We start from the raw sequence: 256956 nt of genomic DNA on the forward strand, positions 1-256956 counted from the left end.
AACTGTTCTGTTGCTGGAGTTGAGGCAAATTGGCGGCACATTGGCACAGTGGTTAGCTCTGCTGTCACACAGTGCCAGGGACCCCAGTTCGATTCCCGTCTCGAGTCATTGTCTGCGTGGAGTCTGCACGTTCTCCCCATGTCTGCATGGATTTCCTCCAGGTGCTCTGGTTTCCTCCCACAGTCCGAAGGACGTGCTGGTTAGGTGCATTGGCCATGCTAAATTCTCCCTCAGTGTACCCGAATAGGTGCCGGAGTGTGGCGACTAGGGGATTTTCACAGTAATTTAATTGCAGTGTTAATGTAAGCTTACTTATGACATTAATAAATAAACTTTAAAAAATGAGGCACAAAGCAGCTGAAAAAATACAGCCCATATATGCTGTAAGTCACACAAGTGCCAGGTAATGGCCATCTTCAACAAGAGAGAATCTAGCCATTTCTGCTTGACTTTCAAGGGCATTACCATTGCTGAACACTCAACATCAACATGCCGGGAGTTACCATTGATCAGAAGTTGAACTGGACCAGCAACTGGACTGTAAATAATGTGGGTACCAGAGCAGGTTGGGAATCCTGCAGCAGGCAAATCACCTCCTGACTCCCCAAAGCTTGTCCACCATTTACCAAGTACAAGTCAGGAGTGTAATCCACTTGCCTGGATAGGTGCAACTCTAGCAACTGTCAAGACATAACATAATCCAGGAGAAAGCAGCCCGCTTGATTGGCACCCCAGCCACCACTTGCACCCACTCCCCTCCATCACCAGCACACAGTGACAACACCATCTTCAAGATGTGCTGCAGCAATTCACAAAGGCTCCTTCAAAAACATCTTCCAAACGCATGGCTTCTTCCACCTTGAAGGACAAGGGCAGCAAGGGTAGGAAATGCACGAGAACACCACCACCTGGAAGTTCCCCTCCAAGCCACTCACTATCTTGACTTGGGACTGTGTCACCGTTCCGTCACTGCTGCTGTGTCAAAATCCTGGAACTCCCTCCCTAACAGCACTGTGGCTGTACCTGCAGCTGCACCACATGGACTGCAGCAGTACGAGAAGGCAATTTTCAAAGGTAATTAAGGATAGACAACAAATGTTGGCCTGACCAGTGATGCTCCCATCCCATGAAAGATTAGGGGAAAAAAGCCCTTTGGCTTGGATGAAGGCTGAAAAAAGATCTACCTATAACTCTAAACAACAGGTCAAGTGTCGGCTGTCTCTCATTGGTAGCACCTGTTTTTGGGTCAGAAGGTTCAAGTCTCAGTTCAAAGAGTGGCACAGATAATCAAGTCTGAAATGCCTAGCGCAGTACTGAGGGGCTGCTGCACTATCCAAGGCAGTCTTTCAGGAGTGATTTTAAACCGAGGGCTCGCCTTCAGGTCAAAGGTCCCAGGGTACTATTCAAAGAAGAACAGATGAGTTCACCCCAGGATCTTGACCAATACTTAACCCTCAAAATCACAAACCATCAAATATGTGGTCAATGCTATTTATGGGAGCTTGCTGTGGGCAAATTGGCTGCATTACAACACACACAATCATAGAATTGTTACGATGCAGAAGGTCATCATGTAATGCTATGGGACATCTTGAGCACATCAAAGGAGCTATTGAAATGAAAGTTATTTCTTTCTTTAGCGAATTTTAACCATTTCCATCACGTCAAATTACAATTGATAAATCTACACAGACTGTACATGTACAGACGCAAGTACATACACTGACGCAAGGAACGGGCAATAAATGCTGGCCAGCCAGCGACGCCCATGTCCCACGAATGAATAAAAAAACCAGGAATATCATTTGTTGTAGTTTTGTGCAACTGATGATACAATATGTTGATTCCCAAGTTCTGCTCATGTTTAGTATTTTGGAGCTAATGGGACACTGTTTTAAAGCATTACTCCACTGTTAAATGCATTGGGAAATCATTTAAAGGGTTGGAAAAAAATCAATTAAATCTCATTACTACTCACAATGTCTCAGATAAGTGCAAGCTGAAGCACACCAGACTAATCAAACTGAACAGGCCTAGGCAGTGGCCCTGAGAATCTGAAAGCCAAATTCCACCGATGATACATCTTGGCCTTGTGTCCTTTGAAGAAGGGAAAGGGAGGGGAGAGGACAAGATGCCGAGGCCCCCCCCCCCCCCCCCTTCCCCGTTCTCATGGCCCATACGTTTCCCTACAAATCATGGAACCATCCTTAATGATCTAAGAGGTCCAATGATCTAAATCTGAGAGGTCCAGAGTGCTTCCCAGGCCTGTCTGGGCCACATCATTGAGGCATGCCACTAGAGGCTGAAACACCCACGGTAGTGAGTCCCCACCCTCCCCAGTCTTTCCTTCTCCACACAGGGTGCTTTGTAAGGGGAAGACGGAGGTTCTGATGCAGACAAGGCCTCCTTGAAATTTAAGGTCCTGGCTCTCGCTCTTCTGCCCCTGCGGATAGGACAAGAATCCAGCAAAACATGGTGGCACAGTGGTTAGCACTGGTGCCTCACAGCGCCAGGGGCGTGGGTTCAATTCCAGCCTTGGGTGACTGTCTGTGTGGAGTCTGCACGTTCTCCCCATGTCTTCGTGGGTTTCCTCCGGGTACTCCGGTTTCCTACCACAGTCCAAAGATGCGCGGGTTAGGTTGATTGGCCACGCTAACATTGCCCCTTAGTATCAGTGGGATTGTCAGGGTAAATACGGGGGGAGTAACAGGCATAGAGGCTGGGTAGGATTGTTGTTGGCGCAGACTCTGGCCAAATGGCCTCGTTCTGCACTGTAGGGATTCTATAATTCTATGAAAACAGCTGAGGGAATTCAATTGCAGTATGTTGCAGGTCAGCCTGCTGGATTTGAAAGCTAAAATAAGCACCTTTGCTGTGTGAGTAAAGATATAGTAAGAAGTTTAACAACACCAGGTTAAAGTCCAACAGGTTTATTTGGTAGCAAAAGCCACACAAGCTTTCGAAGCTCTAAGCCCCTTCTTCAGGTGAGTGGGAATTCTGTTCACAAACAGAGTTTATAAAGACACAGACTCAATTTACATGAATAATTATTCATGTAAATTGAGTCTGTGTCTTTATAAACTCTGTTTGTGAACAGAATTCCCACTCACCTGAAGAAGGGGCTTAGAGCTTCGAAAGCTTGTGTGGCTTTTGCTACCAAATAAACCTGTTGGACTTTAACCTGGTGTTGTTAAACTTCTTACTGTGTTTACCCCAGTCCAACGCCAGCATCTCCACATCATGAGTAAAGATATCACAGAGTATTACATTAAAGGAAGAGGCCCAAAGGTCCATAGTCAATTTCCAATGATTGTTCAGTCAGCTGACCAAGAGTTGGAGGGCCATAAACAATCCTTGGACCAGAAAAGGGGAAATTGGGCCCAAGTTTTTCACCTTGATCACAATCCTGTGGGAAAGCACACATGTACAGACATTGTGTGCAGAGAGGGTGAAGCATGGGTTGGAGGTGTTCTATTACCGATGATTCACTGTGTTCTCACAACAAAGGCAACTGCTGCTTTTCATGTTCACCTAGGCTTTGAAAATACAACTTAACAGAGCACAGAATTCAAGTGAACGCTTACAGTGGAGACATTAAACCAAGCACGTTCTGTCGTGCTTGGGGAATATGAAACAAATCATGTAGCGCCACAGGGAAATTTTCTGTTATCTTGACCAACATATATCCCTCAACCAAGACACTGAAAAATAGATAGCTGGCTCATTATCTGAATGCTGTTTGTGGGAGCTTGCTGGCACAATTTAGCTGCCATGTTTCTTATCTCAACCCTGTTATTGCAGTGCAAAACTATGCTGTTGGCTATAAAGCTCCTTGGGATGTCTTGAAAATCTTACAGGCGCTATATGAATGATTTTTTAAAATTAATGGTCCACGTCAGACCACATTTCACCAAGAGCGCTGCAAGTTACTGACCATGAGGCTAGCCAAAGTCCAATTACCATGCAGTTAAATATTTTATTTCCACACTTTTTAAAAGAAGCAATTTTGAATTCTAATTTCAATATCGCTTCTGACTGTGTCGTATCTTTTAACCTTGTTCATTTATTCTTTTGACAATCCGCAACTTGCATATCAAAGGGCTGGTAATGCCAAATGTGGAGATCATCTGTTGCAGGGTCACCATATATCTCCACATGACAGTTAATGAAGCACATAACTCTTTAGTGGGTATTTAGCCTTGGGTCTATTTTGCTCATCTTGAATTACCTTTGCTTGCTGAGTAATCGGGTGTAGTGAAGCCCAGCGCACATCCTTGTCACTGAAGGAGTGGGACAGATGCATGGAAGAGCAGGGTACAAAGTCCCCCATGAAGCACATCCATCAACAGGAACAGACATTTGTTGTGTTGTTACAGTTCCAAACTACAAATGTTGTTGGCATATTTTCACACACTTTTCCTGGGAGAACATTCTGAAGTCGTGGAAGGATTTACAGGCTGATTAACAGGTCACAGCATGAACATGCCCTCCAGAACCGTCTGCAGAATGGGTGGCCAATCCGACAATAGCAGAGGGTTTTATGGGGTCCCACAACCACATGATGAAGTGGGACACCTGAATCTGAGCATTCCACTCGGACAGTCTCAAACAGGGTTCAAACACTACACAAGACCAAAAATAATGGAAGGCCATTGGGTGTGAATTGGTGGTATTGAGCTAAAGGAGGTTCAAGGAATAGTGTGATGGAAGATTTGAAAGGGGATTTTTACTTACAAAACGTTGCAGGTGTTCTGAAAAACCTACGATAATTCCAACTACAGCTGACCTCATCAGAATCACTTTGGAGGGAGAATTAATCAGCCAGAGGGCCCATTCATTGCTACTGCATTCTCCTGCATGAGTCTCTGGAGAAGTTGAATGAGGACAGAATCAGACTGGGTGGTAATGGTCTCAAACTATAAACTACTTGCACGATCGAGGTTTATGTGCAGTGATTGTGGGGTCTGTCTCTTTAAGACAGCACGGCAGAAGAGAGTCAGCAGGCTTGAGGGGCTAATGAGAACTGAGAGTGAGTGATCACCCCACAGGGTGGAGTCCTCGCTTGAACAGAATACATCTGGAAGCCATGAAGTAAGCATGTAAGGACTGGAACAACTGCTCCAAATCAGTCTAGGGCTGCAACCCCATGTCCATAGTTTCTCTTAATCAATAAATAAATACCTTTTATTTCTAATTAAGCCTTAAGTCTCTTGACGATGCTTGAAGTGCCGCCACATAACAGTGTGCAAGGATTGGCTACTTAGGCAAGATACCAGGAGGCACCCAACTGAAACATAGTAAGAGACAGCACTCTCAGTAGAGGAAGGGAGGGTACACAAAAAAAACAACAAAATTTAGTCCTCACTAATGTTTCACTGTGGTATAAAGTATCTAAAAATATAAAGAACTAAAGACACCTATCTCACTGTCATCAAATACTTCCACTAGAAGGAAGGGTGCGCAATTGAGATCTTCTGATACTTCAGGTATCAGTTGGTGGGAAATAAATTGAAGGCAAGTTATCACAACATTGGGTCAAATCTTCCATCTCTAGATCATTGGAGAGGCTCCCACTACCTCTTAGCTTAACCTGACAACCCCTGACTACACCCTTGACCTCCAGACTGTCCCCACCCAATTACCCTCCCGACTCCACAGAGACTATCCCCCAGCTTGAACCAACTACGCTCTCAACCTCACTGCCCGACCCTGCTCCCCCTCGACCAACTACCTATTTGACCCACCTATCCTTTTTTTTTATACTTTTCCAAATTCAATCAAATCAAATCCAATTCAGAGTCTCAACAAGTTGAGACATTTCAGATCCAGGCTGACAAGACAGGGCGAGCAACCAAATCACCCTGTCCTGGGCCTGATCTACATGAGCCAAGTTGATTGGAGGAGCAAAGCAACACCTCCTCCAAGACTTGAGCTCATTTGCATCTTAGCCAAAAGGCCGGGATGCCACTTTTAAAAATTGCTTCATATGAAACATATGAAGCTTCAGTGTAACCCAATGACCTCAACCAAGTGCAGCATCCAATCCATACTACACTTGATCTTAGCCAAAAGGCCGAGAAGCCTCCTTGACCTAGTCCAACTACCTTCCCATCCCCTTCTGCCCATTCCCCCACCCCCCAATTACCCCCAGGGATCCAACCTCTACCCTGCTAAGCTGATGACCCCCCCCCGATCCGATCAAACACCTACCCTCCCAACCCCACTGCCCTCTCAATCTGACTACACCTCCCCAAATTAGCACCTCACCAATCTACTCACTTTTAAAGTTTAATGTTTATTTATTGTCACAAGTAGGCTTACATTGACACAGCAATGAAGTTACTGTGAAAATCCCCTAATTGCCACGCTCCGGCGCCTGCTCGGGTACACTGAGGGAGAATTTAGCATGGCCAATGCACCTATCCAGCACGTCTTTTGGATTGTGGGAGGAAACCAGAGCACCCAGAGGAAACCCACGCAGGCATGGGGAGAACATGCAAACTCCACGCTGATAGTGACTCAAGCCGGGAATCGAACATGTGCTCCTGGCACTGTGAGGCATCAATGCTAACCACTGTGCCACCGTGCCACCCCACTTAACCACCTTACCCAAATACCAGCTTCACCCCACCTACAAAGATGTGCGGGTTAGGTTGATTGGCCATGCTAAAATTGCCCCTTAGTGTCCTGAGATGCGTAGGTTAGAGGGATTAGTGGGTAAAATGTGTAGGGATGTGGGGGTAGGGCCTGGGTGGGATTGTGGTCGGTGCAGACTCGATGGGCCGAATGGCCTCCTTCTGCACTGTAGGGTTTCTATGATTTCTATTTATTCACTGTCGCTGGGTCAAAATCATGGACCTTTCTCCCTAGCAGCACTGTGAGTGTACCTACACTACATGGACTGCAGCAGTTCAAGAAGGCAGCTCACTACCACTTTCTGAAGCATAATTAAGGATGGGCAATAAACGCTGGCCTAACTGGCGACGCCCACACCTTGAGAAAGAAGAAAAGTGGATTTCCCTGTTACTCATCAGGCATTAGTGGGTCATTGATAACCTAATCTTATTTCTGCTGTCTATATAAATCTGCTATATAAATCTACAGCTAATCTTTAAAAAGCAAATTAACAATTTGATTCTTAGCCATTAGTGCATCTCCTTCGCCATGCATGCCTAATCTCTTTGCTGGGTGTGTGAAATTATAACAAATAACAAGTCCTGATGCAGTTTTAAATTTATTCATTAGTATCACAAGGAGTATTCACACTGCAATGAAGTTACTGTGAAAATGCAATGCATGGAATTAACACAGCATTCAGAATGGTGACTTTGCAATCATTTTCCTCTTGAGTTGTAATATTATTTTAAAGTCAATTTCTACTGGTTGTGACAATAGAACAGAACTTGTGTTTGCAACACAAGGCAGACTGCATTGGCTGAGCCAGTCAGGCGAAGGACATCATTTTCTCATGATCTGAACTGCAAGCAGCGGCTGGGTGGAATGACGAGAGTTACACTGGGCCACTTTGTTCCCCTGCAATCCCACTCCACAGCCAAGCAACAAAACATTTACTGGCCAGAAAATCAATGCTCAGTGTGAATAAAGGACTTAGCACACAGCTAAGCATCTGATCAGCCCACAGGCTAAGGCATGCAACTCAGTAATGAAGAAGGGCTATCTGAAGAAGGTTCAAAGCATTGCTAGTCTATAGTTTGAGGTGGAGGGGGCTGGTGGCTAGCTCTGATCTGGTTGCAATTCATTTCGGATTGTTTTGAGAGTTTAGTTTACTGAAAGCTTTCCAAGTTTCTTCTGGGCTTCCAATTGCCAGTCCTGAGTCTCACTTTTCTTTGAAAGCCAATAGGTTAGCTTTTTTCTGAACGAGTGTTCTCACCGCAGTCACCACCTGCTAAATTCAAATGGACTGACACCTATATTGAAATACTGCATAAAAGGAGGCTGAGAACAGGTTAATCAGGGCACATCAGAGTTACATCTCCATATACTGCTGCAGTATCTAGTTACAGAATTGACAGCAGAGAAATAAGCCACTTGCTCCAACTGGTCTATGCCAACCTTCATATCCACCTTCCAGAAGCATGAAACAATGGTAGGCAAATTCAGCTTTGAGCGCAAGTATGAAGCATTATCAGAGATAATTCAACTCATCTGATTTTCTTCTTCAGGAATACCACCGTCTTCCTACTCATAACATCTGGCAGTTTCTGAAATAGATCACTGCTCCAGGTCACTCTGTCTGCTGATCCACTCCAGCTGCTGCTTACCTTCAGTGCAAGGTCCAACATTCCAATATCTGCCTGAGGTTTGCGCTTCACAAATCCAAAGCTGCATCCTCTTGTCCTATTTGCTATTATCATTGGAAAGTATTATTCTGGGATTACTTCCAGATATCTTGCAAACCAGTGCTAACACTGCTGCCTCACAGCGCCAGGGACCCAGGTTCAATTCCAGCCTTGTGGTCACTTTCTCCCCATGTCTGCATGCGTTTCCTCCGGATGCTCTGGTTTCCTCCCACAGTCCAAAGATGTGCAGGTTAGGTTGATTGGTCATGATAAATTGTCCCTCAGTGTCCCAAGATATGTATGATGTGGAGATGCCAGCATTGGACTGGGGTGGGCACAGTAAGAAGTCTCACAATTGCAATTGTGTCTCTTCTATATATGTTGTGTTTGTGAATCCACCTGTCCACTCACCTGATAAAGGAGCAGCGCTCTGAAAGCACGTGATTACAAATAAATCTGTTGGACTTTAATCTGGTGTTGCGAGACTTCTTACTGTGCCCCACATTTGTAGGTGAAGGGAATTAGTGGGGTAAATATGTGGGGTTATGGAGATGGGGTGGGCCTGGTGCTCTGTTGGCGACTCAATTCGATGAATCAAATGGCCTCCTTCTGCACTGAAGGGATTGTATTCCTTTCTTTATCAAGTCCTCTCTGAGCCACCTCTTTCAACTGATGGAATAAGGGGGCTACAGCTGTCAATATCTTAGAAGTAAATCTTGCTGGAAAAGTACCATGGACTTTCCAATGTACATTTTGCTCTTTGAGGTCATTGGGTCCAATTAAAAGCATGTGTATTAACGCTCGAGGTCTTTGATGGAGAGTTAAGTTCCTTTAAGGAACTCTGGGTAGTTCCCCTGACAGTTCAGAGAGTAAATGCACCTGATATTGTGCCCCTGGGACATCAGAAAGCTCCCCAGTTTGTCCACTGATGAATTGACTCTGTTCACCTGGGATAGGAATGGGGAGGATATTATTAGCCTCAATGCTACTTGGTCAGGAAGAGAAAAGTGGTTGGCTGTTCCTGAATGCTATCAAGTGCATCAGGATGGAGTTTAGTTGCGATGCCCCTATAATGGAAGTGTCTACCTTTGACATGATCAGAGGCTAGGAATTCTACAAGTAACTCACCTCCTGACTCCTTGTTCACCATCTACAGGGCAAAAGTCAGGAGTGCAATGGAATACTCTCCACTTGCCTGGATGGCTGCAGCTCCAGCAACACTCAAAAAGTTTGACACCATCCAAAAACATTCACTCCCTCCACCACTGATGCACAGTGGCAGTTGTGTACACCATCTACAAGGTGCACTGCAGCAACTCACCAAGCCTTCCTAGGCAGCACCTTCCAAACCCATGACCATCCAGAAGGACAATGACAGCAGATACCTGGGAACACCATCACCTGCAAGCTCCCCTCCAAGTCGCTCACCATCCTAACTTGGAAATATATCCTTCACTGTCGCTGGGTCAAAATCCTGGAACTCCCTCCCTGACAGCACTGTGGGTGTACTTACACCACAGGGATGCAGTGATTCGAGAAGACAGCTCACCACCACCTTCTCATGGAATATGTGATAAACATTGGCCTCGTCAGCAAAGCCCACATCCCATGAATTAATTGAAAAATAATGTATTTTTCATGAGCACACATGTAGAGTTGCCACCTAGGTAAGGTGCTCAGGGCAGCTGTTATTGAATACGGCAGTATTAGTCGGAGAATAATTAAAAGGCAGGTATTGCCACACTCCAAGTTTCTGCTCCTGCCTAATTTAATTAAACCAACCTTTGTGGAGCACTGAAGAATGAGTCTGGATTAAAAGCAGAAAGTTATGGATTGCTGGGCTAAACCTGTTGATGATCCAGGTGCAGAGACACTGAGTTATCAACATTTCAGTTGTGACTGGGTGTTTTCCCAACAACCAATGCCCAGCTAGTGACGTTCACATCCCGTGAATGAATAAAAACAAACTTATATTTCTATAATATCCTTAAGATCCTAAAACTTCCAGAGAATCTTCCAAAAGGGATCAGGCGCCAAGCAAGCAGCGGAGGAATGAGGTGCAGGTGGCACGGTAGCACAGTGGTTAGCACTGCTGCTTCACAGCTCCAGGGACCTGGGTTCGAATCCCGGCTTGGGTCACTGTCTGTGTGGAGTTTGCACATTCTCCTCGCGTCTGCGTGGGTTTCCTCCGAGTGCTCCGGTTTCCTCCCACAGACCAAAGATGTGCGGGTTAGGTTGATTGGCCATACCAAAAATTGCCCTTAGTGTCCTGAGATGCGTAGGTTAGAGGGATTAGTGGGTAAATATGTAGGGATATGGGGGTAGGGCCTGGGTGAGATTGTGGTCGGTGCAGATTCGATGGGCCGAATGGCCTCTTTCTGTACTGTAGGGTTTCTATGATTCTATGGTTATAAAGGTTGCGATAAAGGAGGGGTTATTAGGTGGAGAGAGTTGTAGCCAGGCAATGGACTTTCAATAAGAGAATTGCAGAATGCGGAGCATGGTTGAACAACTCCTGTAACAGTAAACAAAGGCCGAACATTTGCCTCAAATCACACTAGTATGTGATACGCCCATTTGTAACATCTCTTCATTGCTTTGATTGATTGCATTATCCACTAATAGAAATGTTTTCTTTTGTCTATAAGGAGTAAACTGTATGTGTAAAAGAGCCTGCACTGGTTGAGTGGAGCAGTAACAGGTGCCCACAGACCCTGGCCCTTGGTACTGGGACTGGTACTAAATGGGTGCCAAGGCTAAAAGAAGCAGCAGCTGACTCTGAATGGCTCTGGAAGCTTCCCAGTCTCTAATACTCAGCTCCTTCACTGCTAGCACCACTGAGGGCAGGCACCACTTGACCTCTATCGGGAAGACAGTTAGTGTTCAAAAATAAATCTATGTCCTGCACTGAGGAGGATGCTCAGTCAATTTGTGCTCAGTGGTTCTATTGAGTGCCTGGTGTTATTCACTGTGGGACTAACTGAGGGATACACTGCCAGTCATTCTTCTTTCAACATCCTTCAATTGCATCTGCCAAAGGAGAGAAACTGCTGTAAACTATTGCAGGACGGGTAGTTGAAATGTTTGTGTTGGTGTCCAGTTTGGATTATGGTGGCTACATGTCGATTGCATTTGCAATGCGGAAACCTGCTCCTGTTCTGGGACAAGGGACTGGGCATTGGCAATATCATCACAGGAGCGGTTTGTGTGCAGACAGAGCCCACCCACAGGTGGAACTAGCCACATGCCTATGCAAAGTTATCTCATGGACTTGAGGGACCCTGCAACCAAGTCATAGATCCATAGCAAACAGAAGCTTGTCTTCCCTTCCTCAAGACTCAGAGGTGCCTGAAGATTGAATTCATTCCCGTGAGCCTCAGCTGTCTTCAGCTCCACGATCAGAAACATCTCCCTTGTTTCTGGAGCCATGAAGACACACTAATCTCCCCACCACAGGTCTCCCAATTAGAATCGTAGCCTCTCACGTCAGCCGTGTGAAAGCATTGACCACTTCAGGGAACCAAAGTCCTTGGGTCGCAGCGCTTCGGAGCTTGGCTTTGCGTAAAATGCGCTGCTGTCTGATGGGTGCAATTGTGTCAAGAAATGTTCCCAGCCCTGGAGAGTATGTGGCCTCTCGTGGATTGGTGGTAGTGGGGGCAGGAGGGGTGGGGAGGAGGGGCAGGATGACAGAGATTCCGATGCTTAATTGCACCAGGAAAGAAAGAGACCGGGCGAAAGGACCAACTACAGTAATCCCTTCCTGACCATCATACAGCAGCTCACTTGATATTACAGTACCATCGCAGGTCAAAGGTGCTGGTATAGATCCATCTGGAATAGAAATGGACAATTTTGTACACCCTTAACCATGGCACATTGCATGTGCTCTGTTAAGGTTTCAGCATGGAAGGAAGCCATTTGCATTTGACCCATCATGCCTGTGCTGATGCTCACTTTACATTGGAGCCATTGATTCCATTCCTCTTTCTCAAAATGGCAGTGATGTCTTCATACACAAGATCATAAGAAATAGGAGAAGGAATTGTCCATGCGGCCCCTCGAGCCTGCGCTGCCATTCAGAATTGATCTGACCGTGACCTTAACTCCACTTTCCTGACTTCCCTCCCAAAAGCCTTGACTCCCTTTTTAAACAAAAATCTCTCTAACTCAGTTTGAATATTGATCCAGTCTCCATTGCTCTCTGAGGAGGTGACTTCCAAAGACCGAGAACCTTCAGAGAGAAGAAATTTCTTCTCATCTCAATCTGAAATGGGAAACCCTTATTTTTAAACTAATTCTAGGTTTTACCAGAATAGGAAACATCCTCTAACCTGTCAAATCCCCTCAGAATTTTTTTTGTTTCAAAAGATCACCTCTCATTTTTCTAAATGCCAGGGAGGCAGTGGTGTAGTGATATTGTCACTGGACTAGTAATCCAGAGATCTAGGATAATGCTCTGGGTTTGAATCTCACCTCGGCAGATGATGAAATTTGAAAACAGGTGGGGGGAGCGCATGCGGGCTCGAGGATGGACATAGGTAGAGAGGGACAGATGGGGAGATGAATGCAACTATGAGACCAGGGCAGAGAAGGAGCGGCAAACCAGGGAGAGAGAGTAAGAGAGAGCGTCAAGGAGAGAAAGAGAATAAGGGAGCACCAGGGAGGGAGAGAAAGAGAGAGGGAGTGCGAGGGAGAGAGAGAGAGGATGTGCAAGGGAGAGGGAGGGAATGCGCACTGGAGAAGGAGAGTGCATCAGAGAGAGAGTGCACCAGAGAGAGAGACAGAGACAGAGAGGGAGAGGGAGAGGGAGAGGGAGAGGGAGAGGGAGAGAGAGAGAGAGAGTGCAACAGGGATTGAGAGTATACACCAGGAAGAGAGAAAGAATGTGCCAGGGAAAGAGAGAGAGAGAGCACACCAGGGAGAGAGAGAGAGAGAATGAGAGAGAGAGAGAATGAGAGAGAGCGAGAACGAGAGCGAGAGCGAGAACGAGAGCGAGAGCGAGAACGAGAGAGAACGAGAGAGAACGAGAGAGAACGAGAGAGAACACGAGAGAGAGAAAACGAGAGAGAAAACGAGAGGGAGAGAGAACGAGAGGGAGAGAGAACGAGAGGGAGAGAGAACGAGAGGGAGAGAGAACGAGAGGGAGAGAGAACGAGAGGGAGAGAGAACGAGAGGGAGAGAGAACGAGAGGGAGAGAACGAGAGAGAGAGAGAGAACGAGAGAGAGAGAGAACGAGAGAGAGAGAGAACGAGAGAGAGAGAGAACGAGAGAGAGAGAGAACGAGAGAGAGAGAACGAGAGAGAGAGAACGAGAGAGAACGAGAGAGAGAGAGAGAGAACGAGAAAGAGAACGAGAGAGAGAGAGAACGAGAGAGAGAACGAGAGAGAGTGAGAACGAGAGAGAGAGTGAGAACGAGAGAGAGAGTGAGAACGAGAGAGAGAGTGAGAACGAGAGAGAGAGTGAGAACGAGAGAGAGAGAACGAGAGAGAACGAGAGAGAGAGAGAGAGAACGAGAAAGAGAACGAGAGAGAGAGAGAACGAGAGAGAGAACGAGAGAGAGTGAGAACGAGAGAGAGAGTGAGAACGAGAGAGAGAGTGAGAACGAGAGAGAGAGTGAGAACGAGAGAGAGAGTGAGAACGAGAGAGAGAGTGAGAACGAGAGAGAGTGAGAACGAGAGAGTGAGAACGTGAGAGAGAGAGAGAGAGAGAGAGAGAAAACGAGAGAGAGAGAGAACAAGGGAGAGAGAGAGAACAAGAGAGAGAGAGAGAGAACAAGAGAGAGAACGAGAGAGAGAACAAGAGAACGAGAGAGAACGAGAGAGAGAGAACGAGAGAGAACGAGAGAGAACGAGAGAGAACGAGAGAGAACGAGAGAGAACGAGAGAGAAAGAACGAGAGAGAGAACGAGAGAGAGAACGAGAGAGAGAGAACGAGAGAGAGAGAACGAGAGAGAGAGAACGAGAGAGAGAGAACGAGAGAGAGAGGACGAGAGAGAGAGGACGAGAGAGAGAGGACGAGAGAGAGAGGACGAGAGAGAGAGGACGAGAGAGAGAGGACGAGAGAGAGAGGACGAGAGAGAGAGGACGAGAGAGAGAGGACGAGAGAGAGAGGACGAGAGAGAGAGGACGAGAGAGAGAGGACGAGAGAGAGAGCTCACCAGGGAGAGGGAGACTTGCAGGGCGAACGAGGGAGTGTGCTGGGGGAAGGAGGGGGAGAGAGAGAAAGAGAGAGAGATCTTGCTAGGGAGAGGGAGTGCATCAGGCAGAGAGGACAAACACAGGAAATAGTGGGAGATGGGGAGAGACAAAGGAACAGAGAGAGATCGAGTGAAAGAGAGGGAAACAGAAGGTGTGGGACAGAGACTCAATCGAAATGAAAGCTGAAAATGGTGAGAACAGATTGATTTACACCCAGTGTGAAAGAGAAACGTGACCGGAACACCTTGTCATGGGTCTCTACCTGGACCTGGTGAAGGTGGCCCTCTAAAGGACCAGGATAGACATGACCCAGGGCGGGAGTGGGGGTGGGGTAGTTACCTTGGTTAACTCATTCTTCCACATTCTGATGGCCCTGAAGTGGAAGCATCTGGTGTCCACTCTACATCTGAGTTCTTCTGGAGCGTAGCAGACACATGGAGAATAATATAATTTAACTCAATCAGGTTTTCCATTTTTTGTTCGATGTTATTGAAGAGAAAGGGAAAAGAGTTCTAAGCATTAGACTTGCAGGGAGGTCCATGCTTCTGTATGGACTCAAAACATTAACTCTGTTTCTCTCTCCACAGATGCTGCCAGACCTACTGCGTTTATTCAGCATTTTCAGTTTTTATTTCAGATTTCCAGCATCCACACTATTTTGCGCTTAAAAAGTGCTTCTTCGGTCCTGCTGTTTAATTCACAGTGCTGGGGGAAACCCAGACTGTCAGTCAGACTTTCCTGATCTCAAGGTATAGAATCCCTACAGGAGGAGGCTATTCGGCCCATCGAGCCTGCACCAACAACAATCCCACCCTATCCCCACAACCCCACATATTCACCCTGATAGTCCCCCTGGTCAATTTAGCATGGCCAATCAACCTAACCTGCACATCTTTGGACTGTGGGAGGAAACCAGAGCACCCGGAGGAAACCCATGCAGACACAGGGAGAATGTGCAACTCCACACAGACAGTGACCCAAGCTGGGAATCGAACATGGATCCCTGGCACTGTGAGACAGCAATGCTAACCACTGTGTCACCATGTCGTCCAACTGAGGTTGGTTGCCAACTGTGATTCTTAGAGCTTTCATCAAACGATTGCCCCATTCCAGCCATTAATCAGCCAACACATCCATCCTTGTGGCGCACTATCTTCCTACACCAACTAGAAAGCAAAGGAACGTGACCCAGTTGATGATGCTTGGCAGTCTCCCCCCTTCCACCATTTGCAATATCGTCACATCTGGTATAGAGAATTGTTCAAAGAAAATGACAAAAGAATCTTTAATGACCCGATGATTTTTCTCCAGGGCTGTCCACAACTGCGTCCACTGGAGATTGGTCGCAAATACCTGGAGACTCCAGGCCAATCTTGGAGGGTTGCCAGCCCTACCTCAAAGCAGCAACCTTCACCCCTCCCCGTCCCATCCACCCCAAGTTAATATCCAGCCCTTCATTTCTCAACTGGACAACTCCTGACAGACACCGCGCCCCCCCCCCCACACAACCCCCTCCGCACCAAGCCCGCCACCCACACTCCCTTTGCCCCACCCCTCAACTCCCCTCCCTACCCCAACTTCCTTAATTTAGTTCTAACAAATAAATAAAAGTGGAAAGCATTAATCGTAGGTTATTAAAGTGATAAAATTGTGGCACCGTTTCATCTGGACAACAGCACTGAGTGTACACAGGGTTAATAGCAGGGTGAGAAAAAAAAATCTTCCCTGTAGCCATGAACTGCTGAAAATGCAACAGAGCAAAATAGAAAGAGCTGGAAGCATTAGCCTGCCACATCACAGAGGAAAACAAAACCACAAATGCTCAGCTTATTCTCCCCCACCCCCCTCCACCCCACTTCTTTCAGGACAATTAATAGCATCAGCTCTAAGAACAACAGTCTGCGTGTGTTCCAGTTTAGTTATTCCAACGTTGTCACAGATCTGTCTCTCCATCCCTGGACCTCCACGCTGTTTTTTTTGACGGATTAGTTTTTTTTTGTAGAAACGGTGTGGTCAGCAGACAGTCAGTCAGCCGTACGCAGTGACGCTGGCACACACACCATTGTGCTGCGATATTTTCAACACCATCAGGCAACAGGCGCCAGTTCCCCAGCAACCAACCACCAGCAGCTCAGGACATGGCCTCTTTCAAAATGGGGCCACTGATTCCTCTTGTAAACCGTGGTCGCAATCCCACATTAATCACTGGAGCTCACACACCCTCTCCCCCCACCCTGCAACCTTTACCAAACGCAGCTCTGTCCCCGAGCAGCAGCGGTAGCTCAGGGACCAGTCAGGCTAATGCACTATACATTCAGCTGGCACTGCTGTAGGATTATTCAACAACACCCCACCCCCGGCAACGTCTGGACATATTCCTTTTGGCTGCAGAGGACAGGTCGCTACATCAGAATATGTATTGTTGCTTGTAAGCAGAAGTGAGCTAAACTGGAGCCTGACTGACCATCTTAAATGGGTTGTCAGTGTAATTCTTTGCACACTCAGAATTGTTTGGCAAGCACTGTCCAATCGCAGAATCACTTTTGGAATAAACAAAAGCATGGGGGAATAACAACTCACTGTTGTGTTCGCCATGGCAACATCTCAACCAATTGGAGTCAATTTGCCAACCAATCAGCACACCTCTTCTCATGCAGTATAAAACTGTTGCTACCTTTGAAATTTGGCATCCTTCCATTTGTCCTGATGAGTGCATGATGAAAAGCTTCAACAGCATGTTTCTTTTTGGCAATATTCAAGTTCTGTACTATATATATATATTTATAACATGAAAACCCAAGATCATTAATAATGTATAAATGTAGTCAAAAATAAGATCAGAAGGCATTACTTCACAGAAAGAGAAATAAAAGTGCAATAATGGGAGAGAGAGGTGGTGATGCAGGAGCAGCCTATAAGGCCTTTGAAGGATGGTAGATTGGGTGAGTCAGAGTCATGGAGGAATAGGTTGTGGTTCAGCCGAATGATTGAAAAATAATCACCGGTGTGAAACAGTGTGCGTGGCTTTGAAGAGGCACAGCTGCTCAAAGAAGACAGATGGATTCTGAGGTGGAACCTCAACCGCACTGTGCTGCATCTTCCATTATCTGGTAAACAGCTCTCCCCTGCTTCTAAACCAGAAGATATCACATCATTGATGGGATCAACCACATAACATGGATTCAGCTCGACAGCTGTTTAGACACGTTCCAGGTGGTTTTATTACAAAGTCCCTTGTCTAACCATGTACCCACCCCCCTCCACCACCCCTCCCCCGCCGGCCCCCGACCACATTCCTGTCGTACTTGCTTAATGTATCCATCCTCATAAAGCCTTCCATGCCAATTGGAAAGCAAACTGACATTGAACCCGAGCTAGTTAAATACCAGTATAATCCTGATGGGCTGAACAGCCTGTTTCTGTTTGGAAACTTTTAATCTAATTATATACTAAGACTTTTTGAAAATTCATTCGTGGAACATGGGCGTTGCTGGTTGGCCAGCATTTTTTGCCCATCCCTAGTTGTCCTTGGAGGGCAGTTGAGAGTCAACCATGTTGCTGTGGGCCCTGGAATGTAGGCCAGACCAGGTAAGGACAGCAGATTTCCTTCCCTAAAGGACATTAGTGAGCCAGATGGTTTTTCCGACAATCGACAATGGTTTCATGGTCATCAGTAGATTCTTAATTCCAGATTTTTTTAATATTGAATTCAACTTCCACCATCTGCCATGGGTCCCCAGAACACTAGCTGAGTTTCTGGATTAATAGTCTAGCGATATTACCACGAGGCTGTTGCCTCCCCTAATTGAGATCATATTATAGGAAATAGGAGCAGGAGTAGGCCTTTCAGCCGATTGAGCCTGCTCCACCATTCAATGTGATCATGGTTGATCTGACTGTGGCCTTAACTGCAATATATTTTATAATTATATCTCCCCCCCCCACCCCCCACTCATAACTCCTGGCTCCCTTGTAGATCAAAAATCTCTCAAAGTCTCCCTATCTCAGCCTTGAGTCCCAGTCTCCACTGCCGTCTTGAGAAGAGAGTTCTAAAGATAGGGATCCTCAGACAAGAAATTCCTCCTCATCTGTCTTAAATGGGAGACCCTCTATTCTGAAACTGTGTCCCCTAGTTCGAGATTCAGCATCAAGGAGAAACATCCTCTCAGCTTTCACCCTGACAATCCCCATTAGAATCTAATAGATTCCTTATATTGAAAGCAATCTCAAAGTGGCTGAGGAATGCTTGAATTTGGTTGAATTTATTGATTCTATGTAGACTCTGTTACCCACTGGATGATGGTAATGACCATGTAAACATACTAATTAGGAGCAGGAACAGGCCACTCAGCCCCTCAAGCCTGCTCCACCATTCAATAAGACATTGGCTGATCTGATTGTAACCTCAACTCCACATTCCAGCCTACCCCCGATAACTTTTCACCCCCTTGCTTACCATGAATCGATCGAGCTCTGCCTTAAAATATTCAAAGACTCAGAGGGAGAGAGTTCCTGAAACTCACGGCCATCTGAGAGAAAATATTTCTTCTCATTCCTTGTCTTAAATGAGCAACCCCTTATTTTTAAACAGTGACTGCTAGTTCTAGATTTTCCCACAAGGAGAAACATCCTCTTCACATCCACCTTGTCAAGACCCTTCAAGATCTCAGATGTTTCAATCAAGTCGCCTCTTACTCTTCTAAACTCCAGTGGATACAAGCTGAGCCTGTCCAACCTTTCCTCATAAGACAGCTCACCTATTCCAGATCTTAGTCCAGTAAATCTTAAACAAACAGCCATTTCTCTCCGTATCTGATATTTTTTATAACTAAGAAACAAAAGCATTGAAAGAAGTTGAATGCACTATTTTTAGCTGTCCCTGTGGATTTTCTCAGGTTGCTTGGAACAGTAGTACCCTGAAGATTAATTTTCAGTTCCTACTGGGAACTTCGGAACAATCTTGGGAGAGTTTATAATGCTGGATCTCAGCAAACTGTTCAAAGGTTCCACAGAACTGCAGTGGTACAACAGCAGATTTCTATTAGCATCTGTCAGTTCTAGTTGTGTCAGTATCAAAGACTAATATCTGTATTCTTCCAGTATTTACATGGCTAACCCAGGCATGAGCTGCTGAAATAATAGTCCCTGATAATGTAATCCTTTCAGTGGAAATAATCTAGAGATGGATCTTGAAGATTTCAAGTGATGGGGCTGCAACTATTTCCTTTGGCAGCTTGCTATTAAGTGATAAAGGTCGTTTGTAGTTGGAATATTGCCGTGCACTGTGACCCGAGTGTCACAGCACCAAAGTAGTTGAGGTCAGAGGACATTCTTGACTTCTTCAGATTGCTGAACCATCCAAAACCTAATTTTATTTAGACTTCACACGTGTGACCTGGAACAATTGATTCAGGTAGGGAGGCTTTAGCAGAGCACAAAATGGCTGCCCCTTTACCCCATTGGGGAAGATAAGCTATAGATGGCAGCCATACATTGGTTCCCAGCCCAGCAAGGCCTCGATTAAAATCCTCATCCTTATGTTCAAATCTCTTCATGAGGGTGGTCTCGGCCCTCACTCTCTCGCTAACCACTGGCAGAACTCTGCAATCCTCCCATTCAACCCCAGATGCACTCTGGCTTCCATTGCCCTGGTACTGGTGCCCGTGCCTTGACCCAACTGGGCCCTAAGCGACAGGAATTCCTTCTTGAATGCTCTCCACCTCTCTCTCTCTTCCTTTAAGATGCTCCCAGTCAACTACCCCGACTAGCAAGCAATTGAACACATATCCTAAAGCCACCTATTACAAATGAGTGTCAAATTTAGTTAGATTACGGCCCTGCAAAGGCCCCAGTGACATGTTAAAGGCACTATATAAATGCGATTGGTTGAACGGTTACCCGGGTAACTAGAAAATGGCTGCTAGCGGCTGTTAGAATTTAGCCCAGGAACAAGCGGCACCTGCAGGAGGATTAGGAAAAAAAGCAACACTGGGCTTGGAGATTCAGAGTAAAGTACTACAGACTGTGTTGTGTCCTGGTCAGCAGCAGGTAAGGGGATTCGGTTGAGGGGGGGGGTGCAGTGGTGCATGTGGTGTTTGGACTATTTTTCCAATTGGGGAGGGGGGGGTAGAAAAGTTGGCTCACCTTCAAACAACATTTCAAAGGCTGCTCTGCTAACTTTCTGAAGAACTGTGGAGCCTAGAAAAGCTTGGCTTGTTCTGTTCCACCCGTGTGCATTCCTTTACAGCAAACAAATGTGTGAATAGCACTGACGAGGGAAGCACATTGTGTGCTGTGCAGTATTATGGAGTGGTTAGACACGGCTGTGTGGACAGGGACACAATGCAACACTTTCAGCTATGTTCCATTTGGAGCTCATCATCAAACACCAGAAAGCAGGCAGCCACTGGAACCAAATCATCCTCATCGAAACAGCAGAAGTTTCATTGCCACGTACAAATATTTATACATATAGATTAATTTATTTGATGAGAATTGAGCCTGCACTAATTAAATATAGCACCAGTCATGAGGAAATCCTCGATGGTCTTTCACCTGGTTTTCTTTTCCTCCACACATTACTATAACAGTTTCCTGGGTCTGGTTGCACAGGCAAATAGCTGTCCCTCGAGTACCTCACTCAAGCTCCCAAGCACGTTTTTTTGGCAGATGGGGGATTGCGACAAGAACTGGTATCATCCCACTCTATTACTCAGCCGACAGATGACCCTGTTAATCTTCCAACCTCCCGAGTATGTCTGAAGGGCCTGGGCGAAAGGGGCCATTCCATCACCCTACTCCCCTCCTCTCCAATCTATGAGCCAGCTGCCAACAGTGGGTATCACTCTCGTCCCAGAGCCTGAGGCTTCTCGATTCAAATCCCATTCCAGAGACTTGAGTGCAAAACCTAGCCCAGAATTCCAGGGCAGTGCTAAGAGAGTATGAAGCACTGCCAATCAGGGCACGGCAGGACTCTCTCAGTACTGCACGAAGGGAGCACCGCACTGCCACAGGTGTCAACGTTGGGATGAGGCCTCAAACTAAGACCCCATCTGCCTTCTCAGGTGGACGTACAAGGTCATAAAGCACTATTTAAAGTAGAACAAGGGAACATTCCATGGTATCCTGGTCAACATTCTTCCCTCAAACACCATCACCAATACAAATGATTGGGGGTTGGCAGGAATGAGGGGTTGAGGTTACAACCAGATCAGCCATGATCTTACTGAATGGCAGAGCAGGCTCGAGGGGCCGAGTGGCCTTCTCCTACTCCTAATTCCAATGCTGCTATGTTCATCATCACACTGATGTTTGTGGGAGCTTGCGATGCGCAATTTATCATGTTTCCTACATTGTATCAACTTAAAAGTACTCCGCTGGCTGTAAAATGCTTTGAAACATAAGGCTGCAAAAAATGCTCTTTTAATGCAAGGCTCTATCACCTCCTTGCAGCATCTCGCGGCACTTGGAAGATGCGTTTGGGCCCGATTTTTGTGGGAGTCAATGCGTTTTTCAGGAAGTTAAAAATGGGCCTAAAAGAGTAAAACAGAACCATTTGCAAGGCCAAAGCTCGTCACTTACTGGACACTGACTGCTGATCAGCAATCTTTGCCCAATTACTTGCTTAAATAGTCCCATCCAGGAATTACATTTCATTATACAATCTATTCTCAAAGATCTTTTAGAGCTTTTCAAATTAAAACTAAGCAATAAGATGCCCTCCATGTTTGTTTGGCAGGGACCTGCTAGGCCGAGCTTTGCTTGTTGTGCACCATGGCACCGGCAAGTTTCTGTTATCAATAATTTAAATGTTTCAAACTCAAGCCTCGAATGAAAGACTGCGTGGCAGACATCCCATTTCCTCCCATCAATACGGAAGTTATCCCATTAGTAACAGAGATAAGCCAGATGGCGATGTTGAAAATAGGCTCCATTAGGCCCTTCTTGGCTGGTGGGTGAATGGATCTATTGCTACGAAACTATTAGTGCCGATATCTCGTGTACCACCACCATAAAGAACAGGAGATCACATCAGTCTGTGCTGAATGAGTCTTTTTCCCACAGATAAACATGAGGGGACAGGGGTGGGAAAGGTACAAGATAGGGCTACTGAATTCTGTGCCAGGTCAGGGAGATGCTGGGCTAAGCTGCAATGCCCTCGGGTTTTGTTTTGATATTTGATCTTGGGGTGTGGGTGGGCAACAAGGCTGCAATTACTGCTTGTGCCTAGTTGCTCCGTGCTGGTAGTGAGACTTCCTCGTCACCCACTGCAACCTTGGTAGAAGGGCATTCCACAAAAATGTCCTTGTGAAGAGGAATGAACAATGATATGCATCCATATCAAGAAGGCCCGAGTCTGCGGAGAGGAAACCAGGGAAGTATTGTGCTATTGAGACATAGAGTCCCTCTGTCGATCAGCAAACAGCCTGCTGAGATCCACCGTCTGAACAGCACTGCTAACCACTGTGCCATTGTGGGGCGGCACGGTGGCACAATGGTTAGTACTGCTGCCTCAGAGCGCCAGGGACCCGGGTTCGATTCCCAGCTTGGGTGACTGTCTGTGCGGAGTCTGCATGTTCTCCCCATGTCTGCGTGCGTTTCCTCCAGGTGCTCCGAATTCCTCCCACAGTCTGAAAGACGTGCTGGTTAGGTGCATTGGCTATGCTAAATTTTCCCTCGGTGTACCCGAACAGGCGCCGGAGTGTGGCGACTAGGGGATTTTCACAGCAACTTCATTGCAGTGTTAATGTAAGCCTACTTGGGACACTAATAAATAAACTTCAAAAAACTTTAAATCACCAGTCTGATGAGGAACCAGAGAAAAGCTGACATCTGCGGAGTGCGAATTTCAGGGCAGGGAGGGAGGTGGGGAAGGTGGACTAAAACTTGTGGAAATGACAAAGTCAAGAACAGGAATCGTGAACAAGAGAATATTAAACTATTCAACCTTTTTGTCTTTCTTCAGCATCATTTAACATCAAAAATGGAGGATATCAAAAGGTTTCATGACACAACACAATTACCATTACCAATGTGTTTGCCCAACTTTACTCAGAACAATCCAATGCCATTTCTATAGTGCTGGTCTTTCCCGGCTATCATTCTGGTTATCCGGATGATTTGAGTTTAGATTTGGGATTGCAGGAAAAAAGCGGTGCTGCAATCTGTGCCTCAACTAAACAGGTCTCTTCCTTTCCAATACCTGTGTTGCAGCGACATGCCACCCATCAACCGCAACAATGCCAACATCCTCATACCGCCCTTGTATGCTCTGCCATCTGCCTCAGCAGGATCAATGAATAGTTCTTCAAAAGGACATGGCTGTGCTGCACAGATAGGCCGCAGTCAATCACCAGCCAGGATTTGGAAGTGATATCTTTACCCACCGTGGGCCAAACAATGTTTTGATGCGGTAATGATCACACGTATTGTGCAAGCTGATTTGACTGTGTGGAAATATATAAATCTTTCTTACCAGATGTTGAGCTTGACTCTCCTCTCTTCGCCGTCTCCCTGCGGCGTGGATGCAAACTTCAGCCTGATATCTGTCCTCAACAGGGCCCCATCAGTCAAACGCATTCATTTCAAACTGCCCACCTCTGAAAAGGAAAACAAAACCCTTCAATGAGCCAGCCTTTCTATAACCGGACCCCTAATGTCTGACAGCAGTATTGTTAGCCTGTGACTGCCCCACATTCCCTTTAATTCCAGTCCTTCACCTTGTACAATGTAGAAAGGATGCACGTCTGATCAGTGACTGGGATGCAAGTGGAGCCAGCAAGTCAGTCGTGTTAGTCAGGAACCTTACCTCGCCTCTTATATTTTTCAGATATTTTGGTCATAGTTAGCCAATTGGCTCCAAGGACCTGTTTCGCCATTCAATTCGATCACAATGGATCCGTATCTCAACTCAATTTAGCTGCTTTATTGGCTCCATGCCCCTGCCATGCCTAACAAAAATATCCTGATCTCAGTTTTGAAATGTTAAGTTGACTCCCAGCATCCACAGCTTTTTGGGGAGAGTGTCCCAGAATTCCATAAAGAATTCCTGAATGGCCGAGGCCAAATTTTAAGATTTGGCTCCCCCCTTGTTCTGGATTCTCCCACCAGAGGGAACTGAATTCATCAAGTCCTCATCAAGATGTGATGAGAATGAAGGCAGCACACACCAGTGGCAAACCCCATGAAGAGTGCTGAACTTAAACTCTCCATCATTTGACAGCCTTAGCTGGTTGGGTTTACATTTCCAATTGGAGGACAAACATCTTTTGACACAAAGCCTTGGAATTTTCTCAGGGTGAGCCCAATCCATTGTGGTAACGTGTTCGGAATACAATGGAAACCCCATTTACGTCTCCAATGAAGTGGCAGTGGGTGCAATGGCCTCTCAGGGAACCCAGTCTCACCCCACCCCATCTTCTCCCCAGTGCCTTGTCCTATTGCTGCCAGTCAGTTCCACTTAGCATTATTCATGCCCGATCTCCAGGAGGTTAGCGGCTTTCTTCGACCATGGGCAGGATTGCAGCCCCGCAAATGTATCTGGACAGGTAATGAGGAGCAGGGGTAAAATAAACTAGCTACTTTAGAAGCTGGAATCTGAAACAAGAACAGAGAATGCCGGACAGATTCAGCAGGTCTGGCAGCATCTGTGGAAGAGAAAACAGAGAAAACAGATTTTCCAACCCACCGCCGGGATCATCCAGTCTCACCGAAAATCGACGGACATTTGGTTGGGCTGTCGAGACTCCCGCAGTGTGTTCTGCCACAATGGGGCTGGAAAATCCCAGCCTATGTTTTGAGTCTGCTTGGCTCTTCTGGCTGATGTCACCTCATGTTAACCAGGCTCACAATAGTCGCATCTTCATACCTCTGCAGGTGGATGCATGAGAAACTGGCTCAAACCTATCACTTCCCACCTGAAATCAACGTCAATTGAAATTTCCATTCATCCCATCCCCCACCGAGTTTTCTTTGAGGATCCTGCCCTAATCTTTTGCACTGATTTACCAACACAAAGCAGAGCTGTAGTGCACACCTCAAAAATCTGTCTTTAAAATCACATCCGTCGCAAAACAGCAAACGGATGAGTGGCAGTAACTGAATTAGGCACATTATTGATGACTCACAGGAGAATAGGTAAATATCATTTGGATAAGTAACCGAAAGCTGTAATAGATCCTGAGTCAAAGGTCATTCCTAATTGTACCATTATGCTGCTCATTTTTCCTCTGCCATTCTCCCAAAAGCAGATGGTTTTAAAGTGATCATAAATATTATTAAATGTGCAGGATGTATTACACACACACGCACGCACACACTCCCCTTCCACCATCCAAACATTATTCACTGCACGAGGTCTGTCCCGGAATAATCCGAGCTTTAACTTCACACCATCAGCAGCTTCTACCTCCTGGATTTATGCTATAACCGAGTGGGATTTTCCAGCCGTTCCCAATGGCAGGATCTTCCGGGCCTGCCAACGGTGACCCCGTCATGGCTTCCCTAGTGGCGAAGGGTGTGAACAACAGGAAAACCTGTTGACAGCGGCAGGACCGGAAGATCCCACCATAGGCAATGATGGGCCACCACCGCTGCATCAAAACACATTCTGGGACGGCTGGAAAATCCTGCGCCCATTATATTTATTCCTGCTTTTATTGGCTCTACATCTTGTTAAGTTTTATGAAACCCCTCTCAGCTTGTGCCTTACTTTCCTTCCATTTTCAGCATAGCTGGCAAGATCAGCACTGATTGCCTGTTGCTATTTGCCTTGAGAAGGCTGTGGAGGGGGCCCTACCCATGTAATATTTTGATGCAAAGTTTACAATAGGCCATTCGGCCCAACTGCTCTGTGCTGCTGTTTATGCTCCACATGAACCTCCTACCCAAGCCATCAGCATAACTGTCTACTTCTTTATCTCAACACGTGTTTACCTACCTTCTGTTTAAACGCATCCACGCTGTTTACCTGACTTATCCCTTGGCCGGGACTTTGCATCCCAGCGGTGGCGGGGACGTCACGGGAGATTCGGCAACCCAACAAAAGTCCATTGACTTTCAGCGGGACTGGGAAATCGCACCCTTTGTGTTGGCAAATTCTACATGCTCACTACTCCTTTGGTTGAGAGGTTTCTCCTGAATTCTCTATTGGATTTATTAATGTCAATTTTATACCAAAGCTTTTACTTTTGATCTCCCCTCATAAGTGGAAAAACTTTCTCTACATCTACCCCATCAATCTCTTTCATAATCATCAAGACCTCTATCAGGCCAACCCTGAAGTTCACCGTTCTCTTCCCGAGAGAAAAAAAAACAGACTGTTCAGACTTTTCTATTAACCTTTCAGTGCTGGTATCATCCTTATGAATCTTTCTTCTCACACTTTATCTGTATCCTTTTTATAATATGGAGATGAGGTTTGTGCAAGCACAGTTCTATACAAGTTTAATGTAACCTCTTCAAAAACGAGTGACAGTGGTTTGTTTTTTTCAATAGTCTGACTAAACTGTGGCATTACTTTCAGTGACTCAAATATCTACATTTACAACAGAGTTACTTAAGGTTGTGGAAGACAGTTAAGGATCAACCCTTGCTTATTGACCAATACTTGGCACTGAAAGGAATTTTATACCCAATCCAACGAGATCTTGAAAGTCCCAAATGACAAACGGCAAAGACACCAGATTAGACCACACTGGCCAATCTCCTTTGGCCCACACCATCCACCAAACTGCCATTTTTGGAAGGGGAAGGGTGGGGGAGAAATCTTTTGGACTATGTAAATGATGATAGGCGGCGAGAGCTGAGGGACTTTCATGATTGTGAGGGCCAAGAATGTAACGGGTAAGTACGAATTCAGAGGTAACATAGTCTGTCTGGATTCCAACACAGTGTAGGTGTCAGGAACAGAAATCTAAGTTCAGAGGAGAACCGATTGTATGTTAGATTGCAAAGAACCATGGAAACCAGAGCACAGAAGACAACCATTCAGCCAATTGTACTACTGCTAGTTCTGTGACTGGAGTTAACTACTTTAAAATATCTCACAATTTATACAGTGTCTTTCACAACCCCAACACATCTCAAAGCACTTTACAGTCAATAATTACCGTGCAGTCACTATCCCAACATTCTTTCATTTCTCATCAACTCACAGAAAATGTAGAAATGATATGTTAACACGTACTAAGCCAACAGCACAACCAGCTATAAAAAGACATAACTTCAAGTCAGGTGCAACTCAATTTGCCCCATGACTTTCCTTGGGGGTCAAACGGATGAAGGATAATTGCCAAAAGTAAAGGGTAATTGAGAGCCTGGAGTTGGGGCAATACCCCAGGTGACCCACTCCACTCATTCACTCTCACCGACCAACTGCTCAACCAAGGGAGGCCTAGACAGATAGGGAGGAGGAGGGGCACTAGCTCACTGCTGCCCATCCAAGCAACACCAAAGAGCTCCTGCTATCCTTCTGCTGGTTGCTTCCTGTGGCTATTAAGCCCTGGCTCCATCTGTTAGTTAACTAAGAGGGTAAGTGTACCCAAACCTTGTAAGGTGGCAGGACCATTTTGGAAGCCTGCTTTAAAAAAAAGCAAACAGAGTCCTTGGTTATGAAAACAAGGAAGCTATACTAAACATTTCTAAACACTGGTTAGGCCTCAGCTGGAGGGCAGTGCCCATTTCTGGCACTGCATTTTGGAAAGGAAGCCAGGGCCTTTGAGAGGGTGTGGTGGAGATTTTCCAGAATGGTACTAGAGAAAAGGGGCTTCAGTTAACATGGAGAGACTGAGAAGCTGGGATCATTCGCCTTAGAGCAGAGAAGGTAATGAAATCAGAGAAGGTAATGGGGAGATGTAATAGAGGCATTCAGAATGAAGGATTTCAATTGAGTAAATAAGGAGAAAGTGTTTCTTGGAGTAGGAAGTTTGGAAACCAAAGGGACACAGGTTGAAGAAATTGGCTAATGAACCAGAAAGGTGATGTGAAGACAGAGTTTGTTTACCCAGCGAGTTGTGGTACATGAAATACACTGTCTGAAAGGGCGATGGAAGCAGTGACGTTCAAAGGGAATTGGTGAAATCTTTGAAGAAGGGAGTCTTACAGGGTTTTGGGGAAAGAGTAGGGCAAGATGGCATGGGACAAATTAGATAGCTCTTCCAAAGAGTCAGCACAGGCAAAATTGGCCAAAAGGCCTCCTCCTGTGCTGAATATAATTCTGTGAAAACCTGCCTGATATGATGGCCAACTGTCAAAGCAGCTGTGTGTTGTGTAATCTTAACTGGACCATGAACCAACTGCCTCTGGAGAATTTCTAAACCTCAATTCCTCAAAGCATACAAAGCCATTCAGCTTCAAACACAATGAAAATTCACCAAATTCCCTTTAGGCCCAAAACAGGCCACTCAAAATAGCATCTGTTGTCCCTTTAAATTGGTTCTTTTATTCTCATTCAATCCAGCCTCACCTTTCTACATTCAGCCAGGGACAATGACGAGCAATTTAACTGTACAGGATTTGTACGGAGCAATAACAGGGAGCTTTATACAGCAAAGTAGAAATGGCCTGAATAGTTAAAGGACAACACTGAGTACGCTCAGCTATAGATCTAGCATTTTAGTCAGCAGCCAGGGGAATGAAAGAATCTTGTCAGCTTAATGCGTCTAAATCCAGAATATTACTGCTGATATTGGAAATAAAAGGGCAGCAAGCACATGGGAACACCATCATTTCCAAGTTCCCCTCATCTCCACACACCATCCAGACGTAGCATATATTATCACTCCTTCACCTTCATGATGCAATCGGGGCGCCCTCCCCAAGAGCACATTGGGAATACCTTCGTCCCATAGAGCAAGCAGTTCAAGGAGCTAGTTCACCACTAGCTTTTCAAGAGCAACCCAGGATGGGCAAGGAATGCTGGTCATGCCAGCAGTGCCCATATCCAGAGAATGAATATGAAAAGACAGGCCTCCACGATTGCCAAATGTTCGGCACGGCCATTAAAGGGAGCTTCTGGAGAGTTGCATAGGCACAGAATCATTTCTGAGCAGGTGTTCAGGGTCATTGACTTCAGGAGAGGAAAGTCTGATCTTTCACAATGTATTACAGAAATGTAAAGAGAAATAAAAGTCATGCTCATATGACACACAAGACAACATCAGGACATCTCTGAAACACTTTACAACCACCGATGTACTCCTGAAGTTCGATCAAAGGGGTATAGGGAATGCAGCAGCCAATTTGTGCACAGCAAGATCCCATAAACACCAATGGGATAAATGACCAGATCATCGGTCACTTGAAGGATAAACTTTGGACAGGATCACAGCGCAGAACTCCCCATGCCTGTCTTCCAATAGCATTGTGATCTTTCACATTTTACCTGATCGAAGGCACAGCCATTGCGCAGAGCGTGGCAGTAGTCATGGGTCAGTGCAGCAGATCATGTTGAAAAGATGCTGCGGGTTGAAGAGTTAACAGAGTCATCGGTGTACCGACAGCTCATTTTAAATAATGAAGATGAGTCAACATTATGGTTCTAGAATATCTGATATCCATTCCAGCCATATTACAATCATTCACTTTGGGTGAGATGACGAGATTACATAAATCCTTTGTAAATTGTAAGGATGGGAGAGAATTCAATTTCCTGTCTGTGTAAGTCAAGTTTAAATTAAACATCATCTGGCCACCATCGGCCAAAATTGAATGATCCTCAGATATCCTGATCAACAGCAACAAACTCCATTTAGGCAGCTTAATGAGGAAAGGATTTAGGGTCGCCAGCGGGATCAATTTAATATGCCACATCCATTCTACGGGTTCAGACTGCTTAGGAAGCAGTGACTTATTTAAATTGCAACAGGAGCTTCAGCTAACAGGATCTCCTGTGACATTGCTCACCAAGTGCCTGAAGTCTGCAGGATGGTTACAATGTCCCCCTGCTAACCTGGCTTGGCCTAAGCTTGTGACTGTTGGCAAATTCAGTGAAGTGTAACTGGGTGCAAACTGGCCAACGTCATTCACGTGACTGCTTTTCAAGGAGAAAGGGGAGCAAGGGGAGGTGTACCCAAGTGAGAGAGTGTGAGTTACAGCTCGATGGGGGAAAGAATGGTGCGAGGAAAGGCAGAGAGGGAAGTTTTTTAAAAATTTTAAATGGATGAAATGCAGCTAACAGAGGAAGAGCCACACTTCTGACACTGAATTATTTTCTCCAATATAAAAGCACCCTTCTTACTCTCATGGGCCACCAGCCTAGGTAATAAGGCACTCTCATTGTGAGATAAGTTCATACAATGTAAGAACTTGGCCTATGCAGGTAATGTGGGACTCTCCTGAAGCAGATCAGGGGATGTGTGGGATATATTATCCACCCTCTTTATATTAAACAGAAGAAATGTGCACTGTAAATCTTTGTTCATTTATTGGGAAGAAATACAACTAAGAATTGTTCATTTCAGCATTTTTATTTCACCATTTCTCCAAAAACCTTAATCGACACTCCCCTGAAGGAGTCGCTCAGGACGGTTCCAAGCATTCTTTGATAGCTTACCCAGATGACCATTCTTCAGGGGTGTCTCCGGACAGTGAGACCACGTGGCCATAATGTGCTCAGGTCTGGCAAAACGTGGAATTTTACACTCTCAGATTTCTTCAAGCAATCTTCAACACTGCACCCAACAAGTATGAGACATTGGGCGGGATTTTACGACCTCGCTCAGGCAAGGCTCATAAAATTTCACCCGAGGCCAACAGAGAATTCCGTGCTGTGAGCCTTGCCCGCGCGGTAAAATTCCAGCCATTATCTCAATGCACCTGGGGCTGTAGACCAAATTAACCGTCTATCTTTTATTTCCCTTTATTATTAAAACCTCAATGAATCAGGTTCCTGGCTCTCACAGTCCCCGCCTCACCAGAATGACGGCGCAAACCACACCTATTCTTTTTATTGGCAGTTAAAGTGACAAAAGAATATCAGGATGGAAATAAAAACAACTGATTATATTAATGGTCGGCGCGACTTGTCCTGACGCTTGTATGCATTGACTTTCACTCACCTATTTACTTATTTGTCTTTCTTGCTGAGCAAGGTTCAACACAGACCCCTTGCTTGGCATTGTTTCCATTACATTTGTTCACTTCATCCCTCAGCTTTGCTTTGTCTCTACCCTTGAGAGATCAGATAGGAGGGGACTTCAGCCTTTTAAAGGCCCTCTCTTGGCTCATTATCGTGTTTTCGTCTCATCCTTTTTATGCAGCTTTCCCAATCAATTGTGGTGCGACTCTTGGATTTCGCAGCCTTGCTGCTCTTTAGGGGTCCCCAGGTGGTGGCTGAACTTCAGTCACTTTTTTTGCTTTTGATTAGAAAGTCGGAGCTAAATTGTATCCCCAGAAATGTGGAAAAAATCTGGCAAGGAGTGAACATTTGCAGCAAAATAGGTGCCAGGAAAGGTTTGGATTATTTTCAAAACAGTAGAAGCACTTAACGAATTTATCAGTGGGTCCTGCACTCCCTCATGGTTAGGAGTAATTAGGTTGCTAAGCCATTCTTGTTTTATACGATCATATCTTTCACTCTTAACCAGATTCCCTCACATTATTGGCCCAAGAATGACTTCAGCTCAATTTATACACCCTTTTCAAAGGTCAAGTCCTACTGTTTTCTTCTGCATTCATTCATCTCTGTCAGTCATTAACCAGCTGTAATGTGGCATGGAGAGGGGTCAGAAGTTTCCTTCAACTCTGCCTGCCAAGGTTTCTCAGAGAGACCTGCGAGAGCCAACCAGAACACAGCCTATCCCAAATGTACTAATCCCCTCTAACCATCGGAGATTCCAGCCCCTTCGAACAACAGCATCATTCAGAAAAACAACAGTGGAATGACCTAGCCTTTTAGAAAGTTCAACCAACATCACATTACAATATAGACCTTCTGCCTTCCATAGCTAACACAGCAATTGGAAAACCTTTGTTCGTCATGCCGTAGATGCAAAATTGTAATCACTGGCAGGTTACAAGTTTCATTTTTCTCCTGAGGTACTTTCTAAAGTCAATAGATTCGAGTGTGCTATTTTCTATTCACATGGTATAACTCAAGCTTTTGTTTAATTTGACTAATTTTCTATGGATTCAACAGACATTCAGATTCTGAAGCAAGCACAGAATGAGATTGGCGCTGTTCTTTATAATTCATATCGGCATTTCAATCTATCACTTGTCATCCTGCAAGGGGAGAAAGCACCAGTAGGTGGAACGCAGGATTATATCAGTGATATTATGTAGCTGTCACCACAGTTTAACACTAATTTCAGCTTCTAAGTAAATCAAATTCATCAGGAGAAATTTCCAACCAATCATGCTGTCTATGTCGCTCCTGAGCTGGGAGTCTTTGTGTCAATTATCTCATTATGTATCTGCCACTTTAAGAGCAGTATCAGCTGGGAAAAGCAATCATGGTAACATAGACTCCAATGTATGGTGTCTGACTGGATTCCTCTTATCAGTTATCCAAGTGGGAATAATCTCCTATTTCATTTTGTCATTCAGAACCAAACCGTAATGTCGAGATTCTTTTTGTACCCACATTCAGTAAGACTCTTACTTTTCACCCTTTTCTGCGGGGATATATAATCAAATTTATTGTGCCTGCCAGCATTAAATCATAGAATCATAGAATCCCTACAGTGCAGAAGGAGGCCGTCCAGCCCATCGAGCCTGCACCGACATCAATCCCACCCAGACCCTATCCCCATAACCCCCGGTATTCACCCTACTAACCCCCATAACCTACACATCTTGGGACACTAAGGGGTAATTTAGCATGGCCAATCCACCTAACCCCGCACATCTTTGGACTCTGGGAGGAAACCAGAGTGTCCGGAGGAAACCCACGCAGACATGGGGAGAATGTGCAAACTCCACACAGTTACCCGAGGCCGGAACTTTACCCGGGTCCCTGGTTTCACAAAAATAGAATTAGCTGTCTGGCATCTAATACAAATTATTCTTTCTAGTTAGCGAGTCCTAACTGAATCTGAGTGTAGATCTTGCAACACATTTGAAGATTATCATGTTATACAGAGGTTTCATCAGACCCCACTTGGAGTATTTGCTTCATAGATCATAGAATCACTAGAGTGCAGGAGGCGGCCATTCAGCCCATCGAGTCTGCACCATCAACAATCCCACCCAGGCCCTATCCCCGTAACCCCATGCATTTACCCTACTAATTGACCCTGATACAAAGATGGAATTTAGCATGGCCAATCAACGTAATCTGCACATCTTTGGATTGTGGGAGGAAATCAGAGCACCTGGAGGGATCCCACACAGGCAAGAGGAGAATATGCAAACTCCACACAGACAGTGACCCAAGGCCGGAATTGAACCCAGGTCCCTGGCACTAGGTTTCACTTCGACATATCTTCACTTGTTGTTTTATGGGACACGTCTTAATTGGATTATCTAACTTTATGGCATGGAATATTCAAAGAGACTGACAAAAATTTGGAGTTAATAATTAAGCTAGCCCCAATACAGAATGTACTGTCACGAGGCTACTCCCCTTTATTATTTGAAAATATCATTTTTCAACTTTCAGCTGACTGGAAATTTTGCAATTTGAATTGAGAGATAGCAAACTGCTTAAAAATGCAAGGTCACATTCCAAGGTGAAGGTGTGAAACCAATAAATCACCCTCAGTGTAAAGAGGGAGACATTTCCTATAATCCAGCCACCCATCGAAACTCGTAACCGTCTCAGGAAAAGAAATGCAAAGCACTGGGTCGTGAAACAATGGCTGCCACAGACAGACCTGCCCAAAACCTCTTGGAAATACACAATGGGTGAAGTCTTTCAAGGCAAGACTACGAAAGCAATGGAGGCAGATTACATGTGACACTGGCGGTGTCCAGAAAGCCGTCAGCAGAGGAAACAAGCTGAAGGTTGCTTACTCTTTCCCTTTCTTTCGTCTGGATAAACATGTTGCCCGGTTTGAGAAAACAACTTGACCAGAAACTTACCAGCAAACCAAAATCTTGTAATAATTGCACCATTTTCTACATCTGACTGCAGACAGAAAACCAGCTAACCTAAATCAGCTGCAGCATTTAAAATCTATGTCTCAAGGACAAAGAGCATTTAACTGAATATTCTTTTATTGTTTTTTTATTGGACTTTAATGCTCCTTATTTCTAGAGCTTGTGCGTGTGTGCATGCATGCTTACTGTTCACAACTGAAATAATTATAAATATGTTTTGATTTGGAAAAGGCACAGCCTCATGAAAAAGGAAACTTAAAGCTTTGTTGTGACCGAGGAGGTTGGGTAGACTGGAGCCAGTTCAGCTCTCCCCACCAGATCATAGCAGTGCTACAACAGTTGATGGGAGTGCAGTATGGAAACAAAGTAGTCATTCACAGATGAAATTCAGCATCCAGTGCCAGAGGTCATTCTAACCATAGAGAACAGAGAGAGGCTGCCACAATTCAGGTTGCAAGGTAATCAATGAGTATTTTCATTGTTTGTTCTGCCTTCCATCGCACAGGGCGATTGAAGTTGGATCATAATTCAACATATCCTTTCAGCCCCTCGGGTGGGCAACATCATCAACATGAGATTCAGTATATTTAAAAAACTATTTTATTCATCTGTGAGCATCACTGGCATTTGTGGACTCTCTATGATAGCGAAAGAGAAATGCTGGAAAATCTCAGCAGGTCTGGCAGCATCTGTAAGGAGAGAAAAGAACTGACGTTTCGAGTCCAGAAGACCCTTTGTCAAAGCAGATGACTCTTTGTCAAATGCTTTGACAAAGGGTTATCTGGACTCAAAATGTCAGTTCTTTTCTCTCCTTACAGATGCTGCCAGACCTGCTGAGATTTTCCAGCATTTTCTCTTTGGTTTCAGATTCCAGCATCCGCAGTAATTTGCTTTTAATCTCTCTATGATAGAACTGATTAATGGCAATTGGGACTAGCTTATTGGTAAAAACTAGGCGGCATGGACAAGTTGGGCTGAAGGGCCTGTTTCCATGCTGTAAACCTCTACGGCTCTGTAACGTGGCCTAACAAGCCAATCGGTCAACCACATTGATGTGGGGCTGGAGTCACATAAGATCAGACAAGAATGTTGGCTTTCCTGTCCTAAAAAGAGTGTGAACCAGCTTGACTTTCATGCTCATTTTTACTGGTTTATATTTTTATATCCAGATTTCGGTTAAAAAAAAAACTAAATTCAAATTCTTAAATCAACGAACAGTAGAATTTGAGCTCATGCTTCCTGGATTACTCACCCAGTAATTAAAATTCTCATTTTGGTTTTCAAATATCCCTCCCTAACTCTTTAATGTCCTCCAGTACTAATCCTCGGAGAACTCTGCCCTCATCAGATTCTGACCTTTTGATTTGAATTTTTCCACCATTGTCTAGCGATGCCTTCAGCTGCCCAGGCTCTGAAATTCCCTCTCTCACCTGTCTATCCTCCTTTCAGGCACTCTTTAAAACCTATCCTTGACCAGCCTTCGAGTCATCCATCCACCTCACTACCTCATACTGTTCATTTTGTCTGATGATGCTTCTGTGAAGTAACTTGTAACATTTTCTTATCATATTAAAGGTACCATATAAATGCAAGTTGTTGTTGTGACATAATCACTACACTGACACACCATGGATGTCAAATAGGAAAGCATTTTATAGGGTTTGCCATGTTAAATATAATGGCATTACATGTAGGAAACATATTTGCTGTTCAAAGACTGAATGGTTGTTGCAAATTCCATTGAAAAGTTCATATAAAGGATGAGGCTTTAAACCAAGAGTCAGTTTGACTGTTTAATTGGAGATGAAAGGTACTATTTGGAGGTAATGGGTGTTCTTCTCCTCAGTGTCCTGGTCAACATTCATCCCTCAACCAACGCAAACCAGCAACAGATTTTCTGATCAGTTATCTCAGTGCTAGTTTTGTGACCTTGCTGTGCACAAATTGAATACCACATTTCAAAAACGGGTCTGTAGTTACAGCGTGAAGCTCTTTGGAATACCCTGTGGCTGTGAAAAGGTACTATAGAAATGCAAGCTTCTTCATTTAATACCTCAGAACTATTAAGTTCTTCAAAGTTTAAGTTCTTCAGGCACTCAATCCGAGGTGACATGGTGGCATAGTGGTTAGCACTGCTTCCTCACAGCTTCAGGGACCTGGATTCGATTCCACACTGTGTGTGTGGAGTTTGCATATTCTCCCCATGTCTGCGTGAGTTTCCTCCGGGTGCTCCGGTTTCCTCCCACACTCCAAAGATGCGCGGGTTAGGTTGATTGGCTATGCTAAATTGCCCCTTAGCGTCCCAGGATGGGTAGGTCAGAGGGATTGGTGAGGTAAATATGTGAGGTGGCCTGGGTGGGATTGTTGTCAGTGCAGACTTGGTGGGCCGAATGGCCTCCTGCACTGTAGCATTTCTATGAATGCCTAAGGCACTGTAACTGAGAGAAAACTGTAGGAGGTGAGCCACTCCAAAGCGTTGATTTGTTCAGATATTGACCACATAATCTGCTAGACCGGAGAGCTAATATTGAAAAAGATAGCACTGAGCCACTGACTGTTGCTTTAATGGGTCTCAGTTGTATTCTTCATGCAGCAATGCATAGTAGGGTCAGGATTGAAGACATTCATTTCTCGTCTTGCCTTATCATATGGAAGACAGTTATCTCAGTACAGTCCAACTACAATTGGTCAATCCCCAAGGATCTGGGACTGAACCCAACACCTTGCTGATTTGCATTTGGCAGCAGCATTGCATTTACTCATTAAACCACCCAGCCTCAGGTGACTATGTGGAATTTACACATTCTCTCATGTCTGTGTATGTTTCCTCCGGGTTCTCCGGTTTCCTCCTACAGTCCAAAGATATGCAGGTTAGGTGGATTGGCCATGCTCAATTGCCCCTAGTGTCCAAAGAAGTGTAGGTAAGGGGGATTAGCCATGGTGAATGTGCAGAGTTACAGGGATAGGGCAGGGGAGAGGGCCTGGATAAGACACACTGTCAGAGAGTCGGTGCAGATTCAATGGGCCAAATGGCTTCTTTCTGCACTGTAGGGATTCTATGATCAATGAGTACACAGTGATGAACTTACAGTGGTAACTACAGTAGATCAGTAGGCATCCAACAGATGCCAATGTCTGGCAATTATAATTGGTATCACATAGAAACATAGAAAAGAGGACTAGGCCATTCAGCCCTTCGAGCCTGCTCCGTCATTTGGTATGATCCTGGCTCAATAGCCTGATCCCGCCTTTCCTCTATATCCTTTGATCCCTTTCGCCCCAAGAAGTATATCTAACTCCTTCTTAAAAACAATGTTTTGGCCTCAACTGCATTCTGTGGTAACAAATTCCACAGGCTCTCTACTCTCTGGGTGAAGAAACTTCTCCTCATCTCAGTCCTAAAAGGTTTACCCTCCTCAGATTGTGACCCCTGGTTCTGGACATTCTCACCATAGCGTATATTCTTCTTGCTTTTACCCTGCCTAGTCCTGTTACAAATTTATAAGTTTCAGTGCCATCCCCCGTCATTCTTCTGAACTCCAGTGAATATAATCCTATTAATATAATCCGACTCAATCTCTCTTCATGTGTCAGTCTTGCCACCCCAAGAATCAGTCTGGTAAACCTTCACTGCACTCCTTCTATAGGAATAACATCCTTCCTCAGATAAGGAGACCAAAGCTGCACACAATATTTCAGGTGTGGCCTCACCAAGACCCTGTATAATTGCAGCATGACATCCCTGTTACTGTACTTGAATCTTCTCGCTATGAAGGCCAACATACCATTTTTCTTCTTTACCGTCTGCTACACCTGTGTGCTTACCTTCAAGTGACTGGTGACACCCAGGTCATGGTGCACATTCCCCTTTCTCAAATTACAGCCATTCTGATAATAATCTGCCTTCCTGCTTTTGCTACCAAAGTGGATAACCTCACATTTATCCATATTATCCTGCATCTGCCCCTATTATCCACATTTTACTGCCATTTGCCCACTCACTCAGCTTGTTCAAATCACACTGAAGCATTTCTGCATACTCCTCACAGCTCACGCCCCCACCAGCTTTGTGTCATCTGAAAATTTGGAGATATTGCATTTAATTCCCTCATCTAAACCATTAATGCACATTGTGAATAGCTGGCATCCTAGCACTGGTCCCTGCTGTACCCCACTAGTCATTGCTTGCCATTTGGAAAATGACCTGTTTATTTCTATTCTTTGTTTCCTGTCTGCCAACCAGTTTTCGAACCATTTCAAAAAGCAATCACATGCGCTTTAATTTTACACACTAATCTCTTACGTGGTAATGTGTTGAAAGCCTTCTGAAAGTCCAAATAAACCACATCCGCAGGCTCCCCGTCATCAACTCTACGAGTTACATCCTCAAAGAATTCCAGTAGATTTGTAAAGCATGATTTCCCTTTCGTAACTCCATGTTGACTGTCCAATTCAACACTGTTTTCCAAGTGCTCTGCTGTAAAATCCTTGATAATGGACTCTTGAATTATCCCCATCACCAACATCTGGCTGGCTGGTCTATAATTTCCTGTTTTCTCTCTAGCTCCCTTTTTAAACAGTCGGGTTACATTAGGTCCCTCCAATCTGTAGGAACTGTTCCAGATTCTATAGGGTCTTGGAAGATTACCACCAATGCATCCACTATTTCTAGGGCCACTTCCTTAAGTACACTGGGATATAGATTATCAGGCCCTGGGAATTTATCTGCCTTCAATCCCACCAATTTACAGAACACTATTTCTCTCCTAATACTGATTTCCTTCAGTTCCTCCCTCTCACTAAACTCTGTGTTCCCCAACATTCCTGGTACATTATTTATGTCCACCTTTGTGTGGACAGAACTAAAGTGTGCATTTAATCGCTCAGCCATTTCTTTGTTCTCCATTACATCATGTCACCTTTAATTTTGTGTGTGTTCTGGAGGAAAAGGCAGAACTCTTGCCCTTGAAAAATAAATTCCTATGCAAGTAAGTTAACGATCCCATGTTGTTATTTGAACAGTAGGGGCTTCTCCGAGCTCCCAGCCAAACTTTTACACCAACTAAAGCTTCGGTGATACTGTTGAGATGGAATGGTTGGCAACATAACTACAGTCATAGTGTTTCAGTGATGGAACATTACATTGGTATTTAAAATTGAGCTGCCACAGTTTGAAGACTCCTGTTTTGTATCTATCTGCTGTTGAACACCACATTCCTGCCTTAGTCATCACTACTCTCAGTACTTCTGTCCTGTTTACCCTCCATCTTCCATTCACTGTAAACTTCTGTAAATGCAAAACTCCTGTTTCGTACTCCTGTTGGCTCACCACACTTGCTTACAATGATCCCCATTGACTCCTGGACCTCCAGTGCCTCCAATTTAAAATTCCTAACCTACATAGCATCAGCCCGTCCTAGCTCTATTATCTCCTCCAGCCCGACAAGCACTGTCTCCAAGCTGCTTCATTCCTCTGACTGGCCTCTTAATTTCATTCCCTCCACTTCAACTCACCATGGGTGACCAGGCCTTCAACATTGTGGAAATCCTGCTGTCTCTCAAACTCCCTGTCCTCCTGTTATCTCTGGTTCCCCTGCTTGCTGTATATGTTTTGGTGATAACTCTGAAGTGTTTTGAGGATGACTTTTGCTAAAAACACCATACAGATGCAAACTACTGTCATTCTTTTTCTGGCAATGATTTCCTGGGGCATTCAAAATTACTGGAAATGTGAAACAAATGTGTCGTGTATCAATGTGAGCATTCTACTGAGGTTTTCAGTCTGTCACTCACCACAGTTGATCTCATATGGTTGCTGCTCTATTATTATACAGTATACTTGCTATTCTGTGTGTATGGGGTCTCTGTTCGAGTACCACTGCTTGCTACACTTGCAGGGCTCTTCAGTGAATTAGAGTGGTTTTAGCAAGAATAAGTCTATTATTCTTCATTTAAATCCAAATACAAAGAAAGGAGGATCCGCAAAGAGTTCAGCTTGATGAGATGAACGGATTTCAGCCTTAAAGAGCTTGGAGTGGGTGTACCTACACCACGTGGACAACAGCCATTCAAGACAGCAGCTCACTATCACCTTCTTAAGGTCAATTAAGAATGGGCAATAAATGCTGGCTGAGCCAGCAACATCTCTTGAATGAATAAAGAGAGAGAATTCTCCAGTTTGTGTTGCAAACTATAAATTGTACCTTCCTTGGATACTTTCAAAATGTGGAAATCTTGAGCAAGATTTTCCAGCCGTTTCCGCCAGCAGGATCTTATGGTCCCACCAAAGGTGTGCCCCCACTCCCCCTCTCCCACCTCACCGGCAGGATAGGTGACCCATGCAAAATGTCAGATATTGGCAGGACTGGAAGATCGCATCAGAGGCCAATAGCAAACCATTTCTACTGCCGGAAAACCAACGACAGGGTGGGCTGGAAAATCCCTCCCTCATCAAAGCTGACCCTGTGAAAATTAACATTGGAAGCAACCAATTTGATGAACAACCTTAAATACAACAGGTGCCATCTTTCCTGAATCTACCCTATGAATACAATCCAAGTGAATTTTAGATTTTCCATACAACGTACAAACAAGGGAAATTGAGTAAACCAGAAGTTTAGGCACTGACTTTTCACATCTGGGGTGTTCTCCTCAGTTTATCCCCCAACAAACATTAAAAAACAGATTATTGGGTCATTAATCCATTGAGTCAAACAGGTTTACAGCATGGAAACAGGCCCTTCAGTCCAACTTGTCCATGCTGTCATTTTTTTAAACCCCTAAGCTAGTCCCAATTGCCCGCATTTGGCCCATATCCCTCTATACCCAACTTACCCATGTAACTGTCTAAATGCTTTTTAAAAGACAAAATTGTACCTGCCTCTACTACTACCTCTGGCAGCTTGTTCCAGACACTCAGATACCTTGTGTGAAAAAATTGCCCTTCTGGACCCTTTTGTATCTCGCCCCTCTCACCTTAAACCTATGCCCTCTAGTCTTAGACTCCCCTACCTTTGGGAAAAGATATTGACTATCTAGCTGATCTATGCCTCTCATTATTTTATAGACCTCCATAAGATCACCCCTCAGCCCTTTACGCTCCAGAGAAAAAAGTCCCAGTCTATCCAGTCTCTCCTTACAACTCAAACCATCAAGTCCCGGTAGCATCCTAGTAAATCTTTTCTGCACTCTTTCTAGTTTCATAATATCCTTTCTATAATAGGGTGACCAGAACTGTACACAGTATTCCAAGTGTGGCCTTACCAATGTCTTATACAACTTCAATAAGACGTCTCAACTCCTGTGTTCAATGTTCTGACCAATGAAACCAAGCATGCTGAATGCCTTCTTCACCACTCTGTCCACCTATGACTCCACTTTCAAGGAGCTATAAACCTGTACCCCAGATCTCTTTGTTCTGTAACTCTCCCTATTAACTGAATAAGTGCTGTCCTGATTCAAAATGCATCACCTCACATTTATCTAAATTAAACTCCATCTGTCATTCATCAGCCCGCTGGTCCAATTGATCAAGATCCTGTTGCAATCCGAGATAACCTTCTTCACTGTCCACTATGCCACCAATCTTGGTGTCATCTGCAAACTTACTAATCATGCCTCCTATATTCTCATCCAAATCATTAATATAAGTGACCAGTAACAGTGGACCCAGCACTGATCCCTGAGGAACACCGCTGGTCACAGGCCTCCAGTTTGAAAAACAACCCTCTACAACCACCCTCTGGCTTCTGTCATCAAGCCAATTTTGTATCCATTTAGCTACCTCACCCTCACCCCATCAGATTTAACCTTATGCAACAACCTACCATGCAGTCCCTTGTCAAAGGCCTTGCTAAAGTCCGTGTAGACAACATCAACTGCACTGCCCTCATCTACCTTCTTGGTTACCCCTTCAAAAAACTCAATTAAATTTGTGAGACATGATGTTCCACTCACAAACCCATGCTGACTGTCCCTAATCAGTCCTTGCGGCTCTAATTGCCCTTAGATCCTGTCTCTCAAAATACCTTCCAACAACTTACCCACCACAGATGTGAGGCTCACTGGCCTGTAGTTCCCAGGCTTTCCCTGCAGCCCTTTTTAAACAAAGACACAATGTTTGTCACCTTCCTTGCTTTTAAATGAAATCTTGCTATGCACAATTTGGCTGCCCCGTTTCCTACATTACAACAGTAACTCATCAAAAGATCTCTGGGACATCTTGAGCTCATAAAAGTCACTGAATAAATTGAAGTTTCTTTTTTCTTTCTGTGACCTGGGTTCAATCCCACCAAGACTAAGGGCTAGAATGGTCCAACATTAAAGGAGTTTGTTTACCCATGGGCCAAAACTGCCCCTCATCTACAACATATTTGTAATGGCACCCAGGGGTCAAAGGACAAATGGAGTGGCGAATAGAGAGAAATAATATTTTAACTGGGGCAAGGTTACTCTCAACTCAATGGTATGAGATGCAATCATCAGTTGTTGTTTTTCTTCCCGCACCTAGTGGCGCACTAAGGCAGACTATCAACTGGTTCGATAACTAGTTCTTCCTGGAACATGTCACTAACCTGTCACCAGGGACTCAGCTTGAGGAGCACCACTCCACACCAAGCGTGGCTGACCAAGAGTTCCTCCTGCTCTTACCCCGAGCCATTGGCGTGTTGGAAGGATTTTGCAGGTTGATACTCAACCCGTTTGGCCACTTTATGAACACAGCTTCCTTGGCCATCAAGTCCAGGGGTGGGACTTAAACCCAGTGTTTCTAGCTCAGAGGTAGGGCCTCTATGGGCCTCGACCCACTACACTGGCAATCATCAGTCCTTGATGCTAAATAGATGAGTGAAATGAGAAGTATTTTATTCTGTCCAATTAAACTTCCTTGCCTTAGTGTGCACCAAACAGCTCACTTACACAATCCACAAACATTGAGGACTTGTGGTCAAATAACCTTTGACTTCAACCTAAGGGGATGTGAATGGAGTAATGTTTACTTCATTTAATCTTCACAATCTACATTCAGCAGTAGAACAAGGAATCATGATGGGTAGGAGTTTTGTTACCTTTTTTTAATATTTTTATTTTTTCAAAGAAAGATTTGACAGTTTGGGCCAATACCTTTTGAAGTTTCAAAGAATGAGAGGTGATCTTATCGAAACACAGAAGATCCTGAGGGGTTTGATACCGAGAGGATCTTTCCACTTGTGGGGGAGACTAGAATCAGTCTAAGAATAAGAGGACTATCATTTAAGACAGAGATGAGGAGAAATCTTTCTCTCCAAGGATCGTTAGTAGGTGGAATTCCTTTCCCCAGAAAGCAGTCAAGTCTGGGCGATTGAATTTATTCAAGCAGTGTCAGGCAGATGTTTGACAGACAGGGGAGTCGAGGGTTTTGGGGGACAGACGGCAAAGCGGAGTTGAGACACAACCAGCTCAACCATGATCTTAATGAAGAGCAGAGCAGGCACGAAGGGTGAATGGCCTACTCGTGCTCCTATGTTCCTTTATTTCAAATGCTCATCATGGCCAGCATGACTTAGGGAAGGACAAAGTACTGGAGGTGGGGGCATCCTTAAAAGTGGATAAATCTCCAGCTGCAGATGAATTGTGTCCTCGGCTGCTGTGGGAGGCAAGGGAGGAGTTTACAGGGGTTCTGACTCAAATTTTCAATTCCTCTTTGGCCACGGGGGAGGTGCCAGATGACTGGAGAACAGCTAATGCAGTTCCACTATTTGAGAAGGGTTGTAGAGATAAACCAGGGAACTACATACCACAGAGTCTCACATCAGTGGTAGGGAAACTATTGGAGAAACTTCTGATGGAGAGCATCTATCTCCACTTGGAGAGGCAAAGCTTGATCAGGGATAGTCAGTATGTCTCTTCGTCAGAGGGAGGTCTTGCCCAACAAATTTGACTGAATGTTTTGAGGAGGTGACCGGATGTATAGATGAGGGTAGTGTAGTTGATGTAGTTTATATGGATTTCAGAAAAACCTTTTGACAAGGTCCCACACGTGAGACTTGTAAAAAAGGTAAATGCACATGGGATACAGGGTAATTTGATAAAATGGATTTAAAATTGGCTTAGTTGTAGGAGACAGAAGGTGATGACAGAAGGCTGCTTGAGTGACTAGAAGCCAGTGTCCAGTGGCTAACCACCAGGATCTGTGTTGGGTCCCCTATTATTCGTAATTTGTATAAATTACATAAATGATTATGTGGGGTTACGATGAGTAACTTTGCAGATGCCATAAGGATTGGCAGGTGGTTAATAGTGAGGTGGAGTGTCTTAGGCTACAAGAAGATAAAGGTGGAATGGTCAAATGGGCAGATAAGTGGCAGGTGGAATTGAACTCTGAAAAGTGTGAGGTGATGCACTTTGGAAGGAGTAATTTGACAAGGAAGTATTCAAAGAATGGCAAGACACTGGGAAGTTCTGTGGAACAAAGGGACCTTGGCATGTTTGTCCACAGATTTCTGAAGGTGGAAGGGCATGTTAGTCGGGTGGTGAAAAAGGCATATTAGATACTTGCCTTTTTCAATTGAGCCATAGATTATAAAAGCAGGGAAATCATGTTGGAGTTGTATAGAACTTGGTGAGGCCACAGCTAGAGTACTGTGTGCAATTCTGGTCGCCACATTATAGAAAGGATGTGATCGCACTGGAAGGGGTGCAGAGGAGATTCACCAGGATGCTACCTGGGATGGAAAATTGAAGTTATGAAGAGACGTTGCGTAGGCTTGGATTGTTTTCATTGGAGCAGAGAAGACTGAGGGGCGACCTGATCAAGGTGTATAAGATTATGAGGGATATGGACAGAGTGGATAAGGCGCAGCTTAGTTGAAGTGTCAGTTATGAGGGGGCATAGGTTCAAGGTGAGGGACAGGAAGTTTAGGGGAGATGTGAGGAAAATCTTTTTTACTCAGAGGGTAAAGTAAAGTAAAAGTAAAGTAAAGTTTATTTATTATTCAAAAGTAAGGCTTACATTAACACTGCAATAAAGTTACTGTGAAATTCCCCTGGTGGTGATGGTCTGGAATGCGCAGTCTGGGTGGATAGTGTAGGCGAGTTGCCTCACATCCTTTAAAAAGTACCTAGATGAGCACTTGGCACGTCATAACATTCAGGGCTGTGGACCAAGTGCTGGCAGATGGTATTGGGTGGGAGTTCATGTGTTTCTAATGTGTTGGCTCGATGGGCCAAAGGGCCTCTTTGGTGTTCTTATGATCGTAACACACACACAGCAGTAACCAGCAACAGAATAATGAGCTACACAGTCACAAGAGTCAAATATAACAAGGGAAGTTATGATCAAAGTATCCTGGTTGGAGGGCAGCTAAACAATTGTGTTAAGCTGCGGTTGCCCAGACAGGAGGGAGGTACACAATACTGGAGATAGTGCAGAGATGGATCTGTGAGGTGAGCTATGTAGAAAGTCGAGAGAAACTTGGGTTTCTCCTGGAAAGGAGGTGACCTTACCAAGGTACGTGAGACAGTGAACGAAATGAGAAAATTGGGAATGTTACTTCCAATTAATATGCGAATCATGGACAGAGGGACACGGGTTCAAAGCTGGCAATTTGCAAACGTTAGGACTCATGGCAAGCAGTCTAGCAGACATAAAGTGATCAATACATGAAGCAAAGCAGTGAATGTGAATAACCTGGATAAGCAATTGGATACTACAATGGGGGAATTGGGGGCAGGGAATGACTTTGTCTTTCGAGATGGGTTTAACAATCTCCCTCATCCATGAACATCGTGTCATCAAATTCACATTAAGCATGCAGTCAAATTGGAAAGATGAATTGAAAGGTGACTGCAATCCCTCTGGCTCATCGGTTTTAAACACCGAACTAATAATTGACTGCTACAAATAATTTGTTATTATTCAGATCCCCTCACAGCCCATCATATTTTCATAGCCCCAGGGGAGAAGCGGGAAGATTTACTGTGTCTCCTACGTGTACTGAAACTGTGAACATGCTGTTCCATAATTAGGTTTACAATTTTGCTACACATAACAAGCGGGAAAGGAAATCTTTGCCCGAGGGCTTCTAAACCACACTAGCATGGGCTGCAAGTCATGGTATATGGATTGAGTGTGCAAATCTACAGGAATTATCACAGAATTTCAAGCCACATAACTCACTTTCCCGTTCAAAAGTGCACAAAAGGAGTTTGAATGGGAGACTTTACTTCAGCTGCACAGCGAGAATAAGATATTGAGTGGGATTCTCTGCTGCCCCCAGGCAATGGGATTTCCCATCGAATTCACCCCACACCAGCGAGAAAGCCGCAGTGAGGGTGCACCATCGGCGGACCAGAAGATCCCGCCGGCGAGAAGGACGGGAAAATCCTGCCCAGCGATTGACAGCTACTTGTTAAATTGCACAGAGTATTCCAGTCTAAGGCTGAAATACAAGGAGCTTTGAGTGACCATTATGGCACAGTGGTCAGCACAGCTGTCCCAGAGCACCATGGAGCCAGGTCCGATTCCCGGCTTGGGTCACTGTCCGTGCGGAGTCTGCACGTTCTCTCAGTGTCTGCGTGGATTTCCTCCGGTTGCTCCGGTTTCCTCTCTCAGTCTTGAAAGACGTGCTGATTAGGTGCATTGGCCATGCTAAATTCTCCCTCGGTGTATCTGAACAGGCGCAGGACTGTGGGGACTAGGTGATTTTCACAGTAAGCGAGTGATCATTGCTTTGGGTGAGAGGGAGCTCTTTACTTTCTCGAAAATTTGATCCAATGCTGGGAATTGAAGGAAACATTCTTCGGAAATATAACACCAACAAATGCATATATTCAAAAAGGAAAAGGTACCTCATTATAAATAATCCTGATTAAAGAAATAGTGAACAAAAACCACACTTCAAAAGTACTCTATTGGCTGTAAAGTGCTTTGGGACATTTGGGAACATGTTTAAAGGTTCAAAATAAATGCAAACTCACTTCCTTTTCATTTTTTCCTTTCAACTGCATTGTTTATGATTTCCCTCAAACTGATTAAATCGGTGAAACGTCACCAGTTTTCACCAGTCAGATCTGATAGGCTTCACAATACATCTGTTCACATCTTGCACAAAATTAGTTCTGTTCCTCAGTTGAACATAAAACATAAAATCCTCAAAAGAGTCCCACTCAGGTTACTACAAAGGCTGCTGTTCTCCTTTCAATTGTCCACACACTGGGCACAATACAAAATTCCTTTTGTAACCACAACCTTTGTCAGAATGCAGGGCAAACGTCGGAAACAAAACCAAGGGGAACTCCACTTGCAGATCCCTGATTATTCCGCTGGATAAGAGTCACGGATGCACAGGCACCAGCCGGATACCAGCTTCCAGCCCAGGTCCAGGCTGACATTTTGGACCTCAGCCACAGGTTAAAGTTGGAGAACTACAGGCTAGTTGGTGTTTGTGAAGTCTTGCCCCAGCAAAGAAAGAGCCCCTTTAGAGGCAGAAGAGAGGAAGAATGAATAGCGATTCGAATAAATATAATTGAAAACAAACTGCATTTGTGAAAAAGACACTTTCATGATAAAGGGTTTTTCTTTCCTGGGATGTGGGCGTCGCTGGCTGGGCCCGCATTTGTTGTCCATCCCTAATGACCTTTGAGCTGAGTGGCTTGCTGAGCCATTTTGGAAGACAGTTAAAAATTAATCGCATTGAGTCTGGGGTCACAAGTCGGCCAGACCAGCTAAGGGCAGATTTCCTTCCCTAAAGGACACAGTTTCATGGTCACCATTACTGAGACAAGCTTTCAAATCCAGATTTATTAAATAAATTTAAATTCCACTGACTGCCGACTGTATCTGTTAATGCAGCAATGATCTACGGTAGCAATGCCAAGCTGTGGCTCAGTGGGTAGCAACCCTTTGAGTCTGAGCCAGAAGGTTGTGGGTTCAAGCGCCAATCCAGGGTTTGAACACAACATTTAGGCTGGCACCACCTGTACAGTCCTGAGCGAGGGCTGCATTGTTAGATGTGCCATCGTGTGAATGAGACACTGAACCATTAAAGCCCATCTTTCCGCTCAGCTTTATTGCAGTAGTTTGCACCTATCGCAATTTCTTCACTGTCCTGGTCAGTACTTACTCCTCAACTATGGAGGAAAACAGCTTGCCAAGACATTATTGCTGCATGTGGGAGTTTGGTGTCCACAAATGTACTGCTGTGTTTCCCACATTACAACAATGACTAATCTTCAAAGCCATTGCATTGGTTGCAAAAGAGCTTTGGGACACCCTGAGGTCCTGTAAGGCACTAAATATAAACCGTGAGTCTGTATTTATAGACTCAGGAGATAAAACAGGACTGCTCCTTTAATGTGCATCACACAGAGATAGTAGCAGGGCTCGCAGGACAGATTAGCTGCAGCATTTTATATTAACCTCATTTAACATGATTTCAACAGCCAGGATGATAAAACAGATTATTTTCTGCCAGCCTCCAGAATAACAAGCACAGAAGTCATCGCTTGATTCAATTATTTGATTAATCTCTTTCATTGCTGGATATTTGCTGTGAGTAAATTTTGCTGTGAGGAAATTTTGTATTCAATGAGCAATGCTAAAGCATCAAGCACTCTGGGTCAGGTATGACATACTTCGTTACAGAGTGACCCCTCTGTCTGAACAGTTTGAATTGCCACACTGCAGCTGTGCAACATTTCTTTGTACATCCTACATACAGTCTTGGGCCTCTTGTGAGTGAGATTGTTGATTTAGTCGGCAATTAGTACAGAATTAAGAGCTATTTTGTACTTCTGGTTCATATGTTCACACGAAACAGTGTTACAATTGCCCCAAACTCAATTTGCATCGAACAATTACAGCGAGCAGACAGGAGGGACTTTCACACCATCAATCCCAGAAGTGAAAGTCTAGTGTCTCATCCTCTATACAACATAGTCCCCAAGTCGTTTATTAAGAGAAAGTGAGGGGCAATTAGCTGCGTCTTGACATTGCACCAATATCCCATCTCGTTTTAGCAGGTATGCGTGAGAAAATTGCTTAAAGTTAGCAAAGGCCTTTGATCGTAGCTCTTGCAAATTTTAACAGGGATAACATGGCAAGCAGCTGTTCCTTAATGATGAACAACTCAGAATTCACGAGATAGCAACCTTCTGAAAGTAATTTCTTCACGTCTTCGTTTGTTGACACCGCAAGCACAGATGGTGCACTCCATGCCCATGCAGTGCCAGTGCCCATGACGTCACTGTCAGCAATTAGAGACGGCAAAGACCAAACAGTTTGCAGAAGCCAGAAAAACTCTGCCTCTGCAAAGGTCTGATCTGCGTGCAGACTAAAAACCAGCAGAAAAGCAAAACAGCCCCTCTCCCGCACGCTTCCTTTGCCTTTCACTCGTCACACACATGCCCAGAATGGCTACGAACCAACCAGGGTGTGACACATTCCCGATGACATTGGCGCTCGAAGTGCGAAGGTGCAGAGCATACTTTGCAAGATTGGCAGGAGTTAGAGCTTCCAGCTGGTCTAGATGTTTCAGTGTAGAATTAATGCTGTTAAAACAAATCATCATCTATGGCAGCGGACCTACCTAAATACAATGATTGCTCAGGAACTCAATTTACAATGACCCACAACTTGTGATTTCTGGGGTGAAATCCTCTGGTGCAGTGGAGGAGGGGTAGCCAGCCCGAAGAGACACTGAAGGAACCTCCACTGCAGGAAGTCCTCATGTCAGGACTGAATGGCAATTTCCTGGGAAGTTGGGAAGCACAAACTTCCATTAGACAATTGCCCTGTTCTGAGAACCTTCCAATATTCCAATTTAAATTGCAGTCTTCGGATGGTTCTGACTGTCTTTCTGGGATAGCTATCCATCAAAAGTAAGAAGAATTAAAAGCAGATGTAACTGCTGAGTAACAGCAGCACTACCCACCACCACCCCCCCCAACCCCACGGAAATGACATCCCCACTCTGACTACCCTTCCACCACCTGACTATCCTCCCCAACCCCCGACTACACCACCACCACCCCACCCCTGACTACCCTATTAAACTATCAACCCCACTGACAAACCCCACCATGGACCACCCGAGACCCCCTCTCAGGCCATCCTACCAAACCCGCCACCCTCCACCATTGATCACCCAAGACCTCCCCCACTGACCACCGAGCATCCTTCCCAACCAGCAACCACCCGAGATCCACCGGTATCACTTGACCAACGCCTCCCTCCCCCCCGCCACTGACCACCCCAACGACCATCAGATCCCTCCCCCTACTGACCATTCACTGCTCCCTCCCCCCCCCCCCACCCCGCCCCCCTCCACCAACCCCAGCACCACTGACCACTCAAGCCCCGAAACTGCTGCAGTCCATGTGGTGTAGGTACACCCAGAGTGCTGTTGGGGAGGGAGTGCCAGGATTTTGACCCAGCAACAATGAAGGAACGGCAATATATTTCCAAGTCAGGATGGTATGTGATTTGGAGGGGAACTTGCAGCTGCCCTTGTCCTTCTCGGTGATGGAGGTGGGGGGTTTAGAAAGGGCTGTTGAAGAAAGATTGCTGCAGTGCATTGCACTGAGTGGTGACAAAGGCACCAGTACCTTGCATAGTTGTATCCAAGTTTCCATCTGCTGTTCAAACACAGCTGTAAATCTGTTTAAAATAAGTAGTCTCTCACCTCCCACTAAATAACAACTAATGAAATTGTATACAAGCACAGCGAGCTGGTATATACTGATCATCCACACATTAGGGCAGCATGGTGGCACAGTGGTTAGCACTGCTGCTTTACAGCGCCACGGACCTGGGTTCAATTCCTGGCTTGGGTCACTGTCTGTGTGGAGTTTGCACATTCTCTTCGTGTCTGCGGGGGTTTCCTCCGGGTGCTCCGGTTTCCTCCCACATCCAAAGATGTGTGAGTTAGGTTGATTGGATATGCTAAATTGACCCTTAGTGTTAGGGGGATTAGCAGGATCATGGGGATAGGGCCTGGGTGGGATTGTTGTTGGTGCAGACTTGATGGGCTGAATGGTCTCCTTCTGCACTGTTGGGATTGTATGATTCATTAGCTAAATTTTAGGTTTGTGATTCCGAGCTTCCATCTTGTGTGGCGTTTTCTTCAATGGGTAGCAAGATGCAGAGTGGAGTCCCATTACTAGGTCATGGTCAATAGTGCTATCTGACTTTCTCTCTTTTCCTTTTAGGTCCTAGACTGACCCACTATGCACTTGTAGTATTTTCGGTTTTAATTTGGGAGTTTCAAGCACTGCAGTTTGTTTCTGGATTTAATAGGATCTCAGTATCGACAGCATTCACAATCAACACCTCCCCCCACCCCACACCACCACCCGCCACCACCCCCCCCCCCCCCAACCCCCTCCCCCCCTCCCCCCGCCCTTTGGGAACCATGACATTGACTGTGACAATGATCTGTGCATGTTCCATATTGCTGCAGTTCGCTGAGAATCTGATATCAGTCCGTCAGAGAGAGAGGTTTGATGTTAACCATGAGTTTAACAACAGTGTGTGTAAGCACAGGCAGATTGATTGGAACATAGGAATTAGGAGCGAGAGTAGGCAATTCAGCCCGCTCTGCCATTCTATATGATCATGGCTGATATCCATCTCATCCTAACTCCACTTCCCTACCTTTTCCCCATGGCCCTCTATCCTGCTTTTGATCAATAGGCAGAGAATGATGCATTCTCTCCTCCAATAGCCTCTGGACACTAATTGGAGTGATCAAGGAAAAAATAAAGCAACTTCATTTATATAGCTCCTTTCACAATTTCAGGACATTTCAAAGTGCTGTATACAGCCAATGAAACACTTTTGAAGAGTAGTCACTGTTGTAATGTAGGAAACCTGCCGATTAAGTTGCACATATCAAGTTCTCAGAACAGCAATAGAATAAATGACCTGTTTTTAGTGATGTTGATTGAGGGATAAATATTGGCTGGGGCACTGGAGATAACTCCCCTGTTCTGCTTTCTAATAATATCACAGGTTCTTTTATAAAAGGCAGATGGATCTCAGCATGGCATCGTATCCCAAAGCAAGCGCTTCCAACAGTGAGGCCCCTCCCTCAATATTCCTCTGGAGTGTCAGCCAAAATGTTGTGCTCAAATCCCTGCAATTGGACTTGAACCCATGACTTTCTGAAAGAGGTATCAATTAAGCCACAGCTGCACGGTGGCACAGTGAGGTGGCACAGTGGTTAGCACTGCTGCCTCACAGCACCCTGGACCCAGGTTCAATTTTCAGCTTGGGTAACTGTGCAGAGTCTGCACATTCTCCCCATGTCTGCGTGGGTTTCCTCCGGGTGCTCTGGTTTCCTCCCACAGTCCGAAAGACGTGCTGGTTAGGTGCATTGGCCATGCTAAATTCTCTCTCCCGAACAGGTGCTGGAGTGTGGGGATTTTCACTGCGAGCTCAACTGGAGGATTTTGCCCGCAGTCTTTGAAAGGATAAACTTGATAGGAGTGAATGTTTTTCCTTGGATCCATCTCCTTTAATTTGACATGAGGAGACACGGGTAAAAACAAAATGTACAATATCTAAAGGGTGAGCCAAGACCCTTGTGCTGCAGTTACATCGATACAGATCTGAAGATGTGGATTCAGGCAATTCAGCTGTCAGCATTTCCATTATCCACCCAGAGAGACATGAGGCTGAATCACCCCCATGTGGGCCCTCAGAGATGTGCTGACTCAGTCTGAAGGGGGAGGGGGGATGGTGGGAAATGGGAGAGCAAAATAGTCAAAATAGAGAAAGAGCAATGGTCACGTGGTCAAGGATCAATAGACGATCATTAGCGCGATTGATGGCATCAGCTAGTGAAAGGAATCTCTTTGTTTTAAACCGTACAGGACAATGGAACAAACTGCCAACCTCCTGAACAAAACAGAGAGACAATAGACTAAGCCCAATGCGTTAAAATGGCAAAATCTCCTTTCTTAAGCATCACATTCATTCCCTTCTTTTGAAATGTTTATGGTGAAGTGGTCACTTGGCTTAGACTGAGAGACATTTCTTCTACATTTGTTTTAAACTGGAACAGAGCAAACAAGTGCTCAGCGGGCAATAAAGTTCAGAGGAAAACATAAGTATCGGGATAGCAAAGGACAGAAGAGTGATGAAAGCTCCCTCCTAATACATGTATCTTTCTCGTGTGAACACATATGTCTGCACTTCCCGTTGCGCTGTTCAGCACTGCGGGTTGGCCTTTTCACAAAAAAAACTCCTTCACTTTGCAACAACACTCTACTAAGTCCAAATTTGCATGATATCAGGAACCAGAGAGAGAACCATCACACATTTACACATTAGGGGCTGCCCTGGGCTGTCGCAATGCTCATCTAGAGACCCTTAGCATGCTGAAAGACTTACCAGAATCTAACATTCTTACCAGAATCTTTCTAACATTCATCTTTTTTTTGAACCACTATGAATGGTCCTTTTTTTAATTTCAAAAATGTTCACTGATATTATGTTGTATGTTCTGAGCTCAGGGTGCGTGTGAGACTGACGCAATGATTGATTAAAGAACTAGGGGAATGAGAGGGAGTGGGGGGAAAGAGACAAAGTAAATTGGAGATGCATATTCACCAGGGATCTACTGAAGAACAAAAAAAGGATAAGTCGTGTCACTTTGTGGTTCTCAATTTTTTGGGGGGCTTTTAGTAATCACAGACCCCCATCTAAATCCTAACACCATAATACAGACAGGATCACAGAATGGCTATGGCACAGGAAGTGGCCATTCTGCCTGCTATGTTATGCTGGCTCCCTGCAAGAGCATCTCTACTTTTCCCATTCACCCGCCTTTACCCCGCAGACCAGCAACTTGTTTTTTTTTCAGATGCTTATCCAATTCCCTTTCCAAAGCCATGATTGAATCTGTCTCCTCTTTCAGACAGTGCATACCAGATTGTACCACTCACCGCAAGAAAGGAACTTGTCCCTCACCTCGCTGTTGCTTCTTTTGATAATCAGCTTAAATCAGAATCTTCTGCTTCTATCCTTCTGTCAACGGGAACAGTTTCTCCCTATCTACTCTGTCCAGATCCCTCGTGATTTTGAACACCTCTAGTGAATCTTCTCGTGACCTTTTCTAAGGAAAGATAATATGCAATTGCTGCATGTTTCAATAATCCTGCTTAAAAAATAGGAATTTGTTTGCAGCTATCAGATATCGTACAAATATGTTTGCCTGCTGTTCACTGTCCAGTGTGCAACACTTAGAAATATTTTTTAAAACCTCTCTTCTCCTGAGCAAGGCTAAACACACTTGGCACCTACCACCACCGCCTTCTTGGTAACCATGGGTTGACTTGGCAATTTACATGCTACTCTCAGTGGACCTGTGTGTGCATTCCCCACCAATAACCCCTCTGCACACCGCACTTGGTTCAACCTCCTGCCCCTGCTCAATTATTTTGTGCACCCCCTGTAAAGGCTTCACAGATCCCCAGGAGGTCCGTGGACATCAGTCTACCTCGAGTAAACAAAAGTAGGAGGAAATCAACCAAAAGACATTGCATTCAATTCAGACATGCATCACATTGAGAGAATGCTGAGTGCTCATTCTTGACCAGACCCGGGTTAATAGGATTAGGTTGGACGATTATCTCAATTCCTGGATATGATAAGCCACTAACCCTCCCTATTTGTGACTTGTGCAATGCCACATAAAAGGAACAATTTTTACAAGCAAAATGATGACATTTGGTCAGACTTCTCCAGTTACCGGTACTGTTACTTATTGTTCAACATTAGATTCCCTTGAGCTGAATTTGACACAATATTGTACACTTTCATCTGCTTTATTGAAGGCACTTTCAGCCTTTAGTGGGAGCCATACAATTACACATGGCCCGTATTAGGAAAATACAATGCAGCATAATTTCTGCTGTCAGACTAATTACCATTGGAGTTTGAGCTGTGACAAGACCATTGACCTTCAATAGCTTGTTCATGCACAGCATGTAAACGGGTTCGTTATTGTCTTACTCTCCCTGGGCACAGTGTCATATTAGTCCGTAGACTTAAAACAGCTCCCCCCACTGCTACTTCTTCCTCTCTTGAAGGTGCAGCCCACTAGGGGCCAGGCTCACCCCAGCTCCTCAAGTAATCATTGCTTGCATCTTCACAGTGAATACCGATAGGGGAAGACATCACAGCTGAGCGTTATCCAGTCTGGATCTCGTATCAGCTCCAGTAGGCAGGGAGGTCATATCTGGAATCTCTACAGGTTATAATCCAATTCCTCAGTAAACAGTGTCTTAATCAACTAAGCTACTGCTGAGAAGGGAGACAGTACCATTATCAGGAGTGCATGACAATATGCTTCCTGACACACCAAGATTAGCTTCCTAGCAGATTTATTGCAGTTTCCTCTGCATCTTGATGCACTGATCCAACGCTGAATATGAGATCTGAAATTCTTCCCCAAAGGTTTGTGAATATGGGACAACTGGAGGCTTCAAGACTGGATTTTTGTTAAGTAAATGTATCCAAGCAGATATCTTGCGACACGGTGGCAGCATCCTTACCTCTGGACCAGAAGCCCCAGGTTTGAGTCGCCGCACTTTAGGAAGTGTTAGGCATGGAAGGTGTGCTCGTAATCCGACCAGACGGGTTGATTATCCTTACAACACATCCAAAGGCAGGTGGCAAGAGTGGGAGAGATTCCTGGTTGGGTCAAGGCCGCAGCACTTTGCCAAACAGTGTCATGAATCAATCCAATGGATGTTCATGGTTGCAAATGCCCTCATGGGCATGGTACCTGAAGAAGGAAGGGTATTCCGGAGTTTTGGAGCACAGATTAGTAAATGGAGTTGAATGACAGTTCGGCCATGTTCTAATTGAATGTTTGGATGAGTGGTTGATTGTAATTGAGTGGTTGGATGGCCTACTCCTGTCCCTGTGATTCACATCCTGTGATCCTCATATCAATATTTAAGCCAAATCCAGTCGTAGCAGATCTCCTCACTGCTCAGAGTCAAAGATTGTGTGACACTATTGAATGTGCGCTTATCGAGGGAATAATTAAAGCTACTTTTATTGTTTATGATAGTTTTGAATTCAGCTGGTGTTTCCATATCCATAGTTACACAGGGGCTGTGGTATGGGATCAGTGACTGGCAGGAGAGGGCAGAGGACTAGTGTCCAAGTACCAGGATCTACCGCTGAAAGATTGAAAATGTGAAATGCCAAATTAGTGGAAGCAAAATATCCTGGTAGAGCTGCCTGGCATGTGTATGTGAAGCGGAGGGGATTGAAAACCCACAATTAATTCAGCATTAGGCATTTCTGCTCCTCTCCTTTTGTCTTTCTTGGTTGTCAATCTCATGTGTCTATTTAACAAAAGAAAAACAAAAGAGAGGGAGAATAAAGGAAAGCGAAGAACAAAGAAAAAATACTCACAACCACCTCTCGTACTTTTTACGAACCTCAGTGCAAGGCAAAGCGCTTTGCAACCAGTTATTTATTCAAAGTAGCCTTTGCCATAATGTAGGAAACATGGCAGCCATTTTGCATGGCAAGGTCCCACAAACTTTAGCTCAAATCTGTGCATGTTGTCTCTGAGCTCGCTGCCCCAATCAAGAAAGAATTCTAAGAGAAATGCAAGTGAGGCTGATGGAGAAATTCTTCAAAGTCTGAGTTCTGTTCCTGGCCTACTGCCCAAGGATGGTTGGCGCAGAGGGGGCAGCACATCCCATAATTACCAAGGTATCACACCAGCAGGGTATGCACTCAACAACCTACCTACCAAAGTTCTTAAGACTATAGCAACAGAACAAAACAAATCGCCATCACTATCAGTGCAACAACTGGGTCGCTTCGTGCGCATCAGGGTCAATCGAGCAAAGAAAAAGATGCATTTCCCTGGTATCTCTCATAAACGCAAGATGTTTCAAAGGGCTTTTACAGCCAATGAAACATTTTTACCCCACCCTCAGTTCAGAATTCCCAGTGTTTCTGCATCTTGATATTATGGAAATTCAACCACTGATTTTGCTATTGGAATATGTTGTACCAGAAGAAAACCGGAATACATCCTTTTAATAAAAGAAGCCCATAATCATCCAGAATTTTACTTTTTAGGCAAAGGCAGGATGGAATTCCATTCCTAAAAGCCATTATTAATCTTCAAACCCCATGCAGTAAAAACAGAATTTGACCAATTCAGTCACAATGAAACACTGCCGCTTCCAATAGTGTTTCAAAGAAACAGCTAAATAATGCAGCCATCAATCTGGTTGACATGTGACCATGAAACATAGGTTAATATGAGATGGATAAGGAGGAGCCAGGTAGCTTGTGATGTAGGGAACGCAGAGGCTGCAGAGATTAGGAAACTCCCATTTAGACAACAAAAGTTCCACTGGGAATCAAATGGGAGCTCAACATTTCAGTCAATAAGGGAGAAAAACACACACTGGGTCAAGGACCTAGAGTTGGGACATGTTCCTGACAGTAGGAATGCTGATGAGTAAAAGTGAAATGCTGACTGGTGACCCTGTTACCTAGCAATCATTAAAATCAAGCTACATTACGCCGGAACATCATTAACACAGAATCAATTGTGAATATAAGCTAATTAGGGAGCATCAGTATCTCTTAGATACATGTGAACTTCTGCATCTTGGATTAACAGATCGGCACGGTGGCACAGTGGTTAGCACTGCTGTCTCACAGCATCAGGGACCTGGGTTCGATTGCCGGCTTGGGTCACTGTCACCAAGTTCATTTCAGTGTTAAATGTAAGCCTACTTGTGATGCTAATAAATAAACTTTATCAAACTGGTCAAAGAACAGACTCTCAAACTGCAAGTTCCACTCCATATCCTGAAATACAATTGTTAAATTTCAGGACACTGTACAGTCTGTAACTCGATGTCAAAATGCGCTGAGGGGAGCTTTAGACCAAATACAAGAGACACAAAAGCAACAACACACAAGAAGCTCAACAGCATCCAGGACAAAGCAGCCTGCTTCATTGGCACCTCATCCACTATCTTAAATGTCATTCCCTCCATCAAGGTGCACTGTAGCAGCAGTGTGTACTGTCTACAAGATGCACTGCAGCAACTCGCCAGGTCTCCTTCAACAGCACCTTCCAAACCCATGACTTCCACCACGTGGACAAGAGCAGTGGATGCGTGGAGACACCACCAAGTTCCCCTCCAAGCCACATGCCATCCTGACTTGGAATTATATTCAAAAAGCTGGAACTCCCTTTGTAGTCGCATTGTGGGTGTACCTATGCCAGATGGACTACATCAGCTCAAGAAGATAGCTCACCATCACCTTCTCAAGGGAAATTGGGGATAAGAAACAAACCTTGACCAAGCCAGTGGCCCTCATGTCCCGTGAAATCAGCTGATGTATTTGAAGAGGTCGGTTCTAAGAAGTTTCTGACGAGATAAAAATGTTATGAGGCATAGAATTTTACAAGTAGTGGTGGGGAGGGAATTTTAGCTCCTCTCCCTGCCCCAGGCCTGCAAATGGCACAAAGCGGATGGAGGAAGGTGTATTCATAATGGAATGGGGAACTTGCCCATTGCACCTCTGCCCCATTGCGGTCTTAGCAGTGTGAAGTTGGAGAAACATCCGGCTCATCCACAGCTTGTAACTGTGATTCATTCCTCTTTAACACGTTACAAGCTGGGTTCTACAGTCAACATTTTGATCACAGAGTATGTATCAGAAGAGAGACAAGATCCTATTTTACAATTCTGAAGTTCTTTCCCCCATCTTTCCTCTCCTTACAGCTCCCGATGACGCTACGGTACATTTTTCTTCTGGCTATTTTAGAGTTTCGAGCATTTGCAGTCTCTTGTTTAGCGAAGTTGCTTTCATTTAGAAAATTTGCATGTTCACATTCAAACCTTAATAGACAGCCCCGTGCAAGTCTCAAGGGGATAAGAATTCACATCAAAACTTTCCGCCCATCTTAGAAAGCCCACCGCAGGAAAGCCTTTTGCATCTATTATGTATGTAGAAAGGATAAGAGAGAATCAGTGCTGTTTAGCTTTGAACTGGCGGAAAGGGTAAAGCAGGAAGGCAAATAGGGAGAGGAAGACGACTGAACGTAGGCTACAGATAGCACAAATGCGGGTCAACCAAGTCTCTTTTTAGTCAGAGCTCAATGCAGCTGAACTCTGAGAGGACCTGGGAATGTGTATCATAAACACAATCTGCTGTTGAGGGGAAACATAGGGATGCTTTTTGTATATCAGTTGTGAGCTGCACTCAAAAGCATTACCTCCTGTTAACAGCATGCTAATAATTGCAAGTTTCAACATCAAGGGATTCGGAGGAAGGGTCATGCACCATCACATGACTGAATCTTTTGCCAATTTGCCTAGCAAAAGATCTAAACAAGAGACAAATTAAAATGCCTATTTGTATCGAAGCTTGTCGTAAAGGAGTGCCTGCTATATATGTCCGGCTTCAGTGTGACTGAACACACGACACGCGTACACAAGTGCACACAAAATACATTCAATATTGCAACATGTTCCAAGGCCCTACTTAGGCATATTAGCAGAAAAGATTTGACATTGAGCCACATAAATAGTTATTTGTGGTCAAATTAATCTATTTCTATGACCAAAGTGATGGTCCAGGACACATGAGCTCTCTACCCCAACTCGCCAGATCTTCCGCCAGTTGGTACAAGGTAGTGGAAATTGACTAATGAAAGAAAGGTGCCGAGACTGCTTATTGACATCAAATGAGACTGAAGTTAGAATTGAGCTGACTTTTCTCTGCAGATGCTGGTGGATTGCTGTATTTTTCTAGCACACTTTTGTTTCAGATATCAAGTATTTACTGCCTTTTTTTCATTATTTACACAATATAAATCTTATGACGAAACACAGCTCAACATCTAATAATCAAAATGCAATGTTTAAATTTTATTTGCTAGTGTCACAAGTAGGCTTACATTAACACTGCAATGAAGTCACTGTGAAAATCCGCTAGTCACCACACTCCAGCGCCTGTTTGGGTACACTGAGGGAGAATTTAGCATGGCCAATACACCTAACCAGCACATCTTTCGGACTGTGGGAGGAAACCGCAGCATCAGGAGGAAACACATGCAGACACGGGGATAACGTGTACAGGCAGTGACCCAAGACGGGAATCGAACCCGGTCCCTGGCGCTGAGAGACAGTGGGGGGGATTTTACAGCCTCGCTCAAGCGAGACCGGAAATTCCTGCTCGAGGTCAATGGAGATTTCTATTGGTGGACCCTCACCCACGCCAATTCCATGGCGGGCGAGGTGGTAGAGTTCGGCGACTGTGTCACTGAGCTGCCCCAGTGAAGGTACAGGCTGAGTAAAGGTACAGACATTCTGCCACTTCACCCCAGCACACTTTGATAAGAGACACAATTGAATTTTCATAGGAAATTGCATTGTCCACAATTTGACCAAAAAGTGAGATGCATTATATTTTATACAGATAAAGGTTAAACTCATATGAAGGTTAAACTCAAAGGAACTGCAGGTGAGCTCATCTGTTGCCAACATTGCACAGTGCGATTTCAAACATAAAAGGCTGGGCAGAGGGTTGGAACTGTGCTGAGCAGCAATAAGCATGAGGGCTCTATTACTTTAACAAGTATCTCTAGAAATTTTACAGTTTTACAGCACATCTGGCTGCAATCCAAAGTGGAAAGTTGCAAATTAACTTGTATTAACACAGTTGGGAAGTCAGAAATAGGCTTCTTTTTCTCTAATTAACTTCGATCAGGACTTTGAAATCTAGACTAATTAAGTGGAGTAAACAAACTAGTTTTGGAAGCAGAATTACTGAATTATTAATGAAATATTCTGTGGAGGGTATAGCTTGATGATTAACACTTTACTTGGCAAAGTGGTTGAAATGGGAAATGCTCTTTGTTTTATTACTAGGAATTAGGTGCCTCCAGATTCTTCATCTGAGCAGCATGCCTTTTACCAACAAGGATCTGCTTTCCTCATGATAACTTGTTCGCCCAACTCTGCAGACCCAATGACCCAACACCCCAGATTTCTCCAGTTGATTTGATTTATTGTCACGTGTATTGGGATACAGTGAAAAGTATTGTTTCTTGCACGCTAGACCATCAAAACTACCATTCATAGAGCACATAGGGGAGAAAGAAAGGATAGGGCGCAGGATCATAATGTTGCAGTTACAGGTAGGGTGAAGAGTTTTCTTTAAAATAAGAAAAGGTCAAAGGTTAAAGGTCAAAGACAAAATCCACCATATAAGCGAGCACCAGCGCTGTAAAGACGGCTTCCCATCCCATCTTCTGGGTTTTACAATGTTCTAACAGGCCTGTCACGAGGCTATGCCCCTTTAATTTTGTAAATATGATTTCCAACCATTCAACTGACTGGAAATTTTGCAATTTGAAATGAGACAGAACAAATTATTTAAAAATGCAAGGCCATCTGCCAAGCTGAAAGTGAATAAGCAAACAAGACCCCCTCAAGGGAGTGTGAAGACAGAGACATTTTCTAAAGTTCAGAGATCTATCAAAACTCGCCACTGTCTGAGGAAGAGACATTAAAATGCAAAGTACTGGATATTGAAATAATGGCTGCCACAGACAGATCCACCCAACACCTCTTGGAAAAACACAATGGGTGAAGTATAACAGGGCAGGCTACAAGGAAATTGCGAAAAGCTTTTCAGCACGAGAAACAGACCGAAAGCTGTGCTCTCCCTCTATCCCTCGTTTGGAACAAACATATTACCTGGTTGGGAAGATGATGTTACTAGAAATCTACCAGTGAACAAGATCTTGCAATAATTGCAAAATCTTCTGACAACATCTACAAAACCAGCTAATCCAAATCGACTGCAATGTTTATAAATCTGTGCCTCAAGGACATTTAACTATATATTCCTTTAACATTTTTTATTGTACTCGAACTTCTCTTATCTCTGTGCGTAGGTGGGAATGTGTTGAGGTGCACGGGCGGGCGGGGTGTGTCCGAATGACTCCATGAGGGCCAAATGCTTGACATTGTGTTTTTATTATTTTTCTTGGGTATAGTTGTTAATCAATTTACACTTTGTCTCAAGAAAATATTGTTTGATTGGATCCTTATTGTTCACTGCATAAATAGTTAAACACATTTCAATTCAGAAAATGCATATTCTGGCAAAAGCAAAACATACGCCTTTGTTGTGACCACCAAGGAGGCTGAAAAGAGGCAAGCCTGTTCACTCCTTCCCACCTGGTCATAATAGGTGCTAGTTACACTATAACCAGATGACCTCAGGAGTTCAGCTCTGATAACATCATTAAGCACTGTGACTGACAGCTAGTCTGATGGATTAGTGTAATTAGGAGCAAATAACAAAACATTAACTGATGTTAATTTTAAACCAGAATTAATAAAGACTAGGTTCACAAGAATGATCCTCGATTTGAAGGGATTGTCTTATGAGGAAAGGTTAAACAGGTTGGGCCTTTCACAGTGGAATTTAGAAGAATGTGAGGTGATCTCATTGAAACATATCAGATTCTTAAGGAGCTTGACAGGGTAAAGTCTGAGAGGATGATTCCCCTCATGGGAGAGTCTAATTCCAGAGGGCAGAGTCTCAGAATAAAGGGGCACCAATTTAAGACTGAGATGAGGAGGAATTTCTTCTCAGAGGGTTGTGAGTCTTTGGAACTCCTTGCCACAGTGAGCTGTGGGGTAGAGTCCTTGTGTATACTTAAGGCTGAGATAGATTCCTGATCAGTAATGGAATCAAGGGTTACGGAGAAAGGGCAGGAAAGTGGACATGAGGAATGTTGGATTAGCCGTTATTCTGTTGAATGATGGAGCAGGATCCAGGGGCCATCAGCCTACTGCTGTCCCTATTTCTTATGATCTTATGGTCTAAGAATATGGAACCCTGGAAAGTGTTTACTTATTTAACAAAACTAGCTGGAAATTGTGTTGGTTTTCTACAATGGACTGTGGAAGATTGCACGTTTAATTACCAACAATTGCTGTGCCTTCAAAGAGCACTCCCATAAGGTGTAAAAAGATGCAGCAATGTGGCAGCAGGAATTACACTGCTTCTGTTTAGAGATGATCTGGATGCTTCAAAGCTTATTGACTCTGACTCTAAAGAGCAACTTCACCCCAACGTGGAAGGCTGGTAACCTGTACGTTACTTCTTTGGCTCAGTCTGTATAGTTGTGATCTAATTTTGGTTTACAAAGCGCACTCTTCACAACTGTCTTGTTTCATTACACCAATGCGCTCCCATGGTGTCAAATTTGGCCTGCTCATACAGTAGGGCCCAATTTGAGGCTAAACATCTCTTAAGTTGCTCAGTTACAAGAAAAATCACATTTATTAATTGTTTATTTTGGCCAGTGATCTCCCTCTTGTGTTTCAGGGTGAACACTGCAGATATGCATCAGTACATGAAAGTCTGCTAACGTCCACAACAAAATGGTGAACAAGTGGAAAAGCGGCTGCCATTCACCTGTGCCACTGCTGCCATCTTGCCTCCAACATTAATTAGGTCCTTTACGTTACTGGGTTGTTGCCAATGATCATTTAGAAGCAAATTATATGCTGATGAGAGTGCATGACCCAGAAATGACGAGGATACTGGTGCAGGAATACGGCATACTCGAGTGAAACTCCATTGCCCGACAGAGTTGTGAACTCATTTACTGGAATGTGAAAATAGTGGGCAGAGGAACACGACACAATGACATTGCTGCAATTATATCACCAACAACCACTATGGGCTGTCACAGTACATGGAAAACCCGCTTGCACGCATTAATCTGCTGCTTCAAAACATTCTCCTGCAAACTCAGTGCTGCTATGTACCTCATACAAACAATTATGAACAGTTAGCACTCTCAAAGCAGCCACAAAAGTGCTACAAGATTTTTCCCTGCTACATCTGCATGTGGCACATCCTGTCCGTCCCCCCACAAACGTTCCACCATGTCCCTTTCCTAAATGCTCCTTCCCTCCTCCCTAAATACTCCACCCTTCCCCCTCCCCAAATACTCCACCCCACTCCCTCCCCAAATGCTCCATTCTGCCCCCTCCCCAAATGATCGACTCTGCCCCCTCCCCAAATGATCGACTCTGCACCCCTCTCCAAATGATCGACCCTGCCCCCTCCCCAAATGATCGACTCTGCCCCCCTCCCCAAATGATCGACTCTGCCCCCCTCCCCAAATGATCGACTCTGCCCCCTCCCCAAATGATCGACTCTGCCCCCCTCCCCAAATGATCGACTCTGCCCCCCTCCCCAAATGATCGACTCTGCCCCCTCTCCAAATGATCGACCCTGCCCCCTCCCCAAATGATCGACTCTGCTCCCCTCCCCAAATGATCGACCCTGCCCCCTCCCCAAATGATCGACTCTGCCCCCTCCCCAAATGATCGACCCTGCCCCCTCCCCAAATGATCGACTCTGCACCCCTCCCCAAATGATCGACTCTGCCCCCCTCCCCAAATGATCGACTCTGCCCCCTCCCCAAATGATCGACTCTGCACCCCTCTCCAAATGATCGACCCTGCCCCCTCCCCAAATGATCGACTCTGCCCCCCTCCCCAAATGATCGACTCTGCCCCCCTCCCCAAATGATCGACCCTGCCCCCTCCCCAAATGATCGACTCTGCCCCCCTCCCCAAATGATCGACTCTGCCCCCTCTCCAAATGATCGACCCTGCCCCCTCCCCAAATGATCGACTCTGCTCCCCTCCCCAAATGATCGACCCTGCCCCCTCCCCAAATGATCGACTCTGCCCCCTCTCCAAATGATCGACCCTGCCCCCTCCCCAAATGATCGACTCTGCTCCCCTCCCCAAATGATCGACCCTGCCCCCTCCCCAAATGATCGACTCTGCCCCCTCCCCAAATGATCAACCCTGCCCCCTCCCCAAATGATCAACTCTGCACCCCTCCCCAAATGATCGACTCTGCCCCCCTCCCCAAATGATCGACTCTGCCCCCTCCCCAAATGATCGACTCTGCACCCCTCTCCAAATGATCGACCCTGCCCCCTCCCCAAATGATCGACTCTGCTCCCCTCCCCAAATGATCGACCCTGCCCCCTCCCCAAATGATCGACTCTGCCCCCCTCCCCAAATGATCGACTCTGCCCCCCTCCCCAAATGATCGACCCTGCCCCCCTCCCCAAATGACAGACTCTGCCCCCTCCCCAAATGCTCCATCCTGTACCTTTCATCAACTTTTCTTATGCCCGACAATATGACAATATTTCAATAAAGTTGATTCTTCATTTCCAGCTCGGCACAAATATATTCATTGCATTATTGAAATAAAACAAATTGAGCTTGATCGCAGGCGGGAACTGTTGCTGAAATCAACCTGAAAATGACCCTGCACCTCACACGATATTTAAAAGATGGCTTTTAACCCAAACCTTTGGTCTTTCCTTATGCTGTCACTTATTAATTGTATATATTAAGAAGCAAGCGAATGTAGATATATTTACCCCAATGTTTCACACACGCTGCCACACCCTGTGCATTGACTACAATTCATTCACCTCTTCAGAATGATGCTCCAGAATCCCTGTAAATAGAAGCACACATTGTAAAGATGCAGCAAGAAAATGGTCATCGACAGCTAATTGCTGATGCAAGATAGACACTGGGTAGCTGTCAGTTTGTATTGGGAATCCAGGCTAGTGGAAATCTTTATAAGTCCCCATGAGAGAGAGGGGGGAAAATAAAGAACCAAACGTACTGCTCTTAGCATTGTTTGATAGATCTGTCCTCTGACCCTGACCATTTCTCCTCCTCCCCCATTAGCCACTGCAATGTCTAAAGCTGTATGATAAATGAGCTGCGATTTCTCTTCCCTTTACAGTGGCATTCTGACTAATGGGAAGTGCAATTTTACAGTGTCCATTCCTCTCATTTAGAAAGATGTCAAAAGTGTCACAGGCATAGCATCCACACAATGTGGGGCTGGGGGTCAGCCAGCTCTTATGGGATGACTCTGCATCCACATACACACAACACAGGGGCAGATGTGTGCCATTCAGCCCATCGAGCCTGCTCTGCCACGCATTATGATCATGGCTGATCATATACTTCAATGCCTCCCCCCCCCCCATACTATCCCCATGTCCTTTTCTATCATAGATATTCAGAAATCTATTGATTTCCACTTTAAACATGCTCAATGACTGAGCTTCCACAGCCCTCGAGAACAGATCATTCCAAAGATTCACAACCCTCCCAATAAAATCATTTCTCTTCATCTCATTCCTAAGTAGCTTAGTCCTTATTTTGAAATTTTGCCTCCTGGTTCTAGACTCCCCAACCAATGGAAACATCTTACCTGTTTCTACCCTATCTGTCCCTTTAAATATCTTATATGTTTCAGTGAGATCACCTCTCATTTATTGAAACTGCAGAGAGCACAGCCCAGTTTGCCCAATCTCTCTTCATAAGGCAGTCATGCCATCCCAGGAATAAGTGTTGGGGCCTTTGTTGATCTCTCTCAATGGGAACCAAAACTGCGCATAGTACTCCAGGTGCAGCCTAACAAGGTTCTATATAATTGAAGCAAGACTTTGCTACTCCCATACTCAAATCCTCTTGCATTAAAGACTAACGTACAATTAGCCTTCCTAATTGCTAGCTGACCTGCATGTCAGCTTTCAGTGACTTATACCCTTTGTACGTCCATATTTTCTAATCCCACACTATTTAAGAAAAGCTCTACACAACACATCCACCTACTAAAGTAGATAATGTCACATTTTTCCACATTATATTCCATCTGCCATGTTCCTGCCCACTCACTCCTGCCCAGTCAGTCCAATTCCCCTTAAAGCCACTTTGCATCTTCCTCACAACACACATTAAGACCATAAGACATAGGAGCAGAATTAGGCCATTCGGCCCATTGAGTCTGCTCCACCGTTCAATCATGACTGATATTTTTCTCATCCTCATTCTCCTGCCTTTTCCCCATAACCCCTGATCCCCTTATTAATCAAGAACACACATTCCCACCCAGCTTTGTATCATCTGTGAACTTGGAAATTTTACATCTGGTCCCCACATTGTGAACAGTTGGGGCCCAAGTACTGATCCTCAGGGTACCCCACTAGTAACAGCCTGCCAATGCAAGAATGGCCTGTGTATTCCTGCTCTCAATTTTCTTCCTGTTAACTGATCCTTAATCCATGCAAGCACATCAATCCCACATGCTTTAATTTTGTGAACCAACCTCCTGTGGGGAATTTTATCAAGTACACTTTATCAAGGAATACCCAAGTATACCTCATCTACTGATTCCCCTTTATCAATTCTGTTGGAAACATCTTCAAAAAGCTCGAAGAGCTCTTCAAATATGATTTCCCATTCATAAGTCCATGTAGGCTACGGCCAATCTGATCATTATTACCTAAGTGTCCATTTACAACATCCTTTATTACAGATTCCAGCAACTTCCCTCCTACTGATATAAGTGAATAAAGAGACAATTTACACTCCAAATTAGAGAGCCTTGGGTCTAGAATCTAAGTAATCACAAGATAAATTCTTTCTAATCTTAGCTGAAGAAGCCATTTAAGAAAAATACACACTGTTAATATGCATGAAGCTTAATGTGTATTCATTTTGAAGGATATAGTTGGTTTGTGCAATATTCATAGTTGAAGTTCTCATTCAGAAAGATTAAAGTATGACTGTTGAGAAGGTGAGGCTCTTAGCGTGCAGCCTTGCTAGATGAGAGGACAGGTTATAGAATCAGTCCCATCTGCATCCAATGGCCCCTTCTCATGATGCTTCATATGAGGATATTAGGTGGGTGAGTCCAGAACCAGGGATCACAAGCTGAGGATTCAGGGTAGACTATTTAGGACAGAGATAAGGGGACATTTCTTCACCCAAAGAGTGGTGAGCCTGTGGAATTCATTACCACAGGAAGAAGTTGATGCCAAAACATTGAATGTATTCAAGAGGCGGCTGGATATAGTACTTGGGGCGAATGGGATCAAAGGATATAGGAAGATAGCAGGATTAGACTATTGAGTTGGATGATCAGCCATGATTGTAATGAATGGCAAAGCAGGCTTGAAGGGCCAAATGGCTTCCTCCTACTCCTATCTTCTATGTTTCTATGTTTGTATGATATGGTCTCACAAAAGGACCCTTACAAATATTGTATTTTATCTTGCTCTTAGGGCAGCACGGTGGCACAGTGGTTAGCACTGTTGCCTCACAGCGCCAGGGACCCGGGTTCGATTCCCGGCTTGGGTCACTGTCTGTGTGGAGTTTGTACATTCTCCGTGTCTGCATGGGTTTCCTCCGGATGCTCCAGTTTCCTCCCACAGTCCAAAGATGTGCGGGTTAGGTGAATTGGCCATGCTAAATTGTCCCTTAGTGTCAGGGGGGCTAGCGAGGGTAAATATGTGGGGTTACGGGGATAGGGCCTAGATGGGATTGTGGTCAGTGCAGACTCGATGGGCCGAATGGCCTCCTTCTGCACTGTAGGATTCTATGGTACCATGATTCTATGTGGAAAACGTGAGCAATGCAGTATTTATTGTCTCTGCCTAGCTGTCCTGCAGGTATCAAGGATTAACCACCGAGTATGAGACTGGGGTCTCAACCAGCCAGTGTGGCACACATTCCTTTCCTCAGGCCCCAGGTGCATGTTTACAAAAATCTGACAGCCAATGTGCTCATATTTTGGTGCCAGTCCAAAAATACCAGATATACCAAACTCAATTTGACAACAATATGATTTAAACTTCGGTCCGCTGGTTTGCCATTCCAGTACCAACTACATTACTGAACCCTGACTAGAGCTTCTGGTGACAAGGCATACAACACAAATAGTTTTAAGACATTTAGCTACTTCCAAAAATGTCATATACTTTTAGGTTGTCACCTAAAGAAATAAAAATTGGGATTAGAAATACTGCATAAGGCCAGAAAAGGTTCCTTTCCTCCCCTGCACTGCCTTGGTTGAGCTCAGCTGGCCTTGTTACCATCATCCTCAGCACCTCTGGGACTGGAAGGAATAAAAACAAAATCAGCCAGCGCTTGTGTACCTGATCATTGTTGAGTGAAGATTTCACGCACTTAAGAGGTAGAGTAAGAACAGGACTGTGTTTGGGTGTGAATACCTGTGTTAATTGAATAACCAGTGGACAATTACAGCCAACGTGAGGAAGGACAACCTAGCTGAGGTACTTGAGAGATGCCCAATCCCCATGGTAAGCCCACCCCAAGTCAGCAGCTTCTGGATAGGAGGAAAGAACAAACATTTGGAAATCTTTGCTTGGCTGTATCTTTTGGTCTCGACTCAATTGCTGGTGCTTTCCTCAAATTCAGAAGGTGCTAATTTCAAGCCTGATTCCAGAGAATTGAGCACAGGTCCAGGCCGACATTCCAAAGTAGCACTGAGGGAGTATCACACTGTCAGCAACGGCGGTTTGAGATATCAAATACAGGCCCGATCTGCCCTCTCGGCTGGGTGTAAAAAGCAACCCCATTGCACTTTTTGGAAGAGCAGCTGGGCTTCTTTCCCTGGTTATCAGACCAATATTTATACCTCAACTTACAATACAAACTGATTGTCTGGTCTTTATTACATTGCCGTTTGTGAGGCTTTGTAAACAGATTGCTGGGTTTCCTATCTTACAACAGTCGCTACACTTCAAATGTATTGTGAAAACAAGGACAAAATGTCCACTTTTAAAAGGATGATCAAGCGACAAACTCAAGTTATCCTCAATGCTCCATAAAACAACAACCTATGTTACGACCAGGTGAGAAGACGTGAACTGGCTCTCCTCTATTCAACCACCTCAGTTGGTCACAACAAAGGATAAGGTTTCAATTTCACAGTGCCTTTTCCAAATAAGAACATATTTAGCTGCTTAAGCTGTGAGCAATAAGGAGCCGGTAAAGCAAGATTTTGAGTCAAACGAAAAGAGTAAGTTTATTGATCTCCAAACCAGAGGCAAATATTAATAAACACATGACATCAAGCATTCACATGAAAGAAAATAATATACGGTTAAAGGTCCTTTGATTGTCCTTGAGGTGTACATTTTAAATATTGCAGCTGATTTAAGTTAGCTGGTTTCTTGGATTTGGTCAGATGTAGAAGATGGTGTAATTATTACAAAATTTTGGTTCACTGGGTCGATTTCTGGTAGAGTTGGTTTCTCAAACTGGACACGTGCCTATTCCAAAAGAAAGAAAGAAGAAAGGTAGGGAGTGAGAAAGAGAGAGAGAGCGCAGCCCTCAGAATGTTTCTGCTGAAGATATTCTCAACACTACCTGTGTCACTTGCAATCTCTCTGCATTGGCTGAGCAGCCTTGACTTGAAATTATTCACCCATTGTGTATTTCCAAGAGGTTTCGGGTCTGTGACAGAGATTGCCTCAATATCCAGTCATTTGCATTTTTAACATCTCTTCCATCGGCAGTATTGAGTTTTAATGGGTGTCTGGATAATAGGAAATGTCTCTCTCTTCACAATCCCCCGAGGGTGATGTGTTGGTTTCTCTCCTTCAACATGGAAGGTGGCCTTGCATTTTTAAACAGTTTTCTGTGTCTCAGTTCAAATTGTAAAATTTCTAGTCAGTTGAAAGTTTGAAAATCATATTTTCAAAAAGGGATGTTGCCTCATGAAACCTGCATTTACACATCACTTTCAATGTAGCAAAGCATCCCAAGGTACCTCACAGCAACATTATCAAACAAAAATCTGACACTTAAGGTGGTATTAAGGCCACATAAGGTGGTATTAATATACATGACCAGAAACTTGGTCAAATAGATAGGAAGTATTTTAAAGTAGGAGAGAGAATTTTAGAACTTAGGGCCTTAGCAAGCGAAGGCACAGTCACTTAGCGATGTGATAAGAATCAATAAGAATCAAAATATTCAAGAGTCCAGAATGGGAGCAGTGCAGGAATTTCAAAAGGTTGTAGCACTGGAGTGTGTTACACTGATATAGAAGGTAAGAACATGGAGGCATTTAAAAACACATCTGAGTATTTTCGAATTGAGACACTGTGGAATGGGGAACCAATGCAGGTCAGTGAGCATGGAGGTGATGGGCGAATGGGCCTTGGTGCAAGTTTAAATGCAGGCTGCAATGTCATGGATGAACTCCAGGCTACAGAGCGAGAAAATAGGAGGCTGGCCAGTGCATTGGAATGATCAAGTCTAGAGCTAATGAAGACACCAGTGACGGTGCCAGCAACAGATAAGCTGAGCCAGGGGCAGAATGCGGAAAGGTTACAAAGGTGGAACAGGTCATCCTGGTGATGGAGTGGATACATGGTCAGAAGCTCATTTCAGGGTCAAACATGACACCAAGGTTGTGAACAACCTGGTTCAGGCTCAGGCAGTAGCCAGGGAGAGGAATGGAGGCAGTGACCAGGGAACAGAGTTTGTGGCAGGGATCTAAAACAATAACTTTGATCTTTCCAATATCTAGTAGAGAGAATCCTTTGCTCACCTAGCACTGCACATCGAACAGGCAGACTGACGGAGTGAGTGAAGAGGCCAAGTGAAGTGGTGGGTGAAACAGAGCTGAGTTTCCTCCTGCAGAAACCAATGTTGTATTTTCGGGGTAATGTCATCCAGCGGGAGAATGCAAACGAGAAATCAGACGAGGCCAAGGATGATCTTTGGGCGATACCCGATGTAATAGTGCAGGAATGGGAAGAGAAGCCACTGCAGGTGATTCTCTGGCTGGGAATGGAACAGGCGATTGCAGTCTCACTCAGCAGAGTAAGAGTGGAGAGGCAGGGGAGGAGGGTGTCATGGTCACCAGAGTCAAAGGCTGCAGATAAGTCAAGAAGGACAAGGAGGGATATGTTTCTCTTTGTCACAGTCCTAGGAAGTCATTAGTTTCTTTGAGAATAGGCCGTTTTGGCACTGTTGCAGGATTGAAGCCTGACTGGAGATACTCAAATGGAGTTCTCAGAAAGATGAGGCCTAAACAAGGGCCAGGGACCGAGGTTCAATTCCGGCCTTGGTCACCGTCTGTGTGGAGTTTGCACTTTCTCTCCGTGTCTGCGTGGGTTTCCTCCCACAGTCCAAAGATGTGCGGGTTAGGTTGATTGGCCATGCTAAATTGACCCGAGTGTCAGAGAGATTAGCAGGGTAAATGTGTCGGGTTACTGGAACAGGGCCTGGGTGGGATTGTGGTCGGTACAGACTTGATGGGCTGAATGCCCTCCTTCTGTACTGTGGGGATCCTATGATGCTATGATTCTATGATTAAACATGGTTATGACCTCTCCTCTGTGGTAATTACATATTTCACTTTTTGTATATTACTTTCCATTGCATTATCCTGCTGCTCCCTCTTCACAGTGGATGATAAGAGGCAAATGGTTGGGTTAAACTTGTGCAGGCAGGAATTCAATACAGACCTGCCAATTAGCGTGCTTAAAATAAAACAAAAAAGCAGTTAAATCCCCCAGATTGCACTTTGAGACTCAGTGTAAATGGGGACTGTCAATATCCTCTATAATAGAAACAATCTCTATATGTAAACTCTGACTCCGCATGGATTTATTCCTGCAGGTTTCATCAGATGACTGCTCACCTTGAACTCCCTCACTTAGTCCAGCAACCTTTCTTTTCCTCTAATCTCCGATGTGAATTTAACAAAATAAAAAGTCACAAACACGACGAAAAAAACAATTTTCTTCATTGCCCCAAAGGTTTTTCTCCCGAGTCCACAGCAGTTTGCATGATTCATGCCGCATCTACTGACTTAAACAGCTACTCCTTCCCCACCGAGCAGTGTGTCCTATCTGCAACTTGCCAAGGCTTCCTTCCACAGCTTCTTCCAAAGATGTGACCTCAACTTTATCGAAAGACAGTGCAAGTAGGTACGTGGGAACACCATCAACTTCAAATTCCCCTCCAAGTCACACATTCTCTTGACGAGGAAATATAGAAGATTAGGTATAATAAGATGCTAAAGGGGATTGACAGGGTAGACATAGAGTGGATATTTCCCTTGTTGAACATTCTAGAACAAGAGACCATAGTCTTAGGCTAATGAGTGGCAGATTTAAAACAGAAAGGAGGAGGAATTACTTCACTCAAAGATCTGTGAATCTGTGGAATTCTCTACCTTCGAGTGCAGTAGACATCAGAAAACTAAACAAATCTAAGGAAGAGATAGATAGGTTTTTAATTCGTAGCAAGATGAAGGGTTATGGAGAATGGACAGGAAGGTGGAGATGAGGCCAAGGTGAGATCAGGCACGATCATATTGAATGGCGGAGATGGCTCGATGACTGAGTTGCCCTGTCCCACTCCGAGTTCTTATGTTCTTATGTATCTATTCTTTCGTCGTCAATGGGTCAAAATCCTGGCACTCCCTACTGAATGATACTGTGTTAGCATCTTCACTGCATAGAAGGTCACTCTCTTAAAGACGGCAAAGTGATGGGCAATAAATGAAACAGGCCTCCATGAACTGTCTACTTCTGCCGATTGCATTAAGAATTCACTTTGACACAGAGGGCCCGATTTTACCATTTTGATTCTAAGTGCTGAAACTGGGAGTTTCAGATCCGACTTTTAGACCCGTTCTCCAGCGCCCCCATGCATACACTGCCTGAAAAAAAAGCAACAATTCTGAATTGCGCTGCAGAAGCCTGTGGGCGGGGCTTATCGCGCCCAAAATGCTGCTGCTCTGATCCGAGCCTTCAACTGCATATGCACAGTAAAAAAAAAGTAAAATGCTTCCTGCCACATCGCTCCTGGGCCGGATAATGCCTCCCTCCCGGCCCCCACAGACATTGCCCCACCCCCATAACATCACTGACCCCCTTATCCACCCACTCCCCCCCGCTACCCAGACCGATCATGGCCTCCTGCCCCCCTTCGCCAACACCGATGACACGCACAGTGGCAGTGGACCCCCCTTCTCCCCCACCGATCGCATGCAGAATGGCGGCGGATCCCCCTGCCACCCCCACCAAAGAGCCATCTGACCCGCCTCCCGTCCCCCCACCAGACAGCCATCTGACCCGCCTCCCTCCTCCCCCCCACCAGAGAGTGATCTGATCCACCTCCCTCCCTCACTCCCCCACCACCATCGATCTGAGTCAGAGAGCTGCCGGAAGCTCTGAACTTTCCTCCTTAGAAGCTGGAGCGCCCGAATCGGACCTTAGCGGACCATGACTGTTTCACGCCAAATCTGGACAGGCGAACGCAGTGGTAAAGGGGGAAATGCTGGTAAGTTTGGGCATCTAGCCCATTAAGACAATTTAAATGCATGCAAATGCATTTAAATTGCTATTGCACCCGTTTCGGGCGCGGTCCCAATCATGGCCATTTTGGGCTCTTGGTAAAGGGGAACAGGCGCAGATCACGCTACTCGCTCCACGCCTGACTTTACAAAGTTTTCGCACCCGAAAATGGGCGCAATTTGATGGTAAAATCAGGCCCAGAGACACAAAAGAGGAATGCTGTTACTGGAACCTCATCCATTTCACATGTGAATTTTCACCCAGCAACAGTGAAGAAACAGCAACATACTTTCAAGTGAGGGTGGTGAGTGACTTGGAGGGGAACCTCCAGGTGGTGGCATTCCCAAGGTACCTGCTGCCCTTGTCCTTCTAGATGGTAATGGTCATGGGTTTGGAAGGTGCTGCCTAAGGAGCCTTGGAGAGTTCCTGCTTTGCATCTTGTAGATGGTACCCACAGCTGCCACTATTCATCGGTGATGGTGGATTGCATGTTTGTGGAAGGAGTTGCAATCAAGTGGGTTGTTTTGTCCTGGATGTTGTCAAGCTTCTTGAGTGTTGTTGGAGCTGCACTCATCCAGGCAAGTGGAGGGTATTCTATTACACTCCTGACTTGCACCTTGTAGATGGTGGACAGGCTTTGAGGGTCAGGTGGTGAGTTACTCTCCACAGGATTCCTAGCCCCTGACCTATTCTTGTAGCCACAGTATTTCTATGGCTAGTCCAGTTCAGTGTCTGGTCAATGGTAATCCCCAGGATGTTGGGGTTACCATTGACCACAGTTTCATCCACTTCAACTCACATTACGAAAATATTACCTTCAGTTCAGCTGTCCTCCCAAAGTACACTAGACTGAATATGTAGAAAGTGCAATCAATTCTTTTAAACCCAGCAATCCGATTTTCAACTTTTATTCTCTCAGCTTTTTAATACCATAAGATAGAAAGTGAAAACGGATCTAAAAGATCCTTTGAGTAAATGTCTGCAGATAATAATGAATGGAATACACCATTGTGACAGTGCCATACAATCGTACAAGTTATTTTATGCAGAACTGAAAAATACTCTCCATTGAAGCAGGAAAGAAAATGGTTCTTGAAAGGGGAACAGTACAAGGCAGAAAAGAATGAGGGGTGGTTTCCTTTTGCTCCGGTGCTTTGGGAAGATAAGACAAAAGATGGAGAAGGGAAATTAGATACAAACATCTGGAAAGGTGGAAGTCTCATGTTAATAACAAGCATATCCAGACACTGCTTCCCTGACTATGATCCATTACTATATTAATTTGTAGTCTTTTGTGTTCTTCAGAGACTGCAACCCCATTACACTTCCAAAAGGCCATGGAGAGGACAGTGTAAGAGGCTAACTATAGCCCTGCTGCTAACCATTGCAGTGTTTTCTTTGCTAAAACACATACTCCGGGATGGTTAACTCCCAGTTAGGGCTTTCCAAAGACTACAATTAAAAGCAAATGGAAATAAGGTTAGTCAATCAATTTTGGGTTTTTTTATGCAATCTTATTCGTCATGATATTGTGAAGAACATTGAAACCGAGAGCAGAAGCGAAAGGGAAGATGGCCATAGTTCTCTGCAAGACAGGTGGAAACTTTCTTAATACAGCACGTCTTAAAAAATATTATATTTTTCCAATTCTCTCCACTCTTGAAGCCATAATACTTTCACCCAAAATATGAAAGCCCAATAAATATTGATGCGCTGTTTGACCATGACAGCATCACAACACTTGCACACATGCGCACACGCACACACACAAACATGGTTGCCAATGCAAGATTCTCATCTCTGTGGTTAAATCGCTCTGTATTCTCATCCCTATCTATCTCTATGACCTCCTCCTTCTCTACAATCCCCACACTCCCACATTCTCAAATCCTCCAACTCTGGTCTTTTGAGCATCACCCTTCTCCAAAGTTGGCCATGTTGTCAGCTGATTAGGCCCCAGGCTTTTGAATTTGAAGTAACGACCTCTTTGCTTCCTTCGCCTCTGCAATATCCACCATCTTGGTCACCCCTCCAAATGGTTCATTCATTGTCTGATATCTTCATGAAGGGTCTTGAGGCATTGTTTTATGTTCACGCTGCTCTTTAACTCCCTACACCAATTTATCCATTCTGCCTGCCGACCCTGGGAGCACGTCATTATGATAGAGAACATGAAGTATTCTCCACTCAGGAATTGTGGGATATTTTCCTTTGAAACGCATTCAAAAAACAATGCCTTTTTACTGCACTGATCAGCGTATTCCGAGACCAGTTGAAGATAGTTTCTACACAAATCTGGACAGCAAGTCAAAAAACAATTGCTTAATTTACCAGGAAACTACCAAAAATGTATAAAAACTCTATTGCCAGAATAAACAGGACACTAATTTAAGAATCCTAACCCTTGGACAAGCTGAAATTCTTCACAGGAATTGGGTTTGGGGAGACAAGAGTAGAATGATGGTCTGAATTTCCAATGAAATTAATGGAAAATCTTTACAATGGAAGTGATTTTCCCATTGTTTCACCTAACAGTTCCTTCAATGGACTCTCAGGCTTTCACCTCCACCATTCTGCCCAGAGGCCCATCCAAAGTGCTGATCACACTGGCAATGAAAACTTTCTGGTATCAGCCCTGAAGTTACCTTTTGCTGACATGAACCGGTTTCCTTTTATCCTACTCTCACTCTACAGTTTCAAGTGGGCATATGAATGACCTTTTCCATAGTGTTTACTTGCTGATGTACAGTCCCTGCCACATACATCCATCATGGCCACTGGCCTATAATGGGGAAGTGGCACTCACCATCTGCTATTCTCATTAAAGCCCATTACAAAGATGTCTTTATTAAGCTATTTTAACATTAAGCTATTTTCAGCCAGATGGGAGATGGAAGCTTTATCGTCTTACGTCCACAAGTTACCAGCAGGCCTATTTACTGCTTTTGAATTGGTTTGCTCCATAACAGCGAGACGCAAAGTATTCAGTCTGATAGGTTGCAGAGGTCTCTGGTGAAATTTGGTCGTGGTGGGGTGGGGATGGAGACTACAAACAATCCACAATTTTGTCATTTGAATGTAACGTGCCACAGTTTTATTATCCACTCCTTATTGCAGGAAAATCATGTCAATATTAACACACCCATGATCAGTGTTGGGACTGCACCTCAATGAGATCAAGTCTCGGATCATAGAGTCCCTACAGTGCAGAAGGAGGCCATTCAGCCCATCGAGCCTGCACTGACAGTGATCCCACCCAAGCCCTATCCCATTAACCCCATATATTTACCCTGCTAATTCCCCCTGACATTAATGGGCAATTTAGCATGGCCAATCAACCTAACCCGCACATCTTTCGGACTGTGTGAGGAAACCGGAGCACCCGGAGGAAACCCACGCAGACACCGGGAGAATGTGCAAACTCCACACAGACAGTGACCCAAGGCCAGAATCGAACCCGGGTCCCTGGTGCTGTGAGACAGCAGTGCTAACCACTGTGCCACCGTGCTGCCCGATTCTTCAAGAATGTCTCAATTTGTTTCCTTCCCTTTATATCAACATGGATCATTCAGCCCAACACTCGAACTCTGCCCACACAACCTGAACATCTCGCACAAAAATGAACAATGCACATGTCAAAAACGGAGGAGTTCCCCACATATTCCATCCCTTCTCACAGTTGTGTGCCTGGCCGCTCTTGCTTGCTATCAGTGAGCTGTCAAGAGAGGCAAAGGTGCAAGGGAATTGTGTTAGTGTTACACTCCCAGACCCCAAACACTGGTGCAAAATTAAAAAGCAGCTCCATCCATCAGGCCTCCTTTCTTCTTTCAAATTGTAACGGTTGTGAATGGCTATTTAATTTTGTTCAGGTAACCAGCATCGGCAAGAGTACAACCTACTTTTTTTTTTAAAGCCCTTTATCGTGGCCTTGTGTACTCAGCAAACAAGTTCTTTCGATGACCGCAGACGTAACAGTTCAGCCTTGGGAAATCTTGAGCTAAAACGTACTGCAATCCCTCCTGGTCTCCACCCAAAAATACTAATATACAAATACTTTCCCATCATTTCGTTATCCGAACACAAACAAACATCAGGTAGAATAGAGTGATAAATACATGCTTCATCTGCAATAAAACATCTGTCTATTTTCCCCTACTGTAGCTCTCATCCTCCTCAGTATAACTCTATGGAATGACAGTCATTTTTGCAGCTATGTCACAGGCCCTGACAGCATTGTAGATACTGAAATGGCCATTCAGCCTGAGTGGTGCCAGGATCACACAAGAACTCTGATCCAAGAGACCCAGATGTTTCCACCACTGGGCCTCCCCAAAAAGAAGGAAATTAGTATTATATACTATACTTATTGCTGATTGCAATCCAATGATTCTGAAGGGAAGATGGAATGTTATGTACATTGGAGGAAGACAACACTGATCTCACCTGTGATGCCTTGTACAGTTGATCAGCCTGACATCATCTGCCTCAACGAGGAAAATGGTCACTTTCACAAGGCACCAAAAAAACCTGAAATCCCAGTTGTCCCAACCTCCTCCAGAAAGAATCGGCACTTTCTGGCAAACTAGTCAATAGAGAGAAGGAAGGGCAGTGGAAGCAGAAATTGACTGAACCTTTATCATTGCATCTGTGTGATTACAGCTCAAACACCAATATTCAGGAGCCAGTATCAGACATTAGCAGCTGTTACAGCTCACAACTTAAACAGCACAGAGCCAATAATGGAATACAACTCGGAAAGACCTGCTTGCCGTTGCCATGGTTACTGGGGGCAGCTCTAGATGAAAGCACAAACAAAATCAGTGAAATAAGCAGAGTACTTGCATGACCATCACATAATCAACAGGCCTGAAGTTCAACAACAGATCTTGCTGTCAATAATATATTTCTAAAATTACCAGAATGGTTGTTCTTCCCTCTTTCTGTGAACTGTAGAATGTTTCATGTGTATTGCCATTCTTAAACAATGTGAGAATAGTTCTGCATACATTGCCATTTCCATATAGTGTGAGAATGGTTCTAGATACACTGCCATTTCCAGACAGTGATGGAATGGTTCTATATACATACAGTGTGGGATTGAATCTATATACATTGCCATTCCCATACAGTGTGGGAATGGTTCTACATTCGGGGTTCTAAATGCATTACCATTTCCATAGTGCGGGAATGGTTCTATATACATTACCATTCCCATACAGTGTGGGAATGGTTCTATATGCATACAGTGTGGGATTGAATCTTTATACATTGCTACTCCCATCCAGTGCAGGATTCATTATGAATGATGTTTTGAAAAATAAAACATTGCTCCATCGAACTCCACACAATACTAAGCAATTGGCTCTAATTGCTATCATCATTGGATGTGGTGGGAGGAATAAGGATTATTTAATTATCAGAACATTGTTTTTCTCAGTATCTTAAACTGACAAGCCATCAAAATGCAGAGCTGTTTTGCAAAGTTTGCCTCATGAACAGACAGGGCTGCCTTTCACCCCAAGCCCAGCTCTAATTGCAGGCTACTCAAACTGATCCAGGGTGAGCGACTGATGAAGCAATTACCCCACCAGAACTACACTTAAAACCAAACAGCGGACTGTACTCCTTCAATGTAAATATGTTTTCAAGGTGACTGAACAAAGTCTCAAAAAGGAAATGAGGAAACATTTGATGGTATTTTATATTGTGGATTAACAGCTTCCATCAAAGATATCTGGCATGTTTTCATTGCCAATTATTTCCAATTAGGAGACTGTTTTTGTGCATTAACTTCTCCCCAAGACGAAATAGGATTCTATAGAAAGCAGCCGCCTACACACCAGTCACTTCACCTCTTCAAGATGAAAGGCACATTCAGGCAAATCTCACAATTAAAAGGGGCCACGTCAGCATTCGCATGTCAACAAATTCTCTTAATTTAACAAAAAAAAAGCACACTTTTTGTCCTGTTACTAACTTGAGACAATTTGATGAAGAGATTCACAGTTGTGTTCTTCACTGCTTAAAGACAGGGTCCCCTTAAAAGCTTTATGTACCCAGGGCTAAAAGACCTCAATTCTCCATCAGTAGTGAGTTCAGGCACCTTTCGCTATGATACTGAGTCATTTAGATGTGACTCCATCCCTGCTGTGTGGCGTGGAGGATAACCTATAATTCCATCAAGGTTATAGGTGATGGAAGTTCACCCTAGTTCTGTTGGGTTGAGTAGGCAAAATAAAAATGTCATTCCTTCTCCTTATTCAGTGATCACCCCTACTCTGGCCTGGAAATTATGGCTATCAGGCTCAGGTCGTCATGTTGCCCATGGACAAACTGGCTACTGAAATATAAACTTTTGGCTCACACATGGATATAGGCATGTGGAGAAGGTGCATCTGTTGTAAGTGTGACTCTGTTGAGGGTCAGCGCCTTTGGGGAAGGGAGGAGATGGGTAAAGGGTTAACAAAAATGGCAATCACTCTGGCTCCCTTCAAACCCTTGACAAATCTGTCTCTCAAGCATCCTCTCATGCAGTAGCACTGCACAGCCCGACCCCATGATATTTGGCTGGGAAGAGAATGCTACATATCAGCTGGAGGAAAACCAAAACGGACTAATAATTACCTCTCAATATGCTGTAAACGTGTTAATGCAGGAACTTGAGCAAGGGCTATCGGAATTCACTGGATCCACCCAGCACAGATCCACTTCAAAGGGCAAGCAAAAAAGCACAGCAGTTGGTGGCCCAATCAGTTTGACTTGGACCTCCCAGTCTCCACAGTGCGATTAAGGTCAGTTTTCACTGGACAATGAGGGAACAGTTAAAACATTTCCCCGCATCATTTTCAAGTCGATGCATTGTATATCCCATTGACACACCGTACTGCTGGAGACCTTTGTGCCCCCAGCCCCTCCCCCCCAGCTCCCTCACAATGCCATGTCCGAAGATAATTCTGCTTCCTCTAAACTCTCTCTCTCCTGCTGCCACTATTCATTGAAATCAACTTCTGGCTGCAGAGACTGTGTCGCCTCAGTGCGATTACAGACCTGCCAACACTCGCTGATTTGGAGCAAGATTCACTCACTTCAGTTTTAAAATGGAACCTGGTAAATGCATCTCTGTATGTTTGAAACATATTTGCAATTAGCCTCACTCCTCAGAGCCCTGACCAACAGGCCACAGTTTGGTGTAGAAAGACCTTCTTCTCCCCTCCCGCTTCTGCACACAATCTGTACCGTACCTCTGGACAGACCCTGAGAGTGGAAGAGTCAAGGGCAGAAAGAAGGCAGAGGGGAGGCAAGCCCTCACTTACTGAATACACTGTTGGGCTAATGACAGTGATGAGGGTAGGCAGCTAAAAGGGGGAAAGCAGGATCAGATTTTCATGGAGGAGGTGGAATTTGGAAGCCAGGTTCATTTCCAGATCGCGATCCCGCTCTCTGCACCAACCAAGAAGTGATTGGCGTTGGTGTCAAGGCAAAGGGCCAGATTGGAAGGGTATGCTTATGCCTGCCAATTACTGATCAGGGGCACGGGATTGGAGGCAGAATAACAGGGAAGCGGACCACTTTCTGGCCCCACCAGCTGAATGAATGAAGAAGCTTCCCCTCATCTCAATCCTAAATGGCTTTCCGCTTCTCCTGAGACTGTGACTCCTGGTTCTAGGACCACATCACCACGATTCCCCCCCCCCCCCCCCAACAGTAATTGGCAGGCATAAGCATACCCATTCCAACCTGGTCTTTGCCTCAACACCAATGCCATTCACTTCATGGTTGGTGCAGAGGGCGGAATCGCGACCTGGAAATGAACCTGGCTTCCAAATTCCACCTCCTCCATGAAAATCTGACCCTGCTTTCCCCCTTTTCCCTACCTACCCTGTCACCAGCCCCACAGTGTATTCAGTAAGTGAAGGCTTGCCTCTCCTCTGCCTTCTTTCTGCCCTTGATTCTTCCATCCCTGCATCCAGTCTGTGCAGCCCTGTCAGTATTTCATACATTTCAATTAGATCCCTTTCATTCTTCTAAATTCCAATGAATACAGGACCAATCGACCCAATCTCTCCTCATTCGACCATCCTGTCATCCCAGGAATCAGTCCGGTGAACCTTTGCTGCACTCTCGCTACAGAAAGCTGGGTTTACAGACAATCTGGCAGTTCCCATTGTCATTTTGTTTTGGGGTGTTAGTTCAGCAGAATTACGAGATTTACTTCAATCATTTTCATAAGTTGCTCCGGCGATTGTGAAAGCAACCTCTGGGGTGCTTCATTACTATAAACACTTTAGTATCTCAGCCTCAATGGGCCAAACATGAATGTTGTGTTATTGCCATGCCCATGGAGCGGGTGAATAGTTGTTTCTTCCAGCCATGCAACGGTGTTTAAATTCAGCTCAGGCTAAAAGGATGATCCTCCCTTTAGTGACAGTTCGGGTCCTTCAGGAAATACCTTCCAGGTAACGTTGCTGTCACTGCTGACTGCTAAGGTTCAATCAACTCCGACAGTCCCCAAAGATAGTGTGGGAAATGGAAAAAAATTCACAATGAGATGGTGACCTCCTGAGATTGGTGAACTTTGAAAGGTTGGCACAAAACCTGTCCTGGATTCTGTCCAGATGCCAAAAATGTTCCAGCAGCGGCATCTAACCAATAATAGAAGCTTCAACATGTGAACTTACTCAGAATCCGATGTCAACTTTGATACGGTGAATCTATAGCTTTCTTAGTATAAAGAATCGGAAAATGAAGAGCGCAACATGGACCCATACATTTCTATGATTGGCTCATTTACTGGGAATCGCTTGCAGGTTTGTTAGCACATTTATCAGCAACCAAAACCACTTTTCGCAAATACACATGATCATTGTTACTGGCTTAAAGCCAGCAACCATCTTGAGGAGGTGGCACTCTGCTTTTCTAATCTTACTGTCAAGATTGCATGCAAATTGTTACTTACTATAGTGCAACTAATTAACTATAATTATATTCTAGGATGCACCTGGCAGCCAGCTCATGATAGAGTCAGCACCTCAGCCTCGTCAGGTTACCCGCCCAGAAGAATGCCCTGATATTGTTGAGCAGGATCTGTTGACAGTACCTTGGCAATGGCCAAGTGAGATTAAAGACAATGCAAGATCAAATGTACAATCGTGAAACGTTTCCAGCATTTCCCCCATGTCGTTAAGTGCTACACTCATAAGTCAGCCATTCATCCCAAGCCTGCTCTGCCCTTCAGTGAGATTATGGCTGTTCTTTCCCTCAGCTCCACTTACCCACCCTTGCTCCATGTCCGTCAAATGAAACCTAATGAAAATCTACCAGCTTCAGTTCTGAAGGCTCCAATGGTTCCAGCAGCCATACCTATTAGGGGAAAAAATTTCCAAGTTTTCCATTAGCCTTTGTGTGAGAAAGTGCTTCTTGATTTCACTCCGAGATGAACTCCAATTTTCAGAATTATGGGGCCGGGATTTTATAGCCTTGCTCGTCCCGAAACTGTCAAATCCCGCCCAAGGTCAATGGACCTTTCCATGTTCCACCCCTTGCCTTCTCCGATTCCTGTGGCAGAGGAGGCGATAAAATTCCGGCCATGCTCTTTCTGTCTGCCCACCATAGGAAATAATTCCTCTTTGTCTACCTGATCAAATCCTTTCACCATTTTGATTACCTAAATCAGATCAGTACTCAGCATTCCACTCAGTGACAACATATCCAAAATTTGACTGGGTCTTGTTTGGCTAACGGTAACAATTGCAAAAAACTCACCATCCTGCTCTCATGCCCACATGCCCACCCTCGGCCTGGTGCAGTGCTCAACGCAAACTGGAAGAACAACCCCTCATCTTCTAATTAGGCACATTACAGTCTTCTGGGCTCAACATTGAGTTCATTTAGATGGTGAACTTTGTTGACTGCCCCCTCACCTCCCCTTGCCTCCCCCCAACCTCCTTTGCTGTTATTCAGTCCCTCTGGCTTGTTCCAACACAACTCCACCCCTCCCCCACATGGCCACTGTCCCTTGTTGTTCATTTTTGCTCTCATTGCGCACCAATCTCTGTTTTCCTATTAACACATTCTGCTATCCTACCTTTGCCACTATTAACACTTTTCAGTCCCTAATTACACCATTAAGAGCCTTGTCTCATGTCCATGCCATCTTGGTTAATCTCTCCTTAATTCCAACCTATTGCTGATTTTCCATACTGCCCCACACTCCTCTTCAAGTATGTAATTCATCACATTTTTATCCCTTTTTCATTCTGTAGAAGGGTAATATGGACTCAAAATGTTAATTGTGTTTCTTTCTCCACAGATGCTGCCAGACTTGCTGAGTTTATCCAGCATTTTCTGTTTTTATTCCAAAGAGTCTTGGATGGTCTTTCTGCCCCTTTTTGCTGGGTGATGCTTCCTCTGGAATCAGATACCCCCCCATTAACTGAAATAAGTGGCAAATCTTTAGACGATGAGTTCTACCCAGCATCCTTGGAGCTGAGACACTGGTGGATTTTTTCTCTTCTCCGTAGCCCAGAGGTTTGCTGATCTGCCTGCTGACAACAGCTAAATGAACACAGAAATTAACCCTAGAACCCTCAGCGTTTACACCACAAACCCAGGAGTAGGAAATGTCTGCGGCCACTCAGTCGCTAATTATTGAACTCATTCGTAGCCGAGCAGGTGAGTGGTCAATCAAGTTGTCCATAATCACCTAACCAGTCTCCCCCCCCCCACCATATTGACAGCAACAGCCAATTGGCTGAACACCATCTCCCCCCGCCCCCCTCCCCCATCCCCTGACTCGGCATGCCAAGTTCTCCTGCCTGTTGATGCCAGTTCTGGGCTGGGCATTCATTAGCAGCAGAATGGCTGAAATTAATTGGATCCATCTGCCCAAATGTGACTTTAATTGCTGTCTTCTTGAGTATACCATGTCGGCGCAGGATGAGCAGATGCATACTTAAGTCGCGGGGCAAACTCACAGCAAGAACAGTTGTCATCCCTGCTTTTCCCTCATCTATTCTGCTACAAGTACGTTAAACTGGGTTTAACGACAGTTGAAACCACGTCAACTGTAGGTTCAAGTTCTGAGGAAAGAGTGCTGGTTGGGACAAGAGCAGGATGGCTATCTCTGCTACACCCGACAGTTTCAGATACATTTAGCAAAAAACAGCAAACATGTGATCATACATTACACTGCAGGTTCCTGATGAAGATCCACTGGCTGGATTATGGGCATGCAGAAGCTCGCCAACTGAATCATTGGGGCACCTTGAAAATGATGGAGAAAAGATGATTAGCCCACGTTTTGTCTGCACCATTCCAACTTGGCTACATTAACAATGTAAATGGTGGTAGTCAATGTCCCCCATTATGTCGGATATCTTTGAAACCATGCCTGCTCAATAATTGAATCGAGAGCTCAGAGCACAAACTCATTCCCTATGGGGACTGCTGTTCGAAGAGTCTTTTATATGTAATCTGTGGACATCACATTGTAGAGCGTGGATTGCTCAAAAATCCTTTGCCAACAACCAGGAGTTAAATCATTCTCAGGTCCTGAAAAAACTGCATCAACTTGAAACTGCTGTAATAGGAGCATTCAGTTGAACAACAGCCAAAGAGTTTGTTGGAGGATGGGGACTTGGAACTCATTAAATGGCGATATGTTGAACCCTTATTCTCTTTACAGCAAGCAACTTGCCAACTGGCCCCTCAGTGCACAAAACACATCGCTTGGCAGAATTAAAGACAGTGAATTGGAGAAATAAAGTTCAAATCGGGAAGTGTTTTGTAATTATGGTTTGTTTCCTTTTCAAGTTCTTATTTCCAAACTCAAATATTTGCTGTTAATAGGTCTACAGCAAAGACAATGCTCTTTCTAAATCAATGACAAGGAATTCTTTACCATTCACTTGAATTTCGATTTATAATCCCATTAACTATCATGTTAAAGTCATGGCAATACAAGTTAAGAGCCAACACTTTGAACTCAATCATCTGAAGCACTCTAAATTGTACAGGAGTCCGCAAGCCACTGAGGGTCAAATAAGCTCTCTGTCATGCACAGTTAACAAATCAATCATCGCTGCATGTTGACTTAGACATTAGTTAGCACTGCTGCCTCACAGTGCCAGGGACCCAGGTTCAATTCTGGCCTCGGGTCATTGTCTTTGTGGAGTTTGCACATTCTCCCCGTGTCTGCGTGGGTTTCCTCCGGGCGCTCCTGTTTCCTTCCGCTGTCCAAAAACGTGTGGGTTAGGTAGATTCGCCATGCTAAATTGCCCCTTAGTGTCAGGGGGACTAGGAGGGTAAATATGAGGGGTAATGGGGATAGGACCTGGGTGGGATTATTTTCGGTGCAGACTCATTGGGCCAAATGGCCTCCTTCTGCACTATAGATTCTATGATCCTGCACTGGTGGGACTCCCAGGCCAGCAGAGCGGAACTGGAGCTGCCGTCCAATTTAACCTTGTGGATTATTTTACAAATAAGTAGAAAAAGAGTAAACTTCCTGAGGACAATGATGTCTGATATGGATGCACGGAAAGCTCAACTCTATAGGATGGTTCCCAGTGTGAAAGGAAAAAAGAACTCAGCTGCAGAAGTCTGTTCAGCCCATCATGCCTGTGGTAGCTCTTTGGAGTAGTTACTTAACTAATCCCACAGCCCAAGCACTTTCCCTAAAGTCAATGCGGAAAGGATTCAGAAATCCTTTTGTTGGCTGCAGAAGCAAAGCGAAAGCATTTAGTTGGGAATTTAATTTAGCTCCATGGTGCGTATTTGGCTGTCTTGCTAAAAGCTGCAAGTAGACTGTGCTCTTAGTGACAGATTACTGATATCTCTATTTATTGCTCTCTCTACATTACCTCAACACTTGAACCGATAATGATACATTACAGGCTTGTTTCAGATATTATCTTTGTTATTCCAATGCATTTTAACAAGTATATTTGATGATCAAATTTCTCAGTTATTTGATAAGCCATTAATAATGCAGTCCATGCTAAGGCTGTCTATTCCAGGAGTTCTGGTACATGAAGCAACATGGCACCAAATACATGGATCCAAACAGATGCTGAAAAGTTTGTCACTTTGTTCATGGTTAAGGTCCCACCACCACTCCACCCAACAGCTGTTTTTTTTAATGGAAGAAGCACTCCAACCCCCCATTTAAATATTGTCAACTCTAATTGGACATAATCCTGCTAGTTTTGTCACATGAGCTTGCACTTCCAATTACCCCTTCTGGTCAAACACACCTCCCAACCCCTCACACCTACCCACCACCTTCAATACTTCTGTAAACAAAATTGAAAGGAGAAACCATTTTTATCTAATGTCCTGTGTTTTTCCAGGACATTTGTTTCCATCAGCGTCCTGGATATTAATCCTAAATCTACAAGGGGGCACAGGTTCAAGGTGAGAGGGGGAAAGTTTAAGGGAGAAATGCGGAGGAGGTTTTTCACGCAGAGAGTGGTGGGTGCTGGAACGTGCTGCCAGAAGAGATGGTGGAAGCAGGCATATTAGCAACTTTTAAGAGGCATCTGGATGGGTACATGAATAGAGAGGGAAGAGAGGGGTACACTCCAAGTAAGGGCTGAAGGTTTTTTTTAAAATTTAGTTAGGACATCATGATTGGCACAGGTTTGGAGGGCCAAAGGGCCTGTTCCTGTGCTGTACTTTTCTTTGTTCTTTGTTCTAAATTCCTGGAGCATCCAGGGCAACCCTGGAAGATTGGCAACCTTACCACCTGATGGCTGACCCTGCCTTAGATGCAAATTCATCCAAAACTCTGCCATCCATTTCCTCACTCGCACCAAGTCCTGTTCACCTATTAAGACTGTGCGCACTTACCTTTTAAAGTTTGTTTATTAGTGTCATAAATAGGCTTACATTATCACTGCAATGAAGTTACTGTGAAAATCCCCAAGTCACCACACTCCGGCACCTGTTTGGGGACACTGAGGGAGAATTTAGCATGGCCAATGCACCTAACCAGCACGTCCCTCAGACTGTGGGAAGGAACCCAGGCAGGCACGGGGAGAACGTGCAGACTCCACACAGAGTGACCCAAGCTGGGAATTGAACTCGGGTCCTTGGCGCTTTGAGGCAGCAGTGCCACCATACCTACATAGGCTCTTAGTCCTGCAACACCTCAATTATATAATTCCTGGCCTTGTTTTCAAATTCCTCCATGGCCTCACCCCTCCCCATCTCTATAATCTTCCCCAGTCCTTCAATCCCCCAAAACTTTGTTGCTCCTCCAATTTTGGCCTCTTGAGCAATGCGATTTTAATCATTTCCCCCCCGCCCCACAAGCAATCGTGGTTTTAATTGCCTTGGCCCTAAGCTCAGAATCACTTCCCTAAATCTCTTAACTCCTCTCCCTCTCTCCTCTTTCAACTCACTCCTTCAAACCCAGCCCTTTGAGAAAGTTTTTGGTCTTCTCCCCTAATTTCTGCGTGTTTCCTGTCACGAAGGGTGTAGTAGGAAGGGTTGACTATGTTAACAGCGCTGTACAAACGCAAACTGTGGCTGACGTGAGTCCCTTGGACTGAACGCTTCAAAATTGGAGGTCTCGACCTGTTTTCAGTGGAGACGCCTGCACACTGAAGATGTCACATATAAGCCCAGCGATGTTAGCTGTCGGTTTCCATGGAGATCAGCAATGTGATATTTGACACTCTCAACCATGAAATAATATTACAAGATTTTCTTTTTTCCAAATACAAAATGCTCCTCTCATTTCACAGAAAGTTAAACGGTGAGATGAAAAGATTCACTAATGGATTATTTCCTCATGTCTACCAATAAGGCTACCCGAGACATTTCATCCCCTTGAAGCAGAACTGTGACACTAAAATACTCAGTGAATGTAAGTAAGCAATTCCACTGCACTACTCCTTGGATTGTAGCTCCCAATAGGACAGCGAATACCTTCCAAAAATATTTCACTGGCTCTGAAGGCATTTGAAACATTTTGAAATTGCAAAAAGCGCTGTGGGCTGATTTTATTCTTTCATAGGTGTTAGGACAGTTCACATTTAATTGATTTTGCTGTTAAATTTAAAATCTTTTGGTGGATAGCACACAGAATGGAGTTAATTCTGCTTGCCTAATCTGATTGACCAAAACTAATCAGAATTATTTCTGCCCATTGCTTCACCACTGTAAAGGATCCATTAAACCTTTAAAAGGCTCCATTTCTTTCTTCCCCAGCCCAGGTCGGCCGGTAGCCTCCTGCTGGGGCTGCAATGGTCATTCAGACTTGTGGCGACTCAGTAAGCTACTTAAGCCCTTCAAACCGTGGCCTCAACATTTCAATAACAAACTGAAACGCCCACAGTAAAAAGTAGCCAGTTGGCAAGCAAGAAGGCAGCCAGCAAAACAAGAGGGATTTAAGCAAAACAGCAGCTCACAATAGTGACTGGCTTTAAAATCTACAGCCATTTCCTGGACAACCTGTCTCCGATATCAAAGAGGCATTTTCTTGCAGACGGTTGCCTGTCAACAAGTTAAACACTGACCATCCTGCCGAGCCACCAACATCAATGAAGGTAATGCTTAATTGCAGGCAATTAAACTGGTACCTTGCTTCCTTTTTATAAAGGTGTTGGTGGTTCAAGACAACCCACACAATATTTTCTGACTCTCTTTCGGGCGGTGGGGGGGGGGGGGGGGCACTTTTGCTATCAGCAGTTTCCATGTGTTTTCTGTTCTTTTCCAATATGCGACAATAAATAACCCTGTGCCCAGAACAATGCCTCCATACAAAGAGCTCAAGGCAGGAACGCAATGCTGTGCATTGAACAGTTTGTCTGATTGATGGGTTATTGACCCAGGCCGTTGGTGTTGTCAGAGCCAAGGGCTTCCCAGGGCAAAGTTTAGCATGCTCAGGCCATGAAAGTAATACATCAGCACCCTGTTCAATGCACACAGAGTTTGGCGGGCTGTGGCCAAAACCATCCGTTTGAGGCTGAAAGATTTAGCGCGGGAGCAACCAAACTGACTTGGGATTTGGTGTCTGTTTTCGGTCCTTGGGAGCCAGATTGATACCTGTGCGGGGCTGAGGTAAAGCTGGGATCTGAGAAGTGTAGAATGTGCATTCATTTACATATTGCTCAGCAACCAGTGGTGATATGTTATGTGGAGAGGGGCTAAAAGGACACTCCTGGATGGATGGATAGCTGCAGGCAAAGCATGTCAAAGGAAAAGAGTTCTTTTTTAAGAAAATAAATTTTAATAAACTGTCCCAGCTATCCTCATTTGTGCACAACCATTCAACTTTGCAAAATGCATCTCTCCCTTTTGCCTCCTCACATTACAATTTGGTGTCCCCTGCCCTCCTCGGTTAAAATCAGCCCTTGCTGGCCACCATTGGCTCATAGAATCATAGAAACCCTATAGTACAGAAAGAGGCCCTTCGGCCCATCGAGTTTGCACCGACCCCACCCAGGCCCTACGCCCATATCCCTACATATTTACCCACTAATCCCTCTAACCTACACATCTCAGGACACTAAGGGCAATTTTAGCATAGCCAATCAACCTAACCCGCACATCTTTGGACTGTGGGAGGAAACCGGAGCACCCGGAGGAAACCCACGCAGACACGAGGAGAATGTGCAAACTCCACACAGACAGTGACCCAAGCCGGGAATCGAACCCAGGTCCCTGGAGCTGTGAAGCAGCAGTGCTAACCACTGTGCTACCGTGCCGCCACAGTTGACTGGTGAAGTAACACACTCAGTTTTGCCTTCACCTCGATTCAAAGCCGCAACTGTAATGTCTTTCAGTTTTACTCCAGTGGAACCTGATGTTGCCAAAGTACAGCTGACCATGACCTATCAGGAACTCCATTATTCCACTGTTCTCAGAATGCCCTAACTCACCAATCATTCGGAGAAAACTGTGGCCAACATGCAAGCTCTGTAATTGCAGTGAAACTCATTTCAGGGGAAACGTTTCTCTTGTCAAGCCCAATTTATCACAACAGCAGTACCAGGCTCCAAATGATGTTGCACACTATTGCAGTCTTAACACTCTGTGCCTTTGTACAAAATGAATTTGTTCCTTCTTTCACACAAGACAATAACTGTTTTACTTTTAAGTTGGTCGACAGCTCTGCTCAAGTGGCAGGTAATGTAATAAAAAAAAACTCCAAGCATTTGTACACAAAACCCATCACAAAATAACCTGTGTTTCTATAGCACCTCTCATGTAATCAAACATTCCCGCTTGGAATGTTATAAAGCAAATTTTGACAAAGAGCCAAATAAGGAGATATTAAGGTAGATAATAAAAGTTTTGGTCAAAGAGGAAGGTTTTAAGAAGCATATTAAAGGGGGAAAGGGTGGTGGATAGGGTTAGTGAGCAAATTCCAGAGCTTAGGGCCATGGCAACAGAAGGCACAGCCACCTTTCGCCTATGTTTTTATGGGGTAAAGCTAGCTTTGAGTGAGAAAAGGGCGGTACTAAATCGGTGGCTCATTTAATTTTCTGTCCAATTTTCTAACAGGGAACAAAATTGCGGCATGGTGGCACAGCGGTTAGCACTGTTGCCTCATAACGCCAGGGACCCAGGTTCAATTTCTGCCTTGGGTCACTGTCTGTGCGGAGTTCGCACGTTCTCCCCGTGTCTGCGTGGGTGGGACTTGGGGATTTTCACAGTAACTTCATTGCAGTGTTAATATAAGCCTACTTGTAACACTAATAAATAAACTTTAAACAAAACTAGGCAAGGGCTTAAGTTCACTGTCGCTCACAATGTGCTGACGCCCAATACCAATTTCACCCTCTTCCTGCTTGTGGCCTTTGTCACAGGGCTTATCAACGATACTCACTGACCAGTTGTTGAGGGTTACAGTTCCAAGCAAGCTCTTGGTTTAGGCTGGTTCTGAATGTGCTGCATCATGGCCTGAGATTCGGTGCTTTTGGGAGCTGGGTTGGTGTCCAGTAAGACTGAGGGTAAATCTGGAATTTGAAATCCTTTTTGTCTCTCCACAATAAAATCGCCACTTCCTGCCTCCTGGGTTAAAGTCGGTCCTCACTGACCACAATTAGTTCATTCACTACAGCTGACGAGTGAAATAAATACTCTCCCCTTTTGTTTTGCCCTGATTCAAGTTAGTATTAGTAATGCCTTCCGCAATAGTTTTGTGCTGTTTTTGAAACAAATATTTCCAAGGTACATCTCGGCATGAGTATTAACCTGTCAGGTACTCCATTATTCCACAGATACTCATTCTGAGAAAACTGTGACCAACAGGCGATGAAACTAATTTCTGACTCCAAGTATTAAATTGTGCGGAGGGATTATACAAACTGTAGTCATATTCTTTAGAATTTAGAACAGCAAGGGGTGATTTGATTAAAGTTTACAAGATATTAAGAGTTATAGATAAAGTAGATGGAGAGAGATTAATTCCAATAGAGTCCAGCAAACGACAATCTAAAAACTAGAGGCATGATCTACTTAACCATAAACTCCCTATAGTGCAGAAGGAGGCCATTCGGCCCATTGAGTCTGCACCGACTACAATCCCACCCAGACCCTATTCCTGTAACCCCACATATTTGCCCTGCTAATCCCCTGACACATCTTTGGACTGTGGGAGGAAACTGGAGCACCCAGAGGAAACCCACGCGGACATGGGGAGAATGTGAAAACTCCACACAGACAGTGACCCGAGGCCGGAACTGAACCAGGGTCCCTGGCGCTGTGAGGCAGCAGTACTAACCACTGTGCCACCATGCCACCCCTCATTTATAGAGGGTGATAGAAGTTTGGAAGTCTTTTTGAAGACCTCAGATGTAAAAGGGTGGTTCCAATGAGGTAGAAAAACAGTCAGCGTAACACAAACAGGCCATTCAGCCCAACCAGCCCTTATTGGTGCTGACCTCAAGATGATCAGAAAATTATGTTCCTAACCTCTGGCAATCAGTATCAAACCCTATACGTTGGCTGCAATCATCCAGAGTCGGTTCAGTGGCACTTCACACATTATTTGTAATACGATGAAATGTAACACGTTAACTGAACCAGGAAACTAAAGGGTTACACAGTCCCTGAATGATACTCTCAGATTTTCGTCTTACGCAGCCCAGCTGATCTCTTCTAGTCTCTGTTCACATCTGGAGCATTGATCAGACACCCAGCAGAAAAAATGTCATTTCTGACGTGTTGACCAACATCTGGCTGAGCAGTGAGCTACAAAAGAAGGTGCCCCTTTCTAACACCCCACTGTACATGTATTCAGAACCTCTGTCCCAGGGATAGGCTATTCTCTGCATTGTCAGCTCGGTCAGTGGTCACAGGTGATGCCACCCCCTGGACAGAGTCCCTGTGAACTGTTTCAAAATGCCCTTTTAGACTTTTAGAAGATTCCCATTGAGATCTAATGTGCCACATGTTCAATCAGCATCATCAAGCTGTATTGTTCACACTGGTTCTGCCAGTGTTTTGATAATCATAACGTATCTGCCTCAACTACCTCACTAGGCAGTGTATTCCAGGCCCCCACCACCTCTGTGTAAAAACCTTTCCCAAACATCTCCACTGAACGCTTTCCCCCCCTTAACTTGAACTTGTGCTCCCTTATGATTGTCATTTCTGCCCTGGGAAAAAGCTTCCAACTGTTCACCTTATCTATGCCCCTCATAATTTTGTAAGATTCTATCAGGTTGCTCCTCAGCCTCCGTCTTTCTCGGGAGAACAATCCCAATCTATTCCATACTGAGTGAATTGCCTAGAATTTCTTCACTATTTGGCACTCCCTTAACAGTTGTGACCCATAAAGATCAAGTTAACACATTCAACAGTTGCCAAATCAACTTAATATATCATGCCTTTTGTATTCCTCATAGTATAGCAGACACACACGTAGTCATGGTATGCAGCCAAACATTAATCAGTTGCATAATCGTTTGAGTCTCCAATGACAGGGGAGTTTTTAACCAAATTCAATGGATTGTTAAGATTCAATTTTGCAATGTCTGTGAGTAAGGCTTTAAAAGGGGCTAAGTGGGTAATAATGAGGCAGTTAAACCTTCTTATTGGAATATTCTTTGTTCAACAACAAGTTGGACTGGTGATGCACCCTTCACCATCTTTTCAGGTTTTAAAGAACTTTTCCGAATCACAGTTTCTTGACCACCGCTTTTTCCATCACATAAGAACTGTTAGCGAACAGTTTCTTATCGCTAACAGTTCTTGACATCAATACCAATATTATTAATGCCCGATCAATATCGATCATTTAGCCAATGCCCGAGATACACTCGGCAGTATTTTCCAATCTCGTCAGTTCCCGTCCCGCTGCAGGTGAGAATGGAGAATTTGACATTCCAGCCAAAACTCCATTCATTCGCAGCAGCCCTGGAGAATCCCAGCCACGAATGAGGTCAGAGCTTTTTGGCAATTTGGCCATTGTCACATGGTTGTTTGTGGGACTTTGTTGTGTGCAAATTGGCTGCTGCACTTCCTACAATACAATGGTGACTAAACTTCAAAAAGTACTCCGATGGCTGGAAGGCGTAATGAGGCGTTCCTAGGTCATGAAAGTCACTATAGAAATGCAAGCTTTTTTTGTTTTGCTTTGATCGGCGATTCTTCAGAGTGCTCCCTCCCATTTCTCTTAAGCTCCATTCCACACAGTGTGGTTGATTTTAACTCCTGTTCCCAGGCAGTCACTTTTATCTCCAAGAGTGGTTCTGCCAGGCACAAGCCACAGCAAATATCATGTTGTCCTTCTGTCTGTCACAGGAATGCAATCCCTACAACAACATAGAAAGCTCCAGTTTCACACACATACAGGATTTGTGCAGTAATCCAAGCAGGGTACTTTACAAGCACTATCCACCTGGGAGGAGAACAAGATCATTTTGCTGGAGCATTATCAGATGTGACAGCAACCTTCAAGTACTTGACAAAGCGTCTCAGCACAGAAATAACTGACTTGAAGACTGTGGCCCAGATTTACCACCCTGGGCCCAAGTCCTGTGTTGGGGAGCAGGAAGTGGGAGGCACTCACACCGCACAGCATAGCGGGAAAAATGGCCGATCACACCATGTCGAGCTCATTAAGTATGCAGCCATGGATTTGATGTTGAATCACAAGGTGGGGTAGGCAGTAAGTCGCACAACTCACCATCATATCCGGGCATCACATTTAAAAGGCACGCAGACATTCATTCATGCATCACGCGAGGACTCTAAGACAGACATGTCATCCGCAGTGCAGCAGGCATCACACTTCAGTAACGTCTCCCTGGAGACTCTACAGCCTGGAGGAGGAGGCCCACCTATCTCACCACAACTGCCTGAGGTCACCAGGGTGGTCATTGCCACATCTCTATAGGACCACCCTGCAGTGCAGAATGCAAATGAATGACAATCTGAGCCACCAGGGCAAGTCAGCCCTTTAACTCCCCATACTCACCTCACTGAATGGGCTCTGGGATGTGTGCATCGATGGCAAGGCTGGCATCAGTGCTTCCCATGCTGATGCCATTCCTCTGTTGTCCTTGACCTCCTGTCTGCTAGAGTTCACAGGTCTTGAAGGTACTGAAGTTCCCTTGGGGAATGGTAGCAGTGGATCTTTCATAAGGCACACACAGTTGCCAATATTTTAAAGTTTGTTTATTAGTGTCACAAGTCGGCTTATATTAACGCTGCAATGAAGTCACTGCAAAAATCCCCTAGTTGCCACACTACGGCACCTGTTCGGGTACACTGAGGGAGAATTTAGCATGGCCAACGCACCTAAACAACACGTCTTTCGGACTGTGGGAGGAAATCGGAGCACCCAGAGGAAACCCATGCAGAGACTGGGAGAACGTGCAGACTCCACACAGACAAGTGACTTAAGCCGAGAATCGAACCCCAGGTCCCTGGCGTTGTGAAGCAGCAGTGCTAAACAGTGTGCCATCGAATGAGTCAGTAGTGGAGGGACTCAATGTTGAGGGTGCTAGATGGGGTGTCAAGCAAGCAACCAGAGTTTCCTGGATGCTCTCCAGTTTCCTCAGCGCTGATGGAGCTACACTTATTCAGGCTAGTGGACAAACAGCATACCCGTGTCTTTCAGACGGTGAACACATTTTGGGGAATGTGGGGATGTCAGTGTGATGCCTTCTGTAATTCGATATCTTTCACACACACAGTCACACAAGACAGGTTCAGCCCTGACCAGAGCCTGTGAGTGCCAGCAAAAGTTGAAGCCATTCTCTTGAAATAAATCATTTCAGTCTCTTTTATAGGACACACCCACTTACAGCCCAGCACCCCATGGACCGACCTCATCAGGAAGTTTCTATTAAATTTGCCTAATTCTGTAGGTGTTTTATACTACGATTAATAAAAAAATCACCAAGGGGCAAAATATCTGAAGGTGGACTATTTGAAACACTGCAGGGTGGAATTATCCAGCCCTTACTGCTGGCAGGATCTTCTGGTCAGTCCCCACTGTAGGTTCCCCAACGGTGGCAGAGACAAGAATGTAAATTGCCATGGATTTGGCAGGACCAGAAGATACCACAGGTGGCTGATAGCGAGCTGCCTCTGCTGTGGGAAAACCCGTCCGGGGTGGGTGTTCTACTCAGATAGCTCACGTTCATAAGATCATAAGACGTAGGAGCCGAAGAAGGCCATTCGGCCCATTGTGTCCGCTCCGCCATTCGATCATGGCTGATATGCTCCTTATCCCCCTTTTCCTGCCTTCTCCCCATAAACCCTTCAATCCATTGCCAATTAAAAATCTGTCAAACTCCTCTTTAAATTTACTCACTGTTCCAGCATCCACCACACTTTGGGGTAGCGAATTCCACAGATTCACAACCCTTCTGGAGAAGTCATTTCTTCTCAACTCTGTTTTAAATTTGCTACCCCTTATTCTAAGAACTAAGAAAATTACAGCACAAGAACAGGCCCTTTGGCCCTCCAAGCCTGTACCGACCATGCTGCCCGACTTAACTAAAAACCCCTACCCTTCTGGGGACCATATCCCTCTATTCCCATCCTATTCATGTATTTGTCAATATGCCCCTTAAAAGTTTTTACCTTATTCGCTTCCAGTACCTCCCCCGGCAACGAGTTCCGGCAACTACTACTCTCTGTGTAAAAAATCTGCCTCATACATCTCCTTTAAACCTTGCCCCTCACACCTTAAACCTGTCTGGGGAAAAAGCTTCTGACTGTCCACTCTGTCCATGCCTCTCATGATCTTGTAGACTTCTATCAGGTCACCCTTCAACCTCCGTGGTTCCAGTGAGAACAAACCAAGTTTCTCCAATCTCTCCTCATAGCTAATGCCCTCCATACCAGGCAACATCCTGGTAAATCTTTTCTGTACCCTCTCCAAAGCCTCCACATCCTTCTGGTAGTGTGGCGACCAGAATTGAACACTATATTCCAAGTGCGGCCTAACTAAGGTTCTATAAAACTGCAACATGACTTGCCAATTTTTAAACTCAATGCCCCCGCCGATGAAGGCAAGCATGCCGTATGCCTTCTTGACTACCTTCTCCACCTGCATTGCCACTTTCAGTGACCTGTGTACCTGTACACCCAGATCACTTTGCCTATCAATACTCTTAAGGTCTGCCATTTACTGTATATTTCCTATCTGTATTAGACCTTCCAAAATGTATTACCTCACGTTTGTCCGGATTAAACTCCATCTGCCATCTCTCTGCCCAAGTCTCCAACTGATCTATATCCTGCTGTATCCTCTGATGGTCCTCATCGCTATCTGCAAATTCACCAATCTTTGTGTCGTCCGCAAACTTACTAATCAAACCAGTTACATTTTCCTCCAAATCATTTATATTACAAACAGCAAAGGTCCCAGACTATGTCCTCTCACCCTAGAATGCCCCACCAGTGGAAGCATCCACTCCACGTCTACCTTATCCATACCTTTTATCATCTTGTATACCTCAATTTGATCTCCCTCATTCTTCTAAATTCCAGAGAGTATAGACCTAAAATTGCTGATGCTCTAGCAGTTACTGCTTTGCAAAACATCACATAAAACAAAACATTGCCATACATTGAATGGCTTCTTTACTGTGAATTAATAGATATTCTGTATGAACTTTCAGCTAGAGAGCCAGCATGGATTTCTAAAGGGTAGATGACGTCTGACAACCTGAATGGAACTTTTTTATTTGAAGAGGTGATTAAATTAGCATTCAGGGAATGTCTATGGATGTTGTTTATATGTCTAGACGACATTCAATAAAGTCCCTCAGAAGAGATTTTCAGCTAAACTTGAAGCACATGGAATGGAAGGTAAATTATTGACCTGGTTATAGGAAGTTGGCTGAGTGGCAGGAGACCAAGATCAGGGATAATGTGCTGAAATCATATTAGGCAGGATATGACTCGTGGTGCACCACAAGGATCTGTTTTAGGGCCTCAGTATTCTCCATATTAATTTATGAATTAAATGATGCGAGTTTGTGAAATCTCGCCTTATGATTTCGCAGAAAGCAAAGAGAGGGGTAAATGGGTGTTTTTCTGGTTGGCGATCAGTGACTAGTGGAGTGCCTCAGGGATCAGTGTTGGGACCGCAATTGTTTACGATTTACATAGATGATTTGGAGTTGGAGACCAAGTGTAGTGTGTCAAAATTCGCAGATGACACTAAGATGAGTGGAAGAGCAAAGTGTGCAGAGGACGCTGAAAGTCTGCAAAGGGATATAGATAATCTAAGTGAGTGAGCAAGGGTCTGGCAGATGGAGTACAATGTTGGTAAATGTGAGGTCATCCATTTTGGTAGGAATAACAGCAAAATGGACTATTATTTAAATGGTAAAAAATTGCAGCATGCTGCTGTGCAGAGGGATCTGGGTGTCCTTGTGCAGGAATCTCAAGGGGTTGGTTTGCAGGTGCAGCAGGTAATTAAGAAGGCAAATGGAATTTTGTCCTTCATTGCTGGAGGGATGGGGTTTAAAAACAGCGAGGTTATGTTGCAGCTATATAAGGTGCTGGTGAGGCCACACCTGGAGTACTGTGTACAGTTTTGGTCTCCTTACTTGAGAAAGGATATACTGGCACTGGAGGGGGTGCAGAGGAGATTCACTAGGTTGATTCCAGAGTTGAGAGAGTTGGCTTATGAGGAGAGTCTGAGTAGACTGGGACTATACTCATTGGAATTCAGAAGAATGAGGGGAGATCTTATAGAAACATATAAGATTATGAAGGGAATAGATAAGATCGAAGTAGGGAAGTTGTTTCCACTGGCGGGTGAAACGAGAACTAGTGGGCATAGCCTCAAAATAAGGGGAAGCAGATTTAGGACTGAGTTGAGGAGGAACTTCTTCACACAAAGAGTTGTGAATCTGTGGAATTCCCTGTCCAGTGAAGCAGTTGAGGCTACCTCATTGACTGTTTTTAAGGCAAGGATAGATACATTTTTGAACAGTAAAGGAATTAAGAGTTATGGTGAGCGGGCGGGTAAGTGGAGCTGAGTCCACAAAAAGATCAACCATGATCTTATTGAATGGTGGAGCAGGCTCGCGGGGCCAGATGGCCTACTCCTGCTCCTAGTTCTTATATTCTTATGATATAATAGGCCACATTATAAGTATTGTAGATGGAAACATAAAATTAGAGAGAGACATTAACAGATTAAATAAATGGGCAAAACTCTGACATGAGAGAGTCGTCCACTTGCGATCTTAAAAAGGTTTACAAGAGTACTTTCTCAATGGTGAAAATCTACCAACAGGGGACGCAAAATAAGATCCAGGGATCCTTGTACATAAGTTAGTAAAATGCAATGGACAGGTATAGAAAATAATCAAGGCGGCGAATGAAATTTGGCTTTTATAACCAGAGGACTAAACCAGGTGGCGATAGAAATTTGTGCTTCAGTTATACAAAGCCCTGACGGCACGGTGGCACATTGGTCAGCACTGCTACCTCACAGTGCCAGGAACCCGGGTTCAATTTTGGCCTCGGGTCACTGTCTGTGTGAAGTTTGCACATTCTCCCCGTGTCTGCGTGGGTTTCCTCCAGGTGCTCTGGTTTCCTCCCACAGTCCAAAAGTGTGTGGGTTAGGTTGATTGGCCATGCTAAATTACCCCTTAGTGTCAGGGGAATTAGTAGGGTAAATATATGGGGTTACAGGGATAGGGCCTGGGTGGAATTGTTGTTGGTGCAGGCTTATTATCGCTAGACATTAAGCCAGAAACTCAGCTAATGTTCTGGGGACCTGAGTTTGAATCCCGACAGCAGATGGTGGAATTTGAATTCAATTAAAAAATATATCTGGAATTAAGAATCTACTGATGACCATGAAACCATTGTTGATTGTCGGAAAAACCCATCTGGTTCACTGATGTCCTTTAGAGAAGGAAATCCGCTGTTCTTATCTTGACTGGCCTACCTGTGACGATGTGGAGATGCCGGCGTTGGACTGGGGTAAACACAGTAAGAAGTTGAACAACACCAGGTTAAAGTCCAACAGGTTTATTTGGTAGCAAAAGCCACACCTGTGACTCCAGAGCCACAGCAATATGGTTGACTCTCAACTGCCCTTGAGCAACTGCTGTTCAGCCAACGACCCCCATGTCCCACAAATGAATTTTTAAAAAACAGCGATTCCAGCTGGAATGGGCATCATTTGAGGATCAGCACTTGGATGTGAAGCCTTCACATTCAAATAGCCATCTATTACTTACGACCTAGATTCAAACAGGAAGGACAGTCTTGATTCAAGCAGGAATCAGAGGGAACCAGATTAAAGGGGCAATGTTGTGTCAGCAGCAATGTACCTGGTGTGCTTCCTATGGGACGCACTCCACAGTATTTGAGTATCCCTTTCCCTGTCATCAGAGGAGTGCTGATTTCGTATGATGATCAGAATTATCAGAGCGTCCAGCAGGCGGGCATGTTTTAAAATTACTCTTGTACATTATGCAGGACATCATCCATCACAGTGCAGAAACTAATCCAGCATCCTGCATAAAACTAGCTGACTGCACCCTCAGCAGTTAAAAACAGCATTGCATAGATTTCCGCTTCAAGCTAGGCAGAAAATAAATTAATGAATAAAATCACATGGTAGCACTTGTTCCTGTGCAGGTCATTAATCACCGTCACAGGCTGCACTCGCTGCGACACTAGAAATCATCATTCTGGGAGCTGCTAAACGGAATGCACTTCCGGAATATTCTTCGTCCTGGTGTCAATACATAGGGGCAGTCATGTTCTCTGGGCTGTGCAATGGTGGAACCTTTGGCAATCCTCCGATTTGTTCAGCTGGCAACTTATCCCATCACATGGTTAGCACACAACTCCTTTGTCACGGGATAGTAGGAAAATGAAACCTAACAAATTCAAGCTAGCTTTATCTATGGTCTCTTTAAATTGGGTGGCACAGTGGCAAGCACTGCTGCCTCACCGCGCCAGGGACCTGGGCTTGATTCCTGGCTTGGGCGAATGTCTGTGCAGAGTCTGCAAGTTCTCTCCATGTCTGCGTGGGTTTCCTCCGGGTGCTCCGGTTTCCTCCCACAGTCTGAAAGACGTGCTGGTTAGGTGCATTGGCCATGCTAAATTCTCCCTCAGTGTACCCGAACAGGCGCTGGAGTGTGGCGACTAGGGTATTTTCACAGTAACTTCATTGCAGTGTTAATGTAAGCCTCCTTGTGACATTAATAACTAAACTAAAAAATCATAAAGGGAGAAACAATTTGCATTTATATAATGCCTTTTATGGTTTTCAGAAATCTCAAAAGTACTTCACAGCCATGAAACATGTTTCTAAAGCAGTCACAATTAGAATGAAGGGAAATACACCAGTCAATTTCAGCACAGCAAGATCCCACTGTGTCACTGGACACAGGTGAGGTCCCAGAGGATTGGAGGATAGCGAACGTGGTCCCGTTATTTAAGAAGGGTAGGAAGGATAACCCGGGTAATTATAGGCCAGTGAGCTTGATGTCCGTGGTGGGGAAGTTGTTGGAGAAGATTCTTAGAGATAGGATGTATGTGCATTTAGAAAGGAATAAACTCATTCACGATAGTCAGCATGGTTTTGTGAGAGGGAGGTCATGCCTCACTAACCTGGTGGAGTTTTTTGAAGAAGTGACTAGAATAGTTGAGGAGGGAAGGGCCGTGGATGTCGTCTATATGGACTTTAGTAAAGCGTTTGACAAAGTCCCTCATGGTAGGCTGGTGAAAAAGGTTGGATCTCATGGGATAAAGGGGGAGGTGGCTAGATGGGTGGAGAACTGGCTTGGTCACAGAAGGCAGAGGGTGGTAGTGGAAGGGTCTTTTTCCAGCTGGAGGCCTGTGACTAGTGGTGTTCGCAGGGCTCTGTATTGGGACCTCTGCTGTTTGTGATTTATATAAACGATCTGGAAGAAGGTGTAACTGGGGTGATCAGTAAGTTTGCGGACGACACAAAATTGGCAGGACTTGCAGATAGTGAGGAACATTGTCAGAGGCTACAGAAGGATATAGATAGGCTGGAAATTTGGGCAAAGAAATGGCAGAAGGAGTTCAATCCTGATAAATGCGAAGTGATGCATTTTGGTAGAAATAATGTAGGGAGGAGCTATACGATAAATGGCAGAACCATAAAGGGTGTAGATACGCAGAGGGACCTGGGTGTGCAAGTCCACAGATCCTTGAAGGTGACGTCACAGGTGGAGAAGGTGGTGAAGAAGGCATATGGCATGCTTGCCTTTATAGGACATAGAGCATAGAGTATAAAAGTTGGGGTCTGATGTTGCAGATGTATAGAACGTTGGTTCGGCCGCATTTGGAATACTGCGTCCAGTTCTGGTCGCCACACTACCAGAAGGACGTGGAGGCTTTGGAGGGAGTACAGAGGAGGTTTACCAGGATGTTGCCTGGTATGGAGGGGCTTAGTTATGAGGAGAGATTGGGTAAACTGGGGTTGTTCTCCCTGGAAAGACGGAGGATGAGGGGAGACTTAATAGAGGTGTATAAAATTATGAAAGGCATAGATAGGGTGAACGGTGGGAAGCTTTTCCCCAAGTCGGTGGTGACGTTCACGAGGGGTCATAGGTTCAAGGTGAAGGGGGGGAGGTTTAACCCAGATATCAGAAGGACATATTTTACACAGAGGGTGGTGGGGGCCTGGAATGCACTGCCAGGCAAGGTAGTGGAGGCGGACACACTGGGAACGTTTAAGACTTATCTAGATAGCCATATGAACGGAGTGGGAATGGAGGGATACAAAAGAATGGTCTAGTTTGGACCAGGGAGCGGCACGGGCTTGGAGGGCCAAAGGGCCTGTTCCTGTGCTGTATTGTTCTTTGTTCTTTGTTAATAATGTGATAATCATCTGATGGTCCGTCTTTCCCAATGTGAACTTGAGGTATGAAAATTAACAAATACCACACGGACAGAATATTGGAAACGAGTATCCCTTGCCTCAGGTCTGCTCAGGGAATCCTTTCCAAGGATTGGCTCCCATCAGCACTTTGCTGGCAGCTCAAAGTTGAGGTGAATCATGAACCCACACAAAGGGAGGTTACATTTATATAGCACCTTTCATGGCCGCAGAGCATTCGAGAACTTGAGAGCCAATGAAGTGATTCTGAAACGTCAACTGTTGAAATGTAGGCAACACAGCAGCCAAGCTGTGCACAGCAAGCTCCCACCAACAACAATGTGGTAACGACCAGATAATCTGTTGAGTGAATAATAAATAGTGGACAGGCTGTTAGGAGAACTCCCCCATGGATCCTTAAATAGCATTGTGGGATGTTTGACATCCATCTGAGGGCAAACAGAGCCATAGTTTGGCTCCTCATTTGAGAAGTGCACCTCCAACTATGCTGCACCTCCTTGGTACTACATTCAGACCAGTTCATGGGCTCATGTTTCTGGAGTGGGCCTTGGATGGACAATTGTCTGACAGACACGAGTGCTTTGACCTGAGGCACTGCTTACGGAGATGGTACAGAGAAACACTTACCATGCTAAACAAAGTCAACAGAAATTGAATTTAATCCTTCTCAGGCCATAAGGTTAATGTAGATTGGAGCACAAATTAATGGGCAGTGCAGCAGGGCATCTCAGGAGCACCAGCTCCTGGGAAAGTTCTGGCACAGAAGCCGGAAGAGCGATAATTGGAATGGAGTCAAGGGAGGTTCAGTTGTGGCCACACAGCTTTGCCCATGATAAAGGCCTTCTTTGTGAAGCTGTCTGCATTCAATGGGGAACAAGAATTCAAAGTGCAGAATTTATGCACATTGCAGTGACCACATCACTCTCTACCAGAGTAAAACCTCTCAGGATGGGGATAGCCAGTGTAGTACAGAATTCCCTGTCCCCACACAGGGTACTACACATTCAGGGAAAGTGTGGAGCGAAGGCAGGCCTTGTCTCCACCTTTTCTAGCCCTCATTAACTTGCATGTGGCTAGTTTCATTGTCTCCCACTCTCATCACTTAATTTCTCACATGTACTCTCCCTTAGCTCAGGATGAGGTAAACTGGCCTGTTCAGCTCAACAAAGGTTACAAAATGGATTCCCTTCCCCTTTTTAATTCCATCTGTCTTTAGACCTGGAGTCATCCCTTTTTTTAATCCCCTAATTTCTTAAAATTTGAAAAGAAAATGCCACATTCAGTTCCTATTTTCAGCGTTCAGCTAACTCTCCTATGTGTCCCCCAGTCTATTTCTCCATATTAAATGCAAGTTCTACATGTTCCCTCCAAGATTTCCTCGCTCTTTCCCTCTAGTGTTCCATAAGTTCTTGCTTTGGTTCATTGTTTGACTGATGTTATCCTGGCTTTCATAGAATCATAGAATCCTACAGTGCAGAAAGAGGCCATTCGGCCATCGGGTCTGCACCGACCACAATCCCACCCAGGCCCAATCCTCATAACACCATGCTTTGCTTTATATTGGGTGGATTTTGATCTGTTGGATTCTCTGCCTTTGTTGTTACTTTTACCCTCAGTGCTGTCATTGTAATATGTCTTTAAGGGACATCAGCATGACATCACGACAAGGAAAATGTGTCATGTGATCCCGTCTTAGTTTCACATTTGTTTTGAGCAGAGCACACACACAAAGCTCTCATGCCTTCAAGCTTTATACCTATATATAACTGTTCTCATGTGCCTAGTCTTAATAAATGAACCGATAACATGTTTATTCAATCCCTTATGAGTGATTGGTGCCTTGTGTAGTCAATGTGTCCAAGATGGTATATCATTATAATAACATGACTCTGTCTGCACACTGAATTTCCTCAGTAAGCTCTGTGTGTTACCTGGTTCCATTTGGTAATCATTTTGTCACCTTCGCTCTCCTCTTAGATCTGTCCTGGTGCAATCGTTCTTAGCCTGTTTTTGCTCTAAAGGAGAGTAACTGTGCTGATTTTACAGACTTTGCTGAGGGAAGCCAGCCAGACTAGCACTGGCTCCCTCCTCCACCACCCTAGCTCATGCTAGATGTCTATACACAACAGCGCCTCCAACACAAACCCAGTGAAACTATACCTGGCAGAGCAGCTGGTGACATTTACCCACTTCACATTTTTAACACGACCCTTAATTGGTGGAGTTTACCTCGGGTCACATAAAAAGTCGAAGCAGAGCTTTGGTCTCTGCTGCAACTGTATTTACCAATTTGGCTTTGTTACCAGTTGGGAGCCAGCTGCACTAACATGACAGAAAGATCCAGGTGGAAATGAGGATGAGAGAGTGAGCACTATTTGAAAAATAAGAGGAATGACAAGGAAGGGCAAAAAGTGGGAAGAGTGAAAGAGCAAAAAGAGAGAGAAAGCGAGCCATGGGAGGGAGGGAGATATGAGAGAGATAAAGGAAAGGATGAGGGAGAAACAAAGAGAGAGAAAAAGAAAAGGGAAGAGAAGAGAAATGAGAAAAATGTATTTGCGAGAGATAAAGCAAAATAAGATATGGGAGAGGTATTGTGAGGGCAAAGTGAGAGGGAGATAAAAATGAGACAAAGGATTGGAGACACAGATGGAAGAATGATGTGTTGAACTTTTAGTCTGGAGTTTGTGATCAACCCGCTGGAGTGGGCCTGGAACCCACAAACTGAGGGTGCCTCCTCTGAGTCAAGGGAGAAAGATAGAAAACTGGGGGAGAAAGGAGAGAGAGATATGTAGAGGGAGGGGGAGAGGTGAAGAGGTGCATGTGAGAAGACGTAGGACGGTGAGAGTAGACGCTTGAGAGGAGAGAAGAGCATGAGAAAATGCAAGCAAAAAAACTCCAAGGGGAGGTGTGAACGAGTGCTAAGGAGCTGAGAATAGATCAATTCAAATCAGACCAAACAATACAAGAAGCGAAGGGAGCAAGGTGAGATAAAAACAGTTAAACTTGGGGTATGACTGGTACTGGTCCAAACTAGCCTTACCTACCTTAAAATGGAATTCCAGTTCTGACCTGTATTGCTCATTTCCAGGTTTTACTGTGCAGCATGCTGGGATGTTTTGACAAGTTAAAAATGTAGTATGGAATATATTTGCGTATGTGTATATATAGAAACATAGAAACTAGAAGCAGGGATAGGCCATTCGGACCTTGGAGCCAACTCCACCATTCATTATGATCGCGGCTGATCATCAAATTCAATATCCTGATCCCCCCTCCCCCCATACACACACACACACGCACTAGACAGATAGAGAGAGAAGCAATTGAGACAGTTAAACGCCAAGTTCAGTCAACAGCATTTCATCTGGAAGGTGAAGGAAAGGTCAACATGAGGCCAGGTGGGAAGACAAAGCTGTCAGAAAGGAACCAATCGCTGCCAGGTCACATTCAGCTGGAGCACTCAGTGGTACAGGGCACTGATGTCTTCAATACTGGCACAATGACACACACATTTCATACCAGGAGCTTCATTGTGTGACACTGTACTTCACCCTTTAACTAAGCAACTGGCAGCAACGTGCGCTCAACCACAACGGCTAAGCTTGAGTGGTCTCAGGATTCAAACCTGTAATGACCGTTTGCTTGGCACTGTGTCCTCAGACTGCCTTTCTACAATAATCGATCCGCAGCTAATTGACAATTCCAACATCCCATTATACTGGAGGAAGCAAGCTCTTGGGTTCTCAAAATTACCCATGAGGCTAAAAAAAAACAATCAGCTTTTAATACCAAGTGAATTCTCTGTGTGAATCAGCCCATTGCTCCCATTTAATTATCTGACAACATACACCCGATCAAACTCGAGCCTCATCCCTCCCTATCTGTGTAAACTCCTCCAGCCTTGCGACCCTCTGAAATTTCTGTGCTTCTCCAAATCTAGCCTCTCACTCATCCCATTGTATTTGCGCACCATTTTTGGAACTCCCTCCCTAAACTTCAACACCTCTCTCCCTTGAAGTCATTCCTTAAAGCCTTTGACTAAGTTCCAGGTTGCCTGTCCTAATATCTCCTTCTGTGGCTCAGGGTGAAGACTGATCTGAATGCATTCCTATGAAATGCCTTGGGGTGCTTTTATTACCTTAATGGTGCTAGATGAATGCAAGTTATTGTTGGATGAGAAACTGGCCTTCTCGCTGCAAACGGTCACCAGTAGACACACCATCTGTAGGGGACTCTCAACCACTCGCCTTACCGTAGGAAAGCAGGCCCTTGGCCCTCTGCTTGGTGTCTCTGTCTGCTGGGGATTCCAGGTGTGAAGCTACGTTCTCTAATCATGCAAGACAGCAGAGTTGCCTTTCCGATGTTAGCGAGTGCACAGTATGTCCCTTACAGCTTTCAATCGATGTGATATGACCGCATGGTGAACCTGTGTAATTCTGCCCCAGATAAAGGGTGTACTTTGTTCTTGCTAACTTTCCTCTTGGGTAACAGCGGATGTGGGAACATCACAAGCCAGAAATTACAAGTTCAAATCCCACCGTGGCAAACTGTGACACGGCAACCAATGAATTTATGGGCCTTGGGGCTAACGGACTATTAAAGCTGCTGGAATGTTCTCGAAACCCAGCTGGTTCACCAACGCCCTCCGGGGAAGGGAAATTGCCTCCCGCTGGTCTGGGCCAACTTGTTAACCCCTCTAATCAGCCTAGTAATACATTCAGATGTACAAACAATCATTGTAAGGAGAGGTGGACAATAAATAACATCTTGCTGCTGTCACTCACTAGATACCTGGATTCCTTTAGGCCATTTTCACTTTCTACTTCATTTCTTGCCACAGTAAAGCATCAAGGGCATGGCAACCATTTGGTTCCTTTCCCAAGCAGCCATTCTTTGCCAGAGGCTGGAGTGCTGGCAAAGTGCTTCACCACGGAGGGTTTCTTGGTCAGTCTCATTTCCAGTGGATCAGCGGCCGGAGCGGTGCCTAATTTTTCATATCTGCAGCATGGACGATTGGAGGTGTGGGGGGAGGGGGAGTGGCATTGAGGCCATTTCCAATAATCCTCTACCTCCCTCACTGCAGTCCTAGTGAAGATCAGCTAACCCAGTGCAGAACTTTCAACTTTCAGAAACACCTCAATGGACAAAAAGCCATTGAAAACTAGAATCATCATTTCAAAAACACTTGGGGCTCTATCCTGTAACTTGGTGCAGTTCGGGTGTCCCAATCAAGCTGCATTCCCCTGGTTGCCATGGTGTATCGGCTATATCAACGGGATGAGGGGTCACTTGCTACAAAGATGAGGACAAAGACTATTTGAAGTAAACAAGTGAAGAGATCCACCAGCGGTATTTGAAGTAGGGCCAGTCCGTAAACAATGCTCAAATGATCTTTCTCTGATATTTCCACAATGAACAGCCTTCAGGATGATTGAGACGGCTGGTGAGTGCAAAAATCAACACTACCAACTATTTATGGCAGAAAAACAGCCACGGTGCTCACATCATACCGACGTATGCTCGAGATGCAACAGATGGCAATGGTGAGAGATCTTCTAAACTGATACAACATGAGGAATAGAGAAGAGAGCAGCACAGATGAGGAAGGCACCATTTTACTGGCCGCTGCTCATTTTCTGCAACTAGTTTGGAAACAAAGGCTGTGGGATGTTCCTCAGTTCAGGCATCAGAACTGAAAGAGAAGGCTAGGGACATCAGGCCAGCTTCGTCATTAAGCAAAACTTAGGAAGGATACACTGAGGGCGGCGAGGGGTTATACAGTTTTGGCGTGACAAGTTTTGATTTCAGCAATTTAAGCTTGTATTGCATCTTTAGACAACTTGATGTGCACCTACCTGGATGGTGATGGGGAACTTGAAGAGTAGGCAAGTGGAGGAAGACAGTACAATTGAGGAAGATGCTGAAAGAGATGCAGGAGGGCTTTCATAGAATCATAGAAACCCTACAGTGCAGAAAGAGCCCATTCGGCCTATCGAGTCTGCACCGACTGCAATCCCACCCAGGCTCCATCCCCGTAATCCCACATATTTACACCACTAATCCCTCTAACCTATGCATCCCAGGACACCAAGGGGCAATTTAGCTTTGCCAATGCACCTAACCCGCACATCTTTGGACTGTTGGAGGAAACTGGAGCAAGCCCACGCAGATACGGGGAGAATGTGCAAACTCCACACAGGCAATGACCCAAGCCGGGAATTGAACCCAGGTCCCTGGAGCTGTGAGACAGCAGTGCTAACCACTGTGCCACCATGCCTCCCAGTCGTAAAAGTATTTCAGAGAGCAGGGGTATGAATGCATTGGAGAGCGTACAAGAGGAGATTCACCATAATGATTCCAATTGTAGCTATGAGGATAGATTGGAAAGGTTGGGTCTGTTTTCCTTGGAGAATAGAAGGCAGAGGGGAGATTTGATAGAAGTATTCAAGATCCTGATGGCTGTGGACGGGGTAAATAGTGAGAAACTGTTAATTCCCAAGAAAGCATAAACAACTAGAGGAGACAATTTCAAAATAATTGGCAAAAGGAGTAGAAGTGATTTGAGGAAAATGTCTTTCACCCAGATGGTGGATAGAGTCCGGAACAAATTTCCTGAGAGGGCAGTGGAGGCTGGTTTGATCGAGGTATTCAAAGGGGAATTGGATTGCTGTCCATAAAGGAAGTGTGCAGGGTTATGGAGATAAGGCAGAGGAGTGGGACTAGTAGAACTTTCTTTCAGACAGCCAGTGCAGACTTGATGGCCGAATAGTCTCCTTTGGCGCTGTAAAGATTCTGTGATTGCCACAGAAGAATGATAAGAGAGTGTATATACGAAGCACTTTGCGTTCTCAATTGATGTTTAAATAGTCCAGTCAGATGATTGCATTCTTGTACAGGGCTGCACGACAGGCATCTCGATCACATTCAGTCCAAAATCTCCCGCACAGTTATCTCTGTCTAGTAAGAAAGCAAGAGGAACAGTGCATCTCTGCGACACAAAACTCTCCTAACAAGCTCCTGATGGCTCATTCATTCATTTCTTTATTCTACAGCCCTTTGAATCACAATTAATTTTCAATGCACATTCATATTGAGCTACAGATCACATTCAGGTTGCCATCTCTTGCCAAATCTAAAACCAGACATTCCTCAGGCTGATTCGAAAGGGCATGGCAGCATCTTTCTTTTTGAAGAATTAGGCTTTGCGAAATGATTTTTTAACTGCGGTGCAGCTTTAATATTCAGCCAGTATTGGAAATACGCTGGTTTGAAATGCCCCTCCCTTCTGAAGTAATATTTTCTGGCTTCTCCCTCTTCGCTAGTTTTGTTTCATTTCGATGCTACACATACAAACAATAGAGTCCCTGACTCTTTATTAGGGATTGTGCTACATCTTTGTGGTCACGTTCAGCCCCCTTGTATATAATTCTTTGGACGCCTTGGCCTTGGTTTAGCTGGTGGCACACTTGCCCTCTGAACGACAAATGTTAGGGTTGTAAATTTACGCTCTACTCCAGAAACTCCAGTGAAGTTCCGTGGGAGTGCTGTACTGTTGGAGGTGCTGCCTTAAACCTTACCTGCTCTCGTGGCTGAATATCTAAAATCCAATGACACCAGCAAACCATGGTGTCCTGGGTGATATGTATCCTTCATCCAAAATAATTTAAACACATTGTCTGGTCATTTACCTCAATGACATCTATGGATTACGATGTGTAAATTTGTTAAAAATGTATTCTTTCATGGGGCCTGAGCATCATTGGACAGGCCAGCATTTGTTGCCCATCCCCTTGAACTGAGTGGCTTGCTAAGCTGTTTTGGAGAGCTTTTGTTTTAAAAAAAAGTCAACTACATTGCTGTGGGTCTGAAGTCACATGTGGGCCAGACCAGGTAAGGATGGCAGATTTCCTTCCCAAAAGGACATTAGTCAACCAGATGAGTTTTTGCAGCAATCAGTGATAATTTCTTGATAATTATTACTGATACTAGCTTTATATTCCAGATTTATTAATTCAATTTAAATTCCACCAGCTACCGTGGTGCGATTTGAACCCTTGTCTAACGACGAGTCATCCAAACTTGAAGCATTTGCTCGGTTCTCTCTCTCCAGATTTCCCAGCATTTTCTGTTTTTGTTTCCGATTCCAGCATCCGCAGTATTTTGCTTTTACCTCTGGATTACCAGTCCAGTGGTATTATCACTACGCCAATGTTTGCCCCTCATCAGCTGCCACAGGCTCGATATAATTTTTATTTTTAAAAAGAAAATTCAATACTTTAAAGTAGGAAGACAGGAATTGGATAATCATAGCAGGGAACTGGTGAACAACCTATGGGAGTGAACTTGGTGGTGGGTTGGGTGAAGAGGTGGTCTGATTTTTTTTTTACAAGGTGTCAATGGCAATTTGTCTGACAACCACCCCCTCCCCACACCCTCACAAAGCTGCTAACCCTGCTCCTTGCAGATCTACAACTATTAACACTTCCAAGCTCTGTTTTTCTCCCTTTCCCAAAGGTGTTTCCCTCATTCCTGATGGATGCTAGCATTCCCCCTCCATTAGAGTTCCCAACTCCAACTCTCAAAGGGTTGTTGTTGTGTATATAGACAGAAGCAGCACGGTTATAAGGTTGTATGGTTTTTTTTGCAGTGAATACTCAAATAGATAACATTTATGAGGCAACTGGGAAAAAGCAGGCCATTGGGATGAATTGGAAAGCTCTCCCAAACAGTAAGGACAGGGACAATAGGCCAAATGGCTTCCTTCTGGGCTTTTTCATTCTATGATATTGGAACTTCCACCATGCCCCAACCTCTGCGCTCACAACACCTTTGCATTCACCAATACTTCCTGATCTAAGTACCACCCTAATGGGGCCCGACTTTCATACCTCCCCCCGAGTCTCAGGATTCTTCATGCCAGGAGCTATGGTGCTCCTGCAACATTGAGATGCCCTTCTCAGGAGGGCCAGATGCTGGACGTCCCCTCAAAATACTGCTCGAGTCCCTTTCCTGGTATTCCCAGATCTCAAACATCCTTCCCAATGTTTCCCCGGGTACTAATCAATAAGGGTTCCTGGCAACAGAACAGCAAGGCATCCCTGTCTCCAAAATACACCTGAGGAGACTTATTACTACATTCAATTGCTTGAGAATTTATCATAAATTAATAACATTTCTGATAATCCCCAAAGGCAAAACTTACTTTTATGACTCTTAGCAGCAATACTAAATCCAGTCCAGCCTCCCACCACTGGTGACGCCATTTACTCATCTCTTTTAGCTGTTTCCTCACTGGTTACAAATCTAAAAGGTCACACTGCAATTAAGTGGAACAATATTTATGATCTTTGCCCCAAGAGATTGTGCCACAGTTGTGAGGAAAGGCAAGAGCTGATCGACCTTGAAAGGATACAAGTAAAAGAGGATCTGACAAAAGGAGTGTAAAAGTACAAAATTTAAATCTGAAGCAGCACTTCAGATGAATCACTGCTGAAAGGTCAAATTAGCAATGCCGTCAGGCAGTCCTTCACACAAACAACGATCAATAAATAGGTGCGCTGGTTAGGCTTGGGGATAAATCAGCAGAGATGATGTGAAGTGACGGAGAGTGTCGGCTGTCCAGATTGATGAACCAGCACGGGCCATATGGACTTGCTCACCTGTGACTTAATTGTGAGATCATGCCATTATATAAGCAGGCTCCTGCAGTCAATAGCTGAGCCATTCACAAGAAATATATATCATGAAACATTTGCTTTTCTGATAATTGTATTTGCAGTTGCAAAAAGGAAGATCTCTTTTAATCCTCCCTTCCCACCCCAGTCCAACCCCTTACCTTTTGCTCCACTCCTGCATAGCATTAAGAAACGGGAGCCCTGGATGATTTTTGCACCCTCTAGTCCAATTCTGTTAAGGCCAACTGTGTTGCCTCAATTGCTGGCATGGACCACATCAGTCAAGACAGCACAGATGATGAGGTTCCTCAACTCCACATTAACACACTGTCAGTGGTTAATACTGTTGCCTCTTGATTCACAAAGTGTGGGTTCAAGTCTCACTCCAGCACTTAAGCACATAATCCAGGTTGACACTTTCGTGAATACTGAGGGAGTGCTGCTCTGTCAAGGTGCTACCTTCCAAATGAAACATTAAACCAAGACCCCATGATGCTATTTCAAAGGACAGAGAATTATTCCCTGGTGTCCTGGCCAAGATTTATCCTCAATCCATGTCACGACACAATAAATCCTCATCACAATGTTGTTTGTGGACCTTGCTGTGTGCAAATTGCCTGTGTTTCCTACACTGCAAGAGTAACTACACTTCCAAAAAAAGGATTTAACTGGCTGCCTTGGAGCCTCCTGTGGTTCTTAACAACACAACAGAATCACAAGTCTATCATTCCTTCTAAGCAATCAGGTGAAACCTTAACCCATCAGAGACCCTGACCTGTGCAGAACGAGCTGCTGACACTAAGGTCTGCCGGTCACTTGACCAACATGATGGGAGTGTTTGATGATGAAGTTGATGGATAAAGGCACACCAACACTAATACATCAGCTGCAAGACATCCCTGAATCTAAATATGGCACCAAAAGTTAAATTGTGGACATGACGGGCATTGCTTCCATTTAGCCTGCACCTCTACACCTTTAATGTCTCATCTCACTTGTAACACTGTGAGGAAGGAACACTAAACAAGGGAGTTTATCTTAGCCTTTGGGGGCTAGGGAATGGTGAAGCAACAGAAATTCCTCTTCTACATGGTAATCTAATAGATATGCATTCTCTTCTTTGATACAAAATTAAACCCTGTGGACACTCGGAAGTCTGTATTTTCTATTCTATTGATCATCTGTTTCACTCCCATGTAACCAATGAGGTGGGACCGACATTAGGTGGCTTCAACAAGGCTCTAGTGCTACACTGGACACTTCCCCTTTGTATCTCTTTCTTTATTGAGCACTTAAGGAATTTGACTAATAAACTCCAAATGGCTAAATACATTATGGATCAGCCATGGTAAAACAAGGCTTTGAAACATACCCCAATCCTGCTTGAACCACTCTCGGTTTGAGGGGAAACATTATAATAATTTTGATAATGATGTCCAGCTAATTTTCAAGCTTAAAGCATAGTTGTCAATATGATGAGTGTCGAGTCTGTTGGCTGGACTCTAATCTCCAATTCAAAAGGCTGTGGGTTCAAGAGCTACTCCAGAGATGTGAGCATATAGTCCAGGCTGTCAGTTCCAAGAAATTAGACAACATGCGTTTATAAAGCACCTTCCGTGGCCTCAGGGCCTGACAGCTGGTAAAGTACTCAGGATGTGTAGTCATGTTTCAAAAGCACTCCGGTGCAGTATGTACTGAGGGAGTAGTGCACTGTCGGAGCTGCTGTGGCTTTGAGACACTGAAAGCCTTGACTAACGCCCCAGTCAGATGCTAACAATTCCTGGGGTAGAGATTTCACTTTGGGTCCAATCGGCAAAATGCTCACATTTTCAGAATTGCTTTTATTGATCAAATTTCTCATTTGCATGATCACAAACGTAAAGCTGCCGATAAGTCAGCTCAATCGGGCAGTGATTGGGAATGTCATTTTCTTTCCTTACGTTAAGGTAATTCTTGATGAGGGGTGTTGATTATGAGGAGAGACTGAGCAGATTGGGTTTGTACTCGTTGGAATTTAGAAGGCTGAGGGGGGATCTTATAGAGACCTATAAGATAATGAAGGGGCTGGATAGGGTAGAGGTGGAGAGGTTCTTTCCACTTAGAAAGGAAACTAGAACTAGAGGGCACAGCCTCAAAATAAAGGGGGGTCAGTTTAGGACAGAGTTGAGGAGGAACTTCTTCTCTCAGAGGGTGGTGAATCTCTGGAATTCTCTGCCCACTGAAGTGATGGAGGCTACCTCGTTGAATATGTTTAAATCACGGATAGATGGATTCCTGATCGGTAAGGGAATTAGGGGCTATAGGGATTAGGCGGGTAAGTGGAACTGATCCACTTCAGATCAGCCATGATCTTATTGAATGGCGGGGCAGGCTCGAGGGGCTAGATGGCCTACTCCTGCTCCTATTTCTTATGTTCTTATGATGTATTTAATTGTGGTAACCTGGTGTAGTTTGATAACTGGGGCTGAAAAATGGTTCATCACAAAAAATAGACATTTTAATTCCACAACCTGAGAGTAAGCAAAAATAACTGAAAATCACTTTGGAAGAACTGTTCAGAACCATTGACCAGTTTCATTGACGTGAAGTGGTCAGTTCCAGTAAAGTCAATATTTTATTTGAAAGCTTTTAAAAGGTGCCTTCATGCCTGAAATATTATTGCTAAGAGCCTCCTTGAAGACCCATAAATCTGCACAAGCAACTTACACGGTGGCACAGTGATTAGCGCTGCTGCCTCACAGCGCCAGAGACCCAGGTTCAATTCCAGCTTCGGGTGACTGTGTGGAGTTTGCACGTTCTTCCCGTGTCTGCGTGGGTTTCCTCCGGGTTCCTCCCACAGCCCAAAGATGCGCAAGTTAGTTGGATTAGCTATATTAAACTGCCCCTTAGTGTTCCAAGATGTGTAGGTCAGATGGATTGGCCATGGTAAATGCAAGGGGGTTAAGGAGATAGGGCGAAGGGGAGGGCTTGTTTGGGATGCTCTTTTGGAGGGTCAGTGCGGGCTCAGTAGGCTGAATGGCATCTTTTTCCACTGTAGGATTCTATGGTTCTATTGTGATTAGTTTGATCTCTGGGTTTGGCCAGTTTTGTCGGTGGAACATTGGAGCAGAGCAAATTGGAGTAACAGCCCCCTCAAGCATGCTCCTCCATTCAGCTAGATCCGATCTTCTATCTCAATACTATTTTCCTGCACTATCCCAAATCAAATAATGCCTTTACTATCAAGAAATCCATCAATCTCTGTCATGAACATATTCAATGACAGAGCCCGCACACCTTCCTTAATTTACTATTCTCTGAGTGAAGAAATTCTCCCTCATCACAGTCCCAAATAGTTTGCCCTTTATTCCAAGACTGTGTCCTATGGTCCTAGATTCATGAACCAAGAAAGACATTCTGGCCTCGATTCTCCCATCCGCACCCGCCACTTTTCTGGCAGGTCCGGCTGGGAGACGGGCGTCTGCGGCCTTGAACGGGGATTTGTGCATGCACCGGGAATGCATGCGCATCTCCCAGAGCCGGTGAACAGTCACCGGCCAGACGACGCTGGAAACCGGCGTGAAGGAAGGTAAGTAATTTAAATCTTTTTTTAATCTATTTTAAAGATGTAGATTTGTTAATTCTCGGGAACTTTCAGGTCCTTATCAAATCTCCCACCCCGCCAGGAGTACTTCATTCCAGCAGAGTTCAGATTATCGGAGCTGGCAGGAGACCCTGCTGGTATGAAGGGGGGGGAGGGGGGGGTAATTGGGGGCCCCCCAGGGGTCGAGAGGCAAGGGGTGGTGCACACTGGGCATAGGCACCCTGGCAGGGTGGGGCCTATTGTGGGCGGGGCCTAGGTGCGACTGGTGAGGGTGTGGGATCCCGCTGCCACTCTGCATTGGGATCGGTCTGAGATGAAGGAAGGGCAGCAATTGGGGCGGGGTTGCTGCCTGGGGGGGGGGGGGGGGGGGGGGTTCTGACCCCAGGGGAGGGGATCGCCACTGCTGGGGGGTTGGGCTTCGGGACAGAGGGGGGGGGGGGACTCAGGGCTGGCCCAGGAATTATTGTAGGGGCCACCAATGGTGGTGGGTGGGTGGGGGCGGGAGGGGGGGGGGGCGGGGTGGGTGGGGGCGGGAGGCTGGAGGGGCAGCACTGCGGGGGGTCCCGGGCTGGCAGAGTCTGACAAATCGGGGCCACTGCGCATGCGCAGTGTTCCAGAACTGTCAAACTCCAGCGCGAATAGGCCCTCGCCCCCCCCCCCCGGGTTTTTAATGAGATTCACGACTGGGATCTCTTCAGTGCACAGAGTGGGGAGATTCAGGTGAGAAGCTGAACTGACAGAACAGTCGCGATCTAGGACAGCTTTCCCACCAATTCAGCACTTTTGGGAGAATCGCCCCCTCTTTCTACAATTGTTCTGTCTAACCCTTTAAGAATCTTGCAATTCAGACAAGTAGCCCTTCTGCACCTGATCCAGCCTTCAGGAAAATGGCCAGGAGCTGAAATTGTGGTGAGGAAATGGCATGCCAACGAGCATCAGAATATTCCACACCTGTCTGTCACTGTTCCTCACTCCATATTGGCACCAATATATCAGCGCCTGGTTTCTGCTGCTGTTTGATTCTAGCCACTGGAATTTTGCATACCTACATGCAAAGTATTCTGAAATGTGATGAGGCTTTCTTTGTTTTCACATGTTACAATTACAAGGTAATGTTTTGGAACTGTCTCTTTAAGAGAAAACAGAGAAGGTTAAGTGACCTGATCTGAGGTCCGCTTGACAACAGGCTTGGGATGGTTAAAGATCAAAGAAAGGCACAAGTTGTGTTACTGGGGTGATGGTATGAGGTGTTCATGGTTGGAGATGAAGATTGGAGATGAAGCTATATAAGACCCCCGTCAGACCCCACTTGGAGTACTGTGCTCAGTTCTGGTCGCCTCACTATAGGAAGGATGTGGAAAAGATTGAAAGAGTGCAGAGGAGATTTACAAGGATGTTGCCTGGATTGAGTGGCATGCCTTATGAGGATAGGCTGAGGGAGCTCGGTCTTTTCTCCTTGGAGAGACGAAGGATGAGAGAAGACCTAATAGAGGTGTATAAGATGTTGAGAGGCATAGATCGGGTGGACTCTGAGGCTTTTTCCCAGGGTGGAAATGTCTGCTACGAGAGGACACAGGTTTAAGGTGCTGGGGGGTAGGTACAGGGGAGATGTTAGGGGTAAGTTTTTCACACAGAGGGTGGTGGGCGAGTGGAATCGGCTGCCGTCAGTGGTGGTGGAGGCGAACTCAATCGGGTCTTTTAAGAGACTCTTGGATGAGTACATGGAGCGTAATAGGATGGAGGGTTATAGGTAGGTCGAGAAGGTAGGGATGTGTTCGGCACAACTTGTGAGCCGAAGGGCCTGTTTGTGCTGTAGTTTTTCTATGTTTCTATAGCAGTTTCTGTGTTCACAATGGGTAAACAGAATCTCCCAAAGTCCCAGAAAGGTGTTGGAAATATCAGGTTGCAAAAGTTGGTGTTGTAAGCTGTCCATTTGCTACCGGGACTTGATGGATTGAGTTATAAGGAGACGCTGGATAGACTGGGACTTTTTTCTCTGGAGCGTAGGAGGCTGAGGAGTGATCTTATAGAGGTCTATAAAATAATGAGGGGCACAGACAAGGTAGATAGTCAATATATTTTCCCAAAGGTAGGGGAGTCTAAAACTAGAGGGCATAGGTTTAAGGTGAGAGGGGAGAGATACAAAAGTGTCCAGAGGGGCAATTTTTTCTCACAGAGGGTGGTGAGTGTCTGGAACAAGCTGCCAGAGGTAGTAGTGGAGGCGGGTACAATTTTATCTTTTAAAAAGCATTTAGATAGTTACATGGGTACGATGGGTATAGAGGGATGTGGGCCAAATGCGGGCAATTGGGATTAGCTTAGGGGTTTTTAAAAAAAATAAGGGCGGCATAGACAAGTTGGGCTGAAGGGCCTGTTTCCATGCTGTAAACCTCTATGACTCTATTTACTTCGAAGATGAAAGAGAGCCAGGTCAAGAATAGCAATTCAGCATTTTACCTGGATGCAAGGCTCACATTGCCTTGGGGGAAAGAGAGTACCCGCAAGCCATTTTTGAGATTAGGTTACAGGTTTCCCTACAAGTCAATTAATATCACAGATAGCAGTTTGTGTGTCATCAGCAGAGAGAAGAGGCTGCAAGACTCTGTGAACTACAACAGCCACAGGAGGAGGGATATGGTTTCTAGTTCAAGAGATGCATCCTGAAATCATCTGAGGATTCTGAGATTTCTCCAGGCATGTCCAGAGAGGAAGTATCAGCAGGACAGGATTTATTACTGGTAATGGATATAAGAAATTGTGTGAAAACTAAGGAAGTGCCTGGAAACGCATATTCTCGGCAAAATGGGGAAATGTGAATCCATTGGAATGTGGGAACAAGACAAACTATTTGCTATAAGGACTGCAATCCTGTTGAGAGTGCAATGTGTGATAAGCATAAATGGGGGCTAGCTTCAAGTATAGGTTGCGTACAAAAATAAATTACTGTGTAGTCGATAGTGCTTTTAGTCAACTGTTACAGTAAAAGACTTGCAACATGGAATTCAGTTGTGTCAATCCTTCCAACTGTTAACTGGAAGTTCAAATTTTCTTTTAAACATAATCGGTCTCTATGGGGATCGTAACGCAAAATAATCACTTATGTAAAAGAATTGGACTGATTATATAATGCATCTGTTATACCTTCAAGGCATCACATTAATGGTTGTAACATATAGCCTCACGCACGCAATTAAAATGACACAGTAGTTTATTTGGATTTTCAAGTCTGTGATTCCAATATTACTAGAAGGCATGTGGTTATTCAGATTAATTTGCTTCCTCTCATCTTTTTCACAACAGCTGAACTATACCCCAAAGCCACTGGACTCAATTTCTCTGGGTGATGAAATCCTACTTATTGCCTTCATTTTTCCTTCTTCACTTGTTTCTCTGTAGCTCATCGCAGAACTTCCTGTACATTGGCTGAGAGAGAGAGAGCAATCCATGTAAATACCATGTAACAATCCTGGAAGGAGTCAATATTTATTCTTCTCACTGAAGGTGCGGAGGAAAGATGAGGACAAGTTCTTTATTCTGCTGCACTGATTAGGTCAAGGCCACGAACAACTGTTTGCACAGATTGATATGTGCTGCAAAAACTAAGCAAATGAGCTTTGCACCAAGTTCAAATCCAGTTAAGGTGTTTTCATTGTTTCAGTTCCTCAACAGGAGCAATTTTCCTTTAAATGTTTCTTGCGATGGATTTCTTGGCTATCAGTTTGCATTAATTAACGAGCTGTGTTCTAGTCACCACGTTCGAGATCACCCATCGCTCCTGTGCTTTTTGACCTACCACATGCCACAGTTTTCCAATCGCTCCATGGCCTTGCTCCACCTTATCTTTAAAACTCTCTCCAGCTTCACAGCCCTGCAAACACTGTGCTCGCTTCCAATTTTGGCCTTTTGCACGTCCCCCAGCTTCTCAAAGCTGCACGTTTATCATGAACATCATTCCTCACAGCCCCTCAGATCGTCAAGGGAGGAGATGGTATAGACCAGTAATCTGGAGATCCAGGAACACCAACTCCACCATTAGCGACCTAGTCTTCAGCTAAACTTTGCAATCCCCTCCAGTAAACTCTCAACTTCCCGTTTTCTCTCTCTCTCTCATTTATGACCTTCCTTACGTTTAGGTCACTTTTCCTAATATTTCATTATGCGAATCGATGCCAAATTTTGGTGCGTGTCTTGGGGCATTTCACTACATTAAAAAAATGTTATATAAATGCAAGTTGTTGTTACAATGCCAGAGATGGCAATAGTGGCGGCTAGGTGATGCCAAACTTGCTTGTTTTGCTTTATATTCATTCAAGGGATGTGGGTTTTGCAGGCCAGGCCAGCATTTATTGCCTATCCCTAACTGAGTCGTTTGCTGGGCCATTTAAGAGTCAACCACATTGCTGTGGATCTGGAGTCACATATAGGCCAGACAAGGCAACGACGGAAGATTTCCTTCGCAAAATGACATCAGTGAACCAGACACGTTTTTATGACAATCAATCGTGGTCATCACTGGACTTGCAATTCCAGCTTTTTTACTGAATACAAATACCACCACCTGCCATGGTGGGTTCAAACCCAGGTCTTCATTGCCGGTGTTCCTGGATCTCCGGAATACTGGTCTACGCCATCTCCGCCCTTCATAATTTGAGGGGCTGTGAGGAATGATGTTCATGACAAACGCGCAGCTTTGAGAAGCTGGGAAAGGAAGAGAATGGGGAGAGGAGTGGTGCACAAGACAAAATATCTGCACCTAAATTGGACAGGGTGGTTCAGAGGAGGACCTGCCATATCGATTTAAAAGAGAGACAAGAAAGGTTGAGATGAGGGCCAGATATCCAAGGTCAGAGGTGAGAGGGACTGAATATTAAACAGCAAGGTGCTTCTTTTATGCTATTGGTTATGAAAAACATAAAAGTTAGAAGAGTTTGGGATATGGGAGTAAGATTCAAGTTTTGGATTGTATTTGGGTTTCACAAAGACAGCGGCATGGTGGCACAGTGGTGAGCACTACCACCTCACAGCACCAGGAACTTGGGTTCAATTCCAGCCTTGAGTGACTTTGTGGAGTCTGTACATTCTCCTCCCACAGTCCAAAGATAAAGCAAAGTTTAAAGTTTATTTATTAGTCACAAGTAAGGCTTACATTAACCCTGCAATGAAGTTACTGTGAAATTCCCCTAGTCGCCACAGTCTGGCACGTATTCAGGTCAATGCACCTAACCAGCACGCCTTTCAGAATGTGGGAGGAAACTGGAGCACCCAGAGGAAACCCACGCAGACACAAGGAGAACGTGCAAACTCCGCACAGAGAGTGACCCAAGCCAGGAATTGAACCCGGGTCCCTGGCGCTGTGAGGTAGCAGTGCTAACCACTGTGCCGCCCATAAGATATTCAAGGCCAGATATGTGCATGTTAGGTGGATTGGCCATGCTAAATTGCCCCTCAGTGTCAGAAGGATTAGCAGGGTAAACACGTGGGGTCACGGGGTAAAGTCTGGGTAAGATAATCTGTCAGAGAGTTGGCCTCCTTCTGCACTGTAGGGATTCTACGAAAACAACTACTCGGCTGGATTTTCCTCCACAGTACTATGCTCCTCTGCAGCAAGAATGATAAAAGTGAGTCAGTTGGCCTAACACCCTCCAGAGAGCTGTCAGGAATACTGCTTCTTTTCTCTCCTACTCCCGACCAGGAGGATTGGACCCTCTCTGTTGACGAAGCCTACCCGAGTCTGGATCACTGCTTAGGGCTAAAACAATTGGCCTCAGCGCGTCAAGTTGACTGGGAACCCAGGAGAGGTCAGATTAGCCAGGATCCCTGCTCCCGTTGAGTATCCAGCAATCCCTATCAGAAGTCTGTGTGTGAGGTTGTCAGGTGAAGAAAGGTCTGGGTTGAGTTGCAATGTTTCTGAATGCCAGGCTGGCCTCACACATTAAAAATGGGTGCCGTCACAAAAAAGGATCTGCAAGGAACGGGTACCTTTGGGCAAAAAGGATGCAGCAAAGGAAACAAGAAGCACCGAGAGTGTGATCCTCGATAACAGATTTCTCTCTTCCGCTTTCAAAATGCAGGATTGAAAAATACTTCTTGAGCACTTGGATCTCCTTTAATAAAAACAAGATGTAGTGTAGCTGTGTACTGCAGCTCATCAAGGGCTCATGCTGTTACTATTTAACAATCCTTCAGGGATCTGATCTAAGCACCATTCCTGCAGCCTTGCCAAACAGAATCAGGCACAGAATAATAGACTTTCAAGCTGCAGCCTGCATTCAAGATCTTAACAGGCTTTTAAAAGTCAATTATTGATTTGAACACCACGAATATTCTGACAAATATTCGAATGCAACATTCAGAAGGTTAATCACAACTGGGCATCAAATAACCTCAAATCAGTAAAACCCATGACAGGTTACATCACGCCTTGCATAGCTAATTCCCGACCCCACCTTGCTGAGATTGTTTTCTGGATAGTACAAGCCACCATATTACGCATGGGTGGCTTCTTCATCCTGGAGGCTTCAGTTTGGCGCATCGCTGACAGTCAGAAGAAGCTGCCGTTACCGAGGCAACAGCAGCAGCCTTTGCTGGTCACACCTTGGAACTGAACCATCCTTTCAGGGGCACTCGGCAGTCTGCCAGTGACGGCTGGCGTGAGTCGAATTGGAACCCAGCCAAGGCCAAAGATGAGCCCAATCGCCGCAGTATTGCTTCGACCTTTGAGAATACGGGGTTTTAAAAAATTCAATGAAGGTTTAGGCTCTGTCTTGGGTGACGCTATGTTGTTGGTTAAATTACCGAGCATTTGCACATACAGACAATGGGGTTCATTAGGGTCATTATCTGGTTGGGCATTTTCCTTGGGGTGGGGGTTTCTTGACATGGTGCCCACTTTCCAGTCAAACAGACTTTTCTCCATACAATACTCTTATAATTAATAGTGTGTTCAAAGAAAATGAATTTTAAACATCATTATTTTTTAATGTCCGTGATTTGTCTCCCGAATCTTTGCTTGCAGCAGTCTCCAGATTAATTTTTAATTTCAGGAAGCACTGGCCACCTTTGGCACCAGACATGATTGGTGCTTTTCAGTGGCACTTTTGCTGGCAGTTTTCCCCTTTGATGGAAGGTTGCCGTATCTTGGAGAAAAGAGAACGGGTGAGTCGACTCGCTGGGTATTGGCTGTGGCTGAGATTTAGCAAGTTCTCTCTTCAATCTTTAAAGTAGCTCATATTAGGGCTAAGAAACCATTACTAGCATAAATTTGCAAATTTTCCTATTGCGCGCCACTTCATCCAACAGGTAGATCACCGTGACATTACTCATGATAACCAAGAACAAGATCTTGCATTCACACAGCTCCCTTTGTAACCTCAGAACATCCCAAAGCACTTTATAGTGTGTCTGAAGCCACTGTCACAATGTAGAAAACACAGCAACCAACCTGTACACAGCAAGATCCCACAAACAACAATGCGACGACCAGGTAAACTGCGTTTGAATGGTGCTGCTTGAGGTATAAACTTGGGTGAGGACACCAAGGGAGAACTCTCTGCTCTTTTCTGAGCAATTCCAGCTTTTATTTTCCAGCCACCTACTGTGTCAAAGGGGGTCACAGCATAATGTCTCATTCCAAATGACGGCACCACAGACAATGGAGCACCCCCTCAGTACTGGATTGGAGTGCCAGCCTAGATAGTGTGCCCAGGTCTCTGGAGTGGGGACTTGAACCTTCAACATCCAGTTCAGAGGATAAGTGCCACCAAATAGATCAAAAGGGAATTATTCAATATTCTGCTGCTAACAGAGATGTTGAGACCAACCTGTCTCTATTGTGACAACAGTTTATATAACACCTTAAACACCCTAAAGGGCTTCACATTAGAACATACTGACCCACTTAGCGGGATTAGGTCAGATGATCTGAAGCTTGGTCAAAGAGATGGGCTTTCAGGGGTGTCTTGAAGGGGGAGAAAGTAAGGAGGTGAGGCAGAGAGGTGTCAGAGATGAGCAAGATAGGAGGGATGAGGAAGAATTTGAAAACAAAGATGAGAATTTTTAAATGTTAATTGACCAGGAGCTGATGTAGGCTAGCCACAGGGTAATGGTCACAAAAACCTGCAGTCAATTCCAGGTTAATTACTTCTGGTGAGGAAAATTTACAGGCTGACAAAACAGGTGCTTTTGATTTGCTGATAGCCAAGTGAATCAAATCCCAGTATGGAGCAATTTCCTTTCTCTTTCATCATCCCAAAACCATTTTAAATGTCATCGTTCCTTTCCAAATTAGTGGAGAGCAGTAGAGATAGACATGGGTATGCTTAACCTGATTCACACTTACAGAAATCCTTCTCTTTACAAAGACCCAGACACGGGCTCAAGGTTAAAGATTCCACTTCAGTTGCACAACATGATGTTTTTCCTCAGTTGTGAATTTCCAAAAGAAAAGGCTAGCTGCATGGTTATGGCGAAGTGGTAGCATCCCTACCTCTGGGCCAGAAGCTCCACGCTCAAGTCCTGCTCCAGGACTTGATGGCCATGGAAAGTGTGTTCATAATAGAGCCAAACAGGTTGATAGTCAGCCTGGAAATCCTTCCAATACACCTGATCGAAAGTGGGAAGATTGGAGTGTTTCCGGGCCAGCCATATCACAGAAGGCAATGGCAAACCACTGAGGTACATTGTCAAGCAGAATCATGGAACTATCCAATGGAAGTGCATGGCTGCCAACACCCTCTTCAGGCAATGTATCTAAAGCAAGAAGAGTTGCATGGTGAAGTTCACATTACAACATGTCTAACCGGCCCATCTCCCATCCGGCCTCTCACTCTTGACCCCATCAATTTGGAGACCCACGTTCGAATCCCGCCACGGCAGATGGTGGAATTTGAATTCAATTTTAAAAATCTGGAATTAAGAAACTACTGGTGACCATGAAACCATTGTTGATTGTCGGAAAAACCTATCTGGTTCACTAATGTCCTTGAGGGGAGGAAATCTGCCATCCTTACCTGGTCTGGCCCACACGTAACTCCACAGCAATGTGCTTGACTCCAAACTGCCCCCTGAAATGACCTAGCAAGCCACTCAGTTCAAGGGCAACTAGGGAATGGGCAATAAATGCTAGCCAGCTAGCGATGTCCCATGAACGAATAAAAAGAAATCTGGACAAAATACATTCACACTGATTTTCCAGGACATGGAAATGTTTTCATGACCCAGTATTCCACCTCCCTCTCTACTGAATCGCATTTGATCATTTTTGTTTGTAAATGCTCCGACTCAAGTACGCTTGTATTTAGCGTCTACCTTAACATTTATTTCAGATTCATATTCCTTCATTTAACCCAGTGATAGAAACCTAAGCGAGTGAGTGGGTCACATGAGTAGCCTTGCTTCATCTCAGTGGGCCGCAGGATTGAAGTCAGGCTTGTTCACTAACCGTGACTCCATGGATAAGATTGATTACATTTAATACACGCTGAATATTTCATCACAAGTTATAGAAAATGCTTAATCATTCACAAATTAATAAAATTATCAACTTCAAATGGTAAAAGCAGAAGAAATATTTCCGATTTGGACACACGGCTCTCAGAGAATGTTGTGTGCAATCAGCACGTACCTCACTTTGAGTAAATAAACTTTCACTCGTCCTTGCTTCACGTGTGTATCACGTCAGTTACACTGGTAGGAAAAATAAAATATGCAAACAGGAATCAGCGAACGTGATAAGCCTGCGTGTGGACAATGATCAACAAAATGTCTTGTGGCCTGCACTCAGGACCCAGGTGGGCTGCATGTGGCCCCCAGGCCATGCTAAATTGCCCCTCCACTGAGCTGACCTTTTCTGACTCTGATGGTTGCTGTTTGCAGTTTGTGTTACCTCAGTTACCACAGTCCTGCAGGGCTGATGTGTTAGGCAAAGCAGTCACATCGCACATATGTTTGCACTGTCGTATTACCTGGACGGTTTCTTCCTCACCTCACAGCTTTTGGGCAGGCTTGGCACACGGCAAACTCATTGGTGATATATGTGGTGATTGCTGCTTACCCAGCTGCTTTGCATCTGATCAAAATGTTACTTCAGTTAATTGGCTACGATTCCCATCAGAGACCGTCACACAAAGTGGTGATCATGGCTTTTCTCAGGAATGGGGAATGAGAATGAATGACATTTTGTTTAGACAGTTGACAGCCGTCCTGCACAAGCAGCTTGCTAACACCCCTGCATTTCGCAGGAGAAACTGGGAATGTTGATCTCCTACAGGAATGGATTGCTCCAGTAATTCCCGGCTGTTCCCTGGCTTTTCCATTGAAGTTAAGCATTTGGTCTGGGCAGTTATCTCAGCATTTACACTCCACTAAAGCAAATCAGTTCAATGACATTTACCCATCCCCATTTCCCACTTTATTTCAAGCTCTTTCCTTCAGCTAACTATCCAACCTAATCTTAAAAGTCCAAAGATGTGGAGGATAGGTGGATTGGCCATGCTAAATTGCCCCTTAGTGTCCCATGATGTGTAGGTTAGATGGATTACCAATAGAAAAGATGTGGGGTTACAGGGATAGGGCAGGGGTTAGGGCCTGGATAAGATGCTATGTCAGAGTCGGTGCAGACCCGATAGCTGAATGGCGTCTTCTGCATTGTCGGGATTCTATGATTCTTGGACATTGTTTTCGCCTCCACAACTAATCGTCTTATTTAGTTTCATGCCCTTAAAACTCTCTACCCTATCTATCTATATTTTACATATTTATCTACATCTTACGTATTTCAGTGAGCTTCTTATACAGGCACTGACCTCTAGGCCAGACGTCAAAGCCTGGTCAAGAAGCTCTTCCAGTTTGCATGGGAGCAAGGAACCATCCCACAGAATACAAAGATGCCTTCATTGTCCACCTGTACAAACAGAAAAGCACTCGCCATCTTGCGACAATCATAGAGGAATCTCACTCCTCTACACTGCCGACGCAACCACCACCAGGTTCTTCTGAACTAATTTGTGCAACATTTCAACCAGGACCTGCTGCCTGAATGTCGGTGCAGATTCAAAGAAGGTTGAAGAACCACTGATATGGTGTGTGCAGTTAGATAGTTTCAGGAGAACAGCCAAGTGCAGAACATGGATCTCTACTGCATGGACTTCTCCCAAAAAACATTGTTCAGAATGGAGCGGAAACCTATTTGAAAGGAGAGGGGATCTCCCATGATCTGGTGAGAAAAGTGTGGAAACAGGTTACACCTTACAGTAGGATGAGGAAGTACTCAGGCAGGCTCTCACCCTTGACTGCTGTTGTACTACCTTCCACCCATAGAGGACAACACACAAGAGACTCAATGGCTATCTTTAAATGTGGGAGCGATTAATTCATGGACAAGAGTCAAGAATTGCACCAGTGCCTGTTGTCATGCTGTCCACTTACAGGATTGTTTTGCAAGATTGCGATCCCAGAATGGAGTCTTGCCACCCTGAAACCCTGCCTAGAGATGGAGTACAACATTTCAAGGCTGATTCAAGGAGAAGGACCCCATCCCAGAAAGGGAGGGTTCACAAAGCGATCCTTTTACTATTGCAACATGTACAGATAGAATTCCCAGTCAATGTGGCACTGCATGTCTGCTGCCAGCGACTGTGTACCAACACGCAAGCCTTTAGGTGTGGTCAGGAGAGAAAGAGATAAAAACTACAAGGGGAGGAAGGGTTGATTTGGTTGTGGGATGTCTGAATTTCCAGACGTGGTTGGAATCTCAACTGTACTCCCAGACTCTGGCAGTACCATGTGTCTCCTGCAATAAAAACTCATTCTAAAATTAACCTGACCCTCAACTGCTCAACTTGACAGAATTGTGGTGACATAAATTAGATGCATAGCTAAGAGGTCAATCATATTATAAAAAGGTCTTCAACTGTATCTTTTTAAAAATTGCCTTTTTGCTGATGACTGTGTTGGGTTTACACTAGAGAATTGGCTCTCCTGTGCTAACTCTACCTCTGACCTCCTTTCCCCTTCAAGTACCTCTTTGGGAATGCAGAATGAGTAAATTTACCCAAGGAAATATGCAGCGTCCAATACTTAAACAGCAAGGGCTTTTAGATGGAGTGATTTCTCGGTGCCAGAACTAAATTTCTGCTGGCCCATTAAATTGGAAGAATATCTGGCAATGGGAATTACCTTAAACGCAGGGTATGCCACTCAATTACCACAGCAATCAACACATTTGAGGAGTAAGAATGCCATTCAGGAGGCTGATCAGTAAGGCTGGTTTGGGCCAAGGAAACTCACATTGGCAGCGCAGAAGGGGGATAGAGTATCACACAGAAGACCAGCTAGATGGACATGTTTATAAACAGCGGGACTGCTATTCAGGACTGCCAATCAGATGGTCTCGAATAGTGGTACTCATTTTTGGTTGAATGACCTCAGCACCGGTGCCCCACAAGGCTGTGTTCTCAACCCCCTACTATATTCCTTATACACCTATGACTGAATGGCAAAATTCCCCTCCAACTCGATTATAAGTTTGCTGACCAGCGTATTGGGTCGGATCTCAAACAATGACGAGACAGAGTACAAGAATGAGATAGGGAATCTGGTGAACTGGTGCGGTGACAATAATCTCTCCCTCAATGTCAACAAAACGAAGGAGATTGTCATCGACTTCAGGAAGCGTGGAGCAGAACATCCCCCTGTCTACATCAACGGGGACGAAGTAGAAAGGGTCAAGAACTTTAAGTTTTTAGGTGTCCAGATCACCAACAACCTGTCCTGGTCCCCCCATGCCAACACTATAGTTAAGAAAACCCACCAACACCTCTGCTTTCGCAGAAGACTAAGGAAATTTGGCATGTCCGTTACGACTCTCACCAACTTTTAAAGATGTACCATAGAAAGCATTCTTTCTGGTTGTATCAGCTTGATATGGCTCTTGCTCTGCCCAAGACCGCAAGAAACTACAAAAGGTTGTGAATGTAGCCCAATCCATCACGCAAACCAGCCTTCCATCCATTGACTCTGTCTACACTTCCCGCTGTCTCGGCAAAGCAGCCAGCATAATTAAGGACCCCATGCACCCCAGACATTCTCTCTTCCACCTTATTCTGTCGGGAAAAAGATGCAAAAGTCTGAGGTCACATACCAACTGACTCAAGAACAGCTTCTTCCCTGCTGCCGTCAGACTTTTGAATGGACCTACCTTGCATTAAGTTGATCTTTCTCTACACCCTAACTATGACTGTAACACTACATTCTGCACTCTCTCATTTCCTTCTTTATGAAAGGTATGCTCTGTCTGTACAGCACGCAAGAAACAATACTTTTCACTGTATGCTAATACATGTGACAATAATAAATCAAATCAAATCAATTTGAGAATCACTGGTCTATCCTGCACATAAAACATCAGTCAGAAGTTTAACAACACCAGGTTAAAGTCCAACAGGTTTATTTGGTAGCAAAAGCCACAGCAGCTTTCGGAGCTCCAAGCCCCTTCTTCAGGTGAGTGGGAATTCCCACTCACCTGAAGAAGGGGCTTGGAGCTCCGAAAGCTTGTGGCTTTTGCTACCAAATAAACCTGTTGGACTTTAACCTGGTGTTGTTAAACTTCTTACTGTGTTTACCCCAGTCCAACGCCGGCATCTCCACATCATAAAACATCACACAGGGTCATGACAGGACCAGTTTACACAGAGGGAGTGTCACACAGCAGCCTCAATAGAGCACTAGCATATAAAAGAGTATCATAATGGAGACCCACCAATGGGTCTCAACTGTACAGAGGGAGTATCACACTGATAATTGCCCAACATGAGACTTGTCTAAAGTTAGTAATATGCAAAAGACAGACCAGCAGGACTTGTTGTATTACAACAGTGACAACGCTGAAAGGACTTCACTCGCTGCAAAACATTTTGGGATGTCCTCGTTAACTCCAGTCATTGTATATAGTGGAGAGTGATGCGACTAAAGCTCGTCTTTTACCTCAAGTAGGTTTATTCTCAAGATAGCTCAAATGACAGACAAACTCAGTACCCTCCACACCCCCATTGTTACATTTATACTCTTTTGAGTAAACAATCAATTAAACCAAACTGTGTCCATTTTGGGTTGAACTAATTAAACTAAATTAAACAAACTGAAGGACAATGTCCATTTTCAAGTGAGTCAATGTTTGTCATTGGTTTTTAACAATGAAATTGGCTTAACAATGTAATTGCTACATCTATAGACTTCAGGTCCTGACTATGTAAATGAAGTTCTCTCTCTTCCTCATTCACTCATACAGAGAGAATTCCATCTGGAGTGTCAGATGAGAAAGAGGGTGCTGATTTCTTCTCCATATCATGGGTGGACTGGGGATGACAGCCTGAGTGCCCCAGTAAGTGGTTCCATAATACCCTCTCACCACCCCACTCAACCCAATCACCCTCCCACCACCCCACTCAACTGAGTGCAAAGTCCCTAAACATATACCAGGTGGCACAGTGGTTAGCACTGCTGCTTCTCAGTGCCAGGGACCTGGGTTTGATTCTCGGCTTGGGTCACTGTCTGTGTGGAATTTGCACATTCTCCCCGTGTCTGCATGGGTTTCCTCCGGGTGCTCCAGTTTCCTCCCACAGTCCAAAGATGTGCAGGTTAGGTTGATTGGCCATGCTAAATTGACCCTAGTTTCGGGGGGATTTTAGCAGGGTAAATATGTGCGGTTACGGGGATAGGATGGGATTGTTGTCGGTGCAGGCTTGATGGGCCGAATGGTCTCCTTCTGTACTGTAGGTATTCTATGAAAAAACCTAACTTAAGTTTCTTCCAGTCCTGCTGTGTTAGATAGGGATAGATCTCTGTTAAATCTATGGATTGGACAATCTCTAATGATGTGATGCACAGTTTGCTCTCTCCACAGGCACATAGAGGTTGGCACTAATGCCCAATCTGTGGAGATTGATCAAGCAGAGTCTGTGGTCTGTCCTAAACCTGCTGAGGGTGAGTCATTCTTTCCTTAGAAGGTTGAAACCAGGCAGCTGTTGGGTTGGGTTTGAGACCAGGTACTTGTTTGCCGGGTCCAATGATTCCCATTCATTCGTCCAGGTGGAGTTTATGTTGAAGTCCTGTGCAGGAGGGTTTTTCCAGATCCAGATTGGTGTGTGTTGTACCTTGGGTGGGCTGAATAGATCAGCATGAAGTGGTAGGTGGGGGGCATTGTAAATTTTTTCTATCATTTTGTGGGTTGTTCAAAGTTGGTGGATATGTGGAGGGAGGAGTGATGTTTGCCAGGACAGGGAGCCAAGGGATCAGTGTTGAGGGTAGTGTTCCAGTAGTGATACACATGGTGGCATTCAGCGTGCCCCCCCACCTGTACCCAGATTTGCCTGGGGAAGCTAATGATCCTACTAGCAGGATAAATTCCAAAGGAAACTTCATGAGAAGAGTCTGCACCAGGTGTGGAATTTTCCTGTCCAGCCTGCCACAGGAATCATAGCCGGGACACAGACCATGTAAAGGTCCGTTGACCTCGGGCAGGATTTTCCAGTTCTGGGGCGAGTGCGACCAGAAAGTCCCACCCAAGGAGTCTTAGTCAAAGTCTCAAAGCCAAAAAGCCATTGATGATGAGGGCCCGTTGCCAATAGTCATTTTATAAATGGGATGCAGTCAGATTAAAACCACCCCGATTGGAAACGTCTCGGCTGAGGGAGAATTGTGAGGAATCTCACAAGTAGGTCCAGATTGTCGTACAGGAATTTTGAGAGGATGAGCTGGTGTAACAAGTGACACATCACTATAGTTATTTTCTACACTCCCAAGAGGTTGAGGGGCAACTGCGCCTCTTAATTACGCGGATGCAAACATTCAGCAGATTGTAAATTCATCCGAAGGAGGAAAACACTGCATCATCGACGACACAGGAGGAGGTCAGGAGACAAAATCCAGAATTTAAACATGATATCGGAGCAGCAGCTCCTTATTAAAATTAAGTACGGCCGCCAAGATATTTTCTGGTGCAAGTTAATTTAATTTTTCTTACATTTTGGAATCTTGCTATTCACTATAAAGCTTAGCCTCCAGCCCAGCGGAGGAAGTTATTTATTTGATATGTGAAGGGCAGGCTGCTGAATTACAATTTGATTCTATTGTTAAAAGTAACGACTTCCAAAGAGTTATTAATTTTCCTCACAACCTTGCATTTTCTGTCTCTGGACACGCCAGAAACATAGAGCAACTGCACTCGGAGTTTTATTCAGCATCTGTTTTGCTGAACGAATGCCTAATTTATACTGGGATGCTTATTTAATTGTAGTCTTGTCTTGGCTGTTGTGAAACCTCTTCAGTCGCACATAAAGGTCAGGAGAGATGATTTTCCTGTTTTTAGCACACAATATGCTTGGGAGGGAGGAGGGGGGGAGCAAAAGGTGGCAATGTATGTCTTACAACCTTTGGTGGAATACGGGGCAAACTGCTTCAAGAAAGGCTTGACAATACAGCTTCCAGACTTCCCATTCTAACATGATCCATCCTATCGAACAAGCTGATGAGGAAAAAGGACTTCATTTTTTTGGATTATTTTCAAATGCAACATGTTTTTGCGGCTTCTGTTCTTCCTGTGCAATCATATTAATAATCATAGAATCCCTACAGTGCAGAAGGAGGCCATTCAGCCCATTGAGCCTGCACCAACAACATCTCACCCAGGCCCTATCCCCATGTATTTACCCTGCTAATCCCTCTGACACTAGGATCAATTTATCATGGCCAATCAACCTAACCTACACATCTTTGCACTGTGGATGGAAACCGGAGCACCCGGAGGAAACCCACGCAGACACAGGGATAATGTGCAAACTCCACACAAAGTCATAGAATCACTACAGTGCAGAAGGAGGTCATTCGGCCCATCAAGTCCGTACCAATTCTCCGACAGGGGATCTTTCCCAGGTCCATCCCATCTCTGTAATCCATGCATTTACCATGGCTAATCCCCATAACCTACGCATCTTTGGACACTGAGAGACAATTTAGCATGGCCAATCCACCAAACCTGCACATCTTTGGACCCAAGGTCACCCCAAGGTCATAATTGAACCCAAATCCCTAGTGCCATGAGGCAGCAGTGCTAACCACTGCGCTGTCCTTTTAAAATATTAATCCTTTATGTTTCCTGTGGAGACCATCTTCAGTGTTACTGGTGTCTGCCTGGCGCCTGTAGTAACACTTTCGCCTTTACATCAGAAGGTTGCTATTTTAAGTCCCACTCCACAGAGATTTGAGCACATATTCCAGGCTGACAACTCCAGTGCAGTACTCAAGAAGTGCTGCACTGAGAGAGGCACTGTTTGTTGGATGAAATGCTAAACCAAGGCCTAGTCTGCCTCATCAGATGGAATTGAAAGATCCCATGAAGAGGAGGGGAGTTCTCCTGGGTCCCGGCTAATAGTCTTCTTCAACCAACACCACTCCCATAACAGATTATCTGGTCATTAGTTTATTGTTGTTTATGGGAGCTTGCTGTGCACCAATTGGTTGCTGCGTTTCCTACATTACAACAGTGACTACACTTCAAAAAGTACTTTATTGGCAGTAAAGCTTTGAAGCATTCAGAGCACATGTGGTTTATCTGGCGACTGACAAAGACAGCCCCCAGCAACCCGCACCTGATTCCCAACACAGTAAGAATCCACCCCTACCGTACCATACAATTGGCATCTGGAATGCACCGTTACCTCCGTATCCACACTCATTTCCCTCTTCTCTGTCTGCTGTTTGGTACCATGATGCTACCCACTTTCCAATTTCCTGCAGGGCAGACTGCGAAAATGTATGCCCGCCTGCTGGCAACCCTGCTACACCCCCATCCAGAGCACAGCATTATCACAGAACTTGGATCCAGTGAAGCACAGCTTCCAGCACAAAGGCTAAATTACAAACTGTGCACACCTCATCAGGAACTGTCCAGTTCAAAATACTAACCCAACACCTGTAAAAATCCAAATGCTTCTGGCATTCCCCAGGGCTCTATCTGTACTTCTCTCTTTAATTGTGCTGCTATCTTTGAAGACCCGAATCACTTCCAATCTTCCTAACCCTGCGTCCAAAGCACTGGTACCAGCAGGCCTGAAAGTCACCGGTTTCATTAGGAGGAGGGTCAATAGTGCACCCTGCAACACACTGCACTGCACCCAGGAAAACGGACTCTGTTCTTCTTAGTTTGTGGACAGAGAAAGAATGGCAACAACAATAATGGCAATAGTGGCTTTAAAATGGCTATCCTGGCTGAGAGCTAAGCATGCTGGGAATTTTGGCCAATTCATAGATTAAAACCAGATGCAGGTCGTAAAGAGGCTCTGGTCTGGGAGCTGTGATCTGAAGCTTCCTGTGTTGGTCAGATCAGGGAAGTGGTTTACATTGACCCAGACATTGCGTCTCCGATTTTTATGGCTGTTATGTAAGGAGTATACAGTTGGAACTAAGTGTAATGATGTTGTTCAAAAATAATTTCATTGGATGTTCGAGTCATGTGATTAGTTTCTGGTTACGTAGTTGGCTGGATGGCAGAGAATCTTCCGGAAGCAAATGGAGAATTGTGGATAAAAGACACTGCTGTCCTTTTTTTGGCAGCGATAACTCAAAGAGACGAACCATCACAAGAAGTCTTGTACCCTGAAGGATGCTTCAGAGAATAAGAAGACAGATTCTACAGAGGATATTTCTTGGCCAAGATTTTCTGAAACTCGGAAGTATCTATTTTCAGTTCAATAGTTAAAGTTGATGTTTAGTTAAAGTTAAAGTGCAGTTTAAGAGTTAATGTTCAGTTAAAGTTCAGTTAAGAGTTAATGAGTTGCAACTGTTTATGTTTGAGTTGGTACTCGAAGTGTTAAATGAAAAAATAATTGAATTACTGTCCTTATTTGTCTCATTAAACTGGAATGCTTGGAAGGTGTTTAAATTAAAGCTATGTAACAAGTTATACCTGCTGAACTCCAGGTTGCTGTGAGTAAGTTAGCGAGAGGAAGAAAAAGAATGATAGAAAGGCAGGCACAGATAAAGAGAGAAAAATCAGAGTGGCATGGTAGCACAGTGGTCACAGCATCGGGGACCCAGGTTTGATTATGGCCTTGGGTGACTGTGTGCAGTTTGCACGTTCTCCCCATACTTGTGTGGCTTCCCTTTGGGTGATTCAGTTTCCTCCCACAGTCCAAAGATGTGCAGGTTAGATGGATTGGCCATGCTAAATTGCCCTTTAGTGTTCCAAGATGTGTACGTTAGGTGGATTCGTGGGGTAAATGTACGGGACTATGCGGATAGGGCGGTGGGGTGAGCCTGGGTGGGATGCTCTTTCAGAGCGTCAGCGCAGACTTGATGGGTCGAATGGCCTCTTTCTGCACTGTAGAGATTGTGGTAAAAAGACGAGCACAAAAGGTAATTGTGAGAAAGAGAATGAAAGTGAAAACAGGAGAAACAGAGCGAGAGAGAAAGATTAGAGACAGAAAATAACAAAGCAAGAATCAAAGTAGGCACACATGAATGAAGGACAGAGGATGTATAGGGGTTTATATGTATGTACACACACATATAGGTACACACAATACATGGATACAAGGGAAAATCTGTGTGGAAGCATCCTGCGTAGTAAAGAGAAGTGAAAGTGCCTTCTTCACCCAGGAGAGTTGATCAGCGGCAGATTATCTCTCAAGACCCAGCTGGGACACCAGAGCCTCGCTCACTCTGTACATCTCCCCAGCGGCTCATCAAACGACTCCTGACTAACTTGGAGGCAGCTTCTCCCCAAAGACCTACCAGTGGGACAAGGGCTTTGATGCAATAGTTTAACAAGCACTGGAATAAAGCTATTTTTAAATTGTGGCTTTTGTGTGCCATCAGCCAGAAGACCTCAGAATTCACAGTTGTTGGGTCATTAAGATATAGAGCACAGAAAAAGGCCCTTAGGCCCATCATGTCTATGCCGCTCAAAGTCAAACCACCCACTATTCTCATCCCAGTTTGTTGTGTCTTTTGAAAATTTAGGGGTAAGAGTCATGGATCATCTACATTAGGGCAGCACAATGGCACAGTGGTTAGCACTGTTGCCTCACAGCTCCAGGGACCGAGGTTCGATTCCCGGATTGGGTCACTGTTTGTGTGGAGTTTGCACGTTCGCCCCGTGTCTGTGTGGGTTTCCTCCGGGTGCTCTGCTTTCCTTCCACAGTCCAAAGATATGCAGGTTAGGTGCATTGAACATGCTAAATTGAGCCTTAGTGTTCCAAGATGTGTAGGTTAGGTGGATTCGTGGGGTAAATGTACGGGGCTATGCGGATAGGGCGGTGGGGTGAGCCTGGGTGGGATGCGTAGGTTAGAGGGATTAGCAGGGTTTACGGGGATAGGGCCTGGGTGGGATTGTTGTTGGTGCAGACTCAATGGGCCGAATAGCTTCCTTCTGCACTGTAGTGTTTCTATGATTATTTTAAGCATTCTTTTCAGCAGGTTCAATACTGCATGATCCCACTGTCAACCAGTCACAATACACAGAGTACTGGGAATAAAATGGTTCTACTTGTGTCTCCAAAGCATTGTTGTTAAATGGCTTGTAGCTTTCATCATCTTCATAACCATGGAAGCCTTTATTTCCAAAGTACATTGAGTTAAAACAGCGGGTTTTATTTAGCGCCTTCAGAGTAGGGAAATACCCCAAGGCGCTTCACAGCAACATCTTTGTTTGTTCACAAACAACTGGCACCAAACCACAGAAAGATGATATTCGGACAGCTGACTAGTAGCTTGATCAAAGCACTAGGTTTTTATTATGTGTCCATGTTATCTTTTGGTTCCCAGATAGTGTTAATAGTCAAGATTGTAAAGATCAGAGATTCACAATGTTTAATTTTTGCCACGCTGTCTGCTTCAAAAGATAAACCAGATTGAATTGGCTACGTACAAATCACTTCAGCCTCCAGTGCAGTTGTGAAAGGTGGTCTCCTCGACCACTTACACATCACATATTAGTTCCTAGCACAGCCGTTCATGGACATTTATAGATAATGCAACAATAGAACCCATAGGGGTGGAGAGAGCGATGGAAAGACAGAGTTTTTGGGAGGGAGTTCTGAAACCCAAGTTGAATGGTTGGCAATAGTGGGGCGAGGAGATTGGGTGATGCTTCTCATGTGTCTGAAGTAATGTGGTCCCTTTATGAGTGGGAGGGGGGAGGGGGGGTGCAGCCTTGAGGGCCATGTGATTGGGCCTATGGAGAGGCCGTGCGGGAAGCTGAGTCAATCAGGAGCAAGAGCGCATGTCCTGGGATTGGGTTGAACCTCAGTTGAGGCGATATATATATATACACACACATACACACACACATACCTGGTCCACCTATGCTGACACTATCGTTAAGAAAGCTCACCAATGCCTCTAACTTTCTCAGAAGGGAAAAAGGTACAAAAGTCTGAGGCCACATACCAACCTACTCAAGACCTACTTCTTCCCTGCTGCCGTCAGACTGTTAAATGGACTTACCTTGTATTAAATTGATCTTTCTCTACCCTAGCTATGACTGTAACACTACATTCTGCACTCTCTTGTTTCCTTCTCTATGAACGGTATGTTTTGTCTGTATAGCGCGCAAGAAACAATACTTTTCACTTACGATAATACATATGACAATAATAAAATCAAATCAAAAACATACATATATATTAAATATTTACCGTTGTTAATAAATCAATTATTACGGAAGCCACAACAAGTCACTTTCGAAGTTACTACATGTTCAATTATGAATTGGGAATGCCCAACAATTGAGCATCTGGTAGTGATGAAACACTGCGGCTTTCAGCCATCAGTCAGATAACTGTGTAAGTTAATTGGTGCTTCTGATTTCCGACATTTTCTACAATCAAAATTCCCATCTTCACAAGCTTGCTTGTTGCTTCACCCAGCTTATTCAGTGAGTAACTGAGCCACACTGAGCTGAAAGGTCCAGTGCTTGATCCTGGGTTAATGAAGAGTGAGCTGGGCTAAGTGAGAGGAGCTCTCACTAAACCCTAATTGCTTTTAGTGCTTCAACCAGTCAGGAAAGGAAAAAAAAAATCGAGTTCCCCTGGCAGAAAGTCTGGGTGCAGACATTGAGCGAGAGAAACAGAAACATAGAAATCACACAGTGCAGAAGGAGGCCATTCGACCCATCGAGTCTGCACCAAAAGCAATCCCACCCAGGCCCTATCCCCATAATCCCACATATTTACCCCACTAATCTCTCTAATTTATGCATCCCCAGACACTAAGGGACAATTTAGCATAGCCAATGCACCTAGCCTGCACATCTTTGGACTGACCGAGAATGTCAAGATTTGTTGTGATGTCCCAGCCTACTGACACTCGCAGTCAATCTAATACAAATGGCAGCCGATACAAAGTGGTCTTATTAATTCATGGTGGAAGAGGTGCGCAAAGAGATTTTACAAAGCTAAAGCAAACTTTCTTCTTCAATCATGCCACACAGTGCTCTACGACTCAGCCAGACAGATGTGTTCTGTGGACAATTCATAAACTTGGAGGAGAGAGTTTAGCAAGTGGATTTCAGGGTGTAGGGAGAGTCATAACAGCCGGAATTCTCTGGTTGTTCACGCCAGCTGGATCATCAGGTCCCGCTGACGGCGCACCCCCACAGCGAGTCTCCTGGTGGCGTGAAGTGCAATGCAATCAATGGGCTGTGGGGAGGCAGAGGATTGCCCCCGGTATCTCCACCAGTGCAGTGTAAGAGGACGAGGGGAAAGTCATCAGTCACTTCAATCAAGCAATTGATTCTAAAGAGCTGACTGAGTGAGAGTCATATCTCCTGCAAAAAATATAAGACTTGATACGTTCCCCATAGAGACCAATAACTTTGTAAAATACATTTGAGATACAGAGACATCTGAAAAGATCACACAAGATTTCAAGTCTTTCACTATAATGTTCTTGCTACAGAAAAGATCCCCCATTTAATGTTTAAATGATCAAAAATCCTCCCACATGGTTAAACCTTGTTAAGCAGACACTTCATTCTCCAGGAGCCAGCAAAAAAACTATCCCCCACTCAATTATTTCATTTATTTTTCTGTTTACAGCCTAACTTCTAATTCCCGAACCAGCTTTCATGGTGAAGATTACTCTGGAGGTTATTTTTAACTAAAGTTAGGCAAATCTTCCAGCCTCATTAAAATCCTCATGAGTTTCATCTCCTTAATCTGAGCACAGAGTCCGCCTGCAATCTGCATGATGAACAATAGAGGTCAGCTACCTCTCAGATTCTTATAGCCTGATCAGTCTGTGAAATTCAGGGATATCTAAAGAAAAGGCCTGCAATTCGATACTACATATGGCTTGCGATGGACTGGTCTCCTCTCAACATCCATCTCCATGACAATGTGAATCACACGGGCCTTGTACCCAGGTAGGAATTCTAATTAGCCATCCTCTAGATCTCATCTCCATTCTATCTTGAAATGAAATAGATATCTCAAAGTTTAACTATTTACAAAACATGACATTTCTAACACTATCCTGCGAAACATGGAGATTAACAGCCTATCCATGATCAGCATAGTTGCCCTAGTCATTGGTTACTGGTATTAATTGCTCACACCTTCTTCCCAGTAAGACAACCTAGGTTCCTCTTTAACCATTAACAACCAAGTCACCCAGGCGTGTTGTCAGCAGAATTTAGAGATCAAATGATCCCCTCATTCCTCTATTTTACCCTAAATTGAAAAGAGACAATCCCAAAACATAATGTTATAAACTTCATATTTGTAACAGCCTTTTGTCTCTATTTTGATTTAAAGATAACACAAAAAAAGATGTGTTTCAACAGACAGAATGTTGGTGATAGCATTAGTGAACTGGCTTGAAGCAGTTAATCAGGAAGCTAAATTAATGCCAATTATTAACCCTGGACCCCTAGGAATTTGACCCCAGCAAGCTAAACGCAGCATGGCTCATTCTTCAAATCACCTGTAGCTTTAATCCTCATAATACCAGCAAACATTGAATGAACTCTCCATTTCCTGAGCCAACCAGTTCTGCTGAGTTTCCAGCATTGGCACTGCAGAAGGGGGAGAAAAAAACCCAAAATAGTGTTTGATGAGATGAGCCTATGTGGAAGCTATGGTGTCCTAGATGATATTCCATCCATATAGAGGGATGTCCCATTCCAATATCTGACTTTGACAAAATCTACCTCATAATAGCAAAAGTGGACAATTTTGGTTTGTCAAGCCCCCAGTTTAATATTAATGCTTCAGTAAAAATGTTAAAGAGTTCTGCTCAGCCTCTCTCCCTCTTTCACCTCAACGTATAAAACCCTATCCCTCCTTTGAAAAGCAGCAGTGCATCACAAGTAGTTGCTTTAAACTAACAGACCAATGGCTATCCTGTTAAACAATCATTGCATTGGGGAAATCAAAGTCATACTTCATACAAATGAATCCACAGATTGATCATGAAAAGAAAGTGCTTTAAGAATGGAATTCCACCTCCCCTCCACCCACACACACACCATGGCACCAGCTAAACTGGACATCAGAACAAATGGAGTTACAGTGACCCAACAATGACAGTAGCCGAGATACTATTGAAAATTGCCTTCTCGAGGGCAATTAGGGATGGGTAATAAATGATAGCCTAGCCAGTGACACCCACATCCCATAAATGAATGAAGTAAAGAATAATGCTGCCTGAACAAGGCCTTATTAAACCTGGCAAAACTTGATGTCTGCCTCCATCTAAAAGATATTAAACCTGCTTGTTAAAGTAAAAAAGCAAATCAAATTCCTGTAACTGTAAGCTACTATTAACTTGAACTGGTGTGTCCAATTATCTTAATTCTCATGACAATGACAGGTGCATCAAACCTCTGATCTTTGACCTCTGAACTCATCTTGTCGCTGATGGCAATTCACCTTGTAGTACAATGTTCCCCATTCAGCCTTATTAATAAATGTGGACCTGCATCAACCCACACATTTGTAACAAAATGTTGTGCACGTCGCTCTTTTTTGAAAAATAGAACAAATTTCACTAGTGCATCTACTGCTGAGTAACTAATGTGTCCAGTGTTCGAGCGAGTTCAGATCGATTATAAATTGTTCCTCTTTTCACATTAGACCGAAACAAAGCCACGACCCAAGGCCCGGAATTTCCTAGAATGTTTCATGCACCACATTTTATTTGCGTGAAAATTCATGTGGAACTGATTTGTGGCGAATCAATTGTCGCTGTGAACTTTCTCAACTGTACCCGGCATTAACGCGATACGTCAGCTGAAACCCTCTGGCACTCATCTGCAAAAAAAACTAGCTTACCCGATTTCCAGAGCTTTTTGAGATTAATGTGCTGGCCTAGATATAGATTTAGATGCAGTATGGCCTGAAGTAATCTGTTATTTCTGGAGTTTGACAGCAATTTTATTTGCAATTCTTTTTTTTCCCTGTGCTCTGCAATTTCTCTTCCTATGCTTAACCAATGGCTAGTCTCAGTGCATCCAAATACTTACGCCACCATTCCTGTCCTTTAGAAGGACTAAGCAGTGGGAGAGGCCTTTCCAATGGGAAATTTCATGCTCCGCAATACTAATCGATGAGCAAGAGCTGGAACAGTGGCAGAACACTTGAGGGTATGGCATGCGAGCAGGCAGTACTACTCCCATTTGTCACACAGACTAATGCCCTTTGGACACAAATTCAATGTAGAAACTGACAGAAATGTCAGTGTAATTTCTGCCAAAGTGCAATCTGAGAAAGCCAGCCTTAACTTACAACAACAATTTGCAGTTATCTAGCACCTTTAGCAAATTGAAATATCTCAAGGCATGCTATCAAATATAATTTGACGTATAAGGAAACAGTTGGCCAGATGACCAAAAGCTTGGTCAAAGAAGCCATTTTCCTGAGAGAAGATCGGCAGTTGGGCTCGCAGTGTGGCTCACTTACACAGGCTAGAAGCTACATATAGCCCTATATAGCCCTACAACTCTCCAAAATTTTTGCACTCCTCTAATTCTGACCTCTGGCACATTCCAACTTCAATTGTTCCACCAAGGATGGTCATGCTTTCAAGCTGCCTCAGCTTTAAGCTCTGGAATCCCCCCTTAATCTCTCTACCTCTCTCCTGAAAAATCACTTTGTTGTTTGGTCGTACAGAACGTGAGTACTGCTGAAAGAAGAGCCCTATCTTTTGCAGATGGAAGGAGGAGCATGTACGGGCATGCATTATGCCTTTCGCAGCCATTCCCTGGTTCTTCCCACATGGTAGCACCTGGAACAGAGTCAACCTGCCTGGGTAGTTAATTGTTCTCTGATGCATTCTCCACAGCACTGCCTCTACAAATAGAGTCCACTTACAACCGATCAATGCACTCTTCGCATGCAGCAGGAATGGTTGTTCTCTTTACTATCTGTATTCTTGCAAACTGACCTGATGAGTGTGAGGTGAAAAGTTTCGACAACATGTCTTCTTTCAGCAGTACTCAAGTTCTGTACGACCAAACGACAAAGTGGTTTTTCAGGAGAGAGGTAGAGAGATTAAGAAGAGATTCCAGAGCTTAAGGCCAAGGCAGCTTAAAAGCATGACCATCCTTGGTGGAACAATTGAAGTTGGAACGTGCCAGAGGTCAGAATTAGAGGAGTGCAGAAATCTTGGAGAGTTGTAGGCTTGGAGGAGATCACAAAGATAGGAAGAGGTGAGGCCATGGAGGAATTTGAGAACAAGCATTAGAATTTTGAAATCAAGGCAGTGTTGGTCCAGGATCAGATTGATGTAGACCAGGAGACACAGGGTGATGGGTGTTCTCAAACCTGATGGGGGTGTGAGTTAGAGAACCAGTAGCCAAGCTTTGGATGAGTTCACATTGGGTGTCAGATTGCAGGCGAGCCAGATAGCAAAGGCATGGATGAGGATTTCAGGAGCAGACGAACGGGTGGAGAGACAGAGATGGGCAATTTTCACAAGTTGATGTCGGCAACCTGGTGTCAGAGTCCAACTCTTTGTTCAAAATAAAATGGAGGTTGTGAACTGCCTGGCTCATTCTCAGATGGGGTCAGTGGCGAGGAAATGGGGCTCACGGTGGGGGCCCAAAGACAACACATTCAGTCTTGTCGATATTTAATTGGAAGGAAATTCTGCTCATCCAACGATGAATATTGAACAAGCAGCGTAATAAATCGGACAGTTGGGAGAGGTAGTTGTGAGGTAGGCCTGGGTGTTATCAGCATGCTTGTGGATCCTGTTATGGAGTTTTTGGATGACGGAATTGAGCGACAGCATGTGGATGAGAGATAGGAGGGGACCAATGATAGATCCTTGGGGGACTCGAGAGTTAGTGGTGCATGAACAGAAAGAGAAGCCATTTCAGGTGATTCTCTGCAATGTCTGGATAGAGAAGAATAAGGCAAGGTCCATGCCAGCCTGTTGGACTTGAATCACAGGCCTGGTTCACAGAATGGCACTGGGTAAAAATGTTCTGTGCAACGAGCTGCCTTAGGCAGGGGGCAGAGTCTCGAACACAAAAGATGAATGCGAGTGTGGAAATGAATAGATAAGAGAAACATTAAAGATAAAGGAAAGATGGTTTGAGGGGAAAGAGACAAGTCGAGATAGTCATCGCAATTCAAAGTTAATAAAATAATATAATGAGATCAAGTCCGGGTGCATGTTTGTAATTAACTGACCACATTTCACATGGATTATTCACACAGCTTCATAAACCTCCGCTGTGCCCGCTGATGCTTTGATCCCCAGTGCTACAAACCATTAATTAGAACGCCACCACCTCTGCATTTTATGGTACATCAGTCTGAAAAGTTGGCAGTGGTACAGACAAGAGTAGGATAAGACGGCTCCCCTGTGTTTCAGGCCGCAGTCCCATTAATATCAAACCTTTCAACATCCCGGGCCGTGACACACAGACACCAGTGCTGGAGGGGCCCCCTTTCAAATGTTAAAGAGCAGCTGTGACGGGAATGAAATTGTAGCAGCTTGAGGTAGCGTCCGCTTCAAAGCTTGGCGATATTGCATGGTTTGTCAAGGGCTGAATGGTTCAGTACAAGGGGCTGTGGCCACTTTGCCTGGAACGCGGGGAGGGGCAGGACTTAGGCTGCCGGCACTTATTATCTTGCCGATTGCCTCGAGCCGAGACGGTACTTTCAACTGCAATCGAGCAAACAAAAGGATATTTGTGATCAAATCCCCCATGGACCGGACTGTCAGATCTTTTGGGGGGGTGGGGGGGGGGGGGGGGGGGGACTATTCTCATGTATCACAGGGACTGTGCACTAGCAAAAGACGACCAGATACTGTGCACTGGTGACACAGACAGAGCCTGCAGATCAGAGCTCTGAAGCAATAGAACACAGCCCACAGTCCTTGAAGTGTAAAAAGAAACCTTTCCCTCTATTGTACCTTATTCTGTGATAAACATACCCTTCAACTCTACATGTAGTTTGTTAGTCTGTTGTGTGTGCTTGCATGTGAGGCTAATGATTAAGGTCAATTTTTGAGGTTTGAACCCAAAGGGTCATCTGATATGTACCAACTGACTCAAGAACAGCTTCTTCCTTGCTGCCATCAGCCTTTTGAATGGCTTATCGTATATTAAACTGATCTTTCTCTATACCTTAGCTATGACTGTAACATTATATTCTGCATCCTCTCCTTTTCTTCTCCCCGATGTACTCTATGAACGCTATGTTTTGTCTGTCTAGTGCGCAAGAAACAATACTTTTCGCTGTATACCAATACATGTGACAGTAATAAATCAAATATGTAAGACATTGTGTTAGATGATTTAGTGATTCAGTCTGGGATGTGTCCTCACCTTCTGCATTGCCAACTCGAGGTCCTCCAGCACCTTTCACCTCATGCAGGTCAAAGACTAGAAATCCTGCGGTGAGTAACTCACCTCCTTACTCCCCAAAGCCCGTCCATCAACTACAAGACACAAGTCAGGAGTGTGATGGAATACTCCCCACTTGCCTGGATGGGTGCAGCTCCAAAAACACTCAAGAAGCTTGACACCATCCAGGACAAAACAGCCCGCACCACATCCTCAAACATCCACTCCGTCCACCACTGACGCTCAATAGAGGCTCAAGACACACTGCAGCAATTTACCAAAGACCCTTGGACAACACCTTCCTAACCCACGACTGCTTCCATCTAGAAGGGCAAGGGTAGCAGATACATGGAAACACCACCACCTGCAAGTTCCCCTTCAAGCCACTCACCATCCTGACTTGAAAATATATCGCCATTCCTTCACTGTCGCTGGGTCAAAGTCCTGGAATTCCCTCCCTAATGGCATTGTGGATCAATCAACAGCACATGGACTGCAACGTTTCAAGAAGGCAGCTCACCACCACCTTCTCAAGGGCAACTAAGGATGGGCAATAAATGCTGGCCAGCCAGTGACACCTATGTCCCACAAATTTAAAAAAATGCAGACTGGCAGTCTGCACCTTCCTCGCCCAATTGCAAGACCAGAACCCATTGCTCACCTCTCCGATATCCCTGCTCAGTTGCACTTCTTCCTTGCAGCTTACCTCTCCTCCCCAGCACCTCTCTCTGGCTCCTTGTCCCTCTCCCTCACCATCCTGTCTCTCTCTGATTCCTTATCTCCACCACTCTCAGTCTGGCTCCCTGTATCCACTCTCTGGTCCCTGGCCTCTCTCCATCAGCCTCTGCCACCCCAAAGCTCCTGACTTCCTTGACCTTCCATTCAGGTAAGCTGTAATAATAGATGGAGTATATTCTGTCTCAATCATAGAGACATAATCATCTAGGATTGCAATGGGATCTTGCGCAGTTGGGCCAGTGGGCCGATGAATGGCAGATGGAGTTTAATTTAGATAAATGCGAGGTGATGCATTTTGGTCGATCGAACCAGGGCAGGATTTACTTAGTTAATAGTAGGGCATTGGGGAAAGTTATAGAACAAAGCGATCGAGGAGTACAGGTTCATAGCTCCTTGAAAGTGGAGTCACAGGTGGACAGGGCAGTGAAGAAAGCATTCGGCATGCTTGGTTTCATTGGTCAGGACACTGAATACAGGAGTTGCAACGTCATGTTGAAGTTGTACAAGACATTGGTAAGGCCACACTTGGAATATTGTGTACAGTTCTGGTCACCCTATTATAGAAAGGATATTATTAAACTAGAAAGAGTGCAGAAAAGGGTTACTAAGATGCTCCTGGGACTTGATGATTTGAGTTATAAGAGGAGGCGGGATAGATGGGGATTTTTTTCCCCTGGAGCATACGAGGCTTAGGGGTGATCTTATAGAGGTCTATAAAATAATGAGGGGATTAGATAAGGTAGATAGTCAACACGTTTTCCCAAAGGTAGGGGAGTCTAAAAGTAGAGGACATAGGATTAATGAATGCTATATTGAAGCAGCGTGTGTAAAAAAAACTTTCAGAAAAGTAATTCATAATTACTTTCCATTATGTTCTAAAGTTCACCATAAGACAATAAAAATGTCCATTACCCAGACCCTTTAAATATCAGTAACAGAAACCCCAAAACCTTGAAACCACTAAACTCCATGTGAATAAACAGTGCGCAATTGATCTGAGAGCCAGAGATGTCAACCAAGCAAAGTTCTCCCTGGGGTGCAACTCATCCTCCTGTCACCAAAGGGTTCATTAGTTCCATACGGTATATATGCCTGGTATGAAGAGCATGAGGGGCCATGGCAGGTGGGAGGCATGCCATAGTTTGGCATATAGAGCTTTATGAGCCATGGGGTTGGGTGGGGTGGGTGATGGGACATAGCCTGGCATGTGGCCATTTGATAGTATAGACGGAACATGAAGAATGAGAGTGGGGGGTGGGGGGATGGGTGGCGAGCTGGAGGGCCTTGCTACTTCTATATTAGGACAAAGTCCCACAGCACTAAGACGGGCCTTTGAAAGAGGCCACCTCTGCACCCGACAACCCCCATGACTGCCTCTGAACTCTTTCTACAAGTGGGCTAGCCTGACTCCAGCACATACCCGTCCCCCTGACAATGAAGATCCCACCTTTCCCCCCCCCGAGATGGGTGAACTAAACCAGGAATTCTCCGAACTCCCGCTACTCAGCTTGAGGCTTCAAATTTCAAACACAAACTTGATATTGGCTGCATTCTCTGCAATGTCCTGTTACCAAGAGGAAAGAATCATTCCTGAATCTGCTGTGTGATAAGCCAGAAAACAATGAGAGAAGGGACATCATCAGCTATGCTAGACAAGTTGGGAGTGGCGCTGTCAAAGGACATCTTTTTCTTCATCACTGAAGGGTTTACTTGTTGTTCAGTATATTGTACAACAGTAGAATTGGTCAACAGTTTCAAGTTTTTAGGTGTCCAGATCACCAACAACCTGTCCTGGTCCCCCCATGCCAACACTATAGTTAAGAAAGCCCACCAAAGCCTCTACTTTCTCAGAAGACTAAGGAAATTTGGCATATCCGCTACGACTCTCACCAACCTTTACAGATGCACCATAGAAAGCATTCTTTCTGGTTGTATCACAGTTTGGTATGGCTCCTGCTCTACCCAAGACCACAAGAAACTACAAAGGGTCGTGAATGTAGCAGCCTCCCATCCATTGACTCTGTCTACACTTCCCACTGCCTCAGAAAAGCAGCCCGGACATACTCTCTTCCACCTTCTTCCGTCGGGAAAAAGATACAAAAGTCTGAGGTCACGTACCAACCAACTCAAGAACAGCTTCTTCCCTGTTGCCATCAGACTTTTGAACAGACCTACCTCGCATTAAGTTCATCTTTCTCTATACCCTAGCTATGACTGTGACACTACATTCTGCACTCTCTCCTTTCCTTCTCTATGAATGGAATGCTTTGTCTATATAGCATACAAGAAACAATACTTTTCACTGTACACTAATACATGTGACAATAAATCAAATAATAATCTTCAATTATTAGTTATACAGAACAACATTGGATTTGGGTTGCCAGCCCTCCAGGATTGACCTAGTTTCTCCAAGAATTACCTGAGCAAAGAATGCAAGGATCATCATTCGTGTTAAAACAAATTGCCTTTTCTTCACTTACTTCAAACAATTTTGTTTCTCAGTTATTAAAATATTGGAGACTAGCAGGCAGGGGAGGTTATTTAATTGAATGAGATGTGAGATCATGTGTTGAAACCTCTGGCCAGCGTGATCAATCCTACTTTAGATTTGAGTTAGGTTTACAGCCTCCTCTTCCTCTTTCCCCCCTCCTCCATCTCAATTCCTCCAGTGATAACATTCCTCAGCACTCCGAGGTCTCAGACTAGATCCTACTCTGCTGACATGGTCTGAACAGGAATCTTCGGCAAGCCGAGCGGTTGTGGCTGAGGTGGCAACCAAACAATGACAGCGCTTGCACTATTGACGGTGCTTTTCGACAGAAACAATATGTAGAGTTTAAGTCACTGCTTCATTTGCTTTCACAAGATTTCAAGATACTGACATTAAGCCATTCTGGTGTCCCGATTTAAGATTCATCTCCTGATGGTGAAACAGTGTTTAAAATGCAGTAGTGTTAAATGAGCCTCCAGGCCCTTGCAATTCAAGCATGGCAAAGCAGAAAAGAAGCAATCTGAGCACAAATATTACCGAAGACCTCATGGGCCAGGCTGCATGGGTCCACAGGCCACGTTTTGCAGCCTGGCCAAACCCACCCTGGAATGACTGCCAATCCTCACGGCGCTGTAGAGACCGCTTTTAAAAACCTGCGCCATCTCAAGGGCAATTAAGAGTGGTCAATACGTTTTAATTTTGCCAATCATACCCACATCCCCTAAAAGAAATCTGCACCTATTTTTAAACTCTAGCTTTCATGTGTTTCCAAGACAGGCTCAGAGTGCTGCGATCACAACAGCCTCTCTCGGAAAAAACAACATCCCCAAAGAATGTCAGACATTGGTTGGAAGCATCTTAAACATGAACCCATTGACCTCAGGCTACTGCTAACATTCATACTGAATCAATATGTGAACCCTTTCAAAGCACTTAGGTTAAAGATACATCGGACAAACCATGCGACGGTTTGCAACATGCAGCTGGATCTATCACCCTTAACCTCTTAAGTACCAAGAGGGAGATGGTATTTGTGCCCTTATTAATACACCAATGGGGAGATGGACTTTGCCGGAAAATGTGTTTAAATATTTATTATTTTGCTGATATCTTCCCCTCGTGGGCGACATCTCCTTGATGCTTAGGTTCCATGTGCGCAGCTCGTCTGGAGAATGAACAAAGACAAAGAGTCAGATCCAGGCTGTAATGCCTTCCATGGTCCATGTGCTCCTGCCATTACGACTGTCTGTGCTGACGATTAAGAATGGTGAGGTATCAGAGGGCTTGCCAATTGCACCTTAGGAAGAGTTAGCACACACAGGAGAGTTTGGAGCTAAATTTTGAGAGGCTCTTAACTCCGGTTCCATAGAGCGCACCCCACTGAACTCTCCCCTGCAATGGCCTGCAAACATTCACAAGTAGACACGGACACCCATATGTTTAAACAACAAGAGAAACTGAAAGCCCTTATTATTTATATAGCACATCACACCCTCAGGTGGTCCCAAAGCACTTCACAGACAACAAAGTACTTCTTGAAGTGGAGCCACTGCTGTAATGCAAGGAACCATTAACATTTTTATCTGTTTAAAAAAAGACCACAAACAAGGCATACAATGCTGAAATAACAGATGAATCACACTAGCGTTCTCACTGGGAATTAAGCAATGCTAACTGAACCCAAAATAAACAGTGACGTGACATGAAAGAGGATTATTACAGCTAATAGGCTTTGCAGCAAAATTAAATAGATATGCAAGCTAGTACTATTGGTACCTCCAAAGCCACAAGACTCAGCAATATAAGGGTATGCAGAACATGGGAGCTGCCTTCAGTTCAATAATGAACATTATATGCACCTTCAATAGAAAAACATCCTTTTGCATTACCCAATATTTGTCATCTCTCTGCACATATTCATTAACTACGCACAATATTTCTCTTCCATCACATCACTGAATCCTGAAACAAATGTAGAAATAAATTAAAATATCTTGCACTTATCTGCCATCTGTCACATCCTCAACAGTCAGTGTTGGAAACGTGAGAACATCAAGATCCCATGGCATTGACATAAATGACCAAGCTTTTGCACATTCTCCTCGTGTCTGCGTGGGTTTCCTCCGGGTGCTCCAGTTTCCTCCCACAGTCCAAAGATGTGTGGGTTAGGTTGATTGGCTATGCTAAAATTGCCCCTTGGTGTCCTGAGATGCGTAGGTTAGAGGGATTAGTGGGTAAATGTGTAGGGATATGGGGGTTGGGCCTGGGTGGGATTGTGGTCGGTGCAGACTCGATGGGCCAGATGGCCTCTTTCTGCACTGTCGGGTTTCTATGATATCGAGCTGGTCTTCATGGACAGTACCGACTGCTGGACCCATGGGCTCTGTGTGTCACCGAGTTGGATCAGTGCAGCTTCTAGAGTTGGGGAGTACAAGGGCTTCCTTGTCCTGGTGCCACACATCAGTGTCTATCTGGACAGCAGTGTGCTGCAAGACTCATGCAGCCACCCAAACAAAGGTCCAAAGTTTGACTTGAGGGGTGGAGTGTGAGGTGAGGCCTGCGGGGGGGGGGGGGGGGGGGGGGGGGGGGCCTAATGAAGACAAGGGGAGCAATGTGGAAAGTGGGCTGTACTGAAAGTGGGGGGGGGGGGGGGTGGAGCGAAGGCTCACAATGACAGAGAAAGGAACAAGGAGACGGATGAAGACGACAAACAATGGAAGGCAGAGGGGAGGAAAGTTGTACCCTGACAGGGCTGCATGAAAAGCTCACAAACAAGGAGGTCAAATGGATACCATGTTGTTTACTGGAAGGGAATGGATGAAGACTCCAGATGCACTGGATGGAGTAAAAGTAAAGTAAAGTTTATTTATTAGTCACAATTAAGGCTTATATTAACACTGCAATGAAGTTACTGTGAAATTCCCCTAGTCACCACAGTCTGGCGCCTTCAATGCACCTAACCAGCACATCTTTCAGAATGTGGGAGGAAACCGGAGCACCCGGAGGAAACCCATGCAGGCACGGGAAGAGCGCGCAAAACTCCATACAGACAGTGACCCAAGCCAGGAATCGAACCCAGGTCCCTAGTGCTGTAAAGCAGCAGTGCTAATCACTATGCTACCATGCCACCCATATGGATGGAGGTCCAAGTGCGACTTGGGCATCTCACAGGTGGTGGACTCGGATTGGGTGGGGGGGGGGGGGGGGGGGGGGGGGGGGCGGGCGGTGAGGTAGCGGGTTGGATTGAGGAACAGACTTCCTCTTGAGGCTGCTAGCCTTTTCCCTCTGGGTGGCTGCCATCCTGCACAGTCTGGTGAAGACAGGTGGGTTGAAGAGGGGGATATGATTGTGTAGGACTGGCATTTGAATATATCGCCAGGACCTTCAGATCTGCCAGCTGGTGTCAGGCACATGAATCAGCTGCCAGCCCACCAGGTGACTCAGAGGAACTCAACTCTGCATAATTAATGAGGTTCCAAGTGCAGAATCTGGCTGGGGGTCCTGCCATTCCGGCCGACATGACAGGTGCCACCAGAGTAACCCGCCACCTCACTTTGTCCCAAAAACAGAGAATTCTGTCCATGGTTAAACTGGGGCTGCACAAAATGATCGAGTTGTGGGAAAATACTGTAGTTCCTCAAGGAAGAGGACATTTTAATGTTAAGATGTTTATTGGTTGATATTGTGATAGCCCTTTGCTATTGCTGAAACTTTACCAAAAACCCAGCAGACATTCTCTACCACAGAAAGCCGTTGGAGTCAGTCCATTAGATATGTTCAAGAGGGAGTTGGACATGGCCCTTGCGGCTAAAGGGATCAAGGGGTATGGAGAGAAAGCGGGAGTGGGATACTGCAAGTGCATCATCAGCCATGATCATATTGCATGATGATGCAGGCTCAAAGGGCCGAATGGTCTACTCCTGCATCTATTTTCTATGTTTCTAAAATGGTCCATATGTTTCCTTCTGTGCCGTATCCTATAAGGATAAACACCAACACAGTTTCCTGTGTCGATACTGATGGGTCATCTTAGTAGAGTACATTAGCTATCTAATCTATAAATACTCTACAGGTCAGAGGGAGAGGATCAGGGAAATACCTGTATCAAATTCCAGCTATAAAGTTACACCAATATTGACAGAATGTTTATCTCTAATGTTTCCAAATAAAAGCTTCTCAAATGTAACAACCAGTAGTTATAAAAAGGTGAAAGCAATTTGCAATCTTATTACATCATTAAAATGTCTCCAATGCTTCATATATCTGACTTTTACAGTCCATTGACTCTTATTATATCATAACAGAGTCAGTGGCATGATGGTATTGTCACCAGATTAGTAATCCAGAGGCACAGGGTAACACTCTGGGGATCCAGGTTCGAATCCCACCACAGCATATAGTGGAATTTGAACTCAATAAAAATCTGGAATTAAAAGTCTAATGATGACCATGAAACCATTGGTGATTGTCATAAAAACCCATCTGGTTCACTAATGTCCTTTAGAGAAGGAAATCTGGCCTCCATGTGACTCAGACCCCCAGCAATGTGGTTGATTCTTACATGCCCACTGAAATGGCCGAGCAAACCACTTAGTTCAAGGGCAATTAGAAATGGGCAATAAATATTGGCCCAGCCAGCAGCGCCCACACCCCACAAAGAATTAAAACAGACACACATACTCCTGGAAGTATTCCTGCCTCCAATTACCCTGAATATTCCTCAGCAGTCTTGTCCTCCATTGTCACAATTATGCTAACAAATAAATAGAAACGTCCTCGGTAAAGAAAAATATTTTTTTGAATGCTGCCGTGATTTTTCCCTTGGGTTATTTGTCATCAAGATTGTGATCCTCCAATCTGCTGTTTCTGCCACACCCCTCAATTCCACAAGCTCATCAGGTTAACTTCCTCTAAACTCTCCTCTTGCCCTCACCCTGAACTTGCATTCTTCTCCAGTTTCTCCCTTCAAAAACAGGAGATCCCGCTCCCTTCATCCCATTCCAATTCAACGTCTGACCATGCCCCTCCTGGCCCCCGTGTAAGCTGATATTGATAAAGGTTCTGTCCCTTCAGGTGTTGCCACCCTCTCCTTCAAATCTGCCACCATCACCCCTTCCTCAAAAAGCCAGCCCTTGAGCCTATCATGCTTGCAAATGACTGCCCCATTTCCAACCTCCCTTTCCTCTTCCAAATCCCTGATTGTTTGGTCACCTCCAAAATCTATTCCCAACTTTCCTAAAAGTGCATCTTTGAATTCTCGAGTCAGGTTTCCGTCCGTCACAGTACCGAAACAGCTATCTTCAAAGTCACAAATGTCATCCTATGCGACTGTGACAAAGGTAAGCTTTCCCCTCCTTGTCCTTCTCAACCTGTCTGCAGCCTTTGAGATAGTTGACAACACCATCCTCCTCCAACGCCTCTCCACAGATGCAGTGAAGGGACAGCAATATGGTTCCAAGTCAAGGTGAGAAGTAACCTGAAGAGGAACTTCCAGGTGATGATGTCCCATCCAAGTGTTGCCCTTGTCTTTCTAGGTTGTGGAGGGCACAGGTTTGGAAGGGGTTATTGAAGAAATGAGTTGTTGAAGTGTGGTCTTCTTGATGGGGCACACTGCTGCCAGTGCGTCGATGGTGGAGGCAGTGAATGTTTGAGGTGATGGGTAGGGTGCCAATCAAGTGTGCTGCTTTGTCCAGGATGGAGGCAAGCTTCTTGAATACTGTTTTTAACGGCACTCATCCAGGCAAGTGGACAGAGTATTCCATGACACTCCTTACTTGTGCCTTGCAGACATTGGACAGATCTAGGGAAGTCAGGTGGTGAAATATAGGGCAGCACAGTGGCACAGTAGTTAGCACAGCTGCCTCACAGCGCCAGGAACCCGGGTTCAATTCCCGGCTTGGGTCACTGTCTGTGCAGAGTCTGCATGATCTCCCATGTCTGCGTGGGTTTCCTCCCACAGTCTCAAAAATGTGCTGGTTAGGTACAGTGGCAATGCTAAATTCTCCCTGTGTACCCAAACAGGTGCCAGAGCGTGGCGATTAGGGGATTTTCACAGTAACTACATTGCAGTGTTAATGTAAGCCTAATTGTGACTAATAAATAAGCTTTAAAAAGTTTCTAAACTTTTTTTTATTCCCACAAACTTCTCAACCTTTGGCCTATTCTGATAACCACAGCTTTTCTATGGCTGATCCAGTTAAGTTTCCAGTGAATGGTAACCTCCCCCCAGAAGGTTGATGGTAGGGGTTTCAATGATAATCTCCCCGAATGTTCAGGGAAGTGGTTGTACTCTCACTTATTAGAGATGGTCATGATCTCGCGTGAATGTGACTTACCACTTATCAGCCCAAACTTTACATCCCCTCTACCAAGTTAACGCTAATGAGTGAAGCAGGAGTCAGTAGCCATTGTGGATTCCACCTAAAGATTAGTGGGTTGAATAAAAAAAAGTATCTTTGGAGCCAGGAGCATTAGGGGTGTTCCTCTGACTGCACAGGCTGCGAGGTAAGTGGCCAGAAATTCACCTTGTAAACAGGAGCCAGCTGCCCGAGGAGGTGTTTCGCCAGCAGCGCACGAAGTTAATGTCAGTAATGCCCGAGAGAAAAATACTTGGCTCTCTCATTTGAGGCAAGGGCTCCCAACACTGCAGGATTGCCCTGGAGTCTCCAAGAATGAAAGACATAAATCCCGAGAGCAACCCAGGAGGAAAATCATAGGAGGCATTAGGAAATGGTGTTTTTAAAAACTCACCTTTGAGCATTTCTTTTACTCATCAAGTTCTAAAAGTACTGGATGTGGGACAATGAGCTCTTTGATTAACAATCAGAAAAGGTAATGAAGATTCAAGTTTGCTTTCCAACCGGGAAGACAGCTCATCTTGAGGGTCAATGGTGGGAGTGTGGGGGCTGCTGGAGGCAGGAACTCATCTTACATAGAAGTTATGGCACTGAAACAAGCTATTCAGCCCAACAGTTCCATGTTGGTGTTTATGCCCCATGAGAGACTCCTCCCACATCATTCCTTTTTCCCTCCTTCCTTATCCACTTTCCCCTTAACGGCATTATGCTGCTCATCTCTTCCACTCCATGTGGCAACAAATACTTCCAAATGTGTGACAAAACCTTCAGAAAAACATCCAGGTTCATTAACCCGAGCTAGGCCTGTAAACAGGTACAGAACAAATTCCCACCATCCTTTGAGTTCGAATCCCACTATGGCTGGTTCTGAGAGTGAATCTCCAACTTGCAGACCAGACCCAGGGCGTAATTCAAAGATGTTGGATTATCGAGATAACCCAGCTAGTTTATCAATGATGCTCTTTTGCGAAGGGAACAAACTGAGATTACATCCTACGCAAGGTGCTTTACCATCTCCCCTTGACATTTGATGACATTATGCGGAGATGCCGGTGTTGGACTGGGGTGGGCACAATAAGAAGTCTCACAAGACCAGATTAAAGTCCAACAGATTTGTTTGGAATCACGAGCTTTCGGAGCACTGCTCCTTCATCAGGTGAGTTACCTGATGAAGGGGCAGCGCTCCGAAAGCTTGTGATTCCAAATAAACCTGTTGGACTTTAACCTGGTATTGTGAGACTTCTTACTTTAATGACATTACCATCACTGGATCCCACACTAGCAACATCCTGGGGTTACTATTGACCAGAAACTGAACTAGACTAGCCTTTACTGTGGCTACCAGAGCAAGTCAAAGACTGGGAAACCTGCGGCAGTAACTCACCTCCTGACTCCCAAAGTCAGTCCACCATCTACAAAGCACAAGTCAGGTGTGTGATGGAATAATCTCCACTTGCCTGGTTGAATGCAGCTCTACCAACACTCAAGAAGCTTGACAGCATGCAGGACAAAGCAGCCTGCTTGACTCCTACCCCTTCCACAAACATTCACTCCCTCCACCACTGACGGACAGTGGCAGCCGTGTGTACCATCTACAAGATGTACAGCAGGAACTCATCAAGGTTCCTAAGGCAGCACCTTTCAAACCCGCAACCACTTCTAGAAGGACAAAAGTAGCTGATGCTGGAAAAAAAACACCACCTGGAGGTTCCCCTCCAAGTCACACACCATCCTGACCTGAAAATATATCGCAGTCCTTCACTGTCACTGGGTCAAAATCCTGGAATTGCCACCCTAAAAGCACCACACGGACTGCCGCAGTTCATGAAAGCAGTTCACCACCACCTTCTGAAGGGCAACTAGGGATGGGCAATAAATAATGGCCGAGCCAGCAATGCCCACATCCCAGGAAGTAATAAAAAAACTCTTGGAGCAACTGCAAAAGATCAATAAAGGTGGCCTCATTAGTCCCAAGAAAGCACAAAACTCCTAAAAGACAGACTTTAACCATCAAAGTGAAGTCTTTCTTAGATTGGAAGCCTCCCCTTTATCAGCCATCCCATTGAAGGGAAACAAGTCCCCGCCCCCCCCTTATCCAAATGGGATTGTAGACCATGGAATCAGGGAGCTGCTCTCAAGTTATGTCAATGTGGGAGCTCTGTTTCTGGTATTAAAGCTCTCTTACCACAAACAAATTTGCAGTTAGAAAAGGACAACAGGAGGGCAGTGAGCGGATGTTGGACCCTGGATAGATTGGAGATGAAAGCGTCTTTAAGACAATTGCTGGCAGTATAAAATATGGCTGGGAAAAAAGGGAGCATTGTTCCCATCCCCACAATAAAAAAGGGCATCTTTTAACTAAATCCCTCTTCACATTCAACATAATTGCCAACGAGCTATCTGTTGCGGAAGCTATCGACTTGGAAAAGGCCCAGCTCATTTTTCTAACAAATGCAAATCGAATTCTGAGCCACTTGTACACAAACAAATGAAAAATAAAAACTGCCAAGCAGGACATCTCTTCCTGCAGCATGCTGAGATTTTCTTCCACTGCAAAAAGCCAACCACATTGAAGACAAAGGCCTGAAGAGCACTTAGTGTCACAAGTTGCCAATTAATTTTACTAATGACTGGAAATGGGGGAGGCAAGGAACTAATCAAACACACCCAAAAACAGTGGGGTACTACCTTCCGTCTTACCACAGCATTATGGTAAGCAAAAGAGCTTGAAACAGAGCTAAAAACACATAACACAGCAGGTCTCCCAGTCCTTTCAAGAGATCATTTATAATTAGACATGATCACAACAGTGTTTTTGCTAATGAAAAGCATATTGCTCAGTTCCTCAAACTCAGGGTCCAATTCAAATAGCATTAAGAAAATCTTGCATTTATATCATGCTTTTCAGCTCAGGAAATCTTAAAGGTTCTTCCAGCCGATGAGGTACTTTTGAAGTGTCGTCACAATACAGGCAACATGGCAGCCAGTTTGTTTACAGCGAGCTTCCGCAAACTGCAATGTGATAATGATAGAATCCCTACAGTGCAGACGGAGGCAATTCAGCCCATCAAGCGGGCACCAAAACAATCCCACTCAGGCACTATCCCCGCAATCCCACGTATTTAGCCTGCTAACCCCACTGACACCAAGGGTCAATTTAGCATGGCCAATCCACCTAACCTACACATTTTTGGATGATCTGTTGTAGCGATCTTGTCCGAAGGATGAATTTTGCTCAGAACAGCCATGTCTCAGTCAGGAATACGGTCACCTCGGAGTCAGAGATCGTGGGTTTCCCAGGGACCTGAGTAGGAAGTCATGGCCGGCACTCAGAGTGTCTCATGATCACAGGTACCATCTTCCTGCTGAAACATTAAACTGAGGCCACATTTGTCTGCTCAGGTCTAGAAAAGGTCTTGTTTTGAACAACAGCAGGTAGAAGTCTTCTCTCAACATCAAAGAAGCAGACCATCCAGTTATCACGCAGTATAAATGCACCATTTTCTTTTACTCCCTTTATCTCTGGTGATTAAAGTTTGCTTGAAATACTGGCTACTGGGAATATTGGGAGGAGCAAACTTCTACTGTTCAAACGGGGAAACATCCAAATTCTTCATGATACATTAACTGCTGCTTGAAGCAGGGCCTTTCCCTTTTATAAAAGGCAGATGCCCCAGGTCAGTGGGGGGGTTTGGGGGGATGCCTTGTCTAAAGTTCACTGTTCCAACATTACTGTACAACGATATGAAGTGTTCCTGGAGTAAGGCACGAGTGTTTCCCTGCCAGCAGCACACCATCAACAATTAACCTAAAGGCCCTCTGATGCTTTTGATCCATCATTTACACTGAGGTAAGGTTACCTCGAGACACGAAGCATCCAATCTCAGATTACTGTTTTTGGGAGTGCCGCACTCTGAGCATTCAAGAGGCTCAATGTCGACGGTCAATAAAGCCAGCCTCTCACAAAGGGAGCAGCAATCCATTCAACCCTTTCAAACCTCCCCATGTAAAAGCTAGCAGAGAAGTAACCTTTAGGCCTTGCCTTCAATCGGTGGCCATTCTTTAACACAGGTGGTGGTTCGGGCCTATCCTCAAAGCCATCATTTTAGGACTGAGATAAGGAGAAATTTATTCACTCAAAGATTTACAAATCTTTGGAATTCTGTATTTCAGAACGCTGTGGGCATTCTCATATATTGAGTATAGGAAGAAGTCTCACAACACCAGGTTAAAGTCCAACAGGTTTATTTGGTATCACAAGCTTTTGCAGCGCTGCTCCTTCATCGTGATGAAGGAACAGCGCTCTGAAAGCTTGTAATACCAAGTAAACCTGTTGAACTTTAACCTGGTGTTGTGAGACTTCTTACTGTGCCCACCCCAGCACAATGCCGGCATCTCCACATCATATATTGAGTATATTCAAGACAGAGTTCACAATCTGAGTGAATGGAAAACAGGCTTGTAAGGCCTAGTGATGTATTCTCCCTCCTAATTCTTAAAGTCCTACATTCTTACTAAAGCAAAGGTGATAGGCTATGAAGTGCTTCGGCACATCCTGTGGATATGAAGGACACGATGGAGGCACATCCCAACTTAATTGTGTGAACTTCGTAAAAGCACAGGAATATCTTGTCCTGTGTAGACACTTGAAGTCGGATGACTGGAAAGGTAGGGGTGTCGGTTAGCTCAGTTGGCTGGACCGCCAGTCCATGATGTAGAGAGACGTCAACAACTCAGGTTCAATTCCCACACTAACTGAGGTCATTCATGAAGACCCTGTCTTCTCAAACTTGCCCCTTGCCTGAGATCTGGCGATCCTCAGATTAAAATCACCACCAATCAGCTCTCCCCTCAAAGGGGAGAGCAGCCTATGGTCATCTGGGTCTATGGTGACTTTACCATTTTACTGGAAATGCACACAATGACGATACAATTAAAACGACAACAGATGTTTCCTGACAGGTTACAGAATTACATCCCTCTGTTGGCATGTAGCCATCACCCTTGAACAAATCCAATCAAGTTATTGGCCATAAAATATTGCATCCCTCCAATGTGCGAGGGTGGGTAAGGTTCACAGGGGAACATGCTGCACATCAAATCATGTTCCTTATTCATTGTGATTTGCTGCTTATAGGTAGGCCTGTTGCTGGGAGATGGTGCTGGCAGATGAGAGTTCGGATCAGCTACACTGCTTTAAAGGGCTGCGCCAGCCATTTAAGGCAAAGCAGCCGCTTAAACAGCCAATTAAAAATTAATCCAACAAGGGGAATTGCTGCGCAAACCCAAAATATAAATGCTATATTAAATATGCACAGTAATGGTTATGTTACTAGACAAGCAATCCAGAGGCTGCAATAGCATTCTCTTGTGGCCATTTATGTATGTGTGCATATATATCAACTAAAACCAGAATAAACCAGTTCAGCTGGGTACTTGAACGCCACGCGACACTTAGTCTGTTTTGTTCTGCAAAGCTATCACGGTGTGGCAAAAAGGATAGGATTACAGATTTTCTAGCTGAACAGATTTGGGTTAGAAAAGCTTCCAGCAAAGGAACTTATGGTTTTTTTTTGGTAAAGCATAATAGAGTTCCACCGTATCATTTTGCTTCAAACAGAGCCCATAGTACAAGTTATTAAGCGTGCTCTTGTTAAGAAAAGGCTAGATACAAATTGGAAGGAATGTCAATTGTCATTGAATCACCAAGTGGCAAAGTTTTTGTTTGTTTATCGTAACAGACAACTGGCAGAATGCCAGCTGAATCGTTTCTTTAGAAGACAGCCTAGAATGAGGTTTTCATTGCTGAAATCACATTCAGCACAGTCAGTAGAAAAGAAACAATCCAGGCAGAAAGAGAGTCATGATAGGGGTAGAGTGAGAGCAATTCGTCTGAAGTTGAAATGGAAAATTAGAGTGAATGATCTTCATCAGTGAAGTGGCTACCTGGAGGAGTCATGAAAATATGTGGTCATCGCACCTCTTTGGTCAGTATGTTTGGTTGTAGAAAGGTTACGTCTGTATGTATAGATCATGTTTTACCTCCAGACGTCTGCAGAGAAGGAGGAAGTTAGGAAAAACAAAATGAGTCCGATGAACAGGATAGTTGGGAAAAAGTTACTCCAACACAAGTTGGGCGCCATTTTCCCGGCCTACTGCGCTGCTCGAGTAGCTGACTGCGACTTTCCCAGGCCATTCTTTATGGCGCATCAATCTCACACCAGAAAACAGCATGAGACTGATTACAATTGTTATGATTCAGGTCAGAAACTCTACAATGTTTTATGAAGCCCATCTGGATCATAAGTTTTGCATCTTGAATTTGGCTAGGATAAGCTTGGTTCACCTCAGGTGTGATTCAAATAACCTACTAGGGAGCTTTTATCAAGCAAAATTTATTTAAGAATATAGTTAACATGTATGGAAAGAAAATTAGCAATAACTTTTATCAATTATAAACAAAACAGAACAACGACAACCCTTAACAAATATGTCTAAGATGTTCCAATCTAAACCAAAACTTCCCTTAGACAAAACTCCTTTCAAAGGTTTAACACAGCAAAGACTAATGCTCACGGGATACTGGAACTGAGTCCTTTGGATGAGTGCTGCAGTCTCTTGAAACACTCAGAACAGCTTCCCAGACCAGGTGGACTCTGGACAAGCCACCAATAGCAGATTCTCCCCTTCAGAAAGGCCTGGTTCTCAGATAACCAGCAGAATTTACAAATAATACCGGGAGAGAGAAATACTTCTTTGCAGCTTGCTGTCCTTTCGAAAACTAACCTGCAGCTCAGAACTAAAAATAAAAGAGTTCCTGTCACCTGACCTGTCAACCAGTTTTCCTCCTAACAACTAATCTCAAAGTACCACTTAAGAAGCAATAAAAGGACATCTGGTAGACAGCCCAGCAACAATGACATCAGCTAAGGCTGTAAGCTGTAGAGCATGATTTTAAATGTCACACAATATTTAAATCTTCATTTCCATGTCATTAGCGAGCCCAGACGATATCGTCCCGGCTCGCTAATGTTTTCAATGCCACCAGGAGAAGTTCCCACCAGTGGGGATTAAAGCTAGTCCCCATCAATGAGGACCAGGTGTGATGGCCTCACTGTTGGGGGCAGAGGTCATGGAGGCCCCCCTCCCTGGGAGATTGGGGGCTGGGGTCCGCCCCTTTGGCAGTGCCAGCCTGACACCCTGGCAGTGCCCAGTGGGCACATTGGCACTGCTGATTGGGCAAGGCCTGAGGGGGCAGGGCTCACTGCACACTCTGCCACAGCAATCGGTTGGGGAGGGAGGGAGGGGGAACATGATTGGTGGTGGTGGGGGGAGGGGTGGGAGTTGAAATTCCAATTGAAGGCCCAGGGCCCAAATCAGTCTTTGTTGGGGGAACTTCTCAGACTCAAGCCAAGATGGGTCAAAGTCCTTCCTCAAATTTTGAAAGTTTGGGTCAAAAAAGGCGACAACCTCCTCGGAATAGAAACCAGTGCTCAGGTTAGATACGCAAATAAATCAAAATCAAGAAATGTATAAGTTGTATAAAACTTGAACATTGTGTGACTTTTGCATCAAGGAGGGTGGGGTGCAATTGCACCCACTTGTGGCCATTTGTTTATGTATGTATATAATGCAAAATTGGAACAAACTAGTTCAGTTGGGTACTTGAATTCTATGCAGACTTCTGTCCTGCAAAAATAACTCAGGAAATAATCCAGATAGCGAAAGATTAAATCCCATAAGAACTTAAGAATTTACATTCGGTTTTAGAAATCTGAAAATTGAAAGCCATCCCCTCGAAAGAGCTCCCTTGCAAGATGAAAGAATTAAGTTTACATTTGAACCTGTAGGCTGAACATTGACTTCTGCCTAAAGCCTGGACAAGGGAGGGCTGAGGGTTGCACATCCTGCTCAGAGTGCATGATGCAAGCGTACTGAAGTTCTCTCAGGTTACGGCCCGGCAATGAACACTAATCTGACAGAGGAGTTCAATTCACACTGGGGACAAAAGCATGGCAAAGTAACAATGAAACAAGTCTGCAAATCTTACCCCACAGTTTGTTCTGCACATTGGGAATTCTACCCTTGTCAGATACAAGCAAGAAATTAAAAAGTAATGACTTCACAATCAGTTAAAATGTGTCACTAGTTTAGCATGTGAATGTGTACATAGTTTGTTCAGATCTGGCAGAATTAAGTCTTTTCTCTTATTGTTTCCAAGAAACAAACATTTATACAACGCAATATATTACTGACTTGAAAGGATCTTTCATAAAAATGGAAGGTCAATTTACTAAACCACATTAAGTGGAAACACACCAGCTGAGTAAAACTGCACTGCGATGTTCAATAAATCAGTCTAGTATGTCCATGTTGAAGCATTAAGTGCCAAAGCTTTTACTTTTCATTGTTCCATTATGCTTTTTCATAAATAAGCCTTTTTTTAAAAATTAACCTCCCATGGTATGTTATAAAGAAGCGAGACAGTCAATTTTAGATTGTAGGTACATCAAGGTCGCAAGTTGGCAGGTGCCTGACAGTCGAGTGCAGTTTGTAAATTCAATGGCTGAACAACATGGGTCAGGCGACAAGATTGCTCTGTGCCGTGCTGGGGAGGATGGTCACAATATCTCATCACGTTCTGCCAGAGAGTAGGTGACCACATTCCAAAAGCCTACCGATGCTCACTGGCTAATGTCCAAAAAATGATAAGAAAGGACAAAGGCATCAAGGATTGCTGGTGCTATGTACAGGAGCACATCAAATGAGACTTCAGCACCGCCAGCGGCAGAGGAATCACCTGTGCTAAGCCTCTTATGTAATAACAAGAATAGGAAAATAATATTACCAGTCATCATTAGTAGATGAGGCCTCATAACAGCATTTAAAATTTAACATTCCTTTATTTAGTAAAACATCCTGAGGCGCCTCATTGAAATGAATTCAGACAAAAGAAAATGTTGTTGAGCCAAAGGGGGAACCATTAGGACAAAGGTCCAGAAGCTTAGGCAAAGGGGTAGGTCTTGAGGCAAGATAGAGAGGTTGGGGAGGGAATTCCAGAACCTAGGGTCAAGATAGCTGAAGGAATGACCAGCAGTGGTGGGGATAGAAGTGAGGGATGCACAAAAGCTCAGAATTGGAGGAACAAAGGCCTTGTGAACTGTTGCAGACCTGGGGATGGTTAGTGAGATTGAGAAGCTAGTGATTGATTTGAACTCGAGGTATTAAATTTTTGAGGGACTGGTGGACCAGTAATCAAGGTAGGTCAGTGAGCACAGTGGTGATGTGTTAATGAAATTTGGTGCACGTTAGGATATGGGCAGTGTTTCTCCACGATTGTTATGGGGGAGAAAGGACATGATGCTGCCCAGCAGAACATTGGAATAGTCAAAAAAAGCTGGAAGAGATCGGTAACTGATCATGTCTATTTAGCCACTAATTCCCAAAAATTAAGAGCCCTGATTTAAACAGGACCACCAAAAAAAAGTGCTTTGCAACTACTTAGAGCTCACTAAGAATGAACAACTCCCCTGCTCTGTTTGTCTGATTCCAATAGGCAGAGGTCATGTCTACTGCACTTTCAGTTTCTCTAAACAAACAAGAACAGCCATCAATCATACAGCTAGCAACCTTCAACTCCATGGTAACAGGGGCTCAATGCATCACATTCAAAACATGCCTGACAAAGTCTCCTCGCCGAATGCAAAGTACAAAACCATGCAGTCATCAATCGTGGATCTCCAAACCCACTCTCTACACAAAGCAATCTATGGGCAAGGTCCTTGCTCATTTTCTCTCCCCCTTCCCCACACACAAATTCAGCTTTCCAATCAGCTATACTTTACATTGTCAGCAATTAGGAAAGTTGGAACATCTTCACTCAAATAGGGAGAGTAATGTAAAAAGAAAAGTTACCAAGGCAGTCTACCAAAGCAGACACCACCATTGGATTAAAGTAACAAGGTGACAAAGCAGATGATCGAGGCTGAGATCCCTCAAAAACAAAAATCGGACTGGCTTGTTGGGCCTAATGCACTTATATTAATAATTCTTATATCCCTCCTTCTCCATTAGAGGGGCAGCATGGTGGCTAGCACTGCTCCCTCAGCGCCAGGGACCCAGGTTCAATTCAATGTGGAGTGTCCTGTGCCTGTCCTTGGGTTGTTGGGCTATGGATTGTTCCACTCAGGGACTGGATCTGTGATTTTTGCAGCCCATCCTACTGATCTTGCATTTGGAGAGAGTCCACACAAAATGGAGAAAGGTGATATCTTCATGTTCCATTCTGTGTTCTGTCCTTGGCCCTCTCAGAATAATGTGGCCTTACGCCAGTAAATGAACATCAACAGAACAAACACAAACCTTTTTGGTGCGATTGTTTAATGCTAAAAGCTTGGGAGATGGTTTAAACTAGTTGACAATTTGTGTCAGTGAAAAGCCTTTTCTCAGCAGCATTCAGTTCAATAGCTGAGGTCCAGTTTCAAGTGAAGCATTCATTTTGCACATCTTCTGGGGAAAATCTCTGCTAAACCTTAGTAATTTAAAAAACATTGTCCTTTCAACACCAAAGCCCAGAAAGAACTGGCTGGACAATACTGATTGTCATGTGGTGTCTTAATGGAGGTCAAGATTCTATTCACTAACTTAAAAAAGTGAAAGGTTAATATGTAACTCCCTTTACTATCCAGTCCCCACACAAAACATCCTTCTTTACTACAGTTCTAGTTTCATAATCATAGGGCAGCATGGTGGCACAGTGGTTAGCACTGCTGCCTCACAGCACCAGGGATCCGAGTACAATTTCCGGCTTGGGTCTGTGCAGTCTGCATTTTCTCCCCGTGTCTGAGTGGGTTCCCTTCGGGTGCTCTGGTTTCCTCCCACAATCCGAAAGACGTGCTAGTTAGGTGTATTGGCCACGCTAAATTCTCCCCAGTTAAAGTTAAAGTTTATTTATTAGTCACAAGTAAGGCTTACATTAACACTGCAATGAAGTTACTGTGAAATTCCCCTCAGTGTACCCAAACAGGCGCTGGACTGGGGGATTTTTACTATAACTTTATTGCAGTGATTAGTGAGCCTACTTGTGACTAATAAATGAACTTTAACTTTATCCAATCATGTACAATGGGTCAGCATGGTGGCACAGTGGTTAACACTGCTGCCTCACAGTGCCAGGGACCCAGGTGACAATCTGTATGGAATTTGCACGTTCTCCCCGTGTCTGTGTGAATTTCCTCTGGGTGCTCCAGTTTCCTCCCACAGTCCAAAGATGTACAGGTTAGGTAGATTGGCTATGCTAAATTAACCGTTAGTATTCCAAAATATGTAGGTTAGGGAGATTAGCAGGGTAAATATATGGGGTTTTGGGGATAGAGCAGGGGAGTGGGCATAGATAAGATGACCTGTCAGAGAGTTGGTGCAGACTTGATGGGCTGAATGGCCTCCTTCTGCATTGGAGGGATTCTATGAATCACTTGAAATGTGTATTAAAGACAAGCAGTATTATGTATCTATCTGAAATCACATCAATGCTTTTTAAGAGCTCAACGTCAGCTTGGATGGAGATTAATTGGCACATGATTTCAACCTGTATACCTGGGGACCACTCACTTGCCAGGAGAACCACCTCACTGTGGTGGCTCAGAATATCAAGAGCAGAAATAACCAATTCTGCCAACTCAGGACACAAAATGTAGAAACGTTCCTCAGTCGGTTGCTAATCTTACATTATTATGTTAGAGGATATACTTCCCCTGTGCCACTGAAGTCTTCCCTCACCAACCTAATGGATGCTGGATTAAATCAAACAATGAGACTCGTAATGGCTACTATGAAAAGAAAAATTGCATTTATATATCGCTTTTCACAACCACCGGACAATGAAGTACTTGTGAAGTATTGTCACTATTCAAAATTAATGTAGGAAACCCAACAAATATTGAATGGCTACCAATTCTCTCAAATAAATGGCCTCCTAATGTCAGGAGTAATATTGCAACATCTCTTTGGGAACAGGGGCTGTGTTCAGACTGCACAATTCCACAGGTCACCCAAATCAATGGAATGTGGTGATTTATATCATTGTCTAGTGAAATGCAAGGCACCTCAAACGAAGCCACAGAATGGGGCCCTTGCCAAGACAAATCCTGCCCCTGCTCGAGAAAATCCGCAACTGCCTCTTTCCAAAAATATAGGGGAGGCTCCTCTCCTCCAATTCATAGAATCATAGCAACTCTACAGTGCAGAAAGAGGCCAAATGGCCCATTGAGCCTGCACTGACAACAATCCCACCCAGGCCCTATCCCCATAACCACACGCATTTACCCTGTTAATCTCCCTGATACTAAGGGGCAATTGAGCATGGCCAATCCACCTAGCCCGCACATCTTTGATGTGTGGGAGAAAACTGGAGCACCCAGCAGAAACCCTTGCAGACATGGGGGTCCTTGATGCTGTGAGGCAGCAGTGCTAACACTGTGCCACTGTGCAGCCCATAAAGACACCCCACGCTTGGGTAAACTTCATAGGCCCCCATCGGGGAATTGAAGCCCAGCAGAGCGCTGACCAATCTGGATGTAGCTACCAACCATCTCCAAGACAGATGCTGTCACATTCAGGCCAACAGATTAAGGAGGACCAGCTCCCGCTTTAAATGAAAAGGCACTTTCCCTATTGTCCATCCTGATGGAAGAGCGCTACACCATCTCTGGCATAAATGGGGATTGCAGGTATGGTATGCAATGCAGTAACACACCTGAGCACTGAGGAACAGACACTCACCATCCCCTGTGAAGCTGCTGAGAAGTAGAGGTGATGCACATCGACCAAATGCCTATTTGTTGAATGCTGGTCTACCAGGAGAATTTTCCACGCTCGGCAGTGCAGGCCTTGAGGCTACATCATGGTTCAAGAAAGAATTTGCAATTATATAGTGTGTCTTTTGCAACCTGAGGATGTTCCAAAGCACCTTTCAGCCAACTAAGTACTTTTAAAGACAGTATTGTAATGTCAGAAACATGGCACAGAATTTATACAGTAAGAAGTCTCACAACACCAGGTTAAAGTCCAACAGGTTTATTTGGTAGCAAACGCCACTAGCTTTCGGAGCGCTGCCCCTTTGTCAGGTGGAGTGGAAGATCTGCTCACAAACAGGGCATACAGAGACACAAACTCAATTTACAGAATAATGATTGGAATGCGATTCTTTACAGCTAATCAAGTCTTTTAGGTACAGACAATGTGAGTGGAGAGAGCATTAAGCACAGGTTAAAGAGATGTGTATTGTCTCCAGACAGGACAGCTAGTGAGATTTTGCAAGCCCAGGCAAGTCATGGGGGTTACAGATCATGTGACATGAACCCAAGATCCCGGTTGAGGCCATATCACACTATCTGTAACACTATTTATACACAGCAAATGATGATGACCAGATCACCTGAATTCCATGATGCTGCTTAAAAAAGAAATGTTTTTTTAATCATTCATGGGATAGGATATTGTGCAATATGCATGTATACACTTAATGACTAATGGCACTATTTTATAATGACTACTTGCATTTGCTTTTTTCTTTGTATCTTGGGAGCCTGCAAGCTCACTTTTCATTGTATTTGTGCACTATACAATGCCAATAAAGTTGAATTGAATTGAATTGGAGTGTCACCGACTGGGCCAGCATTTATTGCCCATCCCTAACTGCCCTCAGAAGATGGTGGAGAGGTGTATTCTTGAAAGCCACAATCAGTGTGGTGTAGGTACTCCCATAGTGTAGTTACTGAGGAAGTTTAATTCTGAGTGATCTGTCCAGTTTTATTCCTTAGCCATTTTAGTTAATGTTTGGTAAAACCGAGTGACTTGCTAGGCCATTTCAGAGGGTGATTAAGAGTCAACCATTTTGATGTGGACCTGGAACCACATGGAGACCAGTCCAAGAGAGCATAGCAGATTTCCTTTCCTGAGGACTATTAGTGAACCAGATGGGTTCCTTCTGACAATCCAGTAGTTATTTCACGTATATTTTTTAAATTCTCCCAGCTGCCCTGGATAGAATTTGAACTTGTCTCAAGATCATTCATCCAGGCCACTCATCCAGTAACATAACCATTACTTTACTGCACCCGTGAGTATTGACCAGGAAACCAGGGAAAATATTCCTACTCCTCTTTTAATAATGCCATGGGAAATTTTATATTCATCCAAGGGAACAGATGTTGATTTCACATCTCATCTAAAAGGTGGCTAAAGCATTAGATGATGCTTATCTTGATATTTTGATTCATAATTTATCTCTATTATTTGTATTTTTAAACTTTCCCCCCTCCGCGTACTTTATCGCATCACTTGTACATTCACAAACACTGGAAACAAAATGTTGAAAAGTTTCACCCAATGCATCATAGGAGGTTTCTCACCTTCAGCTAAATGCGACAAAAGAAAAAAATTGATTCGTTCAAAAAATAACAGGATTGACCCCAGTAAATAATGAGTCATGATTGCGCACAATGTGTATTCCTTCAACAAAAAGAGACTTTCAATGTTTCCAATATTTGTCCTCAAAAATCACCATCCCCTTGTGTAAAATACCTGAAGATCAGGAAGAATGATCCAACTCAGATGAACAAGGAACCACTGAAATTAAAACTTCGATTATTAAAATTTAATTAAAATTAAAATTTCGAATCAGAATGTTACAGTGGTCAAGGCGGCCATTTGGCCCACTGGACCTGCGCTGTATCTCTGAATGGGCTCTCCCTTTCCTCACACATTCTCCTTTCCTTTCCCTCACCCCTTTCGAAGCCTTTCTTGGTCAAATACTTATTCATATCCCTTTGATGGATTCTAATTCCATTGCTCTTCATGGAAAGTCATTGTGCCCAAATAACCTTCTGTGACACCACCCCCCCCCCCCCCCCATCACCTCTGCTCTTTCAATGATGTCCTAAAATTCATGCCATCTATTTATGACACTCAACAACCAATTTCTCATTTACCTTATCAAAACGCCAGGCAGCTTTCAATATCTCTTTCAAATCTTCCTATTACAAGAATAAGCCTCCAATATCCTCACCCCACTAAAATCCCTCGTCCCGAATACTGTCCTGGCAAAATTCCTTTCCTACCCTCGCCACATCCGTGCTAAACTGGTTGCAATATTCTGACTCCAGCTTGTCAAATCTTCTTCACTCCCTTTGTCCTGTGTCAGTTTAAAAATGTTTACTACATTTCTGAGAGAGTTGAGGATTTGCCACCGTATTACACCCTCAGACACTGACAGCTCCCCTATAGAATTATGTGCAATCAAGCCTGTGCCGTTCATGGTTAAACTCAAATTCACAAGATGAGAATTTGCAGCTGATTTTGCGAACAGCTTTCTCGCCCTTTGTCCCATCACCATTTCCCTTCGTTACTGAATGTGTGGACCGTTGCTAGGTGACAGTTGTACAGGTAGGGTGTAATGAAGCAGCACGGTCACTTAGAGAGATTCCTTTAGCTCAGCAAGTGTCTGTGTTTCATGTTAGTCTGCTGATTTACAGTGGACAGAAATTGGGTTGCATTTTCACAATGGTTCTCCTAATCGCCCACTGCAACTTTGGCAGAAGATCAGAGCACACCCTGGGGAGACAACTTAGCCCTCCCTTCGGAGTTATCTTTGGACAATACATCAATGAGACAAGTGGTTTGGGGCAGACCAGGCCCAGTCAAAGCATTGAAGTTGGGAGATTTGTAAGAAGAATTATTGCAAGTTTTAAACTTCAACATAATGGTTTCTTTTGTTCAAAATATTTCCCCCAAGCAGCCTTCTTCATGTATAAGGAGCGTGAATCATAGAATCCCTACAGTGCAGAAGGAGGCCATTCAGTCCATCGAATCTGCACCGACCCTCTGACAGAGCATCTCTCCCAGGCCCATCCCCCGACCCTACCCCTGTAGCCCCACACATTTACCCCACTAATCCCCGAACCTACACATCTTGGGATACTAAGAGACAATTTAGCATGGCCAAGCTACCTAACCTGCACATTTTTGGACTGTGGGCGGAAACCAGAGCACCCAGAGGAAACCCACGCAGACACGGTGAAAATGTACAAACTCCACAGGCTCCATCAGAGCATTGCAACCAATTCTGGAACTCCCTCTCCAATAGCACTATATCGCATGGATTGCAGAAGTTTAAGGCAGCAGCTTCTCACCATCTTCTCAAGGGCAATCAGTGATGAACAACACAAGTTGGCCCAGCTAGCAACGCCCAAATCCCATAAATGAATGAATTTTTAAAAAAAATCAGGGTAAATATGCAGGTAAAGAGGCCAGAAAATTGGTATGACAAATAACCTCAACACCAAAGCATATTTGTAAATATACCACTTGTGCAATCAAGTTTTCAGAACATTTTAGCAAAACACTTCTTTGTTTCCACACCTCAATATGACCTGCATCAAAAGGCGCCATTTACGTCAAATTATCAAGAACTAAATTGGCAATTTCTTGAAGAATAAGACATTTTATGCAGAGGCATTCCCCCTTTAACACAGATGCGTCAACAGTCAGAGGGAAGCTCAAAAACCTCATACTAGGAGGAATCTGAAATTTCCAACAATGCCTCAATTATCAGTGGTATGTCAGTGTCTTATAATTAAGTTATGAGGAGCTTAATTGGTCCAGCTGTACGAGCTGATCAATGAAGTCAGTTAAGATGGTCTTGGCCCAGTCTATTTCCAATGGCATGTTTTGATGACCAGGTGCAATGTAGCTCATTGCTAGGACAAGATGTCCTTTATTTGGCCATTTAGTGGCGGAATAGCTCTCTTCAGTCAACTGATTGATTCCCCACTCTCCCACCAGTCCAGACAAATGTACAGACAGTGTATTCTTTCCTCATTTCCAAACACTTCCCAGAACAAAACCCTTCTCAGAAGAAGTACAAATACTTCAAGCCAATGATTTTCACTTTACGTAACACTGAGTGTAATGCTGCTTTCTCCAGACTTTAAAAAAAGCATAAGTACGATCTGCAAATGCTAATTACTGCACTAACGTGTTGCTAAATATTCTAAATATCTTTATTTCTGCAAATACTTTTTTTTATTCATGAGATTTCAGCATCGTTGGCCAGGCCAGCATTTATTGCCCATTCCCAATTGCCATCGAGAAGGTGGTAGTGAGCTGCCTTCTTGAACCGCTGCAGTCCATGTGGTGTAGGTACACCCACAGTGCTGTTAGGGAGGGAGTTCTGGGATTTTGACCCAGTGATAGTCAAGGAACAACGATATATTTCCAAGTCAAGATGGTGTGTGACTTGGAGGGGAGCTGGCAGGTGGTGGTGTTCTCATTTGTCTGCTATTTGTGTCCTTCCAGGTGCTAGAAGCCTGCTGTTGAAGGATGCTTGACAAGTTTACAATAATCTTGTAAACAGTACACACTCCAGCCACGGTGTGCCAGTGGTGGAGAAATTAGTTTAAGGTGGTGGATGGGATGCCGATCAAGTGGGCTGCTTTGTCCTGGATAGTGCTGAGGTTCTTGAGTGTTGTTGGAACTTCACTCATCCAGGCAAGTGGAGAGTGTCCCATTACACTCCTGACTTGTGCTTTGTAGATGGTGAACAGGCTTTGAGGAGTTAGAAGGTGAGTTACTCGCCACAGAATTCCCAGCCTGTGATCTGCTCTTGCAGCCATGGCATTTATATGGCTAGTCCAGTTCAGTTTCTGGTCAATGGTAGCCCCCAGGATGTATGTCGTTGAATGTCAGGAGGAGATGGTTAAATTCTCTCATGTTGGAGAAGGTCATTGCCTGGCACCTGTGTGGCACAACTATTACTTGCCACTTGTCAGATCAAATCTAAAAAAAATCCAGATCTTGCTGCATACGGGTAGGAACTGTTTCAATATCTGAAGAGTTGGAATGGTATTGAGCATAGTGCAATTTGTTTTAAAATTCATTCATGGGATGTGGGCATTGCTAGCTGGCCAACATTTATTTCCCATTCTTAATTGCCCTTGGGAAGGTGGTAGTGAGTTGCCTTCTGGAATCACTGCAGTCCATGTGGTGTAGGTACACCCATAGTGCTGTTTGGGAAAGAGTTCCAGGATTTTGAATGGCGATAAATTTCCAAGTCAGAATGGTGAATGACTTGGAGAGGAACTTGCAAGTGGTGGTGTTGCAGTGCGTCTGCTGCCAGTAACGGTCATAGGATTGGAAAGTGCTGTCTAAGGAGCCTCAGCGAGTTCCTGCGGTGCATTTTGTAGATGGTACACACTGCTGCCACGGTGTCGGTGATGGAGGGAGTGAATATTTGTGGATGGGGTGCTGAACATGAGTGAACATCCCCACTTCTGACCACATCTTCGAGCAAATGATGAAGCAACTGATAATGACTGCCTCCAGGACACTACCCTGCGAAACTCCTCCAAATCTTTGGACTGAGATGATTGACCTTCAACAGCCACAACCATCTTTCTTTGTGCCAGGTTTGACTCTAACTACTGGAGAGGCCTGCACCCCACCCCCACCCCCCCCCCCCCCCCTCACCCAATTCCTGTTGACTCCAGTTTTGCTGGGGCTCATTGACTCAGTCAAACACTGCCTTGATGTCGGAACAGTTACTCTCACCTCTGGTTTTCAGCTCCTTTGTTCATGTTTGAACCAAATCTGTAATGAGGTCAGGAGCCGAATGGCCCTGGCATAACTCAAACTGAACACTGGTGAGTAAAGTCCATAACAGCTTGGTTAAGGATAAAGCTGGTTCTGGAGCACAAGTCTTTAGTACTACAACCACAATGTTGTCAGGGCCCATAGCCTTTGTTGTATCCACTGCCTTCAACTGTTTCTTGATATCACTTATGAATAGAATGAGGTGAAGACAGGCTTCTGAGAACCTCAGGAAGAGGCCAAGATGGATCATCTACTTGGCGCTTCTGGCTGACAATGGTGCTTCAGCCTCATTGTTTGCGCTGATGTGCTGGGTTCTGCCATTGAGGATGCACTGTTTGTGGAGCTTCCTCCTCTGGTTAGTTGTTTAATTGTCCACCACCTTTCATAAGCTAATGATGTGGAGGCACTGCAAGATTTGGACTTGATCCATTGGTTGTCGGATCTCGGTCTACAGCATACTGCTTCCACTGTTTAGTGTGCATGCAGTCCTTCACTGCAGCTTCACCAGGTTATCACCTCATTTTTAGGTATTCTCCCACACTCCTCATTGAACCAGAGTTGATCCCCGGATTGATAATAATGGTGAAGTGAGAGATATGCCTGGTTATTATATTACAGACTGTGGTTGAATACAATTCTGCTAACAACCTGTTATCTCAGTAGTCCCTCTACCTTGATCATTCCCACGATTCAAGGATGACATCTACTCAAGAATCATGAGTTTTTGGGTTTTCATGTAACTGACTCGGCTGATTCTCGAGCTGCAGATCTTTGGGCACTTGGGACAGTGCACTTTATGATCTGGAGTGTACAATTTGCTTCCTTTCATTCTCTGCGCCTCTTTGCCTCGTACTCAAAGTGTGATGCAGCTTGATGGACAAGTTATTGCCACTTTGAAGGTTGGGTAACAATTTCCTCCCAGTCATTAACATCACACTTCAAGGGGAACTTCAGAGTCTTTGGAATGTTTTCTTTGTCCTCCCCGAATGCTAGCCACTTGAAGAGCATTGAGTGAACAGGACCTGGTGAGAGAGAGGGCTTTTGGCCATCCGGACATGTGTCTAGACCATTTGGGTTGATGTTGCAGGAGTTTTGCCTGCATTTTTTTGGAGCTGGCTTCAAGAAGGACAATAGCATTTGTTTGAAAATCCTCCCGTTGAATCCATAAGACAAGATGGAAGCATTGTTAATAGAATTTCTCTAGTATTCTATATGTCACCGACACACAGTCCAGGGCTCACTGCAGGACAGGAGTGTGGGGACAAGAACTGTTGTGTACACTAGGACTTCTGCTGACTTGCGCAGGTCTTGATTAAATGTTGATAGTTCAATGTGCCTCAAAATGCCCTTGTCTATCCGTTTAGCACACTGATAGTGCCAAACACCATGAAGCCTGTCTTCAGTGTGAAAATGGGACTTTGCCTCTACAAGGACTATGTGGTGGTCGTTCCGGCTGAACTGGAGAGATGCATGTGACAGGCGGAATGGCAAAGACGTAGTCATGTAGATCTTTCCTCCCCCTCTTCTTCGCTCTCTCACCATTTGCCACAGACCTGGTCTGGCAAATCTGTCCTTCAGGACTCAGCCAGCTCGGTCCATGTTGATGCTACAAAGCCACTCTTGGTGATGGATATTAAAGTCTCCCATCCAGAATACATTCTGACCCTTGCTACTTTTCCAACCGGTGTTTAACATGGAGGAATATTGATTCATCAGCTGAGGGAGGACAGTAGCTGGTAATCAGTAGGAGCTTGCCTTGCCCATGTTTGACCTGATGCCATGAGATTTTCCTGGGGTCTGGAGTCACTGCCTTCAGACTGTATACCACTGTCCACCACCTCTGATGGGATCAGGCTAAGCACGGACTATCAACACCCAAGCAAAAAGTGGAGACTTTACCCGACTACACACAGAAGAGGGGAGAAAATTACAGTAGCTGATCAACATATTTTGTGAATCAGTTGATACGAGGTGTGACAAGGCTCTGATGGATGCCCTTATGTTTTCTCTTTTTCATTTTTTCTGCATCTCCTGTGAGAAAGGTAACCAGCTACAGAATAGAATCCCTACAGTGCAGAAAGAGGCCATTTGACCCATCGATTCTGCACCAACCCTCTGAAAGAGCATCTCACCCAGGCCCACCCCCGCTGCCCTATCCCTCTAACCTGGCACATTTACCATGGCTAATCTTCCGAACCTTCACATCTTTGGACACTAAGAGGCAATTTAGCATAACCTAATCTGCACATCTTTGGACTGTGGGAGGAACCTGGAGCACTTGGTGGAAACCCACACAGGGAGAACGTGCAAACTCCACACAGACTGGAAGCGAATCTGGGTCTCTGGTGCTGTGAGGCAGCCTTACTAACCACTGTGCCACTTGTTAACTTATTGATGGAGCGGCAGGGCAGTGACTGTTCCAGCTAACTTACCGAAAAGGACATTTTATTTGTAGTGGAAAGCATTCACCAGGAGGACATCAGAGTCAAGTCTGGCCCTCTGCTCAGTGTCCCTATTTGTAGTGTTGTTTAACTTCTTACCCTATTTGTTTCAATCAGGGATCATCAGCTAAGTTATCTGTCTAACACCACCTTCGATTTTCTAATAAGAACTAAATGTGAAGATCAGAAGATACCCAAGAATTTTAATACATTATAGATAAACTACACAAAGAGAAGCGGGATACAGGTTTGAACCAGATGGGACACATACAATGGGGCTTTGCATAATTCACAGACTTTGTAGGCATAAGAGATTGGCACTAATGTTTTCCTTAGTTTGTAACATAAATGTCTCCCGAAATCAGCCATGGCAGATGTGGGTTAATGCACATTCCCTCCTGGTGTGTGTGTGTGGGGGGGGGGGGGGGGGGGGGTGGGTCAGTGTGGGGGGTCAGTGTGGGGGGTGGGGGGGTCAGTGTGGGGGACGGGTGGGGACAGTGCCGGGGGGGGGTCAGTGCCGGGGGGGGGGGGGGGGGGGGGGGTCAGTGCCGGGGGGGGGGTCGGTGCCGGGGGGGGGGGTCGGTGCCGGAGGGGGGGTCGGTGCCGGGGGGGGGGGGTCGGTGCCGGGGGGGGGGGGTCGGTGCCGGGGGGGGGGGGGGTCGGTGCCGGGGGGGGGGGGGGGTCGGTGCCGGGGGGGGGTCGGTGTCGAGGGGGGGTTCGGTGTCGGGGGGGGTCAGTGTGGGGGGGGTCAGTGTGGGGGGGGTCAGTGTGGGGGGGGTCTGTGTCGGGGGGGGTCTGGGATTGTTCCCAGGAGCAGGCTGAGGGTAAGAGAGTGGGTTTTCTGACTGTAATTAATTATTTATTTTTTCAGTTAATTTTGGGTTTAAAATCGGAGGTTTTTTTCAAAACCGGAAGTCGGGCCAGGAGACGCCTGGGGAAGTTTTTGGAGGGTTTAAAAGCGCACCAAGGTATACAGCGGGCAGCATCGTAGCGGGCAGCAGAGTGAGTGGGAAGTTGAGTGAGCTGTCAGGGCTTTGGCTCACAGAGCAGGGGTGAGTTTTTGTTTCCTTACATTCTTATTAACTTTTCACTGTCTTACTTGACATAAAGTGTCCAGTATGAGTGTGAAACCAGTGTGTTGTTCCCAGTGTAGGATGTGGGAGGTCCTGGAGGCATCTGGCCTCCCGGACATCCACATCTGTGAGGGGTGTGTCGAGCTGCGGTTCCTGAGGGACCGTGTTAGGGAGCTGAAACTGCAGCTCGAGGATCTTAGGCTGATGAGGGAGAATGAGGAGGTGATAGACAAGAGCTATCATCAGGTGGTCACACCAGGGCCACGGGAGGAGGCCAAGTGGGTGACGGCCAGGAAGGGTAAGGCTAGGGTGGTTGAGAGCACCCCAGTGGATTTGCCCCTGCACAACAAGTACTCCTGCTTGAGTACTGCTGGGGGGGACAGCCCGCCTGGGGGAAGCAGCAGTGGCCGTGTCTCCGCAGTGGAGTCCAGCCCTGTAACTCAGAGGGCTAAGGAAAAGAGGAGGAAGGCGGTATTAATCGGGGACTCGATGGTGAAGGGGACAGGCGTTTCTGCGGAGGTAGGCGGGATTCTCGCATGGTGGTCTGCCTCCCTGGGGCCGGGATCCAGGATGTCGCTAGTCACGTCCCGGAAATCCTGAGGTGGGAGGGAGAGGAGCCTGAGGTAGCGGTACATATTGGTACCGCTAATGTGGGTAGGAAGGGAGAAGGGGTCATGAAAAGGGAGTACAAGGAATTAGGGAGACAGCTGAGAAAGAGGAAAGCAAAGGTAGTAATCTCAGGATTACTGCCTGTGCCACGGGAAGGTGAGGGCAGGAATGGAGTGAGGTGGAGGATGAATGTGTGGCTGAGGGACTGGTGCAGGGGGCAGGGATTCAGGTTCCTGGACCATTGGGACCTCTTTAGGGACAGGGGTGATCTGTATACAAAAAACGGGTGGAACTTGAATCACACGGGGACCAATATCCTGGCCGGTAGGTTGGCTAAGGCTACTGGGGAGAATTTAAACTAGATAGGTTGGGGGGAGGGAAGCTAGAAGAGTTGACTAGGATCAAGGAACTAATTGATGGGGGAGAGGATGCAGGGGTAAGGGGAATTACAAAATTAATGGTAGAGGAGAGGGTGCAAGTGAATGAAGGCGGTAATTTAGATAAGGGAGTAGAGGGAGAGGGTGTTCGCGACTCATCAAAGCGGGTCCAGATAAAAGCTGGAATAAGGACACTTTGCCTGAATGCACGAAGCATTCGGAACAAGGTAAATGAGTTGATGGTGCAAATCAGCACAAGTGGGTACGATCTGGTGGCCATTACAGAAACGTGGCTGAAAGGTGACCAGGACTGGGAGATGAATATCCAGGGGTATCAGGTGTTTAGGAAGAATAGACAGGAAGGAAAAGGTGGTGGGGTCGCGCTATTAATAAGAGATAATATCAGGGTAGTACTGAGGGATGACATAGGCTCTGAGGAACAAAACATGGAATCATTATGGGTAGAGATGAGGAATAGTAGAGGGAGAAAGACACTAGTAGGTGTGGTATATAGGCCCCCGAATAATAATGTTGAGGTCGGGAGGGCTATAAACAAGCAGATAAGGGATGCATGTAAAAACGGAACGGCAATAATCATGGGGGACTTCAACATGCACATTGACTGGCAGACTCAAGTCGGTAAGGGTGGAATGGAGGAAGAGTTCTTAGAATGCTGTCGGGATAGTTTCCTTGAACAGCATGTTACGGAACCAACGAGGGAACGAGCTATTTTGGATCTGGTATTGTGTAACGAGGTAGGTAGAATTAAGGATCTTATTGTGAAGGACCCTCTTGGGTCTAGTGACCACAATATGGTCGAATTTCTGATTCAGATGGAAGAGGAGAAAGTTTGGTCCCAAACCAGTGTCCTCTGTTTGAACAGAGGGAAATATGATAGGATGAGGGATGAATTGGCTAAGGTAGACTGGGAGAGCAGGCTGGCAGGTAGGATAGCTGAGGAACAGTGGAGGATTTTTAAGGAGATCCTTTTCAGTTCTCAGCAAAAATATATTCCAGCAAAAAACAAGGATTGTAAGAAAAGGGAGAACCAGCCGTGGATAACGAAGGAAATAAAGGAGAGTATTAAAATAAAAACAGCTGCGTACAGAGTGGCCAAAAATAGTGGAGAAACAAGTGATTGGGAAAAATTTGAGAAACAACAAAGAGAGACTAAGAAAGCGATAAAGAAAGGAAGGATAGACTATGAAGCTAGGCTAGCAATTAATATAAAAAATGATAGTAAAAGTTTTTATAAATATATAAAAAGGAATAGAGTGGCTAGAGTGAATGTTGGACCCTTGGAGGACGAGAGGGGGGAGTTAATAGTGGGAAATGAGGATATGGCTGAGTCTTTAAATAAGTTTTTTGTGTTGGTCTTCACGGTGGAGGACACAAATAGTTTGCCAAATATTAACGATAGAGGGTTGGCAGCAGGAGAAATACTTAATACAATTAATGTTACCAGAGAGGCAGTGCTGGGTAGACTAATGGGACTGAAGGTGGACAAGTCCCCGGGTCCAGATGGAATGCATCCCAGGGTATTGAAAGAAATGTCAGAGGTAATAGTGGATGCGTTAGTGATTATTTATCAAAACTCGTTGCATTCTGGGGTAGTGCCGGTTGATTGGAAAACGGCTAATGTTACGCCGCTGTTTAAAAAAGGAAGGAGACAAAAGGCGGGTAACTATAGGCCGGTCAGCTCAACGTCTGTAGTAGGGAAAATGCTGGAATCCATTATTAAAGAGGAGATAGCAGGGCATCTGGATAGAAATGGTTCGATCAATCAGACGCAGCATGGATTCATGAGGGGAAAGTCGTGCTTGACGAACATGTTGGATTTTTATGAAGATGTGACTAGGGCGGTTGATGGAGGAGAATCGGTGGATGCGGTGTTTTTGGATTTCCAAAAGGCGTTTGATAAGGTGCCCCATAAAAGGCTGCTGAAGAAGATTAGGGCACACGGAGTTGGGAGTAGTGTGTTAAAGTGGATTGGGGACTGGCTATCCGACAGGAAGCAAAGAGTCGGAATAAATGGGTGTTTTTCCGGTTGGAGGAAGGTAACTAGTGGCGTGCCGCAGGGATCGGTACTCGGGCCGCAACTGTTTACCATTTATATAGATGATCTGGAGGAGGGGACGGAGTGTAGGGTAACGAAGTTTGCAGACGACACAAAGATAAGTGGAAAAGTGAATCGTGTGGAGGACGGAGAAGATCTGCAGAGAGATTTGGACAGGCTGAGTGAGTGGGCGAGGATATGGCAAATGGAGTATAACGTTGAGAAATGCGAGGTTATACACTTTGGAGGAAATAATAACAAATGGGATTATTATCTCAATGGAAACAAATTAAAACATGCTACCGTGCAAAGGGACCTGGGGATCCTTGTGCATGAGACGCAAAAGCCCAGTCTGCAGGTACAACAGGTGATCAAGAAGGCAAATGGGATGTTGGCCTATATTGCGAAGGGGATAGAATATAAAAGCAGGGATGTCTTGATGCACCTGTACAGGGCATTGGTGAGGCCGCAGCTGGAATACTGTGTGCAGTATTGGTCCCCTTATATGAGGAAGGATATATTGGCATTGGAGGGAGTGCAGAGAAGGTTCACCAGGTTGATACCGGAGATGAGGGGTTTGGATTATGAGGAGAGGCTGAGGAGATTGGGTTTGTACTAGTTGGAGTTTAGAAGGATGAGGGGGGATCTTATGGAGACTTATAAGATAATGCGGGGGCTGGATAGGGTGGAGGCGGAGAGATTCTTTCCACTTAGTAAGGAAGATAAAACTAGAGGACACAGCCTCAAAATAAAGGGGGGTCGGTTTAAGACAGAGTTGAGGAGGAACTTCTTCTCCCAGAGGGTGGTGAATCTCTGGAATTCTCTGCCCACTGAGGTGGTGGAGGCTACCTCGCTGAATATGTTTAAAGCGCGGATGGATGGATTCCTGATCGGTAAGGGAATTAAGGGTTATGGGGATCAGGCGGGTAAGTGGTACTGATCCACGTCAGATCAGCCATGATCTTATTGAATGGCGGGGCAGGCTCGAGGGGCTAGATGGCCTACTCCTGCTCCTATTTCTTATGTTCTTATGTCTGTGTCGGGGGGGGTCTGTGCCGGGGGGGGTCAGTGTGGGGGGGGTCAGTGTGGGGGGGGGTCAGTGTCGGGGGGGGTCAGTGTCGGGGGGGGTCAGTGTCGGGGGGGGTCAGTGTCGGGGGGGGTCAGTGTCGGGGGGGTCAGTGTCGGGGGGGGTCAGTGTCGGGGGGGGTCAGTGTCGGGGGGGGTCAGTGTCGGGGGGGGTCAGTGTCGGGGGGGGGTCAGTGTCGGGGGGGGTCAGTGTCGGGGGGGGTCAGTGTCGGGGGGGGTCAGTGTCGGGGGGGGTCAGTGTCGGGGGGGGTCAGTGTCGGGGGGGGTCAGTGTCGGGGGGGGTCAGTGTCGGGGGGGGTCAGTGTCGGGGGGGGTCAGTGTCGGGGGGGGTCAGTGTCGGGGGGGGTCAGTGTCGGGGGGGGTCAGTGTCGGGGGGGGTCAGTGTCGGGGGGGGTCAGTGTCGGGGGGGGTCAGTGTCGGGGGGGGTCAGTGTCGGGGGGGGTCAGTGTCGGGGGGTCAGTGTCGGGGGGGGGTCAGTGTCGGGGGGGGTCAGTGTCGGGGGGGGTCAGTGTCGGGGGGGGTCAGTGTCGGGGGGGGTCAGTGTCGGGGGGGATCAGTGTCGGGGGGGATCAGTGTCGGGGGGGGGTCAGTGTCGGGGGGGGGTCAGTGTCGGGGGGGGTCAGTGTCGGGGGGGGTCAGTGTCGGGGGGGGTCAGTGTCGGGGGGGGTCAGTGTCGGGGGGGGTCAGTGTCGGGGGGGATCAGTGTCGGGGGGGATCAGTGTCGGGGGGGGTCAGTGTCGGGGGGGGGTCAGTGTCGGGGGGGGTCAGTGTCGGGGGGGGGTCAGTGTCGGGGGGGGGTCAGTGTCGGGGGGGGTCAGTGTCGGGGGGGGGTCAGTGTCGGGGGGGGTCAGTGTCGGGGGGGGTCAGTGTCGGGGGGGGGTCAGTGTCGGGGGGGGGGTCAGTGTGGGGGAGGGTCAGTGTGGGGGAGGGTCAGTGTGGGGGAGGGTCAGTGTGGGGGAGGGTCAGTGTGGGGGAGGGTCAGTGTGGGGGAGGGTCAGTGTGGGGGAGGGTCAGTGTGGGGGAGGGTCAGTGTGGGGGAGGGTCAGTGTGGGGGAGGGTCAGTGTGGGGGAGGGTCAGTGTGGGGGAGGGTCAGTGTGGGGGAGGGTCAGTGTGGGGGAGGGTCAGTGTGGGGGAGGGTCAGTGTGGGGGAGGGTCAGTGTGGGGGGGGTCAGTGTGGGGGGGGTCAGTGTGGGGGGGGTCAGTGTGGGGGGGGTCAGTGTGGGGGGGGTCAGTGTGGGGGGGGTCAGTGTGGGGGGGGTCAGTGTGGGGGGGGTCAGTGTGGGGGGGGTCAGTGTGGGGGGGGTCAGTGTGGGGGGGGTCAGTGTGGGGGGGGTCAGTGTGGGGGGGGTCAGTGTGGGGGGGGGGGTCAGTGTGGGGGGTGTCTGTGTGTGTTTACCTCATCCTTCACTGTGACGACCTCCATGATTGAACAACCTACTAACACCCACTGCTCACATTGGCAAGGTACCTGGCAGCTGCACATGCCCATAAAACTGAACCCGGAGGTGAACCAAATCCTTAGGGTGGCAAGGGTAGAGCTGGCGCTGAATAAAAACCTCAGCACATTTATACAGAGATTGACTCAGAAAAAATGGATTTGCATTTATTCACAACCTTAATTTATCCCAAAGCTATTTACAGCCCATGAACTACTTTGTAACCATTTTCGTCCACAAGTGCTGAGTGGATGATCCATCTCTGTCTCCTCCAGAGATAGTAAGAAGTCTCACAACACCAGGTTAAAGTCCAACAGGTTTACTTGGTAGCAAACACCATAAGCTTTCGGAGCGCTGCCCCTTCGTCAGATGGAGTCTCCTCCAGAGATTGAATCTCCTCCAGAGATCCCCAGCATCACAGATACCAGTCTTCAGACAATTCAATTCACTCCACTTGATATCAAAAAACTGCTGAAGGCACTGGACAGTGCAAAGACTATGTCACACGTTTAGTCACACGTCACAAAATTTAGTCACACGTAACTCACCACGTGACTCCCCAAAGCCTGTCCATCCACAAGGCCCAAGTCAGGAGTGTTATGGAATACTCTCCACTTGCTTGAATGAAGACAGTTCCAATACCACTTAAGAAGCTCGACACCATCCAGGACATAGCAGTCCACTTGATTGGCACCCCATCCACAAACTTATACATTCTTCCCCTCCACCACCGACATATAGTAGCAGCAGCGTCTACCATCTGCACAGCAGCAACAAATCAAGGCTCCTTCGACAGCATTTTTCAAACCTGTGACCTCTACCACTTAGAAGGGCAAGGACAAGGGCAACAGACACATGGGAACACCACCACCTGCAAGTTTCCTCCAAGCCACTCACCATCTTGGTATCACCATTCCGGTCAAAATCCTGGAACTCCCTCCCTAACTGCACTCTAGGTATACCTGCACCACATGGACTGCAGCAGTTCAAGAAGGCCGTTTACTGCCATCATCGCAAGGGCAATTGGGAGTGGACAATAAATGCTGGCCTAACCAGTGATGCCCACATCCGGCGAAAGAATAAAAAACATCAGATTTGTAAATAATGTTTTAATTGTGGGTTTGATATGAACTTACCAATGGAGACATACTGAAAGAAAATGGACTGACATCCACACTGGGAGTGAAATGTGTGCAGAACAATTACATTTCTAATTGAATGTTTTAATTGCTCTTGGGCTGCAGCTGACACTGCAGCTTCAGTTATTGATTGTGTCCAGTTGCCTGGAAGGCATTTGGAGTCAACAAATTAGTATGGGATTGGTCTCATGTGAAGGCGAGAGGGGACGGTCTCCTCCCTTGAATAATTGGGATTTTACAACAAAGTATGAGCTTTCACGTTGGCCCACAAAACTACCAGATTTATTGAATTTAATTTCACAACCTGCCGGGTGAGATTTGACCTCTTGACCTCCAAGTTGCTCGCTGGTCTAGTACTATAAACCTGAGCCACATTAAAATGGAGATCAAACGAGTCTTGTTTTAATTTTAGCTTCAGAATTTGGGAAAATAGTAAGCTTCAATGACTGGTAGGCCAAATTAAGTGCAAAAAAAACAAAGCAAAACTTACATAAACACAACTCAAAGTAAGAGACATTCTAAATGTGATTACAAGTGGATAAGTTATGAAAAATGAAAGGCTATGACAAATAATATCTGCGGTGGTGACTGGATTAGGAAAGAATGTAATGTAAACACAATTCATTTTATCATACTCATTTCATCTGCAGCATTTAAATAGCTCTTTCATCATTCTGATTATTAAACTGTAATGTTACTGTTCCCTAAAGCCTATAGTTCTGATTATTTATTTGAATTTAAAACAAAAAAAACAAGGGTTGAATCTCTTTAATAATTTATATTTAAATTGCTCTTCATCTCAAAAAAGTCCAATAACCTGCTGCCCTATATATCATGTCAACTCCAATGACGTCGAGCAGATTGAACAATCATTGCCTGACTATAAGACTATAAAGCACTGAAACGTCAGATCAGGAGTAGGCCATTCACTCCCTGGATCTTAGTCCAACCTTCAGTTAGATCACGGCTGATCTTACCTCCAATGTGTAGTTCTGGCAACATTAGCCTACTGGTCATGTTACTGGGCGAATAATCAAGAGGTTTGGATCTGTAATCTGTTAAATCATGAGTTTCAATACCACCACAGCGGTGGGGAGTTCAAATTCTGTCTATTGAACAAATCTGGAATAAAAGGTTAGTCACAGTAATGATTGACCATAACACTACTGAAATGTTGTAAAAGCCCATCTGGGTTCACTAAAATCCTTCAGAGAAAGAAATTACTGGCCAGGCCAGCATTTATTGCCCATCCCTAATTGCTCTTGGGATGGTAGTGCTGAACCATTGCAATCCATCTGATGTAGGTACACCACAGAGCTGTTAGAGAGGGTGTTCCAGGTTTTTGACCAAGTAACAGTGAAGGTACAACAATATAATTTGAAGTGAGGATGGTGAGCGACTTAGGAGGAAACTTGCAGATAATTGTGTGCCCATGCATCTGACTTTCCAGATAGTAATGGTACGTTCCTAAGTACCCTAAGCATTTGAAAGGTGCAGTCCATTTTGGAGATGGTATATGCTGTAGCCATGTTGTACAAGTGGTGGACATCGTTATTAATTAAGATCGGGGGTGAAGCGCTGGTCAAATGGGTTGCTTTGTTCTGATGATGTCGAGCCTCTTAGGTGTTGTTGGAGTTGCACTCGTCCAGGTGAGTGGAGAGTATTCCCGTGCCTTGTAGATGGTGGAGGGGTTTGGGGGAAAAAGGAGGTGAGATATTTGCCTCTTGGTGGAGAGGTTTGGGGGAAAAAGGTGAGATATTTGTCTCTGACTCAGTCTTGTTCATACTTCTGATCCAGTTAAGCTTCTGGACAGCCTAAAGTTTTTTTTTAAGCGAGAACTCAATGATGGTGATGCCATTAAATGTTAATGAGAGGTTAATTTCTCTCTTGTACTCTGCATAGGAATGACAGGTATACATAGGAATGGCGGCACGGTAGCACAGTGGTTAGCACTGCTGCTTCACAGCTCCAGGGACCTGGGTTCGATTCCCGGCTTGAGTCACTGTCTGTGTGGAGTTTGCACGTTCTCCTCGTGTCTGCGTGGGTTTCCTCCGGGTGCTCCGGTTTCTTCCCACAGTCCAAAGATGTGCAGGTTAGGTTGATTGGCCAAGCTAAAATTGCCCCTTAGAGTCCTGAGATGCATAGGTTAGAGGGATTAGTGGGTAAAATATGTAGGGATATGGGGGTAGGGCCTGGGAGTGAATGTGGTCGGTGCAGACTCGATGGCCGAATGGCCTCTTTCTGTACTGTAGGTTTTCTATGATTTCTATGAGGTCACTGTTTGAAGCTACACCTAGTGCCTTCAGACAATCAGACAATCAAAATGCTATCTCATGCTGGTGATTGAGAAATATTTTAATCGTGCCCCACTAATGTATAACAGTTGAGTGCTGTGCTGTCAGAACTGTCACCTTTACAATAAGGAGTTAAACCATAGCCCTATCTTCCCTGTCCAATGGTCATAAAGATCCCATGGCATTATTTTGAAGAAGAGCATGGAGTTCCTCCCTGGTGTCCTGGTCAATGTTTATCCCTTAACTAACATCACTAAAACAGGTTATGGCCATTTGTCTCACTGTGGGAGCTTCTCCACAAAGTGACTGCAGTTTTTCATATCTTTTGAAGTGTAGTGACCATTGTAAGGTATTTAATTGGATTTCATGAACTTTGTGATGTCCTAAGCTTGTAAAAAGTGCTACATAAATGCAAGTCTGTTATTTTAGTGCATTCGGAATATAATAGTGTGGAAAGTGTCTTCAATTATCTTCATTATAGGAAAAGGCTGATTTTCTCCCCTCCATTCTGGAAAGCATTGACTCCTTTCCAAGGTACAGCATGTTGTTAAATTAACTATTAACATGCGAGGACACTCTCGGGAAGGCAGCAAAAACTCCTCAGGGGTGTCCTCAAAGTATCCCTGAAGAAGCCAAACATCGCCTCCAACTCCAGGGAGTATAGAAAGTGCAAGGGGGGTACTTAGGAAAGAAATTAGGAGAGTGAAGAAGAGGCATGAAAAAACTGGTGTGCAAAATGAAAGGTGTTTATAAGTATATTAAGAGCAAGAGGGTAACAGGAGAAAGAGTAGGGCCCATTGGTGACCAAGTGTCAATTTATGTGTGGAGCCGAAAGATGTAGGCGAGGTATTAAATTAAGAATTTTGCATGTGTTCACTATGGAGAAGAACAATGTGGGTACAGAAAGCAGGAACGGGGGGGTTCTGATATAATTGAACAGATTAGCATTGAGAGGGAGGAGGTGCTACCAGTTCCAGCAGGCTTAAAAGTGGATAAATCCCCCGGCCCAGTTAAGATGTTTCCTAAACCGCTCTGGGAGGCAAGGGAGGAGATTGCAGGGGCTCTGACGCAAATTTTCAAATCCTCTCTGGCCACAGGAGAGGTACCAGAGGACTGGAGGACAGCTGATGTGATACCATTATTCAAGCAGGAAAATAGGAAGGAAAAAAGGTAATTACAGGCCAGATAGTCTAACATCAATGGTAGGGAAATTATTGGAAAAAATTTGAGGGGCAGAATTAATCTCCATTTGGAGTGACAAAGATTAATCAAGGATAGTCAGCATGGCTTTGTCAGGGGGTGATCATATCTAACAAATTTGATCGAATTTTTTGAGGAGGTGACGAGGTGTGTAGCTGAGGGCTGTGCAGTTGATGTAGTCTACATGGACTTTCGTAAGGCTTTTGACAAGGTTCTGCATGGGAGACTGATCAGGAAGGTGAGAGCCCATGAGATCCAGGGCAGTTTGGCAAATTGGATCAAAAATTGGCATAGTGACAGAAGGTGATGATCAAAGGAAGGCTGTGTTAAGTGGCGTATCACAGGCATCGGTGCTGGGTCCCTTGCTGTTTGTAGTGCATATTAATGATCTAGATGTAAATGTGGGGGTATGATCAGTAAGTTCACGGATGGCATGAAAATTGGTGGTGTGGTAAATAGCAAGGAGAAAAGTCTTAGATTACAAGACTATATGGATGAGCTGGTCAGATGGACAGAACAATGGCACATGGAATTTAATCCTAAAAAGTGTGATGTGATGCATTTTGGGAAGAATAACAAGGCAAGGGAATCCACAATAAACATTGGATGCTAGGAAGTACAGAGGACCAGAGGGACCTTGGGGTCATGTCCAAAGATCCCTGAAGGCAGCAAGGTAGATAAGGTGATTTGAGAAAGCATTTGGGATGCTTGTCTTTATTAGCCAAAGCGAAGAATATAAGAGATGATGGAGCTGTTTAAAATGCTTGTGAGGCCACAGCTGGAGTGCTGGGTGCAGTTCTGGTCACCACACTATAGGGAGGATGAAATTGCACTAGTGAGGGCGCAGAGGATGCTGCCTGGACTGGAGTGTTTTGGCAATAAAGAGAGGCTGGTTAGGCTGGGGCTGTTTTCCTTGGAGCAGAGAAAACTGAGGGGGGACCTGATCGAGCTGTACAAAATTATGAGGGACACAGATAGGATAGATAGGAAGAAACTTTTCCCCTTAGTAGGGGAGTCAACAACCAGGGGGTATAGATTTAAGGCATGGGGCAACAGATTTAGAGGGGATTGGAGGAAAATCTTTTTCAGCCAGAGGCTGGTGAGAATCTGGAACGCACTGCCTGAAAGGATGGTAGAGGTGGGAACGATGATGTGGAGATGCCGGCGTTGGACTGGGGTGAACACAGTAAGAAGTGGGAACAACAGTGAAGAAGCATTTAGATGATGAGCACTTGAAACGTCATAGCATACAAGGCTTATAGACAAAGTGCTGGAAAATGGGATTAGAATAGGCAGGTGCTCGATGGCCAGCACAGGCACAATGGGCCAAAGGGCCTCTTTCTGTGCTGTAAAACCCCATGACTCTGACTCATGGGAGTCTCTGACTGATCACAATGAGAAGACTCATTCAGGAATGCACCAAAAACATAGGGAGACTTTGCTGGGAACACACAGATATTGCTGAGAACACACAAACCTCCAAACATCTCATCTCCCCAACTATTCAAGCTCCACATGTGGTAGAGGCTGCAGATCATGCAGTGGACTTCGCAACGCACTGACCCGAGTGGAAGGAAATCCTCTTTGACCCACAGGAACTGCCCAAGAAGATGATGATTAATATGTGAACTGCACATGTTCTCACGCGAAATCCAGGCACTTTCAATGGGGGTAATCAGAGAAAGACTTGCTTTTTTTAAAATCAGGAGGATATGGAGGCAAATTGTAAAGGTCCAATTGACATCAAAGTCTTCACAGAGCATGAAGTGATGGCAGAAGGTTCTAGATCTTACTGCATGAAGAGACAGAAATCAGGGAGGAAACCCCAAAATTATTTTGTTTTTAAACTGAATAATAGAACTGCCAAATATACCAGCAAAGCCTTTCTCATTTCAGTTCCCTTTCTCGGAAGCTATTATATTGCAGTGTCGATTACTGAACAATTTAAACATGACACGTGATATAGCCGCCTAGCCGACCAGTTTTCAATGCAAGCGCTTGTGAACAGAAGGCGCTGCATTTATTTTAGCTTCTAATTGCAATTGTGCTTTTTCTATTCCACTCTTCTTGCTCAACATGCGATTCTTCTTAACTGGGTGGATTAAAACCCTGCAGCTCTTCCGACATTCCCAGTGACACATTGGCAACATTTTCCTTCTGTCACTCTTTCAAAGGAACACAAAAGGCAATGCAGGAAAGGATACATTCCTCACAATAACGCCATTTTGCCTCCATCCCAGATAACTTGGCAGAAGCCGACAAACTCAAGCCCGAGGGGAAAGGCCAATAGGACAATTGTCAAGTTAAGTCTGGACTCAACGTAGCAAGTCCAAGTGCTTGGTGATGTAGTTAATGCATCGCTACAGGCAACTCATTTCAATGCATCTAGTAACTGCTGCCAAGTCCCCGCCTGCAGTTATATGCAGAGCCCCCCCTGTTTGCAGCTGTAATCCCATGTGTCACGACCTGAAAATAACTTCCATAATTTGATGATGAGTAAAGGAGGAATGCAATCAGCATTGCTGAATGAGATTTTTCTCTGGGCACACTCTCATAAATTGTGATTTCCAAGAGGAAAGCTGCTGGCAGAGAAGTCACAGGGCTGCGCGAACCGCACCCCGCACGGGGCCGTGCGAACCGCACCCCGCACGGGGCCGCGCGAACCGCACCCCGCACGGGGCCGCGCGAACCGCACCCCGCACGGGGCCGCGCGAACCGCACCCCGCACGGGACCGTGCGAACCGCACCCCGCATGGGACCGCACCCCGCACGGGACCGCGCGAACCGCACCCTGCACGGGACCGCGCGAACCGCACCCCGCACGGGACCGCGTGAACCGCACCCCGCACGGGACCGCACCCCGCACGGGACCGCACGAACCGCACCCCGCACGGGACCGCGCGAACCGCACCCCGCACGGGACCGTGCAAACTGCACCCCGCACGGGACCGCGCGAACCGCACCCCGCACGGGACCGCGCGAACTGCACCCTGCACGGGACCGCGCAAACCGCACCCCGCACGGGACCGCGCGAACCGCACCCCGCACGGGACCGCGTGAACCGCACCCCGCACGGGACCGCGCGAACCGCACCCCGCACGGGACCGCACGAACCGCACCCCGCACGGGACCGCACCCCGCACGGGACCGTGCAAACTGCACCCCGCACGGGACCGCGCGAACCGCACCCTGCACGGGACCGCGCGAACTGCACCCTGCACGGGACCGCGCAAACCGCACCCCGCACGGGACCGCGCGAACCGCACCCTGCACGGGACCGCGCGAACAGCACCCTGCACGGGCCACGCGAACCACACCCCGCACGGGACCGCACGAACCGCACCCCGCACGGGACCGCGCGAACCACACCCCGCACGGGACTGCGCGAACCGCACCCCGCACGGGACCGCGCGAACCACACCCCGCACGGGACTGCGCGAACCACACCCCGCACGGGACTGCGCGAACCACACCCCGCACGGGACCACGCGAACCACACCCCGCACGGGACTGCGCGAACTGCACCCCGCACAGGACCACGCGAACCGCACCGGACCACGCGAACTGCACCCTGCACGGGACCACGCGAACCGCACAGGACCGCGCAAACCGCACCCCGCACGGGACCGCGCAAACCGCACCTTGCACGGGACCATGCAAACCGCACCCCGCACGGGACCGCGCAAACCGCACCCCGCACGGGACCGCGCAAACCGCACCCCGCACGGGACCGCGCAAACCGCACCCCGCACGGGACCGCGCAAACCGCACCCCGCACGGGACCGCGCAAACCGCACCCCACACGGGACCGCGCAAACCGCACCCCACACGGGACCGCGCAAACCGCACCTTGTACAGACCTGTGTGAGCTGCACCTTGTGCAGGCCTGTGTAAGCCGCACCTTGTAGATAGTGGAGGCTGGAGGATAGCTGCATTGCTGAGTGACACAAACTCATAGCCTTAGCAAGTACAAGAAAACTCATTCCCAATTCCCTGTTTTGTATCTTCTGTTGAACTGTACTTGACCTTCAATGTATAATTCCACACCTCCCTGCATAACTTACTGCTTAAATATGTCCCATAATGAAAAGCTGAATGAATGCACAAACCAGCGCTACCTGATTACCATTGCTTCCCAAACTTTTTAAGTTCTGCAGCCCTCCCATCAGCACCAACTCCCAGTCACCAGTGGCAGTGAAAGATACAAAGGAAGTGGCAGAATTAACTGGTGCTTGGGGATTGCAACACAATGCGTGGATTCTCTTTTATTTTGGTTCCTCGTCTCTGACCCTTTGCCAGCCCCCACCTACCCACCGCCTCCCCCAACCCACACTCATACCGGGAAGATTCGGCACAACAGCCCAGCAAGGGGGAGAAGAGAAACAGAAGTTGCTTTGTTCCGAATTCCCCTTTCAGCATTCTATTGAGGTAAACGGCTGAAAGACTTGGGCAACCCTCAATAGCACAAAGCTTAGCAATGAGACCAGAATACAACTCTGCTTCGCTAATCAGTCGTCAGTATGCAAAATGGCAGAGAGGCATTAAATCCAGCAGTTTTAAGTGTGCACAAAATCTACTTGTGTCTCGCACTGTGTAGTTGATTTTTCTTCAGTGTTCAAGTGCAGTGCCACACATTTACTTAAAGTGTTTAAAACAAACATATTCAAAAGGAAAGGAGATGTGTCATCAAAATAGCTAACATACTGGTCGCGTACCCAGCCTACACTTCAGCATAAATGAATCTAAATGATACTGTGAACAAAATGCATCAGTATTTACAATCTACTTCTTACCTCACTCTCTCTATCCAGCCTGACGAATAGCTCACCTGGTTAGTTTTCACCTTGCTGTTTCCGGGAGCTTGCTGAACATGTTAGCTGTCACATTTCCTGGGAGTATGTTTCAAAAAGTGCTTCGACATATCCCCGAGATGAGAAAAGATGTTGGGTCAGGTTCTGCTTTGCTGTTTCTCCTCCTCCTCCACATCCCTCCAGGGCACTCCCCTTCACTTGGGCACTCCTCCATCCACGCTGGCAAGTGTCCAGGGCCTCACTGGCATGACCATCTTCCATGGGTGAGGACAGTGAATGTCAGTGGGTTATTCAACCACTGAAGACAGCACAGTCAAGCCCTACCTTTTCCTCACCCAACCTCCATACACTTAACAGCAGACAGAAGCCAGGGGGAATCTTACTTTAGAGTATTCTGTATAAACAGCCTGCCCTCCCCCTCATACCTACTTCAGTGTCTCTGGGAAACAAATGCAGTGAGAGCAAGTCTATTGATTCACCATCCAGTCCCTGGGAGAGGTATGAAGATGGCTGCTCCAGTGAGCAACCTAGGTTTTTTCTAAAAAGTGTACACAGTGTTCAAAAGGTATTTTTCGGACAAATGACATGAATAAAGCTTCTATGAGGACATTCCTTTAATTGCCTTTGACAAAGTGGATCCCACAGAGCCTGCTTTTCAATAACTTTCAACATCCCAGGCTTCTTTGTTTGTCGCAGAAGCAGGGTAGCACTGTTTGTAGAGAGGAGGACGGTGCAATCAACTGCACTCACTACAAACCGGGCAGGGTTCCTCATTAAGGCAGTTAGAGGGGGCCCACAGATCAAGTGGTTCAGAATCACTCGCACTTAACAGTAGTGGTCTCTGTTCAAGACCACCGCACGCTGACTGCAGGACTAAGCGCTTCTCCATTGACACCCTTTTCTTATCTATGATGATAGCGAGGCACTCATTCATGGACATCAAACAGCAGCTTTCCTTCCACAATTCTCGAGACTTCTCTTGTCTTGTTCGGATGCAGTTACATCAGACCCAGCAACCTTGCTGAAGTGATTCCTCACATACGGCCAACTATTCGACCCGGAACATCATCACAGCTGATTCCCATTGCTGGCATGCACACAGTTTCTAACTAGGGGATCACAAGATAGTGGCTGAAGCAGGAAAGTTGATGGACTGCCCCCCCCCCCCCCCCCCAAACTGCGGACCACTGTGTCCAATAATTTTCCAATATTATTTTAGTGACAATATCTCACTGTAAAACATAAAGGTGGGATTTAAGTGTGTACAAAGCAATGACATGTACTAACAAAGAGCCTTTCATCTATAGGGACTGCCTAATTTTTGAGAACATATTTTCGTTGAGTTAGTGTGTTAGGCACTGACTTTTCACCTCTCAAACCTAGGTTGAAACAGAGCCCAGACTGATCAGATGGAAACCCACTGCTGCCTCAACGCCAGGGACCCGGGTTCAATTCCAGCCTCGGGTTACTGTCTGTGTGGAGTTTGTACATTCTCCCCGTGTCTGCGTGGGTTTCCTCTGGGTGCTCCAGTTTCCTCCCACAGTCCAAAGATGTGTGGGTTAGGTGCATTGGCCATGCTAAATTGACTCTCGTGTCAGAGGGATTGGTGCCTGGGTGGGATTGTGGTCGGTACAGACTCAATGGACCGAATGGCTTCCTTCTGTACTGTAGGGATTCTATGGATTGTATGATTAAATGGGTTCAGCCAACTCATCTGGCCTGACAACATTTAGATTGCAATCAAGCTCCAACAAGCTAAAGAATGACTGATGTGGGAGACGTTATTCTGAGGCTGGCACTGAGGGCCACTGCTGCCTGGAATACAGAGTCCTTTACACTGCATCTGGTACCTGACCGGGAGTGCCTGAGGTGAGAAAGGTCCATCACTCTCACAGAAAGTGTAAAACACAAAACAAGATCAAATATACTGGTAGATTTCATTTAGTATTATCCATATATACTATGGGCTCATCATGAAGAGGTTTAAGCTGCCACTGTTTGCAATGTTTAATCTCAATTTGCTTTAGCAATAATTCCTTCAATCATTTTTACTTTGCTGTAATTACCTCTGTCACGCACTTGGTCTTCCCAGTAAAATGACGGATGAGGCAGTGTGCAGTCCCAAATCTTGCCTGGTACATTGCTAGCACTGTATAATAGGAAAATTGCCCTTAAGCCAATACATTTGAATGTGGTGGAATTATCTCAATTCATCATTTGAAATGATTTCCTTTTCTGGCACTGTCACCATCAATACTGCAATCCTGGCATTATAATAGCTCACCATATTCTTAAAGACACAACCAACTTTAGGTGCTTTTAACCTTTTGGCTCAGCACGATCAGAATGCTAGGAGCTAAAAGTTCCCCTTCGCTCCTGGTTTGAAGCCTGAAGTATGCGCCTGGTCCACTGGGAGGTCACATCGAACCACATCAGAGGGTTGTTCCAAATAGAGGGTGACCCCTGAGAAAGTCAGCACGCACTGCTAATGGAAAAGGCAGGTTGAGGCACTTAGACTGAGGAATAGGATAAATTGCATGAGGTAACAGAAATTTACTGTTACCTATTGGGAAGATCAAATCAATAATTATACAACCAATTGCTTTCACACAGGAGGATCTGTTGTAAAAATATTACACACTCAACATTACACTTTTTTAAAACACAAACCACTTCACAGACATTGTCTAGTGGCTTACAAACATTACGTCTAAGAATCAGATGGGAGTTATACCAACCTTTGTGTTAGTAGTTTTCAGATGTGCAAAATAATTCAGATCCCTTTGGGGATCTCAGGATTCCCCAATGGGGTTCTGCAGCACAGTGACCAGGTTACTGGACTGGTTATCCAGAAACATGAGTTCAAACCCTACATGGTAGCTGGGAAATTTAAATTCAGAAAATTAAAACAAAATATCAGTAAGCATCAGTATTACAATAAAATGACTGGATTGTCACAAAGCCCCATCTGCTTCAAGAAGAGGGTTTTCCCAATGCTCCAAGCACTGCCAAAGTTACCTGATCATCAAGGAGTATTTTTAACAGCACCACATTCCATCTCCACCATTAACAACTCAAAGGTGTCCCACCTTCAGATATTTCCATCACTTCCTGATCTCAGTGCTGATCCCCCCCTCCCCCTGCCTCTCTCCCCACCCACCACATGCCACACTCCTGCCATTGGCTACCCAACATGTCCATAGTTGTAGCACATTGCCTTCCCAGACCAACTGGAACATGAATGGGCTCTTTATGGTGCTATTGGATAACCCTGACAGTCAGCTGTTAAACAGACTTTTTAAAATCCATCTTTTAAATATAATAAACAAAAAGTGTTCAAATGCAATTCAAAAATTTAACTATTTTTAACATCCCTATGCATTTTTCCCCGAGAGATTAATCTTTAATTCCTGGTGACTCCAGGAAATTGGCATTCAGAGAATTGGCAACCCTAGCAAGAGACCACCCACGCACCAACATGACAATTATTTGGACATTACCCTCTGAATTCTCCTCACAATCCTGGAGATCAATAAGTGAATTGCTTCAACTTTTAGGCACATAGCGCTCCCAACACAGGCACAGCCATGCTAAGAAATCAAGTGGCTCACAAGCACTTTGCAACCATTATGTAAATATCTGTATATAGAAACATAGACGATAGGAGCAGGAGGAGGCCATTCAGCCCTTCAAGACTGCTCCGCCATTCATCACGATCATGGCTGATCGTCCAACTAAATAGCCTAATCCTGCTTTCTCACCACAACCTTTGATCCCGTTCGCCCCAAGTGCTTTATCTGGCCGCCTCTTGAATATATTCAATGTTTTGGCACCAACTACTTCCTGTGGTAATGAATTTCACAGGCTCACCACTCTTTGGGTGAAGAAATGTCTCCTTATCTCCGTCCTAAATGATCTACCCTGAATCCTTGGACTGTGACCCCTGGTTCTGGACTCCCCCACCATCGGTAACATCTTTCCTGCATCTACCCAATTTAGTCCTGTTCGAGTTTTATAAATCTCTATGAGATCCCCCCTTATCTGAAATCCAGCAAAAACAATCCTAACCCATATGCATTATATACATATATACTTTTAAAAGTCTGTGTAAACTCCTCAGAATTCAAACATTAAAGAATTCAAATATATAAATGAAACGGATACGCTTTCATTCTACAGCTAGAAGGCATCAGGGCTTCGTTGAAAAGTAACTCCATAACTATTACTTGCCAACCAACATAGGAATGTCATTTTCTCCATTTCAATTTTCTGCTGATCAAACTAATTTGCTTAAACAATTCTCCCACAGAGAAGTGAAGCATTTGATCCCCGGAGTACATTTAGCACTGCTGTGATAGCATGGTACAAAAATGGTTCTGTTGTATTTATGGGTTTTATGCTTTGGTAAGATCAGCGTCAATGGCTGTACACAGAGTACTCTTGCCCCATGGAAATCAAAGATATCTTTCTCAGGCTAATAACACCAATGACAGATTAGTAAATTCTTGCCATGGCTGGGCTTCACTAGAGTATTCAATTAAATTAATTCATTGGGGTATTCTACATGCGGCCACACGATCCCATGTCCAATAGGCAATTGAAGATGCATTATCAGACCAAGACTCTCACTATAATTTTAAACAACCTTGTGGGATTTAAACATATGAATCAATGGCACACAGTGCAAACACAGGTACAGAAGTGACTACCTTTATTATTCTCTTCAAAATTACATAAATCACTAAAGCTGCGTCTACTCTTCTCAATCTCGATCTTCAAAATATGGTCACTCCCTTCATCCATGGCAAGTTCCTACGGAGATAGTTTGAGCTCAGTCTCCAGGTTCCGAGTGACTGCTGCAATTATTCTCAGCTGACCACAGAGCTGTCCAGAGAAACTGCAAAGAATCGCTGACCCAATCTCCCCCAAACACAACTGTCAACCAAAATCAGTAGCCCAGGATACCTCGCAAGTTTGGAGCTGAATGGATGGTTTGAGAGATGTGTGTTGATGGCTCTGAATGATCTACTAAAGGAGACCTAATCCAGGAATAATGCGGTGCTACATTGTGTGATGCCAAGACTGGATTTCCAGCAAGAATAGTGTTGTTTGGATAAACCTCCTGTCAATCACACTAGGAGACCATACTGCTGTTAAGTGACTTCCCACACAGAATTTGAATTATGCAAACTTCAATTCACTGACCATAACTTGCAATTTGTATGCTGTAAATATCCCTCACTGCATTTTGCTGGCAAAATAACTTTGCTTTTATAGGGAGACAGGCTTGGTCACAAGCTTGGTTTCCTCTAGCTCATAGAGATTCTTATAAAATAGACTCTGTAGACTATTTGTTCTAACATTTTTGCTGTTCTGAGAGTTCAGCCCCCCCCCCCGTTCTGCTCTATGACTCCAACTCATTGGCCAACACATTGTTGACACCGCTGTTGTCAAATGGACCATTTGATAATGTAAAAGCAACAGGTGTGTACCACTGCTCCTAATGTAATGCATCTCCCAGTCTCACCTTGAAGTGGAAATACCAGCCAGACTGCGATGTGTATTTCTTATAACCTGCAAAAACAGTAAGCAGGTATCGTTGTCAACTCTGAGTCTATACTCTGTCAGCTGTAAATAACCCAACCAATAATCTAACAAAGATGAGAAAGGTTGAATTTTTGACCCAACTGTTTTCACTTCGAAGATCCAAGATGGGAGCAGGAGCAAAGTGGGAAAGTCACTGGACTAAGAAGTCTGGAATAATATTCTCAGCACAGCAATTATTTTGCAAATCAAATTTGGAATAAAAAGCTAGTCTCAGTCATGGAAAGCGTGTAACTACTGGATTGTCAAAAGAAGCCCATCTGGTTCACCAGTGCTTTTTAGGGAAGAAAATCTGCCATCCTTACCTGGTCTGGCCTACATGTCTTAAAACACACAGCAATGTGGCTGACTCTGAAATGGTGCACACTGCTACTCATTTCTATCAAATCATTGCAGGAAAGTCAAATAAGGATCAGTGTGGGTGTAACTGTACTACATGGACTGCAGCAGTTCAAGACAACAGCTTGCCACTACCTTCCCAAGGGCAATAAATTTTGGCCTTGCCATCAAAACCCAAACAAATTTTTAAAAGTCAGCATCTAGAAAACAAAGTGCAAATGGTCACAGAGTACTTCTTCCATTATAAAGAAATAGGGACGGTTAATTAAGAGTTTTGGCAATACAGAAACTGCACAACCTTTGAGATGAGATAGCAGAAGGACACCTTACAGCATTTAACAAAAACACAACATGCTATGTAGGAAGACAAAGCTGTTTAATAAAGGGAGAGTCATTTGTCAAAGAGACAATCATGGGCCATGTTCCAGCATCCGTACGTGAGAGGATAGGAAACGACTACTATCTTTTCAAAGCTGAAGAGTGTCAATGTTAATTAAGCTAGCAAGGCGGACAATGAACTGCTGATAGCATGCTCCATTTGGGATTGATTACAGGAGTTGGCATCATTTCTTTGTCAGTCAGGATGATGACAACTTGGAAGCACTTGAAACCACAAGACAGGGAACCTTGACTTGGCAAAGCCTCCTCCTTCAGCACAGAACCAAATCAATCACGATTTCCTTGCCAGCTTTATTACAGTTCAGATTTGGTATGGGGGTTGGGAGGGGGGTTGCTGGGTTGGGGGGAGCTGTCCTATTCAACAGGTCTTCACCTGCACGTTGCTTCATCCATTAAGGGAAACCTCTGAATGATACCTCTCATGAAACCGCGAAGCAACAGAAAATACAAGATTCCCAGAAGTTGAGGAAGCCAGTTCACAAGAGGTGAGATTTTCCTGTTCAAAGGCCAAATTCCCATCCACATGTGGCCAACCTTCAGAGAAGTCAATGTGTCTGAAGTAACACACTATTGGAACATGCGCACACTTGCACACACAGACAGCACACTGAGTAACAGACTGCGTGCCTCCATAATAAAGCAACACATCATGCACGATAATGCACATGGAACTAAATATTTGGTGCATAAACAATCATAATACAATCTATCCAAACAAATTCGAAAGAAGACAACGCCGCTTGTTAATTTGCCTTGTGCTACACACAAAACAAGAAGCTCAGTGTCTCCAAAAACATCTTGGTTCCTTCAAATATTTCATGTCTGAGCTGATTTTTGAGATTAAGTTGATGGCACAGTGGAGTTTTCCTTTGGGGACAGGCCTGCGCAAGGAGGATAATGTACCGTAATGTTCCTGTTACAGTTACTTCAATCCTGCTGGAGAGAAATGTAGATTTTTCCTGGGGTTGTTTTACATCTGCTGGATGTAAGATGGCCTTCTAACAAGAATGAAACACAGCCCTATCAGTGGTTTATCCATTGAGGACAAACTAAAGATTACATTTCTAGTTCAGAACAAATCATTGATGAATTTGCTGTTAACTCTATGCCAAAGAAAATACAAGGCCACATTATCTTTTCCCTCTAGTCTTCCACCTTCAATGGTACTGGCCAGCAAATTGTAACTACCCAATTTTTTTTATTCCTGCATGTCTGTCATATTCAAAACAGAGCTTGGCATCCAACTCTAATCGTCTTCATCACAAAGACTACCGAGAGCCACCTCCATAATAGGAACAGGAGGAAACGGTTCAGCCCATCGGGCCCATTCAAATATGTCATCACTGATCTATACCTCAAATCCATCTTGCCCACCTTTGCTCCATATACCTTGATATCTTTATCTAACCAATATCTATTGATATTCCACCCCCCTGCCCACCACCACTAGTTTATGGGTTTTGGGAGGTGGGGAGACAGGAGTTCCAGATTTCTATTACTTTTATTATTTTGTCTCATTCAGAATTCACACACAAGAGGAAGTAGTTTCTCTGTACTGACCTTATCAATTTTTTTCTTCAAGTTTATGCATCACAGTTAGATTATCCCTAAACCTTCGAAACCCATTGGAAAATATGCCAAATTTTTGCAAACGGTTTGCTCCGTTTTTCTCCTGGCCTCTTCAATCCTCGCCCTTCCATAAACTCCATCTCATTCAAAACTCTGATGGCCAAAACGTAACCTGAACCAACCCCATTTTCCCCCTCTGAAGTGCCCAGGCCTTCATTTGTGCAAAAGCCTCAATATTAACATTATCTCATTCCTTAGTTTAAAAACCTCAATGTCTTGCCCTTCTATCACCCTCCATCATTATCCCCCCCGCTATCCCTGCCACACCCCAACCAAACCACTACTTCCAAATCAATGTTCCTCCAACTTTAGCCTTCTGCACATCCCCCACCCTTCAAAGGAACACAGGAAGACCCCAAGCCTATTTCACAATTCAATGGCCAATCTGTATCTTAATTCCATCTTCCTGTCCTGTCCATAACACTTAATGTGCTCTGTTCATCACAGTTTTTATTTTTTCATTTACCTCAGTCAATAAATACCCACATGGCAGTTGTTCCTTTAATCCCCACATTCGAATTTCCTTGTTAAACTCCTCTAACCTCTTCAACTTCTGTAAGACCCTTTTCAAAATCCAAAGCCCTCCTCTTCAATTAAGTTTGTGATCATCCTTCCTCATCTCTGGCTCAGGATCCATTTTTGTTTTCCGATAGCTCTGTACATTACATTAAAGGTGCTGTATAAATGCAAGTTGTTGCTGTAGTTGGCATGCATCAGCAGGCACTATGGCCATGGAGGGGCACTGCAGCTGAACCTAGGCATGCCTTCGTCCAACATCGCATTAGATTGCGTTCAGCCAGTGTCCAATGGGCACTGAGGCCAATAGCAGTACGTCCTCCTGCTGCCCCGGATGGAGGTTAGACAAGGGCCTTGCTTGTCTGGAAGGCTTGTCTTAAGCAGCTCAGCTACCGGGGAATGGCAAGATTTCATTCATGGGATCATAGAAAGGTCAGGACGGAGGAGGCGTCACAGCAGAACAACAGACAGTAACCCCATGTGCTGTCCAATGCTCTTTAATATTTTCTTAACCTTTTTAATGTCATCGACTTGGCTTCTATAGCCTATTACAGTCACATTCTAATGACATTTTGCAACCCAAATTCTTCTGACTCCCCCGGCTGCCCAACATTAATTCCATCACTTGCGTTGCAGGCCAACTGATGATTTGTGTCATTTCCTGTCTTAGGGATCTAAGTGTCATAAATTGACTAAGTGTCAGGCATGGTTGCACTTCAAAGATGACAACACTTTGAGATGTGCTTCACAAGGTGACATCAGCTGAACGAGTGTTCTACCTGGTATTAAGCTCGAGAAAAGTCTTGAGTTTTGTTGACCGATCAATCAATCAATAGAAATAATCTTTCAAACTAGGGCAGCACGGTGGCATAGTGGTTAGCACTGCTGCCTCATAGCGCCAAGGGCCCAGCTTTTATTCCGAGTGACTATCTGTGTTGGGGTTTGCACGTTCTCCCAGTGTCTGCGTGGGTTTCCTCCAGGCGCTCCGGTTTCCTCCCACAGCCCAAAGATGTGCAGGTTAGGTGGATTAGCCATGCTAAATTGCCCCTACAAAGATGTGTAGGTTAGGTGGATTAGCCATGCTAAATTGCCCCTACAAAGATGTGCAGGTTAGGTGGATTAGCCATGCTAAATTGCCCCTACAAAGATGTGTAGGTTAGGGGGAATAGCAGGGTAAAGACATGGGGTTATGGGAAAGGGCTTGGGTGGAATACTATGTTGGAGAGTCAGTGCAATAGGCTGAATAGCCTCCTTCTGCACTGCAGGGATTCTATGAACTTTTCCAATCATCCAGGTTTCTCTTCTTGAATAGCTTCAGAGAATATAGCCCTATCCAAACCTCTCTACAACAATTATCTTCTAATTAAAGGAGAACGCAGGAAGTCCTTTCACTATTAGAACAACCAGATTAATCTACATCATCTTGTGAAAAACAAGACTGGTGTTATTTTCTCTCAATGCATTTTAAAATTTCAACAACTAAAAAAAAACATTTCTCCTTTCTTTCCCCAGGATATGATGTGGAGATGCCAGCGTTGGACTATGGTGGGCACAGTAAGGAGTCTCACAACAACAGGTTCAAGTCCAACAGGTTTATTTGGTATCATGAGTTTTCGGAGTGCAGCTCCTTCATCAGATGAGTGGGGGCCACTCACCTGATGAAGGAGCAGTGCTCCAAAAGCTTGTGATACCAAATAAACCTATTGGACTTTAATCAGGTGTTGTGAGACTTCTTACTGTTCCCCGGAACAGGCAAATTGATTTCAGCTTGATCGGACCTGACCAACAAATACATCAAACATATGAGTTGGGAAAAAAGGCAAGGCTGACCCAAATTTTTCCAGAGAGTGAGGGCAGTGCCAGACTCAGTATTTCACCCACTCCAGCCAAGGTTATTGAGAACATCAAGAATCCCACTATTCTTAATACCCGCCCGACCAATGTATATCATCCCTTGTGAGTAGAAGTGGTGACACAACTCAACCCTTCCCAGACCTCCTCGAATTAATCCCCCATGTAGATGCCCTTTCAAACCAATTCATACAGCATGCTTAGTTTATTTATTAGTGTCACAAGTAGACTTACAACACTGCAATGAAGTTACTGTGAAAATCCCCTAGTCGCCACACTCCGGTGCCTGTTCGGGCACACTGAGGGAGAACTTAGCATGGCCAAAGCACCTAACCAACACATCTTTCAGACTGTGGGAGGGAACCGGAGAATCTGGAGGAAACCCATGCAGACACAGGTAGAATATGCAAACTCCACACAGGCAGTGACCCAAGCTAGGAATCAAACTTGGGACCCTGGCGCTATGTGGCAGCAGTGCGAACCACTGTACCACATGCCACCCAGTCACACTGTTTCAAGATGCAGCTGGGCAGTTTTACGACACACAGCTTGAGCCCAGTCAAGCATAAGTTCAGTTTAGATATCCACCGACCAACGACACCATCATTTAGGCTGGAGTTAGAGAGAAGGTAGATAGGTAGCTCGAGTACCTCATAACACTGCATAGATTCAGTGAATCCACTGAGGAGCTCAGTGCAGCACTTGCTCATCAAGACATGTGTGTGCTGGGATACTGCGGCGCAAATACCTCTCTTAGCCAACTTTCTGCTCTGCGATAATGTAAGTGAACACAGATCGATAAACATCAAGGTCTGGAGTTTCCACTACGTCCAAAATCAGCCAAGACAGTGCAGAAGATCAAGCGGTTTCAAGCAAATTACACCCAGCACAAAATTGAGTTACTGTAATTTTGCGCAAGTTTAAAAAACATCACGCTGGAAGCCAGTCCTGTCCTCAAAATTGGCCAAACTCCAAATGAGTTAATCACCATGGTGAATGGCACCAGTTTGCAGGCCTTTGAGATGGCTCTTAAAATTAAGTTTTTTTTTTAAAGCTTTTAATTTTTTTGTAAATGAATTACTTACTGCCCTATTGTGCTGGTTTGTGAAAGATTTTACATGCAAATGAGTTGGGAGCAGAGACTGGAGTGAAAGAAAAAGCAACTGATAATCACGGCCAAAGAGAAAATTGTTGACCCAATTCTCTTCTGTAGGACTCAGGGACCTGGAGCACAAAATGTGCAGCCTTCAGGAAAGGAAGGAGCTACTGTGGATGGATAAAAAAGTGGGGAAGGTGGGAGGAGAAAGGAGTTTTCATCATTGGCAGCTTTGCTTTCAATTCCCTGCCTAAACCTTTACACCTCTCCACCTCTTTCTTCACTTAAGGTGATCCTTAAAACCTACCTCTTTTATTCAATCTTTTAGTCACCCAATCTTCCTTTGGCTCAGTATCAATTTCTCTTTAATTATGCTGCTGTGGGGAGTTTTCCTGTGTTCAAGTTGCCACATAAATACAAGTTGTTATTGTTAAGTTGGGTTGAAATGTTTGCAAATGACAAAATGAGAGAAATATCAGGATTTAATTTTCCTGCATTCACCCGACTTCTGTGTTGTGGTTGCAGCTGCCCTGTGCTAACTCATCTGATTGATCATTAAACAAACTATTTGACCTTGGAGAACCTCATCGTTTTGGGCTCAACTGTTCTCGCCTGCAGCCTGCACTGCCATCTCTACACAGTCACAAACAGGGAAATTGCAGTGATTAAGATCTTCACTTCTGCCTGATGCTTGCCTCCATCGTCCTGGGGAAACTGATGCCAATTGGTTAGAGAATGAGGTCAGAGAAGGTGGATTGCTAACTGACTTCAAGACAGGAACAGAGAGTGGGAATAAAGGGAAGTTATTCGGAGTGGCAGAAAGTGGGAAGTGGTGTTCCGTTCAGAGCAGCGCTGGGATCGCTGCTGTTCACAAATTGCAATAGTTATTTGGACTTTGGAATCAAAAATGCCATTTCTAAGTTTTCAGATGACATCAATAGGTGACATGGCCAACAAATGACAGGAAGACTAAACTTCCAGAGTGGGAAAATAATTGGCATATGAAGTTCATGGATAAATCTGAGGTAGTACATTTTTTGTGAGGTAGTACATCTTTATAGGAAGAATAGGGAGGGGACTTATTACTTGGAAGGTGCAAGTCTCAGTGAGGTAAGAGGCCAAAAGGAATCTTGAAGAACAACTATGTTGATCACTAAAAGTTGTGCCAGTATAGCAAGAGGCCATTTTTAAAAAAAGCAAACCAAGTAATAGATTTATTTCTAAAGTAATACAACTGAGAAGTCAGGAAATAATGTAAAGCCTGTGTGGAACCTCGATTAGACCATTAGGGTTTTCCTCTCCTTGTCTTTTGTCTCTGCACCCAATTTGCACCAGGGCACAAATGGAGGTTGCGCCATTTTTTATTTGGTTGTGACAAGTGCAACAATAAACATCAAAACTCATAAATGAAACCTTCAGTGTGTCCTTGTAGCACTTCCTTTAACCATCATGAGAGTGCACTCCCGACTCGCACTCTCCATGGAAGATTCATTTTGGCAAGCTAGTGTTAGGCATTCTGGCTATATGACCAACCCAACTCAGTTGTGCCCAGCTCAGAATAGTGTGGACGCTTGGCACGCCAGTTCAGATGAGCACCTCAGTGTCTGGTATTTTGTTCCACTCTCTGACCTTCAGAAACTTCCGAAAGAAACTCGAATGAAAGTGGTTGAGCTTCTTGGCAGGATGCTGGTAGACAGTCCGAGTCTCACATGCATCAAATAGAGTGGACAGGACTATGACTCCATAGACTTTCAGATTGGAAGGCAGACTTAGTCCTCTTCATTCCTAGACTGATGTCCAAAGTCTGCTGAAGGCTACATTTGCTTTGGCAATTCTTGCAAATATTTCATCATCAATGTAGGCAGTAGGAGAGATTGTGCTGCCAAGATTAGTGAATCCACTGCTGACAGTTTCTGGTCTTGGACTGAAACCTTTGCCTTGAGATAGAGCTTTCCTGGAACAGTCTGGCACATTATTTCAGTTTGTCTTGTGCTGAAGTTGTTGCACACATTGAAGGGAAAGCCGCTGCTACAATGCACATCCAGTTCTGAACCAGCAACTGTTGCACGGTCATTGGCAAACTGGAAAAGGTGGGTTGTGTCCTGGGAGACCTTAGTCTTTCCCTGGTGTGGTCTCAGATTGAGCAGCTTCCCGTCTGTATGATATCCGATTTCAACACCAGGATCATCATCATGGAAGGCATCAGTGGGCACGAAGGAGAAAAACATACTGAAGAGAGTTGGCACCAGCACGTAGCCTTGTTTAACTCAAGGGAATGGGTGGAATGACTCATCATCAGCCAAGCACACATGAACACACTGTCATGGAACTGTCGAACCACTGTGATGAATTTCTCAGGTCAGCTGATTTCCTCCATTTCCTGCCTGGTTGACTGTGTCAAAGGCCTTGGTCAGGTCAAACATGGTGTAGAGGTCCACGTTCTATTCTTGGTCTTTCTCCTGGAGCTCTCGAATGGTAAACACCATATCAGCAGTTCTTCGACAATTCTGCCAGAGGGTCAGTGCAATTTCAGAAAAGGAAGCACAGATATATTTAAGGGGAAGCTAGAAGAGCACTTGGATGGAAAAGGGGACAGGGGATTACGATGTTACATTTAGAGGAGGAAAAAGGGGAAGAGGCTCAAGTGGAGCACAAACACCAGCATGGACTAGTTGGGCTGAATGGCCTATTTTTGTCCTCTATATCCTATGTAATGCTATGATCATCCTAACCAAACATCCCTGGCTATGACCAGCTAACCTAGTACAGAATGAAGAATTTGCTGATTTGGTACCCACAGGATAAGCTCACTGAAGTATTTAACAGGCAAGGCCATCAAACATGGAATGTTAAAGTGAGCATTTCAAATTGAGATGATAGTTTCAATCCTCATGGGCACGAAATCCCACACAAACAGACGGTCAGAACAACAAATCAGATCTGATCATCTCCAAAATGTTGATCCTCAAGATAAAATATTGTTTTGTATCCATTGTTAATGGCAGTGTATTATTCGAGGTATAGACCAGATAGTGTAGAGTTGAAGCTGGATAAACTCAAAACTAATCTGTGGAAACAATATTTCAGTGAGCAAGTGGTTAGTCTGTGGCACAGGTTCCCTAGCGAGACAGTGGAAGCAGTTAGTAATGATTCATTCACATGTAAATCACAGATTTCTTTCAGAAAATACCATTTTGTAATAGAGTGCCATTCTCCCTGGTAGCATTTATTGCTGAAACAATATCAGTTAAATGGATGATCTGGTCATTATCTCATTGCTCTTTGTAGGAGCTTGCTGGGTGCAAATTATATGCTATGTTTTCTCCATTACAACAGAAACTACACTGCAATAAAAAAAGCCCATCAGTGGCGGCAAAGGATTTTCTCAGGGTCTGAATGAAACCTTATAACTTCAAGTATTTCTTTAAATTTACGACATGACGTAGTAAGTGTAGGATGCTTGGGAGGAAATTATGACTTCAACTCTCTGCCATGGAGATTTTCCTTGGGCCAGTTCTGGGTCTGTTGTAGACTAATTGATAGAAATTGATTGCCAAGACCAGATTGTGTGACTTCCAGGACGGGAGGAAGCAAATTAAATGAACCGTCACCTCTTGTCATCAAGCAATGTTACATTGCATTCAGAGATACCCATATCTGATGGTGGAATCTCTCACCTACAAATGCAAGTGTGTACGCAGGCTGCAGGACATACTTCAGCCTACATACTACACATTACATATACAGTGGCAATGGTGCAGATCACCACAGCCCAGCTGAAAGGATAGCTGCGCAAAAAATAACAAGTCCTTCACTTCCAATTAAAAGAGAAGACATGATTAAATGGCAACAAGAAACAGACAACAAGCCAATTGACCAAAGGACACGAGCATCAATCATAACTGCATGTGCCTGGATGTCCCAGTGGAGTACATTTCACAGGGTTTGTTCAGTACTGCTCCACCAGCCATGGATAAACAAATGGAAAGGACCTTGCTTTCAGTCCCGAGAGAGAGGAAGAGACTGGCCAAGGTGGTGAAAATGGTTGGAAACACAGCAGAAAAGTCCACTTGTCATCCTCTATCTGCTGCTGACGGAGCTCCCCTGCATTCACAGTACAGTGGTTTCTATTGTCAAAGGGCAAACCCATCTCATCGTTGAGCTAAAATCAACTCAAAGAAATTTTCTGTTTGACTCCCGCATTTCCAACTCCGCCATCCATCCTCTAATCTTATACAATCTTGGGGAATGATAATCGATGGTGAAGAAGAAAGCTGCAGACTACAGAAGGATATCAACGGGCTAGTCAGGCAGTCGGGACAGTGACAGATTGAGTTCAATCCAGGGCAGTGAGAGATAATGCATTTGAGGAAGGTTAACAAAACTATGGAATACATAATAAATGGCAAGATACTTAAGTGTAAAGGAACTGAAATGTGTGTGAAAATGCAACCAGCACCCCACCCCATCTTCTCCGCACATCTCTCTCAAACTCCATCTCATATCACACACTTCATTCAAAGTATATTTTTGGAATGGAGTTCATGTTTAGGGAGCACTCAACAGATTACGACTTCAGCTAAGCGCTGATTGTATTGTTAACCTGGGTTTTTATAACTATGATAACATATGTTGACCAATTGCTACATCTATGCTCGTCAAATTTGAGCACAATGCTCCTGTGTGACATACCAAAGGCAACATTCTAAAATCTTTGAATTGCCTCACAGCGCCCCAGACCCGGGTTCAATTCCGGCCTTGGGTGACTGTGTGGAATTTGCACGTTTTCCCCGTGTCTGCGTGGGTTTCTCTGGGTGCTCTAGTTTCTTCCCACAGTCCAAAGATGTGCAGGTTATGTGGCTTGGCCATGCTAAATTGACCCTTAGTGTCCCAAGTTTGTAAGTTAGATGAATTAGCCACGGTAATGGTGTGTGGTTATAGGGATAGGGGAGAGGAGAGGGCCTGGGTAAGATACTCTGTCAAAGAATTGGTGAAGACTCGATGGGCCAAACGGCCTCCTTCTGCACTTGAAGGATTCTATGATTCTAATCCATTCAAAATAAGTCACAGCAACACAATATATCCTCTTTGGGGGTTTAAAAACTGAGATAGTACTCTTGGGTGTTAGATGATGAAAACAGCAGCATTGTGATGCAATCCACAGTTCAACATCTTGGCTTTGGCTAATGCGCCAAGCTGGGCACTGGAGAGTCTCAACTTTTCTGCTGTGCAATGGTGATCAGAACTTCTCAGCTTTTATTTCATAATCTGGGCTTTCCGACTAGTCTATTCTTCTCTCTCTGCTACACTCTGAAACAGGTCTATAAATAACATCCAGGAAGATCAATATTAAATTATGTGCATTGTGCTGTCTGCAAACAGTGTAGCCACAGAGGCAGAAATTACAATCATTGACCACTTCTATTATCCTGAGGGCAGAACAAATTACTTATTGGAATGAGGTTACACAAAAGCAACATCAGTTTGCGTGTTCTCTCCTCCTTGTTATTAATGGCACATGAGATTTTATCTAATCTTCTAATCTCATTCTCCTGTAAAATTATCAGTTATGCTTCACACAAAATTGTGAAAGAAAATTACTCTGTCCAACACTCATTCCATCGATTCAATCCAGTTACTTATTAATAAAGAAAGCGAGTGGTTTACGCAGGAGACTGGAGTCACACTGTGCTTGCCATCAATGTAACACAAAAAAAGGAATATTGGAAATGTGATTGTGGACAAGATGCTGGAGATACACACCAACAATCCATCACTATCTTTTGAGAGAAAATGGATAGATCCAACATTTCGTCAGGACTGACTGCACACACAATGTTTAGCTATCTGCTCTCTCCAGAGATGCTACCTGAACTGCTGTACTTCTGAAGCACTTGCTGGCGTGGCCTCATCCTGGAGTGAACTAGCTGGCCTGCGATGTAAAGGAAACTCCAGGAGTGGCTTAATGCAGGACTCTGAGGAAGGGCGTCCATGATGACAAAAACTGCGCTACATTCCTTCCCCATCCACCATTTTATTTTTCTTACATCAGCAATGACCACGAGAGACTCTGATTTGGTAACAGGATTTCCACCCAAGTTACAGGAGCACAACAGGAGCTCTAGTTCCAAATTTCATGTTGGCATCCAGCTAGATGTATTCACGGGATGTGGGCTTCTCTGGCTCAGCCAGCATTTATTGCCCATCCCTAATGAGAGTGAACTGCCTTCTTGAACCGCTGCAGTCTATGAGGTGTGGGTACACCTACAGGGACGGAGTTTCAGGATTTTGACTCAGCGACTGTGAAGGAACGGCGATATTTATATGGCTAGTCCAGTTACTTTCTGGTCAATGGTAACCCCCCAGGATGTTGATAGCGGGGATTTCAATTATGGTGATGCTGCTGAATGTCAAGGAGCGAAGGTTAGATTCTCTCTTGCTGGCAATGCTCGTTGCCTGGCACTTGTGTGGCACCAAGGTTACTTGTCACATGTCAGCTCAAGGCTGGATATTGTCAAAGTCTTGTTGCATTTGGACATGGACTGCTTCAGTATTTGAGGAGTCATAAATGAGTGATGCTGAACTTTGTGGGGACGGACATCCCCACATTGACCTTATGATGGAAGGAACGTCATTGATGAAGCAGCTGAAGATGGTTGGGCCTAGGACACTACCCTGAGGAACTCCTGCAGTGATGTCCTGGACATGAGAGGACTGGCCTCCAACAAACACAACCATCTTCCTTTGTGCCAGGTATGGCTCCAACCAGCAGAGAGTTCGCCCCCTGATTCCCACCAACTCCAGTTTTGCTGGAGCTCCTGGATGCTACACTCAGTCAAGTGCTGCCTTGATGTCAAGAGCAGTCATTTTTACCTCCCCTCATTGGGTGCAGACGAGGGTGCCCACGCCCAGCCCTCATTGTATGAGATTGCAGGAATCTATGAAACTCTCCCAGTATACAACACTAACCAGCTCATCAAGTGGTAGAAAAGGTAGTTACAGCTACAGATGAAATGTTCACATCAGATTGTCAGACCATTAATCAGCCAGTTAATCATTCCAGTACCTCACAGCGAGCGCCTTCAGGGAAGAGTGTGAAGTTGCGCAAACAATCACCAACGATTTGACAGGGACGGAGATGTCAACATGTTCCATGCACTTATTTCTCAGTCTCGCCACATGTTTAAAAGCTCCGACCTTCCTGACACTCAGTTCCACAGACACTGGTATCTCACTCAATTACAATTCTTCCTGATGGTAACCCATTCTGCAGCCCTGGGCTACTGAAGATTGGTGTAGTGATCTCAATCTGGCTGAAACCAGGTAGCACAGCACAGACAGCATCAAATTTAGGATGACGTGGCTCCCATAATTTAGAAAAACCCAGGGCAGCACATTCACTCATACAGTTGATAAGAGTTGTAACATCTTAAATATATCCAAAAGCTCAGGTTTTGTACTGCAGAACACAATTATATAAATGGAAGTATTATTATAACTTTTTATTTTAATTCACAAAAAGCCCTTGATGCACAATAAATTCCTTTTGGAATACCAGAACGGTTCTTAAATAGTCAAACACAGCAGCCATTCTGCATTAGCAATAGCCTGTAAACAGGAGATGAATGAGCAGTCAGTCTCTCGCTGATGAACCTGCCGTTGATGCCACGAGAGGCTGAGCACAGAAACACTCGGTTGCTTCTTGTGGCACACTCCACCGAGAAAATAATAACTTGCAATTCACTATTGATAAATGGCCTCACCACTTTGCTCACAATCAGATTTCACTCAGCATTTTAAAAGGGGTGTCAATGTGGCCATTTTAATTGCAAAACCAGCTTGCCAAGCCAGACAATTTCTCCTGATTTAGCTGGAGAGAGGCGAGCTTACTGCAGTCATTGCTCAAATTGTTTAGTGTCTGGGCAGTGCAGAGGCTGGGGAGGGGTTGGCATCAGGCTGAAGGTGGGATGAAACACATGTCTACCTTCTGCGTGACCCACCAGCATTATAGCTGGCTGTGTCCTCAGCCTCAGCTCAGTGGGAGGCTGAATCAGAAGGTTAAGGTTGCAAGTCCCACGAGTTAAAATCTGAGCTGACATTCCAGTGCAGTACTGAGGGAGCGTTTCACTGTCAGAGGAGCAGTATTTCGAATGAGACATTAAGCCAAGGCCCCATCTTCTCTCAGGCGATGTACAATCCTGCAGCATTATTTCAGGAACCCTTCTGGTATCTTATTCAATATCTATCCCTTAACCAACATAAGTAAAATTGATTATCTGATCATTACTTCATTGCCGTTGTCAAAACCTGCTGTCTGCAAATCGGTTGCTGCATCTCGCTATGTAAGTGTCAAAGGTTTGGTCATTGGCTTTGTAAAGTGGCTGGAGGGTGTATAGAGGTCACCAAAAGCACTGAATAAATGCAAATCCTTTTCTTTCTCTCTGCAGTTGAAGGCCCAATTTGTTTTCCCATTAGGGCAGAGATTTTACAAAAGCTGCACCACCAAAGTGAAAGAGCCCTAAACCAATTGCAAGAAATGTCACTACTCAGAACATAATCCAAACTTGGCGTTATTATGCAAATGAGACTGGGCACCTCCCCGGCCCCACCCAGTGAGCCATTGTGGCAGACATAAATGACAAGCTCCTTTTTGTGCACTGAACCACTGGGCTGAAAGTGACACTGGAACTTGCTCCTCTAGCTGGTGCAGGTAATCGTGCATCGTCTGGGCTTATTTTTATTTGGCAGATTGCATGTGATAGAATTTCATTATTCATGATTCCACTAGCAGCCTTATCAAGCTAAAGCGCACAATCTGAAGTGTTGGAATTAACCCAAGCCTAATTTAAGCAATTCATTTGAATTCTTTGGCCAGCTGGTCAAAATGTTAAATCATTTTTGCACAAAATTAAAGAAATGTATATTTTTTGGTCTTTCTTATTCTGGTTCCTTCCATTGGTGAAAGCATCGACTGGCTAAGAGCCACTAGTTATGTGTCATCTTCGACAGCATAGGTCAGCAGGCCTCTTGGCTGAGAACATCACAGCTGAGACTCAATTCGACACACACCTGGCAGCTTAAAATTGCAACTCCAACTTTCAGCAGGGTTTGCTGGCAAGTGAACAGGGAAGGGGGAACCTTCCTGAAATCAGAGCAGTGCTGTCAGGAAAGCACATTTCTTCCCAGTCACAAGATCCAGATGTAGATATTAGGACCAATCATTGTAACAAATGCTTCAAAAAAATCTCTCTTAATCCTGTGCTCATTAAGGATGCCAGTGCTGGGCAATTGGATCATTTTGCTTTTCCGACACACTGATCCAATTTTAACTCTCTTGTTAACTGAATGGGTTCTGAACCAGTTCAAACTTGGTCAGCTCTTGCACTTTGCCTGTCTGGTGCACCACAGATTCGATGCAGCACAAAAGGTCCCATTGCTCTGCCCCTCAGTAACTCTCTTCAGTCCATCCTTCAAGAGAACGATAATCCTTAACTCCACCGGGGTAACATTTTCCCATACTCACACGAGCCATTCCATCACCTCTCTGAACAAGACTTGCCACCTTACAGGGAGTTTTATGCTGTGAGTCCATGCCCATCAGGGCAGGAAACGATGATGGCTGTTTTTTTCCTCCACACAGAACTCTTAAAAGTAAAGGAAACTTTCACCCTGGGATGCAAGCTTGGAGTCTAAACAATTTCACAACTCACACTTTCAGTATCAAACACCAGCTTCAATCTTTAGTTTTAATTTCATATTTTAAAGAAATCACACACTACTGTCAATGACACATGCAGCAGTCACACATTGTTAAGCATTGCAGAGCACCTTCTTACACAATACCACAGGTTCTGTCCCACTTTCACTTTGGCTTGTACACTGTCTTGTATAAGAAAGTTGTGAACATGATTTAAGATTACACCGTGACAAAATGCAAAACGTCAATCAGCAACTCCTTGACATTTTGAGATCCTTTGGGGGGAATTGATCAATGTGATCTCAAATAATCCTCTAATGGAACTGTCCTTCCTAAAAAATAAGTTAATGCATATGGAATAAATTCCAGTGCAATACAAAGGAAAATGCAAGACAGAAACTGCCAAAATATGGTTTTGTTAACATAGTTTAGTTACAATTGGGGGTTTGTTATCTTTACGGAATAAACACTCTGATGAAAATGCTGAAGAATAATACATTTTCAATTAATCATTAATTAAGTCTGCGAATATACAAGAAATGCCAGAACTGTGCAGATGTTCACACATTTGAATTCCAATCTATGCAAATTTGAATTACAAACACACAATGGGAATCTGCATGTGTCTACAGATAATATAAATTAACTTCAACCCTATCAATTACACACAAGAGCAATTTTTGCATTGCAAATATTAATATTTTTGCTGTTCATGCTGCTTTGCATGTTTGCATGATTTTCAGTCTGCATGTTTGATTTACTTAGCGGTGTGTGTTCTTGTGAATATTCCTCCTGTTGTTTTGTGTGCACAGTTTTGGGCTCCCAGTTATGGTAAAAGCATAAAGCAATGCAAAATGCTGCATAGATTCCACAAAGGTGTTACAGTTACAAGATGGCAAAGTGGCACAGTCGTTAACACTGCTCATAGTGCCAGGGACCCAGGTTTGATTGCAGCCTTGGGTGACTGTGTGGAGCCTGGGTTTCCTCCGGGAGCTCTGGTTTCCTCCCACAGTCCAAAGATGTACGGATTAAGTTGACTGACCACGCTAAATTGCCCGAGTGTCAAAGGGATTAGCAGGGTAAATACATAGGGTTACGGGGATAGGGCCTGGGTGGAATTGTCGTCAATGCAGGCTCAATGGGCTGAATGGCCTCCTTCTGCACTGTAGGGATTCAATTATTTCACTAAAGCTGAGAAGAGTACATGGGAACTTATCTGAGATCTTCAAGATTATGAAGGGTATTGGCAGGGTAAATTGCAATAAAATTGTTTTCCTGGTTGTTGGTTAAATAATTAGGGCATAAATGGAAGGTGCCCAAAAAAGACGAAATATAAAAAGTACAGTCTCTTTACACTGAGGCAGCTAGAAATGGAATTATGTCACAGGCCATTGCTCAAGCAAGGAACTAGGTTATTGTTTGAAAGAGAGGAATGTGGAACAATTTGGGGAGTGAGCAGAGGCTTGGGATTAAGATGCATTGGGGTAAACTTGTTGTACTGTATCCTAGTCAACTACTGCTCTATCAGGACACATGACCATCCTCGGTCTCACCTTCCTCCTGCAATCATCAGACTTTTAAAGATTATCTTGCAATTTACCACAACGCCCCTTCTGCAACCTCAGTGCTGGTGACACCCCATACCAGGGGAATTTTAGGTTTCACTTTCATTTCCCAATGAAACAAATCTCCACAAAATATACAATGCAACATCACAAAATGGTTACCTGACACTTCAACATGACATCCTTCTCATTGGAATGGAAAACATAGCTATTTTCCATTACAGAACGAAATAAATACGGTTTGCTAAAGTACTTTTTCTGAAACCAGTGATCCATTGAAAATGAAATTTAACCATGAGATCAAAGATGGTCAATAATAGTTGCATGAGAGAGAGTGAGTTGAATAGGATACAATGCAACAAGTTGTGATTGGAACAACTCAGGTGAGAATGCCAGGAGGAGGGAGATGATTTGGGATGGCATGTTTGCAATTCAGGAATCCTCCAATATTGCCCCATAGAAATAGTCTTCAGGTTAAAGTCAGTAGTTTTCTCCATTTATATCTGGAGGTCTAATTCCAAACAATCCAAATCTCCCCATGTCCTTCTCTTTGAAGCAAGTCTAATTATTTGATTCAACAATGGCTTGTGAAATAGAATTCCACTTTCTTGCCCTCCTTGGTGCACAGAAGCTGTAATTTTCAAATTACTTATTTTTTGTGGCCAACCTTACATTTGTGCCCTCTAAGATAAACAACCAATGGAAACGATTTTATTTAAGTTTGCTCTTATCAAAATGCTTCATGACCTTGAAGACCTTGGTCAAGTTCCCCCCATTTCTCAGCTTTATTGAAACTTTTCTTCATGACTGTAGCACCCTACGGAATTTAACAGCATCTACACCATAGAGAAAAGAAATTGCTTCAAATTTCAGACTTGCAACATGTCATGTTCCGCAAACATGAATAAACAACAAAAAAAGCAAAATTTTGACATTATCTTTTGAAGCCAGTGATCTAGCGTATTTTTTAAAACAGGCAGCCCATTCCCAGATTGTTACCAATACCACTTGCATCAGATGCTGGGTCGTTAACAGGCCCGCAACTGATAATTGCTTCAGATCTCTGGCAGACAAGGGACTCCCAAAACAGGATACATCCTCAAAAAAATGTGCAGTACAATGTACATTCTGTCCCATGAATTGTGCCTTCAGATCCTCCTATTATTTGATTCAAGTACAAAGTACAAAGCCTATCTGCATTGTAGGGGTTCTATGATTCTATCCATATGGGAAACCTGTTGCACAGTTATGATGATCTGGAATGGGCTGCCTGAAGGACTGTTGGAAGCAGATTTACCCAGAACTCTCAAAAGAACATTGGAGAAGCAGATATGTGCAAGGTTGCAGGGACAAGTGCAAGGCAATGGAGTAAAGGGATGGTTCTTTCAAAGAGGCAATGGGGGCACAGGCTGAATAGTCTCTTTCTGTGCTGTATTATTTTATGATTGATTACAAAACTCTGCAAGTTACTGAAAGCTGTGTTGCCATGCACATTCCAGTTGCTCAACTCTGGCCAAGACCAGTGTGTACAGAACAAAACGTCAAGGCATTCAGTGCACAAATCATGCTACTAAAGACAAGGACCTTTCTCAAACTTTCCTGTTCCCCTAGGTGCCCTGCTAAGATCTAACAATTCAATATGAACAGGCTAAAGAAATTGGGAAGTGCACAAAATGCATCAAGGCCAAGAGAACAAATTCTTCTGTTCCACAACCACAGAAATACCATTAACTGACTTTAAAAAAATGTTTTAAACAAGTCAACAATCATGCATCAAAAATATCGTTAATATATAACACAGAAAATGCATACGAGCAAAGGCACTTTTACCAGGGATACATTGCACGGTGGGGTGAAGAATTGCTGGGATCGGCCTGTACAGTGAAGAACATACTTTACAATCTGGCTACACACTGGAGCACAGTAATTCTGCTCTGTGTCAGAAGATTGCAACTGATCACTCCACACACACACACATCCTCTAGAACCTCCTGCCTGTTACAGAGTGCCCTGATGCAAAAGGAACACAGCTCAACTTGCAGCCAAATTCCATATTGTAATACACGGCCTTCCCAAGGCCAAGGTTTCAGCACTGGCCCCATTAATAAGGAAGGGGCTACTGATTGACCATGGTGGAATCAGCCCATTTTATGAGCAGGATCTGGGGGAATAAACTGGTGGCCCTGATTAAGGAGGGGGAGTTTAAAGAAAACCACAGAATGAGCAATTGTAATGTTTCTTCATGCAGAGATGCTTTAAAATGCATCAATGAAAGATTTGATTACTAGTCATCAACCTTTGTAAATCCTGAGGGGACAATCTCACTAGCCGAGATGAGAGTGGTGGGAGAAACAGGTCGCTGCCCCTTGAGGCGGTTTTGATTTTGGTGGGTGGAGTTTGAAATTGACGCTGAAATGTACAATCCATAGACAAATGCAGCTTATACACAGTGCCTGCTCTCCATTTCACTCGAGGGGGCAAAGAGAAACCTGTTATTCCCCGGTGCCTACCACAGCTGTCCCATGTGTTGCCACCTGACACTGGGTTTTCACCGCACTTTAACCGAATGACACATTGGAGAGAAGCGCTTCCTGCACTGATTCGCCCACACCTCTGTGTACAAATTGGGGGGGGGGGGGGGGGTGGTGTCAGAGAATTCTGATACCTCCAACCCATAACCCAAGGAGGTCGTTTGTTAAAATAAAATAAATAAATGATTGATAAATAAATTGATTTATTTCCACCCGAGGCTGAAGTGAAATAAAAGCAGGGGGGATTAACCGGAGTGTTATGATTAAAGACTGCGACGCTATGTCTCTCTGTGTGTTAAAGCACCTCTAACCGTTTGCAGTCAGAAATATGTCAGCAACCCTCCTCTTGCACCCCCCTTGGGGCCGAATTCGCACAAAAATGTCGCATTTCTAGCGAAAGGATGAGGGCAAATCTATTTCATTCTCTCCCTCCCTGAGATTGCCATCGCAAGGTGCTAATATCACCGGTTGCGGGGGGGGGAGCTGCGAATATCTCGCCCCTTTCGCACAGTTGTCTGCAGCAAACAGCAATATCACCTTCAATTTCCACCCCACCACATTTAACACCAAAGAAAAATAAACAAGGGCATTCGCGAAATGCAAACATCTTTTACTTTTAAAGATAAAACTGAGCTGAATGTAATAAACACTTACCAGATGTGTGGGTGGTTGAACCAGCGGCTGTTTTCCTGGGGAGTGGGAGGAGAGAAGGTGTTGGAAGGAATTCTGACCATCAATTTCTAAACGGAAAAGGAGATACGAGAGAGGGGGAGAGGGTTTACAAATAAAGAGGCGAGCTGCAGCACAAAAATAAAAAAAAAATGTTGTGCTAAAAGGCTTAAGAGACTGAAAGCTTCTGGATGCCGCTGCCTGCAACTCCAGCCCCAGTCAGCGCTGCGACACCAGCGCTGGATGTACCTTCAGTAATAAAGCAGCCTCCGCTCACAGTCGCCGGCTCCTCCACTGCATCGTAACCTGCGCCGCTCGCAGTCAGACCGCAGCGACACCAGCGGCTGCTGTCTGCTCAAGGAGCTGGCAGCCGCTAGCAAGCTGCCTCTCTATTCCCCCACCCACAACATGCACCCACCTTTCACCGCATAACCAACACTGGAAGGGAGCTGGGAAATAGGATCATTCTCCCAATCATAGACAAAAAATACATCTTAAATCAGATATGGCAGTGCAGGAAATCTTAACATTCACTCCCTCTTACACGAGGGAAGGAGACCATTCGGCCCGCCATGTCTGTGTCGGCTCTTTATTAAAAAAAATAATCTTTCTCCCCTGCTCCTTTCCCACATCCCTGTATTTCTCTTCCCGTCCCCTTTTTTTATTTCTGTCCCTAATTCTCTATGGAAAGTTGCCATTGAATTTGCTCCCTCCCGCTTTTCAGACACAAATCTGAACTCACTGCCTGAAAAATAAACGCATTCTCGCTTCCCACTAGTTCTTTTCCAATGGGAAAATGGGTAGGTTTTACAGGTGGTACTGTAGAACCCCTACAGTACACAAAGAGGCCATTCGACCCATCAAGTCTGCACCAACTCTCCGCAAGAACATCCCACCCAGCCCCATAACCCATCCCCATAACCCCACACATTTACCACAGCTAATTCACCAAATCCACACATATTTGGACACAAATGGGCAAGTTAACATGGCCAATCCACCTACCCTGCACATAGAGTCAGAGTCATAGAGGCTTACAGCATGGAAAAAGGCCCTTTGGCCCAACTTGTCCTTGCTGCACTTTTTTTTAAATGACTAAGCTAGTCCCAATTGCCCACATTTGGCCCATATCCCTCTATATTCATCTTACCCATGTAACTGTCTAAATGCTTTTTAAAAGACAAAATTGTACCCGCCTCTACGACTGCCTCTGGCAGCTCGTTCCAGACACTCACCACCCTCTGTGTGAAAAAATTGCCCCTCTAGACCCTTTTATATCACTCCCCTTAAACCCATGTCTTCTAGTTTTAGACTCCCCAACCTTTGGGAAAAGATGTTGACTATCTAACTAATCTATGCCTCTCATTATTTTATAGACCTCGATAAGATCACCCCTACCGATAAGTCTCCTACGCTCCAGGGAGAAAAGTCCCAGTATATCCCGCCTCTCCTTATAACTTAAACCATCAAGTCCCGGTAGCATCCTAGTAAATCTTTTCTGCAATCTTTCTAGTCTAACAATATCCTTTCTATAATAGGGTGACCAGAACTGTACACCTTTGGACTGTGGGAGAAAACCAGAGCAAATGCACGCAGACACAGGAAGAACATGCAAACTCAACACTGTCACCCAATGCCAGAATCAAACCCAGTTCCCTGGCACTGGAACGCAGCAGTGCTAACAACCGTGCCACCCTGATGATGGTGATGATGAGCCCTGGGGGGTAAATTATAGCAATTTGAGTTCTTGTAAATTTCAACACCTTTCACTCCACCTTTGGCTGTTGTGCCTTCTGCTGCCTTGGTCTCAAGATGTAGAATTCCCTCCCTCAACCATTCCATATCTCCTCCTTTAAGACATTCCTTAAAATCAACCTCTTTGAATAAACATTTCATCACTTGTTTGTACATCTATCTATCTGAACCTCTGGGTGTCAATTGTAATCCAATCATGTTCCTTTTGATGCTCTGAAGACATTATATGCATACAGTCTCATGAATATACTTCCCCTTGACGAATAATATAGTTCTCATTGGAAATTGGTAGGGTCAGGGCTGATGAGGGAATTTACAGATAGTATTAGATTGAAAGAAAAGGCCTACAATGTTGTTGAAAAAAGTGTAAATCAAGGATTTAGGAAGTTTAAAAAAAATTACCAAGTGATAAAGAGAGCACAGAATTTGAAAGTAAAGTAGCAAGAAATATAAACCAGATTGTAAGAGCTTTTGCAAGTATGTAAGCAGGAAGAGATTAGTGAAAGTATTCATTATTAGTGTGAGAGAGGGGAAATTCTAATGGTGAGTATCAGAAATGGCAAAGATATTAAATAAATATTTTGCGTTTCTTGTCACAGAGGAAGACACCAAAAAAATCTAAGTGTGGGGAGTGAAATGTTTGTTTTGTTTATTTATTAGTGTCATAAGTAGGCTTACATTAACACTGCAATGAAGTTAATGTGAAAATCCCCTAGTTGCCACACTCCAGCACCTGTTCGGGTACATGGAGGGAAAATTTAGCTTGGCCAATGCACCTAACCAGCACGTCTTTCGGACTCCAGGAGGAAGCCAGATTACCTGGAAGAAACCCAAACAGACACAGGGAGATGTGCAGACTCCGCACAGACAGTGACCCAAGCCGGGAATCGAACCAGGATCCCTGGCGCTGTGAGGCAGCAGTGCTAACCACTGTGCCACTTTACAAAGAGCCAGAACCATGGGTGGAATGGCCTCCTTCTAATGTCTAATGGGAGTGGGGAACTTGAAGTAATTAAGATTAGTGAAGGAGATATCTGGAAGCACATAAAAGCTTTTGGACCTGCTGTCCTACGTTCTAGGTTTTAAGACCAGTGGCTGCAGAGATAATGAATGCATTGGCAGTATTCCCTAGATTCTAGAACCGTCCCCACAGATTGGAAGGTTACAAATGTAGCCTTGTTATTCAAGAAACTAGAAGGATAACATAATAGAGCAGTTGGCCTGATGTAAGTAGTAGAGAAAATGCTGGGGTCTGTTATTAAGTATGTAGTAACAGGGCACTCGGGAAAATCACAATGTGATTAGGAAGAGAAGGTCTGCTTTTATGAAAGGGAAATCATGTTAAACAAATCTATTAGAGCTGCTTGAGGATGTAACTGATGTGGAGATGCCGGCGTTGGACTGGGGTAAACACAGTAAGAAGTTTAATAACACCAGGTTAAAGTCCAACAGGTTAACCTGGTGTTTTAAACTTCTTACTGAGGATGTAACTGACAGGGTAGATAAGGTAAACCAGTGGACGTAGTATATTTGGATTTTTAGAAGGCATTCAATAAAGTACAACACTAGATGTTTTTACACATATTTAGTGCTCATTGGATTGGATGTAATTTGGTAGTATGGACGGAGAACTGGTTTAGGAATGGGAAAGAGAGAGTAGGAATAAATGTGTCATTTTCAGGAGAGCAGAATGTAACCAGTGGAATGCTGCAAGGATCAGTGCTTAGGCTTCAGCTATTTAAAATCTGCATCAATGATTTAGATAAGGGTTTCAAGAGTAATGTATTCAGGATGACACAACGTTAGGTGGGAAAGTAAGCTGTGAGGAGGACACAAAGAGGCTGCAAAGATATAAGTAATTAAGCAAGGAGATGGCAGATGGAGAATAATTTGTAGTGTGGAATTATCCATTTTGATAAGGAGAGTGGAAAAGCAAAATATTTTTTAAAAGGTGAGCAGGTCATAATTGTTGGTGTTCAGAGATTTAGACACAAAAAGTAAGGCAAGCAATTAGAAAGGCAAGGGGTATGTTAACCATTATTGCAATGGAATTGAAATACATGAGTAAGGAAGTTGTGCTTCAATTATCTAGGGCTTTGATGAGATTATATTTGGAATAGTGTGTGCAATTATAGTCTCTTTACCTAAATGAAAATATATTTGCCTCAGAGCAGGCTGTAACAAAAAATCATTAAATTTATTTCTGGCTTGAGAGGACTATTCTAATAGGAGATAGTAAGTAGAATAGTCCCATATTCTCTGTAGTTTAGAGGAATTAAAGGTGATAGAAACATAGAAAATAGGAGCAGAAGTAGGCTATTTGGCCCTTGAAACTTGCTCCACCATTTATTTTGATCATGACTGATCATCCAACTTAATAGCCTGATCCCACCTTCCCCCGAGATGCCTTTGATCTCCCTGCCCCAAGACCTATAGTTAATTCTTTCTTTAAAACATACAATGTTTTGGCCTCAATTGCTTTTTGTGGTAGCAAATTCTACAGGCTTACCACCCTATGGGTGAAGAGTTTTCTCCTCATCTCAGTCCTAAAAGGTTTACCCCATATCCTTAGACTATGACCCCTAGTTCTAGATATCTCCACCATCAGGAACATCCTTCCTGCAACTACCAATCTAGTTCTGTTAGAATTTTATAGGTTTCTATGAGATCCCCCCTCAGTCTTCTAAATCCAACAAATAAAATCCTTACTGACTCAATCTCTCCTCATATGTCAGTCCTGCCATCCCAGGAATCAGTCTGGCAAACCTTCACTGCACTCCCTCTATAGCAAGAACATCCTTCGTCAGATAAGGAGACCAAAACTGCATACAATATTCCAGCTGTGGCCTCATCAAGGCCCTGTATAATTGCAGCAAGATATCCCTGCTCCTGTACTCAAATCTTTTTGCTATGAAGGCCAACATATAATATGCCTACTTTACTGCCTGCTGCACCTGTGTGCTTACCTTCAGCGACTGGTGTATGAGGTCTCTCTGCACATTTCCATCTCTCAATTTATGGCCGTTCAGACAGTAATCTGTCTTCCTGTTTTTGCTATCAAAGTGGATAACTTCACATTTATCCATACTATACTGCATCTGCCATGCATTTGCCCACTCACTCAGCTTGTCCAAATCACACTGAAGCATCTCTACATACTCCTCACAGCTCACCCTCCCACCAGCTTTGTGTCATCCACAAATTTGAAGATATTACATTTAGTTCCCTCATCTAAATCATTAATATATGTTCTGAATAGCTGGGCTCTCAGCACTGATCTCTGCGGCACCCCGCTAGTCACTGCTAGCCATTCGGAAAAAGACTCGTTTGTTCAAACTCTTTGCTCCCTGTCTGCCAACCAGTTTCCTTTCCATCTCAATACACTACCCCCAATCCCATATGCTGTAATTCTATACGCTAATCTCTTATGCGGGACTTTGTCGAAAGCCTTTTGAAAGTCCAAGTAAACCACATCCACTAGTTCACCCTCGTCAACTCTACTAGTTACATCCTTGAATTCCAGTCAATCTATCAAGCATGATTTCCTTTTTATTATTCCATGCTGAATCTGTCCAATTACCACTGCTTACCAAGGCTCTGCTATAAAATCTTTTACAATTACTCTAGAAATTTCCCCCTACCGACATCAGGCTGACTGATCTATAATTCCCTGTTTTCTCTCTACCTCCCTTTTTAAATAGTGGGGTTACATTGGCACATTAGTGATATTGAAACATATCTAATTCAGAGAGGGTTTGACTGGGTAGCTGTTTCCCCAGGCCGAGGAGTCTAGAACTAGGTTGTCAGAGACTCAGGGTAAGGGATCAATTATTCAAGACTGAGATTGGGAAATATTCCTTTAGTCAGAGGGTTGAGAATCTTTGGACTTACCCTTCCCTAGAGGGTTGTGGATGTTCATTCGATAAGTATGTATATTTAAGACTGATATCGATAGCTTTTGTTTGTACTAAGGGATCAAAGAAAATGGGAATAAAGTTAGAAAGGTTAGAAAGTGGATTTTATGTAGAAATTTGGCTACTATCTTATTAAACGACAGAGCAGACTCAATGGCCTTATGGCCTACTCCAATTCCTATTTCTTCTATTCTTATATAAAGGCAAGTTGTTGTTGATGCAAAAAATGATTAAGTCCATTTAGTCCATGTATAGAATAGATCTGCTTTCATACCAGATAGTTGTGTTCGAGAGAATTCTGCCCCTGCAGAGAGTATCAAAGATTTTCAGAATGCCAGTGGGAGTTACCAATTTCTCAAAAACATCAAGAGTAAACCTCCCTTAGCTTCAGTTTATAAAATGCCTAGGAGGACAGGCTTGAGCACAGCTTAAACCCAGTTTGACACCACTGTGGAATTATACTGCACATTGCATCACAGAATCACACAGTGAGAAGAGGCCTTTCAGCCCATCGAGTCTGCACTGACACGTGAGATACACCTGACCTACTTACCTAATCCCATCTACCAGCACTTGGCCCATAGCCTTCAATATTATGGTAAGTGCTCCTCCAGGTACTTTTTGAAGGATGTGAGGCAACTCGCCTCCACCACCCTCCCAGGCAGTGCATTCCAGACCATCTCTACCCTCTAGTAAAAACATTTTTCCTCACATGCCCTCTCAACCTCCTGCCCCTCACCATGAGCCTATGTCCCTTCAACTAAGAGAAACAGCTGCTCCCTATCCACTCAGTCCATGCCCCTCCTAATCTTGTACATCTCAATCAGGTCATCCCTCAGTCTTCTCAACTCCAACATAAACAAACCACGTCTATCCAACCTCTCTTCATAACTTAAATGTTCCATCCTGGGCTGCATCCTGGTGAATCTCCTCTGCATCCCCTCCAGAGCAATCACATCCTTCCTATAATCAGGTGACCAGAACTACATACAGTACTCTACCTGTGGTCTCACCAAAGTTCTATACAACTCCAACATGACTTCCCTGTTTTTGCAATCTATGCCTCGATTGATAAAGGCAAGTGTCCCATTTTTCACCACCCCACTAACATGCCTTTCCACCTTCAGAGATCTATGGACAAACATTACAAGGTCCCTTTGTTCCTCAGAGTTTCCTAGTGTCATGCCATTCATTGACACTATTGTCAAATTATTCCTTCCAAAGTGCATCACCTCAAACATGTCAGGGTTAGTTTCCTCCTGCCACTTATCTGCCCATCTGACCATTACATCTAAATCTTCCTCTAGCCCAAGACACTCAAATTCACTGTTAGCCACCCGGCCAATCTTCGTGTCATCATAAACTTACTAATCCTACCCGCCACATAGTCATCTATATTGTTTATATAAATGACGAATAATAGGGGAGCCAGCACAGATCCCTGTGGTATGCCATTGGACACTGGCTTCCAGTCACGAATGCAACCTATTGTCTCCTATCATTAAGCCAATTTTGAATCCACCTTATCCCGTGTGCATTTGCCTTCTTTATAAGTCTCCCATGTGGGACCTTGTCAAAGGCTTTGCTGAAATCCATAAAAACTACATCAACTGCAGCACGGTAGCACAGTGGTTAGCACTGCTGCTTCACAGCTCCAGGGTCCCGGGTTCGATTCCCGGCTCGGGTCACTGTCTGTGTGGAGTTTGCACATTCTCCTCGTGTCTGCGTGGGTTTCCTCTGGGTGCTCCGGTTTTTTCCCACAGTCCAAAGATGTGCAGGTTAGGTTGATTGGCCAGGTTAAAAATTGTCCCTTAGAGTCCTGATGCATAGGTTACAGGGATTAGCGGGTAAATATGTGGGGGTAGGGCCTGGGTGGGATTGTGGTCAGTGCAGACTCGATGGGCCGAATGGCCTCTTTCTGCACTGTAGGGTTTCTATTAAAAAAAACTGCCTCCTCAAAAAATCAATCAAATTTGTTTGGCATGACCTCCCTCTGACAAAGTCATGCTGACCATCCCTGATCAACCCTTGCCTCTCCAAGTGGAGATAGATTCTCTCCTTCATTTCCAAATAGAACAAGCTGGCCTCTCCAACAGGAGCCCAACACTGCTGCAATCGCGAGACTGATTGGAATCTCAATCTGGAGTCATTCTCTCATTTTTGGGTCACTGAAACAATGACAATATAACTGGAGTCTTAGAAACAAAAGTCTATGTTGCTGGGCGGACATGGCTTTTAACAAAAAATATAATTTTGTAGTCCAAGAATTTCTGGGAAGCTCCCTAGTTTTTTTTAAGTTTACAGCAGAAAAAGAAGCCATTTGGCTCATTCTCTCTGTGTTAGCTCTCCACTTGAGTAATTTGAAAATAGTTTCTTCGTGGTACAGAATTTGAATCAGGTGAAAAGAGAGACATATTGCCCAAGCTGTTCATCTCACATTCACAGGACAAGTGCAAGAAGGCCAAATTCTTGATTCGCTGCAAGCAAAAGGAATATGTTCAAACATTGCACTGTTTTAAAATAACCCAGAAATGGGGGCTACAATTGCTTATAGTTGCAGTTCCCTGTTGCTTTCTGTGTGGCAAACCCTCAGCCAATCAGAGTAAATTTTCCAATCAATCAGCACCCTCTTTTCCTGTAGTATAAATTGTTGTGATTGTTTTGAAATTTGGCATTCTTGTGTTTGTCCTGATGAGTGCAAGATGAAAAGGTTCAGCAACATGCCTCTAAAAATACTCCCACTGCTTCACTATTGTTAATCTCCCTGCCCTCTAACCTATAATTTAATCGCTCCTGCCCTCTAAACTATCCCCGACCTTCTATTTAGCTCTACCTGCCCCTCCCCCCTTATTTAACAGCATAAAGTCCATCACATGCCCACCACTCTCCAGTTCCAAAGAAGAGTCATGTTGAACTCACAATGTTAACTGTTTCTCTGTCCACAGATGCTGCCATCTGGGGTTTACCAGCACTTTCTGTTTTTATCTCACTATATTGGAATTGTCTGTCCCAGAGGACTGTGGATACTCAGTCATTGAGGGTACACAAGACTAAGATTGATCGATGTTTGGGCACAAAAAGATTCAAGGGAGTTATCTTGTAGCGCATCGAGGCTATGTTACTGAAGTAGGAATTTACTCTGGATTAATAATTCAGAGATATGAGATCAAATCCCCCCGTGCCAGCTGGGGAATTTCAATTCAGTTAATTAAATAAATCTGGAATTTAAAAAACTGCTATCAATTATGGTTGCCATGAAACAACAAGGTTGTAGTCAAAACCTAACTAGCTCACTAATGTCATTTCCATTCTGTGATTCCATTGAGGTGCTCAAGAGAGTGATTACTTAAATAGAAGGAACGTGCAGGGTATGGGGAAAAGGCAGGCGAATGGCACTAAGTTATAATGCTCATTTGGAGAGCCGGTGCAGACATGATGGGCCAAGTGGCCTCCTTCTGCACCATAACAATTCTGTCATTTGAGGAAGGAAATCTGCTACTGTTATCAGCTGGCCTACACATGACTCCAGAGCCAGAGTAACTTGGCTAGCTCTTAACTGCTCTCTGAAATGGCCTGGAAAGCCATTCAGTTAAGAGGGTAAGGGGTGGGCAGTAAGTGCTGACCTTGCCAGTGGCACCCATGTCCTGTTAATGAATAAAAAATATCTTCCGCGAGATCTGTATTTTCCTCCACTCCAAATGTGTTTCTACTTTAAAAATAAATCTCAATATGTGGGCATCACAGGCAAGGCTAGCATTTGTTGCCTTAAGAAAGATAGCAATGAGATTTCTGGTGAAGGTACCCCCATGGATAGCAGGAGTTCTGGAATTTTGACTCAGTGACGCTGAAGGAATGGCGAGATGTCCAAGTCAAAATAATGGATGATCTTCCCTTGGTCATAATGTTGCATTGGAAAGAAATAGGATCAGGCAAGCTAGGAAAGTGTTTATCTGTAGTAAGGGGAAATATGAAGCCATCAGGCAGGAGATTAGAGGCGTAAATTGGAAGGAGGCATTCTCGAGGAAAAGTACTGAAGTAAGGTGGCAGATTTTCAAGGAATGTTTGTCTGGAGTTCTGCATGACAACGTTCCGATGAGACAGGGAGGTGTTGGTAGGGTACGGAAACCGTGGTGCACGAAAGCTGCGCTGAACCTAGTGAGAAAGAAAAGGAAAGTGTACAAAAGGTTCAGAGAGCTAGGCGATGATAGGGATCTAGATGAGTATACGGCTTGTAGGAAGGGACTTAAGAAAGAAATTAGGAGAGCCAGAAGGGGTCATGAGAAGGCCTTGGCAGGTAAGATTAAGGACAACCCTAAGGCGTCCTATAAATATGTGAAGAGTAAAAGGATGAGATGTGAAGGAATAGGACCTATAAAAGGTGAAGGTGAGAAAGTCTGTACAGAACCGGAAGAAATAGCAGAGGTGCTTAATGAATATTTTACCTCGGTATTCACGGTGGAAAAAGACATGGGTGGTTGGAGTACAGGATTGAGGCTGACTGAAAAGATTGAGTATGTGGACATTAAGAAAGAGGATGTGTTGGAAATTTTGAATAGCATCAAGATAGATAAGTCGCCGGGACTGGATGGGATGTACCCCAGGTTACTGTGGGAGGCAAAGGAAGAGATTGCAGAGCCTCTGGCAATGATCTTTGCGTCGTCGATGGAGACGGGAGAGGTTCCGGAGGATTGGAGGATTGCGGATGTGGTTCCTATATTCAAGAAAGGGAATAGGGATAGCCCAGGAAATTACCGACCGGTGAGTCTAACCTCAGTGGTTGGTAAATTGATGGAGAAAATCCTGAGGGACAGGATTTATGAACATTTAGAGAAGTTTAGTATGCTCAAAAGTAGTCAGCACGGCTTTGTCAAAGGCAAATCGTGCCTTACGAGCCTGGTGGAGTTCTTTGAAAATGTGACTAAACACATTGACAAAGGAAAAGCGGTAGATATGGTTTACATGGACTTCAGCAAGGTGTCCGATGAGGTCCCCCATGCAAGACTTCTCGAGAAAGTGAGAGGGCATGGGATCCAAGGGGCTGTTGCCTTGTGGATTCAGAACTGGCTTGCCTGCAGCAAGATGCCCTCATAAGAACAGGATATGGCGCTCGACTCATCGATCAACAGTTCCGACGCGCCACAGCGAAAAACCGTACCGACCTCCTCAGAAGACAAACACGGGACACAGTGGACAGAGTACCCTTCGTCGTCCAGTACTTCCCCGGAGCGGAGAAGCTACGGCATCTCCTCCGGAGCCTTCAACATGTCATTGATGAAGACGAACATCTCGCCAAGGCCATCCCCACACCCCCACTTCTTGCCTTCAAACAACCGCACAACCTCAAACAGACCATTGTCCGCAGCAAACTACCCAGCCTTCAGGAGAACAGTGACCATGACACCACACAACCCTGCCACAGCAACCTCTGCAAGACGTGCCGGATCATCGACACGGATGCCATCATCTCACGTGAGAACACCATCTATCAGGTACATGGTACATACTCTTGCAACTCGGCCAACGTTGTCTACCTGATACGCTGCAGGAAAGGATGTCCCGAGGCATGGTACATTGGGGAAACCATGCAGACGCTACGACAACGAATGAATGAACACCGCTCAACAATCACCAGGCAAGACTGTTCTCTTCCTGTGAGGGAGCACTTCAGCAGTCACAGGCATTCAGCCTTGGATCTTCAGGTAAGCGTTCTCCAAGGCGGCCTTCACGGCACTCGACAGCGCAGAGTCGCTGAGCAGAAACTGATAGCCAAGTTCCGCACACATGAGGACGGCCTAAACTGGGATGTTGGATTTATGTCACATTATCAGTAACCCCCACAGCTTTCCCCTGGTCTTGCATAATCTCACCAGCTGTTCTGTCTGGAGACAATACACATCTCTTTAACCTGTGTTTAATGTTCACTCCAACCACATTATCTGTACCTTTTAAGACCTGGCTGGCTGTAGAGATTTGCATTCTAATTAGTATTCTGTAACTTGATTTCTGTGTCTGTGCACTGTTGGAGAACAGAGACAACTCCATCTGACGAAGGAGCAGCAAGCTCTGAAAGCTTATGGTATTTGCTACCAAATAAACCTGTTGGACTTTAACCTGGTGTTGTGAGACTTCTTACGTTGCCTGCAGAAGACAGAGAATGGTTGTAGACGGGTCTTTTTCTGAATGGAGGTCGGTCACCAGTGGACTGCCCCACGGATCTGTTCTGAGAGCCTTGCTGTGTGACATGAACCCAAGATCCCGGTTGAGGCCATCCTCATGTGTGCGGAACCCGGCTATCAGTTTCTGCTCAGCGACTCTGCGCTGTCCGCACACATGAGGACGGCCTCAACCAGGATCTTGGGTTCATGTCACACTATCAGTAACTCCCACAACTTGCCTGGACTTGCAAAGTCTCACTGGTTGTCCTGTCTGGAGACAATACACATCTCTTTAACCTGTGCTAATGCTCTCTCCACTCACATTGTCTGTACCTTTAAGACTTGATTACCTGTAAAAACTCGCATTCCAATCATTATTCATTATTCTGTAAATTGAGTTTGTGTCTTTATATGCCCTGTTTATGAGCAGATCTCCCACTCACCTGATGAAGGAGCAACGCTCCGAAAGCTAGTGGCATTTGCTACCAAATAAACCTGTTGGACTTTAACCTGGTGTTGTTAGACTCCTTACTGTGTTTACCCCAGTCCAACGCCGGCATCTCCACACCTTAATAAATGATCAGTTCTTTAACTTCAATAACTTGGGTTCTGAAATGGAATTCAATTTTTTAAAAATTGAAATTAAACTCTGGTATCAGTAAAAGGATTTTCATTAAATCCCGACTGGTCCTTATCTGGCCTGGTCCACCTTTGACGCACATTCATGGCTGATTCTTAACTGCCCTTTGAGATGATATATCAGGCCACTCAGTCAGGGCAATGATGAATGCACATTAGATGGCACCTTTGCTGGTGAGGCCGGCATCTGGGGCATTAAGAATAAATTTACCCTCCTCCCCACCACTTTAGCAGAGGTACCGACCTGTTTGATTCAGACACAGGTTAACGTCTCCAAGAAGATAGCAGAGAGGAACATTTCAGGTGGTCTCCTGAAGTATTTTATCTGTCAGCATTGCGTCAGGGTCTCAGAGAATAACAAGCAATTGAAATGATTACGATGCACCAATTTAATTGATGGGTTCAACTGCGAGTGACACTCCAATAGTTTATGAACGTGAATCTGGTTAGCTTGCATCTTGAAATTGGGCTGCTATCCATTTTGGTTTTGCTTCTTGATAAGTAATGTGTTCATTTTCTGTCGTATTTTTCTTTTGGTTTCGGGTCAGTTGCCAAGCTGGCAGTTGTTGCCAGCTCTGAAACTCAAATCATCTGGATCCGTGACATTGATGTGTAGGTCTTGCTCAAGTGCTTACAACTGTCATCTAAGCTAAGGTTACAGATTTGAAATCATTCCCATGTGCCTTCTCTGTTTCTTTATTTATTAATTAATTCTTTTTACACAAAGACTACAAGGAAAGGGTGAGATTCATTCAATTTTCTGTCCTTTGTCTCAATATTTTCTGGTGGTGGGCCTGAATGACAGAAACGCAGAGGAGCAATGACTGGGACTTTAATCAGGGCAAGTTTAGTCGACAATGAATTTCAGTTGTCTGTCTGGGAATGAATGCAATCAGTTAGAAGATGGGACTCAGGAATAGTGTGTAGAAATAATGTAATTATGTTGCTGTTCAAAGAACTTTAAATGAAGCAATTAGATAGCGAATGGAGTTTTGGATGTGATATATTGTTCTCATTTCTTCCCCCACGATAGACAGATTTGGAGTACAAAAAGGGGACGAGAATACAAGCAATCCCCATCTCTCCCAGTTTCATCTCATACCTCACACCGCTGGAGCCCTGTTCCATTTCAACAAAAAGATGCATACTCAATTCAAACTGTGCCACTTCAATGCTTCCATGTGACACTCTGTCCACATTTACCCCAACCAGTGAAGGCATCAAAGTATTAGTTTGATGCATGTGCTGCCATGTACTGTGGGACTCGAGATGAGGGATGAATTCAAATCAGTTTCTCTCTTTCACCTTACTTTGTTGCTGCCTAAATTCCCATGACTAATCACTTGGTTACGAACAATAATTATTACCACTTCCAAGTGATTATTCATGAGTTCAACTGAGTGTCAACTGCACAACCGTGCTTTAAGTTGAATGGCTTATAGTGGCCAGTTAGAGAGCAGCGGCGAAGAGATGCATCATTGTGACTGGTTTACATGATTAAGCGTAACAATGAACTGCACACTCCATATATGTCCAGATGAACAAACCAATTAAGGTTTGCTCTTGGAGAGGGATAATAATCTGAAACTAAACTTGAGAAGACCCCAGATGAATTGACTAATTGGACCTGTGTTTCTGCTCGTCTTCAAACCAATTCCAATCCTTTATTCTCTGGGTCCACCCACAAGTTGAGGGGGAAATATTCAGCAATGAGCAGCAATTCATCCACTCATATTAAAGTCTGTCTCAGAATCATACAAAGACTTTAACCTTCACCTCTCCTTTCTCTGCGGTACATTTGCAAACGTCTCATACTTAATTCGCTCTTCGAGGAACATAAGAGTGCAATTGGAAGAGAAAAGCATTCAGCCTACTCTCATCATTCAAGGGCTTATCTCAGAACTCATGTATCTTTACTCTTCACACTTTCACAAGGCATTCTATACAAAATGAAAAACATTTTCAAGTATTTGGTCACTTTGGGTGAAGAAGGTATTCCAGGGAGGTAAGAATCTATCTCCAAGTATCATGTAAGAGGAGAAGAAAGAAGAGCTACGGTAGTCCATTCAGCCCTTCGAGCCTGATCCACTGTTCGATAAGATCATGGCTGATATTCCAACTCAGCTACACCTTCCTGCCCTATCCACAGATCCCATGAACCCCTTAGTGCCCAGAAACCTACTGATCTCCATCTTGAATTCTCCAGCCGTTCACACCAGTGGGATTCTCCGGTCTGCGGGTATCCTGCCAGCGTGGGGTGATGTCCATGGGAATCCCGGCACTAGCAAACAACGTGCCACCTCCCACTGGTGGGAAACACATGGCTGGGAGGCCGGAGAATTCCGTTCAACAAGTGAGAATCCACAGCCAATTCCAAGGATTCACCATTGCCTTAGTGAAGGAATTCCTCCTCTCAGTCCTAAGTGGCTGAGTTCATGCTCTGAGACATGATCCCATAGTCCTTGACTCCCCCAAACATCCTCTCAGCATTCACCCTGTCAAGCTACTCAGGAAATTTATAAGTTCCAATGAAACTGCCTCTCATTCTTCAAAAATGGAGAGAATAAAGACCTAGAATACTCAATCTCCCCTCATAGAAGAATCACCACATCACAGGAACTAGTCTCGTGAGCCTCTGTTGCACTCCCTCTCAGAATTTTTAAAAATTTGTTCATGCGGTGTGGGCTTCACAGGCCAAGCCAACATTTATTTCCCATCTCGAATTGAGGAGATGGTGGTGAACCATTTTCCTGAACTGCTGCAGTCTGTGTAGTGTAGGTACATCCACAGTGCTGTGAGGAAGGGCATTCTAGGATTTTGACCCAGCGGCAGTGAAGGAACATATTTCCAAGTTAGGATGGTGAGTGGCTTGGAAGGGATCTTCCAGGTAGTGGTGTTCCAATGTGTCTGCTGCACTCGTCCTTCTAGATGGCAGGGATCACAGGTTGGAAGGTGCTGTTGAAGGAGCCTTGGTGAGTTGCCACAGTGCATCTTGTAGATGGCGCACATTGCTGCCACAGTGCTTCAGTGGTGGAGGGAGTCAATGTTGAAAGGGGTAGTGTATCAGGTGCCAATCAAGTGGGCTGCTTTGTCCTGGTTGTTGTTAAGCATCTTGAGTGTTGTTGGAGCTGTTGTTTAAAATGGAACATCTCCAATATGTTTGGGGAATACAATGGGCCCTTTTTAAAATATAACATTTGCCTGATATCAGAATCTGTGTTGAACATGTCCTGAGGAGGTGCTTACCATTCTTGATGACAACATTATAAGCCTTGACCTTGAATCTAATACTATCTTAATTTCTCTCATTGACCTTTGTTGGAACACTTTTTCTGTGGGGTTTTTATTCTTTCAGGGAATGTATTTTTGTTCTGAATTACAAGTTAGTCTTTTAAATATTTATCTTTGCTTACTAATCTAGTTTGCCAATCTACCTTAACCAATATCCCCCACCACCCCCCCAATACAAACATAGTTTGTTTCGTTCAGATTTAAGACCTTTGTTTCATTCTTAAATAAGTCACGAGATTGATTCCAGAGATGAGGAGTTTGTCATATGAAGAGAGATTGAACAGTTTAAGCCTATACCCCCTGGCAGTTAGAAGAATGAGGGGAGATCAAATTGAGGTATATATGATAAAATGTATGGATAAGGTAGACATGGAATGGGTGCTTCCTCTTGTGGGGCATTCTAGGATGAGAGACCATAGTCTTAGGATAGGAATAGCAAATTTAGAAGTTTAGGAGAAATTACTTCTCCCAAAGGGTTGTGGATCTGTGGAATTTGCTACCCCAAAAGTGTTGCGGATGCTGGGACAGTGAGTAAGTTTAAGGAGGATTTAGACAGATTTTTAATTGGTAATGGGTTGAAGGGTTATGGGGAGAAAGCAGGAAAATGAGGATGAGGAGCATATCAGCCATGATCGAATAGCGGAGCAGACTCGATGGGCCAAGGGCCTAATTCTGCTTCTGTATTTATGAATTTATGAACTTATAAGTCCCTCTCCAATAAAATACGTGACATTATGATCACTCTTCCCCAGAGGTTCCTTTACTACAAAGTTATTAATTAAACTTCTCTCTTTCTACAATACGAGGTCTAAAATAACCAGTTTCCTCATTGGTTTCTGGACATATTGATCTAGAAAACTAAGCTGTGTACGTTCCATGGACTTGTCTTTCACACTATTATTCCAAGGTTGGTTTGCTCAATCTAAAGTCCCTCATGATCGCTGTCTTACTCTTGCATGTGCACCTTAAATGTCCTGATTTATACTTAGCCTGACACCTCAACTACTTTTAGGAGACCTATAAACCATTCCCACCAGTGTTATCTACCCCATGTTTTCTCTTAGTTCCACTCAAACTGATTCCACTTGTTGACTCCCTGAGCTAAGATCCTTTCTCCTTACTGTCTTTATCCTTGATTTCTCAAGGCAATATCACTACCACACCTCATTTTTCTACCTTGCTTAGTTCTTCTAAAGGGCAAGTGTTCTGTAATATTTAATTCCCAACCTTGGTCACTCTGCCACCAAGGCTCGAATTTAGCTATTAGATCAATCCCATAAATTTCTACAAATGATATTTTTTTAGTCTATAGAATCATAGAATCCCTACAGCGCAGAAGGAGGCCATTTGGCCCATCAAGTCTGCACCGACCACAAGAAAACCTTGAGGAAGACCTACTCCAAATTATTGCTAGTCCTATTCCTTGCTTTTCCATTTTCTGAAATACTTAGTAAATCAGAAACATTTAAATAAATTATATACTAGGGGTGAGAAGTTAAACTCTTGCCATTTTCCCTACTTTTGAATCTTTAACCCTTTAATTTACAAGTACCCTCGAAACCTTCAAGGAATTGATCGTTCAACATATTTTACATTGCAAAAATCAAAAATTGTACGATTGAACATTACAAGAAATATTGAGGATGAAGTGGTGGGAAGAATCTGCATGGTGCGCTGAACATGTTCTTCCCAGGACAGATCTAAAATATTGTCCCTGGAGGTTTTGAAAGTTGAATGTTACAAATAATATGAAGGCACAAACACTGTTCTAAATGGAAAACCTCCAGCATGTTCAGGGAATACAATGGGCCCTTTTTAAAATGCTACATTGCATGGCATCGAAACTTGTGTCGAACGCATGCTGAGGAAACCCTGCAGAACAAATGCAAGGCCTTGTTCTTCTTTTGATGGGATTTAAAAAGCACTGTCAGGTGATCTTTACTGAATGTGGGGATTAACACTTTGGACCGGAGATGAAACAGCTGGACAAATATTGGCAATTCATCCAGCTCACCATCAGGAACTGCGTTGACCTTGACTGCAGTGGCTCAGAGAAGGGAGGCCTTTGATGAAATGTTGGTCAGATTTAGCTGAACCCAAGACAAAATGCTTTCTTCAGCATTGAAAATGTACTTGTAAAGACTCAGATGACGCAGCTTCCATGTTACTTTAATGGGAATAGTCTATTGAATTTGGACATGACAACATCAAAGGCATGTCATGATATGCACTGTCATCGGAGACAGGGCTCAACAAGTTCATACTGAAAGACGACAGCTACCTTGCAAAGAGAAGCTGCCTTGGCAATAATAATAAGCCTATTTTTCAGATAATGCGAAGTCCAATGCCTGTTGTGTGGATGTGCACAACATCTCCAGATTATCAAAGACAAAAACTGAAGGCCCAATGCATATCTAATCCATCTAACCCAACACATGCTAACCTAGCCAACATTGCATTTTGAGCTTGGTCAAAGAGTATACGTAGGGCCCGCCAAGTCACACTCCAGAGACTCGACCACGTCATCCAAGCTGACATTTTGTGTTACTGAGAGAGTTATCCAATGACAGAGATGATGGCCAGAATTCTCCAGCTGCTGTTGCCAGCGGGAATGGAAAATCTGGTGCTCAGCCAAATCTCCACTCACAGCAGGCGAAGTCGGAGAATTCTGGCCGATATTTTTGAAATAAGACCTTAAAACGAGGCCCCACCTTTCCTCTCTGGTGCATATATAATATTGTACAACAATATTTTGAACAAGCACAGGGGAGTTCTCCTGTTTTTTTGGCCAATATGCATCCCTTAATCAAAGTGATTAATACAGAGTATCTGGCCATTATCCCACTGCTGTTGTGAGAGTTTGTGGTGCATAAATTGGCAGTCACATTTCCGACATTACAACATGATCATACTTCAAAGATTCTGAATTGGCTGCAATGCACTTCCAGATATCCTGAGGCCATGGAAGGTGCATTGGAAACATTTAGAAGTTCTTTAAATTGGGGGGACTTAGCATGAGATGAGCTCGAGGTGTTAAAGGGGGTGATGATTATCTGATGGCTTCCCCCTCATCTGCTGTAAGTTCGCTGGCTTCACTGGCAGAGCGCTGAAAATGTTTGCCTGGAACTTCTGAGGTTATTCTGTCAAACTTCGAGCCTTTTGAGGGAGAGAACCCTTGGAAAACACAGCTGCTAATTGTTCATTCAGAGAGATAGTGATAAAGGAAGTGGTTTGAGATAGCCAGGGTGTGTGTGTGTGTGTATATATATATATATATGTGGGGAAGGGGGTGGTGTGTGCTGGGGGGTGGGTGGGGGTGGTGGTGAACTGGGGGGGTTGGTGGTGTGGGTGCGGGAAGTGTTGCTCTTGGTGGGACCACTTTGCTACATTCCTCCAACCTTCAGCTCTTCAATGGGCACTTGGTGCCAATGCTGCAGGAGAAGTGACCCTAGGCACCCAAAAATCCCCACCTGCAACACAGGGGGCATTCCTGATGCATTGTATACTCCTCAATATGTCATCATGTGAATGAAATGGCCTTGCATCAATGGAGCATTGCCAGCACAGTGGGTGCAGACACAACCAACGCCCTCTTCCTGATGTAGCAGGGTTAACAAAGCCTTTTGGTGGAAAGACTCGAAACAAAATGAAATGGGAGACTTGGAGACAATATCACTGCGCATAATTCTGACTGATCACTTCATCTCAATTACAAGGAACACTGAGGCCTGGATTTTTACCAACCTGATGCATCAGGAATAGGTAGGTCAGAAAGTTGGAGCGAACCTGAGAGTCAGCATTCTCCTGCTGAGGAGCATTAACCCCTCAGTATGTCTATGATATTACTCATCGCTTCTGTCTGAGAGTCAGTGTGCACTTCTGGACTTATTGGCCAACAGCAAACGGAATGTCTGCAAGGGCATGATAGGAAAAGGGGTCAACTTTGTACAAGCATGAAAACAGGAAGAACAATAAACAAAGAGGCCATCAGACTCTATAATTGGCGAATAGCTAGTCAGGCAGGAGTGTTCCAGAGGACAATGAGATCTTCATTAATTTAACTTGGTTAAACAGGAGTACCTTGTTTATTTTTATTAATACGTTTAAGTTTTAATGAGCCAACAGAACTCAGGCCAGGTATGTAAGTGTATCAGACTCGGCGCCAGCAGAACCTGGATAAAAGAAGGGACATCAGACACAGTGACAGCATCGACCTTCAGTTTTAATGTTTATTAGTGCCATAAGTAGGCTTACATTAACACTGCAATGAAGTTACTGTGAAAATCCCCTAATCGCCACACTGCAGCCCCTTCCCTGTTCAGGTACTCTGAGGGAGAATTTAGCATGGCCAATGCACCTAACCAGCACGTCTTTCGGACTGTGGGAGGAAACCCGAGCACCTGGAGGAAACACGCAGACACGGGGAGAACTTGCAGACTCTGCACAGACAGTGACCCTAGCCAGGAATCAAACCTGGGGCCCTTGGGCTGTGAGGCAGCAGTGCTAACCACTGTGCCACAAACAACACACGAAGGAAGGTACCCTGAGTCCAGGTCTTGGAGAAGAAGGTGACTCAGCCGGAAGGGAGCCTGATCAACCCGTCTCATCTTGCAACAGGTAATATTGGAGTTCAAGCCATGAGCCTTGTGTTTTGTTATAGCAAATAATCAGTATTTTAGCAAGTGTTGAGTAAAAAAGCAGTTTGAGTGTTTTAAAGGTAATCAGCATTCAAGCAAGTTAAGAAAAGAATAGTTTGTGTTCACAGAGTGCTCTTTTAGCCTTATTAAAGATTGAGTTACATGATGCATTCTATGTAAGTGTTTCTTTGTCCACCACATTAGTTGATATCCTATTCTGAGGGTTAACACCAACCTGACTAACAGGCCGGCCGCATGACCAGGGAAATTTGTGCCAGGGTAGGGAATGGGGAGGGTCTATTATGGGGAGGCGCTCATACCAGCACCAGGGACCAGGTAGGGGGAGTTTGAGGCCTGGGGGGGAAGATTTATATGAGGGAGGCTGGATGCTTGGGAGAAGAAGGTCATTGCGAACACAAACAAGGTCATCTTCGGTGGAATTGGAGACTCAGGTATGTGGCCAAAGGATTGGAGGGGCAGGTCAGAGGCCTTGGTGGGGGGAATCCGGAGGCTTGAGGAGGCTGGCGGAGGGCTTATGGGGAGGTCAGGGTGCTGTGCCAAAATGCCAGATTTCCTCAGGAAGCCACATGAGATCCAGGAAGTAGGTACAAAGACACTCATGTCTTGCATCCGCCAAGTGCTTGCCTGGATGTAGCTGTCCAGGCTCAGGAAACCCAGCCAACAACAGTTAAACTTGAAATGATAAACAACAATCAGACTCATAGTGAAGGTACCACTGTGCTAATCCTGGTCACCGGCCCACCTTCCCACCACAATTAAAGCCAGAAATGAGCAGGTTGGAGGCACATTTGGCTTGGGAATCTAATTTTTAAGGATTTAATTCCCCATCTAATCCAAAGCCAGTGTTTCCTTTGATTAAAATTTTTCTCATGAATTGTTTTGCTCTGTCCTGTTGAGATTGATGACGGCTGCAAACCTGTTTGTTGAGGTGTTAAATCAAATGGCTTCTCTCAAATCTGGGCCTCAATCAGACTTTCCACTCCTTACTTGAGCCAGCCTACCATCCACTTCCTCCAATGTTGCATACTCTTGCTGGAATTTATCCAGTGCCACAACAGCTGCTCACAACTCCATTGATCATGGCAGGACTGAAGGATCCCGCTGGCCGGAGGGACCGTAAAACTCCACCCCCGATTCACATGTTGCCCCCAAATTCCTTGAAAGGTTTAACCATTCCGAAATATTCAGCGGAAGGTCAAAGCAGCAGCAGTTTGTGTTTTTAATGCTAAAGGATGGAATTCAATTCCATCAAAAATAAAATTTCATTTTTTACACTGCTGCTGTTCCCATTTCAACTTGAACTGCCATTTGTGGTTTCCAAATTCACATTTTACCCTGTTACACAGCTGTCCAGGTTGTTAAAAAAATACAGCAGATAAAATTAATCAATAGACTTTAAATTCATGGGGTAATCTTCCAGATGATTTTCCAGCACCATGAAGTATTGAGGAATTAAATCTCCTTTCTCAGATGAAATTGTATATTGATGGATTAATAAATGTACTCTTTCACAGTAAATCAGATCAGGCTTGTGTTTTGATCAGAATGATGATTACAACGGTCTTTGCAATTCTTGCCTGTGTGGCCTGCCAAGCAGCATAGGAGTTAGAAAGGATCACTGTGCCCATGCTGGATGGATCCAAGGTGATTAACCCATCGTTTGTTTGACAGGGACAACATTTTTCATATTGGGCGGTAAACATTTTAGAATTGTTTAGTATTATTAAAACACAAGATCAGCTTGAAACAGACTGCCAAGAAAGAAGACAAAAGAACCAATCCATTTTCATGGAGCTTTTAACAAAGGTGAAAGAGGAAACTCAATGGCAAGGTACACAGCATCAAAATTACCATTCACCTGGTGAAGGAGCAGCGCTCCGAAAGCTCATGATACCAAATAATCCTGTTGGACTTTAACCTGGTGTTGTGGGACTACTTACTGTGCCCAAAATTACCTTGACTGGGATGCATCACATTTGCTGCTGTGAGATGCATCAATTAAGGAAAGCAAACGTGTGTGTGCAGATGCGTGTGCATGTCTATATGTGCATGTGTGTGCATCTGTATATACATGTGTGTCTTTGTATGTATGTCTATGTGCATGGACGTGTGTGTATATAAGGCTGCTTGTGAAAACTTAGGGACATATGTAACTTAGTTGGCAATGGATACTTTCAGAAATATCAAGAGTAGTTGTTAGCAGAATTAATTGTGATCTCCTAATCTTGGGATGCCATGTTTGTGCTGGTGTAACTCAAGCCATTTTGGGTGTACATCAATGCAAAAATGGCAGCATAATTTTGGAGTCAGGTTCCAGCTCAAACACATTAAAGCCAAGTATTATCAGTCTGCCAACTCCTCTCAGAAACCATTCTCTAACACTTGGGCATGGCAGAATGTGGAGAGACCCCCAGTCCAGTATGAAACTGGGTTCCAAGTACTGGTTACAAAATCAGATGGCCCATTGGATTTCCTTGGCTCTTTGTAACATTACCGTAGTATCTTTCTCAGGTTAAGAGTTAAGTACACTTGCTTCATATTTAAAAATAACCACCTTGGGATAAATCATAGGGACACAGATCTCCCCTGAGGGATAGAGTATGGCTTGCGCCATTAAGAGTCCACAATATACATGAGGTATTGCCAGTTGCCTGTCTGATTGTGCAGCTACCTGATTTCAAAAGGCAATTCTCTACAACATAGAATGGTTTGCGAATGCTCTGCTCAAAGTTAGACCTAATATTTATCCCATCAATGGTATCAATAATAAACATTGGAGATTCCAAGGGAATTACGTTACTCACATCTGTCCAAGTGAACAAAAGAACATTAGAAATAGGAGCAAGAGTAAACCATCAAACCTGCTCTGCCAGTTAATACAATCATGGCTGATCTTCAACTTCAACTCCACTTTCCTGCCTGCTGCTCATATCCCTCGATTCCCTGAGAGACCGAAAATCAGTCCATCTCAGCCTTTAATGTAGTTACTGATGGAGGAGTATCCACAACACTCTGGGGTAGAGAATTCCAAAGATTCACAACCCCATGAGTGAAGTAATTTCTCCTCATCTCGATTGACTCCTTATCCTGAGTCTGTGCCCCCCACCTTGTTCTATTCTCAGCCAACTCCCACTGGGGATCACTTGACATTTACCAGGAGCAGGAACTCCATTCCCTCTAAGCCACAGGAACATGGAGGTCAAGGACAGCAATCAGTTACTGGCCATAGCTTGGTCTACAGAACCGGGAACAGGTTGGCTTTCAATGTGAAACATTTAATAAAAGCCAATCATTTTCACAAGGGACAATCTACAGTTCGCAATCCTTCCAAAATTACAGCTGACTTAAAATAAAGTCTAATATTAGAATCACTATCTTGCAGCCTTCTACTTCAATGAATTGCAAAATATTTTCTCTAGAGTTCCTATGGATCCATCCTCATTTCCATCTCTCCTCTTGCCCTTACTGTGAAACTAATTCACTACCTTGCATTTTTTGAATGACAGTATTATGACTGACTTGCAATGCACTTACATTTATCCTCAGCCCAATGCATGGAACAGCAACGGCGTCAATGTTTTAATACATTACACTTCATCATCATACACCTTGCCGCATTACATCTTACATGCATCTCGCATCTTTTATTTTGCACCGACTCGTGTTTTTCAGTTTTTCATTTCAGTTAGCGTTTTATCTGTTTCAAAACCTTTTCTGAACTTGCTATTTTCATTCTTAATATCTCTCAGATATTAACATATCAATTTATGAAAATAAAATTAAAGGTTCACAGGAAAGGAAGTTTAAGTATAAATTTTCCCCAAGGAGCCTTGCATTTACATAGTGTGTTGCATAGTCTCAGTGTGTCCCAAAGCACTTTACAGCCAATTAAGTAACTCCAAAGGATAGCCACTGTACGACACACACTAGCCAGCTTGCTGTTGATGGATAAAATTGACCTATCAAACTAATTTAATTCAACGGTTTCATGTCAAAATGCCTCAAAACATATGGAACAGAGCTTGCCTTTGTGCCCACAACCTTGATCATTCTATCATTCTGCCTTCCAACCAGGTGACTCCTGTTGATTTTCTCGCATGCTTAAAGACCACCATCACTCACCCTCATTGCCACCCTTCTCAGCTGGGCAATTGCCTCTCCTTTTTCAATCATTTATTAACCTGAAGTCCCACAATGAAGTTCCCATTGGTCTTCTCATCTCCTCAAGGGTCACACAAGTCTCAGTGGGAACAAAGGCTGCTGTGAAGGGCCTAAAATCTATTTTGAATCAATGACACCTCAAGGTTACATGGCTGACAGGAAATCTGTTATTCACAACAGGAGGCTCTTTGAACAATGATGGAATAAATCAACATGCAACTCTGCACCCAGTATTTGGTCTTCAATGTTAATGCCCATTTATCATGGTCAGTTACCAGACATTAATGTTGCTGCAATATATATCTGTAGAAATGTAGCATTTGGAGTGGTTTTTGCTTCTGACAGGGAAGAGAAATTGAAGCTCAGATGAAGAACAAGCAAATGTATCGAGTCATGGCCGCACAGAAGGAGGTCATTCAGCCCATTGAGTCAATACCGACCACAATCCCACTCAGGCCCTATCCCCACAACTCCATGCATTTACCCTAGCTAGTTCCCCTGACACAACGGGGCAATTTAGGATGGCCAATCCACCGAACCCGCACATCTTTGGACTGTGGGAGGAAACCGGAGCACCCGGTGGAAACACACGCAGACACGGGGAGAACGTGCAAACTCCACACAGACAGTGACCCAACCCGGGAATCGAACCCGGGTCCCTGGCACTGTGAGGCAGCAGTGCGAACCACTGTGCCATCGTGCCGTCCTCAGTACATTCAATCCTTCCAGTCTGTGCTCTGCAGAGCAATCCAACCAGTCCCTTTCCCCCCCGCTCTTGATTCCTGTAGCTTTGTAAATTTATTTCCCTTGAGTGTTATCCAATTTCCTTTAGAAATCATTCATTGTCTCTGCTTCTGCCACCCTTGTAGGCAGTGAATTTCAGGTCATTACCATTCACTGCATAAAAAACTTCTTCACAAACCCCCCACTCATCTGCCTGCATCTCTGCCCTAAACGATGAAACTGTGCCCTCTTATCCTTGTACCATCAGCTAAAGGGAACAACTTTTGACCATCATATCCAAACTTGTCATAATTGCATACAACTCTATCAGCCCTCCCCTCAATCTTCTTCGCTCCAAAGAGAGCCATCCCAGCTTCCCTAACTGAATCGTGTAACTAAAATCCTTCATCCCTGGAACCAATCTGGTAAATCTCCTCTGCACCTCATCAGGGATCATCACATCTTTCCCAGTAACCAGAACTGAACACATCACTCTGGTTGGGGTTAACCAGAGTTTTATACACTGATTTTGTACTGAATGAGTCGGTGGGTCAAATGTGGCAGATGAAGTTTAACGTGGTTAAGTGTGAAGTTATCCATTTTAGTTGGATAAATGGAAAGGCCAACTGATTAACTAAGGAGAGAGATTTCAGAGTGCATTAGTGCAGAGGGATCTGGGTGTCCTCGTTCATGAGTTGCAGAAAACTGGTATTCAGGTACAGAAGGTAAGAAGAATAGCAAATGGAATGTTGGCATTTCTAGCTAAAGGAATAGAATATGACAATAAGGGAGTGTTGCTGCAACTATACAAGGCATTGGTGAGACTGCACCTTAAGTACTGTACACAGTTTTGGTCCCCTTATTTGATGAAGGATGTAGCAGCATTGGAGGCAGTTCAGAGGAGGTTCACGAGATTCATTCCAGAGATGAGGGATTTGTCTTACGAGGAGAGATTGAGCAGTTTAAGTCTACACTCTCTGGAGTTTAGAAGAATGAGAAGAAATCTAGTTGAGGTATATAAGGTGATAAAAGGTATTGACGAACTTGGAGTGGATGCTTCCTCTTGTGGAGCAATCTAGAACAAGAGGTCATAGTTTTAGAATAAGAGGTAGCAGATTTAAAACAGAGATGAGGAGAAATTACTTCTTTCAGAAGGTGGTGAATCTGTGGAATTGGCTACCCCAGGGTGTGATGGATGCCAAGATATTGAGTAAATTTGAGGAGATAGACAGATTTTTAATTAGTAATGGGTTGAAGGGTTATGGAGAATGGGCAGGAAAGTGGAGTTGAGGCTGAGACAAGATCAGCCATGATTGTATTGAATGGCGGAGCAGACTTGAGGGGCTGAATTGCCTACTCACGCTCCTAGTTCTTATGTTTATGCTCAATTTATGAAGACCCAGATCCTAGACACTGAACTAACTAATGTCTCAATATTTCCTGCCACCTTCAATGTCCAATGCACAAGAATCCCCAGGTCCCTCTGTCCCTGTACACTCTTTGAAACTGTGCAATTAAGTAAATCTGTCCTCTACATATCCTTTCTGCCAAAGTCCATCACTTCACGCTTCTTTGTATTAAATTGCATTTGCCACTTGGTCTGCCCATTCTGCTAATGTATCTATTATCTTGTTGCAGTCAGTTGGTATCATTCTCACTCTCAGCCACACCTCCAAGTTTCATATCATCAGCAAATTTTGAATGATAGAAAAAACAAGGAACAAGTGAATGCCAAGAGCAAAAATGATTTTTTAAAAATCTGATGATAGATGCAAAGCAGCAAGAAAACAGGCAGAGATAGTACAATAATGGATTTCAGATGATGAAAAATGAAAAGAACAACATCAATTGTGAAAGGAATCTGCCTAGGGGCTATGAGCAGGGAGAGAAACAATATTTTATTTTGCAAAACAACATCCTCAAGTTTTTAAAGTTAGCTTCTCCCACTCTCCATCTTCAGGACAAACAACTGTGTGATAAATGGATCAGTACATGCCTTGCCTCTCCACAGTAATGAGAAGCCTGCTATCTATAAAAATGGCGGTTTGAACAGGCATAATGTAGACCAGTGTTTCCCAAACTGAGTTCCACGGAGTCCTGGGGTTCCGTGGGAGGCTCTCAGGGGTTCAACAGAAGACTGGGCTCACATGTACATTTTGTGTGCATGGGAGAGAGAGCTGTGTGTGTGTGCACGTGAGAGAGGTGTGTGTGAATGTAAGAGGTGAGTATGTGTGTGAGAGAAAGAAGTGTGTGTGTGTATATGACATTAGAATCCAGATTTCCAGTAGCACCTCTCCCATTAAAAATGACAAAGGTAAGATTTTGTAAAATACTTTTCAATGAGAGAATTTTTAATTATAATAAACATATACTTATAAGAAATTGAAATACTTTCGATAATAGATACAAACACAAAACTGAATTTGTGTGAAAACAATCATTCCTTTGTGGTTGAACTTTTCATCACAATAAGAATGTTTCTTAGGGGTTCTGTCAGAGTCTTGAGAGGTCTAAAGATTTCCATGGCTGGCAAAGTTTGGGAAAGCATGATATAGACTATGCTATAAAGGGCTACATTAATTCAAAACAGTGGGTGCAGCACGCAGGTCATATATATATATATATATATCTCTGAATTGAAAAGTAGAACGCTGCAGACACAAACCTTTAATCAAAGGCATGCATGGCCTCACAGCATGTGAAGGGCAAAAGAAGTGAAGAAAATTGAAAACTGGTTGAGTGGAAATTTTATTGGAAAAGTAAAGGTCAAAAGAGCTAGAATATTCAACCATTCTGATATTCACTTGGCATATGGTTGGAGCATTGTTTAAAAAACTAAACTTTGATGACCGTCAGTTGATCTGATTGTTCATGGAGAGTTTGGGCTCTGGAAACATGATAGCAATGTTATTGTTACAAAGAATGAACAATGTGCGACTGTCATATGCCTTTAAGACCGATGTTCAGAGATTTGTTTTTGAGTGGGATGTTGGAGCGTAGAGAAATTGTTGACAATGTCTTCTTAAATTGACGAGTGCTTGCGAATCCATCGCTCCCTTTTCAGAATTGCCAATTTCAGAATAAAACATTAAGAAAAAGCTATTTGGCGATGTGACATGCACTTGGCCGAACTGTGCAATAGTAGAATTTTACTGGTACTGCGCCTAATAGGTTAGGAAATATTAGAAAGCAGTTGCATTAAATTAGAACCAGAGGGTGTCCCCAAAACCCTTTTACAGCCAAAGAAGTATTTTTGTAGTGTAATGACTGTTGCTGTACAGGAAGACCAAATAGTGCTCAGCAAGCTCCCACAAACAGCAATGAGGTAAATGGCCAGATAATCTGTTTTAGGTATTGGCTCAGTGGAAAAGAGCAGAAAAAGGGCCATGTAGGAGGAGCTTGGGTCAGTCAAATAATGCAGGCACTAGGGCAGTTTAAAAAGGGGGGCTCAACAGCTAAAGAAACAGAGGAAAATCACAAAGGGGAGCCATAATTAGCACAAATGTCAATGACGGATTGGAGGAAATTGAATATTTAAGTATTCAATTTACTTACTATACACCCACCTTTTAAACTTAACTATAATAGTGTCAAATAAATATTCAGAATAATTAATATAAAATATGGTTTAAAAAGAATGGGCAGTGAAACTAATGCAGGGAGACTATATAATGTCACAAGCACAGAGAAGGAGCTCTGAGGGTAAGTAAACTGTAAATAATTTGGTTTTTAATTTAACAAAAGCCATTGATTAAATATGAATTCAGACTACCAATTAACAGGAAATGTAAGAATGGGGTCTGTCACGGCTGTGTCAGGTGAGTGTTTGCAGATAGTGGGAATAGTGTATCCTGGAGTCCAGCATCTACATCACAATGATGTCTCTGCCTTCATTCTCTTCGACTCAGAGTTATTGAGCGAGCCTGCAAATTAGAGTCATTTGGAAACACAAGGCATTTCATAGAGTCCCTACTGTGCAGAAGAGGCCAATGGGCCCATCGAGTCTGCACCAACTCTCTAAGAGAGTATCTTACCTAGGCCCTCTCCCCTGCTCTATCCCTGTAACCCCACACATTTACTATGGTTAATCCCCCGAACCCACTCATCTTGGGACACTAAGGGACAATTTAGCATGGCCAATCCACCTAACCCGCACCTCTTTGAACTTTGCAACAAAACTGGAGCACCCAGAGGAAACCCACACTGACACGGTGACAATGTGCAAACTCCACACAGACAGTCACCCAAGGCTGGAATTGAACCTGGGTCTCTGGTGCTGTGACGCAGCAGTGCTAATCACTGTGCCAGTGTGCCGCCCAAATTTCTAGATGGTTTTAAAAGCAAGGGTTCAGAAAGAGGAGCATGAGGATGTCAGGGAACTGCGTAAAGCAGAGTTAGGAGAGATGAGGAGGTGGTCCCACAAACACTGGTCCTGTCTAACAGGCACAATACATTTTCTATCTGTGCAGATGAGGAGAAAAGCAGACACATTGCAGAACAAGGCACTATGGCTCAGAACGTTGTCCAGGGGAGGGGAAGTGCAAAATAGAAATGTGGTCGTAACAGGAGATCCTATAATTAGGGTATACTCTGACATTCTGAAAAAGAGTCACACAGTCTCATAATGTTAACTCTGTTATCTTCACAGATACTGCCAGACCTGTTCAGTTTTTTTTTCCAGCACTTTCTGCATTTATTCTATAATCAGGGGGGATGGATAGTGTCCTCAGCTCCCACAAGGAGGCGCTTGAGGGGTGTGCTACCTATCCCCTGTCAGAGTAAGGGTACCTCAATGGAGAGGAATGTGGAAAGGGAGAGGTGAATCCTACTGCCATGGCTCATCCTGCAACAAACAACAGAGATAGGGACAAGGAAGAAGTCCTGCTGAGTGAGTACTAGGAGTGAAGGACTAAGTTAAAAAGCAGGACTTTGTGTGTATAATCTCTGGATTATTGCCCAAGTCTAGTGCAAAATAGCATAGAGGCAGAAGGATCTAGCGAGTTAACATGTGGCCAAAAAGGTTGGAGTGAAAAAGAGGTGTTCCTTCCCATGGGATTCTGGCACCAGTTCTAGGACAGGAAGGAACTATACCAATGGGATTGGCTCCATCTGAACTGGAGTGTGATCAAGAGTCCGAGCAGAAAAGGTAAATAGTCAGACCGCAAAGACTTTAAACCAGTAGAATGAGAAAAGGGATCTACTTGAGAAGAAACAAAATCAATATACATGAAACAGAAAAGGAGAGCATCGACAGTAAAGGAGAAGGACATCATTAGCCAGGAAATATACAGAATTATAAAACAGGAGTGTAAAAACATGGTCAAAAATAAAATGAAAGGAATGACTCTTGAAAATGAGTTAAATTGTCTGCACAGAAACGTGTAGTGTCCATAAAAATACAGGGGAATTGAAAACTAATACAGTGCAAGGGACTAGACATAATAGGAATTGTAAGGATTAATACGGCTTAGAAATATTGGGTTTGGAAATTAAATATTACAGGGTATACAAGTAACATACTTAGGAAAAAATAGTCGGAAACAGGAGAGCTGGCAAATTGTTCCCTCTAAGTTGTGTGCATGCAAAGCAGCATGGCAACTAAAAAATTGCCACACACAATCATCCTCTGAGATACCTGGCATCCCACCTAATAGTGGAAGGGAGGTGGAGGAAGAAAATTGTCTACAAATTAGGGAGTTGAGCAACAAACCGTTGAGAGTATCTGGTTCATGTTAATATTCTTGAGTTAATATTTAGTTCTGGGGAGATTAAGGTGATTAAAATGATAAGCTTCACTGATTGCTGGAACACCTAATAAAAAATGGCAGTTCAAAAGGTTACCCGTGTTTGCTTAATAGAGAATAATACAAGAGATGGAACCATTAAACAGCAGGTGGGCTACAAGACTTCCATAACAGAGACAGCAGACACAGTTAATTCAGTATGTGTAATATATCTAGATTTCTAACAAAATATGGCTCATGAGGCCATTAAGGGATAATAAAGTGGCAGATATATTAATAGTATGTGCCAGAGAGACAATCAGGTCGACATGACATTGGAAGATGAGATGAGAAAAATAATATAACTGCATTAAAACAAGCAGAGGAGAAATATTAAGTATGCTAATCAAACTCAAAGATAACAAAATCCCTGTTCCAAACAGATTACATCCATGATTTTTTTTTAAAGCTGGAGAAGAAACAGCTGAAGGGCTATTAGACATATTTAAGAATTCAAGAAAAAGGTGAAGTGTGTCAAAGACCGGCAGATGGCTACCGTTAAATCTATATTGAAGGAGAGAGACAGAACATGTCCAGGGATTATAGACCTATCATCTTATCAAAGATGGCAGGAAAAATGGTAGAATCCATATTAAAATGGAAAGCACTAAAACATCTGGAAGTCAAACATAGAATAATGAATAGTCAACATTTACGCCAAAGGGGAAGGTCTTGTTTGACCAACCTTATTGAATTCTTCAAAGAGTTAGCAGGGAGTGTTTGTTTTATTTTCTCCTCCCCCACCTAGTAGTGCACAAGGCAGACTTTCATTTGTTCCCATCATGATTTCTTTTCCTGAAATAGGTCGCTACCTGTCACCAGAAGCTTATAGCTTGAGGGGAGCTTTGGTCAGCATCAAGCATGGCTGACCAAAAGTCTCTCCTGCTTTTACCGCCTGCCATTGGTGTGTTGGAAGGATTTTGCAGGTTGATATTCAACCCGTTTGACTGCGTTATAAACATACCTTCCTTGACCAAGTCCTGGGGTGGGACTTGAAACCAGAGCTTTTGGCTCAGAGTCAGGGATGCTACTCACTGCACCACAAGACCTCCATAAAAGAGAGTAGACAAGAATAATTCAGGATGTGTTATATATCTAGATTTCTCAGAAAGCATCACAAAATATGACGAATAAACGAGGTCTAATTCCTGGAGATAAGGTTGGATTTGGATTTGGGAAGGGCAGGAGGAAGCTGTAAAGGGGTTACCACAGGCAGAAGTGCTTGTTAGTTTTACTCACTGCCCATTGTTGTGTTCTGCCAAACAACTTTGAGTCATTTTGTATACCCCATTATCCTGCTGCACTCTTGGACTATGCTAGCTAAGTGTCCTATGAATACATTGCTGAGAGGATGGTATCAGAGTTGCTTCACAAAATCACAGAATTGTTACAGTGCAGAAGAAGGCCATTTGGCCCATCATGTCTCCAAACAAACATCATGACTTAGTACCATTTCTCCGTACCCCTGCCCACTCTTTCTATGAAAGTAGTCTAAAGATGCGCAGGTTAGGTTGATTGGCCATGCTAAATTGCCCCTTTGTGTTCCGGGATGCATATGTTAGAGAGATTAGCAGGGGTCACGGGGATAGGGCCTGGGTGGGATTGTTGTCGGTCCAGACTCGATGGGCCGAATTGCCTCCTTCTGTACTGTAGGGATCCTATTTTATGGTAATCATCTAATGCCCTCCTGAATGTCTTGATTGAACCTGCCTCCACCACACTTCCAGACAGTACATTCCAGACCTGAACCACTCATTGTGTGAGAATGTTTTTTCTCAAATCACATTTGCTTCTTTTGCAAATCACTTTAATGTGTCCTCTTGTTGTTGATTCTTTTATAAATAGGCACAGTTTCTCCCTGTTCACTCAGTCCAGTCATGACTTTGAGCATCTCAATCAAATCTCCTCTTAGCCTTCTTCTTTCCAAGGAGAACAGTTCCAATCTCTCCTCCTAACTGAAGTTTCTCATGTCTGGAACCATTCTTGTAAACCTCTTCTGCACTCTCTCCAATGTGTTCACATCCTTCCTATCGTATAGCTCCCAGAACTGCACACAATATTCCAACTGAGGTCCAACTAGCATCTTGTATAAGTTCAGCATAACCTCCTTGCTTGTACTCCATGCCCTATTAATAAAGCCCAGAACACTATATACTTTATTAACTGCTCTCTCCACCTGTCCTGTTACCTTCAATGATCTATGCACAAATACACCCAGGTCCCATTGCTCCTACACCCCTTTAAGAATTTTACCTTTTATTTTATGTTGTCTCTCCATGTTCTTCCAATCAAACTGCATCACCTCACACTTCTCCGCATTGAACTTCCTCTGCCACCTATCTGCCCACTCCATCAACTTGTCTATGTCCTTTCAAAGTTGTACACTGTCCTCTTCACAGTTTACAACACTTCCAAGTTTTGTATCACCCTCAAACTGAAATTGTCCCCTACACAGCAAAATCTAGCTCATTAATATATGTCAGCAAATGCAAGGCTGCCAATACCGACCCCTGGGGAACACCACTACAAACCTTCCTCTAGCCTGAAAAATATCCATTGATCATTATTCTCTGCTTCCTATTATTCAGCCAATTTTGTATCAATGTTGCTATTGTTCCTATTCCATGAGCTATCACTTTTCTCACAAGTCTGTTATTTGACACTTTATTGAATGCCTTCTGAAAGCCCATGTACATTACATCAACAGCATTACCTTCATTGACCCTGTCTGTTACCAGCAAGTTAAACATGATTTCACCTTTAGAACTCCATGTTGGCTCTCCCTAAAAACCTACATTTTTCCATGTGACTACTAATTCTATCCCGAATAATTGTATTTAGAAGCTTACCCACCATTGATGTTAAACTGACCGGTCTGTACTTGCTGGGATTATCCTCACAACCTTTTTTGAACAAGAGCGTAACATTTGCAATTCTCCAGTCCACTGGCACCTCCCCTGAGTCTAGAGAAGACTGGAAGATTATGGCCATCACCTCTGCAATTCCGTTCTCACTGCCTTCAATATTCTTCGATGCATCTCATCCTGTCTCGGTGCCTTGTTAATTTCTGGGAAATTCCTCTCTGACCTGCTTAGGTCATCAGAACGAGTCCAGATTATCACTCTTGCCTTGATTCATGTTACACATTAATACTACTATTACCCTTTTATACAGGATGACCTTTACCTCAGCCAGAAAAGAGTTCTCACATGAAAGATTTGAACAAACAGCATTTGTTGCATGGGCTGGCAGCATGTTCCATTAGGTCTACTATTTGAGAGGATAACAACCACCTCTTCATATCTAAACTAGCTCTGCCTTTACAAAAAAATAATCTACAGTAGACTATTCAGCCCAGTTTGTCTGTGTCAATGTTTAGCTCCGCCCTACTTCACCTCACCTCATTTGTATATCATTCTATTCCTTTCTCTCTCCTGCATGTATCTAGCTTCCCCTTAAATGCATCTATGCTATTCAACTCAACTACTCCAAATAGTAGTGAGTTGTACATTCTAACCATTCTCTGGGTAAAAATGTTCCTGCAGAATTCCCTATTCGATTTAGTGACAACCTACATTTCAGTCCCCCAATTTTGGACTTCTCCACTCGGGGAAAAATCATTTGCATATTTACCCCATCCAAACATGTGAAAAATTAAAAAATCTCCTTTAGGTCACACCTCACCTTATAGTCATAGGCCACGATACTCCCATCCTGTTGCATTAATTTTTAGCGCAGCGGGCCGGGGGAATCACACGTTGGTCGATTCGCAGGATTCACGTGGGCGTTCGTGCCATGCTTGCATCTCCCAGGCCCGGATTTCCGGCAGCGTCGGAAATCGGCTGGGAGGCAGGGCTAGTATTTAAATAGTATTTTACATACTACTTAAATGCTATTAGCGGGTCTGGGACTGAATTCTCCAGACCCTCTACCTTCTCCCACCCCTGCCAGAGCATTTCACTCCACTGGGGTTTAGAGTAGCTCCCCACTTTCGGGGCGCGAGCAGCCTGACTCCGCTGGAGTGAAAGGAGGACAATTGGAGCCCCCCCGCAGGGGGTCAGGTGGTGGTGGTGCCCCCTGGGCATGGGCACACTGGCAGTACCAGCCTGTGCCCCCAGCACTGCCCAAGGGGCAATGTGCCTGTGCCCAGGGGCACCTTGGCACTGCCCACCAGGCATGGGCCACTGCAATGCTCATCTTCAGATTAGGCATTTTACAGCCTTCTGGACTTAACATTGTGTTCAACAACTTCAGACCATGAGCACTCTCCATTTCAATTTTTAAAAATCTTTTTTGTTTCCTCCCACTCCCTCGCAGAGCCATCTGTAACATGTTATGATGTTTTGGTTTCAGAATGTTTACCCTTGTTCCGCTTTTATATTCTGTTATCTAACCTTTATGCCACTATTAGCACTTTCCTTATCCTTCAACAATACCATTAACACTATTTGTCTTGTCCATGATATCTTCATCAAACCTCTCCTGAGCTCCCACCTATCCCAGGCCTTCTATTTTGCTCCACCCTCTCATGAACAGTAACAAATCTGTCATATTTATATCTCTCTTCAGCTCTGAAGTGCTCATATGGACTCAAAATGTTAACTGTTTCTCCATCAACACATGCTGCCAGACCTGCTGACTTATTCCATGATTTTGTTTTTAATCTTATCATAACTTGCTTGTTTTTCAAGCCTATTCATTCAGAAATACACCCCAATACTTTGGTTGCATTTTTTACTTTCTTATTGTTTATTCATGGGACTTGATATTCGCTGGAAAGTCAGCATTTATGGCCTATCAGTCATTACCAGAAGATGGTCATGAGCCTCCTTCATAAACTGCTGCAGTCCATGTGGCTTGACAACACCTTCCAACCCCTCAACCGCTACCATCTGGAAGGACAAGGGCAGCAGATACATGGGAACACCAGCATGTAGAGGCTCACCACCAAGCTGCTAACTATCCTGACTTGGAAATATATCACCATTGCTTCCCTGTCACTGGGTCAATGTCCTGGAACTCCCTCCCGAACAGCACTGTGGGTGTACATACACCACAGGGACTGCAGTGGTTTAAGGCGGCAGCTCACCACCATCTCAAGGGCAATTAAGGATGGGCAATAAATGCTGACCTAACTAGCAATGCCCACATTCCACAAATGAATTAAAAAAAGGTACACCCCATTGTTAAGGAGGAATGAGTTACATGATTTTAAAGCACATTGCGGCTTTTAATAATTTGAGAGAGTGGCTCTTGGTCCTACCTATAAATCCTAATGAATTTAAACAAACTGTCTAGACAAATACAGCCTATTCTCTTCAAACCTCGGAGATAGCTGGGGCCCGATGATTGTGTGGGCTCAGAAAAACTCTACCTATGCAGTTTTATGCCTCCAGAAATGTGCGACTTCGCCCAGGACTTTTGTCCCCAGGTTTTTAGTTTCTAGTTCATTTTGCGAGATGTGATGAAGTACGTGAGAAGTATTGGTGCAGAGGTGGGCTGGTTGGAAGGCCTATTTCACTTCTCCAATACAGTGGCCCAGCTCACAAAAAGGTCCCCTAAACCTCAACTGTCACTCACCCCCATGCACCTCAGATCCTCCATTTTCAGACCTCATGAGCCATGCAATAAAAAAGAGAATTATTTTAAAAATCATTGAGGGGAAAATTAAAACCCCAACAACATAATAGAACTCTGAACTCAAACACAGCATCATTGATATTAGAAGGAAGAAAAACTTTCTCCAGTGTAAAGAAATGTAATTCGTTAAGTGCCTTTAGGTTTGTAAACAAACAAGAAACCACAAAGGAATATTATGTTATTACAGCTGCTTAAAAGTGACAATCATTCATGATCCCAGAAACAGCTTCAAGGACCATGTACTGATCTGAAACCAAGGCAAAGATTCATAATGGCTACAAATTGCCATTGCCTACATTGCCCGAAACAGATGAACAGAATGGAATCCAATCTCTATTGTAAAAAAGAGAGCCTGTCAATTAAGGGGGTGGGGGAGGGGACAGTAACATGGAAATATTTTCAACTTTCACTTTTTTTTTAAAACAGCCAGAGCTGTAAATTGATTTAAAATAATAACACAAACAAGACAGCAGAAGCTGACAGAAAATAGTTGTACATTTTTAATTCATTACGTCATTTTGGACAATTAGTCAACTACTTTAATACATAACAATTTCATAATATGGTCAATGTAACGTCAACTTACCTTTGCAAGACAAATCCTTATGATGAATCAAAAACACATTTACATTTCAATACAGCATCTAATAGTGACATTTGAATGCATCAAATCATTTTACACTTGTCTGTCAGATTTTTCCCGATTCCTCGGCAGGCTTTTCTCAAATAAGCTTTGAAAACCCCACAGCAGCACATGGAAATGGCAATTTTCTTGTAGCCTTCACAATGGGCAGCCCCAACTTTGGAAGAGGTGTGCGTGCGTGTTTACACCAGGCCTTCCCACTCTACGGAATGGCCGAACGAAAATGTTGTGGGGTCAGGAAGGCAGAGGAATACATTTTTTCCTGATTCCCAATCCAGCCCCTGATCTTTTTTTGAAACGCTTGTCTCTAGGACAAAGTTTTAATTGGAGGTTGAATTTCAATTTCAGGGTTTTTTTGGAGAACTTAATCAGATCAAGTGTCACTTTCAAACATCTGGAGGCAGGGAAGTGTGCAACGTGTCCATCAGGTTATGTTAGGAAGAGGCCTGTTTGGTTCAATGAGGCCCATAGCATTGTACACTTAGTATCATCTATAGACGCACTATTGTGGATTGTGAGACACTCACCTGTTTTGTGTATATAATTGGATATATACTTGGGTGGTCTGTGGCATTGGAAGCAAGATTCATTACCAGGCATGTAGTGCAAGGTAGTGAATTGCACAGAGCAAGCTGAACAGTATTTTTGTTGTATCAGAGAAAAGTTGTGTTGCATATTGATGAGATGAAGAGCAAGCAGGGCATGGCTTGTTCAACTTGGAGGTGA

General features: G+C 44.6%; 1 long non-coding RNA gene across 1 annotated transcript; it reads right to left on the reverse strand.

Moving 5' to 3' along the window:
* Window positions 1-23978: 23978 nt before the first annotated feature.
* On the reverse strand, window positions 23979-219091 carry LOC144499131 (uncharacterized). Its single transcript, XR_013498785.1, has 6 exons — window positions 218854-219091; window positions 168582-168695; window positions 85966-86046; window positions 84057-84144; window positions 66016-66095; window positions 23979-24096 (listed from the first exon to the last, which is right to left on the reverse strand). It is a non-coding gene; the product is annotated as an uncharacterized LOC144499131 (long non-coding RNA).
* Between the last annotated feature and the right edge of the window lie 37865 nt (window positions 219092-256956).

The sequence above is a fragment of the Mustelus asterias genome, chromosome 9 (genome assembly GCF_964213995.1).
Source record: "Mustelus asterias chromosome 9, sMusAst1.hap1.1, whole genome shotgun sequence".
Taxonomy (NCBI): Eukaryota; Metazoa; Chordata; class Chondrichthyes; order Carcharhiniformes; family Triakidae; genus Mustelus; species Mustelus asterias.